Source organism: Sciurus carolinensis, chromosome 6 (genome assembly GCF_902686445.1).
Source record: "Sciurus carolinensis chromosome 6, mSciCar1.2, whole genome shotgun sequence".
Classification (NCBI taxonomy): Eukaryota; Metazoa; Chordata; class Mammalia; order Rodentia; family Sciuridae; genus Sciurus; species Sciurus carolinensis.
Genome location: NC_062218.1, coordinates 99672079 through 99915152, shown reverse-complemented (window position 1 = coordinate 99915152; position 243074 = coordinate 99672079). Strand labels below are relative to the sequence as shown.

Sequence of the window (243074 nt, the reverse complement as noted above, 5' to 3'; positions counted from 1 at the left end):
AGGTGACTTAAGCTCCCTGGCTGTTCACCTTGTTGCTTGGACCCCCTTTCTTGAACTCACTTCCAGTTCCCCATGTCCCCAGATGTCACACAATTCCACAGCAGGACCTATGCCTCTTTGTCCTGAGCAAATCATCTGACTCCATTTTCCCACTCCCAACACTTGCTCTTTTGGTGACCACATTCCAGAGTAGAGAGACTTAGGGCGGGCTGGAAGCCAGGAGCCTACCCAGCAGAGGTCAGAAGCCTGAGGTCAAGCTCCAGATGACTTGCCACTCAAGAGCCATACTTCCTGGAGCACATCAGTGACCCGCCACAAAAATACCTTACAAGCCACAAGCAGGCCTGGGACAGACTGGGAGGGGCCCAGCGAGGACCACAAACCATGATGGGCAGCCCCTTTGCACTAGAGATAAAAATCTTTTAAATAACCTGGAGGCCTGGGTGGTTGCCTCCCCCCTATGGCCAAGGTGTGGAGGTGGGCTGCCTGCCTTCTCCCTTCCTCTCCCCAAGAGGCCACGTGTTTCTGGCTCAGAGCTGTATATTCCCACATGCCAATTAGGGGACCAACCACAGCTGCTCTTGGGCTCTGCCCGTCTGCTGCCATGCCTGGAATAGAACCCAGGCGCCCGGCACTCCGCCCCTCCGCAGCCTGACTCCGAGAAACAAAACACTTCTCCTATTTCAACAACAGCGCACACCACCCCTCCTCCTACGCAAAAAAAAAAAAAAAAAAAAAAGTTGCCCCCAGATGCTTCATTGGAAGACTTGGTTTCCATGACAACAGACCAGGAGGTGGCAGAACTGGTGCTCCCCCGCCCCACTCCACCCGCCGCCCCTTCCGCCCGGAGGAAACCCAGAGACGGCATCCTCGGGCTCCGTGGTTGGGCAGGACTCGCTGACCCTGCGGATAACCCTAGTGCGTCTGTGTTTCTGTCCTAACACCCCTCCGGGTTCCCCCTCCCCCTCTTTCCTGCAGCTTCTGAGGCTGCGGCAACCCCCGAATTCGCTCGCTGTGCTGGGAGGAGGCAGGCGGGAGCGGGAGGGGAGATGGGAGAGGAAAGTGCAAGGAGAAACACCGAGAGCAAAGAGGGAGGGTAAGCTGGATTTGCGAGCCATCTCATTTCCAACTCGCCCTTTTATTCCCCTTGACCCCCTCGAAAAAGGGATGCGTCCTCCAAGTTGGTTTTGCTACTGAGAGGTGAGCGGGAAGGCAAATTCCAGGTGGGAAAGCAGTGTAGACTATAGACGGTTTGGGGAGAACCTCCCCCCGCATTTCCTCCCACTCCCGCGGTGTTCCCAAAGCCTCTAAGCAGCAGGGGTAGAGGGAGCGGGAAAAAAGAGAGTTAATTTTGGCGGGGAAGGGGCGGACGAAGCAAGCTAACGTCCCCTGCGCCCTCCCAGAGCTGTCTGCCCCGCGCCAACCCTCCCCCGCCCGCGCCGGTTCTCCTCTTCTGCCTGGAGACTGGCGCTTGGAACCTGGCGGAGACAGCCGCGAGCGTAGCTGCACACTGACACCACGCACACAAACGCCCCACCCCCACGATGGACCCACAAGCCCAGCACACACCACGCGATACGGATCTACAGCACAATTACAGTCCGTCGCAGGCAGACACAAAGGTATTGCAAGCATGCACAGCCATATTGGAGTCACATAGACTCGGGAGGCAACACACACACACACACACACACACTCTCTCTCTCTCTCTCTCTCTCTCTCTCTCTCTCACATTCCCTCTTCAGAAACAGATTTATACCCTCTGAAAAAATAAGACGCAAACAATCGTCTCCCGATTCCGTTCTTGCAGCTTACACCTCTCCGCTCATCACTTCACATGTGCCAGGAGCTCCATCTCTGAAACAGAAACGTTCAATCTTTCAGAAGAAACCTGTTTATTATTTTTCGAAGAAAAAAAGCCATATAAATATTAGAGTATAAAACTTGCGTGAGATACAGGAAGAGGGCGGGTGGAAGCTACGTGACTATGCGAAGAGAAGCGCTTATAGGAGGAGTCAGTACCGGGGAGGGGGTCGCCGCAGCGCGTGGACACAGCACAAAACACAGCACGGGCCGCCGCAGGCAGCTTCAAGGACAGCCGGCTGCGCGCAGCCCGCCGCCCGCTGCCCACTCGCCATCACGTAAAAGCACACCGCACTACATACACTATTGGCTATTCTACACCAGCCGAGGGAGGGGGCTCTACACTACTTTTAAGGGCTGGGGTGGGGTTCTCTTGCAGCCCCACTGGATGAACCGGGACTGCAGGGCAGAAGTGGGTGGGCAGAGGAAGGTCTTTGCTCAAGGAGGCACTGGGGGACTTAAACCAGGCTCTGGCCACTAGGGAGCGGGCTGAGGGCCTGGGCAGTGGCCTTCACAGAGAAATGGCACCTGGCAAGGTGAAGAGCCTAGGTTTGAAGAGCACAGGGGACCCTGGAGAAAAACCCCGTGGTTGGCTGAAACTCTGTCCACTTGGTTTCTGCTGTAGCTCCTTGCCTCCTAAGCCAGGGTCTAAGAATGGCCTTGCTGGGCATTCCTTCCTGCTGGGGTTCCACTGGCTATTCCTACAGTGGCTCCTCTGGAGTACCCAGCACCCACAGAGGCCCCTAAGACCTCTCCAGGGGACCTACTCCTAAACCCAAACAGAGCTTTCCTGAACTTTAAATTCATTGGTCCTGGTAGCTTAGCTCAAAGCTGGATGCCTGGGCTGAAACCTATGTGTGGGGGCATGAGGGTCCAGCCTGGTGCTTGGTTTATGGCTAGAATTTGGAGATGTGGCCAGTACCCTGGGGACATACAGAGCCTCCCTTTAAGACCCTGTAAATGGATGGGCCAAGCTTTGTCCATCCCCTCCCCATCCATATTCACAAACTTCCCTTCTTTAGCTTACCACCCCCCCACTGTCTCAGAACATGCAATGGAGTCTCTTGTTTGAGGAGGGGTAGGAAAAATCACAGCATGCAGTGGGAACATCAAACAATGAAAAACAAAACAAAAGACTGGTCCCCAGAGCGTTTGGGAAGAGGCTTGGTAGCAAAATGCCTTCCCTAAATCTGGCAAGCATCGTCAGTACCACAGGGATGGTGACAGTACGGTGACCCCCAAAATTTGAGCATTGGTCTTGGGATCTAGAGAGGTGAAAGGACTCACACAAAACCATGCTTTGGGGGAAGATTGAGAACTGAAGGAGAGACCAAGAAGTCATGATGCCTTCCCAACTCTTCAGAACTACGACCCTTTTTAGATCATGTGGTACCTCCATACCCCAACCACCTTACTCAAGAGAGGAACGTTGAAGAGCGGGATGAGGTGGGGTAGAGGGAGGCAGGGGATGGATGGGCCTGACTGATTTGGAAGATGGAGGAGTCCAGCTGTAACAAAAGGGTGTGTGACAAATGGTTCTTGGTGTCTACACTAACCCCATTACCCCCATGGGTACAGCAAATGATTAGATGGGGGTTCCCAGCAGAACTCCCTTTGCATATTCAACCCCTTGGGGGCAGAGAGAGGGGGTATTAACTGGGCACTTGTTTCTGTTTCCCAAGGGGAGCATGGCCTTAGCCCCTACCAGTATCCTGGGGATGAGCCCTGAAATTCTGAGATCTGGGTACAGGTAAGGAGAAGCTGGGTTGGCTGGGGAAGGAGGCTGCCCTCTGGCTGTAGGCTTGGCCTCCACATTACTTCTTCTCCTTCTTGCCAGACTTCTTCTTGTTTCCATTGCCACCAGCTGGGGCCTTGCCATCCCGCTTGCCAGGTGCATTGGTTAGTGTGGCATTGCTGCCAGGGATGTAGACGTTCTGGCGGTAGTCGGGAACGTGCTGTAGGGTGAACTGGGGTCCGTAGCGGGCACTCAAGCCCATGGTACCAGCGCCTCCTCCCAGGGTGGAGCTCCCATCAGCAGCTTCTGCAGAGAGAGAAAGGTCAGATCTTCAGATGGAGGGCAGTGACTCTCATTCCACAAGCAGTGGAATGAACAATGAACAATGCCTACAAAACACCTTGGAGCTGAGCCCTCTGAGCACTGGGAATACACCAAGGCAGTCTCTATCCACAAGGAGTTGAGGTAGAGGTTAAGAGTGAGAAAGTTTTAATTACTGGTTATTTTTCTTATTGTGGTCCTGAACGAGTTGACCTAAGTTCCCTGAGTTGCCTCAATTTTCTGATCTGCAAAATGGGGGTAGTAATAATATCCACCTATCCTGGTTTGAATGAAAGCTAAAACTAGAAAATATATAAAAAGTACCTAGAATTATGCCTGGTGCCTGAAGCGCTCAGAATATGCTAGATAGTATTCCCCTTAGGGCTAAGGGAATGGATTTGCTCCCAAATCCTTGCCCTAGCTAGCCTTTCTCAAGGGAACCTCTAGCTTCTATGTTAGAACATGGTTGGCACATAATCCTTTCCCTCTCCACCATGCCTGGTGCAGAGTAGTGAATTAGAAGTTCTGTTATAAGGGGGATGTGCTCTTCCAAACATCATGTTTTGGAAACATTTGACGGCCTGCTCTGTGTCAAGCACTTTGATGTTTCACATGCAACCTCAACCCAACATCCAATGAGATCTATGGGATTATCCTCATTTTCCAGATGAGAGTTGAACCAAGGTTGAGAGAAGCCCAATACCAGACAGTGGAACTTGGGTCTATGTGTATCTAAGCATATCTAAGCATATGCTGGAGGATACAGCTACTTCCTCCACCACTGCCACCAGCTTGGAGGACAGAGGAAGTGGGGGAGGATATAGGGATACACTGGAGGCTGAGAAGATGATGTTTTGGGGAACACCTTAGGTACAGTGAAGATAAAGGCTCAGAATGTCCAAGCCAGGTAAGGAGAAGCTGGGTTGGCTGGGGAAGGAGGCTGCTGGGAAAGTGCAGCCAACCCAACTGTTTGCTGCACGGGACAAACTGGTGTCCAAAGAAGTACACATTCTGTCCCTAGCTCCACATTTCAGACTCTGCATGGTAACAAGAGCTCCAGGTGACCTGTATGTATTTTAAGGCTAAAGCACATTAATACCTATCATAGGGTTTTTATGAGGATTAAATGAGATAGCACTTCATCCAGTGCCCAGGATAAATGCATAATAAATGTTAGTCAATGCTGTTGTCATCACCATCGTTGCGACTGTCATCATCATCATCATCCAGTGTGTCACCCATCTACACTGGATTCTCTCTGGCTGGGTCGGGGGTGCTGGAGGGAAACAGGAGTTTTACTCTTTGGGCTCACTGCTGGAGAATCCTCTGTGGCAGAGAAAGAGTTAAAGCCCCAGGAGTGCCCTGCCCAGCCTCAGCCCAGCTGGCAGAAGAGCTTGCCTCCCAGCTTCCCTCTGCCCCCACCCTCCACCCTGGAAGCCCAGAGAGAGTGACTAAAGCTGGAGAGGCTGAGTAATCCTCGGATACCAACCAGGGATTGAGCAACAGACAGGAAATATTTTCAGTGCCGGGGAGAGGGGGCAGGAGTAGGAGAAGGAAGAACAGAGATGAGCCTCGGGGTTTTTTGCTCCTCCAGGCCTAGGACTCAGTTTCTGCAGCTTCCATTTCAAGTCCCAAATCCCTGGAGCTGAGAGCCTTCTGGGGGCGGGGACAAGGTTGGGTGGGAAAGAGCAGCTGCCCACTTCCTTCCCTCCTTCCCCACAGGGCCTCCTCCCCAGCCCTTTCATTCAGCTGACACTTCCCTGTTTTCCCTAATTAACTCCAGGAGGGAACTGAGGCCCCAAAGGCCTACCCCCTCCCCTCCAGCCGCCAGCCTCCAGCCACTTCCAACCTCCTGCAGCCTGGGAATGGAAGTGGGGAAGGGCCCAGATCTGGCTTCAAAGAGCCTAGATTCCAGAGTGATTTAGGAACAGAAGGAAGGGGAGAGCAAAGAGGTGTGTTTGTGTGTGTGTGTGTGTGTGTGTGTGTGTGTGTGTGTGTGACAGAGAGAGAGAGAGAGAGAGAGAGAGAGAGAGATTCATTTGCACTGTGCCACAGAAGAAAGAGAGGAAGAAATTCAGAGAAAGAGGAATAACAAGCAGAACAGAAAAAGAATCACTTCACTGGCATCTTGTGCCCCCAGGATCTCTGAGGGGTATCCAGAATGTGGAAAAAGACAAAGCAAGCTCCTGCCCACCTTGTGGGGAGAGGATGGGGAGTCCAGCTGTATGAGACAGACCGACACTGGAGTTCTCTCTGGTCAGCTCTGCCAGTGGGGAGCTGTGTGATCTTGGCTCAGGCCTAAATCACTCAGGCCTGTTTCCTCATCTATAAATCTGAGGGGAAGAAGCTGCATTGCCAGTTTTCACCTTCTATATAATCAATGCTCCAAAACCCTCTCTACATTCTTCCCCTGCTCCCAAGAGCCACACTGGGCAAGGACCAAGATTTTCTCTTCCTCTGAGAAGACAGAGACTTAGAAAAGCTGCAACATCTTTTGGCCTGAGGAGCTGGGGTGATGCTGGCTTCTCTCCTGTGCCAGCCTCATCACTGCTTGGTCCCCAAGGTCTTATCCAGCCCAGTCCAGGGCTGAGGCAAAGACTCTGCAGTAGCCAAGGAAGCTTGATGAAGCTGGACCTGAGCTGGTGAAGCTGCAAACCGCAGCCTCCTTTGGAGCACACTTCCCTCAAGTGTTTATTTAAAAGGCCTCCCAAGAGTCCCCCTTTCTCTCTCTTTCTCTCTTTCTCGCTCTCTCTCTCTTTCTCTCCTCTCTGTCTCTTCTCTCTCTTCTCCACTCTCCTCTTTCTCTTTTCTTTTCTCTCTTCTCTCTCCTCCTCCTCCTCTTCTTTCTCTGTCTTCTCTCTCTCTCTCTCTCTCTCTCTCTCCCTCTCTTTCTCTCTCTCTCTCTCACCGGCCCTCAGCAGCCCCACAGGCCAGGCTGGGCTGGGCTCCAAGAACCTCTCTGGTTCTGGCCTAAGAAGTGAGTGTGAAAGTGAGCAGGGCTTGACCCTGCCACCTCCACCCTAGAGTCCATTCCTCAGGGCCCAGGAGCAGCCTTGGGTCACGCCCTGTGTGGCTTGGAGGGGTGGAGTCCTGACAGGGGAACGTGTGCTGCTGTGGCCCTGCTCCAGGGAGAACTTCTGGGAGGGTTTTGGGCCATAAATACTGTTTCCATTTCTGTTTTTAACATCTGGATTTAGGCTAAAAAACCAACTTTCTGGCCTTAGGGCTCAAGGCCTCAACAGCTAAATAGACCAATTTACTTCCCTCAGAGGCTGGACTTGGCATCTCCCCAGAGCGGCCTGCCTCTTTCATACTCAGCAGCTGGCCTCTCTGGGATTACAGCCCACCAGAACGGGGACAGCTCAACCCCTGGGGGCTGGCAGCCCCCACCACCTCTTCCTTCCTTGTCCTTTCATCAGCCACTGATCTGGTCCCACTTAACCTCACAGACAAGTAGGGGAGGGCTGCCAGATAACAATACAGGGTGTCCAGTTATATTTGGATTTCAGATAAACAGTGAGTAATTTTTTTAGTAGTCCATCTCATGCCACATTTGAGATCTACTTATGCTAAAATAGCACTGGTTCATCTAAAATTCAAACTTAACTGGGCATCTTATATTTTACGATTCTAATCTGGGAGGATAATGCAAGGCATTAGGAGGAGTTTGGCCTCTAGACATAGCCAGCTAAAAGGGAAACTGAGGCTGAACCTAAAGGCAGAAAAATCACTGTCATAGAAAGAGCATGAGCTTGGGAGCAGAGCTTGGGTAGAATTGTAGCTGTGATCATAACTGTGCAGCTCAAAACTGGAGGCCTGGGGGGCGGGGCGGGGGGAGTGACATCTCACACCCTTCCTCTGTCGAATATAAATAATCAGGTCTGCCTTGAAGGACTGTTGAGAAGATTAATTGACATGAGGCACTTTAAGTTTAGTATGTGCCCTGGACCATGGCAGGGATATTGTGATTTCTCCTGGTTCTCTGCCCATCTGTCCTCCAGATGTGCTGGAAGGCAGGACTCTCAGTTCACAACATATGACCAGTGTCTTAAGGCCCACAATTGCTGCTACAGAAGCTGGTCTTTAATAGCAGGGATTCTTCTAATTCTGCCTTTTTTCCCTATAATAGGTCACTAAAGATAATGTTTAATCAATGATAACCACTATGTATTGTAAGGACTCTCTGCCAATCCGGTGCTGAGGGCCTTACATTTGACCTTCACAACATCACAATGAGGCTTATTAATATTTTGCCTATTTCACAATAAGTGAAACTGAGCCCCAGGAGGATTTAATAACTTACCTAAGGACTCACAGCTACATGGTGGCACCAGGGTTTGAATCCAAACCAACCTGCTTCCAAAGTCTGTGTTCTTACAAACTAATGATATTATTCTACTTCCCTTGCTCGGGACCTTTGTGGCTCTTCAGGGACAACCATCACTGACTGAGTCTCCATTACACGTGAAGCTCTTTGTTAGCCTTGTGGGAAATCCAAAGTCCTGGTCCAGAGGTGGGAACCGCAAGGAAAAGGGAGTCTTTTTTCTCTCTGCTGGGAATATCCACATCCACTGTCACTGACTGAAGGTTTGCATGTGCCAGGTCCAGTTCTCTATGCTTTAATCCTCACAAAAACCCTTTGGGATCGCTGTCCCAATTTTCTTGGCTGAGGAAACAGATTTAGACAGATCAAGTAAACTGCCAAAGTCACAAGGATGGTATGTGGCAGAGCTAGGATCTGACCTAGGCTGTCCCCATCCAGACCCACATCTCCTCAATGGATTATTATTACTTGTTTACTCTGCTCCAGGTCCCCCAGGACCCCCAATCCCTCTGCTGTTCTTTAGCCTGGAATCATGGATTCTCTCTGACCAGCTGCAAGGTCTAGAGAAACCACAGTGGATGATACCCAGTCTGCGTCCATGGTGGCTGTGGGAGTCACCCCAGGCCCCACATCTCCCATCCCACCATACACACTGGCACCACTTACCACTGGCGGAGGCCAAGATCATGGCTTGCAGCATCTCTGTGTCAAATTGGTTGTTGGGCCAGGTGCCAGTTTCATCACCATTTTGGGAGCTGGGGAGAAAGTGGGATGGTGAGCAGTGTCCCTGACCTGCCCCACTCATGCCCCATGACCTGTTCCCAGGGTTCCCAAATGTAGTGCCCTATCCCAACCCAGACCCAAGACCACCTGCTCCTTTGAGTGAGGTAGAAAGTGCTTATACAGTCCTTCAGAAGCCAGATCCCCACAAGTCAGTCCTCTAAACCAGCGTACCCACTGTCACAGATATAATTAATAAACTACATCCCCTCATCCTTCATGAGAGGAAATTGTTTACTATCAGAGCAGGGAACACCAGACCCTCTTGGGAGGACAGAGAAAGAGGGAAATGGGAGAGAATGTCCCAGAGCTACAGAAAGGGGCAGGAATCCCAGAAAAACTAGGGGGAGATACAGGAAGCCCCAAGAGACTGGAGCAGAAAGACATTTCAAAAACTCAAATATGACAACTTCAATGACTTCCTGAGCCCTCAGAATAAAATCCAAGGGCATATAAGAACTTGTCTCTTCTATTTCACAAGAACACCCACCTCCTGCTCTATTCTCTCGCTCTCTATCATCAAGCCTTTTCTTTGGAACTTCCCTGTTTCTCAGGTTCCCTCTTGCTGCAAATCCATGGGCAGATGCTAATCCCTAGAATGCCAGCTCATAGCCTTTGCCATGTTAACATGAATGATATATATCTGAGGGGAATCCCTAAATCCACCCTGGCTGGGCCAGATGCCTGCTCTGAGGTAGCACAGTCACCCTGTCACTCTGCCACAGTGACCTCAGCAAGGTGGGAACTCTGTCTGCCTGCTTCTTAGTGAAACATATAATATGAATCCTGGCATTTGAACCTAGTTAGGACTCTTGGAGGCAATGAGAAGTGAAAAATCATGAAGTGATCCATAATTTTTAAAAGTATTAACTATAAAAGAACCCTAAGGAATACCAACTCAACTTGGATTTTTCCCACAGTGACAATTTCCATCCTTTTTTTTAAAAATTACTTTCAAGGATCAAATTATTTCAATTTTCTGGGATAAGGGAATAGGGGAGCCTTGGCATACACATGCAGTGTGCCCATTGGCCCCATCTGACACAAAGAAGCTCTTCAATAAATAGTTGTTGCCTGAATCAGTGGGAAGAGGTCAGGGGACCTCACAGGGTTAGGTTCCTATGAGGTAAAAGAAGGTTTGGGCACAATGGGAAGGGCTGCAGGGCAGACCTTAAAGGCATGAGAGTAAATGTGTGGATGTGGATATAGGGGTGTGGGTGTGTTTTGATGCTCATGATGGGTGAGCACCACCAAGAACTTTACAATGTTTGCAAGTTCTGTCTCTGTTTATGGTTTGCCCCGACCTGGAATTCCCCATCCCCGAGTAGGTGAACTCAGTCTAAGACTCAGAACAGAGCACTCAGCTGCTGTGTGTCAGCTCTGCGCAATCACAACAAAAACATAAGGTTAGGGTGGAGGGCAAAGCAGGAATCTCATTCCTCCCTTCCAAGAGTGGGAAGAGTTGAATTCTGTGCCCACTTACTCAACAAGTATTTATTCAACAACTACTAACAATGTTCCAGACACTGAGCTAGGTGCTGGGGTGGTAGGTATGAACATGAAAGAAATAGAACCTCTTTACGGTGCTCATGGTACACACTGAGAGGTTGATATTAAATGATTAAACAATAATTTAATTGTAATCATGGTAGGTGCAATGGAGGCAAAGAGCAAGGGGATACCAGAATATATAAGGAGAATCCTGACCTAGTCAGGGTGAGGCAACTCAGTTATTTTAGGCTTTCTAAAGAAAAGATACCAAACTTAAATCTGAACAAATTATCCAGGTGACTTATAGAAGGAATGATTGAAAAGCACCAATTGGTAATTGCTGATACAAAAACAGGTTCAGGCAAGGATCATCAGGGAATACTAAAATATTAAAATGGGGTAAAGGGTTGCTGCTCATCTCAAAGTATCAGGCACAGATTACTTATTAATCACAAATATTTGAAAATATCTTTATAAAGCAGAGTGCAGTGGTATACTCCTGTAGTCCCAGCTACTTGGCAATCTGGGACAGGAGGCTGGGGTTCAAGCCCAGGAATTCAAAGTTAGTCTGGGACCATCTCAGAACATAAAAATAGATGACTATAAAAATATCTTCATAATTGGAGAGATCTGGGGACACTGCTTTCACCAAGTGGACAAACTTAGCATCACTGATAATGGGACAAACTGACATCAAAGGATGCACAGTGTGATGCTGTAAGGGGCAGAACATCATCCACAAATACCCTACCAAGACTGCTTAACCTGAATCTGATCAGGAGAAAAACAACCAGCAAATCCAGATTGTGGAGCATTTTAAAAGACAACTGGCTAAATTTTTAAAAAAATACCCATGTAATCCTGCTGAGGCAGGGCAATCATAAATGCAAGGCCAATCTAAGCAACTAACAAGACTCCATCTCAAATTTAGGGAAAAAGTGGGGAGGTGGGGATGTAGCTCATTGACAAAATGCCCCTGGGTTCAATCACCAGTACTGCCAAAAGAAGAAGAAGGAGGAAGAGGAGGGGGAGGAGTGAGGTTATTCTAGATTAAAGGAGAAGGACATGGCAAACAAATGCAATTCATGCTCCTTGACTGAATCCTGCATTTTAAAGAAAAAAAAAAAAAAGATTAAAAGGACATATTGGAAGCATTTATGAAAATCTGCTAGTAGACTGTGTATTATTGCATTAATGTTAAATTCCTCAAATGTGATAATTTCTTTGTGGCTATATAGGAGCTCTAGGAGATATATACTGAAGTATCAAATGATATGATGCCTGCAACTTTCATGTGGTTCAGAAAAAATAATGCATGTATGTGTGTGCATGTAGAAACATAAAATAAAGGTGCAAAATTTTAACAATGGATTAATCCAGGTAAAAAGTAAAGATGTTCATCATATCATTCTTTCAACTTTTTGATAGGTTTGAGACATTTCAAAGTTAACAAGTTGAAGGGTAAAAATAACTCACCTTAGGAGAGGTATTCTGTTGTGAGAGAGAACTTTCCAGGCAGAGAGAGTAACCCTTCCTAAGCCTCTGAGGAGCTTGGTGAGTTCAAAGGACTAAGAGTCAGTGTGATTACCACAGAGGTGTCAGAACAGGGTAGCAGAGTAAACACTAAAGATTTTAGTCTCATCCTCAGAGCTCTGGGAAGCTGCTGAGGTGTTTTAAAGGGGGGTTGCCATGAGGGATTTTATATATGTATTTATTTATTGGGTACCAGGAATTGAATCCACAGGCACCCAACCACTGGGCCACATCCCTGACCCTTCAAAAAAAAATAATATATATATACATATTTTGGGCTGGGGAGATAGCTCAGTTGGTAGAGTGCGTGCCTCGCATGCACAAGGCCCTGGGTTCAATCCCCAGCAACACACACACACACACAAAAAAAAAAACCTGAAAAAAAAATATTTTTTTTTTAAATTTTGAGACAGAGTCTCACTAAGTAGATTAGGGCCTCACTAAGTTGCTGGGCTGGCTTTGAAGTTGTGATGCTCCTGCCTCAGCCTCCTGAGCCACTGGGATTGCAGGGGTGCCCCACTGCTCCCAGTGGGATTTATATATTTAAAAATCACTCTTGGGGGCTGGGGTTGTGGCTCAGTGGTACAGCACTTGCCTCACATGTGTGAGGCACTGGGTTTGATTCTCAGCATGCATACAAATAAATGAATAAAATAAAGGTCCATCAACAACCAAAAATAAAAAAAATCACTCTTGCCCTTTTGAAAGTACCAAGTATGGGGCTTGTCCTGGAAGGACAGGAGCCCAGAAATGAGGTCTCAGCCACCTCTGTCTCCATGAAAATCCATCAGTCCTCACTTTTATATTGCCTGAGCTCTCAGGCAGGGAACCCAAGTGAAGGGGCCTATAATGGGCATAAGCTGGAGTGAGCAGGGAAGGCAGGCAGGAGGGAGGAGAGTTTGGGGCTTAGAGGAGATGACAAGGATCAGACACAACAGGTCATGAGGACAGCCCATGGTGGACAACACTAGTATTTAGGAAATAAAGGTGAGTAGAAGGATGGCCTGGAACCATGGTGGGGTGGATCATAAATGTTTTGGGAAATGGTTAAAGACTAGAAGCCAAACAGGTGGGCAGGCCACCAGAAGTCTGAAGCTGGACAAGGGAGGGACAGAGAGGGAGACACTTCTTTTTTAGCCATTTAATGACAGCTCTGTTTTCTGAGTACTGGGCCATCTGGGTTATATATTTATCATCATCTGTCTCATTCTCAGAGACATTCAGCAGATAAGGGTTATGATTATCCCTGTTTCCTGGCAGAAGAAATTCCGGCTCAGAACCTTCCCAAGTCACCCAACTGGAACCTGAAAGTAGTCCTAATATGACTGCGAAGCTGTGATCTTATACATAACAACAAACCAGGTTTCACCCTGGACCCCCAGCAGCAGATGTGGGGGTCTCTTGCAGGATTTGGGGAAAAGTGAAAAATAAAAATGAAGAAGACCAACTACATTTAACTGACCATTTTCTAAGCACCGACTCTATGCCAGTGTGTGTGACAGGTCCAAGAATTTTCAGATGATAGATACAGTTCTTGCCCTAAGGAGTTTGTATTCTGGTATGCTGGGGGTGGGGTTATGAGGGAGTATCCCATGGGCTGGACTATATAATAAAATGCTCAAAAAAGCAAGAAATCTGGGAAAGTCACCCTGACAATAGCCTGGATTTAATTGTGTTAAAATGTAAATGTAGGGCTGGGGTTGTGGCTCACTGGTAGAGCGCTTGCCTAGCACAAGCGAAGCACTGGGTTCCATCCTCAGCACCACATAAAAATGAATAAATAAAATAAAGGTATTGTGTCCATCTACAAATAAAAATATTTTTAAAAATGTAAATGCAGTTTTTTCAAATCTTTTCTGCGCCTATAGTGTTTGCTTTGTGAACATATGTATATTTTATATATCCTGTATAGTTACATTGTACTGAAATATTAGCTTGTTTGATATAAGGAAAGTATGTATTGAGTACCTTTTTTGCTAGCCTGATTGTTTAATCTTTTTAAAAAAGGTTTAAACTTTAAAAAAAAAGTCTTCAAACTGACCTTTATTACGTGGTCACAAACAAACTTGCAGTTAGAAAGTATGGACAGGGGGGAAAAATTTTTTGAGTGTCTTTGGGTAGAAACTTGAGAGTAAGATTTGGTTTGGTTTTGTTTTTTTCTCATTAAAACATCTTATTAATGCTTTAAAAAATGTAAATGCGTGTGTATTTTTTAACATAGCATCTGAAAATACACATGTAGGTCCATGTGAGGGGCTATTATGCAACAATTAAATTTTTATGGACATGGGGAAATTCTCCTGATATATTGCAAAGAAAAAAAAGAGGCTATAATACTGAGGCACAGGATGACCTTAATTGCTTTTTTTTTTTAATACTGGGGATTGAACCCAGAGGGGTTTAACCACTGAGCCACATCCCCCACCCTTTTTATATTTTATTTAGAGACAGGGTCTATACTAAGTTGCTTAGGGCCTCCCTAAATTGCTGAGGCTGGCTTTGAACTCTCCACCCTCCTGCTTCAGCTTCCTGAGATACTGGGATTACAGGCATGTGCCAGTGTGTCCAGCCCTTAATCACTATTTTAAAAAACAGTAAGAAAAGCTGGGCTCATATTTGTAATCCTAGCAACTCAGGAGGTTGAGGCAGAAGGATGGCAAGTTTGAGGCCAGCCTCAAGTTGCAAAGTTCTTGAGGGCCCTGGGTTCAATTCCCAGTACCAAAAAAAAAAAAAAAAAAAAAAAAAAAAAAGGTAGGAAATATACCAGTTGATTTGGAATTAAATTTCTTAATATCCTAAGTGTCAACAAGTTCGTGGAAAATGTATTTAGGCAAACACATTAGAGTCTCACTGAGTTGCTTAGTGCCTCACTTTTGCTGAGGCTGGCTTTGAACTCACAATCATGTCTCAGCCTCCTATGCTGCTGGGATTACAGGGTTGCACCACCACACCTGGTGAATTTTATATATATATATATTAAAAGTGAGCTGTTTGCACAAATAAAAACCTTCAGAGAGAGACATATGAAAATGCCAATGATTTAATGACCAACTTGTCATTAAAAAAAAAAGAAAAAAGAAAGATGGAGGAGAAACTTTTTGCAGTGCTGGTGCTTGAACCCAGGACCTTGGGCTTATAAGGCAAACACTCTACCAACTAAGCTATCTCCCTAACCCTAGAAATTTTACATTAAAAGGGTTTAGGAGACTTAATAGACATTCAACCAACTACAAATGTGATCTTAAAGAAAGGCTGGGCAAGGAGGCTCATGCCTATAATCCAACCAGTTTGGGAGGCTGAGGCAGGAAGATCACAAGTTCAAAGCCAGCCTTAGGAATTTAGCGAGGTCCTAAGCAACTCAGTGAGACCCTGTCTCTAGATAAAATACTAAAAAGAGCTGGGGATGTGGCTCAGTGGTTAAGTGCCCCTGGTTCAATCCTGGGTGCCACAAAAAAAAAAATATATATATATATATATATATATTTTTTTATACATATATATATATATATATATATATATATAATCTACTAAAGATAGTGAAGACGCAAATTAAATTATATCATGTCAAGATCTGCTTCAAGGTTATCCAAGGTAGGTACTTGATGCAAGACAGGGCATTAGTTGGAGCTCAACAGCAGGATCATAGAGGTTCATCACACCATCTCTCTACTTTTGTATATATTTAAAATTTTCCATGTTTTAAAAAGCTAGGGTCAGGCATGATGGCACACACCAATAATCCCAGTGGCTTGGGAGGCTGAGGCAGGAGAATTGCAGGTTTGAAGCCAGCCTCTGCAACTCAGTGAGGCTGTAAGCAATCTAGTGAGACTGTCTCAAAATAAAAAATTAAAAGGGCTAAGGATGTGGCTCAGTGATTAAGCATTCTTTGGTTCAATTCCTGATACCAAAAAAAAAAAAAAAAAAAAAATAGGGGTTGCTGTTGCAGCTCAGTGGTAAAGAACCTTCCTCACATGTGTGCGAGGCTCTGAGTTCTATTACTAGTACTACACCAAAAAGTTAGTAGTGGTTCTCTCTAGGTTACAAAATTTTGGTGGTTTCTCTTTAGATTTTTTGTATTTCTCATGTTTCTACAATAAGCATGTATTTTTTATAAGCAGAAAAATAATCTGCTATTTGTTTGCTGAGTGACTACTCAATCTGAGGCAGAGCAGAGAAAGTGTGTCTCAGAGGAGGAGGAATGGAAGGGGATTCAGAGTTGGGGAATGGTAGTGGGAACCATCAGAGGAGAACAGGGTGGAGGCCAGAGGAAGTCAAATAAGGACTTTCTCTGCCTTGCAGAGTTTGAGAACAGCTGAGATTATAGCTTTGAAGAGAGAGATGGTTTGCTGGTCTCAAAGCTTGGGACAACAGCTGTTGGGATCAGAAGCCTAAAGGTTTGAGAAGGGACAGTGGTGCAGAGGAGGAGCACCTAGCAGACAAGGACTTCAGAATTTGAGTCCACTTTTATCTAGGAATTGTGACCTACTGCTGGCTTAAACTTGAATCAGGTTTACTGAAGAACTCAACGTTGGCCCTGTTCTGAACATGGTATGCCTGACCAGATGGGCTGAAAAGTGATGGACAAGAAAGTAGGGAGGGATTGGGGCAGAGAAGCAGTGGAGGGCTGGAATCAGTGTTAGATTATCCACCTGGGAGCTGAATCAGAAATGTTAGTCTCAACATCAGCAAGTTGACTCAAGAAGGGAGAGCTCCTGAGCCTTCTCCTTCATCTCCCCAAGAGCTTTCCCCATAGATTCCAGGTCACTAAGTTTCTCAATTGATGAGAAGAGGCAAGGTGCTGACCCCAGAGGGTATATGAGAGGCTTCCAGGTCCATCAGTGACTTCTGCTTCAGGGCCAGTGTACAGCCTGGGCTAGGGGTGGGTAGAGGAGGACACAAATTGCCCAGTACTTCTCATAGTCATAGCTCAAAAGTCACCTCCCCCTAGAAGCCTTCCCTGATCCTCCTCCCTGATTATACCGATATGACCCACATTTTTCTAGAAAGTTCTATGATTTGTAACTAAATTTTTTGGGGGGAAGGGGTACCAGAGATTGAACCCAGGAGTGCTTAACCATGGAACCACATCCCCAGCCCTTTTTAAAATTTAAATTTAAATTTTTTTAAAAAAAATTTGAGGCAGGATCTCCTTAAGTTGCTTAGGGCCTCACTAAATTGCTGAGACTGATCTGGAACTTGCAATCTTCCTGGCTTAGCCTCCAGAGTCACTGGGATTACAGGCATGCGCCACTGTGCCCAGCATGTAACTAGATTTTATTTATTTATTTTTTTTAGTGTGATTTGTTGTTATTTTTCTCTCCTCTGCTGGCCTGGATGTTTATGAGTTCAAGGATGATGTCTGCTTATTCACTCATAGTCCAGTGTTAGCACAGGGCCTGACTCAGAATAAATGCTCAATAGATATTTGTTGAATGAAAGAATGAATGAATGAATGAATGAATGAATGAATGAATGAATGAATGACTTAATGGATAACTATGGGGAGGCTGGCTAGGCAAGTGGGGAGAAGGGAAATCACTGGGGTCAAGGGAAGGACAAGGGCAGCCCAAATCTTCTAGTTTACAGCCTTTTAGGGGCCCTCTGGGAAGTGTTTTGCATTCCAGATGCTAGTGACAAGACTGTGCATGCCCAGGAATTGAAATCTGTGTTGCATGCCAAGACCTCCTGGGTTCTGCTGGAAGTGAGGGCTTAGTTGGTGAGGAGAGAGGGAGAGTGGAAGCACAGAAGCTCAGCATCTTAGCTTCTTGGGCTGGGGAGGCAGCCCAAGCCCCTGCCTCATCTCCAGGGTTCTTTGGACAGATTCCTCCCAGCTCCTGGCTTCTACCAGGGAGGTCTGGCACAGAGCCCAACCCACTCCCCACAGACCAAAAGAAGGTCTTTCTGCAGAAGTCCCCACCCCCAACCCGCAGGGGTTTCCTGTCTCAGCAGGAATTCAGACTGGATTGAAATGAGCAGCTGGAGCAGACTGGATGGGAGGGTGAGTAGTGGGGAGCAGGGATCAAAGGCTCTGTGTGTGAGGGGCAGGGAGAGGGGGTGCCTGAGTGTGCTGGCTTGCCCACAAGCACAAAGAAATGAGACAGAGACAGGGACTTAGCAAAAGAGGCAGGATGAAAGAGAGGCAGAGAAAGATAAAGAAAAGGTAGCAGAGAAAGCAACACAGAAGCAGAGAGGAAGAAGAGGAGAGGAAAGGAGAGGGGAGGGAAGGGTAGAAGAGGAGAGGACAGGAGAACAGAGAAGAAAGCAGAAGTCATGAGAGAGACAGGAACAAGGGGAATGCTGATAGAAGAGGACAAGGTCACCAGGTAATGATGGAAGAAGGAGACACAGAAAAGAGGTCAAAGACAAGGTTAGGGAGGCAGAAACAGAAAGGAGAAATAGAGACTGAGCTTAAGGAAAAGTCACATTTATTCTTTTCTTCCACATTTGTTGAACACCCCCACATGGCAGACACGCAGGGCAAGGCAAAAATCAGTGCAAGGAGACACATATGGTAGGGTCCAAGATGTAGCAGTAAAGACAGAACCCAAGATAGAGAGAAGAAGGAGAGGGAAAGCTAAGATTGTAAACAGAGAGAAACTGAGGGGAGGACGCAGTAGCAGAGACAGACTTGAGAAAGAGGAGGCAGAGACAAAATTCTCCCAGGCAAAGAGGGCAGGATGAGTGGAAGCAGAGTGCAGCTGGAGGAGAACCTGGATGAGGGAGACCTGCGCTGGCTCTCCCTGGGGTGGCATTCCCTCCGCAGTCCCATCTCCAACTGTGCTGTCTCTACTTTCCCCACAGCTGGCTGATCGCCCTCCCCTCTGCCTCTACTCTTCCTAGCAGGCTCTGGAAGAGGTTCTGACTGCTGACAGCCTCCTCCTGCGCTTCCTCTTGACCCATATTTCTCTGCCTACACTCCAGGTCAGGATGGAGCCCAGCTCAACTCAGATGAGAGGGATGCAGGTGGTAGATGGTTATAAAAAGCCACCCCTCCATCCACAGGCCAGTTTAAGACCATCCTTTGGTCCCACAGAGCCCTCAGGAGATTGGAACACGCGCATGTGGTGGGAAAAAGGGAGGGGATGAGTGTGCATTAAGCTTCCAAAATAGGGCAGGTGCCTTTCTTTTCCAGGTCTGTGTACCAGCCCCCAATACATCAAAACCTCTCGGAGCTCTTGGAAGGAGGAAAGACACCATTTGTAGCAAATGCCAAGCCCTCCCTCGTCTCCTCCCACGTCATCACTGGGAAAAAATGCCGCAGAGAAGAGGGTGGGCTGGAGAATCAGTCACCTACCCGCTGGTGCCGGGTCTCTGGGCCTGAGAGAAACGCCAGTCCGTGTTGGGTGGGGCTTGCTGTGGAGAAAACAGAAGGAAAGGAGCTGAGTACCCATGAGCTGTCAGAATGTCACCAGAGCCCAAGGGGATGAGCTGGAAGAGAAGGAGGGAACTAGGTAAGAGAAGGAAATGGGGTAAGATTGGGGAGGAGTTGACACATTTTTAAAGACCATAAAACCCCCCAGATCTCTCTCAGAGGTCTGAGGTACCAGAGATGAAATAACATTTTTATCTGACACAGTGAGGAAGCCTTGATTCAAAAAATAAATAAATTTTTTAAAATTTTAAAAATTAAAAAGGCTTCCCCTTCTTCCCTGTCTCCAGACTCAGAAATTTGGGGCCAAAATTCAAGGTCTGAAAGTGTCTTCTGTGGTACTGGAGGGAGGAGTGCAGAGAAGTATCCCAAAAGTGGCAGAAGAGGTTTTTAGATTAGAATCCCACCAGCCCTAGAATGAAGTTATCCAGTCCTTCTGCTGGGAACAAAGCAACCTCCGCAGCAAGATGGCTGCGGCTCTGGGTAACCCTTTTCATGCCAAGTTGTGCAGTGACACATTTAGAGCGACACCTCATCCAGGCCCTTGGCTCTCAAGGATCTCTTCCCACAGCTAAATACATTATTAATTTAGGAGTCATGCCAGACTGGGCCTTAGCAAGGGATCCAAGCCCTGGGACACCTCTCACCCTCAGAACTCCATGCCAGACAATGGCTTGTGACTGAGAAGAGAACAAGGCTTCTCTGTCTGGAACAGAGAAAATGGCTGGGAAGGAGCCCACAGAGATCAAGCTCCCACAGCCTCCAACTAAATCTGCAGGGCTCCCAGAGGAATTGATGTGTAGCCATCTCCCACCTGGCTGAAGGTGTGGGGTTCTGCCAGCCATTTAACACCTAAGACTCTCCCAGTCCTTCCAGGAGTGTGTTAGTCATTCCAGCACTCATGGAGCACTCTAGAGCCATGTCCTCACTGGTTCTGGGGTGAGCTGGTAATTAATTCTCACTCTGGCTCCCAGAAGCAGAGAGTGTGAGCATCTCAGATTACACTGGGGGAAAGGAAGACCCAGGACTGCCAGTGATTCACACTCAAGGCTTACAGGCGACAGTGATGTGAACAGAGTCCAGAAATCTAATAGCCTCATTACATCAGAAGCCACGAGCACCCTTCTGGGGCGATCATAAAGATGTCCAGCCTGTAGCCATTGTATCCTTAAAAACTGCAGAATCTACATGGAGTTGCAGGGATCATGATGGGAGGATAGGGAGCTGGATGAAATAGGAGGATGGCAGGTCCCCATTTGTTCAGTGAGGGCTACTGAGGATGAGGAACCCCAAAGTCTTTCTTCCACATGTAAGGTACTGAAAGAGAAAGAATGCCATCCTTGACCCAACCCAGTAGATGCCAACTGTTTCTTGTTCAGTTACACATTTCAAGTGCCAAACCATTCAAAACACACTCTGGAGTTAGACAGACCTGGGTTAGACTATCACTTGCTCTGAACTTGAGCAAGTCACATGACTTCCATGAAACTCAATTATAAGACAGAGCTAGAACCTATCCAGCAACAGTGGAGGGAAGAGCAAATGAATGCCCTAGTTCTCCAGTGAGGTGGGTAGTCAGGTTCAGAAGCATCTGGAGTTGTTGTTTTCAAACCATAATCCTGATTCAGGGTGCTGAATAGATATATTTAAATAAAAATCTCATAGGATTGTGGAAATTTGTGCTTTTTACTATTACAGTTTCCCCACATAAGAGGAGTAGCCCTGGCATCTGGCAGAGGCTGTGGCTTTATATCTGCCAGAGGAGAAAGAACTTGCCAAAAGTCTTAGATACTTTGGTCACCCCCAAATCCCTGACCCTAGATCGCTGAGCACATCATGGGCAGGATGAGCCAAAAGCCTGTTTCCCAGCATCTGGAGCTGGGGTGCTCCAAGCTTCCACTTTCCTCAGGAGAAAGGGACCCATTGGTGGCACTAGGATCCTGGGTCATCTGTCTTATAAGGTCCTACTTCCTCTGCTCAACCTTCTGGATTGAGGGGCTGCCACCTTTAGTATGGAGCCCTGGACCCTGCAGGACTGACTGGCCAGAGAGTCATAGAGTCTCATGGTTCTCCAGCCACAGGAACTTCAGAATGTTCAGGCTCACCCTGAAGCCTCCGGGCTCACCTGCCTCCCCCCCCCCCCCCCCCCCCCCGCCTCCGCCATCCCTCCTGCACAGGTGCAAATGGGAAGATGCTCCTGAGCCCTTGCCTGACCCTGGGTAGACAAGACCTGGGACCCTCACCAGCGTATCCTAACTCAAGACCGCAGGCAAGGTGCTGTGAGTGGGTCACGGACAACCGGTGGGAACCTGGCAGAGAGCTGCCGGCGGTGAAAGCTGGCGTGTGGGTGTGTTTGCGCACGCGTAGGCAGGACACATGTGAACTGTATTCGTGCACCTCAGTCCTGTCAACAGATGTGGTTGGGTGGAGTCAGAATAAGGAAGGTTGAAGGTAACAGGGAAGTCACAGATCATAGGGGTGGGTAGAAACCGAAAAGCAGCGTCGGGAACATCAGCTTAGGAGGCTGGTAGGTTAAGTCTATCACAGTCTCCACCCGAGACCCCCCACACCCACGGAAATTGCTAGAAATTCACCAGAAACTCGGCGGAGCCCGAGGCTTTTTTAAGTGTGGCGCTGAGAGTCGGTGGTCCCACTTTCCCTCGCCCATCATCACCATCACCTCCCAGTGCTTGGAGCCCCATCCCCGCCTGCTCTGATTCGCGCAATCAGTCCAAATAATCCCGATAATCGGGTGGGGTACAACCAGCAGCTGAGACAGCCCAAGAGGAGTGGATGCAAGTTCAGTCCCTTACGTGGACCGCTGGTTTCTCCAAAGCCTCCCCCAGGAGTTGCCCGGGTGGCGCTGAGCCCTCACCTGGCTCCTGTCCCGCAGCGTATTACAGTGTGAACGAAAGGCATCCGGCTCCAGCGCCAGAGCTGAGGGTTGCTGAACGCTGAGCGGCCTGAGGAAAGTGAAGTCACTGCCGTCAGAGGCTGGTGAAAAGCACGTCCTGTAGCAATGGCTTTGCGAGTCTGTGGGCCGTAGCGTCACCTCCATGTACTTAAGTGTACCATCTGAGCTCACCTGCAAGTTGGGACTAGACTGCTTATAAAATTCCCGGGAGGGTGAGTCCTGATGCCTGCAGCACCGGCCCCCACCACCGTCCCCATCTGCCTGTCCCCGAAGGCACTTAGCTGACATAAAGGTGAAGGTCACTAAGGATAAGAGACTGATGGCTGCTAGAGCCACAATGAGGTAAAGAGTAAGGTCTGAACGTTCAGGAGGGTGTGTGAAGAAATCACTGGATTTGGGCATTTCCTCAGGGTCTTCATCCTCCAGAACCAGCAGCACTGTGGCTGTAGAGGAAAGTGAAGGGTCACCATTGTCCCTCACGAGGACCACCACCTGCTGGGTATCAGAGTCATCCTCCAGTAAAGCCCTAGCTGTGCGCACCTCACCAGTGTGTGCAGACACAAGGAACAATCCTGGGGCTGTGGACTGTGGCAACAGGGAATAAGAGAGCCATGCATTGTGGCCTGCATCAGCGTCCACGGCTGTCACCTTGGTGACCAAGGAGCCAGGAGGAGCAGAGCGAGGGAGACGTTGGGGGGCTGAGAATTCCCTGCCTGGCCTTGGGTGCAGCACAGCTGGGGCATTATCATTCTGGTCAAGGACAAACACATGTAGAGATGTGTTGGCATGCAGTGAGGGAGAGCCAGAATCTCGAACCCCCACCACAATCTGCAGCATCTGCAGCAATTCATAGTCAAAAGTTCGCTGGGCAAAGACTCGTCCATCATCAGGGTTGACATACACATAAGAGGAGGATGGGGCTCCCTGAATCTGACTCCCTACAATGGAGTAGGTGAGACGGGCATTATCCCCAGTGTCTGGATCTGAGGCAGCCACAGTGCAGAGAAGGGAGCCCGGGGGCCTGTTTTCTGGGATGTAAGCAGTATAGAGCTGCTGGGTGAACTGGGGTGCGTTGTCATTAACATCTGAAATGTTGATCCTGATGGTGAGACGTGTGTGCAGAGGAGGTGAGCCAGCATCACTGGCCAGCAGATCAATGATATAATGGGATGTGGCCTCACGGTCCAAGGGCTGACTGGTTAGCAATGAGTAGTGGTTCTCAGAAGGCTTAATCTGAAATGGGAGGTCTGGAGAGATATCCAGACTTACTTCACCATTTCTTCCTGAGTCTCGATCCCGCACATTAAACAACCCCACTACTGTGCCCATGGGTATGCTCTCTGGGACAGGGTTGACCAAAGAGGCCAATAGTACCTCAGGGGCATTGTCATTGGCATCCCCCACATCCACTTGAATCACACAGTGGCCTTCCATGGCTGGCTGTCCCTGGTCACGGGCTCTTGCATGAATTTCATAGAAACTTGACTCTTCAAAATCTACTGACCCCAACACATGGATGGCTCCACTATTAGGGTCCAGGCCAAAGAGATTCCGCACTGCCTCTGAAGTATGATCTCCAAAAGAATAGTCTAGTTGGCCATTGGTGCCCTCATCTGGATCAGTGGCATTGAGGCGGAGCAGCAGGGTCCCCATGGGTGCATTCTCTGGAAGTCCCACTCGTAGAACTGAGGACTGAAAGGTTGGAGCATTATCATTGATGTCCAGCACAATGATGGAGATGAGGCTGGTCCCTGAGTGGGGTGGGGTACCCCCATCCACAGCAGTGAGCACCAGCTGATGTCTTGCCTGAGTTTCACGATCCAGCTGCTGCTCTAGCACCAGCTCTGGGAAGAGCTTCCCATCTTTAAGGGTCTTCACATTTAGAGAAAAGTGGCTGCTGGGGCTTAGAGTGTAGAAGCTCACAGTATTGGTGCCCACATCCGGATCCTGGGCACTATCCAGTGGGAATCGTGCTCCAGGTGCTGCTGATTCTGAGATACGCATCTCTCGCTCAGGAGTGGCAAAGCTTGGAGAGTTATCATTGAGATCCAGGATCTCTACCTCTACACGGATGAGCTCCAGAGGGTGTTCAGTCACCACCTGCACTGGCAGCAGGCAGCTGGTGCTGGCTCCACACAGGTTCTCTCGGTCAATCTTTTGATTCACTGCTAGAGCACCACTCATCAAGCTCAGGGAAAAATAGCGCCCATTCTCTTCAGAGCCCAGCCGCAATCGGCGGCTCAACAGATCTGTCACCTTTAAGCCCAGATCTTGAGCAACATTCCCTACCAGCGTCCCCGGCTCAGACTCTTCCACCACTGAGTAACGAAGCTGCCCAGACACCCAGCCCCAGCAGCACAAGGACAACATGCACAGCACTTGCCATTTCCCAGAGAGCTGTGGGGATGTCTTGGACCCCATGACCCAGAAGTCCCTTCCTGGAGAAAAACTCTGTGCTGTCCTGTCTTCAAGGTAGACCCAGGGCTTGGAATGCAGCAGATGAAATCTCTTATGTCTCCTTCCAGCCTCTTAAAAACTGCTCTAAGGTTTGCCTGCCTGCAGCAGTTCTTAGTCACCAAATGGCGGGGGTGTGTGTGGGGGAAGGGGAGTTAAATGTAAGTGGAGCTGGGGAGTTGGAGGAGGAGAGGCAGGCAGGAAGAGCAGATCCCCCACCTGGTCTCTGAGTTTGATTGGCCCAAAAGTCTGTCTGCTCTCAACCAATTATGCAGTCTCCTCAGTTCTGGAAACCTTGGGAACGGGTGCTGCAAATCTGTGTCACAGAAGCCTCCTACCTCCCTACTCATTTCGTGCTGCAGGTTGATTCAGCCCCCTTGGCAGCAAAGTTTGACAGCTCAGATGGTGCTCAACAGGGAAGACAAAGTGGTACAAAACTCCTTAGTGTTCTATCCCAGCAACTTATGACTGCAAAAGCTTCCACTACTTTGCTTGAACCAACAAAACTCCATCTTTCTGGGAAAGGCAAAACACATGCACTCCCCACCCCTGCCCCATCTCTCTTCCACTCCCCTCTCCCATCCCACTGAATGCTGCTAGGGGCAAGAGAAAAGATTTGCTAGGACACTGTAAAGTCTTACCCTGACTCTCCAGCAATGCTTTCAAGAAAATCTCCATGTCAGTTGATGGCTATAAAACTTAGTTTCTCTGAGATCCCAGACTCAGAATGTGGAATGACTGTCACAGTTTGTGGGTAAGGGAACATTTTTGGGACCAATCTAGGTTACTAAGGAAGGTTGACAGAGGACAAGCATGACCTCTATCTGGGCTTTATGGTTTCACCAAATTCAGGAGAACTCTAAGGGCTTCCAGAGTAGTTGTTTCTGAGTTCCTCAGCTGTAAATCAGTTTTCTGACATTGTCATTTCGCTTACCGCTTTTTTCTTAAAGACATAATGAATACTTCTGTTTCCAATATATTGTATCTAGTTCAAATTCCATTAGGGATTGGGAATCCTAAAGACTTGATCAAAAGATCTTTTCTGGGGAGAGAACTAGTGATTGAACTCAGGGTTGCTTTACCTCTGAGCTACATCTTCAATCCTTTTTATTTTTTATTTTGAGAAAGAGTTTCGCTAAGTTGCTGAGTCTGGCCTTGAACTTGTGATCCTCCTGACTTAGCTTCCCAAGTTGCTGAAATCAAAGGAATGCATCACCATACTTGGACCAAAAGACCTTTGATATGCACCTCTCTGCTCCCTTGGATCTCTCTTCTTTTTGCTCTCTGCTTCAAACAGGGAGTACCCTTCACAGTGGGATAAGGAGTCCAAGAGACTATGGGGCAAAGATTTTAGTCACCCCCTCAGTTCACTGGAAAACAGTAACCTAGAGTTAACTTTCTCCAGAACCTGGTCTCCCTCATTTAGGAAAAGTAGAGAAAGCAGCCCTAGATAGGTGATTACCTAGTACATCCCACCCATGTGTACCATAGCCTTCTATGCTCCCACGTTCAGTCAGCATGCTTCCACAACAGCATAGTTCTTGATCCCCAATTACTTTCATTCCTTACTTGTAGACAGAGACAAAATCCACCCCCAGTGTTCATCTGTGGCAACTCCCTGGTTAATTCACAAAACACTTTTTTTTTTTTTTTAAAGCTCGGCATCTACCACATAGTTGCTACTCACAAAAATGGTGAAATCACTCTGGGCTCTTACAGGGAGGCCCATACTCTCTGGAACATGGCCTGAATCAGAACAACCCTCAAGCATTGGCTGAGCCTGCAAAGGTCTCACCTCTAGCCCATAGAGAAGATCAGAGGGTGGACAGCTTGGGCGAACAGGCTCCCCTGCCATAGGTGCACTGGGTGACTTCACCATCATGAAGCTATCACTCCGAGTGGGTGCAGAAGCCAAGGGTGTACAGCCATGAGAGTGGCCTCCCACATCAACAAACTTGATAGGATCATCTGACCCTAGCTGAATTCGCAGGATCCCATTGGAAGGAGGAAGCCCCTCCCTCCTTCGAGATCTGGTAAGACATGCGCAGGTGCCAGCAGGAAAGCATGTCACTCCACAGGCAGCCCCACGCAGACATTTAGAGAGTAGTGCCACGAAGGAACCAAAGGAGACAAAGCAAATTGCCACTAAGGACACAGCCAAGTAGAGGGTCAGACGGGATTCTCCTTCCCTTGGAGCTGAAGATTCTCGAAGATCAGGAACAATTGGATGAGTGTCTTCCTCTAAGGACACGAGGAGAGTAACAGAGGTAGAGAGTGGTGGGCTACCACTGTCCTTCACAACAATGACAAGCTTCTGTGGTGGGAGATCAGCTGGGATGGGCACAGCAGTCCTCACCTCCCCAGCATATCGAGAGACTGCAAACAGGCTGGGATCTGGGGCCTCTAGGAGCTGATAGGAAACCCAAGCATTGTAACCTGAATCCAAGTCCACAGCAGTCACCTTGGTGACTAGGTGGCCAGCACCAACTGATGGAGGCAGTGCTTGAGGACATAAGGAACCCGGCCTGGCCCTAGGGCGGAGCACAGCTGGGGCATTGTCATTGAGGTCCAGAACAAACAGACGTACTGTCACAGTGCTGCTAAGAGGTGGGTTGCCCCTGTCCCGAGCCTGTACCTCAAACTGCAGTGTCTGTGTTTGCTCATAGTCAAATGATCTAGTAGCATGAACAGCTCCTGTTTGGGGGTTCAGAGAGATGAAGGAGGAAGCTGACACATCTCGATTTCTGGGCTCTAAGAGAGAGTAAGAGATAAGTGCATTCAAGCCAGAGTCTGGGTCCGAGGCTGCAAGAGAGCAAAGCAGGTCCCCTGGGCGATTGTTCTCAGGAACAAACACCTCATGTGATCTCTGGAAGAAAGAGGGTGGGTTATCATTCACATCAGAAATATTGAGGAAAATAGTCCTGTGGGTACTCAGAGGAGGGTTCCCAGCATCAGAAGCAGTGACCATGATGTCATAACTGGATTTAGCCTCTCGGTCCAAGGGCCCAGCAGTCACAAGGGAGAACTGGTTCCTGAAGGCAGACTTGAGGGCAAATGGCAAGTGGTCAGGGATTCGAAGGCTCACATCTCCATTTGACCCTGAGTCAGGATCTTGCACACTGATGAGTGCCACTACAGTGCCGGGTTCTGCACTTTCTGGGAGAGTTCCAAGCTCTGAGGTCACTGTGATGTGGGGGGCATTGTCATTTACATCCAGGAGATCCACCCGAAGGCTGCAATGTTGCTCCATGGCTGGAGAACCCCCATCACGAGCCCGCACATCAAATTCATAGTAATTCTCACTCTCAAAGTCTAGGGGCCCCTGAAGGGTAAGCTTTCCAGTTGTGGGATGCAGGTCAAATAGATTTCTCACACGATCAGGGGTGTGGCCACTGAAAGAAAATGTGACGTTACCACTAGGACCCAGGTCCGGGTCAGAGGCATTGAGCTGGATGAGCACCATGCCGGCTGGCGCGCTCTCCAAGACGCTAATTCTGTAGCTGGATTGCTGGAAGGCTGGGGCGTTGTCATTTACGTCCAGCACAGATACCCGGAGCTCCGCGGTGCCAGATCTCGGGGGGTTCCCGCCGTCTACAGCAGTCAGCACTAGGCGGTAGTCGGATTGCTTCTCCCGATCCAAAGGCTTCTCCAGGAGCAGCTCCGGGACTAGGCTGCCGTCGCTTCGCTTCTTGACATCAAGTGCAAAGTGTTCATTGGAGCTCAGTCTATAGCTGCTAATGGAATTGCTCCCCACATCTGCATCCTGAGCCTTTTCCAAAGGGAAACGCTGTCCTGGAGGAGCTGCTTCCCCGATTTCCAAGTCCAGCTGCTGCCGCGGAAATCGGGGGGCGTGATCATTCACATCTACGATCTCTACCTCCGCTCGGTACATTTCCAAAGGCCCTTCGGTTACAAACTCCAGGGGCACGATACAGCTGGCACTGAGCCCACACAGTGCCTCTCGATCTATTGGATTCTTAATTAGCAGGGCTCCGCTGTCCAAATCCACACGGAAGTGTCTTTGGTTCACCTCTCCAGCGACCTGCAGCCTGCGAGCTGACAGACTCTCTGTATCCAGCAGGAAATCTTGGGCGACATTCCCTACAAAAGTCCCTTCCTGTGACTCCTCTGGGACCGGGTAGCGGATCTGCCCACAAACGTAACCCAGGTGGCAAAAGAGGAACAAAAGGGTAGCCCCCCGCCCGATTTCTATCCAGCTTCTCACCTTGCAGAGCATTGCTGCCACCCGCTAATTCTGTACTTGGTCCTGAGAAGCAGAAGAAGCCGACCCGCCCCAAACAGCCACAGCAGCTGGAGACACCTATCTCCCTTTCCCCCCGCGCCAGTTCTGGCGCGGCTTGGCCGGCACTGCAAGGGTTACGCGCCGTTTTTGCTGGTGGCGGGGTAGATTTGTCTGCCTTTCAACACCCGATTGGCAGACAGCGGCTCCTGGGCTCAGCCAATAGGCTGAGCCGAGAACATCCCAATAGCAGCAGGGTTAATGCGTCGCAGCATTGGAAGAGGGGGGCACCCAAACCCCCCAAAATAATAAAATACACCCCAACCTATCTTTTCACCTTCCTCCCGCTCAAAGGCATTTCTTTCATGGATCGTTACCTCTTTGGAGAAGAAAAACATATACGTATTCCCCCTCCCCAACAACCCACTCACCCCGCCCCTTTTCGGCGGGGAAAACAGCTACAGCCTGAGCCCTAGCAACCTGCAGCCCACTGAGCAAGTAGCCATTTGAGATTGGTCACTTTATTCAGTGTTGTCATCAACCAATATTCTAAATGAGTAGCTTCTGTCCCAATCTGATTGTATTAGAACAACAGCTAATTAAAAGCACTGCCATATACTCAAAACTCTGCCCCTCTGCAGATTATTCAGAACCGTATCCATCGCTTTGCAGAAAAGGCTTACACATTAATGTAGCCAATTAAATTTATGCAGCACACGTTTTGATTGTAACAGGAGGTGCAGCAGAAAACAAACTCTTATTCAGACATTTGCTAGTGATACACTAAATTACCATTCATTGATTTCAAGGACATATGAGAACAGGGTAGTGGAAGCCAGGAGAGGGAGACGTCCAAAACTATAAGAATCAGCCTGAGAGGTATAAAGGACTAGATCTCATTACCTGGCAGAATGCTAATGTTCTTAGATTTAACAGCTTTCTTGAATAATTGGGATCAGCTACCAAGAGCATTGTGCCTACAAATCCTCTTTATTTGACACCATGGTGTTCTTGATATGTTGTTAATTACCAACAGAGACCATTTCAAAAGAGCAAGCTTTCACTTAGCCCCAGGGGACCTCTTGTAACTGGAGACTTGATCTCACCCCACCCCCTCTGTCATCCAGACCTCCTAGGAGCCTGGCTACTACCTTGCACAAGTGCAACAATACAATAAATTTTAAACTGTAGGTACCTACAAACTGTAATCTGAGTGGCAAATACACCAGATCACAGAGAAAAATCCAACTTGATCTGGACATGAGATATGTTAATTCATTCAAATTCTTAACTAGGTTACTAGGTTTTTGGCTGCCAAAACCACAGTATAAGCTGGTGCTTGTACCCTCCCCCCATTTCCCCCAAACCTTTTATATTCAGGAATATCCTTTGACTATGGTGAGGCCAGCAATTGACATTCTAGTCTCAAAGAAAGAGATCTGGCATCTATATTCTTATACAAAAACAAAGCATGACCAATGTGATCCTACAATATGTATAATCAGAAAAATGAGAGATTATATTCCATTTATGTATGATCTATGAAAATGTATAAATGTATTCTACTGTCACGTAAAATAAATTAGAACAATTAAAAATAATTAAAAATAAAAAATAAAACAACTCCATTACACACACACACATCTTTCATCTCCTCCCGTGGTAATGATGGAGTTGTAAAACATCCTGGCCCACCAAAGTGTTTATGCCAGAACTCACTGTCTCAGTAAATGGCATCATCATCCACTCAGCTACCTTAGAATTCAAGGAGTGTGTGGGGGGTCATTCTTGACTCATTCCCATTCCTCACTTCCTGTATCATGTCAATCAACAAGTCCTGATGATTTTATTGGAGTCATTTTAGTGTAGTCTGCACTGCAATTGTGCTGGTTCAAGCATTTATCAATCCTCTCAAATACTGCAATAGGCTTCTATAACTGGTCCCTTTGTCCCCCTTCACAATGTCTCCAATGCATTTCACTTACGGCTACCAGAGTAATCTCTCTAAAGCAAGCAAAAAGAAAATCTGATGACATCATATATATGACAGTTCAAATTCTGCAAAGACTATCATCTATGGTGGATAAAATGAAAACTCCTTGGCACAGCCTAAAGGTAATTCAGGTATCCCTGCCTACTTGCTTCACCTCATGGTCTGCAAAGACTGTTTTAGGCACACACTTTGAAGTCCAACAATAGTGAAATTCCCTTACCTCATGCATGGAATTTCCTGCAAAGGCTCCTTCCTGACCCTCTTTTCCCCTTTACTATTTGACAAGTTACTACTCATCTTTCAGTTCTTGGTTCAAGCATCATGACTGCCTCTGTGAAGTCTTCCTGATTTCCCAGGCTGACTTAGGTATTTCTTACCCTTTGAGGCCACTGCTTCTTATACAATGCAGAGCCCATTTTCTTTTCTTTTTTCTTGTTTGTCTCCTGTGGTATTCTATGTACCATAAGGGCAGACAGTGTCCTTTGATCTTTTACAGAGTCTAACACATAGGGGTAATAATAAAATGATGAATATTATCATTTGTCAACTCAATGAATATTTATTAAGTATTTGTAAAGTATTATCTTTATAGATGAGGAAACTGGAGTTGAGAGCTCAAAAGACTTGTCTGAAGCTAAACAATTAGTATGTATAGTACTATATTTATATTTGCAATTTCAAACTAAAAAAACCACAGCCTGTTTTACTAGAATTGGAGCATTACAGAAATTTAATACAACATATCCTTGACTTGACATTTTTATGCCAGGTATTTGATACTCTCATCTCCTAATTCTGTTGTTTGTTTGTTCGTAGTGCTGGGAATCAGTCAGAGTCTCACGTATGCACTGAGTTACTTTCCCAGCCCCACCTGTAGATTTTTTAACAGGTTTACTGAGATGTAGTTGGCATACCACATTTTAAAGTGTGTAGTTTGATGGTTTTTAATATATTCACCTAGACCAAGTTGATACAATCATTAACAATATCTGATGCTGGAAAAATTTTGTCACACCCAAAAGAAACCCAATTTCTATTGCCCAACTCTAGATTTTTAGAGAATAATGGCCCAGGTGCTAGTGGCTTAGGGAGATTTTCTACTTAGATGACTGAAATACCATCTTATGTCTTTCCTACTGTGCTCTTCTAGAATGATCTCATGTAATAATTAAAAGTTGGGAATTGCCATTGTAGTATTTTTTTAAAGTTGGAAATGACCCAATATAGCTGGTTCCTGTTTCTGAGAATACTGGAATGACATTTTGCTTAATAAATATGCAAATGATGAACTGGCAGATTCCAGTGTAGTAGTTTTCACTGTCCATACATTAGAATCACCTGAAAATACTAAAAAGATACCAATGTCTGTGCTCTACCCCTAGAAATTGTGTCTGGGATGTGGGCTTGTAAGTAGATAAAAGGTTAGGTTTTTATTCTGCTCCTGGGGAATTTTTACAAGGTCCCTATGTGATTCTAAGGTGCATCCAAGTTTGAGAACATTGTTTTAGGGAAAATGCCAGTTGTTTCTAGGCTGATCAGAAGAGCAGCAGGTGCTTCATCCTTTCTTAGCCTTTCCATATATGATTCTACTTTGTCATTTTATGCTGTCCTCATATTTGCTCATTTCCAAGGTGTGTTTAAGAATTTTGAGTGGGTGAAGAATAAAAGTAGTAATGGAAATAATTAGTAATTTTTTAACAGTGTGATATGCCAGGTACTGTGTTTAACACCTTACATACCGTACATCATGCATCCTATAAAACCCATGTTATTCTGCTTTTGCACATGAGAAAGAGACTTAAAAAGGAGAGTAAGTAACTTGGTCAAGGACTCCTGTGGTAAATGGGAAAGCTTTGTCTAACTGCCAAATTCAAGCTTTGATAGCAATTATATACTTAGTAACAAATAAATGCACTTAATGACAAAATAACACAGGTTCTCCCACAACTGAAAGTTTGTGCAGGTTTCTCTCCAAGGCAAAGTCCCTGTAGTCATCATATGCTAGAATAAATGACTGAATGCTTTATCTTTCTAAGGAAAGGAGTTCATCTACCTTTCACATTATATGTATACCTAAGAAAAATAATGCTGAAAGCATTGGGAATAATAATAGAGGTGCATTTGTACTTTATATATTTTTGGATTGCCTGGATTTATTTCCAAAATAAATCATTACTTTTATAATTAACAGTGATTATCTTTGGGTTTGGGGATTATAGTTAGTTTTACATTTTTCTCTTTTTTTGTATTTTCTAAATTTCCTACAATGCTCATGCATTACTGTTATAACATAAAATTAGTTAGCAAATAACACACCCATTATTTCCAGTAGCATGCTTAAAATGAATTTAAAGGATGCCTAGAATTATCTAGAATTTAATTCATAGATAATTTCCTGAGAATGAGCTAGAGGATCTGTGTTGGCAAATGAAAGTTAACAAAGAAACATTAGTTTTAATGCAGACATAGCCATCATTAGAAAAGTGGATGAAGGAGATATATTATATTCCTATCAATTGCCACAGGTTAGAGGTATCCAGCAGTTGGTTCCCAGAGCAAATAATGCCAAGCTAAATTCTGAGTGCTGACATCTTGGATTATAGCTCAGGTACACCTAGCGAGATTGCTTGGTGGTGATGGTAAATGAGCGCTGAGGGTGAAAATTGGGTCTACAGAAGAGGCAAATAACTTCACCCTGAAATGGAACTACAAACCACATTCTAGAGGCTGCCCTCCTCCCAGAGGCACTAAGTTTGATCTAGGAAGGACCAGATGAAAGTGTGGACACATAATGAGAAAAACATCTTCATCATTTAAAACACCCCCAATTCATACCTTCCTGAACAAACAAAACAACAACAACAACAAAAACATTAAAACGTTTCAGGCATGACCTGCTAACCCTTACCTGTCCAGGAGGGGCGCTCTCTGCACCCAATACCTGCCTATAGAACACTGGATCGCAACTTCGCAGAGTGTTCTGGCGGCTGGCCAGTGGGCTGGCAGCACCAGGTTTCTTCAGCAGCGGGTCGCTGCGGCGTGAGTCAGTGGTGAGGTACACCTGATGGTAAAGGTGCGGCGGCATCAGACCTCCCCGCACGGCGTCTGCGTGCAAGGAGGGCCCAGGTGTTCGGTACAGGGAGCTCACAGGGGATCGGTATAGGTCCCTAGACTGCTTCCACTTGTAAACTTTGAATATGATAACTCCCAAAACTGTGACTACGAACCCCACAGAGACCAGGATTAGAGAAAGAAGTAGATAAAAGGTGAGGTTTTTATTCTGCTCCCGGGGAGCAGAGCCGGAGGGGAACTCGGCCCGGGCTTCCGGAGATTCCTCGGTTACTGACACAGTAAGAGTAGCGGTGGTGGATAGCGATGGCTCTCCATTGTCTGTGATCAAGACCGTGAGAGTCTGCCTGGGCGAATCTGTGTCCTGGACTGGACGAGCAGTGCTGACTTGACCTGTGTGAAGTCCCACGGCAAAAAGGCTCTGGTTGGGAGCTCCCAAGAGGCTGTAGGAGAGCCAGGCGTTGTGTCCTGCGTCCGCGTCCCAGCCTACCACCCGTGAGACCACGTGGCCTGCAGCTGTACCTCGAGACAACATCTCCACTGAACTCTGGCCAGGTCGGGGGTATAGGACCTGGGGGGCGTTGTCATTGCGGTCAGTAACAAAGACGTTCACACTGATGTTGGTGGTGAGGACCGGGGTGCCCCCATCACTGACATGAGCTGTTAATTCGAATTCCCGCCTGTCTTCGTAGTCCAGGGGCACTAAGGATGACAAGACGCCACTGTCACGATTTATTGTGAAATAATGACCCACTAGCCCGGTTTCAGCTCCATGCTCCAAGAGAAAGAAGGAAAGGCGAGCATTCTGTGGGGCGTCGGGGTCCCAAACGCTTAGGTTTAGTATTGGAACCCCGGGAAGATTATTTTCTTCAACATAAACGTCGTAGGAAGATTGGGAAGATTGTGGAGGGTTGTCGTTGATGTCGGATACTTGAACCCGCACTGTCGAAAGGGCTGAGAGAGAAGGTGATCCCGCATCCCGAGCGGTGATACTGAGGTTGTATTCAGGCGCGGTCTCCCGATCCAGGACTGCACTGGTTTTCAAAGTGAAATAATTCTTGAGGGAAGAAGTAAGGCTGAAGGGGAGACCTGGTGGAACCTCACAAGTCACCAACCCGTTCTCACCAGCGTCCAGATCAGTTACACTGAGCAAAGCGATGACAGTCCCCACGGGGGCATCCTCAGGGACTGGGCTGTACACGGAGGTGACTGTGATCTCTGGAGCATTGTCGTTCACGTCCACAACCTCTACCAATACTTTGCAATGTGCCCCTTCGGGATTGGCGCCCTTGTCTTTGGCCTGGATGTAAATCTCGTGTAGTTTTGTGTCTTCGAAGTCCAGTCGACCTTTGATTGTCAGTACCCCGGTTACAAGGTCTAAGGCAAATAGTTCCCTCACGCCAGCACGATTGTGGCTGCCGAAGGAGTAAAGGATTTCACCGTTGAGGCCTTCATCCAGATCCATTGCATGAACTTGAGCAATGCGCGTGCCGGGGGGTGCATCCTCCAGGACGCGCGCCCTGTACAAGGACTGATTGAAGGCAGGCGCATTGTCATTCGCATCCAGAACGGTGATGCGAATAGGAAGGCTAGTGGATCGAGGTGGGGTTCCTCCATCCAACGCCGTCAGCACCAACTGGAGACTTGGCTCTCGTTCCCGGTCCAGGGCGCGCTCCAGCACCAGTTCAGCGTACTTGGTGCTGTCCTCCCGCGTCTGCACGCGAAGCGCAAAGTATTCGTTATGGCTCAGTTCATAGGTTTGTAAAGAGTTGCTTCCTACATCGGGATCGTGCGCGCTCTCGAGCGGAAAGCGCGTCCCTGGCGCCATAGCCTCGCTAATCTCCAATTTCATTTCCCGGGTAGGGAAAGCGGGATTGTTGTCGTTGATGTCCTGAATCACCACTTCCGCGCTGAACAGCTCCAGAGGGCTCTCCACCACCAACTCCAGAGTTACAGTGCAGGACGGCAGTGTCCCACATAGCTCCTCTCGATCCAGACGGTCATTCACGAACATCTCTCCGGTCTCCCAGTTCACCTCAAAGAATCTACGACTTGCTCCGGACACCACTCGGAGCCTGCGGGCCGACAGACTGCCCAGATCCAAACCAAGGTCTGCGACCACGTTACCCACAGTGAAACCCTTTTCTCTTTCCTCCAGGATCTCATAGTGAATGATGGTGGAAGCCTTGTTCAAGGCACCAAGCAGAAGCAAAACTCCTACCACTCTCCCGGTGCTTACCAGTCCGCTCCTCCAGGCCTCTGGGACCATCTCACTCAAAAACAGTTCCTCTTAGCCGGGTCCAGATCGTCCTGGCGATTTCGCTGAGAAACTTTCAGGGGGTTAGCGCTTGGGCGCTGGGCGCGGAGTCGGACATGGCTTTCTGGGTGCCGCTGATTTGCTCGCCGGCTGTTCAGCCTCTGCCTCATCCCGGGGCGCAGAAAGGGGACGGGCCGGGGCCAGATCTCCAGCGACTTCATTGGCCGACAGCGGCACACAGAGTCCCAGCCAATAACTGCACGAAGAATGCGCTAGCGCGGGGCTCTCGGAGCAAGACTCGCGCTAGCGCCAGGAACTTCACTTTCCTTTGGCTGCCTTCCAGAGTTTCCGGCCAGAGCGCCTTGTACTATCATCGTACAGAGGGAAGTCCTACCTCCGCCTGGAAAGCCAACCACGCGACGATGAAGCTGGCTGTTCTGCAAGTCTCCAAGCCAAATCAGGACTAGTAAACACGTTTATTGCTTTCTTTGATCACAAAAGGGGATCAAACCAAACCACAATCGACAGAACTTTGTGTGGAGGAAAAAACGCCAACAAACTTGGTTAGAGGACAGATAAATAGCTGGACCCTTACTTGTAAAAGGAATTTAGTATTTCCGTGGGGATGTTAATAATTTCAGTTTTACAGGTTGAGGGTATAGCTCAGGGGTGGAGTGCTTGCCTATCATGTGCGAGGCCCTTGGTTGGAGCCCTGACACCAAAAAGGAAAAATAAAATCAGTTTTCTTTCTAAATGAACTGTAGAGTTCTCTGTAACTTTCTCATAGAGCAAATCAATAGGAGTAGAAATGCTGTTTGGTTTCACTGTCTTATACAATTTTAAAATAAATTCAGATTTTATTTGTTTTAAAACTGGATGCTTTCATTCAGCTTTCATTTCTTCATCAGGGAGCAACGTGAATTTTTCCTACCCTGTCTTTGCCAAGGAGCATAATCTCAATTGGTTAGAAGGCAATCTCTCAAACATTTCCCTTTGTTTGATCAACTCTTTTCCTGAGATCCTGTGTTCCTATTCCACAAAAAGAAGTTGTATTGCTAATAAATATTAACAGAGGGAGAGAGAGAGCAGGAAGAAAAAGAAAAACCCAGGTCTGTATACCATCTAGGACCTTTATAAAATGATCGAGATAATGGCAGCAAAGTTCCATAAACTATTTAGTGAAAAATAAAGTCTTTAGCCATAGAATAAAGAGCCTTGTATTTTCTACATTTAGGGTTGTAGTCACCAAACAAAATAGCAATATTTAGGATAATGAGTTAAGGGAGTCAACTATGAAATAAGTCAGAGTTGCATTGTATGCCTTGAACAAGAAACAAACCTCTAAGGGTTCCTGGATTTCTGTCTTATTTAATGAATAAGACAGGTAAAGTGCCTGGTACAGAGTTAACCTCAATTCATGATGCAAATTGACCCACTAGATGCTGGATATAAAGTTTTAGAGTCTCATACTTTTTCTATATACTTGTCTTGGGCATCACCTGATTGCATATAGTCCTTTCTGAAGGGTGACTGAATCTTGAACACAGAGAAGTAGGCAGATAAGTTAGATATGTAGATAGGAAGTAAGTTTGTATATTTTCTGATGAGACAAGAAGCCATGTGATCTGTATCTCCATGACCTCAGCACTTGGATTTATCTCTTAAGTCCCCTCCACTTTTTTTGGGGGGGGTACTGAGGATTGAACCCAACCATGCTTTACCATTGAGCTACATCCCCACCCCAGTCCCTTTTTAACTTTAATTTTTATTTTGGACAGGGTGTCACGAAATTGCCGAGGGTCTTGATAAATTGCTGAGGCTGTCCTCAAACTTGCAATCCTCCTGCTTTAGCCTCCTGAGTTGCTGGAATTATAGGCCTATGATACTGCACCCAGCTAAAACCCCAAGTTTCAAATGCTTAAGTTGACAATTGGCCAGACTACCAAGAAGTCTGATAGGCATTAGAAGACAGAATATATTAGAATTTCATGGAGTCTAAATTAGAACAAGATACATTCCATGTTTGTATAATTATGTCAAAATAGATTCTACTGTAATATATAACTAAAAAGAACCAATAAAAAATTTAAATATAGCCCACTCATGTTTTACTCTCAGTGTGAGAACCAATGGCATAGCTATTGAGAACTTTCTAGAAATGAGGAAATGTTCTGTTCTAGACCTACTGAGGTAGAATTTACCTTTTGACAAAATGATATGAAAACCTTAAAGTTTGAGAAGCACTAACCTAGTGAGTTATTCAGTGAGTTATACTAACTTAGTAATCTTTTTTCTTCCATTCCTCATTAATTCACAATCTGGATTTAAAAAATAGCTATTTATTTATTTAAAGATAGATATTTGTAGATAAATAGTGCCAGGGGCACTTAACCACTAAACCACATCCCAGTCCTTTTTTATTTTGAGACAGGAGCTCACTTAGTTGCTGAGGCTGGTTTCAAACTTGCAATCCTCCTCCCTCAACCTACCAAGGTGCTAGGATTACAGGTGTGCACCACTGCACCTTGTGAAAACAGCTTTAAAAATTTAAGCAGTGTTCTCATTAATAATAAGTCCCATAATTTTTGTAAGACCTCTTCATAAACTAGTAGAAACTTCTGGAATTTATTCTTCACAACAGTTAGGGTGAACTTTCTAAGATCTTAATTGGATCATATAATCTTCCAGCTGCTCCTCAGTAAGTTGTACTGCTTTTGAAATAAAATACCAAATCCTCTGCATAGTATACAAGTTTTCATGTCTTTTCCCTCTCTCACCATATTTGATTTCACTGCTTTCAGTATGATCATGAACCAAGGAAGCTTTCTAATGGACTGTTCCTCTCCCAGGAAAACTTCTTTCTCTTTTCTTCCTTTGCTTTGCTAATTTTACAAAAATTTCAGGTCTCAGTTTAAATGTTATTTACCAATAGAAGTTTTCTGTTAGGCCTCAGTTAAAACCAGGATCCTTTGTTACACTCTCTCATACCTTATTTTTTTCCATTGAACTTAGTATAATTTAAGATTACATAATTATTTTTTGTTTAAGAATAATGCCTAACTCTTCCACAAGGAAACAAACAAACAAACAAAACAAAATAAACAAAAAAATCCTCCAGCACAGGGACTATGCCATTTTGTGACAACTTGTATCCCTGTTATCTAGCCCATTAGGCACTTTGTGTGTGTGTGCACACATGCACACTGGGGATCAAACCAGGTGGGAGATTCAGGATTTGGTGAAGCATCTGAATGGTTTAGCTTTAAATATTTATCTGAAGTTTACATGAATATTTTTGTACACTTTCCAATCTATGTCAATTCTTATTACCTCCAAAATATATTTTGAAATCATCAATTATGTTCCCTGTCTACTGCCACCACTTGAGTCAAAGCCATCTTAAACATTGTGATGACTTCCTCTTTGGTATTCTGACCTCCTCTTTTGCTTTCTCTGAGATCCATCTCACACATGTAGAAACCTGAGGCTTCTTTTATAAATGTACATTAAATTATATCCCTTCTTGCTAAATATAGTGCTTGGCACTCAGACTGCCTATATGATTTGTGAGACTAGTGAAGAATAAAAATAATTTTTTGTTGTTGTTAAAAATTATTAAGAATTTCAAGATGGTGACAGCAGGGCATTAATCCAAGAGCAGGTGACTTCCAAGCATAGGTCCCCATCTAAGTATGGAGCCCTATGTAACTGCACAAGTCACATGCCCATGAAGATGGCCCTGCTTGGCACAGGGGAAACTCTCAATAAATGTTACCTGATACTATTTTTAACACTGAGTAATTGCCTAATTGCCTAATATTATTCCCATAGGATTAGTAATATCAGAAAATCCTATTCCAAGATTGCAGTCAGTATATACATATAATTCTCTTTAAAATCCTAAGTATCATCTGGTAATCTTTCAATTTGGTTTGTCTATTTGAGGAGCATCCTAAGGATAAATGAAGGGATCATCTGAGGGAAAATGGAATATAAAGATAATCTTATTAGCAAACAAACATATACTTCAATTTAGAACAGGTGGGAGATTCAGGATTTGGTGAAGCATCTGAATGGTTTAGCTTTAAATATTTATCTGAAGTTTACATGAATATTTTTGCACACTTTATTTGATTTGAACAGATGATCTGTGAATTTTAAGAATAAGTTTTATGGGATAGAGGTGTGGCTCAAGTGTGCCTAGCATGTGCTTGGTCTTGGGTTCAATCCCCAATACTGAAAAAATAAAAGAAGCAAAAGTTTTATAAGATCTCCATTCTATCTATATTCTATCTATTCTTTTTTTTTTTTTTTTTTTTTTTTTTTTTTTTTGCGGTGCTGGGAATCGAACCCAGGGCCCTGTGCTTGCAAGGCAAGCACTTTACCAACTGAGCTATCTCCCCAACCCTCTATCTATTCTTAAAACAATAAGAAATTATTGCATCAAAATATTTTGAGCCAACAATGATTTTAGAGGTGAAAAGCTTAAGAAAAAAGATGTTTATACTTTCTCCCATTAAGTGCAATTTTCTAGTCTTGATCATATCACTCTTACTGTTTATTACATCACAAAACTTAAATATGTCAGGAAACTACTGCAAAATAATTATTAAATTTGTCCACATTAAAATCTTCCATGAGACCTAAATTCTTCTCAAAGAGATAGAATTTGCTTCAATTTTGTCCCAGCATGTTGCTATTACATTGTTATCTAAATTATTATTCATTTTTCACCAAATAAGTAGGCTTGAATGGTAATTTATTTTTTAAATTAAGTAATTCATTATATACTGATCACTTTGAATTAGAAATAATGTAACTTTCTAATCATTAACATTTTCTGGCCCTATAGAAGTTTAGTACATGATAAAGATGCTATCTCACATCACTGGGACAAAGATGAAGTTTTTAACAAACAGTGTTGGGATAATGGATAGCCATTTGGAAAAAATAAACTTAGATCAATGCCTCAGCTCATGCAGAAATAAACTTTAAATAGATTGAGAATTTAAATGTAAAAACCAAGAAGCCATACAAGTACTAGATGAAAACAGTGATGAATGTTTCTTTAACCTAGATTTGAGGAAAGGCTTTTGAACTCGGACTCAAAATCTAACTGCAATACTAGAAAAGATCAATTCATTTGACCATATAAAAATAATGGGGAAAAGGTTGCATTACAAAAAATGGCATAAGCATAGTCAAAAGGCAATGACATAGTAGGAGAAAATATTTGCAACTTATATACCTTGAACAAAGAGATAAGATCCCTAATATATAAGCAACATTTTATAAATTTTGGACAGAACACCCAAAAACCTAATAGAAGGAAGGTACTGGGTAATACAATTGATCAAATTATGTTATGCACATGTACAAATATGGCATGATGAATCCCATTTTTACACATAATGTACCAATAAGGTATTTTTTAAAATCCAATAGAAAAATGAACACGATGTGAACAATTATATATATATATATATATATATACACATACACATATACATATATATATGTACCTATATATGGGTTTTTAAACATATAAAAAACCTATTTAATCTCATGACAGATTCTAATTAAAATTATTTTGAGATTTCTTTTTTTCTAATCAAATTGGCAAAAATTTTTTAAAGTTTGACAACATACTACATAGATCAGACTATGAGACAATAGGCATTCTCATTTGTTTGTAGGAATGCAAAATGGTACAGCCTATACTGAAGGAAATAGGTATATCTGTCAAAATGACAAATGCTTATACCCTATGACCAAGCAATCACATTATTAGGATTTTATTATGAATATATGCCTCAAAAATGACAAAAACACATACACATTGGGTTATTAATTGCAATATTATTTGTAATTGCAAAAATACTGTACACCATCTAAATGACAATTATATATTGGCTCTATGTAGACTGGCTATAGCCCAGATTGTGATATGTACTTATACAGTTTTTTTTTTTTTTTTTTTCGCTGCTGTGAACAAAACGCCTGATAAGAACAATTTTAGAGGAGGAAAGGTTTATTTGGTGCTCATGGTTTCTGAGGTCTCAGTCCTCAGATGGTTGGTTCATTGGTCTGGGTCCAAGATGTGGTAGAATTTCATGGCAGAAGAGTGTGGTGGAGGAAAGCAGCTCAGGACATGACACCAGGAAGCAGAAAGAAACGGCAGACTAGAGACAAAATATACCCCAAAGGCATGACCCCCATGACCCACATCCTTAAACACAACCTACCTGCCTACGGTTACCACCCAGTTAATCCCTATCAGGGGATTAATGCACTGACTGGGTTAAGGCTCTCATAACCCAATCATCTTACCTCTAAACTTTCTTGCATTGTTTCACACGTTGGGGGACACCTGATATCTAAACCATATCAATGACTTTCAGGATATATAATTATTTCTCAACCTTGTAGAACTAACTATACTACTATAAACAACCAGGAAACTGATTAAAATATGTAGAAAAATACTTCTAGACCTTGGCTTAAAAGCAATACAGGACTGCGACACACAAGAGAAGGAAAGAAAATGAAGATCTGCAAATTAGAATATCAAGTTTTTTGCCTTGAAGCAACTTTCAGACAATGAGACGGAAAAGTGGGATTTAAAGAAAACCAGGTCCAGTTGAGGAATAGAGATTAGAGTTTGAAGAGACTGAAGCAGTCAGAATCTGTGAACAGAATACCGGAGAAAATGAAGCTACACAAGGAATTCCAGAAATCGGGATGAGATCCCCTTGAATCTTTGGCTAAATAATAAACTGAAGCAATCAGGGACATTTCTTCAAAGCTGGGAAAATAAATGCCAGAGAGCTATAAGTTGGAGAAATCTTGGAGATGACATAGTACTGGGACCATTTGTATTCCACTCAGTCAGAAGAAACAGACCATACTGAACACCTAGAGCAATAAAAAAGATCAAAATTTAGCAGTAGGGTTAAAGTATCCTACAGAAAAAGCTACTATAGATGTGGCTAAACAAAGCTTAAAGAAAAACTTTGTGCAGGACACAGTGGGGCATGACTGTAATCTCAGCTACTCAAGAGGACTGAGGCAGGAGAATCACAAGTTTGAGGACAACCTGAGCATCTAAGCAAGACTCTGTCTCAAAATAAAAATAAAGCTCGGTGGTAGAGTGCCTCTGGGTTCAGTCCCCAGTACCAAGCAGATCAACAATGTCCGTCAGCCAATAAAAACAGTATCATACAATCAGAAAATTGTGAGCCAAAGCCTGGAAGAAAATGATCCCTAGAAAGGGCAGAGGTGAGAAAATAAGCAGAGAAGGACTATATTTTTATTTTTGGTGCCGGGGATTGAACCCAGGGCCTCACAAGTGCCCACATATGCTCTACCACTAAGTTACACCTCAAGCCCCACAGACAAGGACTTCAAAAGAAATATTTATAAATGTGGACGAAGATAATGAGGAAAGCCTCTGGAAAGAAATGAAAGAATTAAAGGGGACACCTAAAAGTGAAAAAAAAGCAAATATGTGAAGTGAAAACTCCACGGGATAAGATTAGCAGCATACTAGATACTGAAGAGATCACTGAACTTGACCACATAGCAATGGAAACTGTCTAAACTGAAACACACAGAGAAAAATGTTTGGGATGTAGCCGGACAGAGGCTCAGGGATCTGTGGGGAAATATCAAGCAGTTTAACACAAGTGAATTTGGAGTTGTATGCCATGCAGGGGGAGGAGTATGTGTATCTGAAATTTTGGATAAATATAGCTGGAAACTGCATAAATTTGAAGACAATTATAAACCCAAAGAAGCAAAATTACTCAATGAAGAAAAACACACCACGTACATCACAACTAAATTGTTGAAAATCATTGACAGAGAAAAATTTAGAAGTAGCCAAGGGTGGGGAAATATCAAATACAGGAGAAAGAAGATAAGACTATAGAGTTCTAATCAGAAAGAAAATAAGGAAGAAGAGAAAGGACAACATCTTTAAAGTGCTACAATAAAAAAAGTCTTCCTAGAAGTCTATATTCAGAATAATTATCCTTTAAGAAATGAAGGCGAAATAATTTTAAGGGTTTTCACCACAAAAAATAAGTATGTGAGGTAATATATATGTTAAATAGCTTGGTTTAGCCATTCTATAATGTATACACACATCAAAAATCATGTTGAGGGTCGGGGAGATAGCTCAGTCGGGAGAGTGTTTGCCTTGCAAGTACAAGGCCCTGGGTTTGATCCAGCACCGCAAATAATAATAATAATAATAATAATAATAATAATAATAATAAATAAAAATAAAAATCATGTAGGATTTCATAAATTAAATCATAAATGAAATGTATAAAACTTTCACTTGTCAAGAAAAATTAAATTAAAAAAATTAGGGTGAAATAAAGATTCTTTTCAGACCAACAAAATCTGAGAACATTGTAAACAGAAAACCTTCACTATAAGAAATATTCAAGGAAATTCTTAAGTCTGAACAGAAAGGACACCAGATCCAAACTTGGATCAACATTAAGATATTAGTGAAATAAATGGTAAAAATGTAGGTTAAATGTTAAGATATTTTCACTCTTGCTGGATGGAGGGGTGCATACCTGTAATTCCAGAAGCTCTGGAGGCTGAGACAAGAGGATCTCAAGTTCAAGACTGGTCTCAGTAACTTAGAAAGACCCTGCCTCAAAATTAAGGAATTAAAGGGGGTTAGGGATGTGGCTCAGTGGTAAAGCACACTGGGTTCAATTCCAAGAACAAAAAAAAGGACTTTACTTTTAATTTTCTTAAAATATAATTTTAATTTAAAGCAAACATAATAGTATATTGTAGGCTTCTAATATTTGAAGAAGTAAATTGTGTGACAATAGCACAAAATACAAGAGGAAGGAAAGGTAATTAAATCATTATACTTACATTATATGTAAGTATGTACTTACATTATATGCAAAGTGATAAAATATTTGAAGGTAGATGGTGATAAGTTAAAGATACATATCATAAACCCCAAATGCTAGAGCAACCAACCACTCACTAAATTAAAAAGGACATTCAATCAACTATTATCAGAGACAGAATAAAATACTAAATCGTACTCATCTAATTTGAAAGAAGACAGGAAAAGATGAAAAAAGGACTAAGCGACAGATGGGATAAGGAGAAAACAAAATGCAAGATGGCAGATATAATCCCAATCATATCAATATAACACTAAATGGAAGTGATCTGCACATTCAAATTAAAAATTTGATATTTTCAAAATGAATCTAAAGGCAATAACCGACTATTATCCTAACTATAGAAAATGTACATGATGTATAAAGGGTGAAAAAAGATAAATCATTCAAAAACTAATCCTAAGAAAGCTGAGGTGGCAATAATAATATCAGAATATGGTCAGTCTTAGGATAAGATAGATCAGCAGGGATAAAGATATTTCAAAATGATGAAAAGGCCAATTTATCAAGCATCAAGAAGATTTAACAATTAAATATCTATATGCCCCAAGAAAATTACCAGTGAAAAATAGGAATATTTAAATAATGATAAAAAGTACAATACACCAAGAAGATATAATAATCTTAAATATATATATATACCAAATATTGAAGTTTCAAAATACATGAAAAAACTGATAGAACTGAAAGATAAAATAGACAAAACATATCACTATAGTGAAAAACTATTTGACAATTGACAAAGCTGCTAAAAAAGGAAACACAAGAGGTAAACAACATTATTAATTAACAGGAACAAATTGACACTTATAAGATGAAAACAACAGAACACATATTCCCTTCAAGCATTCAAGAAACATTCTGATCATTTCTGATCTAGTCAGAAAACAAGACCCAAAGCTGGGCATGTTGGCACATATATGTAACCCCAGCAACTCAAGAGGCTGAAGCAGGAAAGTCACAAATCCAAGTCCAGCCCTAATAACTTAGCAAAATTCTGTCTCAGAATAAAAAATAAAAGTGTTGGGGAGGTTGCACAGTGATAAAGGGCCCCTGGGTTCAATCCTCAGGAACAAAACAAAACACCCCCCAACATATTTAAAAGAATTGAAACATAGAATGTGTTTTTTGAACATACTGGAATTCAACTAAATTTCAGTAACAGAAAGATAATACAAAAAGCCTGACAAACACTTAAAAATAAAAAATTATACAGTTCTAAATAATAAATGGATCAAAAAGGAAGACTCAAAAGAAAACTAAAAATATATTGAATCAAATGAAAATGAAGATTACAACATACCAAAATATGTGGGGTGTAAGTAAAGCCATTCTGAGAAGGAAACATATAACATTAGAGACAAGATAAAAGTTCTTAAATCAAAAAACTATGATTCTGGGCTGGGGCTGAAACTCAGTGGTAGAGCACTTGCCTAGCATGTGTGAGGCATTGGGTTCGATCCTCAGCACCACATAAAAGTAAATAAACAAAACAGAGGTATTTTTAAAAAAGCTATGATTCTACATTAAGAAAATAGAAAAGTGGGGCTTCGGTTGTGGCTCAGTGGTACAGTGCTTGCCTAGCATGTGAGAGGCACCGGGTTTGAGTCTCAGTACCACATATAAATAGATGAATAAAACAAAGGCCCATCAACAACTAAAAAATATATATATTTATTATTTATATATATAAAAATATATATTATATATATATTATATATATTATATATATTTTTTTTTTTATTTTTTTATTTTTTTATTTTTTTTTAATAGAAAAGGAGAGATCCAAGATGGTGGAATAGAGTAGGTTACATTCCTGGCTGTTCCATGGTGTGAAACCAAGAAAGCAGACAGGCAGCTTCTCCATAAGGTGGGTGAACAAAAAAAGGGTGGGAGGTACTTTACTAGAACCTAAAACTGTACGTTTAAGGCATTCCAGGGACACAGGAGATTGAATATAATAAAACAAGGAAAAAATCCTCAATGGCACAGATGCTGCCACAGTTGGGCTGAAGTTCCAGTCAGAAAGGTCCCTCCATGAGCATAGTAGAAGGATAAGGGGATTAAAGGAATCTGCATTTTTGGGAGGCCGGAGGCCTGTCTGGGTATGGAGCATTTAGAGGCCAAGGAATTGCGCAACAAACCTGAAGGACAAATGCGGCAAGATATCCGAGTGTGGGGACAGAATCTGCCAACTGCCCAGGCGGCATGCAGAGGACAATGGAAGGAACCATTTTTCAGTTGCAGCATGGGGTCTGGCAACTAATGAAGCCAATTCCTGGCAAACCTGAGTTTGGCCCAAAATACAGGCCCAGTAAACACATGCTACACGACATAGAGTATGCTTCAGTGACCAGGAAAAAATCAAATGTGGAGAAAGGTTTATACAAGGGACCGTGAAAATGGGGTAGGGAAACCCATCCGGCTCTACCCCTCCCCCTCTAATCCTATTGCTTGCAGGAGGGGGCTGAGAGAGACAACGGCTGGGAACTCAGAAGGGTGGGGGCTGGGAGAAATCATTTGGAGACCAAAACTGAGACCAAGAAACATGGGGTCTGAGGTGACATAAGGGACTAAGAATTGGCTCCCCCAAAACAAGAGAGGAACCCAGGGAGCCCTGGGATAAAGTCCTCCAGGGTGACCAGCAAATACTGGGTCCTGGAGGTGCACTGATTTAAAATCTCCAGATCAATCAGCATGTAGCAAAGAGCCTGGAGCCCACCTAAGCCTAAACCCTGCCTCCAGGAATTCTGCCTACAGGATTATCTCTCACTCCAGCAATCCAGAGGGTGGAGCATCACACTCCAGAAGACCCACCTAAAACTGCTGAGAAGAGAAGCTGAGAATATTTTGAACTCCAATGGAAAGAATTCTTTAACTTTTCATCAAGATTTTTTTCTTTAGTTTTTTTCACTGATTAATTGTGACCTTAATGGTATATGAACATTTATACAGTTTCCTGGTTTTTTTTTTTTCCTTCTCATCTCTAGTATTTTTGAAACCAGTTATTTTACATGGATTAGTTTTTTTGTGAACTAGGATGTTTGATGTTAGTATATTTTAGTTTTGTTTTGTATTCTTTTATTTTTATTTTCAATTTTATTTAAATTTTTGCTTTATATATATATTTTCTCCTGTTTCCCTTGATTCTCTCTTTTCTTCTGCTAACAGTACTCTCTATTATTCCCTCTTTTACTCTTCTTTTAATCTTTTACTTCTGTCTTCTCTCCTTCTCCCTCAAATCATCACCTCCTATATCACTTCTGTTCTCTCCCTGTCCACCATTTGAAAATATAAACACTTTTGCAAACTTGCTGTTTTTATTCTAGACATAACTGATCATATCATTTATGTTTATTGTGATAATTACCATTATAGACATCATAGTAGGAACTATTTGATTAAACGCTATAAATTGTTTGCATTGGTTGTTGTTATTATTTCTTCCCCCTTAACAATGAGGTACTGGAAAACTTCAGGGACACTCTAAGTCCATAGGGTAGAAACTCCACTGCCTTAGAGATCCATACTTTTAGATGGGTAGACACACAAACGACATGAAAAATCAAGGGAACAAATCACCTCAAGCAAACCAAGATACTCCAGTAACAATCCACTGACACCACAGTGGAAGAAGTGTCAGAGAAGAAGTTTAGAATGCACATAGTTAAACTGATCTACAAAGTAAAGGATGATGGAAGAGAGCAAATACACTTAGCAAAATATCGCTTCAATAAAGAGAGAATCTGAAAAAAATGAATAAACAAATCCCTGAAATGAAGGAAACAATAAACCAAATTAAAAATTCAATAGAAAGCATCACCAACAGACTAGACCACTTGAAAGACAGAAGCTCAGGCAATGCAGACAAAATATATAATCTTGAAAATAAAGTTGGCCACAGAGAGATGTTAAGAAACCATGTACAGAACTTCCAAGAAATATGGGATAACATGAAAAGACCAAATTTAATATTTATCAGGATAGATGAAGATGCAGATACAAACCAAAGGAATGACTAATCTTTACAATGAAATAATATTAGAAAATTTTCCAAATCCAAAGAATGAAATTGAAAAATCAAATACAAGAAGTTATAGGACCCCAAATGTACAAAATTATAACAGATACATCAAGGCACATTATAATGAAAATTCATAGCATACAGAAAAAGGATAAAATTTTAAAGCTTGCAAGAGAAAAATATCAGATTACATATAGGGAGAAACCAATTTGGATCTCAGCTGATTTCTGAACCAACCCTTAAAGCTAGGAGGTCCTGGAACAATATTCACCAAGCTCTGAAAGAAAATGGATGCCAAGCAAGAATCCTATATCCAGCAAAATTAAGCTTCAGATTTGAAGATGAAATAAAAACCTTCCATTATAAACAAAAATTAAAAGAATTCACAACCAGAAAGCCTACACTTCAGAATATTCTCAACAAAATATTCCATGAAGATGAAATGAAAAAAAAAAAAAAAAAAGTGAAAATCAGTGAAGGGAGGAACTACACTAAAGGAATAGTCAATCAAAGGAGAAACTAATTCAAACTAAAAACTAGAAATAAACCAAAATGATCAGGAAAACAAATCATATCTCAATAATAACCTTGAACATTAATGGCCTAAACTCATCAACCAAAAGACACAGATTGGCAGATTGGATTAAAAAATAAGACCCAACAATATGCTATCTCCAAGAGACTCACCTCATAGGCAAAGACATCAACACACTGAAGGTGAAAGGATGGGAAAAAAACATATCACTCACATGGAACATATAAACAACCTGGGGTTTCTATCCTCTAAGATAGACCAAGTTATGTAAGCTATATATTTGTAATTATACAATTGTAATATTATCTTAATACATTTTGAGCATCTGTAGGATTGTTTTGATAGCTCCCTTTCCATTGATTTTTTTGACTTTTTTCTTGATTAGACTTGTTAATTTTTATAAACTTTTAGCAGTATTATTTCTTTTCTATTTCACATATTTCTGCTCCTACTCTTATTTTTTCCTTCCTACTACCTAATCTGAAAATAATTTGATTGTTAATATAGCTTCTGTTTGATACAAATACTTTAAGTTATAAGTGTTCATCCGAGTCATGTCTTGTCCCAGAAATTCTGACATTTTAAGCTTCTATTATCACTTAGTTCAAAGCACTTCTTATTTACTTTTCTTGTGCTTTATTCTTTGATCTGTGAGGTATTTATAAGTGTGCCATTTAATTTTGAAGTAGTTGAGATGTGGAGGTGGGGTTCTAAATGTCTTAAGGTGATTGATTTCTAATATAATAAATCATGCAGGAAACAGTCTTCATGATTTCAATTTTTTAAAATTTCTCAAAGCTTATTTTATAACAGAATATAGTCTATTTTCATTAACTTTCTACTTGTATTTTTGTGTACAGTTCTCTATAAATAACAAGTAGGTCAAGGTGGCTGAAAATATTGCTAAGCCTTCTATATCATTACCCCTTTCAGCAAAGTGAGAGGGCTTATAATTTCAAAATACAATTGTGGATTTGTCTTTCTAATTTTATTAATTTTTTTATTTTTATTTTTATTTTTAGTTGGTAGGTGGACACAATACCTTTATTTTATTTGTTTATATGTGGTGCTGAGGATTGAATACAGTACTTCACACATGCTAGGCAAGTGATCTACCATCAAGTCACAACTCCAGTCCATAATTTTATTAATTTTTACTTCATGTATTTTGAAATTTTGTTATTAGATACATACACATTTAGAATTGTTATACTTTTTTAAAGAAGTTACCCTATTGTGGTTAAGAAATTTTCCCCTTTATCTCTGAAAATACTTCTTCTTGAAATTTATATTAATAGCTCTACTTCAGATCTCTCATGATTATTTTCCCCTTCTTTTGCTTTTAACCTATGGGTGTATTGATATTTAAAGTGTGACATATGTATGGAGTCTATAGTTATTACTTGTTTTTTACACATGTTGAACATTTGTGCCTTTTAATTACAATATCTAGTTCATTTATATTTAAATTAATTATTGATATTATTGAAAAAAAAGAACACCTGACATGAAGGTCAGTGAAAAATTGGGTAAATGATGGGTTCGATGATGTAATATTTTAGAAACCAGGTTGAATAGTTCTGCTGTCACGCTTGGAGAGAAGATTGTTGGATTGCTTTTGTTGTAATTGTTCATTCTCTCATTTATCATATGGTACACAGCAACAGATTCATTTTATTGTTAACACTTTTTGTTTTGCAAATACAAAGTTATATATATATTACCATAGGTAATCTCTTTGGTATCCCATTACGGTTTTAATGTAAAATTCCCTAACAACAAATTATGCTGGTATTTTTTCATATGATTATTTGCCATTTGATTATCCTCTTCAATGAAATACCTGTTTATATGTTTTGTTAAGTTTTAATTGCATTATTTCCTGATTGTCAAAAAAATCATATCAAATGACAAAAATGTTGAAAATAAGGCATCACAGAGGACTTCCAAAGTATTCAGAAACCCTCATAGGAGATTCTAAAAAATGAATTATCAAACTACTACTGAGAATATTAACAAACTAGGATTGCAAAATGGACATTTATTTGCTAAAAATTCTTTATGACTGGTTAACTGAATGGAATCATTTGTATTAATATATGCCTTATGAATAAGATACAAATATATATTATGCATGTAATATGTAAAATCTCATACAAAACACTCAATAAAAGTACTTTTAAAATAATAATAAAAAGAAAATAGAAAGAACAGGCATGGTGGTGCATGCCTGTGATCCCAGCTACTCAGGAGGCTGAGGCAGGAGGGTCATAAGTTTGAGGCTAGCCTCAACAACTTAGTAAGACCCTGTCTCAAAATATAAAACATTTAAAAAAGACTGGGAACATATCTCAGTGGTAGAGCACCTCTGGGTTCAATTCAATCCCCCAAAATAAAAAATAAAGCAAAATAAACACAAAGCATGCAGAAGCAAGGAAATATAATAGTAAAAATCAATTACATTGACTTGGTAGCTAATGAATTTAGAAACTAAATTTATACAAAGACCTGTAACAGATGATCACAGCAACATTTTTGTAATAGCTAAAGACTGGAAACAACTTAAATATTCATCAGTGGATAAATGAATAATCAAACTATAGATTATTCATAGAATAGAATATTAATCAACAATAAAAAGGAATTAAGAACTGACACACGATGCAACATTCATGAACCTCAAAAATAAGTCAAGTGAAAGAAGCCAGACACAAAAAATTATATATCGTATGACTACATTTACATGAGATTTCTAGAAAAGGATATATTACACAGAGAGAAAGCAGATCATTGGCTGCCTAGGGATGGAGTGGGAATTCACTGAAAAGAGGTGTGAAGGAAATCTTTGGGGTAATGGAAATGTTCTAAGACTGAATCATGGATATTGTTACACAACTGTTCAAGTTTAGTAAAACTTGCCTAATTGTACCCTTAAGATGATTGAAGTTTACATGATATGTAAAAATATACCTCAAAAAAACTTTTTAAAAAGAAAAAGGAAAGAAATGAAATTAAAAACAGAAGTAGAAAAAATCAATAGCACAAAAATTTGGTTCTTTAAAAACCAATTTAGTTGGTAAATCAATAAATTGACAAACTAGCAAGATCAATAAACCAATATCAGAGTGAAACGGAATATCATCACAGACTTATAGACATTAAAAGGAAAGTAACAGAATATATTATGAACAGCTATATGCACATAAACTCAACAATTCATATTAACTGCATCAAATGTCAAAAAGAAAAATCTACCACAATGCTCCCAATATGAACTGGATAATCTAAATAATCCTATAGATAGTAGAGAAGCACTATCGTGATAAGTGAAATTCATGGCTTTAATAACAATGCTATATGTATCTTCCAGAAAACAGGAGAGAATGCTTTCCAATTCATTTTATGAAGTTAGTATTACCCTGATATCAAACCCAGAAAAAAAGTACAAAAAGGAAAACTATTTAATATCTCTCATAAATATAATTACAAAAATTCTTAGCAAAATATTAGCAAAGAGAATAAAACAAAAAGTAAAAAGAATTATACACTATCACCAAGAGATACAAGGCTAGTTCAATATTTGAAAATTATTCAGCATAATCCACTATATCAACAGGACAGAGAAGAAAAATCATATGATCATATACATTGATATATCAAGAGCATGTTATAAATTCAACACCCATTCATGATAAAAACAATCGGAAATCTAGGAATAAAGGAGCTCTTCTTCAACTTAATAAAGAGCATCCTCACTAACCTCAATTAACCTACTTTTTGATGGAGACTGATTTTCCCTCCTCAGGTTGAGAACAAGGCAAGGATATCTGCACTTACCATTCCTATTCAACATAGTACTGGAAGTTTTAGCCAATAAAATAAGTCAAGAAGGCTGGGCATGTGGCTCAGTGGTAGAGTAGTTTCCCAGCATGTACAAGGTCCTGGGTTCAATCCCCAGCAACACACACACACACACACACACACACACACACACACAGAGCAAGATAAGAAAGAAAAGGCATACAGACTAAAAGGAATAAAACTGTTCTGATCTGCAGATGGCATGACTGTCTATATAGAAAAGCCTAACAAATCTACAAGAAAACTCCAAGAACTAATAAGTAACTTCAGCAAGGTAACAAGATATAAGATTAACATGTAAAACTCAATGTATCTCTACATGTTAATAATAAATATGTGGAAAATGAAATTGAAAATCTACTACCATTTGGAATTGCTCAAAAAATGAGACACCCATGTATTACTCTTAACACAATTTGCACAGAAGTTATAGATTGAAACCTACAAAATACTGATGAAAGAAATTAAAGAAAATTGAAGTAACCAAAGGGAAAGATAAATAATGTTCATGACTTGGATGACCCAAAGATGTCAATTCTTCCCGTTTTGATCTCTGGATTTAATGTGATTCCTATCAAAATATGAACAAGATTTTTTGGGTAGATATAGACAAGCTTATTCCAAAATTTATACATAAAGGCACAGACCCTAGAATAGCTAAAATATGAATAAAGTGAGATTTATTCTACCTACTAATCAAGATAGTGTGGTATTAAAGAGAAATACACATAGTTCAATGAAACAGAATAAAGAACCCAGAAATAGGCCCATACAAATATGGAAAACTGATTTTTCAAGCTATACAACTTTATTGGCTCATATAATTGAGAATCCAGAAGTAAGTGTCATTTTGGGGCACAATTACATAACCAAAGACAGAATTTCTTCCCATTTCTCTTTTTAATCTTCAATGGTATTTTTCATCATACAGCTTTAGCTATATCATATGGTCTCAAAATGCCTGTCAACAACTCTTATATATTTTCACTTCCTGAAAAAAAAAAAGTCATTTCTTTCAAATCCCTAGCATAACACTCCATCTTTGTTTAGTCAACTAATTTTTAACAATGGAGCAAAAATGATTCAATGGAGAATGGGTAATCTTTTAAACAAATGCTATTGAAGTCATTAGTCACCCATAGACAAAAAATTGACTATCAATTTAAATGTCATACCTTATATAAAAATTAACTCAAAACAAAGAATAGGTATAAAACCTAAAGTGATAAAACTTTCAGAAGAAAATATAGGGGAAAAATCTTCAGAATTCAGGACATATGAACAGTTCTTACAAAAAGCATGATTTATAGAAAAATAAATTCATAAGAGAAAAAATCATTGAACTTTTATTGAAATTAAAAACTTGCTCTGAAAAAGTTCTGGCTAAGAAGATGAAAAGATAAACTAGATAAACTATAGACTAGAAGAAAATATTTCCAAATCACACATCTGACAAAGGACTCATATCTAGAATATACAAAGAACTACCCAAACTCGACAGTTATAACAATTTGAAAAATCCAATTAGATTTTTACATAGGATAGTTTGGTCAATTTCATTCTGAGCTGGGGATGTAGCTCAGTAGTAGAATACTCACCTAGCATGCATGAGTGCTTGAGTTCAATCCCAAGGACCACACAAAAAAACTTCTAGTTAGAAAGTGGACCAAAGACAGAAAACAGACTTATCACTGAAGAAGATATATGGATTGCAAAAAAAAAAAAAAACAAAAAAAAACGAAGAAAACATATTCAACATCACTAGTCACTGTAAATATGCAAATTAAAACTACAATGAAGTCAGGAGGGAGTGGTGGTGGCACACCTGTAATCCCAGCCATTCAGGACGCTGAGACAGAAGGATCATGAGTTCAAAGCCAGCCTCAGTAAAAGCAAGGTACTAAACTCAGTGAGACACTGTCTCTAAATAAAATACAAAATAGGACTGGGGATGTTGCTCATTGGCCCAGTGACCCTGAGTTCAATGCCCCCTCCCAAAAAAAAAAAAAAAAAACCACAATGAGATGTCATACACCTGTTTTTAAAGCTAAGATAAAAAATAGTGACAATACCAAATGCTGGTGAAATGTGCAGAAAATGGATCTCTTGCACACTACTGATGGGAATGAAAAATGGTATGGTATCTGGAAAATACTTTGGTAGTTTCTATAAAGCTAAACATACACTTGTCATATGATACAACAACTGCACTCCTGAACATATATACCACAGTAATCAAGACTTATGGCACAAAAACTTCTATACAATGTTCACAGCAGTCTTATTTATAGTAGCCTATAACAAGAAACAACTCAAATATCTTCCAAAAGGTGAATGATTAATTGTGGTATATCCAAATGTAATGAAATGAAAAGGAACGGACACAGTATTTGAGAAATTTTAAAAGATTTCAAGGGTATTACTGAGTGAAAAAAAATGAAGTCTCAAAATATTACATACTTATTGATATCACTTATATAACATTTCAAAATGACAAAATTATAGGGATGATGAAAAGATTAATGATTTCCAGGGATTAGGAGAATAGGCAGGATGAAAAAATTCCTTTTGGTAATGGAACAGTTCTATATTTGATTTTGGTGACAGTTATAAAAATCTGCACATGTGGTAAATTTGCATAGAACTATTATATGAACACACAAAAATAAGCACATATTTAAAGCTGTTGAAATCTGAATAAAACCTGTAGAGTCTAGTGATGTCAATTTCTTGGTTTTGATATTGCACTACAAGTGATACAAGATGCTATTTTGGGGCTGGGGAGATAGCTCAGTCAGTAGAGTGCTTGCCTTGCATGCACAAGGCCCTGGGTTCAAACCCCAGCACGGCAAAAAAAAAAAAAAAAAGATGCTCTTTTGTGGGGAAGCTAAGTGATGAATACCCAGAACCTCTCTACATTATTTCTGAGACTTTTGGAGGGTCTATTGTGATTTTAAAATAAAAGACTTTCTAAAATTAGCATACTACATTGATACAGCCACATCAATGTTTATAGTAGTACAATTCACAATAACCCAAGTTATGGAACCAGCCTAGGAACCCATCAACAGATGAATGGAATTAGAATGTGTGGTTTATATACAGGAGTGTGGTATACATATAATGGAGTTTGACTCAGTCATTAAGAAGAATGAAATTATGGCATTTTCTGGTAAATGATAGAACTGTAGAACATCATGCTAAGTGAAATAAGCCAGAATCAGACAGTCAAGGGTCAAATGTTTTTCTCTCATATACAGAAGTTAGACCAAAATAAGGAGGAAAAGGTGGGAAAATCCCCATGAAAAAAGAAGAGAGATCAGTGGAGTAGAGGAAGGGGATTGAGGGTGGGGGAGGAGGGATTGGGAAGTGGGAAGATGGTGGAATGAAATTGACCAAACTATCCTATATAAAGATATGAATATGCCACAGTGAATTTCACTTTTATGTGTATCTATAAAGCACTAATAAAAACTATAAATTATAGAAGAAAGAATAGCAGACTTGAGGAAAGGAGAAGGAGGTGGGAGAAGGGGAGGGAAAGGGAAAGTACTGGGAACTAAGTTGGAGACAATTATATTCTATACTTTTATGTCAATATGAACATTAATATTATGTTTAGCTTTATGTTTAGTTTTCCTTTAAAAACACAAAGTATATGCATTTAATAATACACCTTCATATATGAAACAATATATGAAACAGAAACTTATAGAACCAAAAGAAGAAAGAAAAATCTATATTTGTAGTTAAAGATTTCAACTCTCCTCTCTTGAAGTGATTGATACAACAAGTAGACAGAAAATAAGTAAAGATTCAGAAGTTTGGTCAATTTCATTCCACCATCTTCCCATTTCCATCCCTTCTCCACCACCTTCAATCACCTTCCTCTACTCCACTGATCTCTCTTCTTTTTTCATAGGGATTTCCCCACCTTTCCCCCCTTGTTTTGGTCTAACAACTCTACCAACTAAAGGCTACAACTGTTAAGGGCAGAATACATAGTTTTCAAATGCATAAGGAACATTCATCAAGACTGACCATATTCTATGCCATAAAGCAAATTTAAAAGAATAAAATCACACAAGGTATATGCTTGGGTCACAATAAAATTGATGTAGATGTATATAACAAAAATGTATTTGGGTAATTTTCAAATATTTGGAAGTCAAACAACACACTTTATAATTCTGTGGATCAAAGAAGAAATTGCAAAGGGGTATTAGCCAATACTTAACTGAATTATAATGGAATCATAACATCCAAAAAATTATCTAGGTACAGCTAGACCTCAGAGCAAAGTTTATTTGCTTACATGCTTTTATTAGAAAAAAGAGGGCTATAAAGTTAACAATCTAACATACAACCTTAAGAAGCTGGAAAAAAGAGTAAATTAAAAACAAAGTAGGTAGAGGAAGGAAATAATAAAGATGAGAAAGGAAATTAATTTTAAAAATGTGCAAGAAATAGAGAAAAATCAATGAAACCAAAGTTTCTACCTAATAAACCAAAGAAATCATAAGAAACTACAGGATTGGGTATAGTTTACTAGTAGAGCTCTTGCCCAGTATGTATGGTATGCATGAGTCTCTGAATTTGATTCCCAATACCCACCCCCAACACAAAAAAGTAAAAAAGTAAAAAGAAAAAAGAGTATACTACAGACCAATGTTCCAATATCCTTCAGAAACATATATGCAAAAATCCTGTACATATTACATAAAATTAACATATGAAATCCAGCAATATAAAAAATACTAACATATCATGACAAAGTTGCATATATTCACAAGATGCAAGGTTAATTAAACACTTAAAATAAATTTGTGAAGTTTACCATATTACCAAAGTAAAATAGAGAAGATATGAAAAAGCATTTGATAAAATTGAACACTCATTCATTATTTGAAAATTATCAACACAATAGAAATCAACTTCCTTGTCTGCTAAAAGGTATCTATGGGTTTTTGTTGTTGTTTATGGTGGAATTGAACCCATGGGCACTCTACTACTGAGTTATATACCCAACCCTTTTTATTTTGAGACAGGCTCCTGTTAAGTTGCTGAGGGTTGTCTTGAACTTGTGATCCTCCTTTTTCAGCCTCCCAAGTAGCTGGGATTACACTCAAGTATCACCAGGCCCGGCCGTTATCTATGGGGTGTGTGTGTGTGTGTGTGTGTGTGTGTGTGTGTGCCTGTGGTACTGGGTACTGAATGTAGGGCCTTATGAATGCTAGGCAAGTGCTCTACCACTGAGCTATACCCATAGTTCACCTATGAAAATTTAATGGTGGAACACTGACTACTTTCCACTGAAAAAAATCAGAAATAAGATAAAGATACTCACTCTCACTATTTCTATTCAATTTTTTCTGGAAGTCCTAACTAATACGATAGGACAAAAAAGAAAGAACAGGCTGACAGGAAGAAATAAAACTGTCTTTATTTGCAGAATACATGTTTGTGTATGCAGAAGGTTCTAAAAATTCTACAAAAAGCTACTAGAACTAATAAGTCAATTTATTAAGGGCACAGGATCCAAGGTCAGTACAAAAAGTTAACTGTATTTCTGTAAACTAACAATGATCAATTGAAAAAAATTTTTTTAATATGCACTTAGAATAATAGAAAGCATTTAATACTAGGCAATAATTTATCCAAATACAAAGGTCTGTAAACTGAAAAAACATTACTAAGATAAATAATACTTAAATAGAGAGCTATATCATGTTCATGGACTGAAAATTCAATAATGCAAATTTTTCCCAAATTGAAGCTATGGAGTCAGTGCAATCCTAATTTATATTCAGAAGTCCTTTTTATTTGTAAAGAAGGTGTCGAAATGATATCCAAACAAATGAAAATTAAGGGATATGGAATGGTAAAAACAATTTTAAAAATGAAAACAAAGTTGGAGAGCTTATACTACCTGATTACAAGACTGTATTATAACACTACAGTAATCAAGATAATGTGTGTGTGTAAATAGAGAATCCAGAAAAATACCTCCATGAACATAAATAGTCAAATAATTTTGACAAAGCTGCCAAGAATATTTAATGGAGAAAGGAAAGCCTTCTCACCAAATTTCTCAAAAGGAGCAACTGAGTATCTCTTTGGAAAAATAAGAATTTTCATTCTTAACCCACAATATACAGAAATGTCAACTCAAGATGAATCATTGACCACATTAAAAATAGTAAAATAGGGGCTGGGGATATAGCTCAGTTGGTAGAGTGCTTGCCTTGCAAGCACAAGTCCCTGAGTTCAATCCCCAGCATTCCCCCCCCAAAAAAAAAGAAAAAAAAAAAAAGTAAAATAGCCAGGCACAATGGCACATGCTTATAATACCAGCAACTCAGGAGGCTGTGGCAGGAGGATCTCAAGTCCAAGGCCAGCCTTGGGAGAGCTCGTCTCAAAATAAAAAATAAAAAGGACTGGATAGGTAGTTCAGTGGTAAAGAGCCCATGGATTCAATTCCCAGTATAAATAAATAATAAACAAATAAATATACCACAAAACTCCTAGAAGGGGGGTGATAATTAGAATAAGATGTATTCCATGCTTGTATACTTATATCAAAATGGATTCTACTGTCATGTACAACTAAAAAGGACCAATAAAATTAAAATATATGGGTAAAAATCACTATAAGTTTCACTATAAGTTTTTATTAAACTTTTACTTTTTTTTTTTTTACTTTTTAGTATTTAGCTCTTTGTATTTTTTAAATTTTGAGACAGGATCTCAGTAAGTTGCTGAAGCTGGCCTTGAACACAAAATCCTTCCTCTTCAACCTCCTGAGTTGCTGGGATTACAGGCATGTACTATTATGCTTGGTTTAGGTAAAGACTTCTTAAATAGGACATAAGAAATGCAAACTGTTATGGTTTGGATCTGGAATTTCTCCAAAAGGCTTATGTGTTGAAGGCTTGGTCCCCAATGCAGCAAGGTTCAAGAGGGGTAGTTTTTTTTTTTTTGGGGGGGGGTGCTGGGGATCGAACCCAGGGCCTTGTGCTTGCAAGGCAAGCACTCTACTGACTGAGCTATCTCCCCAGCCCCGAGGGGCAGCTTTTGGAAGTGATTAGATAATAAGGGTTTTAATCTCATCAGTGGATGACTTCATTGATGGATGCATAGTGAATGGATTATGGGGACATTGTAGAAACTGTAGGAAATGGGACCTAGTTGAAAAAAGTGTGTGCCCTTGGGGATACCATGAGGTGAGCACATTTCTTTCCCCACATCCTTCTGCCATAATTTTCTGCTTTGCCACAGGTCTAAATGTAATGGAGACATCTGACCATGGACTGAAACCTCTGAAACTGTGAGCTAAAATAAATCTTTGTTCCTCTAAGTTGATTTTCTCTGATATTTTGTCATAGTGACAGAAAGCAGAATAACACAAACTATAAGGGGCTGGGGATGTAGTTTAGTGGTAGAGAGCTTACCTAGCATGTGTGAGACCCTGGTTGGACCCCTAGCACCAAAAGAAAGAGAAAGAAATAAGGAGGGGTGGTGAAAGACAGACTATAATAGAAAAAAATGAATTAATTAGGCATTATCAAAATTATATTCTCCTCTTCCAAAGGTTACTCAGAAAATGAAAAGGACAAGTCATGGTCTGGGATAAAATAGCCACAAAACACATGTGACAAAGAATTCATACCCAGAATTTTATATATATGCACACACACACACACATATATATATATATACATATAACTAGGGATTGAACCCAGAGGTGCTTTACCACTGAGCTACATTCTCAGTCTTTTTTATTTTTTGAGACAAGCTCTGGCTGAGTTGCTGAGGCTGGCCTCAAATTTGTCATCCTCCTGCCTCAGTCTTCTGAGTCATTGAGATTACAGGTATGTATCACCACACCCAACCAGAACATATTTTTTAAAACTCTCATAGCTCCATTTTAAGAAGACAATCGACAAGGTTAAAGATAAGCAAAAGATTTGAGCAGTTGCTTCAAGAAAATATACACATAACCAATAAAGACTTGAAAAGATACTCAATATTTTTAGTCAATTAAAAAACACAAATGTAAGCCACAATAAGATAGTACTACACATCCACTAAAGTGGCTAAATTTCTTTGTACATTGCCAATAGTAATGTAAAATTATAGTGCCAATTTGAAATAGTTTTATGGCTTCTTACAAATTAAATTGAATTTCCCGTACCATATGTGCCATCCCCAGCCCAAATTCTGCTTTTAAGTATTAATCCAAGAGAAATAAAAAAGCATATGTCCACAAAAGGACTTGTTCAAGACTATTTGTATCACCTTAATTCACAATTGCACCAAATTGGTAACAACTCAAATATCAATTGACAATTGAATGGATAAACAAATTGAGATATTTCCATACAGTGCAATATACTGCTCATCAATCAAAAGGAAAAAAGCTGCTGATATATGCAACAACACAGATGAATTTTAATAACTTGTTGAACAAAAGAAGATGAATACAAAGGAGCACATGTTACAGGATTTCATTAAGATGAAATTCTGGAAGAGGCAAAACTAATTTATAGTGACAGGCAGTAGATCAGTCATTGCCTGGAGCTGGGAATGTAGGGAATCGATTACAAAGAGCTATGAGGAATATTTTGAAGGTTATAGAAATGTTCTAAATTTTGATTGTGGTGGTGGTACACAGATGTAAACATTTGTCAATGTTCACTGAGCTGTACAAAAGGGTACATAATGGCAGGTGTCATTTTGCACAGTAGTGCAGGACCTTAAAAAATACCCATGTAATAGCCAGGCAGGGTGATATACACCTGCAATCTCAACTACTTGGGAGCTGATGTGGGAGGATGACTTGAGTCCAGGAGGTTTGAGACCAACCTGGGCAAAAGAATGAGAATCCATCTCAAGCAAGCAAACAAAAGTTACCAATGCAAGCAGGAACTAGGTAAAGCAATCTTAGTAATCAATGGATTACTTTGATTGTTTTGTGACCTTCAAAATTTTTGTGTCAACATTAAAAACTCTCCATTGATTATACATTTATATGGAAAACCAGTAAATTTAGCCTTTATTTAATATGATGTAATTTTTTAAATTAGGATCATTTAAAATTAAAGAGTTCTAATTCTTTGCAAAAATCATACCAAGAAGATTTTAAGAAGTGTATGGCTTCTCCTCATCCTATAACTTATAGAGCAATAACCTTTTCTAAGTCTTGGCAAATTGCCATATTCCTTCTGAGTTTAGATTAACTTCCAACATTTTATTTAATCTTTGAGCTTGTATTGTTGTGAAATATATCTCTTGAGGGTTCCCTTAAGGTGAAGTTTTTTTTGTTGATGTCCCTTTCTCTGGAACATCTTCAGCCTTTCTGTCACAATTGCTTTCCTCATTCCTGTTCACCTTCACTAAACTTTTCTTTTTAGCTGCAGAGTCTTAAAGACAGCAGTGACAACATTCCTGTGGCCAGTTGTTTTTCTATAACTCCATTTACATTCAATTCAAATTTTACTGATAGCATTATTGATTTTATTTCTTTGCTGTACTTTTTTTTTTCTTCTGGTATTAGGGATTGAACTGAGGAGCACTTTATCACTGAGTTACATACCCGGCCCTTTTTATTTTTTGAGACAGGGTCTTGCTAAGTTGCTGAGACTGGCATTGAACTTGGAGCCCTTCTGCCTTAACTTCCTAGGTTGCTGGTATTACAGGCATGAGCAACCATGTCTGCTTTACACTTTTATCTTTGCAGGCCAACTCCCTTTATATATTTTTTCTAAAATGTCATGTGGTTTGTTGCTGTGAGACAAAGAGTCACCACAACTACATACTCTGCTACCTGTGCATAAGCAAAATAGCAGATGCAAAGTAACCAATCGTTAACAGACTTTGGAAGAAGTCATGTGACTGGGTCACTGATCATTGTGCTCAACTATTATTTGCAAAGTGATATATGAACTGAAAGACTAGAATACAAAGTTTGTAGTTTATGCAATTTTTCAGAGATAATATAGTAACTAAAATTTAAATTATTTTTAGGAGACTAGTGTTATTTAAACTGTGGTAATTGAAATTTGTTTATATTGGAACCATTCAAAGCCAGACTGTAATCTTTGCATGATAAAGGAGAAATAAGAAATTTTTTTTTTTTTTTTTTTTTTTAGCAAAAAGAAATAGAGGATTAAACCAAAAACTAATGGAATTGATTATCTACAATGTGTGGTGCCTATGAGGAAGAAAGGATAAAGGGGAAGTGATAATTTTGTGAATACTTTTAAAAATCATCTTGACTGTGTTATATATTCAAAAATATTAACAAGGAATGTGGAAAAACTCTGAAATTCCATATAACATAAACAAATAAACTTTATTTCAAGTGAATCTCACAGCCATACTACAAATAATTTTCAACACAGTACTGTGACTATATATACCCTTAGTTTAAAGTAACCAATTACAAGCAAATCTTGAACTCTTATAGTTTTTTTCCTTTTCTTTTTCTTTTTGCATCAGAGATTGAACCCAATGGTGTTTAACCACTGAGTCACATGGCAGTCCTTTTTGTATTTTATTTTGAGACAGTGTCTCACTAGGTTGCTTACAGCCTTACTAAGTTGCTGAGGCTGGCTTTGAAACTCCTGCCTCAGCCTCTTGAACCACTGAGATTATAAGTGTGTGCCACCACACCCAGCAGGTTTGTTTTTCTCATTGGTATTGGTATAGCAATTCTGAAACTACTTTTTCTATACTTCAGGACTGAGCAAAAGAGTAAAACTATTCATAATGTTGGAAAATACAACAACGGAAATGGGAAAGGCTAAGAGCCTGAGTTGTAGGCTTCAATATAAACTCATGATTTCAAGGGAATGTGTGTGCAGATAGAGATATGGTTGTGTTTTTTTTGTGTGTGTTTCCTAGCTAGCTCTGTCTTGCTGAAAAAACCTAGAAACAGTGTCAGACTGTTAGCAATGAGCACACATAGCACCTAGATCTTATTTTCTAAATACTATTTCCTACTAGAAAAAATCAGGGCTTTGGGAATAAATGGTTCATTTCAGAACTAGAGTAGGGAAAGTATAAGATTAGTCTAGAATATCTTCTTACAAAAGAAAGTAAGAAAGCTCAAAAAAATGGTTATGAGTATAGCAAAAGGACACAGGAACCAGCTTGATGGGCAAAATCTATAACAATTTGAGATAAAAAAAAATTTTTTTAATGGTTCAGATAAATGAATAAATAAAGTATGGTATATATACACAATGGAATATTACTCAGTCATAAAGATGAATGATTTTATGACATTTGCCAGGAAACAGATGGATTTAGAGACATTCCTCCCAAGTGAAATAAGCCAATCCCCAAAAACCAAAGGTAGAATGGTTTTGCTGATATGTGGAAGCTAAACCACAAAAAAAGCGGGTGAGGAAGAAAAGTTCAGTAGATTAGACAAAGGGGGATGAAGGAAAGGGAGAGGGAACAGGCATAGGAAAGACAGAAGAATGAATCTAACATAATTTTACTATGTACATATATGAAAATACCTAAGTGAATTCCACCATCATGTACACCCACAAGAATGGGGTCCTAATAAGATATATTCCATGCTTGCATAATTATATCATAATGGATTATACTGTTATGCATAACTAAAAAGAACCAATTAAAAATTAAAAATTTAAATGGCTGTAATGAAATATAGCTTATTGAAAGAACACATGAACACATGAGCCATACATGAATAAATGAAAGAGAAGGGAAGGTTCTTCCTTACAGTATAAACCCAAACAATAAAGAAAGAAAAATATTACTAATAGATTTAGAAAATCATATCTCCTTGAGTGTGGGCTGGACCAAATGACTTTGCTTCCATGAACTGGATTCAGGAAAAGTGATGGCATGTTATGTTCAAAATTAAGTTTGAACATAATGTTATGTTGAAAATTAAGTTCAAAAGATTGTGACTTTCATCATATTTTCTCTTTCTGGATCTCTTATTTACCTTCTCTAATGGAAACCTGCTGTCATGTTTTGATCTGCCCTACAGAGAGGTCCACATGACAAGAAACAAAGCTAACTGTCTATAAGAAACTAGGGCCCTTGATCAATAACCCATAGGAACTGGATTTTGCCAATAACTATGTAAGAAGGATTAGAAGTAGATCCCTCTTCAGCCAAGACAATATCTCTAGCTGACACCTTAATTGAAGCACTTTGTAAAGACTTTAAGGCAGGGGCACTTGGCAAAGCCAGATTCCTGATCCACCAAACTTAGGAAATAATAAAAATAAATATTTTTAAACCTCTCATATACACATATACACACATATAACATACACATATACACACATACATACATATATACATGTGTATGTATCCTGAATAGATTATCACAATGGAAGAAATAAGATATTAATGGAATGATGACTATATGACCAAGCACACATTTAATATCTATACTTGAATGATTCTCAGAATCTCAAACTGGACAAGCCTATAACTTGACTCTTGATTTATCTTAAATCCACCCTTCTCTAGTCTTCCATATCTCACCAAGTTGTACATTTATCCATCCATTGCTTAATGTGGAAACCTGGACATCACTTATTCATTGTCTTTATTCAGTCAACAACAATTTTATCAAGACTCTTGACAGCAGTGATCTTGCCAGATGCTGAGGAATATAATAAACAAAACAGTCCCTACCATCACGAAGTTTACATTTTACTTATTCCAAAATTGTCTTACTGAATGTATTTTCTAAATATAGCTCCAATATTTCTGCTATTTCTCTATCCACTGCCTCCCCTTTAATCCAGGACAGCATTTTTTCTTGCCTACTGTCATAGTCTCTTGTGGAGTCATCCTGTTTCCATTGGTAACCCTCATAAATCACTTCTTCAATAGCAGCTGGAGTCATCTTTAAAATTCAAACCATTATCTCTTGTCTTCTTTAAATCCACTTAATAGCTGGGTGTGGTGGCACATGCCTATAACCTCAGCAGCTCAGGAGGTGAGGCAGGATAGCAAATTCAAGGCCAGACTCAGTAACTTAGTGAGCCCTAAGTAACTCAGCAACACCCTGTCTCAAAATAAAAAAAAAGTAGGGGTGGGGAAGTGCTGGAGATGTAGCTCAGAGGTAAAGCAACTCTGGGTTCAATCCTTGGTACAAAAAGCAAAACCAAAAGAACAAAAACAAGAAACACTTAATAGCTCCTAAATACAATGATACTTAGAATAAAATCCAGATCTTTAATGTGGTTTGCAAGGTTCTATCTACCTTGTTAGTCTCATCTATGTATTTTCCATTTCCAGTTGCCTTACCCATTTTCAAATGCTTGAGTCATATTTTCCCTATTTTTAGGACCTTGATACATGCTATTCCCTTCACCTGACAATTTCTTTTCTTTTTCTAAAATTCTTCTTGTTAGCTAACTTCTACTCAACCTTCATATTATTCCCAAAAAGAGCCTTCCCTGACCTCCAGAGTAGGCTTACTGTAAGCTATCTTAGTGCTCTTGTATTTCTCCTTGATAACAGTTATCAGAACTGTCAAAGATCATGTATTATAATGGGGCCCAATAAAGCAGGAATTATATCTGCCTTATTCATTGCTGTGTCCTTGTCATCTAGAATGTGCCTTCCAGGTGATGGGCAATCAGTAAATGTTTGTTATATAAATGAATGATGAAACATCCACTATTAGCCTTGGGCAGTAATGAATGTTTACTGCTTTTGGGTGGGCTTTTCCAACCTATACACTGAAGAAACTGGAAGCCTGAATTTACAGATTTACAGAGATGGTTTAGGCTTATACCACTCTCTTATTATTATTATTATTATTATTATTATTTACTTTACTGATCTTTTGGACATTTGCCCACAGTTATTTTTAAATTAATTTCTTGTGGATTATATTAGTGTGGGAACAGAGCACTCTGCACCTCTTATTTTTTGAAAACATGGAATATACAAAAATTAATTGTTTTTCTGTAAACTAGCAATGAATCATCAGAAAATAAAATAAAAACAATACTACTTATGATAACATTAAAACATCAAATATATAGGAGTAATTTAATAAAAGACATGTAAGACCCCTTTTCAACTTTCACTATTGTTAAGAAATGGAAGCAATCTAAGTGTCCATTCACTGCTGAATGGTTAAAGAAAATGTAACACATTCATGCGCACACACCCACACAATGAAGTAGTATTCAGCAATAGAACAGAAGAAATCCTGTCACTTGTGACAAGATGGTTGGAACTGGAAATAATTATGTTAAGTGAAATAAGCTGGGCAGAGAAGGACAAGTACTGCATCATCTCACTTATCTCTGAAATCTAAAAAAGTTGATCTCATAGGGAGTTGAGGGTAGAATGGTGGTTACCAGAAGCTGGAGAAAATGGGAGTAGGGTAGGGAAAGACCGATCAATGGTTACTAAGTTACAGTTAGACAGGAGCAAGAAGTTCCATTGTGCTATTGCACAGTAGGGTGAATACAGATAACAATAATGTACACTATATTCAAAAAGCAAGGATAAACTATTTGAAATTTTTCACCATAAAGAAATGAAAACTATTTGAGAGGATAGGTAGCTTTAACCTGATTTAAATATTGTACAATCTATATATGTATCTAAAAATTACATAGCACCATATTAATATGTACAATTTTGGTTTTTTATACACTGGTTAGAACATATTTTTTAAAAAGACCTTTGAACTAAAAGCTATAAAACATAGCTGAGAGAAATGTAACAACATGCAACTAAATGGAAACATATACCATGTTCATGGATTAAGAAATCTCAGTATTATTAAGATGATCCCCTGCTTCCCAAACAAAAGATATAGATCCAATGCAACCCCATTCAAAAACCCTGCCAAGTTTATTCTAGAAACCATCAAAATGATTTTAATTTGGAAAGACAAAGAACCAAGAATAGTCAAAACAATATTGACAAAGAAAAAATAGCTAGAAGATTTTCCTACCTGACTTCACAACTTACTAACTTCACAACTATAAAACTACAATAATTAAGAAAGTGTAGTATTGGCAAATAATAGAAAAACAGATAAATATGTAGAATATATTGATGAAAAATTTTTCAACAAAGGTTCCAAAGTAATTTGATAGAAAAGGAAAATATTTTCAAAAAGATCCTTAATCACTACCTCACCAAATTGCTACCTTATACCACAAGGAAAAATCTATTTTAAATAAGGTAAATAGAAAGGACAAATCAACAGTTGTTAAATAAATGCCCTCTGCTCACCAGATAATTACTATTTCTCCTAATATACTGCTAGAACAAGGTATTACACAAGCTAAAGTCAGTGCATGCAAGTGACATATATTTGTTGAGATACATGTTGACTTTTCTTGGCTTTGGGTGAACAACAGAATTCAGGCTGAATATATAATATTATCTGCTGAATTCCTTTTAGAGACCAAAACCCAGGTCACATTTTATAATAGCTCACATAATCCATGACAATAAAAAAACCTACTCTAAGTAACCAGATATACTTTTAAGCATCTTCCTACTTACCAGTAATTCTCCTTTCATTCATTTCAAGTTTCCATGTTACCTGCTTTATCCAATTTGGTTTTCCAAATATATGTATTTTTCTTTTCCTTTTTTTCTGTTATAATTTGTACTGTAAGCTTTCAATGGACCAACAATGAAATACTTACATAATGGGGAATTTTATTTGCAGGTATTATTCTATAATTTTGGAAGTTTTTGTAAAACTGCCAATTCAGTGAAATGCTATCATCCAGATCATTTATGCAATCATCTGATTACCAGGAATAGTTCATATCCAGCATTATTTGCTAGCCCAAATTCACTTAAACCATTTGAATTGGCCTAATTTCCCAAGCCTAACAGGGAAAGAATCCCTTTGTACCACAGGGAATGATGGAATGGATGTAGGTGGGAGAACAAAATGCAGTCCAACTTCTAGTGACATTTATAATCTATTTTGGAAAAGCAAAGTTTAGCATGAAAAGGAGCCTAGAACACTCAGTCACAAGAAGTTTTTCCGTGGAACAATATTAAAGGTTTAGATCTAGTTACTTTCATGAGTGTTATTCTTAGATTTATCAAAATGGCTGGTTATTCTTAGATTTATTGAAATTTATCAGTCAGAATGTCTTTTTGCCATGAGAGAAGTTTTCTCAAATAGAAAATAAAAATTCATGTGTTGAATGAGAGGTGACAAACTGTGATTCTGAGTTATAAATGTACATCTTTTATAGTACAGTAATCAAGACTTGCCTCCTCCCTCCCATTTTTGGATCAACAAAATTTGAATATCAAGGTGAAATTATAATCAAATAAATATAAAATATATAATCACAACATGTTATCTACTTCCAGGGCCCTAAATTCTGTGGCTCATTTGTCATCCAGACCAGTGTCTTTTAAGGTCAACATGACAAATATTTCTCATTTTAGGACATTTTGTCTTGCTGCCAGAAATGTTCTTTCCTGAGTTAGCTGAAAAAAATTCATAGTGGTGAAAACTTGCTTGTGATAGAATTTAGATTCATCAAGAATTCTACACCCCAAAGGGTAGATTTCTGCCCACATTGGAATTATTCCCTTCCCTCAAAGGATTCCTGCAGTGAGGTTGCTATTGAGTCCTGAGGAGCAGGACTTCCAAAAAGGAAATTCACTATCCCTGGAATAGTAGGAGCAGCACACACCTGGCAGGAATATGGCATCATAGAACTATAGTCATCCTAAATCTTGGGGCCTAACGTGAGCTAGAAGTCTGTGGGGAAAGAATCCAAGTCATTTTGGGTTTTTCAGCACTTCAAAACCAGCACAAATAAGACCACCGAGGAAGAATAAAAAATAAACTAAAGGTAAGGTAATCACCAGAAAAAAAAATAATTTTGGAGTCAGAGTGTAACTCGGCAGGGTGATCACTGAAGTGTGGCAGTGCTTCCTTGGGGCTGTTAATGAAGACCACCAGAAGCCTATCGGTGCCAAGAGGGGTGGCTGTCCACTGTCATGCACAGTTACTGGATCAGTAGGCAGTGCTGGGATGCATCCTTGATGTCAAAAGCATCATGAGCAACTTGCCCATGCGGAACCCTGGGCTTGGTGACCAGGTAGCTGGGTTCTGGGACTCATGGCACAGTGTTGAAGAGCGCTGAGCATCGGGCCCCAATGAGGGGTGGCACCCGCGGAGGTTGCCTACCAATATGCACAGGCTCCCATTGGTCCTGAACATGGGCGAGCCATGGTCACGAGCCTGCAGAGTCAGCTCAAAAGAGTAGCTGCTGGTGGTCAAACACCACCCCTCTCTGTTCGCTCACAGACACATAGGACTATGGTGCTCGAGGCTCCAGGTCGTTGGCCAGGAAGGACTAGGAGACCTGGCCTTTGGTGCCTAAGTCAAGATCAGACACTGACTTGAGTGATGGTAACTCCCAGGAGGGTTGTGTTCAGTGGAAACAGTGGCGCTGTCATTGTTGATGTTGACAGTATATAGGGCAATGCTTGTGCTCAAAGAGAGAGGTAGCTTGCTCTTGTCAGTGGTTGTGAGTGACAATGTACTGTGGGATCTGATCCTGGTTTAGGGTCCCATCTATTACATCTTAGAGGAGGATTAAATTCTGAATGGTGAATGTATTCTCTTCTATCAGACATGTGACCACCCTATTTTCTCCCAAATCTGGATTTTGTGATTTAAACAGAGATTACTGTCTGTGATGCAGAATCTTCTGGAAGCATTGTGGAATTAGAAGTAAAAGTCACCTCTGGGATTGTAATTATCATCTAGAATTTCCATTTCAAAGTACATTGATTGAACCACCTTGCTTCCAAAAATGTAGAATATTTTTTAATCTCTTCAAAGTCCAATGTACTTAAATTTTTCATTTCTCCACTGTTGTTTTCAAGGCCAAATTGGAAATTGGTACTCTGGGTTGCAAAGGCATAAAAGATCTCTGTATTGGTGCCCACATCCTGGTTGGTGCTCCTTACTCTCAGCATGGAGGTGCCCAGTGACATGTCTTCTGAAGTACCAACCATTACATGTTATAGTTGAATGCCAGAGGGTTGGTCATTGGCATTGATCACCAGGATCTGAGTGTTGCCACTTTGTGGTAGCCCTACTATCTAAGGCTGTTAGCACTAAGAGATAGGTACTATGGTTTTCCTGGTCTAGAGGCTTATCTAAGTTCAACACATTTCTTTCAACTGTTGGTGTGTTTTACTTTGAAGGCAAATATAGAATTGCTGCCAAGGTGGGAATTTTGTAAGGAATTGCTTTCTACCTTAGGGTCTTCCAAAGATTCTATTGTAAATCTTGCTCATGGTTGAGTCAACTCAGAGATATTTAACTTAATAATATTCCTGCTAAACGGTAGAGCATATCACTCACATCCTGATTCTTTACATTAACATGAAAAACATTTAAAGGATTTTCAATTATGATTTCTAAATGCATGGTAAAACTATGTCTTGGGGACATATATTCTCCTGATCCATCCTGATCCACTCACAAGGTAAGTCTTCACTTTCTCCCAGAGTGAAGTATTCTTTTTCAGCATTAGCCCACAACTTTCAAGAGCATGGGTCCTGGACACAGAACCCCAGATCCTTGGAAAGGTTTCTCACCACTGAACACTTGGCAGCTCCTCAGAGACTAAATAGCAGATCTGCTAGGAGAACACCTAGCAGCACAAATCTAGTAGGCAGAGAAGCAGTACTTGCCTTGGTTCCACCTGGTTCAGTAGCCCAGCACTGTTCTCCATTTCTTCTACAGTTGGGGCAACTGCTTCTTCAGCCTAGGTAAGGCCCTTTCCAGGCTATCTTTAAATTACAGAGTTTCCACCAAAAAAGGAGAACTCTTTGTGAATTCCTGTATTCCTGGTTAAGGTTTGTAGAACCAGGAGTCACAAGAGAAATGTTTCCAGTTTGCTTTTGGGTATATATTCACTCTGATTAGAAAAGTCACCAAGCAGGAACATTAGGGGATCAGCCCATTTATCTGTTTTTGTGTTGGCTAACAGTGGCATTGAGTCCCTACTCTAGAACTGCAGACTAAAGAAAGCAGAATGCAAGGTTCTGAAAAGCTGAGGGCAAAGAGAAAGATGTTTCTTACCACATTTCTAGGTTGAAAGATGGTAGTAGTCTTGCTCCAGCAATTAAATATTTCTGGAAAGTTATAACCTTAGTGACTTTAGCACATGAAGTCAAAGTGTGATGGCTTCTTTTTATTTCTTTTTGATTTGGGATATTTTTTAAGATGAGAATCTTTCTATTTCTACACCTACCCCAGGTTTTACTTTTTTCATGTAACACAGGTTAAACTGTTGACTGAATCTTCAGCTGAAAATATGAAAAAACTTTCTAAGAGGTTTCACAATACAGAAATCTTATGGATTGAGGTATTTATTTTGAAAAATTGACAAGTGTCTTGGTCTTTAGTTTTCTAGGATAAATCAGAAAGTTGACTCTTACCAGAAGTTTGTTGTAGAGGAAAAACATGTGTAAAATTAATGAGTTTGCACTATGATTCTTTTTCAAGAGACCACTTTCTAATCATTCAGCTCATGTTTTTTGAGTAATTAAGTGTGCAAAGCACAGTGTGAAATGCTTCAGAGACTTAATGATGGGCTAAGAAATCATACCTATCCTTGATGGTATTATACATAATAGATCTTTGTAGGTCTTCTCTGAGAAATATTATGTCAGCACCAACTTCTCTTCACATAGATTATTTTGTTTGCTCTGTCTTGTGAAAATTTCTTCACATTTCCTGAACCAAAGCCCTTTCCATATAATATCCAGAAACATCACCCTATATGAAACATTTTCAAGTTACTTTTGTCCTAGGCTAACATTTGCTATCAGTATTTTTAAAATGTGTCTTAAATAGTATGCTCTGTGATTGGTAACTTTCCATTAGGTATAGTTCCCAAAGATGAACTCAAAGTGTAACACTAGAGAATCTGTCTCTTTCCTAAGATACAGACTCATTAAGCTTGATCAACATCTCTTCACAACTATGTTTTCTTTTTTTGAAACTGGTATCTTGTATGAGGAAAAAGTAGATTTCCCACCAGAATTATTCAATTCCAGATCAGAGTTAAGCTGTTACATAGCACCAAAATACTATATCACAATTTAACACAATTGACACATTCAAAAATTGCATACAATTTTCTCCTTGATCATTAGATTCCCACATCATTGAAAAATGATCTATGAAACGTATAATCTCAGCAAGGTTCTTAGGCTGTCACTGAGTCAAGATTTCTTTTAGGATGAAAATGGTGGAAGAATGTCTGCTGACAGATTACATTTCAATATTCTGTAGAGCCATGACTTTTAAGTTATAGTTGAGCACTTCAATTAACTTATTAGATGTAATGAATGCATGTCTCTTGCCAGAACACATAGGAAGACAAGCAAAGTCCTTGACATACTTTCATTATTGGAACCAGAAGAAATGTAAACATCCAAACCCATTACTTGGTCTCAGAAAGTAATCTACAAATATTTTAGTTATCAATTATCAACAGCTATCCTAAATGATCTAAAATTAAGATTCATTCACTTCAGTTTTCACAGCCAAAACTAAATAACTCCAAACTTTAGGTTGTGATGATCTGTTTTCCAGTTAAACTGCTTTTTCTTTCCTCAGTACTGGATTGAACCCAGGGGTGATCTACCACTGAGCTTTATCTATATCACCAACTCTTGTTTTTGTTTGTTTGTTTGTTTGTTTGTTTGTTTGGTGGAGGGTATTGGGAATTGAGTCCAAGGTCCTTTACCACTGTACCACATCCCCAGCCCTTTTCATTTTTTATTTGAGACAGGTTCTCACTAAGTTGTTTAGGGTCTCACTAAGTTACAAAAGCTAGTCTCAAATTTGTGTTCCTTCTGCCTCAGCCTGGATTCCTGGGATTACAGGCTGTGTCACCATGCTGGCTTTTCTCTGCTCTTTTAATTTTTTTTCTTTTAATTTTTGAAACAGGGTCTTACAAAGTTGCCAAGGCTGGTGTTGTACTTGAGTAAACTTTTTTAAAATAAGAAGTTTGATAGGACCCTTGTTTAGATCACACTATTCAGACAGAAAAATTTAGATTCTCAAAGTTGTCTCACACCAAAACAATCTTTATCCTATTATTTATGGCCTAAAAGTGTGGCGCCTCAATTGAAAATGCCTAGGAACTTTAGATTTTTAAGTTAGCTTCAAAAAAATTTTAGAAAACTTTTGTATCCGCCCTCCAGTCATCCCATTGCACCACCTGAAGAGCACATAATTCATTACAATTTTTCTCAACAGAATATCAAGTATGCTGCCATTGAAAGCATGAATGGTTTTTCTGTCAACCATAAAAAATGGCTACAGTTAATTAAGTATAGGTTGTGAACAAGATGACTATATATTATTCCTAGTCCTGATCACAGTCTTTCAAATTAGATATTATTATCCCTGAATCTTACTGAAGTTCAAAGAGATCAAATAACTTCTCAAAGGTGACTCAGTGAAGAAGTTACCTATTTGCAAAGCTGTTATCTTTTATGATACTACATGCTAAAACTCATAACACTGCTATTAGGAAATCCTCAATGCACATATATTTGCTCATTCATTATTAAACAACTGTGTAATGAAGGTTTTCCCACTCAACCTGGTTTTTGAGATAGTCTAAGAGTCATGAATATTCATGCCCTAGCTCTTAAGGATTTGTCCTTAAATCAATTAGGTGAATATATATCAGCATAATTATGACTTATTAACTTAGATTCTTAAATGATTTCTGTATTCTAATTACGATTTTCATTCTAAGTTACCCACCATATGTGAACTGGTCATGTGATACACGTTTTGATAGTTTCTGCAAGAGTGGATGCACTGTTCTCTGTTTCTTTTAGTGTTAGTTAGAGAACATTATACTTAGTAACTTCTATTTAGAACTAAGTAAATACAAATTTCATATTTTTTTGTATAGGCTCAAATGCTTTCTATTTTTAAGATGCAGAAGTAGAACCACATAATCTGTATTACCTCTTTTTGTTGTTGTTGCTGCTCTAGGTTGCTAAGAAGCATAAAGTTATATGTGACTCTTAGTAGCAGAAACGGCTTCATTTTAGAGTCATTTGATTATCTTTCCTTCTCTAAGTGGTTTCTAATCTCTTTTATAAAATTAGGTTTTAACTACTGTATTTTAAAAGTAGACAGGTAACAAATAAAAAGAAAAAAAAGTTAATTTGGATGTTTTGGTTCCCTACCCCTTTAAAAGGGGATACAAAAAGAAACCAGCCAATGCTTTCTCAAGAGTAATATACCTTTGCTTCCAATTTCTGTTAAATATTCTACAGTAATAATAAGGTTCTCAGGAAACAGAATCTGTGCATGTTCAAGAAAATGTTCCATGTTTACAAAAGTTATGGAAATGTTAATGTAGAAAGGGGGTTTCTACAAATTTTCCATCATACCAAAAATATGCTCCAAACACATTTATTTTTATTATCTTTTTTTTGTGTGTGTTGTGCTGGTCGTCAAATGCAGGACTATGCCTATGCTAGGTAAATGTTCTGCCACATCCCCAGACCTTTCTTAATTTTTATTTTGAGATAGAGTTTAACTAAGTTTCTCAGACTTGCTTGGAAATTGAGATCCTCCTGCCTCAGCCTCCCAAGTAGCTGGGACCAAACAATTTTTTTCTAAATTTCTTCAAAGAAATTCTCAGCTGGGCATATGGCAAAGATAATTCAAGTCATCACTGAGTCATTTTGTTAATTTTGACTACTTCACAAAGTCATTAATTTGATTCGTGCAGGTAAGATGAGCAAAAGAAATGTGTGACTTTATTATAGTGTTTATTTTTATGTATAATACACATATATAGTATACTGAAATGTATAATAGAGGTGAAAAAGTCTTCACAGTTCTTTCTCATGACAATTACATTGTATATGTGATAAAACTTCCAATGTATAAGAAATAATTTCCATATTTGGAAATTTAATGATTAAAAAGATGAAATTACTTAGGACAGCAAGAAAGTATAAATGTATGTATCTCTGATGACCAGAAATTATGTGCATTAACTGGCAATAATCACACCTCAGATAAACCTGGTTGTGATACTGCCACTGTGCAAAACTTGATTTAATGTCCTTTAAAAGAAACTAAATGCACTTCATAAATGTTAGCAATCTCAAGTTTAGTTGAAAGCTATTATATTGGGGCTAGGGATATAACTCAGTGATAGGGGGCTTAGCATGCCCTGGTCCAGCACCACAAAAATACATACATACATACATAAAACTCTTTGTTTCTGGTACTGGGGATTGAATGTAGGGAGAACTCTACCACTGAGTTACATCCCCAGCCCTTTTTAAAATTTTACACAGGTCTAGCTATGCTGTGGAAGCTGTTATTGAACTTGAGATCCTCCTGCCTCAGCCTCTCAAGTAGCTGGGATTACAGACAAGTGCTACCAAGACCAGCAAGAATCTGTGTTCTTAATAGATAAATTCACTTTAAATGTTTGACACAAAGCTGCTGCATGGCTAATAGGAAAAAGAGTAAAAGCGGGAAGAGTATTATAGTTGATAAATTAAACTATAAAACTATATAGAGTATTAACAAAGTACTTCATAAATTGTTTATAACAGTATGTTAATACTGTCATACTGTTTATATAAATACATTTACATATATGGTATATATGTACATACATATATATCATATATATACACACACATTATAAACAAAGCATGAGGAAACAGAATGACTGGGTTGTGGGTATCTGCCATGTACACGCAAATTTATCTGCTTTATCAATTCCAAATACACAGGAATGAGCTATACTAAAAGGTATTTTGATCCAATCTCAGAGAATATATGATATGGACTCACCTGAATCAATGCATGATTGTCTTTAGAGAAGACCAAATCACCTGCCAGCAAAAGAGGCTCACTTTTCTCACAGCTCTCCTGGCTGATGAGTGTGTCTGCATAGTTGGGCTGCGGGAAGATCAAGTGGCTCTTCCGGGAGTCTGCAGTGAGGGAGACCTCATGCGAATAGGTCTGCAGAAAAGCGCGCACCCCGTCCACGCCCACAAAGTGAGAGGCGGGTACTCCAGCCAATCCATTTCTGGCAGCCTGGAGCTGGCGCAGGGAGTGCCAGTGCCTCAGTCTGAGCGCCAGCAACACAATAACAAAGACCAGGAAGACGCAGGACACGGCAGCCACCGCCACCACCAGGTAAAGTGTGAGACCTGAGGTTTCAGAGTTGGCAGGAGACTCTAGACTGTCCAATTCTGCCAGGACGTCGGGGATGCTGTCGGCTACCGCCACAGTGAGCGTGACAGTGGCTGAGAGAGGGGGTCGGCCATGGTCCTGCACAGCTACCACAAGGCTCTGCTTGAGAGCATCTCTGTCCAGTAGGGTCCTTGCAGTGCGCACCTCGCCCGTGTGTAACCCCACAGAGAAAAGCCCTGGCTCGCTGGCCTTCAGCAGGCGGTAAGACAGCCAAGCATTCTGGCCTGAATCCTTGTCCACTGCCACTACCTTGGTCACTAGGTACCCAGGCTCTGCAGAGCGGGGTGCCAGCTCCACGCCAGTGGAACCATCGGTGGGAAGGGCAGGGTACAGGATCTCAGGAGTGTTGTCATTCTGGTCCAGAATGAAGAGGCTCAGTGACACGTTGCTGCTGAGCGGGGGGTCCCCACTGTCACGTGCTATAACTTTCAGCTGTAGGTCTTGGAACTGCTCGTAGTCAAAGGAGTGCAATGCGTACAGGACACCGGTGTCGGAGTTAATGGAAACATAGGAGGACACGGGTGCCCCTTGGAGGGTGTCCTCAGCCAGGGAATAAGTGACCTGGGCATTCTCATCACAGTCGGGGTCCTGGGCGGTCAGGGAGATGATGGAGGCGCCTCTAGGATTATTCTTTGGGAGATAGGCAGAGTAGGAGAACTGAGGGAATACTGGCGAGTTATCGTTGGTGTCTGTTACCTTCAACGAGATATGAGTATCGGTTGATAGAGGCGGACTTCCCCTGTCAGTGGCGGTCACCGTGATGTTGTAGCCAGGAACCCGTTCCCGGTCTAAAACTGTGTCTGTGACCAAACTATAGTAATTGCCGTAAGATTTTTCTAATTTAAAGGGCAAATTCCCTTGGATAAAACAGACTACTTGTCCATTTTCCCCAGAGTCTTGGTCATTTACATTTAGAAGGGCAATTAATGTCCCTCTGGGAGAATTTTCTGGAACTGAGCTGGCGAGAGAGGTGACGATTACTTCAGGGGAGTTGTCATTTACGTCCAGAACTGTGATCAGGACCTTGGTTCGTGCAGAATATCCTGCATTATCCATTGCTTGCACTTCCATCTCATACACACCTGATTCCTCATGGTTCAACTCCCCTATTGTTGATATTGTCCCTAAATCACTATCTAGTTTGAAAACTTGGGCCGCCTTGTTGTCAACGTACCGGAAGGAATACATCACTTTCCCATTGGCTCCTTCGTCTGGGTCAGTGGCGTTTACTAGAAGCAGCTGAGTGCCCACCGCTACATTCTCTGGAACACTCACGTGATATTCGGACTGAGCAAACTCTGGTGCATTGTCGTTCACATCAACAACCACCACGCGGATGTGCGCGGTGCTGGTGCGGACCGGATCGCCCCCGTCCAAAGCCGTGAGAACCAGGTAGTGTGCTGCCTTTTCTTCGCGGTCCAGGGCGCGTTCCAACACCAGTTCTGGATACTTGTTACCATCTGCTCCGTTGTGCTCCTCCAGGGAGAAGTGAGGATTCGGGCTGAGCTTGTAGCTCTGCAGAGAGTTCTTCCCGATATCTGGATCCCAGGCGTGGGGAAGGGGAAACCGCATTCCAGTGGCTGCGTTTTCACTCATTTTTATTTCTAATTCACTTTCACGGAAGTAGGGAGCGTTATCGTTAATGTCCCTTACTTCTACTTCCACCCCGTATATTTTCGCTTTATCCTCTATGAGAATCTCTAGATTTAATTGACACTTAATGGCCCCCATACAGAGTTCTTCGCGGTCTATCCTGCCTGCCGTGACCAAGCTGCCGCTTCGCGGGTTCAGAGCGAAAAGTTGAGTCCTACCTCTAGAGACGATGCGGATTCTTCCCTCTGCTAGCTCCCAGGGCTCCAGTCCCAGGTCCTTGGAGATGTTGCCCACTTTAGACCCCTTCTCCAGCTCCTCAAAAACTGAATAGCGTATCAGGGTGCATCCGGCTTCCCGTAGCATCCCCAGGAGAACTCCCAGCAGGACCAGCCCCTTGCTGTCTCCATGAAATCTTGCAGGAATCATTGTGTCACTTCCCTCTAGGATTATTTCTAATTCTACGCTTGACACCGAAGTCAGGATCAGCTCTCCCGTCCCTGGAATTGGACAGTTGAGGCAGTGGGGGTGGTGCGAGCTCCTCCGTTCGGTTTCTTCACAAAGATGGTTTGTCTGAATCTATCTGTGCTTTTGTTTTTGGCGCACGCAAGGCGAACTGGATCTCTGCTTTTCTCTCCCTGATTGGTGAACAGCGGCGCTCAGAGTCCTAACCAATTACTGCACAATCTTGAATTCCCGGGAAAGGATTTTTTATTTTTATACCTTAAATAGCTCCACCTACTGTTCTTCAAATAAGGATAGAAATGGAGCCTACTAAACCAACAGTGTTTCTTTAAGTAGAAACTTCAGTGAACTTCTTTTTAATTTCCTTAAATTTTTTCATACAGAACCACTTTAAGATTGTTTTCTGTAACTGTGTCTTCCGATTTTTCCAATGAACTTTTAAGAGAATTTTAAGTTTCCATAACAAATAATTTTAATTTTATGATTTAAGAGCATCTACTTTGAAATCCACTCCCCGCAACACAACTATTATGGGAGGAGGTTCCATAGGAACTTCCTGTTTTGAGAATTTATATAATAAAGTAACTTAAACTTTCAGATTCAGCTATAATTTGGGGCAAATTTTTCCGTAGATTTTTTGTTTGCCCAAATGGAAGAACTACTTTAACAGACGTGTAACACTTAAAATCAAATTTTTGTGATAATAGGACATAGATCATGAGAAAATGTGCACATTATCAAAATCATATGTGGAAGAAGTCAGGAGAAGAAGATGTATCAACTATTTCAGAATTAAATGGAAGCATTTCAACTTGCATTAACTGGAAATAAGGTTAGTACCCTACAATTCTAATAATACATTGTATTTCAAAAGCATGTTTAGTGTTGAGAAAGACTTACTAAAAGAAAATTACTAATCCAAAGAATATTATAAACTTACCTTTTACTGGGTAACTGACCTAATCCTAAGTATTGAGAATTACTAACATAACATTTGGAAGCACTTCGAAGTACAGGAAAAAATTTCCCCTAAGAAATAACTGGCTACTATGCTTTCATGAATGTATAAGGATAAACACTTTGGGGAGGGTGCTGGGATTGAACCCTGGGCCTCAGGCACTCTACAACTGAACTACAATCCAGTCTTTGGTAGTCACAAAATAATATCTTAAAAATTGGAGGGTTGGGGAATGTAGCTCTGTGGTAGGGCACTTGCCCAACATGTGTGAGGCCCTAGGTTCAATCCCCAGAACCTCTAAACAAATAAATGTTGGGAGGGAATTTAGAGTTACCTGTAAAAGATCAGATATAAAATGAACTACTTAGTGAAATTCCAGAACTCCTAATAAATATACCTAAATATTATTATCAAATTATTACATCTATTTCTTAAAAAAAAACTTATGTGTTTCTTCTCAATTTATAGTTAATAAAGAAAAAACCTTATATCCTCAAGATATTGAGCTGTAGGATGGCGTATGCCTGTAATTCCAGTGACTTGGGAGGCTGAGGCAGGAGGATCGTTTTTATTTGTTTGTTTGTTTGTTTTGTTTTGTTTTGTTTTTGGGTAAACCTCTGCAACTTAACCAAGTCCTAGGCAATTTAGGGAGACACTGTCTCAAAATTTTTAAAAGGGCCAAGGATGTAGCACAGTGGTAAAGCACCCCTGGATTAAATTACCAGCAGCAAACAAACAAAAACACCAGAAAGAAAAATAATTATAGATCAATTTAAAATAGTTGCATGGCAGTAGCATCATAATACCTACTTCTCACAGAGTTTGTTTTGGCTATTTTTGGTGTGTGTGAATAAAACATTTCAAAATGCTGGACGGTAAAGTAATCGAAAATATTGAGAATGAGTAAACAAAGTTGAAGCAATAAACTGCTTAAGATTTTCTTGCCAAAATATTGGATTGAAAATTAAATCAAACCATTTGCAAATAAAAGACTCGTTGAAACTCACGTGAGTAGAAGCAAGAGAGTCAAAACTTATCTTGTTCTCTTCAGTGACACTTACTGCCAAAGAAGCTTCATTAGAGAGATCTGGCGTCATGGTGAGAAAATTAAACCGTGTTTTTCCAGAATCCAAAGCAACGCGCATATTGTATGAATAAGGCAAAGTTCCCTCATTGTAGTTGAGAGAAACCCTTGGTCCAGTCTCAGAACAAAGATCATACTGAAAGCAGCCCCAGGAAGCAGAATTGGAGGAGTGTCTCAGGCGCAAGGCAATAGCCAAAATGAGTGCCAGGAGAAAGAGCACTGAGATCAAGGCCAAGGCCACCACCAGGTAGAACTGCAACTCCGCCTGGGGGTCAGAGGGCACAGGATGGTCGTTGAGGTCTGGCAGTGCTTCCTGCAGGCTGTCGGCAAAGACCAGGTGCAGGGTAGCGGTGGCTGAGAGAGGCGGCTGGCCACCATCACGCACAGCGACCAGCAGGCGCTGGTGGGTCGCGTCCCTGTCGCCCAAAGTGCGAGCCGTGCGCACCTCGCCTGTGCGCAGCCCCAGGCTGAAGAGCCCGGGATCGCTGGCTTGCAGCACATGGTAGGACAACCAGGCATTGTGTCCCGAGTCAGCATCCACCGCCACCACCTTGGTGACCAGGTAGCCGGGCTCCGCGGCTCGCGGCACAGTGTCGAAGAGCGCTGAACCGTCGGGCGCCAGCGCGGGGTACAGCACCCGCGGGGCATTGTCGTTGCGGTCGCCTACCAACACGCGCAGGCTCACGTTGGAGGTGAGCGCGGGCGAGCCGTGGTCGCGAGCCTGCAGAGTCAGCTCAAAGGAACGTAGCTGCTCGTGGTCGAAGGCTCGCTGCGCGAACACCACGCCGCTCTGTTCGCTCACAGACACGTAGGACGACAGCGTTCGAGGCTCGAGGTCGCTTGCCACGATGGAGTAGGAGACTTGGCCGTTGGGCCCCAAATCAGGGTCAGAGGCACTGACTTGAGCGATGGAAGATCCTGGAGGGTTGTTTTCAGCCAAGTGCACCATGTAGGCGGCCTGCTTAAAAACCGGAGCATTGTCATTGACGTCGCCAATGTGTAGGGTGACGCTTGTGCTGGAGGTTAAGGGCGGTTTGCCTCTGTCGGTAGCGGTAATGGTGACATTGTACTCTGGGGTGTTCTCCCGGTCCAGGGTCCCATCTATTATAAGTTTGTAGTAATTATTGGCGGAAGATTCAATTCTAAAAGGAAGTTTTTCTTTTATGAGACATGTGACTTCCCCATTTTCTCCTGAATCTTTGTCATGTGTTTTAAACAGAGCAATCACAGTACCTGGCTCTGTGTCCTCGGTTATGGAACTGGACACTGAAGTAAAAACCACGTCTGGAGCATTGTCATTCTCATCTAGAATTTCTAGCATAATTTTACATTCAGTAGCCATGCCTCCACCATCCTTGGCTTCTATGCTTATGGTATAACTGCTACTGATTTCAAAGTCTATAGGGTCTTTTGATATAATCTCTCCATTTTGATGATCTAGCATAAACTTATTTCCAATATCATCTCCTAGTGATTTGAAGGAATAGGTGATCTCTGCATTGATGCCCTCATCTTGGTCGGTGGCTGTCACCTTCAACACAGAGGTGCCCGGAGGCATGTTCTCTCTAAGGCTGACTTTGTACATATCCTGGCTGAACACTGGTGGGTTATCGTTGGCATCAGTGACCTTGATTTGAATTTGAGTTGTGCCAGTCAGGACTGGGTCTCCCCCATCCAGTGCTGTCAGGACCAGGAGATGGAAGCTCTGTTGTTCCCGGTCCAGTGGCTTCTCCAACACTAATTCTGGGGCAATTTTGCCTTCAGTCCTGCCCTTCACCATCAAAGAGAAATACTCATTAGAACTGAGCTGGTAATCCTGGAGAGAGTAAGGTCCTACATCTGCATCTATAGCAGATTCCAGGCCAAACCGAGTGCCCAGAATTGCAAGTTCATTGATTTGTAGAAGAATGCTGCTCTGGGGGAAATTAGGTGGATTATCATTTATATCTTCTATCATCACATTTATGTGAAAAACATTTAGAGGATTTTCTGCTACAATCTCTAAGGGCATAAAACACAGAGGGTTTTGGGGGCAGAGCAACTCCCGATCTATTCTTTCATTCACAAGTATGTTCCCATCCTCAGTGTTTATAGTAAAGTATTTTTTCTCTGCACTAATTCTAAGATTGCGGGTCAGTAAATCCTGAACATGCAGCCCCAGGTCCTCAGCAAGGTTCCCCACCACCGAGCCCCTGGCCATTTCTTCTGGAATAGAATAGTGGATCTGCTTCCCAAGAGCTGCAGAGAACAAAGGCAGCAGGAAGGGAAAGAGTACTTGCCGACACAGGGTCCTGCTCCTTTTCTTCGCCCTATATTCCATCCTTCTTTGTGCGTTGTTGCAGCCTCCGATGTTAAGACAAGGTGCTTCACAAATTGCTTTTAAAATATTTATTTCCACTGCAGAGAAAACCCAATGCTCCTAGTTCCAATCCCAACGGATTCTTGCCAAACAGAAAACACAAGTCTGGGCCACTATCCTTTCACCCTTGCTTCTGTGACTACGAATAATATCACTCCGGTGGATCACAGGATCCAGCTCTTGCAGCGAATTGGCCAACAGCGACACTCAGAGTCTATTTAGAAAACAGCAGTCAGAAGCCTTTGCAAATTTAATGGGATTTATTCCGACATAAAAATTGGATTGATATATAGGAAACTCCGCAGTTTATGAGTTTTGGATGTGTCTATTTTCCAGTATTTATTATCAAAGAAGGTTCCTTGGAGATAGGGCTCATTCAGGAGAGCCTTTAACTCAGTAATAAGAGGTTAACAGTTGTTCTTTTTCTAATCAGAGGAAATGCACACGTTGGAAGAACCAGGCAAAGTCTTTTCTTCAAATGAACAAACAACCTAGATACAACACTCCAGCATTTTTCTTGACTTCAAGACAAATTTAGGCATCTGTCAGAAGACTTTCATTCCTGCAGTTGATCCTCTCCCAACGCTAGGTACTCAATTAACAGTTAATTATATTAAGGTCAACTCCCAAATGGAAAACATAAACTTGAAAGAAACATTAATGCAGAAATATCTAGAAGTGATGTGAGAATGCTAACTTTATCCAATGATGAAAATAATTCCTGTGATCAGATACCCTAAGTAAGCCTCCTTTTTCATACTTGGCTTTTCTAGACCTAGCTTCAGAGTACATGTCTATCATTAAATAACTATCAAAGTTTCAATAAGTTGTTTCTCAAACAATAATTGAGTATACCTATATAGAATACAAAATGAATTTATAAAGGAAAGAAAGCAAGAACTCATGATTCCTAGGTAGTTTGAAAATCAATCAAAAATATCCAGAAGAATACCAGTTAAATCAGTCTCTTTGTGGATGTTGATGCTAGGGATTGTATCCAGGGTCTTGGGCATGCTAAGCACATACCCTAACACTGAGCTAAACCACTGAGCTTAACCCCTAAATCAATCTCTTATGAGGTCTAAATACCTACTCCATCTCTTACATAATTCAGAAACGATTCCACGTGAATAAATCTGAAAATAAATCTTTAAAAGATTTGAAAATAACTTTGAGAAGCACTGGGTCAAATTTTTATCTATATGTGAATATGCTACATCAAAAAATCTTCTACCCAGACAGTAAAGAACAAAGGGAAAACCACTCAATGATTGGATTATTTCTTGAGAACAATCTATTGACTTCACCATAGTAATAGAAAAGGTATCTGGAACTTAAGGAAAAAATGTTCTACATTTCCTCTCCCAAGCAAGTTCAGTAAATAAATTTACTCAATAAACCTACTCAATGAATCTACTTTGATAGGATGAAGCAATGAGGCAAAGTTGAAGTAGTCTCTACAATCTAAATATATCATCAATCATCAAAGAGCAAAATCGAATTGCTTTATGCTTAGAAAAATGATTAAATGTATAAGTGTGAGTATGAATAGGTAGAGAAGAAGAAACAAGCTACTGAATCAATATGGTTAAATTTGAACATTAGGAGTAATAGCAAATAATGGTAGAATGTAACTATAAATCAATGAAGGCCTGGTCAAATTGAAAGGTTGTGAATTTAAAATAAAAATTAATTAATTCAGTAATTTGAATTAATCAGTTTAACATTGATAGCCACAGACAATGATGATAGAAAAATAATACTAAAATTCAACTTACTACAAAGTAAGCCAAGACGAAATAGACCTTTGAAGTCAAAAGGAAATATGCCAGTACTGAAGAAAAACTGACTTTCACAAAGATTTTTGAAAAATGATGGGAATGTGATTAAGGGTAAAGTACAAGAACTCACATATATTGCTCTAAATATGTATGAACTTTTGCCTTAAACCCAGTTTACATAACAGGCACTCCAAAAATTCCCTTAAAACACTTGCACCAAGACATTAACAATTGGGCAGAGAAATAAATCTCACCTGATTGCATGTTGGGTCACATTTGCCTAAAGTCGTAGCTGAGTCTTCAGCTATCAAGAGAGGCTCGCTTTTCTCACAGCTCTCCTGGCTGATGAGCGTGTCTGCATAGTTGGGTTGGGGAAAGATCAAGTGGCTCTTCCGTGAGTCAGTGGTGAGGGAGACCTCATGGGAATAGGTCTGTAGGAAGGCTCGCACACCCTCGACACCCACAAAGTGAGAGGCAGGAATGCCCCCTAACCCACTGCCTGCTCCCTGGAGCAAACGTGAGGAATGCCAGCGCCTCAGTCTGAGTGCCAGCAGCACAATGACAAAGATGAGGAAGATGCAGGAGACCGCTGTGATGGCCACAACTAGGTAGAGCGTGAGGCCTGACTCATCTGGGTTGGCGGAAGACTCCAGACTGCCCAAGTCAGCCAGGACTTCTGGGATGCTGTCAGCCACTGCCACCGTGAGCGTGATGGTAGCTGAGAGGGGAGGCTGACCATGATCCTGAACGGCCACCACAAGGCTCTGCTTGAGTGCATCTTTGTCCAGTAGGGTCCTGGCAGTACGCACCTCACCCGTGTGCAGTCCCACGGTGAAGAGCCCTGGCTCACTGGTTTTGAGCAGGCGGTAGGACAGCCAGGCATTCTGTCCTGAGTCTCTGTCCACTGCCACCACTTTGGTCACCAGATAACCTGGCTCTGCAGAGCGGGGTGCTAATTCCACCCCAGTGGAACCATCAGTGGGGAAGATGGGATACAAGATCTCAGGGATGTTGTCATTCTGGTCTAGTATGAACAGACTCACTGACACATTGCTGCTGAGTGGTGGGTTCCCGCTGTCACAGGCAGTCACTCTCAGTTGTAGGTTTTGGAACTGCTCATAGTCAAAAGAGCGCAATGCATACAGCACCCCAGTATCAGAGTTGATAGATACATAGGAGGACTGAGGTGCCCCCTGGATCATGTCTTCTGTGAGAGAGTAAGTAACCTGGGCATTCTCTTTGCTATCTGGGTCAAGAGCAGTCACTGAGAAAATGGAGGATCCTCTGGGATTGTTTTCAGAGACATAGGTCGAGTACGAAGAGTGAGTGAAAACTGGAGGGTTATCATTTTTGTCTCCCACATTCAGTAGGAGGTGAATTTCTGTAGACAAGGGTGGACTTCCTTGGTCTTTGGCTGTCAACGTTATGTTATAGCTCTGGACCTGCTCTCTGTCCAGCTCCATGTTTGTTATTAACTTGTAATAATTTCCATAAGTCTTTTCTAGTTTAAAAGGAAGATTGTTAGGAATGAAACAGGAGACTTGACCATTTTCTCCAGAATCTTGATCTTGCACATTTAGAAGAGCAATTACTGTACCTGGAGGAGAATTTTCCAGCACTGAATCAATAGAAGAGGTGACAGTTATTTCTGGAGCATTATCATTCACATCCAAAACTGTAACCAACATCTTAGCAGTGGTAAAAAGACCTCCACCATCTTGGCCTTGAATTTCCAACTCATAGAATCTATATTTTTCAAAATCCAGATGTCCTTGTACTAGAATTTCACCAGTTTGAGAATTCAACCGGAATATTTCAGAAGCTTTGCTCTCTGTATTCTGGAATGAATACATCACTTCCCCGTTGATACCCTCATCTGGATCCGTTGCATTTACCTTGAGCACTTGAGTCCCAGAGCTGAGGTTTTCAGGAACACTCACTCGATACACAGATTGTGTAAACTTTGGGATGTGATCATTTACATCGAGGACCACCACGCGAATGGGAACAGAGCCCTTGCGGACGGGATCTCCTCCATCTAAGGCTGTGAGGAGGAGAAGGTGAGCCGCCTCTTTCTCCCGGTCCAGGCCCCCCTCCAGTACTAGCTCTGGATTCTTGGCCCCATCAGTTCCGCCTCTCACTTGCAAGGAAAAGTAACTATTAGGGCTGAGCTGGTAGCTCTGGAGAGAGTTCACTCCCACATCTGGATCCCTAGCGTTAGGTAGAGGAAATCTCAGTCCAGGAGTTGCGTGCTCATTGACTTTTATCTCTATTTCCTCTTCCCGGAAACTGGGAGCGTTATCATTGACATCCATTATTTCTACCTCCACTCCATAAATCTTCAAGGTGTCCTCCACAAGAATCTCTATATTTAAAAAGCAGGAGGAAACCGTCTCACAGAGCTCCTCCCGGTCTATCCTACCCGCGGTGATCAAGCTGCCACCTCGCGGAGTTAAAGCGAAAAGCTGCGTCTTTCCTCTGGAGACAATGCGGACTCCGCGGTCGGTCAGTTCCCGGGGCTCCAACCCTAAGTCCTTGGAGATATTTCCCACGAAGAAGCCTTTGTCCACCTCTTCTAGCACGGAGTATCGGATCTGCCCGGCTCCAGACTCCGGTAGCATCCCCAGGAAAATACAGAGCAGCAGCGGCGCGCTGCGGTCCAGGCGCTGTGGCGTATTCGCCATGGCCGGGACCGAGCCGATAATCCGTAGTGTGTAGAGGGTGTTTGTTCTGAATCAGTTTACGTGTCTGTCCACGAGGTTTCAGGCCGTCCGCATCCAAAATATATTAGAAAGCGAAGGAAAGTGCTTTTAAGTTTCCAGCATCAGGATCTGTGAGTATCCATCTTATTCTGCTTTGTGTAGTAGAGGTCGGGGAAGGGGCTCAATAGCTCGCAGCCTCCGATTCCCTGATTGGTGAACAGCGGCGCCTAGAGCCCAATCTTATTATTGCAACCACTAAGAAAAACTGATGGGCTGGTTACGGAAGAAATTAACACTTACCTCTGTGAATCACACGTATTTATAAAGCTTAAAATCGCAAACAACAGTTATGTAATGAGATACTAAATGTTTACCAAGAGCACTTATGAAATTAATGATTATTAAAAGGCCTTGTTTAATTTTTAAAAAATTTCAACTACTACTGGGATTGAAAACTTGGTTCTAATTGATTTCACTGACTGAAGGGAACAGGCATTTGTGGGTATAGAGATAGCATAGTCCCGACAAAATTATCAGGTAGGATGAGTGACTAATTCTTACCAACTTTTAAATGAGAATAATAAAACTTTTGATAAAGTTTAAATAAAATTAGGGTTGAAATTTAAAATACCAAGATAAAATATAACTATTTCATATCCTTAACTAAAAGGCATTTTCATGAATATTTTCCCTGAGATTTCATGTTTGTGTGAGTGTGGGGGGGTGTTGGGAATGGAACATAGGGAGCTACACCCCCAACCCTCAAAAATTTTACTCTAAAATACCTTTGTATGGTTGGAGGATTTTGAAGCATTGAAAACGTTTGTCTTAGCTGTGATACCTAAAGGTTTGACCTAGATTTATCTTAGGAACTTCACCAAAATATTATCTAAAATCTTGAAATAGTGCTATGTGGGCTACAATGGCATATTGAAATATAAAAACATTATTTTAAATACCTGGTCAAATGTGTTCTTCTCTGCTTCAGCACTAGGAGGTAAAATGCTAGCCAATAGCACTGAAGAGCTGTCTTTGTTGAGAATGTCTTGTACCGAAGGACAATGATCAACAGAAGTAAGAAAATTAAATTCTGTATTAATTTGATCCCTGGGCACAGGCATATTATAGGCATAGGGTAACGTTCCATCACTGTAATTGGGGGGTAGCACGGGTCCAGATTTTGGGCAAAAAACTGACCCAAAGCAGCCTCTGGCTGCAGGGTTGGAGTACTGTCTCAAGTGCAAAGTAATAGCCAGAATCACTGCGAGAAGGAAAAGCACCGAGATCAAGGCCAAAGCCACAACCAGGTAAAACTGCAGCTCTGCCTGAGGATCAGAGGGAACAGGATGATCTGCGATATCCGGCAGAGCCTCCTGTAGGCTATCGGCGAAGATTAGGAGCAGCGTGGCTGTCGCTGAGAGGGGTGGCTGTCCACCATCACGCACAGCGACTAGCAGGCGGTGGCGGGAAGCATCTCTGTCGTTCAAGGGACGCACTGTGCGTACCTCGCCCGTGCGCAATCCCAGGTTGAAGAGCGCGGGATCCGTCGCCTGCAATAAGTGGTAAGAGAGCCAGGCGTTGTGACCTGCGTCAGCATCCACCGCCACCACTTTGGTGATCAAGTAACCGGGTTGTGCGGCTCGTGGCACTGTGTCGAAGAGCGCTGAGCCGTCGGGACCCAGAGTGGGGTACAACACTCGTGGAGCGTTGTCATTGCGGTCATCCACCAACACGCGCAGACTCACGTTGGCGCTGAGAACCGGCAAGCCCTGGTCGCGAGCCTGTAGCGTCAGCTTGAAGTCTCTCAGCTGCTCATGGTCAAAGGCGCGCTGCGCAAACACCACCCCGCTCTGCGCATTCACCGACACATAGGAAAACAGTGCTTTGGGTTCCAGATCGCTGGCAACAATAGAGTAGGAGACTTGGCCATTGGGTCCCAGATCTGGATCCCATGCTCGGATCTGGGTTATGGAGGCACCGGGCTGGTTGTTTTCTGGTACGTGGACCAGGTAGGCGGACTGTTGGAAAATGGGCGCGTTGTCATTCACATCAATGACGTGCAGGGTGAAGTTTGTGCTGGAGGAGAGGGGTGGCTTGCCTCTGTCAGTGGCTGTGATAGTAAGGTTGTATGCTGGGGTCTGCTCCCTGTCCAGGGCCCCATCTGTTACTAACTTGTAGTAATTATTGGAAGAAGAATGAATCTTAAATGGACCGTCTCTACTTAAACTACATGTGACTTCTGCATTTTCCCCCGAATCCCGGTCCCGTGTTTTAAAGAGGGCCACAACCATTCCATGAGGGGAGTTCTCCAAAATCTGATCAGAGAAAGAAGTGATTATTATTTCCGGGCTGTTGTCATTTTCATCTAGAACCTCTATGATTATTTTACACTGTGTAGAGAGAGAACCACGGTCCTTTACTTCTACTTTCATTGTGTATCTTTCTACTTCTTCAAAATCCAAGGACTGGTGAGTTATAATGTTTCCTGTATTCGGATCCAGATAGAACACACGTTGGGCTTTGTCAGCCACTCCAAGGAAAGAGTAGGTGAACTCTGCATTGATGCCCTCATCCTGATCAGTGGCTATCACCCTTAGGACTGAGGTGCCTGGAGGCACGTCTTCCCGGAGGCTGACCCTGTATATGTCCTGGCTAAACACTGGAGGGTTATCATTGGCATCCACTACTATAATTCCAATCTTAATGGAACCGCTTCGGGGTGGGTGTCCACTGTCTAAGGCTGTCAGCACCAGGTGGTGAGTGCTCTGTGTTTCTCGGTCCAGGGGCTTCTGCAATAATAATTCTGGATATTTGTCGCCATCAGGATTATCTTTCACCACTAATGAGAAATATTCATTCGGACCTAGTTGGTATTTGCTCAGTGAATTCAGACCAATATCAGGATCTTTTGCAGACTCAAGAATTGTTCCTATTCCCGGGTTGACGGATTCACTTATTTCTAAGATTATTTCATCTTTTGGGAATTGAGGAGCATTGTCATTAATATCCTCAATCATCACAACGATATGAAAAATATTTAAAGGATTTTCCACCACAGCTTCCAACTGCAACTCACATCTTCTCCTCTCTTTGCATATCTGCTCCCGGTCTATTCGGTCCTTCACAAGTAAGTCCCCAGTCTGCGCGTCTACGTTGAAGTGCAGCTTCTCTGCGCTAACTCGCAGCTTCCGAGCCGACACATCCAGGACACTGAGCCCCAGATCCTTGGCGAGGTTCCCCACCACCGAGCCCTTGGCCAGCTCCTCGGGAATCGAGTAGCGGATCGGCTCGCAGAGCGCCGAATAGAACAAAGGCAACAACCAGAGAAACAGTACCTGCCCGCGGCCGGCGCGTCGCCTCTGCGCGCAGCTCCCTCCCATCACTCGCTCGGGTTTTCACTGGGTCCTTCTCTTCTCAGTTGGGAGAAAAAGAAATCTACCACGCAGGAAGAGTATTCAGTCCAGGACAGGCGGAGCCCAGTTTCGGGGATGGGAATCTGTGTGCGTACTCTCCAGGAGTGAGAGGGTTTCCTTCTGTGCGTGTTGGTGGCTGCGCAGGAAATCCCAGGCTAGAGGCTGAGGGATCCCGGGCGTTGGTGGTTGCTCTGCACTGGCCGACAGCGGCGCCCAGAGGCTCCGTGTGGAACTGCAGTCTGACTTTTCAACTAGGGAATCTTCGATTTTCCAAAGTATAAGTTTATAACCAAAATATTTGAATCTCATTTCTTGGTTATTCTGTTTTCATCAGGAATATTTTTACGTCATCATATGTCTCTTTGTATATTAAAAATTTATATTGAGTTTTAAAAGAATATAGAGTGAAGGTCTACAGATCTCCTATCCCATGGTCCATTGCCACTGAATTCCTCCTTTCAGAGACAATTACTGTTACCCCTTTTAAGAATAATTATCGACAAATGGGAAATACTGGAGAGAAGCAAAAGGTTTTTGTCTTTAATTCTAACCTTCATTCGGCAGAAACTAATAACCCTTCCACATTTAGATATTAGAATGCAACCATTAGCTATCATCTAGGATATTCTGTATTGCTTTCAAAATAATTCTATTTAAAACTTTTTCTAATAATAGCTACAATGCCAAAAGAGTATTTTTCAACCTGTATTTTTTTAAAAAATGATAGAATTACTGAGATGGATGCATACTAATTTGACTCCCATGGACAGAAACTTAATAGTTTCAATGATTTCACAGTTAATAACTATTTACCCTAGAGAGTATGCTCACCTTCCACAGACCTATAATTAATCAAATGTTGAATGACAAAAAATTCATGGGTCTCAAAAATATTTCAAGACACTTTAGAACACTCTGATTTTATAACACCAAGTTATCAGAGTATTAGTAACTAAGAGAACAAACAAAATACATCAATATCTTTGTTTTTATTTTTATTTTTATTTTGTACTGGAGATTGAAACCAGGAGTGCTGTACCCTGAGCTACATCCCTAGTCCTACTTATTTATTTTTGAGATAGGGTCTAAATTGCTGAGGGCCTAACTAAATTGCTGAGGCTGGTCTTGAACTTGTGATCTTTATCCCTCAGTTCCCGAGTCACTGGGATTAGAAGCATGTACTACCACACCCAGTTCACATCACTGTTTTCACTGACCTAAATGTGCTAATTAATTTCTCCACTGATCATTTATTTGGAAGAATTTTGTATACTTCTTTGCTTATATTCTGGTCTCAAGAATTGACATTTCTTTCTTCACTTTCATTTTGACTCTGAATTTCAGTTTCAGAGTTTCAGGTATGTTTTACTTCCTCTGCATTAACAAGTCACTGAAATACCCTTGCCACACAGTCTTTAATCCTGTTCTTGAGAACGTGTACAAATTTATGTCTCCCAATCCATATTTATTTTTACCCTTAATGATTGGTGGGTTCGATTTAAAAAATAAAGAGAGCAGAACCACAAATCTCCTCTATTTAACCTTCTATAGACTCTTTAGAATCCCTCTTGAGCAAGGAGAGTAAAATTAAAAGGTATGTCTCCCACATAGCAGCATGAAATTAGAGAATCATATGCAAAAGGATGCCAAGTATTAATAGGTCTGATTATAGTTGGAAAAACCTAAGCACATATGAATTTTAATTGAATGTTAAGAAAACTTCAAATCTTAAAGAAATGTATTCAACTGCAACTGTTACTTCCAGGTATAGTTTGGAAAACATACCTGTAAAGGCCTATCATCCTTCTCCTTGGGAAGAACAAAGCTGAGTAACCTTGGGTTTGGTCCGTGTTTCTAGTTAGGGTAATGCATTTGTTTCTGACATTTACCTATTCTTACCAGACCTGCATTCAAATCAAGAGTGTGGGTTGTCTAAAGAGCTAGGGTTTCAGCATGTGGCCACTGAGGAAAACACACAAATTGAAAATCACTTTGTATGGAAGTCTGTCTTAGGAATTTTCAGTTTTATACTCAACAACACTATAAAATATAAGGTTCTGAAAAGCTAATCATAACAAACTTATGACAACAGGTCTTCACTGATGAGTCTTATTCATCAAATTCTACTTTTAATGTTTTAGCAAGAGACCAGTGTCACTGAATCTGAGAGAAAAGTAATTAAAAATAAGGATTTAAATTTTCCATCACTGTGCTGCAAACCTAATTATAATTGTTAAAAGGAAAGAAAAAGTAAAAATAGAACTCACTGGAACCAAAGGAGTATCTTCTATAGGAAACTTTGAATCATCTAACAAAGACAAAGGATCCTTTTTCTCACAGCTCTCCTGGCTGATAAGCGTGTCCGCATAGTTGGGCTGGGGGAAGATAATGTGGCTCTTCCGTGAGTCCGCAGTGAGGGAGACCTCGTGGGAATAGGTCTGCAGGAAGGCACGCACCCCGTCCACACCCACAAAGTGAGAGGCAGGCACACTTGCTAACCCTCCGCCTGATGCCTGGAGTAGGTGAGACTTGTGCCAGCGCCGAAGTCTGAGTGCCAGCAGCAGAATGACAAAGGTGAGGAAGACACAGGAGACAGCAGCTAAGGCCACCACCAGGTAGAGAGTAAGGCCTGAAGCATCAGAGTCATGTTGGGGTTCCAGGCTGCCTAAGTCAGCCAGAACATCCGGAATGCTGTCAGCTATAGCCACAGTGAGAGTGATGGTGGATGAGAGAGGTGGCTGGCCATGGTCCTGCACAGCCACCACAAGGCTCTGCTTGAGAGCATCTCTGTCCAGTAGGGCCCTTGCTGTGCGCACCTCACCAGTGTGCAGACCCACCACAAAGAGCCCTGGCTCACTGGCCTTTAGCAAGCGATAGGACAGCCAGGCATTTTGTCCTGAGTCTCTGTCCACTGCCACCACCTTGGTCACCAGGTATCCAGGCTCTGCAGAGCGGGGTGCCAGCTCTACCCCAGTGGAGCCATCAGTGGGGAGGGCAGGGTATAGGATCTCAGGAGTGTTGTCATTCACATCCAGCACGAACAGGCTAAGAGACACATTGCTGCTGAGTGGTGGGTTCCCGCTGTCACTTGCAGTCACTTGCATCTTCAGCTCACGAAATTGCTCATAGTCAAAGGATCGGAGTGCATACAGGATGCCAGTGTCTGAGTTGATAGATACATAGGAGGATAGGGGTGCCCCGTGGATGGTGTCTTCAGTCAGGGAGTAAATGACCTGGGCATTCTCTTTGCTGTCTGGATCAAGGGCTGTCACTGAAAAGATGGAGGCACCCCTGGGGTTGTTCTCTGGGATATAGGTAAAGTAGGAAATGTGAGAGAAGGTTGGTGGGTTGTCATTGATATCTGCCACTTGCAGGGTAAAGTGAGTTTCAGTTGACAGAGGTGGACTCCCACCATCTGTGGCTGTTACTGTGATGTTGTAAAAGGATACCTGTTCCCTGTCAAGGGCTCTGTGTGTCACCAATCTGTAATAACTGTCAATGGACTTTTCTAACTTAAATGGTAGATTACTTGAGATGGAACAGGTCACCTCTCCATTCTGTCCAGAGTCTAAATCATGCACATTTAAAAGGGCTATGACAGTTCCCAGAGGTGAATCTTCAGTCACTGGACTAAACAGAGATGTGATGGTCACCTCTGGACTGTTGTCATTTATATCTTCTACTGTAATCAACACTTTTGCAGTTGCAAGGTATGCTCCTCCATCTTCTGCTTGTATTTCTAGTTCATAGAAGCTTATTTCTTCATAATCTAGAATTTCAGATATTTTAATTTCCCCAGTATTTTTGTTTAGTTGGAATTTCGACAATTGTGTGTCAGGTAATTTTCGGAAGGAATAGGTCACTTCTCCATTGGTTCCTTCATCCTTGTCGGTGGCGGTGACCGTTAGCAACTGAGTGCCTACAGGCAAGTTCTCTGGAACATTTAGGCGATACTCAGGCAAAGTGAATACCGGTGCGTTGTCGTTTGTATCGAAGACAGTCACAGTAATGAGAACAGTGCCTGATCTGAGAGGGTTACCTCCGTCAGAAGCGGTCAAAACCAAATGGTGAATGGCCTCTTCTTCTCTATCTAGGGCGTGCTCTAGCACCAGCACCGGGTACTTGACGCCATTGGCACGATTCTGAACTCCTAGTGAGAAGTGCCTATTGGGGCTGAGCTGGTAGCTCTGTAGGGAGTTCACGCCCACATCCGGATCAATAGCTTCCGGGAGAGGAAAACGCATTCCTGGAGCAACGTTTTCATTAATCTTTACGTCTAGATTTTCTGCTTGGAACTTTGGGGCATTATCATTGATATCAGTTACTTCTATTTCTATCCCGAAAAGTTTCACCCTATCTTCCAAAAGGATGTTAAAATTCACCAGACACCGCGCGCTCTGGGCGCAGAGCTCCTCCCGGTCTATCCTGCCTGCGGTGACCAAGCTGCCGCTTCGCGGGTTCAGAGAGAAAAGCTGCGTCCTACCTCTGGAGACAATGCGGACTCCGCGCTCCGCCAGCTCCCGGGGCTCCAGTCCCAGGTCCTTGGAGATGTTACCCACGAAAGAGCCTTTCTCTAACTCCTCAGGAACCGAATAGCGGATCTGCCGGGCTCCGGACTCCCAGGGCATCTGCAGGTAAAGGCAGAGGAGGACCAGCTTGGTGCAGTCGGAGAGATTCCTCTGAGCGGCCATTGTTGTCTGGTTACGGAATTCTCCTGAAGTCCTCCCCGAACACTCTGTATGTTTCAACTGGTTCCTTGTTCTTTCTGTGACTTGGAGGATTCTCTGTAGCTTGCGCACCTTAAATTACGGAGTGAGTTTCGTTGCAACCCAGGAGCCAGTTTGAAGGAACTGTGAGGTTTTGTGCAGCTGGACCTGAGAATACCGACTGAGCGCTTGCTGCGTTTCTCTCCAAGTAGGTGAACAGCGGCGCTCAGAGTCCTAATAAGTTACTGCACCCATTACTGTACATGCTAGCAACCGCTACTCTCTCTCTGTTGGATATATTGGTTGATTCTTTGGTTTCTATTGTTCCCTCTTCCCCGTTCATGGACTCGAACGCAGGACACACGTACGAGGCAAGTGCTGTCTACTTAAGCTCTGCTTATATCTTTAATCAATATCTATTTGTAGGTTTCTTACTGGGGGGTGAGATAAAGTAGAATGAAAATACCATAGCATATTACACGATGTTTGTTTGGCTAAATATATAATTGCAACACATTATCCCACTTTAAAATGTAAGGCATGTACCCACTTCAAAACGTTAAATAATGCTTTCTTATGTCTTATGAAAATCTAGTTACATTCACAAAAATCTTACAATTTTACTTGAAATTGTGACTTAAATGGTTCGATTATGTTTAGTACACATTTCATATAAAGACTGCATTATATTTCTTGTGAGATAATTGACTTTGAAAGTTTTAAAATTTTAATTCGTTTAGCTTAAGACTGCATGAGAGGTCGCCAAATTTTTTTTTCTTTTTTCACTTTCTTCCTTTTCTTTTCTTTTCTTCTCCTTTGTGTGTGTGTGTGTGTGTGTGTGTGTGTGTGTGTGTGTGAGATACTGGGGATTTAACTCAGAGAGTCTCAACCACTTAGTCACACCACCAGTCCTCTTTATTTTATTTTGAGACAGGGTCTTACTAAGTTGTAAGTTGCTCAGGCTCTCTTCAAACTTGCAATCCTTTTACCTAAGCCTCCCAAGTCATTGGAGTTACAGGTGCAAGTCAACATGCCTAGCTCTTATGTAGGGTTTTTTTTTTTTTTTGCGGGGGGGCAATACCAGGGATTGAACCACATCCCCAGCCCTATTTTGTATTTTATTTAGAGACCAGGTCTCACTGAGTTGCTTAGCACCTCACTTTTGTTGAGGCTGGCTTTGAACTCTCCATCCTTCTGCCTCAGCCTCCTGAGCCATTGGGATTACAGGCGTGTGCCACTGCATGCACGCAGTGGCTTGATGTAGATTTTTTTAACAAATAAATATTTATCTTAAATGACCATGCCTTATCATCAGGGCATTGATGTCAGTATAAATAATTTCTTCTCTCAGAGAGTTCATATGAAATCCCAAAGAAAGTGGTTCAGACATTATCAATTGTGCATGCCCCCAAACCCAGCAGCAGTTCTTTCCTCAAATGTGAAGAACTTAGAGACTCACTTCTTTCATACAGAAAACAAATTGTTCAAAGGTATTTATGTTATTTATGTTACTGCATCCTCAAGTGTGGAACTCTACAGAATAGATTTTATCTCCCCCCTCCCGCCCCAGCAAAGTTCTTAAATTCAGAGACAGAAACTGAGACCAAAAGGTAATAGCATTTCATTTGCTTTCTTAGAAATTTCTTTCTATGTTTTCTTTTTCTTCTCCTTCTCATTCTTTTTCAGTACTGGATATTGAACTGAAGGGACTTCACCAGTGAGCTATATCCCTAGTCCTTTTTTCTTATTTTTGATTTTAATAAAGCTCTTGCCAAGTTACCCAGGTTGACCTCATATTTATGATCCTCCTGCCTCAGCCTCCTGAGTGGCTAGGATTATAAGCATTCCTCACTATGTCCAGCTCTTCCTTGGAAATTTCTTTGTCTTGCAATGCAAAGAAGAGGAGATTGAGAAGGAGTACAATTTGAGCTCCAAGACAAGTTAAAGACCATAATTATGGAAGAAATCCAGCAGGACCAGAAGTAAGAGAGAAAAAACCCTCTAGGATAGTTAGTATTAAGCTTTGGGGACCATAGAAATCTTGGAAATATGAACAAAGCTTTGAATCTTCTCCCAAGAAAAATGAATACATCTATAACTTTGCATATAATTTCAGAGAATTCAGAGATATACTGGGTATTGTCACTTAGATGCCTACAGTTGGGAAAATTACATAAATAAATGAAGTGAGACACCAAAAGTCACCTACAAGATTATTTGCAATAAACATTTCCTGGAAAGCAGCACCTGTTTTGAAATTTAATGCAAACCTGAATATTTTCAAGCATTGAAACATAACAAATATGGAAAAATTCACTTTTAAATAGTAGCAAATTTGAATAGATAGGTTATTTATTTGGTTAGAAACCAAGAGTACTGCTTCTGCTTGCTAATTAGAGTTTGATGAGATTATCTCCAGTTTGGTGACATTTTTTCACCAAATGATAGAATAATTTAAAAACGAAATAAGTCTTGAAAGATAATTGTCAAAAGATAAATGGAGAAGACAAGATGGTACTAAGCTATAGAGTTTTCAAATATGATCCTAGATGTGAAAATGAAGTAGTATGACTGAAATATGAAAACACTAGGATATTAAAGACACAAAAGTGAAACTCACCGGTGTTAGGGTCTCAGAATATGAAGTCAAATTATTCTCAACGTGAAGTGGAATTAAGGTCCCAGAGGAATTACTGTCAACTACATCTTGAGTGGAATGCAAGGGTGCAGTACTTTTTAGGATATTAAACTCTGTCTTTCCCATATGTGCAACACACAAATTGTAGGAATAAGGCAAAGTCCCTTCGTTGTAGTTGAAGGGAACTCTAGGTTCAGACTTGGAACAGAGACCTTGCTGAAAACAACTCCACGCAGACGGGCTGAAAGAAGATCGCAGGCGAAAGGCGATGGCCAGAATCACAGCCAGGAGGAAGAGCACTGAGATCAAGGCCAAGGCCACCACCAGGTAGAACTGCAGCTCCGCCTGGGGGTCAGAGGACACAGGGCGGTCACTGAGGTCAGGCAGTGCCTCCTGCAGGCTGTCGGCAAAGACCAGGTGCAGCGTGGCCGTGGCCGAGAGAGGCGGTTGGCCACCATCACGCACAGCGACCAGCAGGCGCTGGCGGGCCGCGTCCCTGTCGCCCAAGGAGCGAGCCGTGCGCACCTCGCCTGTGCGCAGCCCCAGGCTGAAGAGCCCGGGATCGCTGGCTTGCAGCACATGGTAGGACAACCAGGCATTGTGTCCCGAGTCAGCGTCCACCGCCACCACCTTGGTGACCAGGTAGCCGGGCTCCGCGGCTCGCGGCACAGTGTCGAAGAGCGCTGAGCCGTCGGGCGCCAGCGCGGGGTACAGCACCCGCGGGGCATTGTCGTTGCGGTCGCCTACCAACACGCGCAGGCTCACGTTGGAGGTGAGCGCGGGCGAGCCGTGGTCGCGAGCCTGCAGAGTCAGCTCAAAGGAACGTAGCTGCTCGTGGTCGAAGGCTCGCTGCGCGAACACCACGCCGCTCTGTTCGCTCAAAGACACGTAGGACGACAGCGTTCGAGGCTCGAGGTCGCTTGCCACGATGGAGTAGGAGACTTGGCCGTTGGGCCCCAAGTCTGGGTCGGAGGCGCTAACTTGAGCGATGGAGGCTCCAGGAGGGTTGTTCTCAGCTACGTGAACCATGTAAGAGGCCTGCTGGAAAACCGGAACGTTGTCGTTGACGTCAGTGATGTGCAGGGTGATATTTACACTTGAAGAAAGGGGCGGCTTGCCACCATCGGTGGCGATGATGGTGACATTGTACTCTGGGTCTTTCTCTCTATCTAGGGCTGCATCAGTCACCAGTTTGTAATAATTATTAGAAGAAGAATAGATCTTGAAAGGAAGGTCTCTTTCTATATCACATGTGACTTCTCCATTTCCCCCAAAATCCCGGTCCCGTGTTTTGATAAGGGCAATAACCATTCCTGGAGGGGAATCTTCCAAAATCTGATCAGACAGAGAAGTGATGATAATTTCCGGACTGTTGTCGTTTTCGTCTAGGATTTCTATGATTACTTTACATTGAGTAGAGAGGCCACCGCCGTCCTTTGCTTCCACTTCCATGGTGTATCTTTCTACATCTTCAAAATCCAATGATTGGTTATTCTTAATCATACCTGTTTTCTCATCCAATGAGAACATGCGCCTTGTGCTCTGGGCAGTGCTCCGGAAATAGTAGTTTATCTCTGCATTTATCCCCTCATCCACATCCGTGGCTGTCACTTGCAACACGGGGGACCCTGGAGGTAGATTTTCACTAAGACTGATTCTATATTCATCTTTGCTGAACACGGGTGGGTTATCATTAATGTCCTTTACAAAGATTTCTATTTGAGCGGTGGCACTTCGTGGCGGGTCCCCTCCATCCAAGGCAGTCAATATCAATCGATGTGATCTCTGCTCTTCCCTGTCCAGGAGTTTCTCCAAAGATAATTCTGGATATTTGCCACCATCAGAATTAACTCTAACGATTAATGAAAAATAAGGATTTGGGCTTATCTGATAATCTTTAATTGAGTTTAGGTTTATATCGGGGTCAGTGGCAGGGTCAAGGGATATCCGTGCACCAGTGGATACAGACTCAAAAATTTCTAGGTGTATTTTCTTTTTATCGAATTGAGGAGCATTGTCATTAATATCCTCAATCATCACAACGATATGAAAAATATTTAAAGGATTTTCCACCACAGCTTCCAACTGCAACTCACATCTTCTCCTCTCTTTGCATATCTGCTCCCGGTCTATTCGGTCCTTCACAAGTAAGTCCCCAGTCTGCGCGTCTACGTTGAAGTGCAGCTTCTCTGCGCTAACTCGCAGCTTCCGAGCCGACACATCCAGGACACTGAGCCCCAGATCCTTGGCGAGGTTCCCCACCACCGAGCCCTTGGCCAGCTCCTCGGGAATCGAGTAGCGGATCGGCTCGCAGAGCGCCGAATAGAACAAAGGCAACAACCAGAGAAACAGTACCTGCCCGCGGCCGGCGCGTCGCCTCTGCGCGCAGCTCCCTCCCATCACTCGCTCGGGTTTTCACTGGGTCCTTCTCTTCTCAGTTGGGAGAAAAAGAAATCTACCACGCAGGAAGAGTATTCAGTCCAGGACAGGCGGAGCCCAGTTTCGGGGATGGGAATCTGTGTGCGTACTCTCCAGGAGTGAGAGGGTTTCCTTCTGTGCGTGTTGGTGGCTGCGCAGGAAATCCCAGGCTAGAGGCTGAGGGATCCCGGGCGTTGGTGGTTGCTCTGCACTGGCCGACAGCGGCGCCCAGAGGCTCCGTGTGGAACTGCAGACTGTCTTGTTTTGAATTCTTTATTGCCAAAATATACATATGCTGCTTTTTGAAAACGCAGCTATATATTAGTCGCAAATTTTAGTCTCATCACGGTATTACATTATATACTTGCATATTTAGTGTTTTAAATAAATTGATTTCGAATACTTTAAAATTTATACAACAGGTAGTATTATGTATTATATTGTGGACTTTCATATACATCCATCCTGCAGCCTCAAAAATGATCAACATTGAGGCCAATCTTTGTTTAATGTTTAATATAATGAACCCCCCCCAATTACTCTAAAGTAAATCCCAAACTTCATTTCATTTCATTAATGCTTCTCAATGAGGCATTAAGTTTGAGAATTGTATCTTTCAGCCTTTTATGTTCTCAAGCTGTTACCAGATTATAGATGCAAATAAACCTTAAGTAACTTAGTTCAGTTCAAGAAAACTAGTCTAGTGTAAGTAACTAGTTTAATAAAACTAGAACTCAGCATTTTCTATTCTCTGCCTAGTAGTCATCTATCAGATGAGCCCACCTCTGGTTTTAAAGGCAGGTGATATATTTGTAGCACAGAATAAGTAGTTACCTACCATGACATATATCAATATCCATTATTATATTTTCCCAAGTTAATATACATTTTATTTTTTAGTATTGAGGATTGAAACCAGGGGTGCTCTAGTACTGAACTACATTCCAGACATTTTTATTTTTTATTTTGAGACAGAGTCTCACTAAATTACTGATGCTGGTCTCCAATTTGTGATCCTTTTGCCTGAGCCTCCCAAGTCACTAGGCTTACAGGTCTGTACCATCACACTGGCAACACACATTGTAAATATTTATGAGCCCTTGGTATCAAGGCTACCCCCAGATAGAAATTTAATTTCTCTCTTGACTTCTTCTATCACCCACTAACCAATCAAAAGTGTATTATTCAATTTCCATGGATTTATATATTTTCAGTAGGGTTTTGTTGTGTTGATTTATAATTTCATTCCATTATGATATAAGATGCAAGGAATTATGTCAATCTTCTTTTTTAATTTGCTAAAGAGTTTTTCTGTGGCCTATCAGACAGAAATTTAAGAGGATAATTTTCCTACCCCATAGTTAAAAATATGACCTGAATGATGTTTTACTTTTTATTTAGTAGCTTAAGAAAAAAAGGTTCTTGAAATAATTGAAATGTATGTTGTTATGAATTTTCAGATATATTAGTCCTTATTTTGTTATTAGTAAAAAAATGGAAATTTGAAAAATTAGAGTAAAAAGGATTCTCTAAGTCCACAGAAACAGTAGCAGTTATCTTTATATCTATGGATCACATATTTAGAATAGAATTTTGAGTCAAATTCGAAGCTTATTTCCAAATAGTCTCCTGAATGTGATGTACTACTTGAAAATTGATATTATGTTTAAAATTATACTAAATTATACATTCTTCTTTTCCTTATAGCTAAAACTCAGTAAAATATTTCTAGAATCTTCTTAGCATTTCCTGCAAATATTTTTCTAACTTATATCCCCATCCAGGTTCACTTCTAGCATCAAAGGTTGGAGAATTAAGCCAAACGTAAGATAGAGTTGAATAATACTTTTTAATTCCTTTTATTTGGTCATTTCACAGTGTTTAGTTTTAGAAACTTCTCTTGAGCAAGCACATACTATAGGAAAGAAAAGTGTCAAATTACTCTTCATAATTTGATACTACAGCATTAGGAAATTAGTTGAGCATATAGAATAAAGGGTAACAATTTTTCTCATTAAGGAATAAAATGCTTTGCTAGGGTTTGGAAATGAATAAGTGAAGTTTGGATCTTCCTCAGAAAAGATCTTTAAATACATTGTCTATACACTTATGACCTAAAAAGCATCAACTCAGTTGGGTGTTTTCCTATCATAGAAACATAAGAGTGGAAGCAGTGAACCTGGGATTTCAGCTGTTTAAGAAAAAGGCATTTGCTTTCTTATTAATTTACCCTGAGAACATAGTATCACAGTAGAAATGGTTTTAGGGGTAAGATTTTCACAACAGGGGCACTGGAGATAAAATAATTAATAAATTTCAGGAAGAGAAATCCAGCTGGGGAGTTGGTAGTGAACCACTGAAACCATTCAAGCAACATCACCTCAATAGCCCACATCCATGCAGGATAATAACAGCTGCTCCTTTTCTTTGACACTAGGTTAATTATTATGAAAAAGTTAAAATTACATCAATGATGCAACAATAAATGTCCCCTTAATATGTTGGGGCAAAATCATACTCAGTGAAAACATAAAAGGTGAAAAACATTAATATCAATTTGTGCATCCTCAAATAAGAACATTTAATGAGAAAGTAGTTATAGATAGTAAAGAAAAAAAAATCCAACTCACAGGAACCAAAGGAGTGTCTTCTACAGGAAACGTGGAATCAAGTGAATGGCATAAAGGCTCCTTTTTCTCACTGCTCTCCTGGCTGATGAGCATGTCTGCATAGTTGGGTTGGGGAAAGATAATGTGGCTCTTTCTCGAGTCAGCTGTGAGAGAGAACTCCTGGGAACAGGTCTGCAGGAAAGCCTGCACCCCCTCCATGTCCACGAAGTGTGAGGTGGGTAGACCAGTCAGCCCACCATTTTCAGCCTGCAGCAGATGCAAGGAATGCCACCGCCGAAACTTGAGCCCCAGCAGAACAAGGACAAAGGCGAGGAAGACACAGGAGACAGCAGCCACTGCCACTACCAGGTAGAGTGTGAGGTCAGAATCTCTGGGATCTGCAGGGGTCTTGATGCTGCCCAGGTCAGCCAGGATGTTGGGGATACTCTCAGCCACAGCCACAGTGAATGTCACAGTGGCTGAGAGAGGTGGCTGGCCATGGTCCCGCACAGCCACCACAAGGCTCTGCTTGAGAGCATCTCTATCCAGAAGAGCCCTTGCTGTACGCACCTCACCTGTGTGCAGTCCCACAGAGAAGAGCCCTGCCTCACTAGCTTTGAGCAGGTGGTAAGACAGCCAAGCATTCTGTCCTGCATCTTTGTCTACTGCCACCACCTTGGTCACCAGGTATCCAGGCTCTGCTGAGCGGGGTGCCAACTCCACACCAGTGGAGCCATCAGTGGGGAGGGTGGGATATAGGATCTCAGGGGTGTTGTCATTCTGGTCCAGTACAAAAAGGTTCAGTGACACATTACTGCTGAGTGGCGGGTTCCCATTGTCACTTGCCCTCACCTGCATTTGAAGATTGCGAAACTGCTCATAGTCGAAGGATTGCAGCGCATACAACACGCCAGTTTCAGAGTTAATGGATACATAAGAAGAGAGAGGAGCTCCCTGGATGGTATCCTCCACCAAGGAGTATGTAACCCTAGCATTTTCATTATTATCAGGGTCATGGGCATTTACCGCGAAGATGGAGGTGCCTCTGAGGTTGTTTTCCGGAAGGTAGATGGAATAGGAGGCTTGAGAGAAGGCAGGTGGATTGTCATTGATATCAGTCACATACAGGGTGATGTGAGTTTCCGTAGATAGGGGTGGTATTCCTCTGTCTGTGGTTGTCACTGTAATGTTATACTCAGAGACCTTTTCTCTATCAAGAATTTGGGCTGTCAACAATCTGTAATAATCTTCTACTGAATTTTCTAACTTAAAAGGCAGATTCTCTGGAATGGAACAGAAAACCTGACCATTCTTCCCTGAATCTTGGTCATGTGCATTGAAAAGAACGATTACTGTTCCCTGAGGAGCATCTTCCCTCACTGGACTAAACAGAGATGTAATGGTCACTTCGGGTTTATTGTCATTTACATCTTCCACCATAATTAGTACTTTTGTCCGCCCTTTCAATCCCCCACCATCTTCAGCCTGTATTTCCATCTCGTAAAAGGAGCATTCTTCATAATCCAGACTTTTGGCTACTGATATTTCCCCCGTATTTTCATTAAGCTGAAATATAGGAGATTGTTTTTCATTAATTTTCCGAAATTTATATGCCACTTTTCCGTTGGCTCCCTCATCCGGATCGCTAGCTCTTACTGTAAGCAACAGGGTGCCTGGCGGCACGTTCTCAAGGACTTTCACTCGGTAAATCGGTTGAGCAAACACCGGGGCATTGTCGTTTGTATCCAACACTGTCACCTGGATGCGCACTGTGCTAGAGCGACGTGGGTCTCCGCCATCTAAGGCGGTGAGTACCAGGTGGTGAATAGCCTCTTCCTCTCGATCCAGGATGTGCTCCAGCACCAGCTCTGGGTTTAAGGTTCCATCATCCCGAGTTTGCACATCCAGGGAGAAGTGGTGATTGGGGCTGAGCTGGTAGCTCTGTAGGGAGTTCACGCCCACATCCGGGTCAATGGCTTCTGGGAGTGGATAACGAGCTCCGGGAGCAGCGAGTTCGTAAATTTTTACTTCCAGATTTTCAGCCTCAAATTTTGGCGCATTGTCGTTGATATCACTTACTTCTATTTCTATTCCGTAAAGTTTCACTCTGTCTTCAACCAAGACTTTAAAGTTCACCAAACACCGCGCGCTCTGGGCGCAGAGCTCCTCCCGGTCTACCCTACCCGCGGTGACTAAGCTGCCGCTTTGTGGATTCAGAGAGAAAAGCTGCGTCCTACCTCTGGAGATAATTCGGACTCCGCGTTCTGCCAGCTCTCGGGGTTCCAGTCCCAGGTCCTTGGAGATGTTCCCCACGTTATAGCCTTTTTCTCTTTCTTCTGGCACTGAGTAGCGGATCTGACTGGCCCTGGCCTCCCACAGCGTTCCCAGGAGCGCGCACAGCAGGATCAGTCTTTTGCAGTGCTGGCGTTTGGTTGGAGCTGCCATTGTTGCCTTGTCACTGAATTCTGCTTACCTTGAAAGCTGACGCATTAGATCTTCTTTTTCTCCTCCACAGTCTAGTGATCTTTTTCCTCAGGAGAAAGACGGAGTGCCCCAAATTAAGAGGCTGAGCTCTTAATTTGAAATTAAGAGGTTGCAGCTCGGGAGCCAGTTTGTGGGAATATGAGGGGCTTTGTGTGAAGATCTGAAAGGAGCGGAGTCTCCAAAGTTGGTGAACAGCGGCGCTCAGAGTCCTAACTCGTTACTACACCGAGATATTCAACTTTAAAAATTCCTTTACTTTTGAGACCTGTTTTGAGATCGTGTTACTCAGGTTGGTCTTGAACTCCTTTTGTGCTCATGCGATGTTGCTGCCTCAGCTTCCCGAATAGCTGGGACTGCAGGCACGTGCCGCTGTGCACTGCAAGGTTTGCAATATTTGATCATAGATGGTGACTCAAAGAATACTCTTTTTTCTCATTATGATTTTGGACTTTTCTAATTGTTTCTGGCATTCACATTTGAAAAGCAATTAACATTTGTATTATCTGAGTTGTAAATGGAATGAAATTTGATTAAGTATTAAATCACAATCTATACATATATATTTGCTTAATATCAACTTGACCTACTTTGTTTTTGGTAGAATTCTCCATTCTCTAGATGTGTAAATTGTTTCAGTTTATTTTTTATCGTTCTTAATTTATTTTTATATGCCTGTTAGTTTTCAGAAGTGATCATGATGTGTAGTCCTTTTTAGAAATATGTTCACGTATTCATATTTTTCTTAATTTTGATACTTGTATTATCTATTTACAGATGTATAGCACCATCATTATAGGTGTATAGCACCATCATTATATTGAATGAATATAACAGATTATTCATGCTGAAATTATTTTACAAGGTTAATTTATGTTGCTGGTAAAATTCCTGGAGAAAAGCTACTTCTTAATCTTGTATCTTGAAAACATTTTTTAAAAATGTGGTACTGAGGACTGAACCCAGAGGTGCTTTACCACTGAGCTACATACCCAGTCCTTTTTTTCCACATCAAATCATTTATTTACCCTTTTTATTATTTGCAATGAAATAGTGATAAATTGTTAAGGCTGACCTTGAATTTGTGATTCTATGGCTCAGCTTTCTGAGTACCTGGGATTGTAGGCATCAAAAACCATGTACAGCATAAAAATAATTTTCACTAGGCAATAGTTTTAGATTTTTTTTTACCTAATATTGCTAAAGTTTAACAGGATTGTGGTTTTAAAGATCCACATGTTTGTGATTGTTCAAATTTATGCTATTTCAAAAAGAGTTTAGCTTTCTACATGAATACATGATACATGTACAGATAAGGCATTTGGAAGATTCAAAGGAACGTACAGGATAAAGCAAGTTTCCATTTCCCTCCTCCAACAAGACATTATGATTTTTTTTTCTTTCTCTTTTTGTGGTACTGGGAATCAAATCCAGAGCCTCATGCATACTAGGCAAGTAAACACTGAGAAACATTTTTTCTTTAGGATTTTGCACCTAACAAAATTTGATTTGTAGGGGCAAAATTTGATTATTTGAGAAGCTGATGATTTTAGTGATTCTCTTTGATACACACAAACACATGTAATATTTTTCATGCATTTAATGTGAAGTCAAAGAACATAAATATATTAGGTAACTGTAAGGAACTAGACATGAGAAACAATAGAAAGGAAAGGAACCTGTCAGTGAACTTGGTAAAGGAAGATACCACTACCTGTGTATTTTCTTTAAAGAATGAATTAAATGATTTTCTACTGTAAATTTCATACTTACATAATATTTAAATATGTGCTAAAAATGAGGCAATCAATGCGTAAATGTCATTAGCTTTGACACAAGAGAGAAACTGTGTCCAATCCTTTTGCCCAATCACTAAGAGCTCACTCTCAAACTTTGTAAATCTGCAACTTCTTAATATTCCCTGGAATCTATATTTCATAACCACTTTTAATTCAACCATCCATAATTCAATTCTTCATTGTTCCCATGAAAAATGGAAGTTATCAATAGATCTGAAAATATACATTATCTCCATGTTAATATAGACAATTGGGTGAATGATGAAAAGTTTTAAACACTTAAATGGAACTCACCGGTACTAGAGACTCGGGATGGCAAGATGACTCACTGGGATTACAAAGTGGAAACAAGGTTCCCGGTGACTCACTGCAGAGTATGTCTTGTCCTGAACTCAGAGGATCACTGCATTGTAGGAAATTAAACTCTGTCTTTCCCGTATGCGCAACGCAGAGATTATAGGAATAAGGCAGAGTTCCCTCGCTGTAGTTGGGCTGAACCACAGGTCCAGACTTGGCGCAAAGACCAGGTTGAAAGCAGTCCCAGGCCCTGTTGCTGGAGGAGTGTCTCAGACGCAGGGCAATAGCCAGAATCACTGCCAGTAGGAAGAGCACTGAGATCAAGGCCAAGGCCACCACCAGGTAGAACTGCAGCTCCGCCTGGGGGTCAGAGGACACAGGGCGGTCACTGAGGTCAGGCAGTGCCTCCTGCAGGCTGTCGGCAAAGACCAGGTGCAGCGTGGCCGTGGCCGAGAGAGGCGGTTGGCCACCATCACGCACAGCGACCAGCAGGCGCTGGCGGGCCGCGTCCCTGTCGCCCAAGGAGCGAGCCGTGCGCACCTCGCCTGTGCGCAGCCCCAGGCTGAAGAGCCCGGGATCGCTGGCTTGCAGCACATGGTAGGACAACCAGGCATTGTGTCCCGAGTCAGCGTCCACCGCCACCACCTTGGTGACCAGGTAGCCGGGCTCCGCGGCTCGCGGCACAGTGTCGAAGAGCGCTGAGCCGTCGGGCGCCAGCGCGGGGTACAGCACCCGCGGGGCATTGTCGTTGCGGTCGCCTACCAACACGCGCAGGCTCACGTTGGAGGTGAGCGCGGGCGAGCCGTGGTCGCGAGCCTGCAGAGTCAGCTCAAAGGAACGTAGCTGCTCGTGGTCGAAGGCTCGCTGCGCGAACACCACGCCGCTCTGTTCGCTCACAGACACGTAGGACGACAGCGTTCGAGGCTCGAGGTCGCTTGCCACGATGGAGTAGGAGACTTGGCCGTTGGGCCCCAAGTCTGGGTCGGAGGCGCTAACTTGAGCGATGGAGGCTCCAGGAGGGTTGTTTTCAGCTATATAGACTACATAGGAGTCCTGGTGGAAAACTGGAGCATTGTCGTTTACATCACCTATGTTTAAGGTTACCTTTATGCTGGAGGAAAGGGGCGGTTTGCCCCTGTCAGTGGCAGTGATGGTGACATTGTACTCTGGGGTCAGCTCTCGATCCAAGTTCCTGGTCGTTACCAATTTATACGAATTTTTGGATGAGGAGATGATTTTAAATGGGACTTCACCTTCTAATCGACAGTTAACCTCCCCATTTTCCCCAGAATCTTGATCATGGATTTTGATGAAAGCAATTAGTGTTCCAGGCTCTGCATTTTCCAAAATCATTTCAAGTAGAGAATGAAATGTAACTTCTGGGCTATTGTCATTTTCATCTTGAATTTTAATTTCAACTGTACATTGTGAGACCAGTCCTCCACCATCCCGCCCTTCTACTAAGAGAGAATATTCCTTAGTGTCTTCAAAATCCAGTGCCTTTTGAGTCCTAATTTCTCCACTCTTTGAATTCATACTAAAAACTTGTCCGGTTCTGTAGAAGGAATAAGTAATTTCTGAGTTGATTCCCTCGTCCTGGTCGGTGGCTGACACCTGCAGCACAGCGGTGCCTGGTGGCACGTTTTCCAGAAGGCTGACTCTGTACACTTCTTGGTTGAATACAGGGGGATTATCATTGGCATCTGTGACCTGAATCCGTAATTCAGTAGTGCCACTTAGGGGTGGATTTCCACCGTCCAAGGCAGTCAAGACTAAACGGTAGTAACTCTCTTGTTCCCGGTCTAAGTTTTTCTCCAATATCATTTCCGGGTATTTACTACCATCTTGTTTCTCCTTATTTATCAGGGAGAAACTAGGACTTAAAGAGAGTTTATAATTCTGTAGAGAATTTAATGCAATATCCGCATCTTCTGCTACTTCTAATATAAATCGTGTGCCTGGCTGAGCAGACTCACTTATTTGCAGATCAAAGATATCGTGTGTAAATTTTGGCGCGTGGTCATTGATGTCCTCGATCTCCACACTCACGTGGTAAAAGTTCAATGGATTTTCAGCAACAGCCTCAAAATCCAGAGCACAAGCTGGCTGCTTCCCACATATCTGCTCCCTGTCTAGCCTGCCGCTCACAAGCAACTCCCCGGTCTCTGAGCTCACACTGAAGTAAGACTTCTCCGAACTGATACGCAGTTTTCGAGTCGGTAACTCCAGAACACGGAACCCCAGGTCCTTGGCGAGATTCCCCACGACCGAGCCCATGGGCATTTCCTCGGGAATCCTGTAGCGGATCTGCTCAGAGAGCGCCCGGCAGAACAAAGACAGTAGGAAGGGAAGAAGCACTGGCCGCCTGTCAGTCTGTCCCCTCTCCGCAGCGCTGCTCCCCATCCCTCTTGTTCCCCTCAGCTTGCTCACCAGTCAGGAGACTCGGGATTACGAATGGTCTCCGTACTGCAGATATTCGGAGCTCCGAAAGGACTCTTAATTCCAGTTCCAGTCCAGGAAAAGATTCTTCTTTTCCGTAGGAAGCAGCGGTGTAATGGCTCACACTGGAGAGTCACATAGGGCTGTTCTGGAAAGCGCGCTGCGGTTGCGCGAGAAGATCGTGAGCGCCAAGCTCTCCTCTTTGGACAACAGCGGCGCCCAGAGTCCACAGTAGGAAACTGCAGCCTCTGCTGTTTTCACTTTAACCTTAGATAATTATAGTTGTCTAACTAAAGAAGCAATATTTTTATAACAAATTGTAAGGTCCTTTTTCAGGTATCTTTTCCCTTGATTAGAAGCAGCACATTGTATATGATGTGAATGATTAGAAGCAGCACATTGTATATCTATCTCCATTCTTTGATCAGTCTACATATATTGAGTTCTTATCTAAAGCCAAGTATTGCCCTTGTGAGATCTTGCCCTCAGAGACTTCATAGTCTACTGATTTTAGAAATTCATTTCTCTTTATTAGGTATGATATGTTTTTCTTCTTCTTGCATTGAAACCCATGATTCTCCATTTTAGGCATTTGATACTGTTTCCTATCACATATATTAGGGAATAGCAATACTGTTGAAAACTAATTTTACAAAGTTGTGATTCATTTGTTGTGGGGGCACTAGGTATTAAATTCAGGGGTGCTCTACCACTGAGCTACATCCAGCTCTTTTTATTTTTTATTTTGGGACAAGGTCTCACTAATTTGCTGAGGCTGGCCTCTAACTTGTGATCCACTTGCCTCAGCCTCCTGAGCAACTGGGGTTGCAGGCATGCACCACTTGGCCTGGCCATTAATTCATTCTTCAAATTTACTGGGGAAATGACTATCTATTCTGTAATATAAAGCCACAAAGGGATATTCTAACAGATTGCATTATTTCCCTATCTATGTACCTACATTATACTGAAGTAATGATTTCAGAATTGGAGGAATTGAATTCATGGTTAGTTTATTTACATAAATTTACTGAATATAGTGACATGTTTCTAATCTTTTACTCCCTTTGTTCAGTTTTTCAAAACAACATCTTTTAAGGAAAGCAAGGATTTTCTTCTCTAGAAAAACAACTTTCTTTACCCTTTATTAAATTACAAAGGGTCAGTAATATAGTTGTCCCTTCAAATTACTGTGCATCCAGATGCTATGGAAAGTAGTAAGTGAACACCCACCTTGCTATATATGTGATACAGGATGGAACACTGCACAATCATTGGGAAATATCCTTTTCTATAACAACAACAAAAGATTTATCATGGGCTGGGGGTGTAGCTTAGTGATAGAGCTCTTTTGTAGCATGTACAAGGATCTGGGTTTAATCTCCAGCACTGCAAAAAAATATTCATCACATCTACATCTAATCAAATCAGGGGTTAGCTTTTATTTGGATGCTATAAGAAGGAATATAGATGTGTAGTCCAGATGGAATCATTTTAATTGAATTTATCAGCTTGTTTAAAATTTGTGTACAAGAAACTTTTGTTTCTAAAATTAACATTCTCAAGCTGTCATCCATTTCATATAGATATGCAACCAAAAAATCTCATTGGAACTCTGCTGAAATATGTTCTGTATTTTACAAAAGTCACTTTCTATAGTTTAAAGGGATGTTTTATTTCAGCTTTGACTTTGTTGTTTTTGGTTTTGGTTCTTTTGGGGGGGGCAAGTCTCATCCTAGGCTTTAGATTCCTTATTTCCATTAGTATAGACCCAATGAAGGGGTGACTATTACCACACACTTAACATTTATGAAGCAGTCTCACCTCCCTCCAAGACCTACCCTCTAAGATGTGTTTATGCTTTGAAATACAGTAAGATGTAGTAAAGCTTTGATGGGCACTGATGCAGAAGCAGGGTTCAAAAGATATTTAAAGTGAAGAAATCTTCAAGAGTCTAGGTATAGGCTAAAGACAATCTTAAAGTTCTGACATGAATTTTACTTTTACTAAGGTAATGAAAGGAGTTGGGAGTCTATCTCAATTATTTTTCTGCAGTTCTAACTTAGGATATATATACGTACATACATACATACATCTACATGCTATATATAATAGAAAACTGTGTGTACGTGGCTAACTAATTCTTAACTGAATAAGTAATAAATAGGTGTAGTATAGAAGGTTTAAAAAAGTTGAACAATTTGTGAAAGTCTTTTGAAAGCAAATGAAACAACAACCTATGACCATTCAAGTTCACTTTTCTTGTGGTGTTGGGGATAAAAAAACCTGAGGTCTCATATGGGCTAGACAAATACTCTACCACTAAACCATATCTCCAGCCCCAGAATTCAATTTTATAGTATCACCACTAACATACACAAAACTTGGCGGCATGCCTTAAAAATTATTTTCAACCATCTTCACAATGTTTCAAAATGCATACATTTGGATCAAATAAAATTCCTTTGAGGCATAAAAGTAAAAAAAGAACTGAACTCACCTGAGTAAAAGCAGCTTCATCTTTACACTCATGAAAATCTGTGGATGTTAACGAAGAATCATTTTTCTCATAGCTCTCTTGGCTAATGAGCATATCTGCATAGTTTGGCTGAGGAAAGATAACATGGCTTGTTTGAGAGCCTGCAGTGAGGGAGACTTCATGGGAATAGGTCTGAAGAAAAGCTTGTATTCCATCAATGCCCACAAACTGTGAGGGGTGCACACCTGTCAGTGCACCTCCAGAGGCCTGGAGCATGCGAGTCTTTTGCCAACGCTGAAGTCTGAGTGCCAGCAGCACAATGACAAAAGCGAGGAAGACACAGGAGACAACAGCCACTGCCACCACCAGGTGAAGTGTGAGGTCTGAATTATCTGAGACCCCAGGGGTCCTGATGCTGCTCAAGTCTGCCAGGACTTCAGGGATACTGTTGGCCACTGCCACAGTGAGTGTGACTGTGGCTGAGAGAGGAGGCTGGCCATGGTCCTGGACAGTTACTATGAGACTCTGCTTGAATGCATCTCTATCCAGCAGGACCCTTGCTGTGCGCACCTCACCTGTATGAAGCCCCACCAAGAAGAGCCCTGGTTCACTGGCCTTGAGCAGGCGGTAGGACAGCCAGGCATTCTGTCCTGAATCTCTGTCCACTGCTACCACTTTGGTCACCAGGTATCCAGGCTCTGCTGAGCGGGGAGCCAGCTCTACACCAGTGGAGCCATCTGTGGGAAGGGTTGGGTACAAGATCTCAGGTACATTGTCATTCTGGTCCAGCACATATAAGCTCAGGGACACATTGCTGCTAAGTGATGGGTCTCCACTGTCACTGGCAATCACCAGTAACTGCAAGTCTTGGATCTGCTCATAATCAAAGGAGCGCAGTGCATAGAGGACACCAGTGTTGGAGTTGATGGAGACATAGGAGGACAAGGGTGCTCCCTGGATGGTGTCTTCAGTCACGGAGTAAGTGACCTGTGCATTTTCCTGGCTGTCAGGGTCATGTGCAGTCAATGAGAAAATGGAGGCTCCTTTCAGGTTGTTCTCTGGAATATAAGCTGAGTAGGAGGCATGAGGGAAAATGGGTGCATTGTCATTGGTGTCTGCCACAATCAGGGTGATGTAAGTTTCAGTAGACAGAGGTGGGGATCCTAGGTCTGATGCTATCACTGTGATATTGTAGGTAGAATCTTTTTCTCGGTCCAAATACTCCCAAGTAACTAATCTATAATAATTATCTATTGACTTTTCTAATTTAAAAGGTAAACTATCATGTGTGTAACAAACAACTTGACCATTCTTGCCAGAGTCTTGGTCATGCACATTCAAGAAGGCAATTACTGTACCAGGAAGAGAGTTTTCCAATACTGGGTTAAGCAAAGAAGTAATGGTCACTTCAGGTCTATTGTCATTTACATCTTCCACCATAATTAGCACTTTTGTCCTCCCCAGAAGTGCTCCCACATCTTCAGCCTGTATTTCCATTTCATAAAATGAACATTCTTCATAATCTAGACTTTTGGCTACTGATATTTCCCCAGTATTTTCATTAAGCTGGAATATAGGAGATTGTTTTTCATTAATTTTCCGGAATTTATATGCCACTTTTCCGTTGGCTCCCTCATCCGGGTCGCTAGCTCTTACTGTAAGCAACAGGGTGCCTGGCGGCACGTTCTCAAGGACTTTCACTTCGTAAATCGGTTGAGCAAACACCGGGGCATTGTCGTTTGTATCCAACACTGTCACCTGGATGCGCACTGTGCTAGAGCGACGTGGGTCTCCGCCATCTAAGGCGGTGAGTACCAGGTGGTGAACAGCCTCTTCCTCTCGATCCAGGGCGTGCTCCAGCACCAGCTCTGGGTTTAAGGTTCCATCATTTCGCGTCTGCACATCCAGGGAGAAGTGGTGATTGGGACTGAGCTGGTAGCTCTGTAGGGAGTTCACGCCCACATCCGGGTCAATGGCTTCTGGGAGTGGATAACGAGCTCCGGGAGCAGCGATTTCATTAATTTTTACTTCCAGATCGTCAACGTGGAATTTCGGGTTATTATCGTTAATATCAGTTATTTCTATTTCTATCCCAAAGAGTTTCCCCCCATCCTCAATGAGGATGTTAATATTTACAAGACACCGCGCGCTCTGGGCGCAGAGCTCCTCCCGGTCTACCCTACCCGCGGTGACTAAGCTGCCGCTTTGTGGATTCAGAGAGAAAAGCTGCGTCCTACCTCTGGAGACAATTCGGACTCCGCGTTCTGCCAGCTCTCGGGGTTCCAGTCCCAGGTCCTTGGAGATGTTGCCCACAAAAGTACCTTTGTCCATCTCTTCTGGAACCGAGTAGCTAATCAGTCCTGTCCCGAGCTCCCACAATATCGCCAGGAGCGTGCACAGCAGGACCAGCTCGCCCTGTCCTTGGTGATTCTTTGGAATCGCCATTTTTCTTTCGCTACAGGATCCTTTCACAATATTCACAGGGCATATGTATCTTGTTTACCTTTTGGGAGAAGTTGTGGAGATCATAATGCTACAGAAAATTTAGGTAAGCCCTAAATTTAGGGACCGAATTTCGCTGCAGTCCAGCAGTTGTTTTTGGGAGCTGCCAGTCTGTGATGTGTGAGCACGGAGCATGAGATGGTCTTTCTGTTGTATTTCTCTCCCAGTAAGTGAACAGCGGCGCTTGGAGTCCTAAGCAGTTACTGCACTTAGATACATATTACTTAGATGTGTAATAAGGAGAAAAAATACTAGTTGCTCTTTATTACTTTGTTTTGAATTTAGTTAATTTGTCTCTAAATGCATATTTTAAAAGAGATTGTCAAAGAATGTAGGCTGAAGTGGGGGTGAAGGATTTAGAAATTATTAAATGATCGATATTTTCGATTAGCATTATATTAAATCACATTTGCGGAAAACATTCGCTCATCTAAAAAAATACAATTGTTCGCATTGTGTCTTAAGCTTTACTGTAACTGTCTTCAATATATGTTATCCCATAAGTACCAAGTTGTTCGAGAATGACTTAATTTTTAGGCTCAAACAGACCTATTGAAGATTGATTCAGAAGTTGTTTTATTTGGGATAAACAAATTAATCATTATAGTGTATTCCTATCCAGTTGTTGCTTTAAAGTTTTTTTCTAAATGCTATTTTAATTATACATTGATACTGTTTTCAAATTTACATTGTGAAGCTTTATCAGGAAATATTTTTACAATTCATGTTTTATCAGAGATTATATTGTCTTACTGTTTCATTTAAATTATTTATTTTTAATCTTTAAAATTTATATTTTAATTTAAAAAATACTTGAAAAGTAACAATGAATATACAACCAAAAACAAATCTCCGTTCCACCTCTTTCACCAGAGAGATGATTGTTTTAAAGCAGACTAATTTTTAAGATAGACAAATATTCCAAAGTTGGTTTAACCTTATATTATAAAAACAACAATAGAAGGTAAGTAACACATAATCATCACTATGAAGTTGAACAATAAGTGCCACTACAAAAATTCTCTTTCCTTTAGTAGTTTTTAAAGTGACTATTAACTGATATTGTTGCTAAAGGATACTTAACAAATAGTTGAGACAATGCACTATGATCATTCATATATATTTTATATTCACATCGGATTGGCTTACTGCCTAAAAATTTGAAGAATTCAAAGGCACTCATATTCAAAATGTATTAGAATGATTAGAAGATCACTGGGTATATTAGTTTAGGGCTACAAAAATGACAGTTAAGCATTATATAATAGGAGTGTATGAGAGAGGAACAACTGAGGCAGAACACTGTCTTTTCTTTGATGGAAACTACTGAATGTGCTTCAGTATAGATTGGCCCTGACATCCCTATGCTGCAGGTACAGAGAATCTGCTTTTGATAAGCATAACGGACCTCCTGCTAAGTAAATGATTATACATACACACACACAACCACACATACACACTACATAAAATTAAAAGGGGTCTTTGGAATAAAAGCCATTTGACACCTTATTCTAGGAGAAAGTAAACATAAGAAATAAAACAGCAAATACCATAGGAAAGGAAAATATAAAGTAGCGAATAAAATATCTATTTTTCTGAAATTCTTTTGTTTTAAGGTTTATTAAAATGACTACTTTTATCTTTACAGTATGTTCAAGTTAAAATGTATTCATGTATACAATATTAACCTGCAGGAAGAAAAACTTATGGAGAAATCCCATTAACTTCTTAGGAGACAGCTAATAAAGTGTCTTAGGTTTTCACTTGGTAATTAAAACCACAACTCACTGCTTTGTAAATCTGAGCTTGGTAAGACACCTTTAAGCCACATGATTGCTCCTGCTTCATTTATTCTTTGAAGAACTGAATGAGAACTTTGTAACTGACCACACAACTTTTTATTTTTTGGGGGGGCTGTTCTAGAGATTGAACCCAGAACCTCAATGTTAGGCAAATGTTATACTAATTAGCTTCACCCCTGCCTCTCACTACAACTTTCTCACAAGATATGAAAACTGTGTATTTTCCTGTGAACATGGAGAAGTGGTAGAAAATGAGAACAAGGACATGACTGATGGAAGCTTACCTGATGTGTGGTTGACTCACTGGGATTACAAAGTGGAAACAAGGTTCCCGGTGACTCACTGCAGAGTATGTCTTGTCCTGAACTCAGAGGATCACTGCATTGTAGGAAATTAAACTCTGTCTTTCCCGTATGCGCAACGCAGAGATTATAGGAATAAGGCAGAGTTCCCTCGCTGTAGTTGGGCTGAACCACAGGTCCAGACTTGGCGCAAAGACCAGGTTGAAAGCAGTCCCAGGCCCTGTTGCTGGAGGAGTGTCTCAGACGCAGGGCAATAGCCAGAATCACTGCCAGTAGGAAGAGCACTGAGATCAAGGCCAAGGCCACCACCAGGTAGAACTGCAGCTCCGCCTGGGGGTCAGAGGACACAGGGCGGTCACTGAGGTCAGGCAGTGCCTCCTGCAGGCTGTCGGCAAAGACCAGGTGCAGCGTGGCCGTGGCCGAGAGAGGCGGTTGGCCACCATCACGCACAGCGACCAGCAGGCGCTGGCGGGCCGCGTCCCTGTCGCCCAAGGAGCGAGCCGTGCGCACCTCGCCTGTGCGCAGCCCCAGGCTGAAGAGCCCGGGATCGCTGGCTTGCAGCACATGGTAGGACAACCAGGCATTGTGTCCCGAGTCAGCGTCCACCGCCACCACCTTGGTGACCAGGTAGCCGGGCTCCGCGGCTCGCGGCACAGTGTCGAAGAGCGCTGAGCCGTCGGGCGCCAGCGCGGGGTACAGCACCCGCGGGGCATTGTCGTTGCGGTCGCCTACCAACACGCGCAGGCTCACGTTGGAGGTGAGCGCGGGCGAGCCGTGGTCGCGAGCCTGCAGAGTCAGCTCAAAGGAACGTAGCTGCTCGTGGTCGAAGGCTCGCTGCGCGAACACCACGCCGCTCTGTTCGCTCACAGACACGTAGGACGACAGCGTTCGAGGCTCGAGGTCGCTTGCCACGATGGAGTAGGAGACTTGGCCGTTGGGCCCCAAGTCTGGGTCGGAGGCGCTAACTTGAGCGATGGAGGCTCCAGGAGGGTTGTTTTCGGCTATATAGACTACATAGGAGTCCTGGTGGAAAACTGGAGCATTGTCGTTTACATCACCAATGTGGAGGGTGACACTTGAGCTGGAAGAGAGAGGTGGCTTACCCCGGTCAGTGGCTGTGACGGTTATGTTGTATTCTGGGTTCTTCTCCCGGTCTAGAACCCTGTCCGTTACTAATTTATACGTGTTTCTTGAAGAAGTGAGTATTTTAAATGGAGTATCACCTTCTAATTTACAAATAACTTCTCCATTGTGACCAGAGTCCTTGTCACGGATTTTTAGCAAAGCAACGAGTGTTCCTAACTCAGAGTCCTCCATAATCAGGTTGGGTAGAGATTGGAATATCACTTCTGGGATGTTGTCGTTTTCATCTAGAACTTCTATCTCCACTGTACATTGTGCAATCATTCCTCCACCATCCTTTGCTTCCAAAACAAAGGAATATTCTTTGATCACTTCAAAGTCTAATGTATTTAGAATAATAATTTCCCCAGTATTGGAATTCAGGTCAAACTCAGGGATCAGGCCAGCTTCGCTGAAAGAGAAAGTGATCTCAGCATTGACACCTTCATCCTGGTCAGTAGCAGTCACCCGAAGCACAGTGGTTCCTGGGCGAACGTTTTCTGGGAGGCTCACCCTATATATCTCTTGGCTGAACACCGGAGGGTTATCATTGGCATCAGTCACTAGGATCTGTATCTGTGCAGTGCTGCTGAGGGGTGGATCCCCGAGGTCCAAGGCAGTCAAGGTCAAGTGGTAGGATTTCTGCTTTTCCCGGTCTAAAGGTGTCTTCAATATCATCTCAGGGTATTTACTGCCATCTGATTTCTCTTTACTCACGAGTGAGAAATAATCATTGGGACTAAGTTGGTAATTCTGTAGTGCATTGGTACCAATGTCTGCATCATGGGCAGATCCTAATATATATCGTGTGCCTGGCTGAGCAGACTCACTTATTTGCAGATCAAAGATATTGTGCGCAAATTTTGGCGCGTGGTCATTGATGTCCTCGATCTCCACACTCACGTGGTAAAAGTTCAATGGATTTTCAGCAACAGCCTCAAAATCCAGAGCACAAGCTGGCTGCTTCCCACATATCTGCTCCCTGTCTAGCCTGCCGCTCACAAGCAACTCCCCGGTCTCTGAGCTCACACTGAAGTAAGACTTCTCCGAACTGATACGCAGTTTTCGAGTCGGTAACTCCAGAACACGGAACCCCAGGTCCTTGGCGAGATTCCCCACGACCGAGCCCATGGGCATTTCCTCGGGAATCCTGTAGCGGATCTGCTCAGAGAGCGCCCGGCAGAACAAAGACAGTAGGAAGGGAAGAAGCACTGGCCGCCTATCAGTCTGTCCCCTCTCCGCAGCGCTGCTCCCCATCCCTCTTGTTCCCCTCAGCTTGCTCACCAGTCAGGAGACTCGGGATTACAAGTGATCTCCGTACTGCAGATATTCGGAGCTCCGAAAGGACTCTTAATTCCAGTTCCAGTCCAGGAAAAGATTCTTCTTTTCCGTAGGAAGCAGCGGTGTAATGGCTCACACTGGAGAGTCACATAGGGCTGTTCTGGAAAGCGCGCTGCGGTTGCGCGAGAAGATCGTGAGCGCCAAGCTCTCCTCTTTGGACAACAGCGGCGCCCAGAGTCCACAGTAGTTAACTGCAGCCTCTGCTGTTTCACTTTAACCAGTAGGATTAATTGTGTGTCTAACTGACACTCCTTAGGTTGGTGTATATATTTAACATAATGTTTTCAACGATAATCTCAGACATGCTTTATCTCATATTTTCAGGGTTTTACGAAAATCACGTAGATCTAGTACATAAATATTTATCTGTGGATATAACTATTCCCCAACATTCAAATATGCGTTTAGTGATATTAAAGATGACTGCAACAGACTTGGCATAAACCATCACAGAGTAAAGTTGTTTTACATACTTATTCAGCAGTAAATAGTGGATAATGTTCTCCTTTTCTTTGCTCCTAAGGTTGTAATCCACTTTTCTAGTTACTTCAAGATGGTTAGTTTTTTTTTTTTCAAAGAACATTAATAATGTTGAAATTTGTTTTAAAGAAGAGGAAATTTGTATTTATCTTCCAATACATCTAAAGGAGTTTCAGTGATTTCCTTTAGAGTAATATTACCTGATTCTCATTTCTACTATCTCAAGAAAAGAAATGGAGGTTGTCTAAATGTTAGCCTATTCTTTTTCTATTATACAATCATTCTCCTTGTCAAAAAATATAGTATCAATATTCAAAGATACCAGGGAAATAATATATCGATATTTTTGTAGCACTGGGGATTGACCCAATGCTAGGCAAGCACTTTACCACTGAGATACATCCCCAGACCTTGGAGATAATATTTTGCCTTGTGACATGAAATTATTGAGATCTATTATACTCCAGCACTGATCTCCACATCTGAACTTATTTTACTACTGATGATGACCTCAGAATTTGAAGGAAACAGTCTGAAAAGTTTGCTCTGTGAATTTAGTGATGATTTCTCCCCTTTATTAAAAGTCATTTTTAAGCATCTAATTTTGATCAGGAAATTTTCTTTTCAAAATGCATAATAACCATATTTCTGCCAGAGAACGTTTCCTCACACAATATCAGTATGTTCCTTTGTAAGTGATTGTACATTGAACTCCACAGAATAAATGAAATATTCTTTCATTCTGTTGCAATTCTCTTATATGCAAAATACTACAAGGTACAACATACAACACTAGAAAAATCCTTTAAATGAACATTCAGAAGATCCCTGGAATCAAGATTATCTTGTTATTCACCTCTTACAGATGATAACCATCTGAAGTATTAAACTTTATGAAAATGCTATTCTAAAGAATATGGAAATAGTCCCAGATTGAGTTGTTTCTAGCTGCAATTTTCAGCAGACCCAATATATAAAATTGACTACTATTCTACAGTTTGAGTGCATGAGATGGTTGTTTTGTAGAGCCAGTTTCTCCAATCTCCCACTTGGACAGCCCACAGACATACTTCACATGGATATACCACTAAAATGGCACGTTGGAATTCTATGTTAAAGTTCATAACTGCCTACTTCATAAATGCCAGTTATAAGATTGAAATGACATTTTGTTTGACATTTTATTGGTTTTGGTCAATGACCTTTAGTTTGGCAGTAGACACTGTGTCTGTCTTATATTAGATGTTAATGAAGATTGACACATTTTATCATTTAGGTGTCAATCTCCCTTTCTAGTAGCATCCACACTTTGTTAGATTATTATATATACATATATATATATATATTTTTTTTTGAGGTACTGGGGATCGAACTCAGGGCCTTGTGCTTGCAAGGCAAGCACTCTACCAGCTGAGCTATCTCCCCAGCCCAGATTATTATATTTTAAATAGTTGAGGAAGCAATCACAATTTTCAGTGCCACCAAGCAGAAGCAGGACACAGGAAAAAAGTTTCAGACCTGAAAATCCTTGAGAACCTTTTAGAGACTTGAATCATAAAGAGAATCCTTAAAAGGCAACTGAAATGTGTTGTACTCTTCCTAACCTAGCATGCAGAGAAAGACTCAATAATTCATTCTCTTTTATAAAGCACATGAGTTAAGAAGCTGGCGGGACTGCAAATTGGTGTAACCACTCTGGAAAGCAGTATTGAGATTCCTCAGAAAACGTGGAATGGAACCACCATTTGACCCAATTATCTCACCCCTTGATTTATTTTCAAAGGATTTAAAATCAGCATACTACAGTGACACAGCCACATCAATGTTTATAGAAACTAAATTCACAATAGCTAAGCTATAGAAACAACCTAGGTGCTCTTCAACAAATGAATGAATAAAGAAAATGTGGTATATATTCACAATGGAGTATTATTTAGTCATAAAGAAGAATGATTTATGATATTTGCCAGCAAATGGATGAATCTGGAGACTATCATGCTAAGTGAAATAAGCCAGTCCCCAAAAAACCAAAGGTTGAATGTTTTCTCTGATATATAGAAGCTAACCCACCATAAGAAGGGGGCGAGGGGAAGAAAAGAAGTTCAGTAGATTAGACAGTGGGGGACAGAGGAAGGCAGGGGGATAGAAAAAGGAAAGACAGTAGAATGAATTTGACATTATTTTCCCATGTAATGTATGAAGACAACAGTGAATCCCACCATCATGTACATCTATAAGAATTGGATTACAACTAGAATAAGATATATTCCATGCTTGCATAATTATACAAAAAGGATTCTGCTTTCATTTATAACTAAAAAGAACCAGTAAACAAAAATTTTGTATTACAAAGAAGCAAGGGGAAAAAAGCCAAGTGTCGATGCTGGGGATGTAGCTCAGTAGTATAGCACTTGCTTAACATGAGCAAGGCCCTGGATTCGATCCCCAGCACTGAAAAAAAATGAAATATGCTTGCAAGAAAACCAAATGGAAATTAGGTGGAAGGTAAAAAATATGATAGCCTATTTATTCACAATCCTGTACAAAGTTTTCACTACCTTTCAAATAGGTACCATAATCTATGTGTTCTATATTAAATTATCACCAGTGAAATAAACCAGTATAAACTTTTTGCCTCCTAAAGTTTTCTTAACCCTTATCTTCAAAATACTTGTTTTGAAAAATAGGAACATCTCTTGCAAGATGTAATCCTCATGGAAATAAAAATAAAGAACTGAACTCACCTGATTCCTTGGGACTTCACCCTTACATTCATGAAAATCTATGGATGTTAACAAAGAATCATTTTTCTCACAGCTTTCCTGGCTGATGAGTGTGTCCACATAGTTGGGCTGGGGGAAGATAATGTGGCTCTTCCGAGAATCTGATGTGAGGGAGATCTCATGGGAATAGGTCTGGAGAAAGGTGCGCACCCCATCCATGCCCACAAAGTGTGAGGCAGGCACATCCTCCAACCTACCACTTGTGCCCCGGAGCAAGCGTGACTTATGCCAGTGCTGCAGTCTGAGTAGAAGCAGCACAATAACGAAGACAAGGAAAACACAGGAGACGGTGGCCACTGCTACCACCAAGTAGAGTGTGAGGTCTGAATCATTGGGGTCCACAGGCATCCCGTTGCTGCCAAATTCTGCCAGGACATCTGGTATGCTGTCAGCCACAGCCACAGTGAATGTGACAGTGGCTGAGAGAGGGGGTTGGCCATGGTCCTGGACAGCCACCACCAGGCTCTGTCTGAGTGTGTCTCTGTCCAGAAGGGCCCGTGCTGTGCGTACCTCACCAGTATGCAGCCCCACAGAGAAAAGCCCTGGGTCACTGGCCTTGAGCAGGTGGTAGGACAGCCAAGCATTCTGGCCTGAGTCTTTGTCTACTGCCACCACTTTGGTCACTAGATAACCAGGCTCTGCAGAGCGGGGTGCCAACTCCACCCCAGTGGACCCATCTGTGGGGAGAGTGGGATACAGAATCTCAGGCACATTGTCATTCTGATCCAAGACAAACAAGTTCAATGAGACCTTGCTGCTGAGAGGTGGGTCCCCACTGTCATGTGCAGTCACTCTCAGTTGCAGGTTGCGAAACTGCTCATAGTCAAAGGATTGAAGTGCATACAGAACACCAGTGTCAGAGTTGATGGAGATATAGGAGGACAGTGATGTCTCCTGGGTGGCGTCCTCATCTAAGGAATAAGTGATCTGGGCATTCTTGTCACTATCAGGGTCATATGCAGTCACTGAGAAGATGGAAGCACCTCTGGGGTTGTTCTCAGGGATGTAGATGGAGTAAGAAGAGTGAGGGAACGTGGGCGGGTTGTCATTGGTGTCTGCCACATGTATGGAGATGTGAGTTTCTGTGGACAGAGGAGGAGTTCCACCATCTGTAGCTTTCAGTGTGATGTTGTACACAGAGAGTTTTTCCCGGTCCAGGTTTTCTGCTGTGACCAATCTATAATAATTATCTATTGATATTTCTAATTTAAAAGGCAGATTTTCTGGAAGAGTGCAAGTCACCTCTCCATTTTCCCCAGAATCTCTGTCTTGGAGGTAGAAAAGAGCAATTACTGTCCCAGGAGGTGTGTCTTCAGGGATTGAGTTGCTTATGGACATCACAGTCACTTCTGGAGCATTGTCATTCACATCTAAAATTGTGATTAATACTTTCGCCTTTGTCAGACTACCAGGACCATCCTGAGCCTGAACTTCAATTTCATAGAAGCTAGATTCTTCATAATCCAGGCTTTCTAAAGTTGATAATTCTCCTGTAAGGGAGTTCAGATGGAATATTTGTAGAAGTTTTGGAGTTATTTTTCGAAAAGAATATGTCACTTCTCCATTGACTCCCTCATCTGGGTCGACTGCATTTACCGTGAGAAGTGTTGTGCCCACTGGCATGTTCTCAGGTACAGCCACTTGGTACTGGGGTAGAGAGAAGACTGGTGTGTGATCATTCACATCAACTACTGTCACTTGGATATGCAGGATGCCAGATAAAGGTGGGTCTCCACCATCATAGGCTGTGAGGACCAGGTGGTGAATCATCTCTTCTTCTCTGTCCAGCACCTGTTCCAGCACCAGTTCTGGGTACTTAATTCCATCGTCTCCATTTTGCACAACCAGGGAGAAGTGGCGATTGGGGCTGAGCTGGTATTTCTGGAGGGAGTTTGTGCCCACATCTGGATCTCCAGCCTCGTTTAGTGGAAACCGCATTCCAGGAACTGTATTCTCCATTATTTTTACGTTTATTTCTTTCGTCAAGAATCTGGGAGCATTGTCATTAACATCCAATATTTCCACTTCTATAGGGTAAAGATTCATTTTGTCCTCCATCAGAATGTTAAAACTCACCAGACACCGCGCGCTCTGGGCGCAGAGCTCCTCCCGGTCTATCCTGCCTGCGGTGACCAAGCTGCCGCTTCGCGGGTTCAGAGAGAAAAGCTGCCTCTTACCTTTGGAAACGATTCGGAATCCTCGCTCCGCCAGCTCCTGGGGTTCCAGACCCAGGTCCTTTGCTATATGACCCACGAAAGACCCTTCATCTGTCTCCTCTGTCACGGAGTAAAGAATTTGTCCTGCCCAGGCTTCCCACCAGGTCCCCAAAAATATGGAAAGAAGGACGAATCCTCTGTAGTTCTCGCCCCTCTGCGGAGCCGCCATGTCGTCCTGCTGGTCTTGCTTAGACCCTGAGGCGTCTCGGAATGAGCTGCTGAGTGCAGGTGTTCCTGCGTGGACCCCTCTGTATTCCGAAGGGAGGCCCAGAACCCAGGGGCAGAGAGGCTCGACTTTGGCGCAGCTTGAAAGAGGGCTTGTTTTAATCTGACGGATTTTTGTGTATGTGCTGTAAAACTCGGTGGTGCCTGTCGGATTTCATCGCACCCTTTTCTCCTGGTTGGTGAACAGCGGCGCTCAGAGTCCTTACTAAGTTATTGCATCATATTGAAGCAAAATAAACTGGTTTTACAGAAAGTAAGTTTCATCCCTCAAAATTTCCCTTTTTACTTGTATCATCACTCCGAATACCTCTGATATACTTTAAAAATCCATTTTAAGACACTGATTAATGCAACAGTGTTCACGAATGGGTATTTGTTAATTACAGATACATTTTTTGAACCTCTTTTGTCTTCCAACTTTTGAAGTTACTTTTTGGCACTCACACTTTATTGCACATAGAAAAAATTCAACCATTGCAGTTAAAAAAGTAAAAGTTTGATATAATATTTGTGTATATTCAATATATTTATCTATATATGTGTATGTATATTTCCTAAAAAGGCTTCATTAACTCTAGTGTTCAAGATTTCTAAGTTATTCCACAACATAAAATTAAATATTAAAGATCTCTTCTGGACAATCAAAATACATTTAATAAATATAACATAAACTAAATAGATCAAATCAAGATAATTTTATAGTTTTAAAGACACTATGTTATAGATAAAGTTATTGGGAAGAATCTGACCTTCACTTTTTTTTAACTTGTATTTAAAATTTCTATGGAAAGTCTACAGATTTTTCCAGACATGGAATTATCTTCTTTCTTTTCTTTATGAGACTTTTTCTATTGAAGAAGCTTTTGTTTAGTTAGAATTCTGATTAGTTTATTGCCAAGCAAAGATGTATTTTCTCATGATTCTTTCTGAGTTTTACTTCCTCCCTTTAAAAAATGTCATCTCAACATAAGTTTTATCAGACTGGAATATTTTTCCACAGATGATAAAAGAGATCAATAATTTGATAGACATATCCCCCCAAGCTTGAAAATTCAGTATATGCTGAAAATCTCTGACAGCCTATCTTAGTAGTGATGATCTGTTTGGTGGGTAGTTCAAATAGTCTTAATTAGTAAATTTCATGGTTTCCAGAATGTTTAGCAATTGATCACTTTATATGTGACCCATGAATGACTAAATGAATGAATGACTATTGTAAGAGTAGAATCTAATTTTTTTTTTGATTACTGAAATGTTTTGTTTAAATGAAATGATAACAGGTAACTCAGGTAAAAAAAAATAAAATAAGTCAGTCTACTACCCATGTAACTCAGCTAGCTTTACCTATAATGACAGATGGTCAAGATGTAGTTAAATCACCAAAAACTGGTGATACAGTAAAACATCATTCATATTTTCAGAGTATAAAAAACCAAATCATCAAATTTGTATAAGATCATCTGACTCCACATGACTAATACCCAAGATTCCATTTGTTTAAAATTACAATTTACTCTTAATTTATTTGGCACCAGGGATTGAACCCTGAGGGGCTTAACCACTGAGCCACATCCCCAACTCTTTATATATTTTATTTAGACACAGGGTCTCACAATTGCCTTCTTGAAGTTGCTGAGGCTGGCTTTGAACTCATGAGTCACTGGGACTACAGGATTTACCTGGCCAACTTTACTCTTAAATTCTGATCAAACACATCAAAGGATCATATCACAAATGTCCAAACAAATCAGATTTGAAAATGTATGGAATCTCTTGGTTAGCCATATACATTTGGAAACTTGAAATAAACAATTGTATAATAATTGCAGAAATGCAAATATCACAATATTGATTTAGAAAAGATGTATTACTTTTATCATTTTATTTAAAAGACCAACTCAATGTGTGTGTGTGTGTGTGTGTGTGTGTGCTTTGCAATTGTGGAATTTGAACCTAGGGCCTTGTACATGTTAGGCAAGTACTCTGTCACTGATCTATAACCTCAAGTCCCCAATGTTATCTTTATGAAGATCAGCAAACTCAGACTACAAATGAAGTTCTTATAGATTTTCAATTAACTTCTTGATTATTTTTCTCTGTATTCCAAATTTAGATGCATAAGTGGTCAATCCTCTCTATTATCAGATCATAGAATCATGTAACTCAAGATTGTAAAAAAAACTTTGCTGTAATGTAATTCTACAACTCACCAAATTATAGAATTCCTTATACTTCATTAATTCCAGGACCATCAATTTACTTTTGAAGACTGCCAAAAATAGAATCTCCTATCTCCTTAGCAATCCTTTTCCTGTTAGAACAACTCTGACAATTAAAAACTTTGCTATGTTATTACCACACCATAATTTCACTGGCATATTTTGGTCATAATGAATAAGACTAATCATTCCTCTACATGATAATCCCCTTTCCTTCAAATATGAGTTCCTGTATAACAGAAGTTCTGTTTTATATTTGGGTTAAAAAAGCTATTATATAAATTTTTATTTGATCCTTATTAATCCTTCATTCTTCCATTCACCAGTCAGTCCTCTATCTTTACAGATATTTCCTATAAGTGGTCACTACAGAGCCTCCACTAAAAATCATTTTCACTATTAAATATTAAACACACAATATGCAGAAAACATTGTGGTGGTTGCACAGCACCAGTGCTTATTTTTAATAATCCAATAATTATAAAAATGGAGATGTCAATAAATACTTATTCAATATTCTGCTTCATAGTTTGAAATTTTTCATAAATTTTTAATTTTTAAATTTTAGTTTAATTAAATTTTAGTGTTAAGCATTAAGACTATAGAGATTTTGACTGGACAAAATGAATGGGAGATATAGTCTAGGACTATTATTCAGGCCTTTTAAAACCAAAGAGCAGGTATTCTTTGCTACAGGCATCGGTGATTCTTATTTTTTTTAAAGAATAATTTTTAATTCCTAAGGAGTAAAACAGGAAAATCTTTCATACAATGAAATCGCCATCATTTTAGAAAACACTTACAATTATTTAGTAACATTGAGGAAACACAAAGACCTTTTTTGGGGGGATACTGGGGATTGAACCTGGGACACTTTACCAGTGAGCTACATCCCCAGCCCTTTTTATTTTTTTATTTTGTAACAGGGTCTCACTAGGTTTCTTAGAATCTTCTTAAGTTGTTGAGCTGGTCTAGAACTTGTGATCTTCTTGCCTCAGCCTCCTGAGTTGCTGGAATTATAGGTGTGCTCTATTGCACCTGGCTACTAAGATCTTAATATTATTTAACAGAGGCTGTAATTCAGTTTTTTTAATATCAGAAGAAGAAAGGATTTCACAAATGTCACATAATAGGAACAAAACTAAGATGTGAGATGTACGAAATCAAAGGCACAGCTTTCCTAAAAAAGAAGGGTTAAAAAACAAACTAAAGTGTGCATTAAGTTTTTAAAATCAAATTCAAGAAAACCAAGATTGAAAAGATTGATTTATATAAAAGAAAAACATCAGAATTACATGATTTGCTACAAAAGACTAAGAGAACAGCACGGATCAAATCATTTTAAAAATTTCTGTTAAATAAAAAAGAATAAAAACCATAACCTCAACTGAACAAGGGGATCCTCCTCTTTACAAAATCCTGAATCTTTCTGTATCAAAAGAAGTTCATTTTTCACAAAACTCTCCTGACTCATGAGCATGTGAGCATAGTTGGGCTGGGGGAAGATGATGTGGCTCCTTGAGTCCAAGGTGAGTGAGATCTCATTAGAATATGTCTTTGGGAAAGTCTGTACCCTGTCCATACCCACAAAGTGCGAGGTGGGTACACTTGACAAACCCCCATTTGCAGACTTCAGAAAGCTTGGTTTGTGCCAGTTTCGCAGACTGAGCACCAGGAGCACCGTAACAAAGGCAAAGAAGATGCGGGAAACAGCAGCTACTGCCACTATTAGGTAGAGCGTGAGGACAGAGATTTCAGAGTCATGCGGGGGCTTGAAGTGGCTCAAATCAGGGATACTGTTGGCCACCACCCCAGTGAGTGTGACTGTGGCCAAAGAGGAGGATGACCATGGTCCTGGACTGCCACCACAAGACTCTGCTTGAGTGAATCTCTGTCTAGCAGGGCCCTTGCTGTTCACACCTCGCCTGTGTGCAGTCCCACTGAGAAGAGTCCTGGCTCACTGGCCTTGAGCAGGCAGTAAGACAGCCAGGCATTCTGACCTGAATCTCTGTCCACTGCCACCACTTTGGTCACCAGATAACCAGGCTTTGCAGAGCTGGGGAGTCAACTCTAGCCCAGTGGAGCCATCAGTAGGGAGGAGAGGATACAAGATCTCAGGCACATTGTCATTCTAATCCAGCACCAGCAGGTTCAATGATGCATTGCTACTGAGTGGCGGGTTCCCATTGTTGCTGGCTATCACCAGTACCTGGATGTCTCTAAAATGTTCACAAAGGAGCACTGTGCATACAGGACACCAGTGCTGGAGTTGATTGAGGGGTAGGAAGACAGAGATGCCCCCTGGAGGATGTCCTCAGTTAGGGAGTAGGCAACTTGGGCATTCTCTTCACTGTCAGGGTCCAGTGCATTCACAGAGAAGATGGAAGCACCTCTGGGATTGTTCTCAGTGACAGAGTAGGATGAATGGGAGAAAATGGGTGGGTTGTCATTATTGTCTGCCACTTGTAGGGAGATGAGCTTTTCTGTAGACAGAGGGAGTATTCTTTTGTCTGTAGCTATCACAGTGATGTTGTACAAGGACACCTGTTCCCCATCTAGAACTGCATTTGTCACTAATCGATAATAATCATCTACTGATTTTCCAATTCAAATGGGAGACTTTTAACAATGGAACATGTTACCAGGCCATTGAGTCCAGAATCTCGATCACACACTTGAAAAAGAGCAATTACTGTTCCTGGAGGTGCATTTTCAGTGATTGTTCTGCTTCCAGATGTAATAACCACTTCTGGTACATTATCATTCACATTCAAGATGGTTATTAAGACTTTGCTCTGTCTTGAAGACCTGGCTGATCCCGGGCTTCAACATTCAGTTCATAAAAGCTATATTCCTCATAGTCATGAGTTGCAGAAGTTGAAATTTCTCCAGTTAAAACATTCAAGCAGAAAATCCGTGTGATCTTCTCTGTGATCTTCACAAGGAATATGTAATTTGGGCATGGATTCCTTCATCCTGATCAGTGGCATTTACCAACAACACTGGTGTGCCTACAGGCAGATTTTCAGGAACACTTATGTAGTAGATGGGCTGAGTAAACACTGGAGCATTGTCATTCACATCTAGGACGGTTACCACAATTGGTGCCATACCTGATGGGACAGGGTTACCACCATCCATGGCAGTAAGGATCAGGTGGTGAATGCCTTCTCCCTCCATCCAGGGCATACTCCAGCACCAGCTCTGGGTACTTGGGTCCATGGGCTTGGCTTTGCACATCCACTGAAAAGTGTCTATTGCTGCTGAGCTTGAAGTTCTGAAGTAAGTTTATTCCCACATCAGGATCATAGACCTCCATTAGTAAAGAGCGAGAAGATGGAACTATGTTTTCAAGAATTTTCACTTCCAATTCTTCCCTTAAGAATTGGGATGCATTATCATTAATGTCCACTATTTTCACTTCCACAAATAAAGATTCAGTTTATCCTGGATAAGGATGTTAAACTTTATCAGACACCACGTGCTCTGAGCACAGAGCTCCTCCCAATCTATCCTTCCCTTGTGACCAAGCTGCCCCTTCATGGGTTCAGAGAGAAAAGCTGCATGCTACCTCTGGAGACAATGCTGACTCTATGCTCCATGAGCTCTTGGGGCTCCAATTCCAGGTCCTTGGTGACATTGCCAACGAAGGAACCTTTATCTAGCTCCTTGGGAATAGAGTAGTGGATCTGTGGAATCCCAGCTCCACAGAGCAACCACAGGAAAGTGAAGAGCAGGAGCAGGAGCAGCAGGTCACAGTGCTGGCACCTCTGCAGAGCTGCTATGACTAGCTCTATGGACTTCTCTGGGATTATGAGTAGGAAGAAGAGCGTTCCTCAGAAACAGAGGTCAAGGTTCTTAAACAAGCCATGACCACTAGCGAACCATTTAAGGACAGAATTTCTGCACACTTTTGGTGTCTGATCTGTTTTGTGGTTCAAGGATGTAACCCGAGTTCGCATTGATTTTCTTGTCCAGGTTGGTGAACAGCGACACTGAGTCCCAATTTAATATCACACTGTTTTGTGAAACTACCATACCAAGGATTTTATTTATATTAAATCTGTGGAGATAACATTCATATTACTCTCTCCACGAGAGTGAAGCATTTAGAAGAATAAAAGATTTGATTTTGAATAATTTTAAATGTTTTCTGGAATGTGTTATTCATTTTTGTGAAAATATCTCTTAGGAGCTTGGAGAACAGAAATATTGCACTTTTCTGTAACCTTTGAATTATTGCACTACTCCACCATTTTCATTTGTCTTCAGTTTCAATAAAAACACCAAAAATCATAAACACATTTTTGAAACAATCTACTATAGCAGCAATTACAGAATTGTCATTGTTAACTAATTATTTATTTGCAGTACTGGAGATTGAACCCAGGGGCACTTTACCACTGAGCTACATCCCAGTCCCATTATTATTATTATTATTATTATTATTATTATTATTATTATTATATTTTGATACAGGGGTCTGGAAAGTTGCTGGGACTGGCTTTGAACTTTTCATTCTCCTATATCAGTTTACCAGGTTCTTGAGATAACATACATGGCCACTGCATCCAACCTTATTTTAATTTTTTGTTTCCAATGTTGGGGTGAACTCAGGACCCCTCATCTAACCCTGAGCAACAACCCAGCTCTTGGTTGCCATTTTTAGATATACTTGTCTTTTTTTTTTTTTTTTCTTTTTCGTAGTGGAGACTGAACAGGGGGCTATGATTTACCACCGAACTGTATTCCCAGACTATTTTCTTTTTAATTTTGAGACAGGGTCTTGATAAGTTGCTGAGGTTGGCTTCTAATTTGCAATTCTTCTGCTTCAGTCTCCCAAGTAGCTGGGATTACAGGCATGCACCACCACATTTGGCTCATTAGCAGTTTCTACTAACATATAGGTTGTGAACTGATATAGGATACATCTGTGTATGCCTTTAAAAACATGCAAAGTAAGCAAAATATCAATGCTACCTAAAATACATTTTAATATGTTTATTATATTACATATATTTTAGGATTACTTATGGGAAGTAAGTCACTGAACTGTGTAGAGTTGTGTTTATTTAAAGATAATGTCTCATAATGACAGTGTGAGACACTACTTTATTAAAACTGTTTCTGATTATATTGTTTTAGAATTCAAAATTTTAAGACCACAACAAAGATACTTTTTTCCCTGGTACTGGGAATTGAACACAGGCTGCTCTATGACTGAGCTACATCCCCAGTCATTTAAATTTGTTTTTAAATGTTTGAGATGCAGTTTTACTACATTGCCCAGGCTGGCCTTAAACTTGAGATCTTCCTGCCTCAGTCCTCTAGTAGCTGGAATTACAGGTATATGCCACCATGCCCAGAGCTTAGGGAGACTTTCCAGGAAAGAACAACTGCAGCACAGATAAGCCTACAAAGAATTTCCTAGCGTCATGTCTAGAAAAATTAATAAAACCCAACAAAATCAGGGTACATTTAACCTTTATACCTTTTATCTCTAATGAGTTGAAACTTAATTATAGTCACAGATGGATGAAAGACTGAAGAAACTCACCTGTTGCAAATGGATCAAACTGGAAATCATGTTGGGATTGTCCTTATTAAAACTGTCAAACCAAGAGCCTTTTTTATCACACAGCTATTATGGTGTAGCATTTTCAAGTTTTATATTGAGAAATTTAAACTCAGTCTTTGAAGACTGTGAGGCAGCACAGAGATTGTAGAAATAAGGCAAAGTCCCTTTCTTGTAGGTGGGGAGAATCTCCAGTACAGCCTTTGAGCAGAGACCAGGTTGAAAGCAGCCCCCACCAGTAGCGTTAGAGGAGGGTAGTAGTTGCAAGGTGATGTCCAGAATCACTGTCAGGAGAAAGAGCATTGAGATCAAGGCTAATGCCACCACCAGGTAGAACTGCAGCTCACCCTGGGAGTCAGAGGGCACAGGATGGTCGCTGAGTTCTGGTAGTGCCTCCTGTAGACTGTCAGCAAAGGTCAGGAGCAGGGTGGCAGTGGCCAAAAGAGGTGGTTAACCACCATCAAGCACAGTGACTAGTAGGTGCTGGCAGGTCACGTCCTTGTCGCTTAAGGCACACGCTGTGTACACCTCACCTGTGTGGCCTGCGGCACATGGTAGGATAGCCAGGCATTGTGTCCTGAGTCAGTGTCTTCCTTGGTGACCAGGTAGCAGGCCTTCGTGGCTTGCAGCACAGTGTTGAAGAGTGCTGAGCTGTCAGGCACCAGTGTCAGGTATAGTACCCATGGAGCATTGTGGTGGTCAATACACTCAGGCTCATGTTGGTGGTGAGTGTGGGTAAGCTGTGGTCATGAGCCTGCAGAGTCAGCTCAAAGGAGCATAGCTGCTCATGGTTGAAGGCTCAGTGTGTGAACACCACTGGCTCTGTTCGCTCACAGACATGTAGGATAACAATGCCCAAGGCTCCAAGTCACTGGCCATGATGGAGTAGAAGACTTGGCCATTGGGCTCTAGGTCTGGGTTGAAGGCACTAACTTGAGCAGTGGAGGCCCCAGGAGGGTTGTTTTAGGCTATATAGACTAACTAGGAACCTGGTAGAGAACTAGAGCATTATTGTTGATGTCAGTGATGTATAGGGTAAAACTTGTGCTGTAGGAGAGGGGCAGATTGCCTTTGTAGGTGGCTACAATAATGACTTTGTATTCTGGGATCTCCTCCCTGTCCAGGGAACTATCTGTCACCAACCTATATATGTGTTTTGTATCTTAAACTAATGGAAATTTCCCTTTTAGTTGGCGGAGGATTTTCTCATTAAATCCAGAATCTAGATCACAACATTGAGCACAGCAACAGTGATCCCCAGCCCAGCATCTTTTTCTATATGTTAGGATTCAGAAGCCAGAGTAATCTCCAGGGCATTGTCATTTTCATCCAAAATATCTATTTGTAATTTACAGTGTGCAGTGTGACTCCCACCATCTTTTGTTTCTACCCCAAGCGTGTAGCTCCCTCTTCAAAGTCCAGTCTTCCAGTGGTGGTGAGTTCCCCTATTTTGCCATCTAACTTGTCTCACTGCTTTACCAATATTGATAAAGGAGTAGGTGATCTTGGCATTGTCACCCTCATCTGAATCAGTGGCCAACACTGTTAGGAAGGAGAAGCCAGTAGGGAGGTTCTCTGATGGATATCTTCACAGCAGGAAGTTGATGTGAGACTACACTTGAACATTTGAAATATTAAATGTGGCTGTCATTCCTCTGAACTTGATCTTTATCCATCCAAATGAAATGTGTTTTACTCATCAGAGAACAGAGATAAACTTGCTCAAGTTGTTAGCATCATCATAATTTTAGCTTCCATATTCATAAAATGGTCACAATAATGTCTTCCCTGTTTACCTTAGTAGAACTGAGGACTCAATAAAATAGCAAATAGAAAAGCAAACAAAAGGAAATGTTGGTGACTGCAGAAGATGTAGTATAAAAACTGTTGAAGCATCAACATGATGTGTATTGTTATTTCAAGTACTAAATCTTGTAGCTCTTAGTTTTGTACTATATTTCACTTTCTGAAAATATTACCTTTATTATTTTACCCCCAAAAGAATTGATAGGTAAGCAAGAGGCTTATAATTTTTATAAAGTAGAAATAGAGTAATAGTGTTAAAGTGTCTACTTTTAATTAAAAGAGTATGATTGAAAAACTCATAAGTGATGTTTTTCAATACTACATTATAATTGTCCTCAATTGTACTGTTTCTTTCCAAATGATGAATTTAAAAATGGTGAGTTGCTTGGATTTGGGGGAGGGTGAAGTATGAGTCCTTATACTTTTCTCAAGTATAATCCAAGGAAAGACATTTATGTTGTCTATTTTTCCTTTGTTCTCCAGGTTATTATATGATGATCTCAACATTTTTCATTGACATTCTTCCTTTGTCAATAAGAATACCAATTTCTGGGTTCTGACGGTGTCTTACAGTTTTAACTCCATTTCAAAACTAGAAAGTCCTCATAAAGTATCTAACCTACATACTATATTGTTACTCTAAAACTTGTCAGATGTGTAGCAATATGAAGTCATCTTATAAGGGAAAAACTTTAAAGCATGTTCAACTTCTCATTGTACAGCTATTCACTGGCATCTTTATGCAAACATAAAAAACATTACTAGAGATGTAGCTCTGTGGTAGAGTACTTGCTTAGCAGGAGGAAGGCTTTGCATTTGATCCCCAAACCACTAAAAATATATACTCAATAAAAACAACCTGCTTCAAAACAGCCAAGCAAAATGACTTTCCACCATTGTATGAACACTTCAATTAGCACAGGAAATTTATCTTTTCAGAGCACATATAAAATTAAAGATTCAACTATTTGAAAGTGTATATATATATATATATATATATATATATATATACACACACAATACATATACTGAGTGTTGCAGCAAGCATTTTATAATGCAAAGACTATTGGTAGGTTAGTGAGATTTAAAAGACATTTTTCTATTGCACACAAAAGTTAACTCAGGATACATACCCAAATCTATAACTTTTTCTTTAAAAAGTAATGGAAAAGTGAGTTTCCATGTAGGAGCAATTGATGTCAGCATCTATCATATAGACCTTTTGTTATTTTTTGGATGCATTCACTAACTATTCAGTGATTCTGCACATTTTACATTGAGGTTAGGATTGTCCATATATACATATAATTGGATGTCATTTAAATAAAGGCTTAAAAATAAAAATCAAGTGGTTCTAGTTTTCTAAATGTGTCAATAAATTTTTCCAATGGTTGAGTAACATAATCTATATTCACCCTCTAATATTCACCTACTAATTTTCTTCCATTTATTAATAATTTGCCACTGGTGTTCAAAGTGTGGGATGTATAAAATTTGAAAGATTTAAAATCTTCCAGTAAGAAGTACCTGAAAATCATTTTCAGCAAAGAAATGGCAGAAAATGAATCAAATCAAGTAGTTGTATTTCTTCCCTTATATGACCCATGCTCATGAATTTGAAGCTCATAGACTAGCATTTTCACTAAGAAAAATCTATTAAGATGAATACATTCCTCAGAAATAAATTTTATAATTTCAAGGTATCCTTATGTTGCATTGATTTTTCAAATAGAAACCTTAGACTCTTGTAATAAAGCAGAATTGTGCCAACACATATAGAAATGCAAGCATATTAGCAGATATTGATTCTGATAAGTGGCTACCCGTAACCAGTGATGCCAAGCGTATGACATAGTTACACATATTGAATGTAGCATTATCTCTTTTGAGACTATAACCTGTATCACAGAATGAAACACAATTCTAAAGTTTCTTCTCACTGATTTCTTTCCTCAACAAATAGGCAATAATTATATGGGTTAACCCAAACTTTTCTGATTTCACAATGCTACAGACATTATCATCACTGTAAGTTAATTCTACATTTCTGATTTTGTACAGGTTTCTGTACTTGTCCGCTGGTTTATGTGAGTACTGTAAATGATTTCCTTATGAAAACTTCAAGTATACTAAAATACAAATCCTGCAAGTATCTTTCCAAAACATGTTCACTAATGGTGTCTAGGCAAATATTCAAAAGAGTGCATATGTCTAACAACTTGAATTCACAGAACGACTCTTCTATTAACAGAATAGTTGTTCTGAACGAACAAAATCTTTGAGTAAAGGATTATGTTTACCATTTTAAGATATATACTTCACTTAAGTCTACTGTTATCAGATATTCCAAAATGAGTACAGATTGAGAAAACATAGCAAGTTCAAAACAATTGAAAACAAATGGAAAAACATCAATTATCAATCAAAATAAAGTTACTCTGCAATAAAGCAAATAAAGATTCACTAAATAATTAATTGATTTTTTTTTCTGTTTGGTGGTGCTGGGGATTGAACCCAGGGCCTTGTGCATGCTAGGCAAGCATTCCACCAACTGAGCTATATCCCCAGCCCTAATTAGCTGATTTTTAATGTGTCAGAAAACTGAGGAAACAAAGGAAGAAAATGCTCCAGTCATTCTTACCATAAGAAAGAACTAACCTTATCAATTCCTGGTTCTTCTTTGTTTGCATTTACCTTATCAGACACCAGAAGAGGTTCACTTTTCTCACAACTCTCTTCACTAATGAGAGTGTCCACGTAGTTGGGTTGGGGAAAGATCAGATGACTCTTTCGGGAGTCTGCAGTGAGGGAGATCTCATGGGAATAGGTCTGCAGGAAAGCCTGCATCCCATCCACGCCCACAATGTGGGAGGTGGGCATGCCAGTCAACCTGCCTCTGGAAACCTGGAGCAGGCGTGAGGAGTGCCAACGTCGTAGTCTAAGTGCCAGCATCACAATGACAAAGGCCAGGAAGACACAAGAGACTGCAGCCACTGCTACCACGAGGTAGAGTGTAAGATCTGAATCGTCAGAGTAGGAGGGGGGCTTGATGCTACCCAGATTGGCCAGAACATCGGGGATGCTGTCAGCCATAGCTATTGTGAGCGTGACAGTGGCTGAGAGAGGGGGCTGGCCATGGTCCTGAACAGCCACCAGGAGGTTCTGCTTGAGCGCGTCTCTATCCAGTAGCACCCGTGCTGTGCGCACCTCGCCATTGTGCAGCCCTACCGAGAAGAGCCCTGGTTCACTGGCCTTGAGCAGGCGGTAGGACAGCCATGCATTCTGACCAGAGTCCCTGTCCACTGCCACCACCTTGGTCACCAGGTATCCAGGCTCTGCAGAGCGGGGTGCCAGCTCCACACCAGTAGAACCATCAGTAGGAAGGGTGGGGTACAGGATCTCAGGGATGTTGTCATTCTGATCCAGCACAAACAAGTTCAGTGACACGTTGCTGCTGAGTGGAGGGTTCCCACTGTCACTGGCTTTCACCAGTAGTTGCAGGTCTCTTAACTGCTCATAGTCAAAGGAGCATAGTGCATACAGGACACCAGTGTCTGAGTTCATGGAGACATAAGAGGATAGAGGCACTCCCTCTAATGTATATTCTGCCAGTGAGTAAGTGATCCTAGAATTGTCACCACTGTCAGGGTCATGGGCTGTCACAGAGAAGATGGAGACGCCTCTGGGATTATTTTCTGGGATGGAAGTAGAGTAGGAGGTCTGAGAGAAGGTAGGTGGGTTGTCATTGATGTCTGCTACTTTCAGGGAGATTTGGTTTTCTGTAGACAGGGGTGGGGTTCCATGGTCAGTAACTGTTATTGTGATGTTATAATCTGAAGTCTCTTCTCTGTCCAGAGCTCTTGTTGTTAATAGGTGATAGTAATTATCAACTGACCTTTCTAATTTGAAAGGCAAGTTCCTTGGAATAGAACATGAAGTCTCACCATTCTCCCCAGAATCACCATCATGTATGCTAAACAGTGCAATTATGGTCCCAGGAAGACAATCTTCAGAAACAGAACTGCTGAAAGTAGTGAGTATCACTTCTGGGGCATTGTCATTCACATCCTGTACTGTGACCAGCACCTTAGCGCTAGCAAGAAGAGCACCCCCATCTTGAGCTACCACTTCCATGAGATAGAATCTGGATTCTTCATAGTCCAGCGATTGAATAGTTGTGATTTCCCCAAGAGAGGAATCAAGTTGGAAAGTCTTTGAAATTTTGTCTTCTTCATTGCGATAAGAGTAGGTCACTTTTCCATTGATTCCCTCATCTGCATCTGTGGCGGTTAGAGTGAGTAGCCGGGTTCCCACAGGTATGCTCTCTGGAACACTCACTCTGTATTCGGATTGGGTGAAGAGGGGCGCGTTATCATTTGCATCCAGGACTGTCACACGGATCCGCGTGGTGCTAGAGAGTACTGGGTCTCCGCCATCTAAGGCTGTGAGAAGGAGGTCGTGAGTAGCCTCTTTCTCGCGGTCCAGGGGCCGTTCCAACACCAACTCAGGGTAATTTTGCCCATCAGATCCGCTCTTCACGTCCAGGGAGAAGTGAAGATTGGTGCTGAGCTGGTAACTTTGGAGGGAGTTCACACCCACATCCGCATCTCGTGCGAAGGGAAGCACTAAGCGAGTTCCTACAGCTGCGTTTTCGTTAACTTTTACTTTTAATTCCTCATCCCGGAATCTCGGCAAGTTATCATTAATATCAATTATTTCCACTTCTACTCCATAAATTTTCATTTTATTCTCAACCAAGATGTTAAAATTAATCACACACCGCGCGCTCTGAGCGCAGAGCTCCTCCCGATCTATCCTTTCCCCTGTGACCAAGCTGCCGCTTCGCGGGTTCAGAGAGAAAAGCTGCGTCCTACCTCTGGAGACGATGCGGACTCCGCGCTCCGCCAGCTCCTGGGGTTGTAACCCCAGGTCCTTGGCGATATCGCCCACGAAGGAACCTTTCTCTAACTCCTCAGCCACCGAATAGCGGATCTGCCCGGATCCTGACTGGCACAGCATTCCCAGAAGCATGAAGGACAAAAGCAGGTCTCCGCAGCACCAGCGCCTGGGTAGATCCGCCATTGCTTTCTCTTCCCTCAATTTTTCTTAGACCGGGTTCAGCCTGCTCTTTCCTTATTTCTTTAAAACCGAGAACAGCATATTTTTTTGGCGGAATTGGAATGGGCGATTTTCTCCAGAAGCTTGCCTAGTCGTGTTTAGTATGGAAGCCGAGAGTCGGGTTGCTTCTGTGACGACTTCTTTCCCACTTTGGTGAACAGCGACGCTCAGAGTCCTAATCAGTTACTACACCGATTCTATTTTTATTTTCCATAAGTTTAGCTATATTTTTATTTCCAACAATTTTGTATATACTTAATGTATTGTTGACATTGTTTATATTTAATCAAGTTTCAATTATGAAATACTTTCACAACTTCCTAAGTCCAATTATTATATTCTTTTTTACTTTCTTAGAAGTTTTATTATATGTGCCATTGAACCTAGATCCTTTATTTACTTCTTACTCATATTGAATTTAATTAGGATACCTAAATTTTTACCTCTGTCAGTTTCAAGATTGCATCTTTTTTATATTAGCATACATTTAGGAAAGCCTTCCCATTTGTACATAAGAATGCCAAGGAGTCCAATCCAGTTCTTACAACTTCTCAAAAAGGCCTACTGATTTGAAAATTCTATTAGCTGTCACATGCAGAAAAGTATAAGTCTCTGTTACTTGTGAAGTCTTTGAGAAAGTTTCTAGATTTTTAATCTAAGGATATGGCAGCTGCAGCTGCACTGAGTTTGAGTTGGGTTAACTGCACATTAATTATATTTTCCTATTACCTTATTCAAATATGTATAGTTAGACATTTTACAGTGACAAACTTTTGGTAGAAATTAAGATAATGACTGTGGAGGACTGGGCTTTAGTTTATCATCTATATAGAAAAGTGTACCTAGATATTTACTGAGTAGAGGTTGAGTGTTTTCATGTTGAGACAGATATTTAGTGTTGTTACCTTTCCATGATAATAGATAAATAAAAACATTATGGCTGGAAAAATAGACATTTCAAAGAGTCAATCAAGTGAGAAAAGCAATTTTTACTTAATGATACCTTGATAGAAAAAAATTTTAAATGAAGATGTTCTACATCTATATTGTTAAAATTAAAAGCCATAAAGTTTTAAGTAATGTTTAGTAGAAATGACATAAACACAGGTTGCATAATTTTCTTCAATGGGCAATTTTTCTCAGGAACAGTTTATTGGAAAGGGAATGATTTCTCACATTTATTGAAATGCACTCTTAGTAACAGATACCTCAATCCTTGAACACTGTTCATCCTTTAAAAATACATCTGGGGTTTAAGGATGTAGCTCAGTGGTGGAGCATTTGCCTAACATATTGGCCCTGGGTTTGATCCCCAGCACTGAAAAAAAAATTCTGGGATCCCAGGACACTCAGCTTGCTGACATTTAAAGAGTGTTGATCTTCAAATCAGTGAACAATGTCTTACCTATGTTCTGTTGTTAGCAAGTCATTATCCTGGATAGCTCACCCCACTATTTCCACAAACTCTTAAGATGAATAATCTCTTAAGTCTGAAGTGTTATGAGTTCAAGAGGAAGTAAAGTTAAAATTTACCCTGCAGGTTAAAGGAATTGCTTAAATTCTCCACTGTAATCAACTTTCAGACAAAAGGAATATAAAGATAAGGAAGAAAAAGAGTATTTCTTGTGGTAAACCCTTATGGACAAATAAACTTCATACTTCAGAAAGAAAACCAATATTTAAGGTTTGGTTAGAAAAGATTAAGATAATTAAGGCAGAACATTAACCAAATCTGACTTACAAGACAATGAAATATGCAATGGAGTGTCCATCCCAGTTACATGTTTTTAAAAGAATATGGAGACCACAAGTGAAAATAAATAAATTAAAACTCACCTTTGAAATAGTATCTGAGACAAAGGGAACATCAGTGTGGACATGATTCATTTGTGGTACCCAAGAAGCATCTTCACAGAGGAGATCCTTAGGAGGAGCCATTTTTGGTGTCACATTGAGAAAATTAAACTCTGTTTTAGCTGATTGTGAGGCAACACACACATTATAAGAATAGGGCAATGTTCCCTCACTGTGACTGGGGAGAACCCCAGGTCCAGACTTGAAACTCAAGCCTGGTTCAAAGCAACCCCAGGCGGCAGAACTGAAGGAGTGTCTCAGGCGCAGGGCAATAGCTAGAATCACCGCCAGAAGGAACAGCACAGAAATCAAGGCCAAGGCCACCACCAGGTAAAACTGCAGCTCAGTCTGGGGGTCAGAGGGCAGAGGGTCGTCGCTGAGGTCTGGCAACACCTCTTGCAGGCTATCCGCGAAGATCAGGTGCAGCGTGGCGGTGGCCGAAAGGGGTGGCTGTCCACCGTCTCGTACAGCGACTAATAGGCGCTGGCGAGTCGCATCCCTGTCGCCCAAGGCACGCGCTGTGCGCACCTCGCCGGTGCGCAGCCCCAGGCTGAAGAGGCCGGGATCGCTGGCCTGCAGCACGTGGTAGGATAGCCAGGCATTGTGTCCCGAGTCAGCGTCCACCGCTACCACCTTGGTGACCAGGTAGCCGGGTTCCGCCGCTCGCGGCACAGTGTCGAAGAGCGCTGAACCATCGGGCGCCAGCGCGGGGTACAGCACCCGCGGGGCATTGTCGTTGCGGTCTCCCACCAACACTCGCAGACTGACGTTGGCGCTGAGCGCTGGTGAGCCGTGGTCGCGCGCCTGCAGCGTCAGCTGGAAGACGCGTAGCTGCTCGTGGTCGAAGGCTCTCTGGGCAAACACCACCCCACTATGTGCGCTCACCGACACATAGGACGACAGCACCTGAGGCTCCAGGTCGCTGGCCACGATGGAGTAGGAGACTTGGCCGTTGGGGCCCAAGTCGGGGTCATACGCACTGACCTGAGTGATGGAGGCACCTGGAGGGTTGTTCTCAGCTATATGGACGATGTAAGAAGCCTGTTGGAAAACCGGTGCATTGTCGTTGACATCCGAGATGTGCAGGGTGATTCTTATGGTGGAGGAGAGGGGTGGCTTTCCCCTGTCAATGGCTGTGATGGTGATGTTGTATTCTGGGATCTCCTCCCGGTCTAGAACCCTGTCTGTCAGTAGCTTGTAGTAGTTCTTCAAGGAAGGTTTCAATATAAACTCTTCATGTCCACGGATTTCGCAGTAAACTTCTCCATTTTTTCCTGAGTCTCTGTCTCTTGTTTTTATCAATGCGATCACTGTTCCTGGTGGTGAATCTTCTGGCAGGGGAGCAAATACTGAAGTCACAATCACTTCAGGTGCACAATCATTCTCATCGATAATTTCAACTTGGATACTACAATGGGATGCTAGATCTCCAGGATCTTTTGCTTCTATACTCAGAGTGTAACTGTTAGCAATTTCGAAATCCAAATTAGCCTTTGTTGTGATTTCTCCTGTTCTTTTGTCTAAGTTGAAAAAATGTTCCACTTGTTCATCCACATTATGAAAGGAATAGGTGACTTCTGCATTGACACCCTCATCCTGGTCAGTGGCAGTCACCCGAAGCACTGAGAAGCCTGGGGGAACGTTCTCCTGCAGGGTGACCCTGTACACATCCTGACTGAACACTGGAGGGTTATCATTGGCATCGGTGACTTGAATTTGGATCTGGGTGGTGCCACTTTGAGGTGGGTCCCCCCCATCCACAGCTGTTAGAACCAACTGATGAAAATTGTACTCCTCTCTGTCCAAAGAATGTTTCAAAATCAACTCAGGATATTTACGTCCATCTGGAGCCTGTTTCTCTGTGAGATCAAAGTATTCATTGTCATTAAGGTGATATCTTTGCAGTGAATTAGGACCAGCATCTGAGTCCAGAGCTGGGTCTAATGGAAATGTTGTACCTGGCTTAGTGGATTCTCCAATTTTTAAATCAATTTTACTCTGTTTGAATAACGGAGTGTTGTCATTTATATCCTGCACAATTACTGCTACATGGTAAATATTAAATGGATTTTCAGCGACAATATCAAAATCCAGAATACACTGAAGCTGCTTCCCGCAAATTTGCTCTCGGTCTATTCTGTCAGCCACAGATAAGTCCCCGTTCACTGGATTTACAGTGAAATACTCCTTTTCTGCGCTAATCCGCAGTTTCCGGGCTGGCAAATCCAGGACACTGAGTCCCAGATCCTTGGCGAGGTTTCCTACCACTGTGTTCTTATCCAGCTCTTCCGGAATCGGGTAGTGGATTTGGTCTGGGAGAGCCGGGCAGAACAAAGACAGCAAGAAGGGCAACAGTACCTGCAGCCACAGCCCCCGCCTGCTCCTCCCAGCGCTTGGCGTCATCGTCTGTCTCTGTCCGCTGCCCTGATTCTGTGCTGGTAGAAGGAACAAGCCCTCCTCTGGATGACAGAATCCCAGGTAGGGTCACTTTTCCTGCTTTTGTTTTCTGTATCTGAATTTGTACTGACCTCTTCTATGTGTGTGGTTTGAGCAGGAAGTTGTCCTCTGAGTCTCCCAAACGCGTCTTCCCATACTCTTTTCTTTTGACTTACAGCGACGCCCAGAGGTTTTCCCAGGGAACTGCACTAATGGCTTGTAAACGTTTGAAGTTTACTTCCCCTTTTCTTTTTTAAAATCATAGAGTATTTATTTGTATTTAAATAGATTGTATATTGATATTGTTCCAAATTCCGAAGATACATATTGCATATTTTTAATCTGGTCTCTGTATTGTGTAAAACATTTATTCTCAAGTGAAATAAGTGTTTTGTGGTGTCATGTGTATTCTTCCAGAGACATGTGTTATATAATGCAGATTTTAATAAATGTTATCCCCCTTTTACACAAATGCGAGCATACAACATACCATGCTTTTCACCTTGTTTACATATGCCTATTTATATTTATATATTTAAATACATATAGTGTGGGGGATTCAGCATATCTTAAAGATTATCTCATACCACTACAGAAAGAAGTTCCTCATTTCTTTCTTATAGCTATCTAGTTGTCCACCATGTGATATACAATAATTTTAAAATCAGAAATATTATTTTCTAAGAGAAACATAGTGCCCATTCAAACAAAAACATATTTCCCATTGATAGTAGGTTATAAATTATCTATGTTTTTTTTAGGCATTAAAACATGTACCTGTTTGATTCTGGAACATATTCTTAATGCCAACATCTGAATATATTTGATCCAGTTGTAGATAAACTGAGCGTTATGAAATTATATGTGAAATATTCACTTATTTCCTCTTTCTTCCCCTCAACTTAGCATATTACATCGTATCTCATTTGAACTTATTCATTTGCACCACAGCTTCCCATGAATACAAAACCATGTAGAAATTACAACTCTCCTTCTGAAATTGGGATGAGCCATAATCCATAATCTTGCTACAGCTTCCAGATATCGAAAAAGTACTATATTGCTCAGGCATGGGCATTCAGGAATTGTGAACAAACCTACAGAACTATATGAAATCAAAAGGAACAAAACTTATATATCTCTTACACACAAAACATTTTATCCTGTATCAGTTCATTTCGGTGCCACACAGTGATAGAACTATTTGAGAACTATTTGTAGGAATAGGGATGGATAGGGATGAAGTCAATTTACTAAGCATCATGAATTATACAAGTTCGGAATCCAAGTCACACAGTCTTTGTAAGAGGGTTAGCTGATGAAAAAAAAAGACTTCAAAAAGTTATGCTTTCCTTAGAAACCAAGGTGGGACTCAGCAGTGATGCTGTGATATGTAATTTAGAAGCTGTTAAAAACTCCTACAGGTCTGGTGGTATATGTAACTCAGTAGTTAAGCACTTGCCTAGCATGCTCAAGGCCCTGGGTTTCATACCCAGCACCACAAAAAAATGTTCTCTTGCAATTTACTTAAATATGAGTGAAACAGAATGGGCGATATTTTTGGTAATCATGGAATTGCACCAAAGGAATCACACAAATTCATTGCTGGTGTATCTCAGATCAGTAACAGCAAAATTTGAAATATACCATTTCCATTGAGATAATAACCTTATTAAAATTATTTCTAAAAGTTAAACATTTCCTCCATTATTATAAATTGTCACTGTCTGATTTAAATGAAAAACGAAAGAAAAGTAAGCCTCAAGTAAAGCATGGTAGAGTGTAAAATGAGGAAATTTTTAAAATATGTAGTCCACATTCAACATTAGCATCATGAGAAAGAATGCTATAAACATAAATGTATACAATTGCCTTCTATTTCACAAGTCTTATCTAACCTTTTAGCAATACATATGAGAAAGCAGCATTTAAAAGAATGAGTGGAGCTAGGCTCAGGCTCAGTGGTGCGTGCCAGCAGCTTGGGAGGCTGAGGCAGGAGGATGGAGAGTTCAAAGCCAGCCTCAGCAACTTAGGAAGGCACTTAGCAACTCAGTGAGACTCTGTTGCTAAATAAAATACAAAAAAAGACTAGTTATATGGCTCAGTGGTAAGTGCCCCTGAGTTCAATTCCTGGTATCAAAATAAATAAATAAATAAATACAGTGACTTATAGGCATAAAATTAAGACATTCCTACTAAAAGTACAACTGAATGAAGACTAAAGAAAATAATAAATGATCACCACTGGGGAGATAGCTTGTAATGTAGTGCTTGCCTAGCATATCCAAGGACCTGGATTCAATTCTCACCATTTCCAAAAAGAAAAGAAAAAGAAATGAATGAATAACTTCTTTTGTTTAGTATATGTTATTTATAATTATTATTCCTCCCCATTAAAGCAACAAAATATTAATAAAGAGGTGCTTTTATTTGGTATACTACACATCTTAACATAATTGGCGACATTTACAAAACTGTGCCTATGTTTTAGTATGGTAGGGTCTATTACAGGATTGACTCACCTGAGGATTGGGGTCTCCTTTAGTTTCAACTAAATCCTGAGATACCAGAAGAGGCTCATTTTTCTCACAGCTCTCCTGGCTGATGAGCGTGTCTGCATAGTTGGGCTGAGGGAAGATCAGGTGGCTCTTCCTGGAGTCTGCAGTGAGGGAGACCTCATGCGAATAGGTCTGCAGGAAAGCCTGCATCCCATCCATGCCTACAAATTGCGGGGCAGACATGCCAGTAAACCCACTACTTGCAGCATGAAGTAGACGAGTCATGTGCCAGCGTCGTAGCCTGAGTGCCAATAGCAAGATGACAAAGGCAAGGAAGACACAGGAGACAGCAGCCACTGCTACTACCAAGTAGAGGGTGAGGTCTGAATCATCAGAGTCGGTGGTCCTGATGCTGCCCAAATCTGCCAGGACATCAGGAATGCTGTCTGCCACAGCTATGGTGAGTGTGACAGTGGCTGAGAGAGGGGGCTGGCCATGGTCCTGGACAGCCACCACAAGACTCTGCTTCAGCACATCTCTATCCAGTAGGGCCCGTGCTGTGCGCACCTCACCGGTATGCAGTCCCACTGAGAAGAGTCCTGGCTCACTTGCCTTGAGCAGGCGGTAGGACAGCCAGGCATTCTGTCCTGAGTCTCTGTCCACTGCCACCACCTTGGTCACCAGATATCCAGACTCTGCAGAACGAGGTGTCAGCTCCACACCAGTAGAACCATCAGTGGGGAGGGTGGGATATAGGATTTCAGGGATGTTGTCATTCTGATCCAGCACAAACAGGCTCAGGGATGCATTGCTGCTGAGTGGAGGGTTCCCACTGTCCCTGGCTGTCACCAGTAGCTTCAAATGTTGGAGCTGCTCATAATCAAATGAGCACAGTGCATACAGAACACCAGTGTTAGAGTTGATGGAGACATAGGAAGACAAAGGTGTCCCCTGGACAGTGTCCTCTGTCAGAGAGTAGGTGACTTGGGCATTCTCACCACTATCAGGGTCCTGGGCTGTCATGGATAAGATGGAGGCTCCTCTGGGGTTGTTTTCCAGAATGTAGGCAGAATAGGATGCATGAGTGAAGGTGGGTGGATTATCATTGATGTCTACCACCTGCAGTGAGATATAAGTCTCTGTAGACAGAGGTGGAGTTCCATGGTCAGTGGCAGTTACTGTGATGTTATATTCTGAAACTTCTTCCCTGTCTAGAGTTCTGTGTATCAAGAGTCGATGATAATTTCCATAGGTCTTTTCAAGCCTGAATGGCAGATTATCCAGAATAGAACAAGTGACGAGTCCATTCTCCCCTGAGTCACTATCATGCACATTGAAAAGTGCAATTACTGTACCTAGAGAAGAGGATTCTTGGATTGAGCTGGTGAGAGAGGTAATTGTGACTTCTGGAGCATTGTCATTTACATCCAGAACCGTCACCAGTACCTTACTTCTGGCTCGGAGACCAGGTCCATCATGAGCTTCTACATCTATGTTATAAAATTCAGAGTCCTCATAATCTAGATCCCCCAATATTGTTATGTCTCCAGTTAGAGAATTCAACTGGAATAGCTGGGATATTTTGTCTCTCACTTTTCGGAAAGAATAAGTTATTTCTCCGTTGGTTCCTTCATCAGGATCAGTGGCTTTTATGGTGAGTAGCCGGGTGCCCATAGGCAAGTTCTCCTGAACACTTATGTGGTACTCTGGCTGAGTGAATACAGGAGCATTATCATTGGTGTCCAGAAGTGTTACCTGAATCTTGGTACTGCCAGAACGAACTGGGTCACCTCCATCAAAGGCAGTGAGGACCAGGTGATGAATCGCCTCTTCTTCTCGATCTAGGGCGCGCTCCAGCACCAACTCCGGATATTTTATTCCATCTGCCCCGCTTTGCACATCCAGCGAGAAGTGAACATTTGAGCTGAGCTGGTAACCTTGCAGAGAATTTACCCCTACATCCGGATCAAAAGCTTCAGGCAGAGGAAATCGTGTTCCAGGGCTTTCACTTTCAGCAACTTTTATTTCCCTCTGCTCTATTCCAAAGGTGGGTGAGTTATCATTAACATCGATTATTTCCACCTCTATTCCAAAAATCTTCACTTTGTCCTCTAGGAAAATTTCCAGGTTTGCTAGGCACTTTGGAGATCTGTCACAGAGCTCCTCCCGGTCTATCCTGCCAGCGGTGACCAAGCTGCCGCTTCTCGGGTTCAGAGCAAAGAGCTGTGTTTTACCTCTGGAGACGATGCGGACTCCGCGCTCCGTGAGCTTCCGGGGCTCCAGCCCCAGGTCCTTGGCAATGTTGCCCACTGCAGAGCCTTTCTCCAGCTCCTCAGGCACGGAATAGCGGATCTGTTCCGCCTGTATTTCCCACAGGGCCCCCAGGAGAATGCAGATACAGATCAGTCCGCTGAAGTCTGGTGAATAAAGATTAGCCGCCATTACAGCCCTTCTCCGGAATAGCCTGGGCTTGGGTGTTCTCTCTGTGGAGGCCCGAGGAGTCCTACGATCTGTTGGTTCTAAGATAATGTACCTTCATCACTGGATGCTGGAGCTCTCGGGGGTCCAGTCTGAAGCTTTCCTAAAGCCTCAGAACCAGTTCTTTGTGCTGCGGAAATCTTGTTCGAATTCAATTTCTGATCCTTTTCCCCCCCGATTGGTGAACAGCGACACTCAGAGTCCTAACCTGTTATTGCAATTTATTCTAGATAATAAAGTACCCACTTTTCTATACCTTTTCCATTCCTAATCTTATTTCTCCCAGGGAGAATAAAAGCCAAATTCTTGTTGTTTAATTTGCAATGAAAATCCAGGAATGACCCAAAGCTTCCTCTACAATAAACTTTATTATAAAGTTATTAATTTTCTTAGAGAAATAATGTGGTGAATTTGGGGGCAAAGAACGCTTTAACCTCTTTTCAGTTTTTGCATTCTTCATCCCCATAGCCCATTTTCAGTACAGTGTATTGTGTGACGGACACGTTAATTCCTCCCATGAACGAGGGTGAATTTGAAAAATGGAGGAAAACTATGGATGAAAAGACAGTGGCCATAGAACTTGGAGATCCAGCTCTAGTCCCTAACTATGCAGAACCAAGTTTCCTCATTTGAGTTCAACCTTTCAAACCTGGGGCAAATTTTCAATTCCATTACAAGAAAATTCCTGTTGTTCAGGAGACAGTCTTATTGCTGTGCAAAGGGGCTGGTCAAAAATGATTCTATGTTTTGAAATAGAATTTGCTTGTAATTTTGTATACAGGACCTTCTAGGCCGCACGTATACCTCTTACTGTGTTGTTCACAGCAGTGTACTCAACCTTCATAACAGCAACTTGCATATATAGTGGGCATGCAACAAATATTTTTCAATGTTTAGTGAATGAACTTCCCATGAAAATGTAAAGCCTCATATAAGTGGTAAGTAACTCTGATGTTAGAAAAAAAATTCGGGATAAAAAGAAAAGTTAAACTGCACTGTAAAGAACAGATAATATTTCAGTGCCTTTTTTTTTCATATAAGACACCAGTGATCTTATTTTATCATTACAAATGGTATTATTTGACCATTATTTCTAAGTTTCCTATAGCCTTGATTTTAAAAATAACCAGTAAAGGTAATATTTTAGTAGTTACATATGAATTACTATTGCATGTTTCATAGCTTTACTAAGTAACTTGAGATAAAATAGGAAGTCACCAGTTCTTGAGATGATTCCTCATTTCACAATTAGCACATAAAAAAGACTCAAATTGGGGAGGGCATTTGGAGATGTAGCTCTGTGGTTGAGCACTTGCCTAGAATGAATGGAATTCTGGGTTTGATCCCCAGCACCAGAAAAAAAGAGGAATGACTTATATTGTAATGAGACACAAAAGTCTACTTACTATACAGAATCCTAAAGTCTTCAAACTTTGAGAGAGTACATTAAAGGTATTTTCGCAGTCCTTAAATTGATGGGGAGTATGAGATTAAAATGATATGTTTTGGAAATAAATTTGGTGATATGCATAAAAATCTCTAAATGCTTGTTTATTTGACTCAATTCTCAGAAATAGTAAAGGAATAATAAGACATAGAGAAAATGCTTTATAAATAAAAATGTTAATCTCATTTCCTCTTATAATAATAATAAGGTAGAAACAGCATAAAAGTAAGAAAGTTAAGAATATTATGAAATATCCTTAAGTGAAAGTGTTAGTGAGAATAATATTGATCCAAAGTTAGTGATTCAAATGTGACAGTCTTTGCTACTTGAGATAATATAAGTGCTAAGAAGCTTAATTATTGGAAGGCTGCATTAAACAAATATGTTTCAGCAAAAAGGTAAACAACTAGAATGTGGCTGATGAAAATAAACGTGAGCTTTAATTTGGGCAGAAAGATGCTGTGGACACATTAATAAAGGGTTAAGTATAAACTTAAAAATAGTTTCACACATCAACTAAGAAAGGGCATTGCTATTACTAAGGGTGTTGATGTCTAGGAAACAGCTCCCTAGCAAGAATTGCCAACTGTAGAGAAATGCCAAAAGTAAAGACTGAAAATTAGTACTCAGGTAATTTTGATTGAGCAATCAAAGAACTCATCTCCACCTTTCCACCTATTCCTTGCCTCACATTCTGCAGACAACCTTCCTTTAAGAACCATGAAAATTGGCCAAAATTAATTATGCACAATTGAGAAGTGACTACAATACATAAAATGTAAATAGGTTTATGAAAACTTACGTGTGAGGAAAAAGAAGAATCGCAAGAGAGTTTAAGATCTTCATTATTGGCACAATCAGCTACAGAAGGGTCATCACACAGGAGATCCTGAGGGGGAGCCGCTTCAGGGGTTATGTTGAGAAAATTAAACTCTGTCTTTGCAGAATGTGAGGCAACGCATAGATTGTAGGAATAGGGCATAGTCCCCTCGCCATAGTTGAAGGGACCCACAGGTTCAGACTTGGAACTGAGACCAGACTGAAAGCAACCCCAGGCGGCAGAACTGAAGGAGTGTCTCAGGCGCAGGGCAATAGCTAGAATCACCGCCAGAAGGAACAGCACAGAAATCAAGGTCAAGGCCACCACCAGGTAAAACTGCAGCTCAGTCTGGGGGTCAGTGGGCAGAGGGTCGTCGCTGAGGTCTGGCAACACCTCTTGCAGGCTATCCGCGAAGATCAGGTGCAGTGTGGCGGTGGCCGAAAGGGGTGGCTGTCCACCGTCTCGCACAGCAACTAGTAGGCGCTGGCGAGTCGCATCCCTGTCGCCCAAGGCACGCGCTGTGCGCACCTCGCCGGTGCGCAGCCCCAGGCTGAAGAGGCCGGGATCGCTGGCCTGCAGCACGTGGTAGGATAGCCAGGCATTGTGTCCTGAGTCAGCGTCCACCGCTACCACCTTGGTGACCAGGTAGCCGGGTTCCGCCGCTCGCGGCACAGTGTCGAAGAGCGCTGAACCATCGGGCGCCAGCGCGGGGTACAGCACCCGCGGGGCATTGTCGTTGCGGTCTCCCACCAACACTCGCAGACTGACGTTGGCGCTGAGCGCTGGTGAGCCGTGGTCGCGCGCCTGCAGCGTCAGCTGGAAGACGCGTAGCTGCTCGTGGTCGAAGGCTCTCTGGGCAAACACCACCCCACTGTGTGCACTCACCGACACATAGGACGACAGCACCTGAGGCTCCAGGTCGCTGGCCACGATGGAGTAGGAGACTTGGCCGTTGGGGCCCAAGTCGGGGTCATACGCACTGACCTGAGTGATGGAGGCACCTGGAGGGTTGTTCTCAGCTACATGAACGGTGTAAGAAGCCTGTTGGAAAACCGGTGCATTGTCGTTGATGTCAGTAATGTAGAGGGTGATGCTTGCTGTGGAGAAAAGGGGTGGCTTTCCCCTGTCGGTGGCAGTGATAGTAACGTTGTACTCTGCAATCTGTTCCCGGTTTAGGGCCCTGTCAATCACCAGCTTGTAATAATTCTTGGAAGTCGATTCTAATTTAAAGGGAACCTCTTCCTGAATATAGCAGGTCACCAGACCATTTTGCCCAGAATCCTGATCTCGCACTTTAATGAGGGCTATTACGGTTCCAAGGTTTGAGTCCTCTGGAATTTGGTTAGAAAAGGACACGAATGTCACCTCTGGGGCATTGTCATTTTCATCAACAACTTCAATCTGAACATTACAGTGAGCTGTGTGTACCCCTCCATCCTTGGCTTCCACACCCAGCACATATCTATTCCTTTCTTCAAAGTCCAAAGTGCCAGTAGTTGTGATAACGCCAGTATTTGGATTGAGATGGAAAATGAGGCTACTACTTGTGGGGGCATTGAGGAAAGCATAGGTGATCTCTGCATTAATGCCTTCATCCTGGTCTGTGGCCATCACCCGAAGCACAGAGGTTCCCTGGGGCATGTTTTCTTTGAGACTAACTCTGTATATATCCTGGCTGAACACTGGAGCATTATCATTGGCGTCAGTGACTTTGATCCTGATGTGGGTGGTACTACTTAGAGGTGGTTCCCCACCATCGATGGCGGTTAGGATTAAGTGATGGGAACTCTGATGTTCCCTGTCTAGAGGTTTTTCCAGCAGTAATTCTGGGTATTTACTTTCATCTGGGCTTTCCTTTGTCAACAGAGAGAAGTGTTCATTGGGGCTGATAGTATATATCTTCAGTGAGTTACTTGCTACATCTGCATCTTGTGCAGAATCCAGAGGGAATTTTACCCCTGGTAATGCTGACTCACAGATTTCTAATTCAATCTCTTTTGCAATGAAATGTGGTGCGTTATCATTAATATCTCGGATTGCAACAATCACGTGGAAAATATTCATTGGGTTCTCAGTGACCAATTCAAATTCCAGTGCACACTCAGATTTTCTCCCGCAAATCTTCTCTCGATCTATCCTGCCGCTCACTAACAAGTCCCCACTCTCCGCACTAACATTGAAATAATCCTCTGCACTAATTCGCAGTTTTCGAGCTGGCAACTCCTGGACACTGAGCCCCAGATCTTTGGCAAGGTTCCCCACCAGAGAGTCCTTGGCCAGCTCCTCTGGAATTGAGTATTGAATGGGCTGGGAGATGGCCCCATAGAACAAAGACAGGAAGAAGGGAAACAGTACCTGACTTTGCATTGTAACAGCTTCTCTGACGCTCTTCTGCTTTTCTTGATCTCTCCAGGAAGCTTCTTTTCAAGGTTTCTCTGGGATATTTTTTTTTGAAAATCAATGACAGTACCCTAGACTTTTGTGATTCCAAGGTAAGACTATTTACTGGACTCTTGAGGTGCACTGGAGCAGCCAGCAACTGCTTTCTGATATATGCCGAAAAACAGGAAAGCACTGGCTTGACTCTCCTGCAGAAATGAGAACTGTTCTCTTCCCTTTGGTCGACAGCGGCGCCTGGAGGTTGTTTTGAATAACTGCGTATTACCCAGCTATTTATCCTCAGTGCAAACTTTTTTTCCTATATGCCTTGTCTTTTAATTTGCTTGAAAGAACCAAATATTCATATTTTCCTTTAAATTTGATATTTTCTTGTTTGTCATCATCTCACAAATATCTTCATTGTTTTGCAGTCTTCTTTTTTCACTTCACAAGGCATAAATCATTTTTTCCAATTTTGGGGGCAAATATATCTTCAGTGATTTTACTGTATGGTATTTATGAACTCAGACATGACTGGTGTTTCAAAAAATGTGAATGGATTTAATCTGCATTTTTAGTGGACTATGATCCTTTCCTTTCTTCAAATTCATAGGAATAACTTCCATTATTTAGTATTTTAATTTCTCCATATATATTTCATCAGTCCACTAACACTTTTCAAAGATACAGTCTGTGTAAAAGAGGGAGTTAAAGGTCCTAGAATTATTTTAATGTATTGCTCTTCTTTATAAAATATAATATGTCTAGTTAAGTAGACAAAAGTCTGATATTTTATTAAAGGGACCAATTTAGTATTTGGGCACATACATGCTTTTATAATGATCAATATTGTATAAGCCATATTTGTTTTTATGAAACCATCTATATGAATGCATGTGCAATACTCTGCAACTGCAATTCTCAGCTTATCAGTTTATACCATTAATGAATATAATGGTAATTCCTGGAGAGATACTGAGGATTCTTAGACACTCTATTTTATAATTTATCCCGGTCCTGCATAATTTAGAGAAGCAAATCCCTTTATTTCAAATACATTATCCACTTAGATGCTGCTATAGTTTAAACATGTTCCCCAAATTTTATGTGTTGGAAATGTAATTCCCAATTTGTTAACTGTATTTGGAGGTTGGACCTCTGAGTGGTAATTGAGTCATGAATTAATCTATGAATGTATTAATAGGTTATTACATGAGTGACTTTATGAAAAAAGCAGCCACCTCTGACTCTGTCTTGTGAAGTGATGTTCTCCATATCATTACCCTATAAAAAGACCCTCATCAGATGCTAAGCAGATGATGGAACCATTCCCTGGGACATCCCAGACTCTGGAACCAATTGAATAAACAAATATCTGTTCTTTATAAATTTCCCAGTCTCAGATATTTTGTTACAGCAACAAAAAATGGACTAAGATGCCAACTGAACAATTATTCTACTATTTTGCAGTGCTGACTCATACTCATCTCACACACTACTGAAAATAGACTATTATCTACTTTCCTAAGACATGCTTTCTTTGGTTTTCTTTAGTTCATGCCTTTACATAATCTGTTCCTTTTATTATGTATTCTCCTCATTTTCTTTCTAGTAAAATTTTTCCCATCCTTCAAAAAATCATTTTTAGTGAAAATAGTGTGTCTGAGACTTTTTCATTGTCCACATGAGTAGAGAAATTTAAATGCTCAGTGTCTTTTCAGGATACACATGTAATCTATGTTTCATATGGGATTTGCAGAAAATTCTCCTTGAGTATATTCCCCTGGAAAAAATCACTAAATATTTTTTCTCTTTATGAAGCAAGTGATACCAATACTATAAAGATGTTCCCCAAAAAGATATGCCAAAGGTTACGTGACTTGTTAATTCTGTGATGTATTCGAACATCTGAATGAGAATATATCTTTCTCTGCTTACAATATTTTCTTCAGGTTCTGTTATCTCACACATTTGAATGTATCGTTTCCTAATATGCTAAGGGAGAGAATTTTTTCCTTTGAGATCTAATTAAATATATTTTGGTCCAATTTTGAATGACCACTTATGATGACATGAGTGAAAAAATTTCATAAATTTCAAAATGGGTCAATAATTTCTGGCTCAAGAAAGTTGTAGAGCATGCTTAGAACTCCTATTCCATTATTGAAATGGATGGTCTGGAAATCTCTTGCAGAGACTGAAACATATCTCTCCTCTTTAAAACCCTTCTCAATGAGGAATAAATACTACTCTGAGGCACATAATTGAGGCAAGTGAGATTTTCACATACAAGCAAAAGACTGGAATCAAAATGAACCCCTCCACATGCATTTTAGGCATTTAAGATTAAAGCATTTGGCTACTCTTCATAGTCATATATATAATAGATAGCTATATCTCCTTGAGATGATGATATATATCATGGTATAATACACACACACATATGCATATATACCCTTGAGATGAAAAGAGTGTGGCACAGCTTGGAAGAAGTCAAACATAATTTTAAGTTTTATACATACATATTTTAACTTATTTGTATTTATATACAATTTTAACTTGTTTGTGTCAGTCAGGATAGGTTTTGTAGGTAGGAATGACAAACTTCATATCACAGTGATTTAAAATGTAAATGGTGGCCAGTTACTCATGAGGCTAAGGCAGAAGGATATCAAGTTCAAGGCCAGCCCAGGCAACACTGAGGTGTAGCTCAGTGGTAGAGCACTTGCCTAGTATGTAAAAGGCCCTGGGTTTAATTTGCAGTACAGCAATAAATAAATGGTAATATAAAATATAAAAAGACAGGACTGGGGTATAATTCAGTAGTAGAGTACATGCTTTGGATGAAGCAAAGTCCTGAATTTTATTTCCATTTTTAAAGCCTATTTATCACAAGTAAATCAATGATAGCACACAGGTAGAAGGATCAGCCACAATTTCGTTTCCCTTGCTTCCTTCCTTCCTTCCATCCCTGTCCTTCCTTTTTCTTTTCTTTTTCTTCTTCCAATGCTGGGAATTGAACCCAGGGCTTAGGGCATACTAGATGAACATTCTCCCACTGAGTTTCCCTCCTTGCAGTTGTAGTTTCAAAGTATAGCTTAGTGATCTGGATATTCTGACAATGGCAATTAGAGCTTCCTCTGAGAAGAGACATATGCTATTTCCACTCACAAAGTACTGGTCAAAATTAACCACCTAGACCTACTCAGTCGTAATTCTACCATACCCCTCCCATAGACCCAAAAGAAGAAAAGGACAAATATTTAGACAACAGAACTAATGACTACCTCATTGCTTTATTTCTCAAATAAATGTGTTAAAGCTTTTTAATAACAATGGCATAACTGTTCTTCATAATATTCAAAGAAAGAAATAACTCACCACAAGTAGCTTGGAGTCTCCTTTGGTTTCAAGCAAATCTTGAGATACCAGGAGAGACTCGCTTTTCTCACAGCTCTCCTGGCTGATGAGTGTGTCTGCATAGTTGGGTTGAGGGAAAATAAGTTGACTCTTCCTTGAGTCCGTGGTGAGAGAGACCTCTTGGGTATATGTCTGCAGTAAAGCATGCACTCTATCCACACCCACAAAGTGTGAGGTAGGCATGCTCACCAACCCATCTCCTGAAGCCTGGAGTTGGCACGATGAGTGCCAGTGCCAAAGTCTGAGCACCAGCAGCACGATGACAAAGACAAGAAAGACACAGGAGACAGTAGCCACTGCCACCACCAGGTAGAGTGTGAGGTCTGAATCATCAGGATTGGTGGTAGTCCTGATGCTTCCCAGGTCTGCTAGGACATCAGAGATGCTGTCTGCTACTACTATGGTGAGTGTGACTGTGGCTGAAAGAGAGGGCTGGCCGTGATCCTGCACAGCCACCACAAGACTCTGCTTGAGAGCATCCCTATCCAGTAGGGCCCGTGCTGTGCGCACCTCACCGGTATGCAGCCCCACCACAAAGAGTCCTGGCTCACTGGCCTTGAGCAGACGGTAGGACAGCCACGCATTCTGGCCCGAATCTCTGTCTATTGCCACCACCTTGGTCACCAGGTATCCAGGCTCTGCAGAGCGGGGTGCCAGCTCCACACCAGTGGAGCTATCTGTGGGGATGGTAGGGTACAAAATTTCAGGGATGTTGTCATTCTGGTCCAGCACAAACAGATTCAGGGATATATTGCTACTGAGTGGAGGATCCCCACTATCACTGGCTGTCACCAGTAGCTGCATATCTCTAAATTCTTCATAGTCGAAGGAACGCAGTGCATACAGGACACCAGTGTTAGAGTTGATGGTGATATAGGAAGACAGTGGTGACCCTTGGAGGGTATCCTCAGTCAATGAATAAGTGATGCGGGCATTGTTGTCACTGTCTGGGTCCTGGGCAGTAACAGAGAAGATGGAGGCTCCTCTAGGGTTGTTTTCGGGAATGTAGGCAGAAAAGGAAGTATGAGTGAAGATAGGTGGATTGTCATTGATGTCTGCCACATGCAGAGTTAGGTGAACGTCTGTGGACAAAGGTGGAATTCCTCCATCTGTGGCTCTCAAAGTGATATTATATTCAGACAGTTGTTCACGATCCAGAGATGTGACTGTCACTAAGCGGTAATATTGGTCTATTGATTTTTCTAAATTAAATGGCAGATTTCCCAAGACAAAAACTGTGACTTGTCCATTCTGCCCAGAATCTCGGTCATGCACATTGATAAGAGCAATTTCTCTTCCAGCAGTAGCCTCTTCTGGGACTGAGTCTGTTAGGGAAGTGATTGTAAATTCTGGGGCATTGTCATTCACATCCAGAACTGTGACTAGAATCTTGGTTCTTGAAACAAGACCTGGTCCATCTTGTGCTTCAATTTTAATTTCATAAAACATGGCGTCCTCATAGTCCAGACTTTTTAATATCGATATGTCTCCAGTCACTGAGTTGAGATCAAAAACCTGAGTGATTTTGCCAGGCATTTTATCTAGAATATAGGACACTTGAGCATTGAATCCTTCATCAGGGTCTGTGGCACTTACTGTGACCAGCTGGGTTCCCACCGGCACATTCTCCTGGACACTAACATGGTACTCTGACTGAGTAAATACGGGTGGGTTGTCATTTGCATCCAAAACTATCACTTGGATGCACAAGTTGCCTGAATGGACAGGGTCACCACCATCAGAGGCAAAGAGTTCAAGCTGGTGTACTTCCTTTTTCTCACGGTCCAGTGCCCGATCCAGCACCAACTCTGGATACTTGGTCCCATCAGGGACGCTATTCACAACCAGAGAGAAGAAGTCATTGGGGCTGAGCTTGTAGTTCTGCAAAGAATTAATGCCTACATCTGGGTCAAATGCAGTTTTAAGTGGAAATCGGGTTCCAGGAACTGTTAATTCACCAATTTTTATTTCCAATTCCTCTGTTAGAAAATTAGGAGCATTATCATTAATATCTTTAATTTCTACTTGTACCTCAAAAATTTTCAATTTATCCTCAATCAGGATGTTAAATTTTACCACACACCGCGCGCTCTGAGCGCAGAGCTCCTCCCGATCTATCCTTCCCCTTGTGACCAACGTGCCGTTTCGCAGGTTCAGAGAGAAAAGCTGCGTCCTACCTCTGGAGACGATACGAACTCCGCGCTCCGCCAGCTCCTGGGGCTCCAGTCCCAGGTCTTTGGCGATGTTGCCCACGAAGGAGCCCTTTTCCAGCTCTTCCGGCACCGTGTAGCGGATCTGCCCGGACCCTGTCTCACACAGAGTCCACAGGAGCACGCACAGCAGAGCCAATTCTCTGCCGTTGCGAAATCTCAGGCAATCGTTCATTTCCTTTTTGGTGAATATTTTTCCTCTGAATTCTGTTCCAGTTTCCCACGATGAACTCCAGTCTTATTTCCTCAGGGAAGTAAGTCTTTCATGGGCTCAATTCATAGGTTATAGAGCTGGTTGATAAATGGCATGAACTTGGTAGGAGATCCTAATCTTCTCAGTCTGATTTGCTGGGTCTTTGCGTTTTAGCAGCCAGGAAATGGTGGACTAGCTCTCCAGTTAGTTTTTCCTTCTTGAGTAGTCAACAGCGACACCCAGAGGCCTTACCGTTTAGTGCACACTCTCAGACGAACGGGTTATTATTTTTGTCTCCCAATTGAAGTCAGATGGAATGGGACTGGTGTTGACTTCATATAATTGAATTGATATGTATTAAAGGTTCAAGATAACTTCTTTGGGAAGCTACGCATTAACCTTAACTCCATACATATTGTTTCAAACTTAGTGGAGTTACTGATTCCAAATATTCAGTTTAAGAATCACAGTAAATGAGTCATATTTACAGATTATATTTCCTGAAGTTTGTCAACAGCCCAACATATTAGTTTTAATATTTGTTATTTAACCCATTCATTGAACACACACACAATGGGGTGTCAGACAATATAATTGTTGAGGAATTGAAGGTGAACAATATAGATACAACCACTTCCATCACAGAATTTGAGGATGTAAAAGCAAACAGGGAATCACATCATAGATAACTACTATGATGGGAAAAGTCAAGGGGATGAGATGGCTTTGGAAGTTAGCAAACTTCTCAGGAAACATAAGAGGAGTGGATCAGGGAAAAGACCTGGATGTGAAAGAATAGCATAGCAGTGTCTAGATGTTAGAGAGAAATCACAGACCTTCAGGGTACTGAAAGAAGTTCACTTTGCCTATGTCTAGAATTTGAGGATTTTTTTTTAAAAAACCACAACTGAAGCTGATAGATATCAACTTTTGTTTTATTTTCTACAATTTCTTTCCCTATATGTTTTCCTCTTCAAGCACAGTAGAAATACAACATATGTGTCATTTCAAGCATGGTGCATTGAATGTCTATCCATTAGATATTTATTCTTATGGAGTCACCGCATGTTCTAAAAAGAACTGTGTGTGTGTGTGTGTGTTTTGCAGTACTGGGTATTGAACTCAGGGTCTCATATAAGCTAGGCATGGACTCAATCACTGGACTATATTCCCAATGATTTTCATTTATTTATTTATTATAATATGCTATTCTACAGTATATTCCAATTTTACCTCACAAAGAGTTTTGTAATAGTAATCAGCACAATGGAATACATTTCCTCAGAATTTCCCTTATCAGATTCTCTTAAGTATAAAAAGGAAACACAGTAACTTAAGATATGTGAAACTATTAAATACAAGACTCCATTAGTACATGATTACTTCCAGATCAAAATAAGAAATGATCCCAGCACACAGAATATTAGTGTGTTCATTGTCCTTTGTTATTAAAATATGACCCACATACTAAAATCCAACAGAGGAAGGAGAACATAGAAGAAAAACTGTATTTGTGAGAAGATCTTGGATTGGGTGAGAGATTAGAAACATTTTTTAGCAGCTACTATAAACAGGAAATTTTAAGAAGGCAGATGTACAAAGAGAATCAGGGTAATTGTATTATATGGCTCTGAATCCCTTCTTTAAGCAAAGTTATATTGAAAATAAAAACTATTTTTAAAGATAAAAAGGCTATATGGTTTCTAGATAGAAGAAGAATTAAAAGTGTTAACAAAGGGAAACCTGTTTATTATATTCCTTTACAAATTTATTATAGAGTGAATGGTAAGTCAGTTAGTTCTTCAAGGAACAGATAGCTGCTTTAGAGGCCAACGTAATTTATACTTAGCAGAGATACCATGATATACCTTCATGAAACACTACAAAGAATGTTTGTTTCTGAGCTAGGCGTGTACCCAGTGAAAGAGAGAATGCTAAGTAGTCCATGTGTTCAATCTGTAGCACCAAAAGAAAATAAAACTATATTTCTAAATTTCCATTTTAATAGGTAAGGACATTCAAATTAGGAAAATAAAGAACTTCACTGACAAACTAAAAAAATATTAAGACCAAGTGAGAAAGAACTAATCAAGGTGTTCATTATTCATACACAAAGTCAAATATGAGACAAAAGTCTTATGTTTTAAAGAAGGGGTTTGAGTCAACATGATTTCTAACTTCCACATTTTTAAGAAAAAGAATTGTTGATTCATGCAGATAAGATGATTTGCCCAGCATTAGAAAAGTGCGAGAAATAAGCTACTCTAGTTCCTGAGACAGTGATCTTTTGATTATCTAAATATCACCTTCACCTCTTAATGTCTGGTTTTCGCCAGTTACACAATTGGCTCTACTCTGTCTTACAGTTTGAGAACCCTTAAAATTACCTGAGAATAATTCACCAGGACTCATTTACTAAAAAATAAATACATCCTCAAGGAAATATGGAGAATAAGACAGATATAATAACAGTGGAGGCAATCCGATAACTAGGTAAATTTATTTTAGCAAAATAACTATTAAACAAGTTCTGAAAAGATGTTTACCTGAAATGTTTTATCTCCTTTATCATCAAGTAGAGATTGAGGTGCTGATAGAAAATCCTTTTTCTCACAGCTCTCCTGGCTGATGAGTGTGTCTGCATAGTTCGGTTGAGGGAAGATCAGGTGGCTCTTCCTGGAGTCCGAGGTAAGGGAGACCTCATGGGAATAGGTCTGCAGGAAAGCGTGCACTCCATCCACACCCACCAAGTGTGAGGTGGGTGCACCCACCAACCTGTTTCCAGCAGCCTGAAGCAGGCGTGAGGAGTGCCAGTGACGCAGCCTGAGAGCCAGCAGCACTATGACAAAGGCCAGGAAAATACAGGAGACAGCGGCCACTGCCACTACCAGGTAGAGTGTGAGGTCTGAATTATCTGGGTTAGCAGGGGTTTCAATGCTGTCCAGGTCTGCCAGGACCTCAGGGATGCTGTCTGCTACAGCTATGGTGAGCGTAACTGTGGCTGAGAGAGGGGGCTGGCCATGGTCCTGGACAGCCATCACAAGACTCTGTTTGAGTGCATCTCTATCTATCAAGGCCCTTGCGGTGCGCACCTCCCCAGTGTGCAGCCCTACAGAGAAAAGCCCAGGTTCACTGGCCTTTAGCAGGTGGTATGACAACCAAGCATTCTGGCCTGAGTCTCTGTCTACTGCCACCACTTTAGTTACCAGGTATCCTGGTTCTGCAGAGCGGGGTGCCAGCTCCACACCAGTGGATCCATCAGTTGGAAGCGTGGGGTACAGGATCTCAGGTACATTGTCATTCTGGTCCACCAAGAACAGGCTCAAGGATACATTGCTACTGAGTGGAGGGTTACCACTGTCCAGTGCTATCACCCACAGCTGCATATCTTGGAATTCCTCATAATCAAAGGAGCGCAGAGCATAAAGAACCCCAGTGTCAGAGTTGATAGAGATGTAAGAGGACAGGGGTGCTCCTTGAAAGGTGTCTTCTGCCAAATAATAAGTTACTTGGGCATTGTCTTCACTGTCGGGGTCATCAGCCAACACTGAAAAGATGGAGGTGCCTCTGGGATTGTTTTCCAAAATGTAGGCAGAATAGGACCTGCTGCGGAAGGTGGGTGGGTTGTCATTGATGTCTGCCACCTGCAGCAAAAGATGAGCATCTGTGGACAGAGGCGGGTTCCCACCATCCTTAGCAGTTAGAGTGATATTGTAAAAGGAAAACTGTTCCCTGTCAAGGGCTCTGGTTGTAACCAGTCGGTGGTAATTGTCCACTGACCTTTCTAACTTGAAAGGAAGTTTCTCTGGAAGTGAACATGTGACAAAAGCATTTTGCCCAGAGTCTCTATCATGTACATTGAAAAGTGCAATTATGGTTCCTGGAGGACAGTCTTCAGGAACTGAGCTAGTAGCAGATGTCATGTAAAATTCTGGGGCATTGTCATTCACATCCAGAACTGTGACAATAACCTTGGTTCTGGTCAGAAGGCCTGGACCATCCTGAGCTTCAATGTCAATTTCATGTAATTTAGCATCCTCATAGTCCAGACTTTTTATGATTGTTATATCTCCAGATGACTTAAGCTCAAATATCTCTGCTGTTTCTCCAGGAGGTTTCTCTCGAAAATATGTGACTTGAGCATTATATCCCTCATCCGAATCAGTGGCAGTCACCGTGAGTATCCGGGTGCCTACAGGCATATTCTCTGGAACGCTTACACGGTACTCTGGTTGTGTAAAAACGGGAGCATTATCGTTGGCATCTAGGACCTTGATGCGAATGCGGCAGGTGCCAGATCGGACCGGGTCACCTCCATCAGAAGCGACCAGAATGAGATGGTGAACTGCTTCTTCCTCACGGTCCAGAGCATGCTCCAGCACTAGCTCAGGGTACTTGTTCCCATCAGTTCCACTTCGCACATCCAGAGTAAAATGGTCATTTGAGTTGAGTTCGTACTTCTGCAGGGTATTCTCTCCTATATCCACATCATGCGCACTCTTAAGAGGAATCCTGAATCCTGGTGTATTCATTTCACTTATTTTAAGCTCCAGTTCCTCTACTCCAAAGCGAGGGGCATTATCATTAATATCTGTTATTTCCACCTCTACTGAATAAATTGTCAATTTATCTTCCAGTAGTATGTTAAAGTTCACCAAGCACTGCACCCTCTGAGCGCAGAGCTCCTCCCGGTCTATTCTGTCCGCAGTGATCAAGCTCCCACTTCGTGGGTCCAAAGCAAAGAGCTGCGTCCTACCTCTGGAGACGATGCGAACTCCCCGCTCTGACAGTGCCAGGGGCTCCCAACCCAGGTCCTTGGCAATGTTGCCCACGAAGGAGCCTTTGTCGATCTCCTCTGGCACAGAATAGTGAATTTGTCCAGCTCCTGCCTCCCAAAGGTCGGCCAAGAGAAAGCACAGCAGGACCAGACTTCTGCTTTGCAGTAACCTTTGCAGAGCCGCCATTTCCCTTTGCAGAGCCGCGGTGTTATCTTTAAAGTCCACTTAAAAGCATCCAGTGAGGGATTCCACCGATCCTTATTTCCCAGGGTCTGAGACAACCAGCACCCACAAGACCCAGGTCTCTGTGGAGAGAACTAATGGACTGCCGGACTGAATTTCTTTGCCATCCCGGAACCTGCGGGCCAAATGCGAGTCCTTTGTGTTGTGGAAGCGGTAATGTTGGGTTGGTTGTCTCGCTGCCTTTTACTACTTACGTGGTAAACAGCGACGCTCAGAGGCCTGGATAGTTTCTGCATCCGCTCAGGCAAATCCCCGTTATATCCTGTTGATGTTTGGCTATGAATTTTAGGTTACTTTAAACAATATTACAGTTCTAAGACACTTTAGAAATAAATCTTTGATGGCAGGACTCTTCTTCTCAGAATTAATAACAGTGGTGTAAGTGTATGTGACCTTGATAGTAGTTGCTAGGAAAGTATTATTGAATACTCAAGGAACTAACTCTACAGTTACTCTTGTTCCAAATACTTTCCACCTCTTTCTTATTGTACATTCAGAGACAAAAGATTCATTTAAAAACACTAGCTGTATTTTCTTCTAAGGTTATATGTTTTGAATTTCTGTGCTTGATGGTTTAGCATTTAACTTCAAAACCTGTATTTACTGAATCATCACTTAATTTGGCATATGTACTTCACACTTTATTTGATCCAGACTGGAGATGGAAACAATTAACCCAGTGTCATGAGACTTAAAAGATTGGAGAGGACACACAAAAGTAAAGAAGATCTTATTATAGAGTATGATAATGACTATGATGTCAGGTGGGCAATGGGAGAATACAGAGGAAGGCTATCCAGCCTAGATTTAGGGATCAGGAAAGACTTCCAGGACATGATTGGAGTTGAATCCTAAACAGTGCAATTGGATGGAGAAAGAGACTTGAGTAACGTTCTAGAATCTCAGAGACTGCATGGAACATTATGGAAACTGAAAGTGGTTCTGTTAATTAGATAAAGCTTGAGCAGGAAGGGGTTCTTACCATATCCTAGAAATCAGTCACTCAAAGGTGTTTGAGATTTCCAAGTCCTTTTCCTGATATTTATTATTTTCTAAGGGCATAGAATATAATACGTGGGTGTCTTTTTCACTTTTATGTACTTCTGTATAATACACTTCAAAATATTTTTATTAGTTATTGATGAACCTTTATTTATTTATTTGTATGCAGTGTTGAGAATCAGACCCAATGCTTCACACATGCTAGGCAAGTGCTCTGCCACTGAGCCACAATCCCAGCCCCTGTCTAATACATTTATTTCAAAAATATATTTTGAAAATTTTCAAAAATACAGACCAGTATAGAAAGTAATATGACCAAAGTCTGTGTGCATACTAGTTGACTTTATCAAATCTTAACATGTTGCCATATTTAAATGAGATCAGTTTTTAAACCTTATTTTGAGTAATTTCAGACTTATAGAAGAAACATGGTAAAAACAGCACAAAGAATTCTCATCTATAGTTATCCCTTGGTATCTGAGGGGGATTAGTTCCAGGGTTCTAATAGATACCAAAATCTGAGGATGTTCAAGTCCTATTTATATAATGGCATAATATTTCCATGTATATCGTTCTGTATACGTTAAATCATCTCTAATTGCAAATAATACTTAATAAAATGTAAATGATATGTAAATAGTTGTTATACTTTATTGTTTAGGGAATAATGACAAGATTGCCTGTACATGTTCAGTAGAGATATAATTTTTTTCAAATATTTTCAATCTCTGATTGGTTGAATTGACAGACATGGAATCTGAGGATATGGAGGGCCCATGATGCTCTTCGCTCATATTTCCCCAAATATTAACATTTTGGTGTCATGTTCTCCTGTGCCACCCCAAGATCAGAGTAAGTTGCAGACATGATATTTCACTTTTAAATACTTCCCTGTATGTTTCTTATAATCAAGAACATTCTATCACTACCAAAATATGATAAAATCAGCAAAATTTTGTCAGTTGTTATAATAATGACTTTTTGTAGCAAAATAAAAAATTGTCTGGTGTAGGATCCAATCCAAGATCACACAATGCATTTACTTATGTCTTTTTAGTAGCACTTAATCTGAGGCAGTTTATCAGGCTTTTAAAATATTTCATGACTTTACACTTTTGAAGAATACTAGTCAGCCATTTTGTAAAATGTCCTTCATTAAAGTTTGTCTGATTCTTTTTACTGATTAGTTCAGATTATGTTTTTTTGGCATAAATACTACAGGAATGATGTTGTGTCCTTCTCAGTGCATCTTATCAGGAGGTACATGATATATCTGTCCCAATACTGATAATATTATCCATGATCACTAGGGTAACTTTCTTGTAACTTGCAGCTCTCCCTATTATAAAATTATTGTATTTCCATTTATAACAAATAACTTTCTTGTAGAGAGATACTTTGAGACTAGGTAAATATTCCATTTCTAAAAAAGCTCTGACCATTTATTATTCTTTCCTGAAACTTTAAAAACTATGGAAAGAGATGAGTTGTTCTTATATTCTTCTTTAGTATCAGCCCCATTTCTCCCTCGTAGAAGTAATCAACTTCTGGGATACAGTATCACATTTATTAGTCCCATCCATGCTTTTATTTTATATATATATATATAAATATAATATATATATATAATATTTTGCGGTGTTGGAAATTGAACCCAAGACCTTGTCAAGTGTTCTACCTCTGAGCTATGTCTCTAACTCCATGTTTCTATTTTTTAACTACATATATATGCACCCATACATTTTTGCCTATTTGAAATTCAAATAGTAGAATGTCATTTATTCTAAGTCATTTTCCTCATCATTGCATTTTGAGATTTATTTATGTTATGCCCTTTTTACTTGCTGTATAATTCCCCATCAATGTGAAAAATCACCAAAATTTATTCCTATATATCTGTATTGGGGTATTATTTATTTCCTGATACTTCCTTCTCTTTTGCTTTCCTCCCTCCTTTTCCTCTTTGTTATTGCATCTAACAGGCAAAAACTGGACATCTCTCCACATGTACACATTTCTGTAGGCCAAGGACCTCAACTGGAAACCATTCCTCGGTCAAATCATATGCATATTGCTTCAATTATCTTTGCTGTATAATAAACCACCCCTAAAATTTAGGGTCTTAAAACAAAATGGATTCATTTGTTCAATAATCTTCCATCTGGGTTTGGATCAGTTGTTTCACTTCTTTTGCTAGGTTGCTTGTGGTTACTGTAAAATATCATCTGAGGACTGGGCTCAGCTGGTGTGCTGAGGTATCTGAGTGACTTATATAATAAGCTCATGGCCTCTCCTTCTCCACAGAGCTTTTACATGTGCGTTTAAAAAACCATGATCTTACCAGCAGAGTAATTGGACTTCATTTCTTAAAACTTTGTGGTAAAATACATGTAACAAAATCTACCATTTTGATCATTTTAAGTGTGCAGTTTGTGACATTTAATAAGTCATATTACATTATTGTGTAACCATTACCATTATTCACCTCCAGAACTGTTTCATCCTCCCTAACTGAAACACTGTATTAAACACAAACTCCTGTCCCCCTCCCTCCAGAAAGTAATTCTACTTTCGTCTCTGTGAATTTGAATACTGTAGGAGCCTCATACATATTTGCCCTTCTATAACTGGATTATTTCACTTAGCACAGTATTTTTAATGTTTGTCCATGTCTTATCATATCAAAATTTCCCTTTTTCCTTCCTTTTTAAGGTGTATTTATACATGTATGTATGTATATTTGTATATATGTACATGTACATGTATGTGTGTGTGTGTGTGTGTGTGTGTGTGTGTGCACGTGCGTGTGTAATCTTTTATCTATTCATCTGTCAGTGGGCATTGGGAATGCTTCTACTACCTTTTAGCTATTGTGACTAATGCTGCTATGAATGTGGATATCCAGATAAATATCCCTCCCTGGCCCTGCTCTCACTTCTTTTGGGCTGATACCTTTACAATGTATTTCTTTCTGTTGCATTAATATACCTGAAAATGGAATATATACTTGACTCTTGTTAGTCATGCTCATTACAGGTATACTGGAAAATAAGGAGGCTTTAAAACTTCTCGAGTTGCAAGGTAAATTTTCTGTTATTCATTTTATCCCTTCACTTTGGAAATTACTTAAATAGGTGTATTCTTCAGCATGCATAAAATATCTCATAATGAAAGATTAAACAAAGGATCAAGATATTCAACAATTAAAAATTGCAGCTTGTATAGATTTCTGTAATTTTATATTAACATAACTGAAAATACTACTTTAGACAATCTTCACTTTTTCAAATGTCACTAAATAAAATATCACAACATCCTGCAGATGACATCTGCTTTAAATTCAGAGATGAATTAGCAGATATTTAAGGAAACTTGAAAGTAGTATTAGTCATGTAACTATTGGTCAGCCTTTTCTAGTCAAACTCCATTTCTTTCAGATAAGAGGACAATAAACTTAAAACAATGAAATGATTTGGCCAGAGGTAAGCAAGAAAATGTTAGATGCTAGATTTCCTTATTTCCTAATGTGGTGTTCTTTCCAAAAGGACATGCAGCACTACATGCCTACTCTTCTTCTCCACCTCCTACCTTATGATTACAGATACCTTTTCAATGTAAGAACAATAATAAATAATGCATGTAAATTGTAATCCTGTTTAATCCTGGTTCTACAATCCTTGTAATAGGAGTGATTGTAGTAAAAATTGAAAACAAGTAAGTAAAATAATAAATTATTTAAATATAGATAATTTATAAAGTTACTAAAAGATTACCTGAGAAATTGTTTCCTTTTTATCTTCTAGTAAAGTCTGCGGTGCTGAAAGAAAATCCTTTTTCTCACAGCTCTCCTGACTGATGAGCGTGTCTGCATAGTTCGGTTGAGGGAAGATCAGGTGGCTCTTCCTGGAGTCCGAGGTGAAGGAGACCTCATGGGAATAGGTCTGCAGGAAAGCGTGCACTCCTTCTATGCCCACAAAGTGTGAGGCAGACATGCCCCCTAATCCACTGCCTGCTGCCTGGAGCAAGCGTGTTGAGTGCCAGCGCCGAAGTCTGAGTGCCAGCAGCACAGTGACAAAGGCAAGAAAGACACAGGAAACAGTAGCTACTGCCACCACCAGGTACAGCGTGAGGTCTGAGTCTTCTGGGTTGTCCATGGTCCTGATGCTGCTCAGGTCTGCCAGGATGTCAGGGATGCTGTCTGCCACAGCTATGGTGAGTGTGACAGTGGCCGAAAGAGGGGGCTGGCCATGGTCCTGGACAGCTACCACAAGACTCTGTTTGAGAGCATCTCTGTCCAACAGGGCTCGTGCTGTGCGTACCTCACCTGTATGCAGCCCCACTAAGAAAAGCCCTGGCTCACTGGCCTTGATCAGGCGGTAGGACAGCCATGCATTCTGACCTGAGTCTCTGTCTACTGCCACCACCTTAGTTACCAGGTATCCTGGCTCTGCAGAACGGGGTGCCAGCTCCACACCAGTGGAACCATCTGTAGGGAGGACAGGGTACAGGACCTCTGGAGTGTTGTCATTCTGGTCCAGGATAAACAGGCTCAGTGACACATTACTGCTGAGTGGTGGGTTCCCGCTATCTTGGGCTGTCACTCTCAGTTGCAAGTTCTGGAACTGCTCATAGTCAAAGGATCTTAATGTGTAGATGACCCCAGTGTCAGAGTTGATGGAGAGGTAGGAAGACAATGGTGCTCCCTGAATGATTTCCTCCAACAGGAAGTAAGTGACTTGAGCATTTTCATTGCTGTCGATGTCCTGGGCTCTCACTGAGAAGATGGAGGCCCCTCTGGGGTTATTTTCAGGAATGTAGACAGAATAGGAGTCCTGATGGAAAACTGGGGGATTGTCATTGATGTCTGTCACTAGTAGCAAAATGTGAGCTTGGGTAGATAGAATTGGATTTCCCTGATCTGTTGCTGTAACTGTGATGTTGTACTCAGGAGTAAGTTCTCTGTCCAGTGTTCTTTCTGTTACTAACCGGTAATAATTATCAACTAACTTTTCCAATTTAAAGGGTAGATTTTCAGGAATGGAACATGTGGTATGACCATTTTCTCCTGAGTCCTGGTCATGCACATTGATAAGAGCAATTATGGCCCCCATGGGAAAATTTTCTGGGACTGCAGTGGTGACAGAGGTGATGCTCACTTCTGGGGCATTATCATTTACATCCAAAACTTTGATTAGCACCTTAGCTCTGGCCATGAGCCCAGCGCCATCCTGAGCTTGAATTTCCATTGGATAAATTTTGTATTCTTCAAAATCCAGTGGTTCTTTATTTGATATTTCTCCTGTGCATGAATCCAACTGAAATATTTGGGCCACTTTGTGGTCTATATTATGAAAGGAGTATCTTACTTCTCCATTGGCTCCCTCATCAGGATCAGTGGCATTTACCCTGAGTAGCTGGGTGCCTAGTGGGACATTCTCAGGGACACTCATTTGATATTCTGCCTGAGTAAAGGCTGGAGGGTTATCATTTGCATCCACCACCTGAACACGAATGTGGAGGGTTCCTGAATGGATTGGGTTGCCACCATCAGAGGCAGTGAGGACAAGGTAGTGAACAGCTTCTTCTTCTCTGTCTAGAGGACTCTGCAGCACCATCTCTGGATGTTGGGACCCATCAGGTCCATGTTGCACATCCAGGGAGAAATGAGGGTTGTAACTGAGCTGGTAGCTCTGGAGTGAGTTGATACCCACATCAGGGTCTTGCCCAAAAGGCAGAGGGATCCTAGTACCTGGAGTCGTTATTTCATTCATTTTAAATTCCAGTTCTTCAAACTGGAATTGCGGGGTGTTGTCATTAATATCAATTATTTCCACTTCAATAGGGAAAAGTTTCATTTCATCCTCAACAAGGATGTTAAAACTCACCAGACACCGCGCGCTCTGTGCGCAGAGCTCCTCCCGGTCTATCCTGCCTGCTGTGACCAAGCTGCCACTTCGAGGGTTCAAAGAGAAAAGGTGCGTCCTACCTCTGGAGACGATGCGGACTCCCCGCTCCGCCAGCTCATGGGGCTTCAACCCCAGGTCTCTGGCAATGTTGCCCACGAAGGAACCTTTGTCTGTCTCTTCTGGCACTGAGTAGAAGATATTCCTGGCCCTGGTTGCCAACAGCAGCTCCAGAAAAAGGCACAGCACCATCAGCCCGCTGCAGCGGGTCAGCTTCGGAGGAATCGCCATTGCTCTCTGGCTTCGTATTTTCTTACAGTCTAGCATCAAAGGGTATCATTTCTCTGCTTTTCAAGAGCCTAAATTAACTCAGTTTTTAAGACGATTCCGAATACAGAGTCGTCCAGAAAGAGGGTTTGGGCAACCTCACATAGACATTTTTCATTCCGCGGCAGTGATGAAGGTCCTAAAAAGGAACAAGTTTTTTTTTTTTTTTTTTTTTTTTTTTTCCAAATTGGGCGTGCTTGTAGTGCTGGTATCGTCCAGATTGGTGAACAGCGGCGCCCAGAGTTCTGACCAGTTACTACACTCCTAGAAAAGCTTTTTCCTTCACCTGATACATGTTTTCCTAAATCTTAGTTTACTGTCCAGGGAATAATTAGTCATCTACCATATATGTACGAAAAGGAGAAGCCAAGTTCACTTAAATGTATGTAAAGGTCACTCAATTGCAATGTGGGAGAATGTCAGTATTTCCAAGTTATATGCTTTCCCTGTTTGCTATTCAGAGAATAAGAGTGAAGAACTTTCTAATACCGCAAAGAAGAAAAACATTCCTCCACTTTTTCTGTTGTATATCTTTTTCTGGGGGGTGATACCCTGGATTGAACTCGGAGCACTCCACCACTGAGCCACATCCCCAGCCCTATTTTGTATTTTATTTAGAGACAGGGTCTCACTGGGTTTATTAGTGCCTCACTTTTGCTGAGGCTGGCTTTGAACTTGAGATCCTTCTTCCTCAGCCTCCTGAGTCACTGGGATTAGAGTCCTGTAGCACTGGTCCAGCTCTGTTGTATATCTTGACTATGTGATAATTCATCAGGTCACACAAAGCTCTTTGAAGGATGAAAAAAATTGGAGGGAGAAAAGCTTTTAGAATGTAAGCTAGACCTTCAAAAATTGGATCACAGTGTTTCCTTTCCATTGTGCTTTGAGTACTTACCAGAATCCTTGGATTTTGAAGATGATGTTATAACCCTATCTACATTTTTCTTCTTTTTCTGAAGTGTCTATGTATTGTGTGTGTTTTAAATTAAATTCACCCAAAGCTGATATGTTTTGAATAAAATAACATTGGGCTCTTGGAATTTCATTTTTAAAACTTTACATGAATATATAATTTAGAACTCAAATTTAAGAGACAGGTTATGACATTATTCTCCACAAGAGAAAAGAAAAAAGGCTGCAATCTTTATTTTTAAGCAGTCTATAAGGATAATGTTATTCTCCAACAATCACAAAATATTTTCTCCAAGAGAAGTTGGTCTTCTTAAATAGCAGCATTTTTTAAATTAAGAAAATGAGTACGTTGGCTTCTTTCTTTTATTCATTGCAGTATTAGTAAAAGGTTACTATCTAAAATGTCTCATGGTTAGAGTGAGTTGTTTATCTTTATCCAACCATTAGAGAAATATGCTGTCTGCATTCCAGAGTATTTGAGAACATTTTCGGGAACAACTTGAGCCAGATACTGGCAGTCAACCCTTAGACATCATTTCAGAGAAATATTCAAAACGTGAGGAAAGATAGAATCAAAGGCCACAAGAATCATTATTGGAAAGAGAATTTCTGTTCTTGTAAAACCAAATGTACAGTTTATCAGCTTTAAAAAATAAGTATATGGAGCCCAAGGGTAATAGTAACTTGAAGATGCAATAAACCTCCTTCAATATTGCAAGGAAGGAAATCTTTGAGAGGTACCCCATAACTTTATACAACATACATTAATTTCACACAAAATTTTCTCCAAATGAATTGTGAGCAAATAAGGCAAATGAAAACACACATAAAAACTAGCAAGTAAACTTGAAGAGCCCCCTACATCAAACAACAGAGGACAAGCAGTGATGATTTACAAAAGGATGTACTAAATAAGTATATTAAAACTCACATGAATACATTTGAATCCACTGTAACATTTAAGGCTTCATTGCTGACACTACAGAGAATATCCAGTTCAAAGATGTTTCTTGAATTGGGTTGAAGAAATGAATATTTTGTGATATTTGGAGTCATGCACAGATTGTAGAAAAAGGGCAAACTTCTTTTAAATTGGGGGCAACTCCAAATCCAAGCTTGGACCAGAAGGCAGGCTGAAAGCAGCCCCTAGTGTCAGGGCTAGAGGAGTGTTGCTGGTGTAGGGTGATAACCAGAGTCCTTGTGAAGAAGAGTACCAAGACCAAGGCAAAGATTATCACCATATACAACTGCAGTTCTGCCTGGCTGGCAGTGATTTATGGTGTTTGGTGAGGTCTGGCACCAACTCCTGCTAATTTTTGACAAATACAAGATAGAATGTGATGACTTGCCATTGTGGGAAGTGACCAGAGAACTCTGATGTCTCTGTCACTTACCAGCAAAGTACACATGTAACTTATGTGAATCCCTAGGCTGAAGAACTAAGTTAGCTGGCCTGAAATATGTGGTAGGACAGTCAACCCTTGTGCCCCAGTTGGTGTCCACTCTGGTAACTGAATAACTAGGACTGTAGTATACAGTACAGTGTCAAAGAGGGCATCATCTAATTGTAGCTATTAGTGTTGTATCCTCCTTGCACTTTCAAGTAGTTATTCACCATCACAGGCAGGTTCAATATGACACTGAATCGCTACCCTTGAATCAGTTCAAAGGTAGTATCCATGAAAACCATTGCATTCTTCACTCACTGACATAGGACAACAGTGCCTCTCAGTACTAAGTCACTGGTCAGGAAGAAACAGGAGGTATGGAGACCTAGTTAGAAGTGTTAAATTGTTTGGTGGAGGTCTATGTGGGTATTCCTGGCCACCTGGATCAAAAAAGGAGGTCTTTAGAAAACCAGAGCATTTTTTGTTGAAGCAAATGACATGCAGGGTGAGGCTTATGCTAGAGGAGAGTGATAGCTTACTTATATTTTGTGTCTGTGTGTCGGGCTCTGATAGTGACATTGTAGATTAATTGTCTCCCAGCTTAGATTTCCACCAGTAGGTAGCAAATAATTACATACTAATTCTTGGAGGTGAATCGTTTGCCAATGGAATTATTCCTCCCTACAATAATTTTCACCTCTTCATTTAAGCAGGGTGGTCAGTTCTGTTGTTCTGGTTAAGCAATCATATCTCTAATAGAACTGGACACTGGCTGACAGTCACCTGCATTGCATTATGGTTCTGGTCCTTCATTTCAACTAGGACTCTGACATAGCTCCCAAGCTGCTTCCACTCTTATTTTCTATATCATGCTGTTCCTGACATTTTTCAAAATCAAGCATTACTGTAATTTTGGGGCAGCAGGTATATTCTGTATGCTCTGTGAGACTGTGCAGAAAATATAGGAGAACTCTACCTTAAAGATGTCATCAGGTCAATGAGGATCACCTGAAGAATTCAAGGAGGTGAAGGGTGTGTTCTGCAGGCAGGCTCTACTGTGTATATTGTGGTTCAGTATGCAAGGACTGGCATTTGCAACCAGTGCTCTATCTTGCCCATAGCTGTCCTGTCCCATGCTTACCACTAAGGAGTAGCAGCTCTGCTGCTCCGGTCCAAGGTGTCTTCAATAGCAATTCAGAATATTTATTGCTTGAGTGCCACTTCTTTAGTTCTGGGAGTTGAGGAGAAGGTTACAGAACCTAATCTGACAAGTTTACAGTTACCGCCAGCATCCAAATCTGATGACTTTAAACAATGAACCAATTAAGAGTTTTCCAGAATTTCCAAAACAAAATGTCTGTACCAAAAGCCATCATGTAATCAATTATATCCAGGATGAATATGTTTGTACGAAGGACTTTCCTTCGATTTTCAGTGAATTTGATTTTCAAATTCGAGTGGTTTAGAAACTTGCTTAGGCAAATCTGCTACATCCATCCTATTATTCTCAAGATGATCTCCGCTTTCTTAGGTAATTGAGTTGGTTCTCAGTACTTACCAGTAGTTTCTGGTCACTGAGACTGCAGATTCCCCATATTTAAAACCGCAGTTTTCTTTCCAGGAGTCTCATAGCGCATCTGCTACGAAATTTTCTAGGCAGAACAAAGACAGCAGGCAGGAAAACCACGCTTCCTGTGCGCTTTGAGCCACTCGTGTATGGGGGCTTCTTCCTCTCTTTTCTTTATTGCGCTGTTCAGATCCAATACCCTCGCTGCGGTTGCTCCGTTTCCGGATTACAAGGACGCTCTGGGGGCGGGGGTGGGGGAAGGCAGCGACTCATTCAGGACCAAGATATTTGGAACAGACTAGTGGGGAGAGGGCTGCAGTCTTCTCATGATGTATTTCCCGAAACCCTGCGAGTCCGCTGTGTCAGAATCGCCAGTGGATTGCTTTGCTTCACTTCAGCCACTGGCTGGCCGGCAGCGGCACCCAGAGGCCCAGCATGAAATGTCCCGCAGGTTATTTCCGCAAGTCTTTGGAGATTTTATTTGCTTCATTTCAGGGATTTGTAGATTACTAGCTGCTCTAGTATGAAAGGGTGCAAAGCACGATTTAATTTGGACAAAATATTAATAAAAGTCTTTCCACAAAATTTAAACCAAACGTTTTAGCATATTAAATGTTGACTTAAGAATTCTTGCAGAATTTTTTTCCCTAGTCCTTTTCCTCTTCTCTGTGCTGGGGATCAAACCATCGTCTCGTGCATACTAGGCAAGCACTCTGTCACTAAGCTACACCACCGGCCCCTGACATTCTTTTTTTGATGAAAACTGTATAATACTGAAACAACTTCTTCTTAAAAATAGGAGGGTTATTGGAGAAACTATTCACTGAAAAAGAATTCTACATTATAAAAACAAAATTTTACTGTAAATTCAACAAAATTAGTTTACTCTATAAAAAGGTAGAAAATACTTACAAAACTAAAATCATCAGTAACTGCATTGTATAATTAGATATAAAATTTACATTTGATGCCTATTAATAGTTTTCAATACATATATTTTTTAAATTCCAAAAATAACTTCTTTCATGGATATTATTGGTTTGTCTGTGCCCTTTCCTTTCTTCTAATATTTCCTTTTAGTTTTGGTGTCCACCCTCCATGTACCCAAAGAGAAGATTAACCTATTTGCAGCTGTAATAGATTCTGATCAATCTAAACCAATAATCCCTCTTGATAGCACTTAGGGATACAGGTTTAAATATGTATGAGCTGTATGTAGGCTCTCTCAACTCTGGTAATATTTTGAGATGGCTAATTTTTTTGTTGTGTTGTGGGAACTATATTCTGTGCCCTTCAGGATGTTTATCAGTATCCTCGACCTCTGCCTAATAGATGTCAGTGGACTCTATTCCCATAGTTAGTTGTGACAGCCAAAAATGTCTTTCAATATTACCAAATATAATCTCTTACTAACAACTTTGAGGAACAGTCATAGTATATTTACTAGTAGGTATTATTGAGTCAGAGATAGGTTCATGACCAAGTTAGTACAATCAGATCAAAAAACTGGTTTGGGGAGAACTACTCTTGTCATGGACAATAAGAAAGTTTTTCAGTCACTCCCAACATGTTTCTTGTACCACAGCCTTTGGAAATTTACAAGGAGAGGAGAGCAGAGTTGAAAGCATAATAGAAAAAGTATAAATAGAAATTCATTCTTCAAAATTAGAAGAGAAAACCAATTTGTGCTAGTCATGATTGTATCATATCCAAGACCTGCACTGTCAAATATAGTTATCATCAGCCACATGTGGTCACTGAACACTTGATATATGGCTAGTTCAACTGAGATATAAGTGTAAAATGCACACTAAAATAGATTTAGTATAAAATAAGAATGTAAGATGTATCAATAATTTTTACATTATGTCATACCAGTATTTTATATATATTGGATTATAGGTATTGAAATTAATTTCACTTGTTTATTTTTGCCACTTTAAGTGCCTACTAATCAATTAATTGATTGATAAATTTTGATGCAGCAGTTCAAAACCAGGGCCTCTTGCATTTTTGGAGAGTGCTCTACCACTTAGTCACATCCCCAGCCCCTAATTTTAAATCATATCTGTGGCTCACATCTGGAGCCCACATTATATTTTTACATGACAGAAATCCTCTAGTCTACTTGATTTTTGAGACAACAAATTTTATTATTGTTTAAACCAGTGTTGGTTTTTATTTTTTTTATAGAAGCATCTACTTGATATAGGAACTGTTACACATTTTTAGTTAATCTGTTTTTTATTTTTAAAATATATGGTAATACAGCAGTACGGAAGTTTGTTTTCTGAGGGGTGCTTGCTATTTTTTCACCTCTATAATTTCTACCCCCCCCAAATATAAGCAGTACTTCTCCTATCACCTCCAAAGGACAAGCAGCCCTTCAAGGAACTTGAAAGTTTATTAAAAAGAATTTTCAAACAAAAAGGATTAGCAGTGGCCTGCCATACTCCTTAATAAAACAAAAGCAGTCTTTGGAAGACTTGTTACCACACTGGGAAATTTATTGCTCTCTCCAAATCTTTGTTTCCCTCATATTACAGATATTCACAAAACAACCACAGTAGAGTAATTATTTCATCAATTCAGAGTTTTTCTGTATGTCTAATGGGTTTGGGGAAAGAACAACTGCATTTTAAGATAATGGTAACATGACAGAGGCTTTAGTTTTAGGGTAAATATAATTCCCTCAAAATACAGCATTTAGAAAATGTGTAAAGCTCAAAAGCAGATAACATTTCAGGAGTGAAGGAGGTAGATATTTTAGGAAAACATTAGTTAGCCATTTTAATTATCTCTGACAATCAGCCATCTCAAAGATTTATTAACTAAAATACAACATAATTTTGGCCAATCTGAATTGCATAGAACTTATTTCAAGTTACCTTCTGTGACAAAAATATTTGAGCATCATAAAACTCATAGGAAATGAAAGTGCAAAGACTTGAATTATTTTCATGTATAAGCATGTTTCACATTTAATATGGTTAAGAGCTATGCAGAGGTTAGCATGTTAAAACTCTCATATCTATAGAATAAGTAAAATCAGACATAATTAAGTACAATTGTAAATGTTCACCTTCAAAAAAGAAGAAATAGATCATCCTGGAAATTTTAGATGAAGCAGGTAGATGACATTCTTCAACACTTTGTGAAACAAAAAGAAATACTGTAATTACCTGCTTGAATAGAAAGGAAACATATGAAGTGGATCTATCTCACTTTATGGTGACATTGAAACAATTTCCTCTTAAAATTATTGTAGGATTTAAATTATATTTATGTTCCTTCTAGATGGATTAGCTATTTCATTCTATTAGCAAAAAAATTTTTTTTGGTTTATCTCCTATATTATCATTCTAGGTACTATGACACAATGAGCAATGCAGAAAAACTTACTAAAACCAAGATATGAATCTAGTGTAAGGAAGAAAGGTAAGTACATAAAGAAAGTGAATATTGAAACTCTTAATCACATTTAAAAAGAGTCACCTTAATTTAGGTGCAGTTGTTAATATTTTAGAGACTAGAAATTATATTTTTAACCATTCTGGGGAAGAAAATGTAAATGCCCTCATTGATCTAACAAAAAAATCTTACTAAAAAATAAGTGAAAATGGATGTAAAGAAGTGGAGACTGTTACAGTTATGTCAAAGTATTATAAATACATGTTAATGAAAACCTAACATCCATATAGAACTGTGAGAAGAAAACAGCAAAATCATAAAGGTGAAGTGAAAAAGATTCCACAGTAACTTAAAAATTACTGGCACATGAGAGACAAGACATAATATTTCAATTATATACAATACTTTAATCAGATCTTCTATCAGACAATTCTGTCCTAAATGAACCTCTGCTTCCCAAAGAACACTTACTTCTCTGTTTACATTTATATCTCTATCGAGCACATTAAAAAGAAAAATCACCTCTGGTCCTTTAGAGTCCTCCAAAGCGTAAATAAACCCAGAGGCATAGTTCCCCCTCCAGGCAAATTCATAATCACAAAAAAAAAAAAAAAAAAAGACATATAGAATTATATAGTAGGTAGCAACTTCTCTTCACTCCATTGGTTCGAGAACCTTAAAATTCATTTTGTGTTTAGTTACAAATTCTTGTGGCCGCACCAGATTGGATATACCCAAGGGAGGATCTGAGATGTTTCCAGAGCAAAGATGCTTTCTGCAAGGATCTCCTATCTCCGGTAATCAACCGGAAGACTAGAAGTTATCCCGCCCCACGGCGACTCGGTAAAAGTGCTGACTTAGCGGGGAGCGAATCTATGTCTTTCTTGGAATCGACATCTTTTATTTTCTAACTCAAGCCTCTTATGAAAACTTGTCATTTTCAGTCCTTAAGTTTCTCGCGAAAAGAGACTGCGCAGAATAGCGTCATTGCGCCTGCGCCCGCTGAGGCAGCTTATACTTCCGCCCAGGCTGAGCTGTCACTCACAGCCGCCTCCCGCCCCGCGCCGTGACGTAGCGCTTCCTTCTCTGCCAGTTCGCCGCCGCTCGGTATCGTGGGGTGTTGAACAGCTGAGGTGGTGCTCAGAGCAGAGGCTCTCGGCGAGATTTCGCGCCGCCTGTCCGAGCTCCTTTCACCGGTAATCTGTAGCGGATCACTTTGCCAAGCAGCAGGCAGAAAAAAGAAATCTAAAGGGAGACGCTTGGCTCCCGGACGCTTTGCTGCTCAGAGCCGCCGCCGCTTTGCTTCCATCTGCTTTCTCTTTCGCTTCGCTCCGGCCAGAGAAACTGAATGGTGTAATCAGCAGTGGATTGTAAGTATCCGAGGCGAAGAGAGCTCACTGCGCCCCGCTTTTTGAATATTTTTCTTCCGGGAGAGTTTGTGGATTGGGATTGTTTGCTGGGCCTTACTTTCTGTGCGGAAAATCACTCCGCAGGATCCGCCATTTGCTTTCTGCTCGCTGGCTTGCCAGCTCTGTCTGCTTTGTCCGGCAGCGGCACCTAGAGGTTGGAACTTGGCATTGCATCTAATAGACTTAAGAACTTTTGTGAATAAGCCTATGTGTAACAACTGGTGTTCCATCACTGTAGAGAAAAGACTTGTGGCTTAATTAAAAATTAAAAGCTTACCTGATTTCTGCTTAGCTGCTCTTCTACTTAGAACTCTTGTAATTAAAGATTTCAGTTCATAACGCACTGGTCTTTTTAACTGTTGCAGTAGCTGGAACTTTTTAGTGCAACAAGTGTTTATTAGAGGAGAAGTGAGTTACAAAGAAGTAAAGATGAGTAAGAGCAAAGATGATGCTCCTCATGAACTGGAAAGCCAGTTTATATTACGCCTACCTCCAGAATATGCCTCTACAGTGAGGAGGGCAGTACAGTCTGGTCATGTCAACCTGAAAGACAGACTGACAATTGAGTTACACCCCGATGGCCGTCATGGAATTGTCCGAGTGGACCGGGTTCCATTAGCCTCAAAATTGGTAGATCTGCCATGTGTTATGGAAAGCTTGAAGACCATTGACAAAAAAACCTTTTACAAGACAGCTGATATCTGTCAGATGCTTGTATCCACAGTTGATGGTGACCTCTATCCTCCTGTGGAAGAACCAGTTGCTACTACTGATCCCAAAGCAAACAAGAAAAAAGATAAGGACAAAGAGAAAAAGTTTGTCTGGAACCATGGGATTACTCTGCCACTGAAAAATGTCAGAAAAAGAAGATTCCGGAAGACAGCAAAGAAGAAATATATTGAATCTCCAGATGTGGAAAAAGAAGTGAAGCGGTTGCTGAGTACAGATGCTGAAGCTGTCAGTACTCGTTGGGAAATAATTGCTGAAGATGAAACAAAAGAGACAGAAAATCAAGGTCTTGATATCTCATCTCCAGGAATGTCTGGCCACAGACAGGGCCATGACTCATTGGAACATGACGAGCTTCGAGAGATATTCAATGATCTCAGCAGCAGCAGTGAAGATGAAGATGAGACACAACATCAAGATGAAGAAGATATAAACATCATTGACACTGAAGAAGATCTGGAGAGACAGCTGCAGGACAAGCTAAATGAATCAGATGAACAACATCCAGAAAATGAAGGAACCAACCAACTGGTTATGGGAATTCAGAAACAGATTGATAACATGAAAGGGAAGCTGCAGGAGACCCAGGACAGAGCAAAACGACAAGAGGATCTCATTATGAAAGTGGAAAACCTGGCTCTCAAGAACAGGTTCCAGGCCGTGTTAGATGAACTCAAACAAAAGGAAGACCGAGAAAAGGAGCAGCTTAGTTCTTTGCAAGAAGAACTAGAATCACTTTTAGAGAAGTGATAAGAATGTTGATACTTAATTTCAGTCCTGACACTGGAAAGTCTTGGTTTCATCATTTGGACATTAAGACTTCCCATTGCTTCTAATGCTAGAATTTCTTTTGAATTATCTCAGTATGTTTTTTTTTAGAACCACTTTGCTATGTGTTTATTCTTTAGGAAGTAGGATTGCATAGACATAAAAATGATTTTGGAAAGTTGTAAAATGAGTGAATTGAACAATTTAGCTTTATCAGTTTCATTGTAGAACTTTGCTCCTGTTTATTTTGCAGAAGCTGTTTTTGCTTTTCTCATCACCTGAGATTAATAGGAAGAAACAAGTCTGTAGGCAGTGAAGCTGTTTACATGTTTTTCATACATTAGCTGTTTTCTTATTTTCTTAAAGCAGTTCCCCATATGAAGGGATACAGATCATTTTCATAAAATTGTTTCTAACAGTAAATAAAAGCATCTAATTTTCATGTTACACTGTATCTTGTTCTTTCATGGGTAATGGGACTTGAGGTAGGTTCTTGGTGGAATTTAATGAATAGTATCTTATTTTGCAGGTAAAAAAGCAGTTCTTTGGGGTTTTCAGAAAAGGGAATGTTGTAGGGGCAAAGAAATTGGGAACTACCATCTTTATCTTATAATAAGGTTCCAGTACACCTGCACTATGTGGAGTTTGGGAACATTGGGTAAAGAGCCTTCCTAAATGATCCTAAGTTTAGTAGATGAGAGTTTATTTCTGCCCTTTTCAAAGAGCACTAAACTTAAGCTTATCTCCGTATAATACTGGAAATAAAGCAATGACAAATAGTCTTAATGAATGATTCCATTGATGTTGACTAAGATCCTATTTCTAGTTCTTTTCAATTTAATTCTTCAGTTACTTAATATGACAACTGAAGTGATCCATGTCATTTAATCAAAAGTGCCCACAAAGAAGTAAGTATAGTGGTCAAAATGAAGAAGGTGCTGGATACAGTAACAGAATAACCTGTTGATCTCACTGGTTAAATTATTAACTGATTCTCAAATCCACATTTCTCAGCCTGACCTGAGCTTTAGATTTAGTGTATTCAACTGGGTACTGAAAACATGAAAGAGTATCAGTCAGGTACTACAACTCTACATATTCAAAACAGAACTCATCTTTTCCTGAAAACTTAATCTTCTGTATTTCAGTGAAAGTAAATGTCACTGCCATCCACCCCAGCTGCTGAATCTAGAAATTTGAACTATAACTTGACTTCTGCCTTTCCCTCACTACTTCTAAAGAGCATTTCAGTCACTCAACCACATTGCCCTTGTCCTAGTTCAAGCCATTTTGTCTCTTGCCTAGCAAATGGTAATAGCTTCCTAACTGGTGTGTGTGTATGAACACTTTAGCATCTGCTTTTTTCCCCCTAGTACTAGGGATTGAACCCAGGACCTCACACATGCTAGGCAGGCACTCTATTACTAAGCTGTCTCATCCCCAGCCTTTTTTTATTTTGAGAGGATCTCACAAAATTATTGATCTCAAAATTGGAATCCTGCCTCAGCCTCCCCAATAACGGATTGCAATTGTGCACCACCACACCCTGCTGTTTTATTTATTTTTTTTAACTGCTTCCAAAGTGATCTTTTGTTTTTAACCTTTGCCCCATACTGGGATTTGAACCTGGGGACTTTCTGCCACTGAGCTATGCTCCCAGCAATTTTTTTTTTTTTTTTTTTTTTGAGTCAGAATCTTGCTAAGATGCCCAGGCTGGAGTCCAACTGGTGAACCTCCTGAGTAGCTGGGATTACAGGCTTACACCATTGTACACCCTTGGCCCAAAGTGATCTTTCTAATATGTTTAATCATACCACTTCAGTGCCTGAAATTCTTCTGTGGTACATCATTGCGCTCCGGGTTAAGTTTATGTTTCTTAAGAAGATGCACAGTGAGGGGGGGAGGGAGGCAAGAATGGAGGAAGGAGGGACTGTATAGAGGGAAAAGAGGGGTGGGGGGGAGGAAAAAGTAACAATGAATCAAACACTATTACCCTGTGTAAATGTATGGTTACACAAATGGTATGCCTTTACTTCATGTACAAACAGAAACAAGTTGTACCCCATTTGTTAACAAAAAAAAAAAATAAGTTAAAAAAAGAAGATGCACAAAATTATGAAAGATTATGAACTTTCCACTTACATCTTCAGCCTAAGTTCACTGCATCCCCTCACTATATGGTTAATACATCCTGAACCTATTTACATTTTTTCAAGGAGTTTTTATTCTTCCTCCCCTGGGCCTGATTGCCTTTTCACAAGGTTATTCATTCCACCTAGAAGACTCTCCTTTTTGAGGCTCAACTACCACTACAGGAAATCTTTCTTGACCTCATATCTAAAAGTGACTATTGTGACTTTGCTTGTACTCTATGCTTCCCTCTTTCAGTCATTGCACAAATATTTATTGTGTTAAACAGTACCAAACCCTAGGTATGAGGTACTGAACTAAGCACTTAGTGTCTATAATCCCATGCATACTCTAGTATGCATTTATCATAGTAAGATATAAATTACCTGTTGCTCATATCCCCCAGTACTGTATAAATTCACTGAGAGACATGCTTTAATTTTTTTATCTACATTTAAATGATTATTTTTATTGGTTCTTAGTTATACATGGCAGTAGTATCCATTTTGATAAAATTATACAAGCATGGAATATATATTATTCTAATTAGGATCCCGTCCTTGTGGGTGGATATGATGGTGGAATTCACTTAGATACATTCATATGTGTACACAGGACATTTATTAGATTTATTCTACTCTTTCCTACTCCCTCCCTTCCTTTTGTTCCCCTTTATTCTACCAAATTTCTCCCTCTTTCTACCTTTATTGTGTTTTAGCTTTCACATATTAGCAAAAACATTTGACCTTTGGTTTTTTGGCTTATTTCACTTAGTATAGTCTCCAGATCCATTCATTTACTGGCAAATGTCAAAGTCATTCTGTTTTAACACATGCTTTATCTTCCCTAAAATATCCTGTTGTCACAGTTAACTTACTAAAGTAAGGTATAGAGATTAAAACCTTAAGAGATGTAGTACTTACATCTTTATATCCTAGCTCAGTGACCTATTAGTTGTGTGATCTTGGGCAACTTAATCTATTCATCTCAATTTTCTCATGTCTAAAATGGAGTTGATAATATTATGTACCTCATAGGGCCATAGGCTCATTGGCTGTTAATTACATAAAGGACCTAGAATAATACCTGGAATATGGTAAGTGGACAATAAGGTAATGCTTGGGATATAGTAAGTGGAAGATAAGAGCAAACTTCATTGCCTATTCACTATGGTATGAACCATAATAGGAATTTAATAATTATTTTTGAATTAAGGAATGACATAAACAGTAGAAAAGTGTTTGAAGAAACAGCTATTTAAATGAACTCGATTGGTTTCAAATTTAGGAAATTTTTCTAAATCAAAGCTTATAAGTTACTATAGCAGAAGTGAAGTTTCCCTCAAATATATCTGAATTAAAAATACACTGCCTCAGCTTACTACCATAACTATTGTTTATTTAGTTTATTTTAGACAACTTTGCATTAGCATTTAAATAAAAACCTCCATAAGGAGTAATTATCTGTTACAAAAAATTCAAAAGAGAAAGACTTAATTGAAGACTGGGAACCAAGTAAATATTGAGTTACTGTAAAAGATCAACTTTACTCACAAATCACTTGACTTATGAGTATGGTATACACTAGGACTATAGTTTTCAGTATTCCTGGGTTTATGAACAAAAGTTTTGAAGGATGTTTTAAAAATTACTCTTTTAAAATACTAAAGAAATAAAGAGTTTAAAAATTTTAAACAATAGATTCTACAAAAAATCAGTAACATCATTTTTCTCATATAAGCTTTATAGGGTAAACTACTCTTAACATTTTGATATGTATTATTCCATGCCTTTATCTGATGTATACAATCAATTACATATGTATACTTTTGTAATGCAAACATATTGTGATGTGCCTTATTCTGCAACTTAACATATTCTATATATAAAATACTCTTACCAACATATATAATTCTGTTTTTCACAATATAGTTTTTCTTACTGTTATCCACTCCCTATTGATAGCTATGTCATTCATTTTTAAATTTGCTAGTACACAGAATGCTGCAATAATTATTCATTCACATATATGCCTCCAATAAGAATTTTAAGTGGAAACATGGACTGGAATGATTGTTCACTGCCTAGCAACCACAATGACCTTCTATGTTTCAAATGCCAATCTCTTTCCTGCCAGAGTTTTAGCATTCAGAGTTCCTTTTTCCTGGTACAATATCCAGGTAGTTTCATGGATAGCTTTCTGACATTGGTCTCAGCTCAAACCTTACTTGCTCTGTTAACCTTATCTGACCACTCAATCTAATTACTAGGAGTATGTGATTTGGATGTTTCATCTTGTAGAGGTGGTGGTATTCACTAAAAAGTTGGAAACTACTTTGCTATTATTTTCTGGTAGGTATGCTTTGGAATACATTCAGGGAAAAGTGGTTTCAATAGCTTAAGATTCCCTATTGCCTTGGGTAATGTTATAGCATATACTGAGATCTGTTTTCCCCAGGCCTAACTGTTTAGTCAAATGTTTATCATGGAACTTGACCTCTATCTCTACTATTTGTATAACCAAGTATGACAATTCAATGAAAGTACAGACTGTTTCCCTAATAATACTCTCATACTGATCCCTGACCTTGGCTATTGTAGCATAGTTTCCAATGTAATATTTTTCTTCAATATAGATTTGTGTAATGGAACTGGGACACATTGTCCTTTACATTTATCTGTAATTATGGGTATATGGGCTTCCTTAGATCTGAAAGTTTCATTGTTTCATCTCTGGAGATCACAAGATGATGAAGGTATTGCTCTTCTTTTTCTAAATTATTTCTGTAAAATCAGCTGTATGGTGTTCTATATAAGTTTTGGACAATTATTTAAAATTTAAAAGGCCTTGCCTTTTTTACCATATATTGCTACATAACTAGCAATGCCTTTGAAGCATATGATCCCACTCACTAACCTTCAAATTAAATATATTCTACTTTAAGAGACATGTCCTGAGAGAGCTATCCCGAAATCCTCCATTGTTTTTCATGAGAAAGATTTGTCTCATAGGTACACACAGATCCCAGAAAAAATGCTCAGCAGAATAAGCCTACTGCAGGGTCAGTATCAACTCAGTCAGTTTCAATTCTTTTTTCTTTCAGATTTCCCTATCATCTCTACTTCAGTTTCTTTTTTCTATTATAGCTTGTGTCTTAAATCCCATTATTAGATGTAGGATCTTTATTTTTAAAATCCTATTCTTTTCCTTGCTCAGGAAATGAGTAATATCTCTATAGTGTTGCTTTCTTAGAAGAACCAAAGGGGAAAATTTAGATGTCTCTCTTTTCTCTCAATAGATAAACAGCTAATTCAGATAACAAAGTAGGATATTGTACTAATTTGAGAAGAATGAAAACCAAGGACTGGGAGATGTAACTCACTGGTAGAGTGCTTGCCCAAGCATGTACAAGGTCCTGGGTTCAATCTCCAGTACTCAAAAGAAAAAAAGGGGGGTGGGGGGGTCCAGTATTAAATTGGAATATGCACACTTTTGCAATCTATCATTCTACCATGTACATGCTCTTCTCTTACATATTTCCTGTTCTTCATATATTTGTTCACTTGGGCCCTATCCATGTCCCCTTCTTATCTATTTATAATATATTATCTTAACATGGTTTTTCCTATGCATCTTAGAAAACATTCCTAACCATAAAAAATAACTTGTCACAGATGTTCTTAAAATCAGGATCATACATTTTTGGTGGAGAGGCTAACATTTCCTGAATTTACTTCATTCCATAGTGCTTCCTCTGGATGCCCATTCTCCTTAGTCAACTTAAATCTGAGAGTGACCTTCTCATGGAGATTTTTCTCTTCCCACATTCTATTCAGTCTTCTCTTAGATCGATTTGTTTCCTTTTGATTCTTCATAGATATAGTGATAGCTAGTCTCCAAGATGGTTCCTATTGAGTCTTGCCTCCTTGTATTAATATCCTTGTGTTATCTCCTACATTTAATATCAATGTCCTGAGTATCCAGTAAGATATAGGAAGAGTGATGTGTAACTTGCAAGGTTAGGTCATGAACATGTGACTTTTGCCTTGCTGTCTTTTTGATCACTCACTCCAGTCACAATGTCATGGGGATACTCAAGTGACCCTATAGAGAGGCCCCAGTGGTGACAAACTGAGGCCTCCTTGCTTTAGAACTTTCCAGTCATGAGAGTGAGCCATCTTAGAATCAGATTGTCCAGCCCTGGTCAAGACTTTGGATGACTGCAACCCTATTTGACATCTTGACTGAAACCTCATCAAAGAACCCCAGGTCAGAAATACCTAGCTAAGATCTCACTCCTGGTATAAATCCCAAAGATCTAAAATTAACATACTATAGGGATGAATCCACATCAATACTATGGCAGCACAATTCACAGTAAAGCTATGCAACAAACCTAGGTGCCCATTAACAGATGAATAGATAAAGAAATTGTGGTATACATACTCAGCAATAAAGAAGAATGAAATTATGGCATTTGTCAGTAAATGGATGGAATTGGAGACTATCATACTAAGTGAAATAAACCAGGTCCAGGAAGTAAAAGATTGATTGTTTGCTTTGTGAAAACTAATCCAAAATAAGGAGGAAAAAAAGAGAAAGAAAGAAAGAAAATAAAAAGGGTGGGGGAATTTCATCAAAATAGAGACAGATGAGTAGAGTAAAGGAAGGGGATTGATGGGCAGGAAGGAGGGACAAGAAAAGGGAGGATTAGTGGGGTGAATCTAACCTAACTTTCTTATGTGCATACATGAATATACCATGGTGAATCACAATTTTATATATATTTGCAAGGCACTGATTTAAAAAAATTAAGTAAATAGCAGAGAAATCAGTAAAGTAGAGGGCAGGGAACAGGAAAAAGAGGAGGGAAGAAGTAGAAGGGGACTGAAATAGAGCAAATATATTCCAAGCTTTTATAATTACATCAAAATGAATCCTGACTTTATGTATAACTAAAAAGAACTAATAAAAAAGAGAAATACCTAGCTAAGATGCTCCTGAATTCCCAACCCACAGAAATTGTAAGATCTAAATGGTTGTTATTTTATAAACTTCATTTTGGAGTAAATTCTTATTTGGTAGGAGATAACTGACACAAGATATTTTGCTGCCTTGAAGTGTGATGCTTCTATCAAAATCTAAAGTGTAAGAGTGGTTTAAAATCAAGTTTTCCATTCAAGAGAAACTGTTGTGGAATTTTGGACCCACAGAAACTATGTGATATAATAGATGTTTATTGTTTTTAATGCCACTAAGTTTGGGGGTGATTAATTATATATAAATACATAAGTAATACATGTACGTAAAAGTTATTTTAAAAAGTTAAGTTAAAGAGAAAATGTAGGTGAAATGGATAGATGGAAAGCCTTAAGCTCTTCAGTTCAAGATGTAATAATGATATTGAAATCACTTGGAGCATCTGTGTGTTCTTGATTAGAGAGACACAGTGGAAAAATGGTGTTTAGAGATTGGTGATATGTATGCATCCTGAGCTGTATCTCATGGGGATCCAAGGTAGAGATAGTAGATAACTTTTCATATGGCCAATATAGATGAAATACCAACATAGCCAGACACAGTGGCACATGCTGGTAGTCCCAGCAACTTGGGAGGCTGAGGCAGGAGGATTGCAAGTGCAAAGCTAGCCTCAGCAAATTAGCAAGGTCCTAAACAACTCAGCCAGACCCTGTCTCTAAGTAAAAAAAAAAAAAAAAAAAAAAAAAAAAAAAAAAAAAAATCAACATGATACTTAAGTCTTTTATTGGAATGGAAAAGAAAAGATGTAAAATATTTTTAAAATGCCACCAAGATCCCAGATGTGGTGGTGCATGCCTATAATCCTAGTGACTCAGAAGGCTAAGAGAGGATTGTAAGTTCAAAGCCAGCCTAAAGGCTAGGGTAGTAGCTCAGTGGGAAAGTACTTGTCTAGCACATGTGAGGCACTGGATTTGATCCTCAGCACTACATAAAAATAAAATAAAATAAATAAATAATAGATATTGTGTCCATCTACAAGTAAAAAAAAATTTTTAAGCCAAGTCAGCAATTTAGTGAGGTCCTAAGCAATTTAGTGAAAGTTTTCTCAAAATAAAAAGTAAAAGGGATTTGGGATGTGGAGTTAAGCAACACTGAGTTCAATCCCTAGTAGTCCCCCCCCAAAGAAATGCCACTGAGATTAACTAACACTTCTACAGCAACTAATTTAATTGTATGTTTTAGGCTCTTTCCATAATGAGGTGGTAATGCAAAACATATGGCATGTCACTGGACTCAGAATGCCTAGGACTTTCTTATATTTATTACAGACATGATAATGGTCTCCCTTTGTTTTAAGGCATACCCTAGTGGCCAAAAATATTTCTAAATTACTCAGTGAATATATAGTTGTTCATTTCATTAGGCATTCATATTGTTTATTTTTCTACTTTTATTTTTTGGGAGGCTTTAAAGGGAGATTTTCTGCTACTATTTGGTACTTACTGCAATAATACAAAGCCTAACACAGTGCCTTGAATGTAGTCAGTACCCAATAACTATTTAGATGTTTTGTATGTTTCTAATGGTTTAAATGCATGTAAAATCAAAATTAAGATTATTTGTTTCAGTCTTTAAAATGGCTAATATGTGTAACTACTTAGCATTACATAGTAAAAAATTTTTAATTCCCCAGAGAGAAAAGTTTAAAACTCCTAGCCTAATTCCTGAGATGATTACTAATTTGGTGTCTCAAAAATATACAAACATAACACAAAACCAGTTTATTACTTATATTGCACTTCTTTATAGATCTAGTGTGTGCTTTAAAAATTAAGCAATGCACCAGATATAATTAATGAACATTTAACCAGTAGTCATTAAAATGCTAAATGCACATCTAGATAATCGGGGTTTCCACAATAAGTGTTAAAATATGCTTTTTCCCATTCACTGTTCCTGACGATGAAATCAAAACATAGAAAGAATACCTTAAGTATGACATAAAGGACTTAAACCTCTTAAAATTTTCTAGTTTCTAGTCAACTCTTTAAAAGTCCCCTGTTCCTGCTGATGGGCAGAACCACAGTCTCTGGGGCAGGAGTTCCCTGTGTTTCTCCTTTGCTGGCAAAGCAATAAACTTTCTTTTTGCTCAAAACCATGTGCTCATTATTAGAATGGCATTGGGAACAAGGACCAAACTTTTAGTAACACAAGGACAAAGAGAACAGGAGATGAAACAACAGCAAATGAGAGATATTAACACATTTTAAGAATGCCAAAACAGATGGAGAAAAGTTAAATAAATTCAGATGTCAGAGAAAAATCCATTTTATATAGCACCTCTGAGAGGCAACATTTTTGCAAACGTAAGATTCAGGAAAATTATAAAGATGGGGACTAGGAACATGAGATTCAATGAAGTCTATGTTCGAAGTTGGTGCAGATCCAGGATTCCTATCTCACCCTATGAAGCCAGATAACTTCTGCATCCCACAGAGGATGGAAGGTTTATTTTCTGAAAAAAATCAAATCTAGGAAAGCCAAAACTCAGGAAACACGGGCACAGATGAAGACTGGGGTACACAAGCATCTGAAAAGGGAATTAACTTGAAGTCTATATGATTACCGGAGGAATATTACACTTATTTCCTTGTTATGTTGCCAAAAGCTCAGTCTTTGCCCCTGATTCTGATCCAATAATAAGGACATAAGTTTGAGAAAAAGGAAAAAGAAAGTTTATTACTTTGCTAACAAAGGAGAAACACAGGGGACTTCTGTTCCAAAGGCTGTGATTCTGCCCATCAGCAGGAAGAGGGGGCTTTTAAAGAAATGATTCAAAGGCTACATTCTACTTGTTCTGTTTCAGTTATAATTCACTTGTTAATTTGGGAGATAGTCATTTTTGAGGTCTTCTGGTACCATCCCCAAATTCTGGATTACTTCATTCCTATGGTGAGTGTGTACTCCAGGACAGATAACTCTGCCTGGGATGGGGAAGAAAGGTAATGCTATTTCCCCTGAGAGTAAGGAGGGAGAGAGAGGAAGAGAAAGGAACATGTTGGTTTTAAAAATCAGTTGCAGCGGCAGAGTAGCAAGGGCTATATTTAAAGCATAAAGTAGATCACTGTTACACTTTCCCACTGTCAATTTCTACATTCCGTTTCTATGGAAAAATGGGTGACGGCATCTCCAAACTGCTTCCTGCTGAAAGGGGGTGAAGTTGGGGGAAGTAACCCAAAGTCCTTATTCTCTATCAGGTAGGTGGTGGACAGTTAAGGGTATTCAGCATGAGAGCAGTCCAGAGGTCCACAGTGGCAGATGGCAGGTGACTGGACAAGGCATACATAGGGCAGGGATCATGCTAAGATAACAATAAACAAGATAGCAAAGCATTACTATTTTTGTAAATAATTACTACAAAAGCCATTCATATTTCAGCTAGTCTCTGAAAACCACAAAGACAGTAACTCATAATCATATCAGTTAAAAACAGATCCACTTTATCAATATAGAAAGTTAGGAAGATTTGTAAATCTATGAGATCAGGCTCAAATTAACTCAGGACAAACCTGTGACTCTAGAGACCTTTATGGTCATCATTATTAGGCACTGTCATAAGAATCCTTCTTTTATAGCCTCCAGCCATACTTACTTTTGGTAGGGCTGACAAAAGTGTACATCTTAAGTTTCACTAAAATAAACCATTGTTGGTCCTTTTAAATGTCCATGTAATACTGTACTTAGGCTATACTCTTCTGCCAGGTGTTTAAGACCAAGTTCATAAAAACTGACCTTGTTCCTACTTACTCTTTAAAAGTTAGCTGAGATTCCTCAGAGATCACTCTTGGGGATGTGTGTGAAGTCTCTTGGCTCCTTTAGCTCTTCTTCACAAGTGGTGCCACCTGTCAGGATGGGTTGGGGTCTGGATGACCATATGTGGCTTCTTTTGGAAGTATCAGGGGCATTTCCATTGACCCGCCTCTTCAGAATGTGCACTGGTTGGCTTCCTATCGTCAAGGATCCCCCTTGATCTCTCTGATCTGCAGATTTGTTGATCACAGAGGGATCCCATCATTCTCTATGTCCTGGGTGACCTTAGAGGGCAAGGGCCAAAATGTTGGTTGCCTTTTCTTTGGCTCTTTTACTTCCTTGATTTGAGTCTTGAAGTTTTGGGTTTTAGACACCTAGCAAGCCAGTTTCACCAGTCTTAAGGAGGTAGTAACAGGTTATAACATGAACATCCATAATTTTACAGTTAACCACTTTCATTTAATTTGGGTGTGTATTAGTATTGGAATTTGGCATTCTATACTATCTACCCTGTAGGTTGTACCTACACAAAACACTAACAGGCAACAGTTACAAAGTTTACAAGGAAAATAAAAAATTAAATTACAGAGCAAAAACATATTCAGTTTATCTAATAGCTATGAACCAAGAAAAATGATTTTTTATAATCTTGAACCTTCACTTATATTCCCTGTTTGAGATCACAGTAATCTTTACAATGAAAATCAATCTTTTGAACACAACTTTAAATGAGCTGAAGTCTAGTCTATTTTGGAGCCATTCTAACATGGAGTAGGGTGGGAGGCATAGCCTTATCCCAGGTAAGGTGGAACTCGTCACAAATAATACAATTCAACATTGCATCTGAAACATGAACCAAACAAAGGCTAAGAGAACTTTTAACTTTCTTTTTGTGGAAAAGCTCGCAGAATGTTTTCATGTTTTATATGTCACCTTTAAACAGTTCAGGCTTTCTTTATTATCCTCCAAAAATGCATTTCAATTCCAATTCCAGTGTGAAGAGTAATGCAAAATTGTATATAACTTATTGACAACAGGTTACTTTATACAGCTATAAAACATAAAATGACATGAATAAATACCAACAAAATTTCTTATTTCTATACAAATTTGACAATTTTGCTATAGATAATATTTCTATACAAATGTGACAATTTTGCTACAGATAATATTAGTTTGGGGAACACCAACATGGCAAGGTGCCCTCCTCTAAGCTTTACATTTAACTAAATTTAACTTTTAAAGTAAAATTTAGAATTCAGAGTGTGTGGTAACAATAATCACAGGTCTGCATGAGTTAGCAGTACTAGCAAAAATCAGAGGATAGCTTTAAATCTCTTATACATTTATGAAACAATGTTAATGATCAGAAATTTTGATTAACTTCAGGCAAACAGAAATAAGGCAGGTCTTCAAAGGACTGTGGCCCTTCTATATCACATATAATGCATTAAAAAGAGCACTTATTGGTTATCTTGCTTATAAACTTTCTTAAACTTTCACTTTTTGAATTTTACAGAAAACTTAGATAAGTCTTAGATATAGTTCTAAGATGCATACATATACCTAATCACATATATTTAGGGTGTTAACTATATTATCATAATCTAAATAACAAGTTTTTGCTTAAACAGTGACAAAGTAATCATTTAAGACTTTAAAATGGGGCACAAATCACAATTCCTTTAAGACTTAGTTTCCCCAAGTAATAAAACCTAACAGATACAAGAAAATTAACTAAATAGATAGGAGCAGACAAGTTTCAGACTTTTTTGTAACAGTACATTAAATTTCAAATAACTTTCAACTGTGCTAATTATGGCCAACTTAACCACAAACACCAGCTTTTGAGATTTACCTTCCACAAACCTTCTGTGACTTACTTACATATTCACAACTTTAAATCCTTAGTTTTTTTTCTCTTTCATTTTGACCTTTAGCCAAAGAATATTACTTTACCAGACAAAATACCTTCTTATCCAGAAACATTTCTTTTAACTTATAATTTTTTGTAAAAATATTTCCATATCTATAAATTTCTTTTATCTTTTTTAGTTTCACTCTGCTTCTTAAATTTATATTCTGAAATGATCCTTATGAATGTTATCTGTGCATGTAATTTATACAATAAATTTCATCCCAAGAGAGGGATCAGACAATCTGGCATATACAAAAACTGCAGCTTCATCCCAGGTGGCATTCAAAGGGTTGGAGCACAGGATATTTTTGAGCCTGACCTATCAGCCTTATCATTATCATGATGCCATCAACTTTCAGTGAGTCCGCCACTGTCAATTGTACTCAAGACTTTGTTTAGACCCTTTTCTTATACTAGGCATATTGATATGCAATGGAGGAGGTCCTTCCCATCCTTTTCTTTAGACTTCCTTGAAGATCTCTTTTCAGAGCTACCTCTAAAACACAGCTTGGCCTTAGTTTCTTTTTATTTTCTGAGTGCAATTATTTATTCTTCCAGTCTCCCCAGGCATTTAGTTTTATGGTATACTATTATATTCCAGTGATGGATATCCCCTGACCAAATAGGGTGTCCTCTCATATCTTAAAGGGGGAGACTATTCCTGTCCCCAGCTCATAAACTGAGTGCTAGAACATCCTTTGTGACCAGCAGACTCTACCCCCTAGGAGGAAAGGGACTGAAGACAGGGCAGAGACCAGGTTCTTTTTGGCCATTTTTCTACAGCACAGGCAGCTTTCCTGGGATTCTTACCCCCAGTTTAGTGCTTGTATCCTTGACCCACAGTGAGATGATCTGCAGCTGCCTGGTGCCAGGTTGAGGAACAGTGTTGAGAGTGCCAGCTTTGGACTTGAAAGATTGAAATCCTTTTAAAACCTTTTCTTCTGGTGTCCTCCTATCATTGCACACCAGAGACAGTGTCTTTTGGTACCCTCAACTTATTACCTTATTAATCAGACTCCTTATCATGCAATGGCATAAAAACCTGTACATACAGAATCTCTTTCACATACTTTACCCCTGACAGATCAACTTCAACATAAAGATTGTATAACCATCCAGAAAAACCATTCAAAGGCCAGATTATGTTACAGTAAACAGGCTTATACCTATAGGTGGCCCATTTAACCAAGATCTCTCTGCTTAAGAGACTACTGGTATGAATGGATAAAGAAACTGTGGTATATATATATATATATATATATATATATACATATATATATATATATATATATATATATATATATACACACCATGGAATATTACTCAGCCATAAAGGAGAATAAAATTATGGCATTTGCAGGACAATGGATGAAATTGGAGAATATCATGCTAAGTGAGATAAGCCAATCTCAAAAAACCAAAGGATGAATGATCTCACTGATAAGTGGATGATGACACATAATGGGGGGTGGGAGGGGGGCAAGAATGGAGGAAGGAGGGATTGTATAGCGGGAAAAGAGGGGTGGGAGGGGTGGGGGGAAGGAAAAAAAATTAACAGAATGAATCAAAAACTATTACCCTAGGTAAATGTATGATTACACAAATGGTATGCCTCTATTCATGTACAAATAGAGAAACAAGATGTATCCCATTTGTTTACAATACAAATAAATTTTTAAAAAAGGATTAAAAAAAGAGAGAGAGACTACTGGTAAGATCAACACAGTATGGCCTGTGTCTTCACGGGCCAATAACAGAGTAACAGATACAAACAAAACAAAACAAAACAAAAAAAACCCATGAAGATACGAGAGGATCACCAAAACCAGGGATTACAGATGGGAACCTTTAAAACAAAAAGACCTGCACAAACAAATTTCTTCCACTTTACCTTTGACAGACCAACTCCAACTACAAGATTGTACAAAAAAGAAACAGAAACATGGAGATAGACAACTGAGAGGAGTCCCAAAACCATGGCCAACAGATGGGAAACTTTAAATTGACCACCCAAGATCTTTCCCAAGAGACTACCTGTAATATAATATAAAGCTGCTCCCCAGCCCTTTCTGTTGCAGCCATTTCCCCGCCTCCCAACTTCTTGTCAGTCTGTGAACATCCTAGCTAGTTATTGGTTCATCAGTCAGCTTGCAAGTATCCTTCTCTGTTATTGGTTTCCTGTTAGCCTGGCAGAATTCAACTGCTTAAGGATAGCTTCCCCACCATCTTTTCTCATGCTTTCTCTCTCCTACTCACTTTCTTTCTCTCTCCTCCTCGCTTTTCACACTCTCTCTAGTGCACACCCTTTCTCTTTTCCTCTCATTTTCTCTCTTACCCTGCAGGGAGACACTCTGTTTGCTTAATAAACCCTCTTATGTCAATTCTCATGTCCGGCGTGGTTTTCATGGGTTTTCTCACACTACCTATAGAATCAATGCAATACTGGCCATGTTTTAAAAGGGGCAGTAACAGATACAAACAAAACAGACTACCAGAGGAAATTCCCAAGCCCAAGGCCAATAGACAGTTGAGAATCCCATAACAGATCAGAAGGGAGTACATATCCCTAGGTTCTCAAGTCCCACTGAACCATGGCTCCTACACCAGTGCACCACAGATGTCCCCACAAAGCGGGACCAAATGTTCCCAAAAGAGGAACCAGGTGTGTGGAATCAAGGGTCTCAATGTGCATACTGGGGACTTACCAAATGGCCAGGGGTGTCATGGCTTAACTGAGTTCAGTTTCCTTTTTCTCAAGGTGGATCATATACTGTTCAGGGAGAGAAGGTGGGAGTTCCATGAAGCAAAAGGAGCTTCAGAAGCTGCTGGGACAGTCCCTTAGTCCTTTCCTTTACTCACAGGAATAGCTCCTCTGGTTTGACCTAAGGCAGATTCGCCCTCTCCTTACTCTCCTGTAGTTAGCTCTCAACAATTTTCCCAGCCACCTTGCATCCTCAGCATGGAAGTGGGGTTCCTTGGAGAGAGAGACCTGCCCAAGAAAGCTGCAGTGGGGGCTGCTCTTGGGTCCCATTTGGGATGCCAAGTTTGTTGCTGAAAGCTGGGTCCTTGTCCCTGGTGCCAATCCAGTAACAAGGACATGGTTTTGATAAAAAGGTAAAAGAAGGTTTATTGCTTTGCTAGCAAAGGAGAAACACAGGGTATTCCTGTCCCAAAGGCTGTGATTCTACCCATCAGCAGGAACAGGGGGCTTTTGAGAGATGATTAAAATTCTGCATTCCACTTGTTCTCTGTTGCAGCTATAATTCACTTGCTAATTTGGGACATAGTCATTTCTGAGATGTTCTGGTACCTTCCCAAAGTCCGGATTACTTCATTCCGATGGTGGGTGTTTACTCCAGTATAGATAAATCTGCCTAAAATGGGGAAGAAAGGTAATCATGTTTCCCCTGAGAGTAGGGATGAGGAGAGAGAAAGAGAAGGAGAAAGAGAAAGAAACATGTCCATTTTAAAAATAAGTTGCAGTGGCAGAGCAGCAGGGGCTATATTCAAAGTATAAAGTGGACCACTGTTATATCTACGAATATAATTTACCCACCCCAATTCCCCCCTACCTCATGCAGTCAGGGTTGGAAGATTATCTCTGAAGAAACATGGTCCCAGAGAAAAGAACTCCAAATACTGGCATTTGGGCATTCTTCAGAGAAAAAGTCAGGTCACTATTAACTACAATGAAAACTACCTGTTGACAAACTGTCCATGGACAATTTGCTTTTTAGTGCTTCACTTTTAAATCTCAATTGATAGCCAAGGATAATCAGACAAGGAAGGCTTTCTAAACAAAAGAGAATCATTTTCACATACCTTATGCCCCTTAAGATTTTGTTATCTCCAGAGTAAAGTATTGCATCTGCTGGACACAGGTTCCCACACCACCCCAACCCCTCTCCCACCCCCTCAAGTGAAGTGCTGTGAGCAGCTGGCTGAGAGTTTCCCAATAAAAGCAGCCACTATATTCACACAGGAACCAGGAGCCCCAAAATAGTCTTTACTTTAAAGTTTTTTCTTAAAATTGCCCCCCTTTAAATACAGACTCCATCAATTTTCTTTTGTGTACTAAGACTCTGGGGAGTCTGGCTAAAGAGGAAAGTTGTATTTGTTTTTTTTTTTTTGGAGAGGGGCTTCATATTGAACCCAGGGCCTTGTGTGAACTCAGCACGTGCTCTACCTGGAGCTTCACTCCAGAGCCGGGAATGCCTCTTTTTCACAGCCCTGATGGATGGCCGCGCAGGCGAGTGCCTGCTGGGGCCCCGCCTCCTGGCTGTGAGCTCGCGAGCAGCACGAGGCCACCCGCCAGGGGTTACTTGGGAACGGGGGAGGGGCTGTGGCGGCTCACGGCCGAGGTTTAGCGGCCTCCCCCACGCTCCCGTGTGGGGTGAGCAGCGGCAGCCAGAGACAGAGTCACCCCAGGCCTTGGGCACAGGCGGATGTAGGCCCCAGGTCCTGTGTTCCAGAGAGTTGCCTTCCACCGAGACCCAGAGGCGAGTGGGCCAACATGAAGTCGAACCCGGGCATCCAGGCTGCCATCGACCTCACAGCCGGGGCAGCAGGGGGTACAGCGTGTGTACTGACCGGGCAGCCCTTTGACACAATGAAAGTGAAGATGCAGACATTCCCTGGACTGTACAAGGGCCTCACCGACTGCTTCCTGAAGACGTACAACCAAGTGGGCTTCCGAGGCTTCTACAGGGGAACCTGCCCAGCACTGATGGCTCAGGTTTCCCAGAGCTCAGTTCTCTTCATGTGCTATGGCTTTAGTCAACAGTTTGTCCGAAAATTGGTTGGATTGGACGAGCAGGCAGAACTGAGTGATCTGCAGACTGCAGCTGCCGGTTCCCTTGCCTCTGCATTTGCTGCACTAGTCCTCTGCCCCACTGAGCTTGTGAAGTGCCGGCTGCAGACCATGTATGAAATGGAGTTGTCAGGAAAGATAGCAAAAAGCCATAACACAATTTGGTCTGTCGTGAAGTGTATCCTTAGGAAGGATGGCGTCTTAGGTTTATACCATGGTCTCTCGAGCACTCTACTTCAGGAAGTAATAGGCTATTTCTTCTTCTTCAGTGGGTATGAACTGAGCAGATCTTTTTTTGCATCAGGGAAACCAAAGAATGAACTAGGCCCTGTCCCTTTGATGTTAAGTGGTGGAGTTGCTGGACTCTGCCTCTGGCTTATTGTATTCCCAGTGGATTGTATTAAATCCAGAATTCAGGTTCTTTCCATGTATGGAAAACAGGCGGGATTTTTTGGAACCTTGTTAAATATTGTGAGAAATGAGGGAGTATTAGCCTTGTATTCGGGACTGAAAGCTACCATGATTCGAGCATTCCCTGCCAATGCTGCACTATTTTTGGCCTATGAATACAGCAGGAAAATGATGATGAGCAACTTGGAAGCATACTGAAAAGTCTTGGTGAACCTGGATCCTAGTACATGAGTTTGGGAACTACCATTCTTTTTAGGTTTCTCCCAGACTGTAAGACTAACATGAAATTATTTTTGACTGTGTGGGAATTTTGGTTTTGTCTTCTCTTTCTCTACTCTAAATCTTAAGTTTTATGAAAGGATCTCTATTTTAAATAACATGACTTCTGCCCACAATTGTATTAAAATAGAAAAGTTGCTGCCCTTGCCCCTGGTGAGATATTCAGGCTGAGCCCTTAGCTTTATGTACTTCATCTGAAAGACTAAGTATACTTTCATCAGGACATTTGCATAAACCTGTTTATATGTACATACAGTTTGGAAATGTAAGTTGGTTCCATAGTTAGTTTCAGATGTCACCTAGAACACCCAGAATTGATCATGTTTCTTGAAAATAGGTATAAATGATTGTTTAATCCATTAAAGATGGAGGGGTTCTTAAAAATATGCTTAACATGTCCACTACAGTAGGCTGTTCATTTTTAGAAAGTCATTATATGGTACTTGAGAACCAAAATACCCATTTAGATTTTTAAGTGGACAATGTAACTCCTTACTGGTGTGGCTTCCATATTCTTGAGTTAAAATTTTAGAGTAGGCATCTGGATTTTCTCCTCAGTTCCCAAAATAGTGTCATCTATTTTCAAAGTGGGATTACATTCTGCAATGTGATGATATTTTTAGGTGTGGCCTAGAATAGTAGGCCTTTGCAAAGCAGCATGACCTTCCTCTACACCCAATTCCCTTCTCTCCCAAACCAGGCTTTAGATTAAGGAAGGAGTGGAGAAGATGTGACTGTTCTGCTATTATTTGATGAAGATTCATGTAAATGAAGCAGTTCTTGGCTTCTGGTAAGTCTCTGGGTCCTAGCCTAGGTAGAATTCAGGGTATTCTGTTAACCCATTTAGGGGTTGTTGGTTCATTTTGGATCATTTACTGTTCTTTCTACCTCCACCAGCCAGAAACTCTTCCAGGGACCAGAAAATGCCATAGCAAGAGAAACTTTTTTTCCATTTGGTGTTAAGAGTGACAGTACTCCTGGGTTAAGTCATTTCCTTTCAGGTAGAACTAGAGAGAACTTAGTGGTTTAATTACATAGTAAGTAATGTCAGGGATGATCTATTCTTGAAGTTTACCTTGGGACCCATAACTCATTGTCATACTGTCAGTGTTAGAGCCATTTAAATTTGGTACTGAGGTCAGTGACTTTTAATAACTGTATATGGATGTGACTATATAAGCAATGAAACATAAGAAATCTTATTAAATTATACTATATGTATGTATATATATATATATATATATGCACTGACAACCCCCCACAAGAAATTAACACCCCTCTACCAAAATAATACAGACTACCCCCAAAATCATAGCTCATTGGATCCCCACAGATGTGGATTTCAACAACTGTTCTTTGGCCATATGGTAATAAGAGGGTCATTCTTGTCACCACTGAAGTAAGCTTCATCAGTTTATGCTACTCCAAAACCAAGTCTCTCTCTCAATAATTTTATTATCACAGGTTTTAATCTTCTTAATCACTGATAAAACTGAAAGGAAGTGTGTTACCTGTTTCAACAATAGTCCATACTATGGACATCAATCATTGTCAGCAGAATGTTTACCTTATTCATATACTTAAGTTATGTATTCTATACCTAAGAGGTAAGTAACTACTTAGTGGTGCTTCATCTGAGCAGGCCTGAATTAAAGGTAGAAAATAGAACTGGTTTTCTGCAAGAAGTAGTTCATTTCAGGGTCCACAGTCCCCCTGCCTGGTACACATGAGCTACCCTAAATTAGATCACTGTCAGCTGACCTTCTCACATGTCATGCATTAAAGATTTAATCAATGGCTGGGATTGTGACTCAGTGCTAGAGTGCTTGCCTAGCATCTGTGAGGCACTGGGTTTGATCCTCTGCACCATATAAAAATAAATAAAGAAATTTTAAAAAATTTAAAAAGTTCATAGCCTTTTAAAAAAGATTTAATCAAATCCCTTCAGTAGAAATAATATGAAAAAATTACATCACTGGGAGTGAGGAATGGCAATCTATGTCAGGAAAAGTTTTTTCCCATTCTAGTTGATTAATTTGTGGTTTAATACTTGACTCAATCCAAATCTGAATGTTAAACAAAAATAGTGTGTTTAAAGAAATTTGAGTTTCTGTCATTCAGTTACTTATCTACATAAAAATTTTTAACTCTTAACATTTATAATATGCTATATTGAGCTCCTGGTATTCAGACACTAATGATATCTACTTTCTGACCTCATGGATCCGATGATAGCTTAAAAGCTTGTTCTATAATTATGAGAGTAATATTCTAAAATAAAACTTACAAGAAAAATATCTAGGATCCCAACTGTGGTGTGTATAAGTGTGTGTGTATGTATGCATGCAAAATCAGTAATGGAATCTCTGCATTTAAGGAGCCCTTAGTTATTTTTATACTATGCTTTTTGTTTCTTTAAATTGGTGCCATGATATTTGTTTCTAGATTGAAATTGGTCAAATCAATTTTTCTGATGTCTAGCCTTATTTTAAAATTTACTTCCATATAGTATAGTTTACCCCTCAACTTTTAAAAACATATTTTCTATTAGTAGGTCTGTTGTTAGAGCTATATGGTCTTCATCTTCCAGTGGTATAGTAATATTGTACATAAAAGTTCATTCTCTGTCCCAGCTTTCACTGGATACGGAGCTGTACTAAGTATGTGCGATATCTCAGAAGTATCATAGATGGCAGTGAAGCAGTAAACCTCATTTTCTTTATGATTGTGATATTAAACTTGGAAGAAAAGTAGGTTCTTTTTCTTCTGACCCTGAGGAGTGATCATTACTTCCAGGAAGTTGTTGTGTACGTAAAATAGTCACTGGAGATTTTTATTGTATTTTGTTTTAGTTACTGGGGATTGAGCTCAGGGTTTTCAGCATGCATGTTAGGCAAGTGCTCTGCCACTGAGATAGATTCCCAGTACTGGAGATTTTTTATCAATTACATCTCTGTCCAGAACCTGCATTTCTAACTTGATCAGTTCCTGACTTTGAAATCCCTGTTTTCAGTCCATAATTTTCTGGTCTTTCTGATCTCTCCAGATTTATGTGGAGTGGCCCACAAGTCTTCTCTGAGAACCATTATAGAAAGTAAATTATTTCATCCCAGTGCATGGTGCACACCTGTAATCCCAGTGGCTCAGGAGGCTGAAGCAGGAGGATCACAAGTTTCAAAGACAGTCTCAGCAAATTGGTGAGGCCCTAAGCAACTTAGTGAAACCTTGTCTCTAAATAAAATATAAGAAAGGACTAGGGATGTGGGTCAGTGGTTAAGCCCTCCTTGGTTCTATCCCTGGTATCAAAAGAAGTAAATTATTTTAGTGTTGGAATTATCACAGGTTTATTGCCTTGCTTTGTGACCTCCACTATCCACAGCATTTTCAGCTTCCTCCTAGTGACAGCACTTAAATTTAGGTCCTTTGTCCATAATGTTCAAAAGGTGAAAGACGATCTTCCTGTTTCCTGACCTCTGGGTTGGTGGAAGTCATCAGTACTGATGTTCTCTGTTCACTACACCAGTCTCGATGGCTTTGTATTACTGATATTAGTATGCCCACTGAAATACAAAATTTCACAGGTACTTAAGTAGTTTTACAGAATATTGGTTTCTTTGTTGGCATGGTGGCACCTGTAGTCCCAGCTATGGGGGAGGCTTAGACAGGAAGATTGCAAGTTCCAGACCAGTTTTGGCAATTTAGTGAAACCCTGTCTCAAAATAAATAAAAAAAGGGCTGGAATTCTAGCTCATTATAGCATGCCCCTGAATTCAATCCCCAGTACAGGAGAAAATAAAAAGGAAATTGGACTCTTAAAACCCTACATATTCTCTGTGTGAAAATGTTCCCAGAATGGGTATTTTCTTCTACTGGGAAACCAGATAGTTGTGTATAGTTTTCAACACCAGCCTAGAGATGTTTTACTGGGTTCTTCTCAACAACCCTGACTTTGAGCTAAAGCATCTCTCCATACCTGTTTGCTCATTGATTTACAATTGACACGTTTGTGCTCATGGGGAAATGCACCTTTCATACTTTGGAGAAATGGTGTATTTTTCTTTTCAGTGTTAGGGATTCCTGTAGTAGCTTCATAGTGATATCCACAAAACCCTTTACCATATCAGCACCACACATGGGTTCTTTCTTGGACTTAGGCACCCATTTAGGCAGAAAGAGGCCACACAGCAGGCTTATTCATCAGTTCCAAGTCTGGATACATCTGAGCCCATTTCTGTCTTAAGATAAGTGACCTAGGGAATTTTAGAACACAGTCCTTATTTTCTATTCACTTATTTTTATATTGGCTTCCCCTGTTTACTTTGCCATCATGTGTCAAAGTGAACTGCATCTGCCCTGATAAGACCCTCACTCTACATCCAAACCCTGGGGTTGTTTCTGTTCAGTTCAGGCAGCCAAGCTAGGCAGGAAGGCTCCTGAGTTCTGGGCTTTTTGTGAGAAAAGGTCTTAAGTCTTGGTTGAGGGTAAGCATTTTTGCAAGAATAGTTCTTTGGTGATCTGTATGCTTTATACTTACAACATGTACTCTTTTTAATTTTTAATCTTGCTGGATCTCAGGTTCATGGAATTGATTTGATAGACACTGATCATTCATTGATATATGACCTTTAAAAAATTTATTACTTATCTAATATCATTTCTCTGTGAATATATCTATCTAGTTAAATATATGTATACACATATATTTTTTGTTGTTCAAAACTTTACAATAATGGTAAAATATCTTAGGTAATTTTTTGGTACTTTTTTTTCTCACATCATATTTTATTATTAAAATTCTATAATCTTGTGATGTCTTTATAGTTCATTTACTTTTACTGCCATAAAGTAGTATATCTTAAGGAATATTACAATTATTCATTCAGTTGATGAATATTTTGATTATTTTTGAATTTTTTTCTCTGTGTATACTGTCAATATAACTATTCTTAAGTATATGTGTCTTCTGATGTAAATGTCCAAGAGTTTCTTTTGGGTATGTATATAACTACGAGTAGAAATTCTGGAGCTCCTCAGTATTTATCTAGGGGTAAACTTAATCTGAACATAAAAGATAATGACCAAGCAACTATTTTATAGAGTACTTGCCCTGATTATCACTTTTCTTTTTTGGTACCAGGAATTGAAACCAGGGGCACTTAACCACTAGCCACATCCTACCCCTTTTTAGTTTTTATTTTGAATTCAGGGTCTTGCTAAATTGCTTAAGGCCTCCATATTTTACTGAGACTGGCTTTGAACTTGTGATCCTCTTCCTCAGCCTCCCAAGCCTCTGGGATTACAGGCATGCACCACCACTCTTAGCAACCTGATTATCACTCTTATTTGCAATATAAACACCTTGAATCTCTTGGATCTACATTCTTTTCAATATTTGGTATTGTCAGACTTTTAATTATTTTCCAAATGACTGTGTATATTGTCCTGATTTGGAATTGTTTTTCTGATTACAGCAAAAAATGTTGAACATCTCTTCAGATTCTTATTGATTATATGCATTTCTTCTCTGAAATATCTATTCATAATTTTATCATATTTCTATTATTTTTGTTTACATAGGCTGAGTCCTTCTTATATTCTTTTTTAGTTCTAATTGACATTTATTAATTTATTTTTAAAATTTTTTGTTCTAATTAGTTGTTCATGACATTAGAATGAGTTCTTGTATTCTTGGTATTAATTCTTGTCTCTCTCTCTCTCTCTCTCTCTCTCTCTCTCTCTCTCTCTCTCTGTGTGTGTGTTTGTTGTATCTTTTCCTGATTTGTACCTTATCTTTTTCTTCTTTAAGATATTTATTGATAAATCAAAGTCCTTGATTTTAATGTAATCACATTTATCAATTCTTTATTATGTAGTCATTGTCTCTGATAAAAATATATTTTTACCTCAAGGCATAAAATATATTTACCCCCCTTTCCCATTAAGAGCTTTAAATTTGTTTTTGGACATTTAAATCTTATTAGAAATTATTGCTAAATGATGATGTGAAGTGGTGATCCAGTTGAATCTTTTTGTTTGGATGACCATTTTAATTGAATGTTTCCTTTTCCCCCCATTGATCTGTATGGGTTAAATATTCCCCCCCCCCATTATTTATATGTTGACACCTTCAATTCCAGTGTGATGGCATTAGGAGATTGAGGTCATTGGAAGGTAATTAGGTTTAGAAGAGTCATAAGGGTGTAGCCCCCATGAGAAATTAGTGCCCTTACGAAAAGAGGAAGGGACACCAGAGCTTCCTTTTCTTTCTGGAGGATGCAGCCAGTGAGGAGGTCATCCTCTGTAAGTCTGGAAGACCTGAATCTACTGTGGCACGTTGATCTTGGACTTCCAATTTCCAGAATTGTGAGAAATAGACTTTTGTTGTCCAAGCCATCCAGTCTGTGGTATTTTGTTATAGCATCTTGAGCAGAATTAGACAGTCTGACTCGCCATTTGTATAATATTCAAATATGTTTTGTTGACCTCTCTAATATAAATATCAGGCATATTTTCTGTCTCTCTGCAACCAATACCAGATACTTCATCTTCTACAGATAACCATTTTTAAAATTAATTTTTGTTTATCATTACAGTTATTTTATGCATATATGAGTATGAATATGTTGTATATCTCTTTTTATCATAGAAAATCTGTTTTAGGCTAAGTTCATCCCCAAAGAAAGGATAAAGCAAAAGGTTTATGTGCTGCTAATTTATTAGGGAATGCATTTGTAGAAACATGTTAGGGACCAGGAAAGTGGAACAGGAAAAGGGGAAGAGCCAATTTGAAGATCCAGTGTTGAATTGACTATTATCAATTGCAACTGATTTCTTAATCCAGATTGTCCAAGAAGACTATGTATGTCATTTGAGGAAACTTGGTTGGAGAAGAGAAGATGGGGAAACTTTTATTTTTTATCTTCACCTTTTACTGGTCAAAATTTCAGTTTACAGGCATTAACTACCTCACTCTAATTTGCATGTGTGGGTGCTGAACAGGGCTCCCTGACATCTATTATTTTCAACAGAAAGAATTTGGGGTGAGTCAAAAGACATAAAGCCCAGATATGAAGAAAAAGTGCTCTCAGGTTGCACCTGATGAAATTTTTTAGTGCCCACATGGAGCTGGCTGCCACCAGCCACACCTGAAATATGAGTAAGGATGAGGGGGTTCAAAATGGAGTATAAGAGGTATCTGATATAATGCACCCACTGCATCATTGAAGGCCCAGTTCATGCTCCCTGTTGTGTCCAGCTTTCATACTACAACATGTGCCTCCATTTTTTGTGTGTGTATATGAGAAAAGTTGCCATAAGAAGAAATACAATCCATGAAAACATTTCCTTGATGGTACAATCAACCAAATACAATTTCTGAAATGGCTTAATGTAAGAGGGTTGGTGAGATAAGCAGTGGTAATTGCTACATCATCTGGACCTGAGACCTTAATCAATAGTCATCATCTTCCTACTGAACCATCCATTTTGAATTTCTAATTTTGCCAAGTGCAATGTTCTTGCTTAATGGAAGGACAAGAGATTCATCCTTGAGGGATTAAAAACCTTACTTGTCTGGTCCTTGCCAGACTGTGATTGCCACAGTTGCCCATTTATCATCAACAATGGAAACACCCAGAGATACCTTAGTGAATCTTCTAGTTCCAGACATATTCCTGCTTGTACCAATTATGTCATTATTCACCCAATATCTTCCATAGTCAATTTCCTCTGTAATCTCAATGGTCCATCTCACTGCCTGCTTGCATGGTTGATATGAACAGACCAATGTGACCAGGTGGTAGCCATATAAATCCAACTGAAATGCACCAAGGTCTAAAGATTTTTTGAATGGGAAGCAAAAATGTCACATTCATGTCAGTGGAAGCATTGGTGAGAGGGGTTAATCCTATCATTTGATTTATGGACACATGGATTCTAACTTCTTTGGGCAGAGTTATTTGTTCAGCTTATGTGCTACATCTTAGAAGACAGCAGCCTGACTTTTCAGGGTTAATGCTTATTTGATAGACCATGTCATAATTTATTAGGTTGGTTATTTCTGGAGGTAATGGTATACATGGAAAATTTGTGAATCTCTTGGTCATGTATCTGTTGCCTCATTTAATTGTTTGTTTATTTATTTTCCCAAAATGGACCCCTCAGTCTTAATCAATGTTTTATAGGATATCATGTTGATAGATTATACATTCTTTAAGTTTTGGGATGATATTGCTGTCAGAGGCATTACAATGAGAGGGAGAAAAACTCTTTCTAGAGTAGATATTATACTAGTAAGGATGCATGACTGCTATCCAGAATGGGAGGAATATGATGTAATCAACCTACCATTTAGTGTCGACCTGGTTTCCTCAAAAATTGATATTGTGGAGTCAGTTTTTTTCTGCTGGCATTTACCCCAGAACTGGTAAGAGAGGGAGTCCATGCTGTTGTGCCCATGCTTTTGCATCCATCTTCATCTCCATGGTGTCTCTGCTTACAGACTAACATTGCCCTATCAGTGAGTCAGTTGAAGAGAGAGTCTTGCTGATATTGATTGAATAAGTCATTCACTCCACCTGTTGTTGAAACCCTCTCCTTTGATAGAAGTCTCTGTGAGCATTGATGTGAGATGTGATATTTTTGCCCACTTTATGGGCCTTCCATATATTTATTTCCCAGTTTTCTTGTCTTTAACATAATGTTTCTTTCAGATGCTGTACCAATGAGCCAATCATGTGCCCCTGCTCAACTGTCTATGTATAGCCATATTGCAGGCTGTTTCTCTTTTCATTCAAAGTGGGTTTTGAAGTGTACTGCTTACGTCTCTGCTTACTTAGAAGAGTCCCCTTCACCATTGACCTTTGGGGATAACCTTCAGTAGTCCTATAATTTGGCACTTAAGCATTTTTGGTTTGTGTCAACATGTATATCAACCATCTGCAAACTGGGGCAAAGATCTTTTCTCCTCTGTCAGTTGGTCATAGGAAATCTTCCTGTGAAAGTGTAGATGTGAATTGGGAGATGCATTGGTGCCATAGAGGTTGGTAAAATGGGAGACTGTGTCATCTGTTCATAGAATTCATTCTGGACCAACCTGGAGTCAATTTTGAATATACTGTTTCTGTTACACAAAGGATTTCTCCTGTACCTACCCAACCTTATCATTGAATGGTGCTGATGATATAAAGCCCATGATGGGCATCTCTGATGGCATAATCACCTGATGTCCCATAGTCTCACCTAGGGCCCAGGAACATGATCTGTTTATAAATGCAGTTGGTTTATACTGTAGATGGTATGGGTCTGTACTGTAAGATTTATACTTTAACCTTCTTATTATGTCTTGCCAGAAACTCCACATAGCATCCTTATCCATTGTAGACATTTCTGTTAACATGAGTTTTGCTGGATCCCATCAAATTGACTGGTACCATCATCTGTATCTGCTGCATATACTTTACTTACTCTAGTTCATACTCCAGTCTGATAGCATTTTTGAGTTTCTGGCATGGTATATTCTACCACTAAATCCCAAATAAGCCCAAAATACTGTGCCTCTTTCTTAGTGGCAAGAGATGTAAGGGACAACAACTTATATTTTATCTCAGATGGCCTTTCTTGGCATTTCCCAGAGTGCTGTAAGTATTACTAATGTGGAAGGTCCCTGAATATTAATAGGACTAATCTGTTACTATTTGACTTTCATGTATCCTATTAGGCCATATAGGGTCCTTTCCACCTACTACTACTCACTAGGTCCAATTAACATGATCTCACCAATATAGTGATCTATCATATGCTAGTGTTCAATTTTGAAGTTGTTGTGAAATAGGAAAGAAAACAAGAGAGTTAGCATAGGTCTGAATCAAGACAGTGAATAAAGTTCCACTATCCTGGGATGAGTAGATGAACTGCTTTTGATTTTATTCACTGATAGAGTTTAAGGAAATGGACAAACACATTCCCCAGAAAATAGCCACAACCAAGTACTGAAGTAAAATTTATCTGCTTCAATAAAAATAGCACATTTGTCACAGCAGCTGCAATTGGAGCTAACACTCAGTTCAGTATATTGCAGTCCTGTGTCATCACTATGATCCACCTGTTTTTTTCTTCAGGGGGTAGGCAAGTGAATTAGGATATGATGGGGACTATCTCCCCTGCATATATTAAGTTTTAGGAGTACTAACCTCTAAAATCCCTCTTAGGATGCTGTATAACTTATGATTTATTATCTTGATTAGGCAGAGAGAAATTTCAGGGTTTCTACTATAATGTATCTTACCCCTCAGGTCAGGGAACAAATAAATAGTTCTGGAATCTGGAGGTTTATAAAATCACCTCCAGGTTTTGTGGAGAGTGGTGATATAAATCATGGCCTGTCTGACTCTCATGGCTGCATTTTTGCTGGGAGCTGCCTGTGCAAAGGTACAGGTCAAAATGCCCCAGTTGCTATGGTAATGCTGGCCAGGGGTGGCTACTTGTGAAGGTGCATGGTTCTATCAGTTGAGGCCTTGAATTCAGTACTTTCTCCCAGGGATCGAGGACTCTGAGCAAAACAAGATGACCCCAAATGTTTCACCAGTCCTGCATCCTTCAGATTGCCTGCTTTACTAAAACTTTCCCACAATTGACCTTTGACAATAAACTTGGTGAACTAGCTCTGGGGTGAGTCAAGTGTTGACTTTCCACCAGGCCCCTGCCTTTTTTCCCCTGTGTGTGTCTGTCTGTCTTTTCTCCATCCCATCACACCCCATCTGGTATCTCCTTAATTAAAAGCCGAGGGTGCTGAGAGCAAAGATGATAGGGCAGAGTTGAGAGGATTGATACAAGGTTTGGTGATTCACGAAAATGACTCACAGGATTCACCATATAGTTACACTCATGTCTATGATTTATAACAATAAAGAAAACACAGTAAAATCTGAACAGGGAAAAATGCATTTGATGGTCCAGAAGAAGTCACGCATAAGCTTCCAGGAGTCCTCTCCTGTTGGAGTTACACATGATATGCTTAATTCCTCTTGTATCAAATTGTAAAAACACATGTGAAGCCTTAACTACCATGGAAGCCTTCCGGAACCTAAGAATCCAGGGTTTTTATTTACTGATCACACAGATGCCCAGTATGTAGTAAAATTGCAGACTCCCAAAAGGAAAGAAGGTGTTCAGCAGAATTCATGTTGTATATATAGTTTAGGCATAGTAAGTTACCCTTATCAGTTATGAGATGATGGGAACATTCTCCAAATCCGAGTTCCAAATGCCAGCCAAGGGTCAACCATGCAAATAGGCCTTTCTAAGGACAGCAGTCCTAGGCCTACAATATTAATTTTTTTCTGCCCTCCCGTTTGACTCTTTGGCCAAGGTGTGTTTACAACAAAATTATTATCAGCAGGACCTTTCATATCAAGGTAAGACTAACCTGCAACATTGGCCTCAGTAATGTCCACCACAGCTCCCAGATTTGTTCAGTTAAAACAATTCCCACTAATGAACACAGATGCAAAAATTCTTAACAAAACTTTAGCAAATTGTGTACAAAAACATATTAAAAAGATAGTGCACCATGATCAAGTGGGTTTTATCCCAGAGATGCAAGGTTGGTTCAACATCCAGAAATCAATAAATGTAATTCATCATATCAACAGACTTAAAGTTAAGAATCACGTGATTATTTCAATAGATGCAGAAAAAGCATTTGATAAAATACAGCACCCCTTCATGCTCAAAACCCTAGAAAAATTAGGGATAGTAGGAACATTCCTCAACATTGTAAAGGCTGTCTATGCTAAGCCCACGGCCAATATCATTCTAAATGGAGAAAAACTGAAAACATTCCCCCTAAAAACTAGAACAAGGCAGTGATGCCCTCTTTCACCACTTCTATTCAATATCATCCTTGAAACTCTAGCCAGAGCAATTAGACAGATCAAAGAAATTAAAGGGATAGGAATAGGAAAAGAAGAACTCGAACTATCCCTATTTGCCAATGACATGATTCTATATTTAGAGGAGCCAAAAAATTCCACCAGAAAACTTCTAGAACTCATAAATGAATTCAGTAAAGTAGCAGGATATAAAATCAATGCTCATAAATCTAATGCATTTTTATTCATAAGTGATGAATCCTCTGAAAGAGAATTTTGGAAAACTACCCCATTCACAATAGCCTCAAAAAAAATAAAATACTTGGGAATCAATCTAACAAAAGAGGTGAAAGACCTCTACAATGAGAACTACAGAACACTAAAGAAAGAAATTAAAGAAAACCTTAGAAGATTATCGGGTCCCCTCTGGCCGCAGAGAGAGACACGACAAATGTCTGAAGCTTTGGAAGTTTATTGTGCACAGTTCCTTTCCTACGCCTCTCTTACCCCTAGCTTCTGCGCACTCCCAGCTCCCCTTTTCCCAGCTTCTTCCACTCCCGCGTACTCCCTCCTTCCAGCTCAGCTCCAGCCGCTGCTGCTGCTGCCGCCGTCGCCGCCGCCGCCGCCGCCGCCGCCGCCGCTTCCGCTCCGTCCGTTCCGTTCCCCCCTCGCTCTCCCACCCACCAGGCTTATATACACTTCAATCAATCAGGGGAGAGTACACGAGATAAACGCGGACAGCTGCAGGCGCAGGATGGGTACACGAGGGGGCATGCTCTAGTCACATCGTTAACTAGCCAATCATTGGAATTCGCTGGTTGTTTACTGTATAGCTGGCCGCTTTTGGCTCAGCGTCAGGCGCCATCTTGACCACGCCCAAGGCTGGGGTTCCCGGGAACCCCCACAGAAGATGGAAAGATCTCCCATGTTCTTGGATAGGAAGAATTAATATTGTCAAAATGGCCATATTACCAAAAGTGCTATACAAATTCAATGCAATTCCAATTAAAATCTCAATGACATACCTCAAAGAAATAGAGCAAGCAATAATGAAATTCATTTGGAAAAATAAGAGAACCAGAATAACTAAAGCAATCCTTAGCAGGAAGAGTAAAGCAGGGGATATCACAATACCACCACTTCAACTATACTACAGAGCAATAGTAACAAAATGGCATGGTATTGGCACCAAAATAGACAGGTAGATCAATGGTACAGAATAGAGGACAGAGACAAACCCAAATAAATACAGTTTTCTCATACTAGACAAAGGTGCCAAAAACATATAATGGAGAAAAAGATAGCGTGTTCAACAAATGGTGCTGGGAAAACTGGAAATCCATATGCAGCAGAATGAAACTAAACTCCTATCTCTCATCCTGCACAAAACTCAACTCAAAATGAATCAAGTACCTTGGAATCAGACCAGAGATCCTGCACCTTATACAAGAAAAAGTAGGTCCAACTCTTCATCGTGTCAGCTTAGGATCAGACTTCCTTAACATGACTCCCAAAGTACAAGAAATAAAAGCAGGAATCAATAATTGGTATAAATTCAAACTAAAAAGCTTTTCCCCAGCAATGGAAACTATCAGCAATGTGAAGAGAGAGCCTACAGAGTGGGAGAAAATCTTTGCCACACATACTTCAGATAGAGCACTAATCTCCAGAATCTATAAAGAATTCAAAAACCTTTACACCAAGAATACAAATAACCCAATCAATAAATGGGCTAAGGAAATGAGCAGACACTTCACAGAAGATCTACAAGCAATCAACAGACATATGAAAAAATGTTCACCATCTCGAGTAATAAAAGAAATGCAAATGAAAACTACCCTAAGATTCCATCTCGCCCCAATTAGAATGGCAATTATCAAGAATACAAGCAACCATAGGTGTTGGTAAGAATGTGGGGGAAAAGGTACACTCATACATTGCTGGTGGGGCTGCAAATTAGTGCAGCCACTCTGGAAAGCAGTGTGGAGATTCCTTAGAAAACTTGGAACGGAACCACCATTTGACCCAGCTATCTCACTCCTTGGCCTATACCCAAAAGACTTAAAATCAACATACTATACTATAGTGATGCAGTCACATCAATGTTCATAGCTGCTCAATTCACAATAACTAGATTGTGGAACCAACCTAGATGCCCTTCAATTGATGAATGGATAAAGAAACTGTGGTATATATACACAATGAAATATTACTCAGCCATAAAGGAGAATAAAATTATGGCATTTGCAGGCAAATGGATGAAGTTGGAGAATATCATGCTAAGTGAGATAAGCCAATCCCCCAAAACCAAAGGCCAAATAATCTCTCTGATAAGCAGATGATGATACATAATGGGGAGTGGGAGGGAGGCAAGAATGGAGGAAGGATGGATTGTACAGAGGAAGAAGAAAGGTGGGAGGGAGGGGTGGAGGGAAGGAAAAATAACAAAATGAGATGAACATCATTACCCTATGTACATGTATGATTACACATATGGTATGCCTCTACTTCATGTACAACCAGAGAAACAAGTTGTACCTCATTTGTTTAGAATGAATGAAAATAAATAAATTATTAAAAAAACAATTCCCATTAATCATTAAGGTCTATCTGAAGACTTCAGTGGTCTTCCTCCTTAGGTTTTTGTATTGCCCTTTTTTAAAAAAAACCTGGCCTATGGCATCAACTCAGGTATAGCACAACTCTAGCCATTAAATTGAAGCTGACCTGAATGCCTTGTAGGGATGAGGCAATACCATGATACTCAGGATACCTATATAAGAAATTCAACCCCAGAGAGCATATATAGTACCCCTGGAAATGAAGAATTTATTACTTCTAGGGCAACTTAAAGCAGGATACATGTATTAGGCAATAAGATTAGAAGGTCTCCAGTGTAGTCTTCCACTATGGATCCTCTCACTTCCTGATTCTCAATTCAGTCTGAATAAAAATTCAGTCCCTGGTTTGAGAGGAACTGCATGAGGCATTAAGTTCCAAAAAGTTTTTTTTATCCATGATATCAGTTCATCAACCTTAAGAGTATAGGTGACATTTGAAAGTGTTCCTCTGCTGTCTCAGAGCCAGTTCTCACAATCATGTATGAGTGTAGACTCAGCAGTCCATTTGAATTCAGAGCATTTCCGTGGCTTGGAAAGTCAGCACAGATACTTTTCATGAATTGGGCAAAACTTCCAGGCACGATTCTCAAAAACAGAGATCGTTAATACCATAGCCACTCCTCACTCCTCCCCCGTGCTGGGTGTTCCATTGTTACAAAATCAGTCTGTCTCATTCAGTAATCACAATTTTATACTTTTTCAGTAATTAAATAATTGTATATTTTAGTCTCAGAGCTTTTGGCTGGAAGGTTAGTTGTATGTGAGAGGGATAAATGCATGTTCAAAGAAAAACATCATTTTAATATAACAACTAGATAAATATGTTGAGATGTTGGTCATGGTTATATCCTGAATTTTTGAAGATTTCCAAAATGAATTAACAAAACCTTCTATCCCTTTAGTCCTGACCATTTATCCAGTGACAGTCTAAAAGCCCAGGGAAGGCCAGTCTCTTTCTAGGAACAAATACATTTTATTTATTTATTTAGTTAGTTAGTTATATTTGAGGAGCTAGGGATTGAACCAGGGTGTTGTTCATGCTAGGCAAGCACTCCACCACTGAGCTACATTCTAAATCCTGGACAGCTGCATTTAATTATCACATTGCCTGAATAAGATGTGTATATCATGAAACAGGTGAGGGAAATAGTATCAGACTATCAGTCCATTGTTGCAAGTTACGATCAATCCAGAAATCTCAAGTCAACAGCAATGTAACACCCCTAGAGTGGGTCTAGTCTGATCTGTCAAGAATGGATAGATGGGTCATAGTCTCTGTGATGTGCCTTCCTCCAACATGCAACCATCCATCATGTTATGGTTTAGATCTTAGTTGCCTGCCAAAGGCTAATGAGGTGATAGCTTAGTCTCCAGCTGATGGCACTATTGGCAGATGATGGAACATTTAAGAGGTAGGGCAGATGGAAGGAGTTAGGTCATTGTGATTATGTCCTTGAAGGAGATATCAGGACCCAAGTCCTTTCCTCTCCCTCTCTTTTTGCTTCCTGGCCACTATAAGGTGAATGGACCTTCTTCACCATGCTGTCTCACCATGATGTACTCCCTTGCCAAAGTCCCAAAGTCCCAGAGTCAAGTGATTATGGACTGAAATCTCTGAAACAATGAGTCAAAATATCTTTTTTTCCTTATAAGTCATTTATCTCAGGCATTTTGTCACAGTGATGGAAAGCTGACTAACATGTAATCACAAGTTAGGAATGCAACCAATGTCTGGATTTCTCTACGTATCAGCAATATAAAACAAATCAGCATCTTGATTTCATGACTCCATCAGAGAATAAGCCCCTTTCCATGGGCAACTATAAATAACCCAGGTGGCCCACCCAGAATCCATTAGGGTTTTCGCTGAGTATGCCCCACAAAGGGATATCACAACTATGCAGTAGTCACTGAGTCAGTGTTCCATTTTTAGAGATTGTGTTCACTTTCAGTTTGGCACAGCTCATTCTGAGACTGAAATAGACCATAGAAGACAGTACCAGATTTTAGCTTAGAGTCAGATTTAGGCAACTAGAATTTGTGAATTTAAGATTCCAAAAGGCTGGCAGTAAGGGATGGTGGGTGCATTCTCAAAATCACAAATTTTTAAGGACCAAAAGTCAACATTTCAAAAAGAGTTGCTATCTAAGGATAGCCATGTTATGCCTACCATTAACTCCTTTTCTGCACAGGGTTCTTCCAGCTGGTAAGTATATCTATTCCAATTATACACTCAGGGATGTGAGAAATATCCACATGGCAGGTCTATGGATCCCTGTAAATCGGATTTGAGCCCAAATTCCGTTCATCCTTTGGTTTCAATAAGCTTCCACTCTAACTGGAGGACCACTGTGGTGTTTTGTGTCACCTTGGTTCAGAGGTGACTCAGATACTTTCTTTAACTTTTCTTGAGAAGTCTGTAAATTTACCTTTTTAACTGCAGTTACCTAGGGAAATGACTGCACATCTGCTAAGTTTAAAAAATAAGGGAACATTTAGAGTCTATAGTTGAAGTGACATTGCCCTTGCTGAAAGGGAGTAGCTGTCCCTTCAAACAATAGGTTCTGGTGCAGTGATCTAAAAACAGAGTAAGTGACTGCAATTGTCCATTATACTAACTATATCTCAGCTCTCAAATATTTATTTTATTAAACAAGTCAAACAATGTCCTATTTTATTGTCTTTTTTTTCTGGAACCATGAATACCATGAATACCATGGTTGATTAGGCATAGCCACAGATCCTTATATGTAAAGTTACCTTGCTGCTATGTTGTACTTGATGACTATTATAGTAGTTCAATCTACTTTGCTACTAATTGTTATGTGCAGTGTTCTGGCCTTCATTATTCTGAAATCTCACCGTTCTCAGTTGTGCCAGGGATCTCTGCTGCTTGACAGTGTCATATACCCTGAACCCTATCCTATGCAGGACTGTCACCTACTAAGCTTTGCAAAGAAGCAGATCACTTCCTCTCACTTGTACATTCCTTACCAGGAACATGTTTTCTGGACCTACTTAAGAAACATAGTTATTAGAGTTTCAGGTTATACACAGCAAACCCACTATAATATCCCCACCTCTCTGGACCTTCTGATACTCTTCTCCCTACAATGCTGAAAGGCATTTCATTATCTCTACCACATGGACGTAGGTCATGAATTGTGTTTAATCTTCAAAGGACCATTGGTCTTCGTAGCCAAGATATTAGAATCTTCTTCTTGTATCTTTTCAAGAATCTTTAACCACAAGTCATGGGTGAGTTTTCCATATTATTTAATTTTACCACATCTAGTCTTAAATTCTATGTCCTGGTCCAATAACCTGAAAATTCACCCTCACGTTTTCCTGGTTCCTACCAGCATATATTAGTCACATTTTGACATTTCCCTAGGGCATAAGTTATCTCTCCCAGAACAGAGAGTCTTATTTGATACTGGTTATAAACTAGAAGAATGAGGATTGGTGGGGGGCATATGTTGAGGATAACATCTTTTTGTGAAACACATTTTTCATGAGATTGTTGTTTTCTTTCCAGAAAAGGGAAATTAGTCATCTTTCCATCATGATAACAAAATTCCTGAAATAATTAACTTGTAAAGAGACAAAGCTTATTTTGGCTTATGTTTCTTTAGGTGCCCGTCAACCATCAAGTGGCCCCCGAGCTTTTGACCTCTGATGAGGCCTTACGTTAGGAAGGAGAGACACTGGGATCTCACTATTGCCTTTGAGGGTATGCTTCCAATGACCTAAAGATCTCCTACTAGACCCCATTTCTTAATGGTTCCACCACATCCTGGACCACACCTTTAACACGTGAACCTTTGGGGGATGCTTATCCAAACTATATCAAGAAGATATTGCTTTCCTTTGGCAAGTAGTAAGAGTGTGCCTATCTTGACCTGGAAGATTCAGGAGAATCAGGAGGTTTAAGAGTCTTATGTTAATTCAGTTATTCCAAATTGGGCCTTAACTTTGACACAGGCATCTGAAGAGGCTGAACATTTGGTGTTATATGCTGTTTTCCATATTTTCCATAAGAACTACTTTCATGTATTTCTAAAACAGAAAAACAACAACAAAAAAGAACCTAGTCCTGATGTTCATCAGTCTGCACTGAAACTTCAACCAAATCTCAAAAATGTGCAGAAAGATGAATATATAATGACCATTTTGGGTCTATTCCAGAATTTTCAAATTGGTTTATCATCCCAAAATCAGTACAACTCACCACATTATCAGAATAAAGGAGAAAATCGTAGACTCATCTTAATAGATGCTTTTGATTGCTGTGAACAAAATACCTGACAAGAACAACTTAGAGGCATGTGCAGATTGGGAGTTCATGGTGCATGAGAAAGAGACATGGTGCCTTGCAGATCTTGGCAGACTTCATTCCTGCCAAGGACAGAGGAACTTCAACAACTTTGGTGGCCAAGATTTCTCAAGGGAGAAATAAAATGACTATGAGGAACAAGCTTTTGACCTCAGCTTTCCCAGTGAAGAAACGGGAGTTGCCTCCAAACTCCTCAGGCAACCAGAAAAGGAGCCAATTCCCCTTCCTCCTTTTAAGAACTCATTCAGGAAATTTGCAGCACCCCCACAGTTTGGAAATTCCAGAAGATAGTGGCAAGAAAAGCAGAAATGAGGATCCTGAGAATGGAACTGCCAGAGGCCAGTGCCCAGCAGGTAGGGAGCCAGCTGCTGGAGGATTTTCTGGGGTTCACTCTCCAGGAGGTCAGGGGACCTGGAGAACAGAGACAGGTAGACATCACTTTTCCTGAGCAGAGTGGCAGTAACCTCATGACACCTGTGCCTGGCAGTTGGGATTCTCAGCCCCAGTTCTTTCTAAAAGTTGGGGATGGGCCTTCCCACTCAGAGAGAGCCAGTTGGGACCACTTGTTGGAGTGAAGGAGCAACACATTGCATGATGGAAACATGGAGAATAGCAAAACTGAGATAGAGAGGGCTTAGGGTTAGGTGTTCATGGCCAGAAAGGGTTCCTGCCAAGCAGTGATGGTGAAAAGGAGCCAGACAAAGGAGGTGCCCAAGGGGAGTAGGAACTAACTTACCTAGGGTACCCAAGAAGAAGGAGACAACATCCCTGGTACTCCAGTACCTGCTTCTATCTTGCGCTTTGCTTGGAGCTGAGCTCTGCCACTCCATACCTGAAGACCTGGTGTAGCCCACGACATCTCTGAACCCAGGTAGATACCCAGTGGGACTGGTGAAGAAGCATAATAGAGCTGCAGCAGCCCAGGATGCACTTACCTTAGGACTGTTGTTACTGCAGACACAATGTTGTCACAGCACAGACTTCCCTGAGATGGAACAGAGAGTTCTGGAGGTGGCCAGGCCAGATGGACAGGCCAGCATAAGGCTGCCCACCTTTCCCAGAAGCAAGGACCCTGGCAGAGACTGCAGTGAGGCCCTGCTGGACTGCATGCCTCTTGCCGAGGAGACCACAACAGGCAGGAGACCCAGGACTGGATAAAACCCAGATCTTGATAGGTAATTCCAGTTCCATAATAACTTGGCATCTCTTGATCAAGCATTCTGTTTAAGATGAGTAATTCTCCACTGCCTTTGTCATGGTCTTGCTCTAGTACATCAGGATCTGAATTATAAGTCTCTGGAACTTGCTATAAATTTCACATGACATCTTTTCTCATCACTTATCACTCCAATACTGACAATTCTGCAGTGCAATAACACTTGCTCTGAAACCTGAACCTGCTGCAAATTCCTTTGCCTCTTAGGATTCACCCAAATCTGATAGCTTTTTTGGGAGTTACTGGGGATTGAACTCAGGGACACTCAACCACTGAGCCACACCCCCAGCCCTATTTTGTATTTTATTTCGAGATAGGGTCTCACTGAGTTGTTAGTGCCTCACCATTGCTGAGGGTGGCTTTGAACTCTCGATCCTCCTGCTTCAGTTTCCTGAGACATTGGGATTGCAGATGTGTACCACTGTGCCCAAAGCTGGTAGCTTTTTGTTTTGCTCAATATAAAGCCCTTGAGATCACCAGTTCTAGATAGATAGATAGATAGACAGATAGATAGATAGATAGATAGATAGATATAGATATAGATATAAAACACACATATTTCAAATATGTATTTGGAGATGAGGGAAATGACCACTATGCATGTAAACTCATTATAAATCGTTTCCCAAGTGAACAGTCATGGGTCCTTTGAGAGAAGGACTGAGGGAATCATTAGTGTGTACCCATTCCATAATTTTGGAGAGTCTTTTTCCTTAGGATACCAGTCTCCACTTCATTCTATGGGTTCTGGTCTGAAAACTGACTGAGGTCAGGAAACTGGGCAAGGAATCATGACTTTTACTGGAGTATCTGCCCTTAGCCTATGAATCATCAATTCTTCATTTTTTCTGATGGTTCAAGTTGTGTTATATCTTTGTTGACTTCCCATCTATCATAACCCCAGAAGTCATATTATGTTAATTTTCTCCATAACTCTGTATAGATAAAGAACCCATGGATACCACCCAAACTTGCCCCTTGTGACAGTTTCATCTCACTAGATTTTGAGGATAAAGCACTACCACTTGACAGCTATTGCTGCATTGTTTCATAGTATTATGTAGGCTTTGGTGTATCACTGAGTCTAGTTATATAATGGTCTCTCCTACTGTCATCCTGATCTATACAGAATAGCCATCACTTAATTTTTCTATGCCTTTATCATAACTGCCTTACTTATTGCTTTGGTGAATGGTGTAACCTCTTGACCTTCTCATGGATCATAATCATCTGATGGGTTTTGGGTGTTACAGAGTAGTGATGTTAATTTTATATATCAACTTTCCAAAACTAAGTGATCCTCAGAAAGCTGGTAAAATATTTATGGGCATGTCTATGAGGTGTTTCCAGAAAAGATCAGTATTTACTTTTGGTATTGGGAATTGAACTCAGGGTGCCTAACCCCTGAGATCTATCCCCAGTTCTTTTTTAAAAATTTTTGAGGCAAGATTTTAATATTGGAACTGCTGCCTTGTGCCAGGAGTTGTGATCCACCTATCAACCATTATTTGCCTGCTGGGCAAAGAGTAATCAAGTTTCAAAACCCAATCTTATCATCTGCTTTACAAGATTCCCTATAGTCACCTAAGTCCTGGGAAGCAAATTTGGAGATGGATTGTACTGTAAAGGATATTTACTAGGTTGTGCCTTGGGATTACTACCTATGGAAGAAAAGGAAAAGAACCAGGCAAAGGGAAAAGCCAAACTGTGATATAATCCTTATGATAGACTGACAAACCCCACCAGGATCTCAGAAGTGAATCTGAACCTTTGAAGTTGTTCCACCTTAGGCCAACTTGGCTGGGACTTTATACTCCTGTCTTGCTCTGCCACTAAGTATAGCTTGCCCTAGGAGGAATGGCTTTAGATGAGGTAGATATGTATAACTGAGGGGAACCCTGAGGATTCTGACTTTGAGCTCTGTCTACTGATAACACCCCCAGCAGCTCAAGCAATGAGGCTGTCCTTGAAAGTGAGTGTGGGTGGTGCATTGTTATGTCCGTTGAAAAATTTTAAGAATCTATTACAGCAGAAAGATCTGTAGAGTACAGGGAGGGAAACGGGATGGGAAGAGGGGTGGGGAAGGGGAAGTACTGGGGACTGAATTAGAACAAGTTATATTCCATGCTTTTATAATTATGTCAAAATAAATTGTATTGTCATGTATAATTAAAAAGAGCCAATTAAAAAACTTCAAGATAATTTTGAGACAAAACATTTGTTAAAAATAGTAAAGAGGGGTGAGAGGGGTGGGGGGGGGAAATAACAGAATGAATCAAACACCATTACCCTATGTAAATGTATGATTACACAAATGGTATGCTTCTACTTCATCTACAAACAGAGAAGCAAGTTGTACCCCATTTGTTTACAATAAAAAAAAGAAAGGCAAAAACGTTGATTGGCTTTAATTACTAAAAGAACAGGTAATTGTTTAAAATATGAGTCACCAAGAATGAAGGAAGTATTGCATGTGGCTTAATTTGTTGGTTAATAACATACTAGTTTCATTAAATCACATACAGAGAAGTTTAAGTTGAAAGTAAATAAATGCCAACTGGAAATTGTTATAAATGTCTTTAAAATTTCCTACATGAGTGCTAGTTTTTTTTGAAGGTTTTGTTTTTCAATGATATGTAAGGCAATTAGATTGTATAAATACTATACAAAAGTTATCTTAAGGATCTGTACTTGAAAATATTTAATGTCAATATGTTGATTTGCATTTTAATTCTAATTCCTAACACTTATTTGGTACTTAGTAGATATAATGCAGTGTTTAAAGCATTTTTTGAACTCATTTAATTCTGTCAATAAAACTATGAGGTGGATAAAAAAAATAGTATAGGAGTTTTGGTTTGCCCTTTATTTACCCCCTCCAATATTAATATCTTACATAACCACAGTATAGGACATTATAATTGACATAATTAACTAATTTGTATATTTTATTTGAATTTTACCAATTGTTCTACTAATATCCTTTGCCTAGTCTGGGAACTAATCCAGGATCCCATGTTGCTTTAATCATATTTTCTTAATTTCTTGTAACCTGAGACAATTATCTAGTCTTTATCTTCTATAACCTTAACAATCTTAAAGAGTATTGGCCAATTATTTGTTAAATTATTATTTAACAATTATTCATTAAATGCCTCTTAATTTGGAAACTTAAGTTGTCTGATATTTCCTCATAATTAGAGTTTGGTCCTGCATTTTTGGCAAGAAAAACATACAAATGCTATTGGAATAAAATGTCCAGGCTGCCCATAGTTTAAGTACCAATATTCAGGTGACAAGTGTTGGTAGGAAGGAATCATATTTATTCAAGAACTGGAACTCTTTAGGAGATTAAGGATTTTTGGTCTCTAAAATCTATCTTGGGTGACTCATAGGTGCATAAGTGCATAGATCCAAAGGACTTTTATGAGGAGGAAAGGGAGGTACAGTAGGCAGTAAGGCTATGTGTGACAGAGCCTTCCTCATCTAGGGATGGGTGTGACTCCTTTCTTCTTCTCTGACCAGAACATTGCATTAGACTTTGATCTTCTGCCATTAGTTAAATAAAACTAAGGGCCTCTCTGCAGCAGAAAGGATTAAGAGGGGCAGAAGGGCATAAGGGAAGGGTGGGGAACAAAAGGGCAGTTTCAGAGGAGCCCCTGTTACAAAATGATGCTTAGTTTATCATATTGGGAGGTATGCAATATTAAATGTTTCTTTTCTGGGCATGTTAATTTTGGTTATTTAATCAAGATTTTGTCTCCAAAGCAAAGTTACTGCTTTCTTCTGCGTAATTAATAACTAGCATTTAAAAGTATCTTTGTCTTTCCTTTTCCTATCCCCCTCCCTTCCCTCCATTTCCCATTGTCTAATTTACTGAACTTCTATTCTTCCCCTCACCACTGCCTTATTGTGGGTTAGCTTCTACATATCAGAGAAAACATTTGAACTTTGACTTTTAAATTTTTCCATGTACATGTATGAAAACAACACAGTGAATCTCACCATCATGTACACCCATAAAAATGGGATCCTAACTAGAATAAGCTATAGTCCATGCTTCTTTAACGCATGGAATATAGCCTTTAAATCACCTTGTTAGAAGCCCCATATTTCTGCTGATAGAATCTCAACCTCTGGAACAGGAGTTCACTGTGTTTCTATTTTGCTAGCAAAGCAATAAACCTTCTTTTTCCTTTTTCTCAAAACTGTGTCCTTGTTATTGGATTGGTATCAGGACAAGGACCTAGGATTCAAATGGCCAAGCTTTCAAATATGAATCTGGGTTACTTTGTTCCTATGGTGTGTATGTACTCCAGGACAGATAAATCTGCATAAAATGGGGAAGCAAAGTAATTCTGTTTCTCCTGAGATGGGGGAGGGAGAGCAATTAGGGAGGAGCAGGGAGAGAGGAAGAGAAAGAAACATGTTCATTTAAAAATAAGTTGCAGTGGCAGAGTAGCAAGGGCTATATCCAAAGCATAAAGTGGACTAGTGTTTCAGGATCATGCTCCAAATCCCAGTGGTTCATGCAATAATTGTTAGCTTCATATAGCATTCTACTATACTAGCTAATTTAAGGACAATTTTATCTGCTGAGTAATGCAAGTGGCATTGCTGTTCTTAATAGAGAGAGAGAGAGAGAGAGAGAGAGAGAGAGAGAGAGAGAGAGAGAGAGACCTCTGCAGAGAAGGGGGTTCCAAAGCTGATGCCCAAGGGAGTGGGGGTTGTCTCCCCTTTTATAGAATTTAGATTTCCTTTCAAGGGTGGAAAAGGAGCAGTCCTGGAACTACTCATTAACAATTGAATGGAGGAAAAATTCCCTGGAGGAAGGTAACCCTGGCAACAGGTTGGAGGAGGGGAAAGTACACTGGAGGTATTAGCATTTTATTTCCATTTGAATCAGCCCCCATCGCCCTGATCCAATCATTCATTACCTACACTGATTGTTCTTTTGCCCCTGGCCTCAGAAGGATGCCAAAATATAGCCTTCAAAATCCAAACATGATCACCAAATTTCCCTTTTTCTTAATGGCATAGAGAGCAGGGGGAAAGCAGTAACTGTTTTTCACTATATTGAGTATATCTTAACATGCCACAGACCTATGGAACCTCCAAAACCTTACTAAGAGGGAAGCTTCTTAATTTTTTCCAGGCTGAGAGTTAAACCCAGGATCTTGTGCATTCTAGGCAAGAGTTCTACCACTGAACTACACCTTATCCTCAGCTCCTTACATTGTTGTGGAGCTTTCTTTCTCCTCTGGAATGCAGGCTATCTAGGGTACATGTTACCTGAAAAGGTACAATCAGAATGATCTTATTAGCGTTGTTACTGAAAGCTCTGTCCTTGTCCCCAATGCCAATAATGAGGACACGGTTTTGAGAAAAATGAAAAAGAAGGTGATTGCTTGGCTAGAAAAGGAGAAACACAGGGGAATCCTGTCCCAAAGGTTGTGATTCTGCCCATCAGCAGGAAGAAAGGGCCTTTAAAGAGATGATTCAAAGGCTACATTCCAGTGTTCTCTGTTGGAGTTGTAATTCACTTACTAATTTGGGAGATAGTCATTTCCGAGATCTTCTGGTACCAACCCAAAGTCTGGATTACTTCATTCCTATGGTGGGTGTGTATTCCAGGACAGATAAATCTGCCTAAAATGGGGAAGAAAGGTAATTCTGTTTCTCCTGAGATGAAGGAGGGGAGAGATTAGGGAGGAGCAGGGAGAGAGGAAGAGAAAGAAACATGTTCATTTAAAAAAATAAGTAGCAGTGGCAGAGCAGCAAGGGCTATATTCAAAGGATAAAGTAGACCACAGTTACAGTGTGATGTCTTATGGGATGGTGAGATAATCAGAATCTTCAATAACTCTCAGAAGTAGCAGGAGCACCCCTAACATTTGGGGTGCCTGGGGCATGAATAAAAATTAAGTGAACTCCTTGAGTTTTTTGTGTTTTCCTTCTACATTATTCTAAACTATTGTAATAAGAACTTAGAGGCTGTTTATGAAAAAAAACAAACCCTGATTCTTCCTTTGTCCTTTGGACATGTAAAGGTAAAATTCATCACCTCTGTCCCTGTTTTGCATCTGTATCCTTTGCTTTGAGTCAGTCACCTTGGACTCCAGAAACAACATGTCTGATTGATAAACATTTTGAGTTGAAACTACACCAGGCAACATTCTTACCACCACTCACAAAGCCCCAACTAACCAATACTGAAATAAAAAGCAATCTGAGCACCATTTGACCATGACTGCTTGATTGCATATTTCTGTTGCTCTCTATATAATCTGGGAGCACGTCAGTACCTCCAAAGACAGGGTTAGAAACATTCAAACCCTTATCTTCCCAGCATGGACATACTGGTTAAAGTTTCTTTCATGATTTTCATCATTATTTTTCCATGTGGATTTTGTGACGAGTGGCTGGTTTTGGGAATCCCCACAGTCAGGCCTCTGGCCTAGGACTCTGTTAATATAATTGATAGCATCCCAATCTCATTTAATTTTTACAGCCATTGAATGCAGATTTAGCTCAACTGGCCAAGAGAACTTTTAGAACCAATTGGTAAAGCTTGAATACAGAATTCATAATCTCTGCAAAATACATCCATCCAGAATCAGTCCAGTCTAAACCTTTGTTCTTTCCTTTTTGATATAGTAGACTAGCAACCTATTCTTAGACATATTACTACAATTTTTATGACATAAGTTTCAAAATCTTACAATTCTTTTAGTATGCATGTCTTCTAAATTGGGATAGATTTGATACCTGTCTCCTTTGAACATCTGAGGATATGACTCTAATTATAGGTCTAGAGGTTATGAGAGTTGGTAGGTGACAGACACAAAGGAAATTATCATCCTTATGAAATGAAATTATCTCAGTTGAGGTCATTCTGAATATCATGCAAGGTAGGACAGTTTCATTGAAAAAATGAAGTGTGAGTTTGTTTTTTGCTGGGAAAAAACCTCAATTATTTCGGGGATATAAGATACTATTATATCTAAATTCACATACCTTTGAAATTCCCTACTTTTAAACTGAGCAAATCTTTGCAGCACCAAAAATGTCTACAAAGAGAGAGAGAGAAGCAAACCAATTCTAAGGATACTACTCTTTCTCAACCAGTGCTTTAGTGTGTTTTCATAAAACGTGCAGTGTTTGTGAAGTCCACATTTATAATTATTTATAAACCTAAAGAATCAGACTTTATGTCTTATTTTTTTTTTTTTTTTTTTGCCGTGCTGGGGATTTGAACCCAGGGCCTTGTGCATGCGAGGCAAGCACTCTACCAACTGGGCTATATCCCCAGCCCTTATGTCTTATTTTTATCTATGCCAGCCCTGTAGTTAGTTCCAGGATAATCTTTTAGAGAAATCATAAAAGTATTTGGTCTTCACATTATGTCCTGACCTGAGAATTTAACAACCCTAAGTTTGTTGGCTCATTCCCACCATTTTGCTATGGTAAGCAACAGCAACCGCTTAGCTTGTTGGAGACTTACCTTCAGTAAGTATTTATTTTAGGCGAACAATCTGTCCACCACCTGACAATCTGAGTAAACTTTTTTTGCCAGAGACTACCAACATCTTAGCTTCTTGAGGAACTGGGTTGTTGTTTAATAGTCAAGGTTCGGAGGAATATATCTGGAATTCAGGAGACTAGGTGTCTCCTGGTGCTTCCATGCCAGTTGCTAACTGTCCATAAACGATTACAGCACCCATAGCCTAATAAAAGTAAGGTTCCAGAAGCTCAGATAGTATGTCACTATTGTACTATCAAGCAAGAAATCTAGATCAGTAGAAGTGCTTGCCATGAGTAAGGGACTCTTGAGAGCATGGTGGATTAGGGAGACAATGGATATCAATAGAATTCTTAGGAGTAACAGTAACACTGGGAAACCCTTTAATTTTAATCTTTTACAAATTTTGTGGTTGGCTGCTGCCTTGAAACATCAATGATACAGTGGATTTAATATGTGGCACATGTAATTGAGTGGTAAAGGAGATGAACTATGGCAGATGTTACTGACCCTACCCATAACCTTTGGCCTACCTCAAAGATCAATTTTATTTCTGCTACATTTATAGACTTTTGATAGTTTTATATTGCCAAAACTTGCTTCTCTCTCTCTTTGTAGACATTTTTGGTGCTGCAAAGATTTGCTCAGTTTAAAAGTAGGGAATTTCAAAAGTTTGATAGGTCAAATACCCTTTGGGTAAATTCACAACTGATCAGCCATTGGGCAATTTTACACTCAGTGGTCATTCAGCCACAAAAGGGTGTAGTTGGATTGCTCTTATTTTGGTGAGGCCCCTGTGTTGCTTCCATGGTCTCTATCAAAAATCACTTGCTAAGTCATGTATCAAGGATGTTAGTCAAAGTCTTCCCAGAATTTACTATTTTTATTCAGGATAAGCAACTATAGCCTCCACACATATTTGAAACTAAAATTAGCTTGTTTTCCTATATTTCTATATTATTTAGTATATTATCAAGGAACATATATTATTATGTTATAATTTTGTTTTAAAATACTTTGAAAATTATATTTTGAAATAATTTATTTGGTAACCCTATACTTTTTATGATATTTACTTTAAAACAATCTACGAAAGGATCCATTGGTTGCCAAAAAGTGTAAGACCTTATGACTTTTATATCTAAATAGTGATTATCATCCCAAATGACATCTTGAGGGAAAATTAAGACATCTTTCTTTTCCAGATAATTGTACTGCTTAAATATGTAATAACAGGTGGGCTAGACCCTATATATCTTAAGCCTAATTTAAAATACTTGGACCCAAAATGTAAAAGAATACAGTCAGCATACAATTTTCATCTGTATTCCACCTATACAAAACTTTGTTTTTCTTCACACATAAAGTCAAGTGGCAAACTAACAAAAATATTGTAGTTAATAGATCTTAAATAAAACACATTTTAACATTTAAAAACACAATAATGAGAACTTAGTTTCCCAGAGTATATCATCATATGTTAAAATTAATAAGACAACGTTTAGATGACAGAAAAACAGATTTAAAAAGATAAAGGCAATTTTAAGGATATATACACACAAAAAATGACTTTTTAAATTTAGAGGAAAATTGGGGTAATTTAAATGGCACATCTTAATACATGCATTTATTCATTCTATTTGGGATATAAACTTGAATTCAACTGGTATTTATTTTCAAAATTAAAGATCAAGTGTTTTGAATGTTAACCTCTGAAAAGATTCTAATAATATTGCTAGATTGTCCATTCTTTCTTTTTATATGGGTATTGAATCCAGGGGTACTTCACTAAGTCACAGTCCCAGCCCTTTTTTATATTTTATTTAGAGGCAGGGTCTTTTCAAGATGCTTAGGGCCTCACTAAGTTTCTGAGGTTGGCTTCGAACTCATAGTCCTCTTGCCTCAGCCTCCTGAGTTGCTGAGATTATAGGCATGTGCCACCATGCCTGGCTAGATTTTCCATTCTTATATGTTGTGAAATAATGAATGCTTTTACCTCGTAAGAACTGTCTTATGGGTAAGACTGCTTCTGGATGAATGAAATTCCTATATATGACTTTAGACAACAAATTGCTTATGTTTTACACTTATAATATGGTCTGGTACAACTGACTTTTATCCTCCATTACCTAAACACTGATAAGAATTAATAGTAAGAATTAATTGCAGAAATAATAGTAAGAATTAATAGCAGGTATTTGTCACACAAATATGAACAGTGAACTAAAATTCTAAGAACTTTAAAATAAAGTTAAATTTAAGATTGCACTAGGGCTGGGGATATAGCTCTTTTGGTAGGGTGCTGGCCTCACATGCACAAGGCCCTGGGTTCAATCCCCAGCACCACAAAACAAGATTGCACTAAAGTATATATAAAGATAAATTTTAAATAATTTTAAAAGAAAAATTTAAATTTTTGTATAATGAACAATACCCTGTATGCCTCCTGGTTGACTTTATATCATTTGTAAGGTATACTCAGAAGATGTCACAAAAAAAGAATTATAATGTTAAATATTTGCTACTGAGTCAGGAATGTATAATTAGTTTAAGTAGTTTTGACAAGGACTTAATTTTAATATATTTAAACCACTAATTAAATAATTAGGTTAATTTTCATTAATATTTTCAATGAATAATGTTTATTACATTATAATTCAAAAGATGTATTTCCTTTTAAGTATATACATTAATATCAGAACAATGTGAAAGATTAATATAAACACACAACTTTAAAATATATATTGACTACATTTGTTCAATAAATTTCTTTAAAACTCATCACCTCATAAAATGAGTCTGATATGTATCATCTGGTGCCAGGATTTTGTTCTCTAACATCTTTATTTAATGAAAAGAAACAAGGGAATTATGTAAGGATAGTTCAATGTATAAATGAATCAGCTAAATAAATATAGTATTTTTGTGATCTCTTGTTATTGCAAAAACTGAGGATGCTTTCAGAATTATGGTTTGGGTCAAAAAACCAAAGGAACTAGTTAGAAGGATTTTCTGGTGGCCAAGTTATAAGAACTTTATCAGCAAAAATGGACCAAAGCGTATGCTTAAAGTAAGTCCATAAATGCCATGAGTATATAGTACAAAAAATTAGTATTTTCCCTTCAAATTATTATATTATAATAATTTGATTTTTAGTTTATTTATTGATAGCTGTGCAAGACTTCACTGTCTTAACTATTGCAAATATTCAGTATGTCCCACAGATATATCTCTTCTTCATTTCTGCATTCCAAATCTGAGGTCCCTTTTTGGTTCACCTCTAACCTATATACAATAAAGAGGATTCTAGAAAATATAGTTCTAAACTTCATATAACACAAGCCAGAGGAACAATTATTATCCCTAGCTTTCATTCTTATGACTGCAAGTTCTCTCTTTTCAGTGTGAAATGTGTCCAACTTATTGTAGCAGAATACAAAAGGATACTTGACTGTCAGATGAAACTTCCCCTTTTTATAACTATACATTTTAAAATTTCTATCAACTACCAATTGACTGAAACATTTAGTTGTATACTGTACTAGCTATGATAATACTGAAGACATATCTTTCAATGGCAAATATCAATAACCTGAAAAATTCCAAGTTCTCTTACCAAGGAAGAAGGGAAGAATAGACATCAGGTAGGAAAAACCCAGATTCCACCATAGTAAGCAAGGAAAAACTCCAACAAGTATCAAAGTCAATTATAATATGATCACATGAATTGACAATAATAGAAATTAATTAAAAACAATAACAAAACTAATTTCAAAAACATTTATTTGCAAGTTAAAATAGGCTTTAAGTTAGCCATAAGTCCAAGGAAACATCATAGTTGAAATTAATCATTTACATGAGTGAACCATAATATATATCAAATGTTGTGTGATAGGTGAAAGGGTATTAGGAGCAATGGTCATTACCAAAGAGGTTTTTATTAATAAAAAAGTTAAATTATGAGCTAGGGGTCCACTTGAAGAATGAGATACTGGCAAAGCAATTCTATACTTTCATTTTAAATATTTCTCTTCCAAAATAAATTTCCTTATGCATAAATATGAAAGCCACCTAAAGGTTTTCCCACATTGGTTATATTTATTGGGTTTCATTCCATTGTGAGTTTTCACATGCCTTTGAAAGTATGAGTGAAAATTAAAGGATTTTCTACACTCTTTAGTCATAGCTCCCAGTATGAGTTCTCACTTGCTGGCTAAGCAATGAGAAAGACTGGAAGTCTTACCTACAATTTTATATTTGTATGATTTCTCTTTAGTGTGTGTTTTCACATGCACTCTAAAGTGTTAGTAATTACACTGTACCACATTTCTTACATTTCTGTGGCTTATCTATAATGTGAATTTTTGCATGCCTTTGAGAGAACAAAATACAAGTTGGGATTTTCCTATACTCCTTATAATAATAGGATTTCTCTCTAGTGAGAATTTTCATGTGTTACATGAGGAATGAGGAGCAACTGAAGAATGTATTAATCACGGTTCTCCAGAGAAACATATAGAAATAAATTAGAGCGAAAGATAGAAGGAGGAGAGAGAGGAAGCAAGAAAAAGAATTGGCTCATATAATTGTGGAGGCCATGAAGTTCCACAGTATGATTCTGCAAGCTGGAAAATCAGCTAACCTGGTGACAAAGCTCAGTCCATGTCCAAAGACTTGAGAACATGGGTTGCTCTTTGGGCAAGTCCTGGTTTCTAAAGGCTGAGGAAACTGGAGTTCTGACCTTCCAGGGTAGGAGAATATATTGACTTCTCAACTTCAGAAGACAGAGAAAATGCCTTTTTCCTGTGCCTTTTTCTTGTATCGGTTCCCCCAAGCAAATGGCTGGTGCCTGCTCTTATTGGGTGAGTGTGGATCTCCCTTACTCAGTCCACTAATTCAAATATCAATCTCTTCCAGAAAAACCCTCACAGATACACTGAAAAGAATGGTTATTAGCACCCTATACATATCCCTTAATCTAGTCAAATTGACATCCGAAATTTACCATCCCCATGTTTCCCTTCAAAGGGCAATGCACTGTAAATGTAAAAATGAATGAGGGATTCATCACATTGTTTTTAATCATAAGGCCTTTCTCCAGTGTTAGTGCTCACATAGTTACTACAGGAGGAAGGGAAACTGTAGAGTGCCTCACATTTCTTGTATGTATAGGATTCTTTATCAAGTTTTCTCACTTATATAGTAAGTCTCAAGGAATAACTGAAGACTTTCCCACATTAGTTTTATTGTTGTCTTTTCTCCAATGGTAGTTCTAACGTGTACATTAGGAAAGTGAAATATAAAGACTTTCTCTTGTTGTTTTATATTCATAGAATACAAATCCAATATGAGTTCTCACATATTGCCCTAAAGGATAAAGGGCAATGAAGGTTTTCCCACAATTTTTAGATTCATTGAGAATTTTCACAGGCATCAAAGAAAATGGAAGAATTCTTCACTTTTTTTACATTCATAAGGCTTATCTTCACCATGAGTTGCTAGCTGTACAGAAGTGAATAAAGAAAAAATATAGTCTTTCTTACATTTTGCATACTCATAGTATTCTACCCCAATGTAAATTTCACATAAGACCTAAGATACAAGAGGCATTTGAAGTATTCCCTATATTCCTTACATTGATAGGATTTGTGCCCAGCATGTGATCTCATATGTGACTTAACCATCAATGAGTACTTTCTCACATTCACTGAATTTATATAATTCCTCTCCAGCATGAGTTCTCTAGTGCATATTTAGATTTGGAATTGGGCTGTGGTCCTTTCCCCACTAATTAATCTCATTATATTTCTCTCCATTTTGAAATACTTTTTACAGTGCAAATATTAAAATCTTTTTGAGAGATTTTCCAATTTGCTTACACAAAGAAGTTTTCTCCATATGAATTCTCAAATATCTCTTCTATGTCTTGTGCTGATCTGTGCCAAAGAAATAAAGATGAGCATTACAAAATTGGAACCACTTCAGATTTTAAGTGAAGTATCATAATACTAATTTAAGGTAGAGCATGATAAGAAATGACTGTGTCTTGTTATGCTTAGAAGAAATATCCCTGAAAATGTCATAACTAAAAAGTCAAGGATATAAAATGAAATACCAAAACATACACAATGAAGCCAAAAGAAAACAGGAAATTAGGGAAAAAAATGAATGAAAACAGAGGATATGAATAAAAAATGAAGTAGAACAAATAATTATATTACATATGAATCAAATAATCTTCTCAATTATTCTTTTGGTAAGAGGGACTGAACCCAGGGGCACTTAATCACTGAGCCACATCCCCAGCCCTTTTTCATATTTTCTTTAGAGACAGGGTCTCACTAAGTTGCTGAGTCTGGCTTTGAACTCATAATCTTCCTGCCTCAGCCTTCTATGCTGGAATTACAGGCACATGCCATTGTGCCTAGCTCAGTTTTTTCACTTTGAAAGCAAAAATAACAACACTGGATAAGAAAGCAAAATCTAATTCTATGCTATTTACAAAAATATGTGGTTTAAGTATAAAGACAGGCTGAAAGTAAATGATGAAGAAACATATATCCTGGAAACCCTAAGCATAACAAGAATGGGATGACTATTAATATTAATATTAATATCAGACACAGAGTAACTAGGGACTAAAAGTAACATTTCATAATTGTGACTATCATTCACCCAGAAAATAAAGAAATCCTACTCATATGTGCATCTAAAAAAATACATGAGGTACATGAAAGGAGAAATAGACAAATTTAAACGCATATTTGAAAAATTTAACACTCTTCTAGTAATTACAGAACATGTAGTAAAAAAATAAAGAAAAATTATACAACAATATTAAGCAACTTAATTTAATTGATATTTGTAAAACCCCATACCTAACAATTACAGAACACACATTTCTACACCTGGGAAGCACACCAAGAAAACTCATGTCCAATTTTTAAAAAAACAATGCAATACATTTCAAAGGATTTAAAACATACGGAGCTTGTTTTCAGACAAAAACAGAGTTATTTTGGGTACCAAAATAATATTCTTGCACATTTGTAAATTAAGTAATATACTTCTACTTGACCTTTGAGTCAAAGAAGAAAACCAATTGATAAGTAAACTCAAACTGAACAGTAATGAAAACACAACATAGCAAAATTCATGAAATGCAGCTTAAGTAATGTATATAGAGAAATTGACACTTTTCATTTATATTTTTATATATTTTAATTTATATTAGAAAAGTAGGGGGCTTATAGTTATCAACCTAAGCTTCTGGAGAAGTTAGAAAAATAAGAAAAAAACTAACACAAAGAAGATAAGAGAAAGTAAAACATAATAGTAGAAATCAATGAAATGGAATATGAAGTTAATAGGCAAAGTAATAAAGTTAAGGGTTTTTTTTTTTTTTTTCAGTACCGGGGATTGAACCCAGGGCCTTGTGCTTGTGAGGCAAGCACTCTACCAACTGAGCTATATCCCTAGCCCCTGTTTTCTAAAAAAATTAATGAAATTGGTACTCTCACATCAATAGTGATACAGACAAAAGAATAAAAATATATCACCAACATCTTTAATGAAAGAGGAGCATCACTATAGACCCTAAGTACATTGACAGAATAAGTTATAAGTAACTCCATGCCAAGAAATTCAACTTTAGAGATAGAATAAAAACATTTTCAAAAACATGTTACTAACTGGCAGAGGAGAAAACAAAATTGGAATTGTATATCTAAGAAATTAAATATGCCCATTCGAGATCTTCCCAAACATTATAAAGTTTATTCATGAATGGCTTCAGTGGTAAATTCTATCAAATACATAAAGCAAAAATTAATAAATGCTTGACACAAAATCTTTCATTTCATAGGGGAAGAGTAAACAATTGTCATCTCATTTTATGAGACCTGTAGATTCCTGAAACTAAAGCTTGACAAGGGCATTGAAAGAAAAAAAATTGTAGACACACATCCCTCATGAAATAGGTATACAAAATCAATGGATGAAATAGAAGCAAAAATTCTCAAAGAATTTGTGCACAGAATCTATCTGATAGCTAAAATTTTTCACACTGCTACACATGTCATACAGAAGAAAAAGATGAACAATTCATCTGGTAAATCATGATCATACAGGTGCAGTTCTATTCCAAGTCTGCAAGACTTTAGCTCAACAGTTCCGTTTCATACCCTTGTATTCTTCACCATTGCTCCTGTTATTCCATATTCAGAATATCAAAGGATCTGTTTCAGATTTTCCTACTTAAATTCCACCTATGACTGTCATCAATACCTCAGAGATGACCCATTGAACTTGCATCTTGAAATCAACCAATAACCAGAACAAGTTTGAGACAAATGTCTAAGACAAAAATTTTTTTTACTATGCAGATATATTTTCTGACATAGATTTTCAGAAGTCTTTGAGTTTAGCAAATAGTAGAGTATTTTCTTTCTTTTTTTACTCTTTAAAATTCATTCTAATTGGTTCAGACACAAATTTTAAGGGATCACTCAAAAAATTAGTAGCATAGATAAGTATCACTTAATGCAATAGCCTTTAAAAACCTGTTAATGCAAAATTCCATGAACAAAAAGAGTAAATTTTTAAATAAAGAAAGGAACCATACTGCACTTACACACATTGGCTTTACTGATGTCAACTTAATCCCAACCCTAATTGATCTTACTGTCAACTTTACTTTTTCCTGATCTCATTGAGGAAAAAGTGACCATTTCTGTTTTATAATTTCCTCTTCTGGGGTGCTCCTTCAAGGCCAAAGGGTCACCAAAATTGTAGATTCAATAATGTTGGGATTATCAAATTCACAAAGAAAAGTTCTTTTAGTTTGCAAAGGTGATCTCTTCTATATTTTTTGCCAATGCCAACTTTATTACATTTATTCAGGCATTAACAGAAACAAAAAGTTATGGAAAAACAATTTTACTCTGACCTGTATCTGTGCATACAGTGCCTCATCACTTCCTACTAAGCCACTCTTGGACCGCGCCCCCTGCCACATATTTACCCACATACAGGCATGCACACAAACACACACAACAAACAAATGCTTTGAGTGCAGCTGTGGAGTTCTAATATTGTTTGAGGCATTACCATTCATGTATTATGATAAAGTTTAATTTTTAAAATTATTCTGATAACTGGAAAATGTTCAAGATATTTCAGATCAATGTAAGAAAGATAAAAGTAATACTGATTTAGAGATAGATTTGCATTCTATACTTTAAAGTATTTGTGAAGTAAGAAAGGAGTAGTACAAACATGTTTGGAACCATGGGTCTATTTAATTAATTAATTTATTTTTATGTTTTGGTACCAGGACTGCCTAACCACTGAGCCCCAGCCCCAGCCCATTTTTTTAAAAGTTTTTTCCCCTCCACCCCCACCCTCATCTGAGGGTCTGGGGATTCGAACCGCAGCCCTTGCATATGCTAGGCAAGCACTCTCCAATATGAGCTATTTCATCAGCTCCCCCAGCCCATTTTTAAAGATTTTTTATTTTGAGACAGCATCTCACAAAGTTGCTTAGGGTCTACCTAAGTTCTGAGGTTGACTTTGAACTTGTAATCTTCCTTCCTCAGCTTCCCAAGCCACTGGGATTATAGGCATGCCCCACCATACCTGGCTGGATTTATTTTAACACATTTTTGTGTATGAGAAGTTTAGGATTAATCCAACTATGTTGTTAGGAAAAAATAAAGAGAAAGACCAAATCTAAAAATACTAGTAGTAAACTTCTTTCTCTGACTTGGTATTCAAATTAATATTATCTTGAAATTGGCTTGTGACAGTCACCTAGAGGAGATGGTATTTGCTGTTCTTCAGCCCATTAACAGACATAATGGAGACTATAAGTATGGGACCAAATTCTGAAAGTGCTAGAACTCACCAAACATTTTAAACACCCCTTTACCATAACACTTTTATTATATCATAACATTTTTATCATATAATATCTGACAAAAGTGATCACTGCAGTCAGAAACAGAAACAACAAATCCACTTAATTAGTTCATTTCTTCCTTTGGTAAATTACTAAGGGGGAACAGCTAAGTGTGTGAGGAGAAAATCCACTAAAAACACACAAAAGCCAGGTGTATAAGGTAAAATGAATGTTCCATGGGAGATTTGAAGGAGATATAGATGCTACAGGCCTTTCTGATCCCATTCTATAAGGAAGCCCCATCAATGACCAGCACTCCAGGTAGTCTGCTTTGCCTCTGCAGGCAGTTTACAGAAATTCAGCATCAATATTGAGTTACCATTTTTACCTAATACCAATTCATAGACAAATGCCTGGCAGTTCAAAGGATTTGAGCTACTCTGTTGTTATAATTGTGAAATAAAATTTCTTTAAATTTTGTGGACACAAAATAATAGAAGAATTACAAAAGAAAACTGATTCTCTTGCCTTCAAATGACTGGTATTGATGAATATTGACATCCACAGACATTTATTTGCCTATATTTATTCTGAGAAGGGCATCCGTCTCCTACCCCAATTACAAGCATGTGAAACAAATGAGAGCAGTCATATTACTAAACACACACACACACACTGATGACTCCCACTTCCTGGTCCAATTTTTGAGCTAATATAAGTTCACCAAGATTTTTGAATTTGGGGCTAGAAAAGGCATGAGCAGCAATAGAAATAACTGAATTATAGGAGGGCATTTTTCCCCATGTGGAAGAAACTGGCCTTTAGTAAAAGAAAATGAAACCAGCAGATAGAATAAAAGAGAAAAGAACAGACAGGAGAGAGCACACACTTTTTCAAGTCCTATTTCTAATTGTTTTTAAGGCCTTACTCTTTAAACAGTTTGATTGTCATATATATCTCAAATTGCATTATATATTCAAACATTATCTCAATAAGTTGTTCCCCCATCCCTGGAGCTAGTTTGAATTGGGTTTCCATTGATTGCAAACAAGAAAATTTAGACTTTAATACAGAGGTATTAAGTTTGAAAGAGATCTTTCTGGTTAGTACATTTTCTGCAACTATAAAATTCTAAAAGTTGTGTTTAAAGCAGAATGTGTAGAAGAACATACTGTTTTCAAACATGACTCTGGATGTTGAAAGCAGTAGAGACAATTTGGGGAGAAATATATGGGGACAAGCTAGTTAAGTAAAAAGTTCCTTCAAGAAGTTATGCTCAGGAACATCTTTAAACTCCCTTATTTGGGTCTGGAGGAGATAGAACAAGAAGAAAAAACTAAACACAAAGAAGATAGGAGAAAGTAAAACATAATAGTAGAAATCAAAGAAATGGAAATCTGAAGTTAATAGGCAAAGTAATAAAGTTAAGGGTTGGTTTGTTTTTAAAAAATTAATAAAATTGGTACTCTCACATCAATAGTGATACAGACAAAAGAATAAAAACATATCACCAACATCTTGAATGAAAGAGGAGCATCACTATAGACCCTAAGTACATTGACAGGATGTTATAAGTAACTCCATGCTAAGAAATTCAACATTAGAGATAGAATGAAAGCATTTTCAAAAACATGTTACTAACTGACAGAGGAGAAAACAAAATTGGAATTGTAGCATATCTAAGAAATTAAATTTGCATTCCAGATCTTCCCACACATTATAAAGTTTATTCATTTATTAGGTCAGAGTTTTAATTACTGTCAAATAAAATATAATCAGAAAGAGACAGAACTTGGTCCAAAAATTTCATTTTTTAAATTTCATGTTGAAAATTTTTTGGTACCAGGAGCTTAATTTAAAGGTGCCCTACCAATGAGCTGCATCCCCAACCCTTTTTTCATTTCTGAGTATTTGAGACAGAATTTCATTAAGTTACCCAGGCTGGCCTTGAACTTCCAATTCTCTGCCTCAGTCTTCTGAGTATTCAGGATTATAGGCATGTGCTTCATGTCAAATATAATGTCCAAACAATGTTGAAATATTTCCTGAACTATCCATTTGTGCATTTACAAAAATATGATGTATTTTTTTCCAAATTCCTCTTCAACCAAAAAAATGTAATCATCCAAAGGCAAGTAAATACTGGGATGTTGTAGCATCAGAAACTCCTCTATGCCCAGAAATTTGAGTTCATCTGAGAATTTTCCTGCCTGTTTTGGTCAGCTTTAAAAAAAAATACAGTGATCAAAAGACCTCACAAGAACAACATGGAAGACGGAATGTTAATTTGTGGCTCACAGTTTTAGAGGTTTCAGTCTGTAGATGACCAACATCATAGTTCTGGGCCCAAGGTGAACAGAACATCATGGCAAAAGGGTTTGTTCGACAAAAGTGGATCAGGACATGGCAACAAGGAAGCAGAGAGAGAGCTCTGCTCAACAGGGACAAAATATACACCCCAAAGGCATGCCCCTAGTGACCTATTTCCTCCAGTCATATCCGACCTGCCTACAGCTACCACCCAATGAACCCAGTGGATTAATTGACTGATTAGGTTACAACTCTCATAATCTAACCATTTCACCTCTGAACCTTCTTGCTTTGTTTCACATGTGAGCATTTGGGGAATATCCCAAATCTAAACCATAACATTCCACCCCTGGTCCCTAAAAGCTTGTGTCAATCTCACAATGAAAAATATATTTGGTACATTTTTAAGGTCCCCTTAGTTTTAATAGTTCCAGTATTACCTAAAAAGTCCAAGTCTCAGTCCCCTCTGAATCTCAAGGAAAACCCTCAGCATGAACCCCTGTAAAAATCAAAAGCAAGTTACATTTATCCAATGTATAATGGCACAGAGTAAATATTTATATTCCACAAAGGAGAAATAAGGGCATAGAAAAAAGGGATGGGTCCAAAGCAAGACTGAAATCCAGCTGGGCAAATAAGTTCTGAAGTTCCACATCCAGCATCTGGGGCATATGGCATCATGGTGTTATGTCCGAAGGCTCTGTTCCTGTGGCCTTGCTGATTGCAGCCCACAGAACCTCTCTCTTGGCTTGTCTCTGCTCAATTCCTGCAGCTTTCCTTAGCAGATGTTCCACATTACTGGCATCCCTTAATCTCGGGGATAGCCACTGCAGCTTTGACTTCCTTCTCACATTCTCATGCACTGCTCTTTCAGAGGTAACAACAGGGACTCTGACCTGCTACACTTTGTCTGACCACCCAAATATTCCTTTGAAATACCAGTGGTATCCTGTATGACCCCCTCACTCCAGTATCCTGCAATCCTGCAGAATCAGCACCACATGGTTGATGCTAAGGTATGCCACCATGCTGAGCAGCAGCCAGACCTCCTAGGATCAAGGATGCAGCAGCCTCTTAAT

The 243074-nt window shown here is 40.3% G+C and overlaps 5 protein-coding genes and 2 pseudogenes across 33 annotated transcripts in view; 2 read left to right on the top strand and 5 right to left on the bottom strand.

Moving 5' to 3' along the window:
* Nucleotides 1-1878: 1878 nt before the first annotated feature.
* LOC124986722 (protocadherin gamma-C4) lies at nucleotides 1879-173810 on the bottom strand. 28 transcript variants are annotated; one of them, XM_047555372.1, is made up of 5 exons: nucleotides 126731-127047; nucleotides 124515-124552; nucleotides 19342-19400; nucleotides 8910-8998; nucleotides 1879-3904 (listed from the first exon to the last, which is right to left on the bottom strand). In XM_047555372.1, exons 1-5 carry the CDS (start codon nucleotides 126936-126938, stop codon nucleotides 3678-3680), a joined length of 621 nt encoding a protein of 206 aa, XP_047411328.1. In that variant the 5' UTR covers nucleotides 126939-127047; the 3' UTR covers nucleotides 1879-3677. The 28 variants fall into 28 exon arrangements, with proteins under 28 accessions (XP_047411328.1, XP_047411318.1, XP_047411320.1 ...); XM_047555362.1 differs by lacking the exons at nucleotides 124515-124552; nucleotides 126731-127047 and adding exons at nucleotides 99682-100679; nucleotides 119793-121431; XM_047555364.1 differs by lacking the exons at nucleotides 124515-124552; nucleotides 126731-127047 and adding exons at nucleotides 99682-100679; nucleotides 110299-111950.
* LOC124986909 (protocadherin gamma-A6-like) lies at nucleotides 130445-133251 on the bottom strand (annotated as a pseudogene).
* On the bottom strand, nucleotides 134858-138132 carry LOC124986908 (protocadherin gamma-B3-like; annotated as a pseudogene).
* LOC124986723 (protocadherin gamma-B1-like) lies at nucleotides 152667-155757 on the bottom strand. Its single transcript, XM_047555377.1, has one exon. The coding sequence runs from the start codon at nucleotides 155610-155612 to the stop codon at nucleotides 153045-153047; it is 2568 nt and encodes an 855-aa protein (XP_047411333.1). The 5' UTR covers nucleotides 155613-155757; the 3' UTR covers nucleotides 152667-153044.
* Nucleotides 173811-182054: 8244 nt separating the features above from the next.
* On the top strand, nucleotides 182055-184331 carry Taf7 (TATA-box binding protein associated factor 7). Of its 2 annotated transcripts, none has more exons than XM_047555782.1 (2): nucleotides 182055-182174; nucleotides 182753-184331. In XM_047555782.1, the coding sequence occupies exon 2, from the start codon at nucleotides 182817-182819 to the stop codon at nucleotides 183864-183866; it is 1050 nt and encodes a 349-aa protein (XP_047411738.1). In that variant the 5' UTR covers nucleotides 182055-182174; nucleotides 182753-182816; the 3' UTR covers nucleotides 183867-184331. The 2 variants fall into 2 exon arrangements, with proteins under 2 accessions (XP_047411738.1, XP_047411737.1); XM_047555781.1 differs by having other exon boundaries at nucleotides 182063-182348.
* A 16904-nt stretch (nucleotides 184332-201235) lies between these two features.
* LOC124986273 (mitochondrial ornithine transporter 2-like) lies at nucleotides 201236-202141 on the top strand. The gene has a single exon (XM_047554692.1). It carries the CDS (start codon nucleotides 201236-201238, stop codon nucleotides 202139-202141), a length of 906 nt encoding a protein of 301 aa, XP_047410648.1.
* A 31418-nt stretch (nucleotides 202142-233559) lies between these two features.
* Pcdhb15 (protocadherin beta 15) overlaps nucleotides 233560-243074 on the bottom strand; it is a 14138-nt gene continuing 4623 nt past the window's right edge. Inside the window, exon 2 of the mRNA XM_047556524.1 lies at nucleotides 233560-235723. Within this exon, the coding sequence (XP_047412480.1) occupies nucleotides 235707-235723 (17 nt within the window). The 3' untranslated portion in view covers nucleotides 233560-235706. The remainder of the gene's footprint in view (nucleotides 235724-243074) is intronic.

Bases quoted from the DNA above. Each gene is read 5' to 3' on its own strand.
- LOC124986273 (XM_047554692.1), top strand. From the start codon at position 201,236: ATGAAGTCGAACCCGGGCATCCAGGCTGCCATCGACCTCACAGCCGGG.
- LOC124986722 (XM_047555345.1), bottom strand. From the start codon at position 24,751: ATGGGGTCCAAGACATCCCCACAGCTCTCTGGGAAATGGCAAGTGCTG. The intron at 8,999-19,341 runs GTAGGTGACTGA...CTTTCTCCCCAG, and splicing joins CAGAGACCCGGCACCAGCGG to CTCCCAAAATGGTGATGAAA. The intron at 3,905-8,909 runs GTAAGTGGTGCC...CTCTCTCTGCAG, and splicing joins GATCTTGGCCTCCGCCAGTG to AAGCTGCTGATGGGAGCTCC.
- LOC124986723 (XM_047555377.1), bottom strand. From the start codon at position 155,612: ATGCAAAGTCAGGTACTGTTTCCCTTCTTCCTGTCTTTGTTCTATGGG.
- Taf7 (XM_047555782.1), top strand. From the start codon at position 182,817: ATGAGTAAGAGCAAAGATGATGCTCCTCATGAACTGGAAAGCCAGTTT.